Consider the following 288,358-nt stretch of genomic DNA (forward strand, 5'->3'; position numbering starts at 1 on the left):
GCCTGTCAGAGTTTTCGGCTGGCTGGATATCTAAGCATCTGTTTACAAGTGTCAGTATGGATGGAATGTTATCAAGTACAGTCAGAGAGAACAGGAAAGGGCACATCTGCTGGTGTTTCACTTAGGTAGGGGCTACCACTGGTCTGATTAAAAATAAAATTAAAAACCACACTAGGTAAATGTCACTGCCATTGTGTGGAGCCATTTAAACATTGCATTTGCAAATGACTTCAGGGCTGATATCTAAAGTGCACTGGGCTCAAGTCAACAATGACAAATAAAAACACAATTCAGCTCCATCACCACAGAGAAGAGAAACATGGGACTGGTATAGAAGTTAAAAAAGACCTCTTTTCTGTTTGGCTTTTTGCTCTTTCTGTTCTTTCTGCTCATGCTGTCAATATTATAAAAATCCCTTAAAAATAATCTTCAAAGAACAGGGAAAAAGTGACATGCTTACATTTAATTTTTTATATCGTGTGTCCCACTGTATGTATGTGGTCATTTCAAATGCATAAATTATACCTGAACAAAATTTAATTAAAAAAAGACAAATGTGCAGATTGGAGAGGATTGCAACAAGCCAAGTTAAAATATGAAAGAATGCAAGAAATCAACAAGAGGAGTAAGGACACCTACAGCATGGCCAGAAAACTGACCTTGTAAGCAAAACACAGACTTTTGAGTATGATAATTCCTATAATAGGACTGTGTAATTGCAAAGGCTATAGCTCTGCACTGATCCTGAGTGGACTAGTCAGGGGAGGAGGTCAGACTTGTTGAAAGCCTCTGGGTGATGGTGAAACAAGAGGAAGACACGACTGCTACTGTTGTTAGACCAAAACACCTGAACAGGGAGTATCTTCTATGGAAAAATTTTTTATGAAAAATATGACAAATGATTCAACGCACAGGACCAGAGAGTCACAACAGAGTTTAACTGTCCAAAGAATGGTCAGGAAAGGAAAACATCAGGACAGAGATGCATTAGCAAGCTGTAAACTGAAAAGCATTTCTGGTGAAGTAGATAAAACAGACAGAGGAGGGGCTCTCCTGGATGTGGTTCTAACCAGTGAAGTGTAGTTGTTTGGGAATAGGACAAAGAAATGCAACTTGCAGACAGTGAGTATGAAATTACAAAGTTTGCAATCCTAAGAAAGAAAATAGGGGGAAAGGAGAAAACCATGGATTTGAAGCAGGCAAAACTTCCATCAGCTTAAATTGACAACAAAGTCAAAGGAAAATGCAATTAAGTTGTTGTGGCAGAAAACATAAGCTATCCCTACAAGAAGGGGGAAGTACTGAGAGATGAGTTTAGGTAAGCCAGAAGCTTTTAATTGATCTCAAGCTCACAAAGCTCCACCTGGGAAGTGGAAATCAGATCAAACTCTAAAACATATAAAATAACAGCATATATGTATAAAACTCAATCAGAAATCTAGGGCACAAACCCAACATACAGCTAGAAAACACTTCAAAAATTAATGTGCATTAATAATAAGAAGCAGCAAGGATTGTTGATTGTTTTTTCTGTCCATTTGGGGGAGTAGAGGGGCACGGCGATGAAATAACTGATAATCCCAAGAAGGTCAGATATTTAAAACCTTTTTTGCATGTCAGCTGCAGGCACATGACTAGCATAATTAAAATTCATGACAAAGGGTTAAGACTCAATCTAAACCAGAGAAGAAATAGGACAGGACAGTGTTACAAAATGTTCTCAAGTCAGCCAGACCAGATAGACTACGGCCTGGGATATTTTAAGAATGAGGTGAATTAGCCAGATTAGCTATTACTTGAGAATTTGTGAAAGATGGCTAAGAGAGGTAAGACTGGGAAAGGAAAAAAATAACAGCTACCTTTTAAAGGAAGAGGGGAGAAAGCAGAGGAAGACGAGCCTGGAAATAAGAAACGAATCAATTTAATTTCAACTCACAGAAACATAATATCTAGTATCAATTAAACTATTTGCAAACAGTTGAAAGATAGCAGAAAAAGTAATAGAACAAAAAATAATTTGCTAATGCATATTTTTTAAACCCATTTACTTTACTTTGATACTGTCATATCACAAAATTAGGTTTTTACAAGGAACTTTATTCAAATTTATATTAACAATCGGGATAGCAGTCTTATTAAAGTTGCAGCTGAGACAGAGTTGGAAAGAAGTGCAAATATAAATGTGTTGGAAGACATAATTCAAATTCAGAATTATCTTCAGAAATTGCAGCAGTGGAATGAAAAATGGATGAAATGCAACAGGGATGATATACTGCAATTAAGTGGGAATAATTAAAAAAAAAAATTTAATCCAGGCCAGGGAATGACTTTTTAAGAACTAATTTTTCAGAGAACCACCTGGGAGTAATAGGTCACAAATTGAAGGTGTATCAAAACTAACTATTGCAAATGCAAGACACAAGGAATATGTTGTGTTCTATTAACAGCAGTATAGCCCTCAAGCCTACTGTGAGGGTCTTGGGTAGAGGACTTGGTCCCTTTGGAGCACTACTCTTCGGAAAAGACATGGGCCAACTAGAGAAAGCAGAAAACAGTGCAAGTGATTAGAGGTAAACAGAATGCCATCTATGATGAAAGATTTTTAAAATAGAGATTATTTGACCTAAGACAGAGAAAAGACTGAAGTGTAGATGACAATTCTTTTAAAACACAGAAGAGAACAATCTGACTACCAGAATTCAGAAATTTAAACTGTAGCAAGAGTAAGGGTTAGGCATTATGGAAAACATTCTAATAATAAACTTGTGAATTTCTGATGTAGGTGCCTTTGGTAGGTAGAGGGGTCTTTACCACCGACAGTTATTAGAAAAGTTAGTCAAGAAGATACCAAGAATTAGGTAGGGACAGTTAATCCTTCTCTGGGACACATGAATGAACTACATCAGGAGTAGGTAACCTGTAGGTTTCAGCTGTATTTGGCTCCTCAGTAATTCAAATTGCTTAACGTGTCAAAATGATGACACATCAAACATGTCAGGTACATGGGGAGCAGGTGGTCTGTTCTGGTATGGGAACTACTGCTCAGTCTTGAGTCTCCACCTATGAAAAGAAGTAGTCATCAGGTCTTGTTAGAGGGAGGTAATCTATTTTCTTGGAACCCAGCTTTATGTTCATCTTGCCCCTCATCCCATGATGGAGCTCTGGAGTCCTGTAAGAATGTTGTTGTTCATAGAACTACTGTTTCTTGGCCTCCCTAAGACATGTGGTGTGCATTGCATGGCTTCTGTCCAAGGTAAAACATTGTTATGCAGCTCCATTAATCAGAAAGGCTGGACACTCCCTGAACTGGATGACACTTGAGGTCATTTCTCTGTCAGCTGACTTTTGCCCTCCCTGCCTTTCAGTACTGTTATGAGTGAGTGCTGAGAATCGTTAAAGTACAGGCATGCAGGATGAAACTCGTTTGAAATAGCCTTGTGCAGCAATTTCACTGAGGCAGTGGCTGAGAGCCAAAGGACAAGAGATCGTGTGGATGGACAGCCAAACATTTTTCTCCATGGCAGAATCCCATGGGCCTGTTGAGCAAAAAAAAAAAAGGTCCAGAGATCTGCATTTTGACTGTCAGGTTGTTATGGCTCAGTTACGATTTCTGAAGGGAGAAGTATCAGTGTAATCCCATCAGCAAAATGGGCTCTATAAGAGGGAAAGCTGGGAACTACAGACCAGTGGGTCTGATTTTTCAGCTCATTAGATGGATGATAGCGTTGGAAAGCTCACAAATGAACATGGTCCTTTGGGAGAATCAAAGCGTTATCTCACATCATCTTATGAACTTCCACACGTATAACAATATTCTACTTTGAAAGACACTACTCTGCAGAGAAGTTGAATAATACTCTAACAAAATAATACTAAGGCAAGATTTTCCACTACTGATGTTATGTTTTTCTCAAAACAGTGAGTTGATGTAGAAAACCAAGCTCTTCAGAAAAAGGTTGATGTCATCCTCAATAGAAAGTGTATCAGTTATGTACAGAAGGCAACGACATGCATTCTGTCAGCCTGTCTGTCTTGACTCCCTTGCCATCACATGCACTTAAGACCTGTCAATTATAGACTTCAAGCTGAATCATAAATTAAAGGATGGTACTGTTCCTGGAACTAGCAGACTTATAAAAACAACAAAGTTACTCTGTGGTTTTGTTTTCATTCTTCAACTAGCCCAAGAAATTTAAATCTCCTGCTTTATACACTTGGTCAAATTCTTCTCTGTTGTCTTTTGCATGGTAATACTAGTGTTTTAGCTTACGGTGAATTTGAGTAGCCAAACAATCAAACACAGTCTCTGTTCTAGATTCTGTGATCTTTTTTCCATCCAAGTCTGTCAGACAAAAGAACCTGGGGACAAGGGGGGAAACATGTAGCAAAAGTTGCAGAAAAATGCTCATAAAATGTGGGAGACAAGAAGTTCATGATCTGAGCAATAAAATGTAAAATACACTAAAAAGTGAACCAGTTAGGCCTCTACCATATTGGAATTTAGGAATTCAAGTGCAAGAAAGCAATCCAAGAAAACCTTGTTTAATGTGTTTAAACCTTTGAGACACTTTAGACATTAGCATTCTAATTCTAATTCTAAGGCAGAACCTTCAGTGGACAGCTAAACTTGTGCTGTTGGTGGAAGGAAACAGAGGACAATGTGGACACATAGGTGTGGGAAGTGGTCTCGGGCTCTGCGTATCAGTTTTGCAGTATGTGCCTGGCCGCAATCTTCAATAAGCACTGGAAAGACTAAGGATGGGATTCAGTTAAGATCCACAGGGCAACACTTCCACATTACTTATTTTAAAACTGATTTATGATTTTCATTGTTTATTTGCAGTAGTTCTGCTGGCTAATGTACCTGTAGGATGCGGGACAGCCTATGTAGTGCTGGAAGCAGGCCAGGACACTAGGTTTGAAATCCCTTGCCTTAAAAAAAAGGGCACTGAACATACTGGCTGAAGCAAAACCTCACCTCTACTCTCCTCCATCTTTCTCTTCAGAAACAGACCAAGCAGAATGCCTCCATTGTCACTCTTCTCTTCTCAGAGAACCAGAAAGTCAATGTATTAATTACATAGTCTGATAGGTTTTCTTTTTATATTAGCTGTAGGTAAAGACATAATGGATGCCTTATAAACAGCGAGAGCAAGAGACTGCAGGCTGGTGTGATGTTCCCTCATTTTCCTTGCTCACTTTCCCTGTGCCTTCCTCTCCTGTATGCATGTCCATATTGGCTCCTTGGAGATTAGTTCCTTAAAGAAAATTTTCTGTTTCCACAGGTATTTGTTGGTTAGGTAATTATTCTGCTTTCATGTAAAGTATTCAGGGGAGCTTTGCTCTGTAGCTTTAAAGGAAGTAACCCAGACAACTCACAACCTAAAATTTTCCACATATTCAGAGGCTGAGAGCAGAGCAGCTATTAAATATTGTTTTTATTTTTGCATACAGCAAGCACTGTGCATTCCCAGCTCTTGGTACAAGTCTGATCATGGTTGGAATATGCATTTTATTAGTGTGGTTTCTTTTCATGGCAAGCAATTGTGTGCCATAACAAAATAATCTAAATGGTACTTTTTTCTGCAATTAAATTTATGATGGAAATTTAGATTTAAAAGTACTTCTTTCAGCTATTCTTATATTTTAGATTAATAGAGAAAATTAAGAAGGTAAAGTGAGGAAAGAGGAGGCATTAACCTACCCACCACACAGAATTTTGACTTGCTTCTATGCTATGAACAGAAATTTTAATGAAACACATATTATGCACTTAAAAGATTGATTTGCTCCCTATAGAGGTTATCACTTAAGTTTCACACAGCACCAATGAACCTTTTTTTTATTTTCTCAAGTTTTCTAAAGTCATGACATAAAGAGGGAAACACATATTTACATGAATTATTCTCTATCTTATTTATAAAAGATTAATATGTTCCTTTTACATCCTCCACTTTTTTTTTTTTTTGATACCATCTAAATAAGATCAGTGGGCATTACTTGGAGAAAGGTGTTCTATTACTGAAAAAGTACAAATTTGTGGTCCTGTGCCTGGAGCCAGTAACAAACAGAGTACTATAGGATTTGTACTTGTCCTGTTTAACATCTGTACCAATGACATGGAGGAGGTAATGAGCACTCTCATCAAGTCTACAGATAACACCAAATAGGAGGAGCCAGTCAATACACTCAAGGCAGGGCTGTCTTCCAGCAGAACCTCGACAGGCTGGAGGAATGGGCTGGTGGGAACTGTGTGAAATTCTGCCAGGACAAATGCAAAATCCTGCCATGTGAAGATAGAAGCCTGTGCAGTAATACAAGCTGAGGACTGACTGTGTGGGGAGCAGTCCTGCTGAGAAGGACCTGGTGGGCTTGGTAAGCTGCCATGTGCCCCAACAGTGAAGGCCAACAGAATCATGGGCTGTGTGACCAGGAGCACATCCAAGAGATCAAGACAAGTGACAGTCCCCCTTCACTTGGCAGTCATGAGATGACTGGAACAGGCTGCCCAGGGAGGTTATGGAGTCTCCTTCTATGGAAATATTCAAACCCTGCCTGGACGTGGTCCTGTGCCCCCTGCTCTGGGTGTGCCTGCTCAAGCAGAGGGCTTGGACAAGATGATCTCCAGAGCTCCCTTCCAACCCCTGCCATTCTGTGATTCTGTGACATCTTGCACACTGCATCCAGTTTTTCCCCCCTCTCTACAAGAGAGACATTGCCAAACTGGAGTGAGCCCAGTGGAGGGCCACCAGGATGGTTCAGGGGCTGGAGCATCAGCCCTGTGAGGGGAGCCTGAGTGATGGGGCTGCTTCTACCTGGAGAAGGGAAGGCGTTCGGGGAATCTCAGAGAAGCTTTCCCCTTTCCCCTTGCTACAGGCAGGTCAATGAGAAGACAGAGCCAGGCTTTCTACAGCGGTGTACGGTGGCAGGAGAGACAATGAATGTAAGTTGAAACGAGAAGTTCAGACTGGAGAAGAAAGGAAACCTTTTTCCCCACAAGGACAGTGTGTCAGTGGAACAGGTTGCCCCAAGATGTTGTGCAGCCTCCATCCCTGGAAGTTTCTGAAACCTGAGTAAAGCCCTGAGCAACAAGGTTTGACCCAGCATTGAGCAGGAGGTTGGATTAGGGAGCTCCTGAAGTCCCTTCCAAGCTGAATTTTCCTGTGATTCTATGCTTGTGATAAACACAAAGCAAAGAAAATAGATTAAAACATAGATTTAAGCTGCAAGTAAGATTATGGAATATGAACTATGTTGTGATTTAATTTCAGTCTCCTGCAGTTTTTAATGCAGTTTTGAAAAATAAAAACTTTTTGTAGTTTAATATAAGTAGTTCCTCACTCAAGAGAAACACATTCATTTCCACTAAAATGGGAGTTTCAGACTACTCAGACTAGAGCTCAGAATCTCAGGCCTTGTCTAAAAGCCTAGCAGGTAGAGCAATATCAATTAAGAGTGCATTTTGCAATATTGTATTGGCAATATGCTCAGCAACAAAATAGTCACTTTGTTTCCTTCCAGTATAAACTCTACCAGCCAAAGAAACCCTTCTTTTTCAAGCATGGACCCTTCATGTGGACCCCATTATATTGATCTAGAAATGTATATATTAACATAGCTTTTGCTGAGTATAGGAACTACTGCCTGCTAAATCAAGCAGCCAGAGTTTGATGGGCGTAAATCCACCTGTGGTAGATATTACCAATACAGCTACCTTTATGCTGCACAAGCACCATCAGCCAGTGCTTACAATAGGCATTCACAGCTAGTCTTGCAGAAATTACTGCCAATCGTAATATAACATGCACTGGCTGTGGCCACTTTAAAGGGAAGGAACCTCTTCCAGATGAAGAACTATTATGAACTGAGCAGCTGGAATTCTATCTGGCATGCTGTTAATAAACATTGCATTATATAGTAACATAAACAGAGAGCAAAACCAGATTCAGCCACCATTTTGTCTTCTGGGCCTGGCTCCAGAGCATCACACTCAGAAAGCAGAGGACTTTCAATATGCTGTTTGGAATGGACAAAAACGGGAACCACCTGTACAGCAAAAAGAGTGTTTACATTAGCTGGTGTTGGTATTACTGGATATTATGTTAGAACAAATGGTCAGAATTCAGCTACCCTTAATAAGTGTATTTAAGCCAGACTTGTATTTCTAGGCTTTTTAAGTGGGTTGAAGGGAAACTGGAAGAGTGATAATACAGTGTAAATTAAAAAGGGAAATAGATAGGCATACATGAAATTATACATAGTTTGAAAGGTAGATGTTTCCTAACAGATGTATAAAAAACCATAATCAATTTCTATATTGTTGCTGTGGTAAATTTAAGATTAGTGCTCCATAAGATATCAAACTCAGATATTTTGAAGCTAATTTTTGTTGATTAATAAAATACTACCACAGACTAGAGGCATAGAATAAGAGTATTATAATATCCCCCCAAATGTTCCAATGAAACTGAGTATACTCATTCTTAAAAAACAGACTTTTTTTTTTTTTTAATAAAAGACAAACCAAGAGACCATTGACCATTTATTATGCAATTTGGTTGTATTGCAGCAATGAAGAAAATCCGAAATATTTGTCCTACAGATGCATAACACTTGCCCTTGTACTTTTGCAGCCCCAGGACTAGCTGTAGACAGTGTGGAGACTTGAAACCTAATTTAGGGGTGAAGTCCTGATTACAAAAAGAAAAAAAAAATCAAATGATCTTGTTTTCCAACTTCAGAGAACCTATTTCACAAACTTTCAAGCCGCTCCTATCTGTATACTGATCCCCTTCACCACTCCAAAGCCCTTCTGCCACCCCAAGCCAGGACCCCAAACTAGATCCTACCTACACTCCTATCAGTCTCCTGGCTTCCCAGCCCCACCCATACCCCCGCAAGCTCTCCGACTGAAAACTACTTTGGCTGCTTTTGCCTAAATCAGGTCTCGTTGGCAGAGGACTGTGTTTGATATTAATCCCTGAAATTAAAACACCTATGACATGAATAAGTAAAGCACATTATCTAGTATGCAGAAAATGTGGGGAGGTGTAAGTCCAGAATATATAAATCTACTGATTTATTATTATCTATGCTTATTCATACATATAATGAGGGAGCAGTAAAGGATTTACAGAGCACGTGCGGGACAACCAGGGGATTGGGCTCAGCCAGCATGGGTTTATGAAAGGGAGGTCCTGCCTCACTGACCTGGTCTCCTTCTATGATAAGGTGACCTGCTTAGTGGATGAGAGGAAGGCTGTGGATGTTGTCTACTTGGACTTCAGTAAGGCCTTTGACACTGTCTCCCACAGCATTCTCCTGGAGAAGCTGGCTGCTCATGGCTTGGACAAGTGCACTCTGCGCTGGGTTAAAAACTGGCTGGACAGCTGAGCCCAGAGAGTGGTGGTGAATGGAGTCAAATCCAGTTGTTGGCTGGTCACGAGTGGTGTTCCCCAGGGCTCAGTGTTGGGGCTGGTCCTGTTCAATATCTTCGTTGATGGTCTGGATGAGGGGATTGGGTACATTTGTTTAATACAACTTTCCTGTAACACAATAAGATCTGAGATTATTAAAAACTATTTTGTATTGGCCAAGTAGCAGTGAGAGTTGAACATCTAAAATACCACATAGATAAACCGGGGAAAATAGAATCATAGAATAGTTAAGGTTGGAAAAGACCCTCAAGATCATTGAGTCCAACCACTAACCTATCACTGACAAGTCCATCACTAAACCATATACTCATCTACCCTTCTTTTAAATACCTCCAGGGATGGAGACTCCACCACCTTCCTGGGCAGGCGGTTCCAATGCCTGACAACACTTTCAGTGAAGAAGTTTTTCCTAATGTCCAACCTAAACTTCCCCTGGCGCAGCTTGAGGCCATTTCCTCTCGTCCTATCGATTGTTACTAGGGAGAAGAGACTGACCCCGGCCTCGCTACAACCTCCTTTCAGGTAGTTGTAGAGAGCGATAAGGTCTCCCCTCAGCCTCCTCTTCTCCAGGCTAAACAACACCAGCTCCCTCAGCCACTCCTTACAGGACTTGTTCTCTAGATCCTTCACCAACTTTGTTGCCCTTCTCTGGACACGCTCCAGCACCTCAGTGTCCTTCTTGTACTGAGGGGCCCAAAACTGAACACAGCATTTGTGGTGCGGCCTCACCAGTGCCGAGTACAGGGGCACCATCACCTCCCTGCTCCTGCTGGCCACACTATTCCTGATACAAGCCAGGATGCTGTTGGCCTTCTTGGCTGCCTGGGCACACTGCTGGCTCGTGTTCAGCCAGCTGCCAGCCAACACCCCCAGGTCCTTTTCCTCCAGGCAGCTCTCCAGCCACTCCTCCCCAAGCCTGTAGCGTTGCATGGGGTTGTTGTGACCCAAGCGCAGGACTCGACATTTAGCCTTGTTGAATCTCATACTGTTGGCTCTGGCCCAACGATCCAGCCTGTCCAGGTCCCTCTGTAGGGCCTTCCTGCCCTCCAGCAGATCGACACTTCCACCCAGCTTGGTGTCATCTGCAAACTTACTGAGGGTGCACTCAATCCCCTCATCCAGATCATCAATGAAGATATTGAACAGGACCAGCCCCAACACTGAGCCCTGGGGAACACCACTCGTGACCAGCCAACAACTGGATTTGACTCCATTCGCCACCACTCTCTGGGCTTGGCCGTCCAGCCAGTTTTTAACCCAGCGCAGAGTGCACTTGTCCAAGCCGTGAGCAGCCAGCTTCTCCAGGAGAATGCTGTGGGAGACAGTGTCAAAGGCCTTACTAAAGTCCAAGTAGACAATGTCTACAGCCATCCCCTCATCCACTAAGCAGGTCACCTTATCATAGAAGGAGACCAGGTCAGTGAGGCAGGACCTCCCTTTCATAAACCCATGCTGGCTGAGCCCAATCCCCTGGTTGTCCTGCACGTGCTGCGTAATGGCATTCAAGACCATCTGCTCCATGACCTTTCCCAGCACCGAGGTCAGGTGACAGGCCTGTAGTTCCCCAGATCCTCCTTCTGACCCTCCTTGTAGAGGGGCGTCACATTCGCTAGTTTCCAGTCATCTGGGACCTTCCCGGTTGACCAGGACTGCTGACAAATGATGGAGAGTGGCTTGGCGAGCTCCTCTGCCAGCTCCCTCAGTACCCTTGGGTGGATCCCATCCAGCCCCATGGACTTGTGAACATCCAGGTGAATCAGCAGGTCGGTGACTGCCACGTCTTCAACAACTGGGACTTCATTCTGCATACTAGCTCCATCTCCCAGCACAGGGGCCTGACAACCCCGAGGATGACCAGTCTGACTATTAAAGACTGAGGCAAAGAAAGCAATAAGTATCTCAGCCTTCTCCTCATCTTTCGTGGCAAGGTTACATTCTGCATCCAACAAAGGAGGGAGATTCTCCCTGGCCCTCCCTGTGTCACTGGTGCATTTATAAAAACATTTTTTGTTATCTTTAACGGTGGCAGCCAGTTTAAGTTCCAGCTGGGCCTTCGCCTTCCTAATCTTTTCCCTGCGTAACCTCACAACATCCTTGTAGTCCTCCTGAGTCACCTGCCCCTTCTTCCAAAGGCGGTAAGCTCTCCTTTTTTTCTTGAGTTCCAGCCAAAGCTCACTATTCAGCCAAGCCGGTCTTCTCCCCGCCTGCTCAACTTACGGCACAAGGGGACAGCCTGCTCCTGCGCCTTTGAGACTTCCTTCTTTAATAACATCCAGCCTTCCTGGACTCCTTTGCCCTTCAGGGCTGCCTCCCAAGGGACTCTGTTAACCAGACGCCTTAACAGTCCAGAGTCTGTCCTTCTGAAGTCCAGGGTAGGGGTTTTGCTGACACCCTTCCTTACTTCTCCAAGAATCAAAAACTCTATCATGTCATGGTCGCTGAGCCCAAGACAGTCTCCAACCACTACATCACCCATCAGGCCTTCTCTGTTCATAAACAGCAGGTCCAGCGGGGCACCTCCCCTGGTTGGCTCGCTTACCACCTGCGTCAGGAAGTTATCTCCCACACACTCCAGGAACCTCTGAGACTGCTTTCTCTCTGCTGTGTTGTATTTCCAGCAGATATCTGGTAAGTTGAAGTCTCCCATGAGAATAAGAGCTAGAGATTATGAGACTTCAGCCAACTGCTTGTAGAGTACTTCATCTGTCTTCTCATCCTGGTTGGGTGGTCCATAACAGACTCCCACCAGGATGTCTGCCTTATTGGCCTTCCCCCTGATCCTCACCCATAAGCACTCAACTTTATCATTGCCGTCATTTAGTTCTAGACAGTCAAAACACTCTCTAACATACAAGGCTACCCCTCCACCTCTCCTTCCTTGCCTGTCCCTTCTAAAGAGCTTGTAGCCGTCCATTGCAGCGCTCCAGTTGTGTGAATCATCCCACCATGTTTCCGTGATGGCGACCACATCATAGTTTCCCTGACGTGTTCATCAAACAGCAGCAGGGAACTCGGGTGAGCTACAATTTTCTTCTGTTCTGGGTTAATTTCAGAAAGGACTCTGCATCATGGCTTACCAAATGATTGTGAAACTCTCACAACACTGACTTGCACGGCTTTGGTCCCACCTCTGTTGTACGACGAAGCCAGATGCTGAGCCAGCATCTCCTAGGCAGGGGCAGGGGGTGCATGGCAAGGGTCTTAGAGATCAGAATGTCACTGCTGAAGTCAGCTTTGCGCATGCGGGTCCATCTCTGGTACTTTGTCAATGCAAACGATGCCTAAATAAAACAAACCAATGGTGCTGTGCTCATTTTGACAGTTTTCTTTCCTAAGGTGTCTCTCAAAAGAGAAATCTGTATTATTGTAAGAAAAGACGCAGCAGTCGTTCTCCCTCTTGCTGCAGCTGGTGTCTATGCCCAGGCTGCTCAGCGCCGCGTGTGCCCTGCCCTGACGGACACACCTGGCCGGGGACGGTGCGCCCCACTGCGCCTTCGGCCGTTCGAAACCACGTCGTTCCTACCTGCCGGCCGCAGGCGGCCACCCCCTTCCTCCCTGAGACGGGCCTCACCGGCCGCCTCCTTGGGAATAAACGAGGGCGCCAGCCCTGCCCTCACCGCCGCGGGCCGGGGCCGGGACCCCCGCCGCGGCCGCCCCGGGGGAGCGGGACACCCTCCCGGCGCAGCCCCCGGGCGTCCCGGGAGGGCCCATCACCCCCCGAGCCACGGCCGGGGGACGCGCTGCAGTGGCCGCCGCCTTCCCCTAGACGGAGCCCCGCGGCGCAGTGAAAGTGACAGGCGCCGGCCGGGGCTGCGGGGCGGCCGGGCGGGCAGCCGCGCTCCCGGGGACGCGCCGAGCCGGGCCGGGCCGGGCCGGGCCGCCCCCGCGCCGCCGGCCATGTTTCCTCGGCGCGCCGCCGGCCCCGCGCCCTGACCCCCTCCTCCCGCGGCGGGCGGGCAGCCAGCTGCCGAGCGGGGCGCGGCGGCCATGCGGAGAGGAGGAGGAGGAGGAGGAGGAGGAGGAGGAGGAGGAAGAAGAGGCGGCGGCGGCCGCTGAGCGCCCCGCGCCCGGGCGGGCAGGCGCGGAGCAAGCTGCGGGTGGGCGGCCAGCCAAGTGAGTGCTGCTGGTGGCGAGGGGAGGGAGTATTGGGGTCCCCGCCATCCCCCTCCCCTCCTGGCCGCCCCGCCCCACTCCGCCCCGCCCCGCCCCGCGGGAGGGGTGCGGGATCAGCCCCGCGCCCGGCCGCCCTCGCTCGCTGTTTTGGGTCGTTGTCGCTTCACAAGTCGGGGCCGGCCCCGGGCGGAGGGAGCGCGATGCCCGGCAGTGCCGGTGCCGCCGCGGCGGGCGCTCGCTGAGGCGCTCCCATGGTGCCGGCGCCCGCCGGGGGGGGCCGCGCCCGCCGCCGCCGCCGCCCGCCGAGACCCGGGGGAAGTTTCTTGAGCGAGTCGGTGAGTACCGGGCGGCGGCTCTGCGCCTCTCCCAGCCGACCGCGTCCCGCGTGGGGCGGTCGCGGGGCGGATTCCTCGCCCCCAGCCCCTGCCAGCGGGCCGGGGTCCGGCTCCTCCCGGGCTTCGCCTCCCGCCCGGGCGTGGCGGGGGCGGGTGGTCGTGAACAGCCCCCGCGGCCCCGCGCGGTGTCGGAGCCCCTCCGGGAGAGGGGGGCGCCCGGCGTGTCCCGCCGGCGTGGGCGCCGGCACGGGCGGTGGCAACGGACCCGCGGCTGGCGGGGTGCAGGCCTGGGGGCGGAAAGTTGCGTGACCCCGCGGGTGGTGGGTGATGCCGGGGGCGGCGCGGCGGGGAGCGGGGCACGGCCTCGGCGGTCTGGAGAAGCGCTGTTCTTCCGAAAAAACTCCTTTTCTGCGTGGACTTGGTTTTAAAACGCGGAGCGAGAGCGGTGGATGAGCTGCCAGCGTCTCGCTCTTCCCTGCTGCAATGGACCTCGTCCGAGTGTCTCTCCTGTGGGGCTTTATTCCTGTTTATACAGTGTCGTCTGTCTCCCCCCCCTTTTTTTTCTTTAACTTTTCACGCCATTAATAATGGATTGTATTTGTTAGTGTGCGGTCTGCTGTAAGTATTGCACGGGAGAAAAGCTGAAGAGAATATTTTTAAAAACAAATACCACAAACACTCTGAGCAGAAGTATACAAAACAGGGTGTTACTGCAGAGGAATAACTAGTGTTTTCTCACAGCGGCATCTTCAGTGATATTTGTTGCAAACTCTCACGGGGCTAATTCTGGAGATCAAGTGTGTGGATGTGCATTGGTTACTCATCTTTTCAGCAGCTTATATCTCATTAAGAAATCAATGTATTATTAACTTAGTGTATTTAATCACAGCTTTACTTTCCTCTTTGTGTACCAACTACAAGAGACCCGCAGCTGGTCATATTTCTGTTGGTGGTTAAATCAGAAGTAAGAACCAAGCAATTAAAAAACTGTGGCCCACTGCTTTACTTGAATCCCATTTTATAAATGCTTCCAACAAGTGTGTACTGATAGGAAAAACTGAAGTTATTTACCAGGTAAAGAGGTGCTTAACTTAAATCTAAGAGACTCTTAGCTATAATATAGACTTCGTTGCTCATATATGTGATGAAAATGTAGTTGGGAATAGAATCGATACAAGAAGACTTGGTAAGATTTATTTAAATACCAGCATGTATTTAAAAGGTTCTATTTTAAATATTGAAATTAGAGTAGATTGCAGCTGAGATGTTTTGTGGCTCTGGGTGATGCATGTAAGTATTACGGAAAGTTATTCAGACAGCTTGAAATGTTTAAATAGGAATGTGGTGTCTTTCATCTCCATCACATCTCAGTCTCACGTTGCTAGAATTGCTACTGGCTGTGTTAATTCAGGACGTTAGCATGTTTTAGTAACTGTAAAGGATGGACAAACAAGACAGCTTGCAATGCTTTTGAAGAGTAGTTTCTGAAATTGCCTCTAAATGTTGGTGGTACTTTTATTAAATGCATGAAAATAACTGCTGAAACTTACTGTAATGTATAGAGAAGTCATAGACACCCCTCAGGTATTTTGGAGGCAAATTCTCTGAGTGTGGTCAAGCATTGTTTTCATTACTGTGAGCTGTTTCATTGTCTCCCGGTGTTGACGTATCTGCACAGCACAGTGCAGTGCCATGCAAATATATAAACTTGGGGGCTCTACAGAGGGGTTAACTTTCTGTCACACCGTGCAGCATGGCAGCACTGCTCCCAGTGTCTGTGCCACGCTGCATGTGTTGGGGAGATGTACAGAGCTCAATTCTGCACGTTTTTACTGACTAAAGTAGTATGTGCTACTGTATGTGACCTCTTGTGCCCATTTCCAGTAGCTCAGATAGCTCAAATAAATCTCCGATGGCAATTCTCCTGTTTCTGGGTTGGTACTGTTCTTTTCTGTGATCTGGAGGCTGAGGAGACATCATATATATTGGCCCTTTTAGGGTATAACTTACCCTTGACTATGTGTACGTTTCTGTTAATGTGTATATAAACTAGAGTTAGGCCTTGCTCCTATCAAATGAAGCTTCCTTGTGCTGCAGAAATTGGTTTTTTATCAAAGCTAGTATTTATCTTGTGCTACTAATGGGAGCATTGAGCTGAATAAATATAACACTGTGTATCTTATTTGAAATACCAGATTTCCATGGACAAAATAGAATCTGTAAATATTTGTCAGTAAGAAAGCAATGTAGGCAGAGATGCTTTGATTTTTTTTTTTGTCTGATTTGAAAAAAAAATGTTATCAGTAAACCAGCACTTGCATTCAGTCCAGTTGAAGCTCTTGAAATATTAAGGTAGGTGTCAAAATATTTTCAAACCATTGCAAATAGATAAAAATGGTAGGAGTAACAAGAAGAGGGGATAAAGCTGGTGGGGAAAGGAAAGGCAAGGATACCAGCAGTGCAATAATGAGTACCCTCAATCCATATGGGCGTCCATATGGGAGTCCCTAAACAATGGGTTCACTAGAGAGTCAGGTTCCCTTTAACTAAAACGATCTTCCTTATTTTTTCACCAGATATTGATCTGATGGAAAGATGAATCTTTGGCCCAGCAGAGCTGGGATGGTAATTCTGGGAAGAGGGCAGTGTGAGGAGAGCAGGCAGGGAGGCAGTGGGGCTGCCACTACGGTTGTAGTGAAGGCAGAAGGCTGACGCAATGAGATACTAGCTTGGCAGGAACAGATTAATGTCAGGACTTGAAGGAACACTTTGTGCTCAAATTGTTTATTGCAAGGGATATCTTTCTTTATTGTATATGAATCCCAATTTAAGTTCTTTGAGTGAGGTGGATGTTTATTTACGCATCGTTTTAATTTGTGAGAGATAGAACAAGCACCTTCTTACCGAAGAGCTGTCTCTCAATGTATGAGAAACAATTTTTCCTAGTAAATTGTAAAGGCTGTTTCCTGACAGAGATGGATGTTGTCCATATTGCATTTACTGCAGATTATGAACTGAAAATACATTTAAGCATGATATTTTATTTACATTTTGAAAGCAGGTATTTGATTGAAAGGAAAGCCATCACCAGAAACTTTATCTTTTTATTAATCAGTTAATATGATCTTCAAAAACACTTCCTGGAAGCAGGGTGGTTTGCAATAGGGTGAGACTTAATGTCTTAGCTAAACAAGGTCATGTTCCTTACTGTTTGCTGAGCATTTCAGAAGTACAATGCTGTGGGGATGTAACAGACAATTACAGTTGTTTTTACTGAAGGAATAACTGCTGGAAAACGCCCTTGTCCAGTCCTCTGCTTCAAGCAGTAATGGCCACTAGTGCATGAGATACTGTATGAAATATGTGGGTGCACATACGCTTCCTTCAGAGTACCTTTCAGGTGCAAGGTTGTCCCACTTTATTTGTTATCCATGTAGTCAGTAGCTCAAGGATTACAGCAGTAATCAAGCATTTATGAGTTTTAAAACTCCGTCTGCCGTGCTATTCGTAATTATCATGCTAATCACATTTATGTTAGTCTTTTAACTTTCCAAAAAATCCATGGGCTGTGATGCAGACATCCGTATCTTCTAAATCATGCTTATCTTTATAACTTTGAGTTATTAAGGTGCTCCTATGTGTAGTGACACGGTCTGCAACATAGCCTATTATGTGTCTGTATCATCAGTTACCGTTTGTGGAAGGTATCCGCTGTGTGGGGTTGTGGTCGTACGGGGGAAGGTCATACAGGGCTGTATGGAGGAGACTGGAGATGTGGTGGAGGCAATGAATTCTGCACTGAGAATGCTGGTGGGAGAATATGGAGCTCTCGTAAATTTAGCAGAAAATTTTAACCTCTCTGCGTTAAAAGAGTAAACATATAACCCATTCTTCTGGTATGGAAGGAGTTATGCTTTCCCATCTCTCCTTTTCTGTGGCCATTTAGAGAGACGTGCAGTGTTAGGGTAGCACAGCGCTAGACCTGCTAGGCCTGTGCATCAAGCATAGGTGAATACCTGGGGTGGGTGCATAATGTGGGAAACTGAACTCAGAATGTGCAAAGAGAAGATGTCTCACCACCTTTACACTGACTAAGGCAGAAGATTTCTGTCTCTGATCACTTAATAAGCTTACTGCTCATAATCCTAGAATAAAGATGATCTATGTAGACATAAATATGAATAATCAGTTGCATTTGGGTGCCATTTAAACACTGGGCAATAATATGGGTGGAGAAAATGAACGTTTAGAACTTCAAAAGTTGTTTAAATACTATCATAAATCCATTACAGTGTTCAAACTCAGTTTATAAGTAGTCAGTCCAAACATAAATATTTCAGATGCTCTACAGAGAAATTTTGTGCAGTATGGATTTTTCAGCAGCTAACACACAAAAACTCTGAGGGGTACTTAAAAACCATTAGGTTCTTAATAACAACCGTCATGTTGCATCATTCAAGTGCTTAAATTGAGGTTGAAGTTTTACTGCCTCAGGAGAAAATAAGAATGGTAAAACTTGGTCCTTCAGTAGGAGGAAAATAAAATCCTGACCGATTATCAGCAGCTGTTCCAGCACCGTGCTCACTGGTTGTTGGCTTGCACGCCAGGCTGTCGCGGCATTGCAGTCCTGGGCAGCCTGGTATAATCACTCAGTACTCCAGCTTTAGCAGTGGTGCTGGTTCAGGTCTGGCCAGCCTAGAATTTTGGGAGAACAGAATTATTTTTGCCTGCTCTTTTCCAGGTAGGGACATCCAAAAGCCTTGAAAGTCTGCTGCACCTATAAAATGCTGGGTTCATTTGAATCCCAGTAGGCTAGCTCCATATGCCAGTAGATGTCTAGGATGCAATGACAGTACCCTGCAGGTAGAACCATACCTGTGTTAGTTCTGTGAACAGATGTCAGTGTGCCTACAGCAGCTTTGGGTTTTAGTCTGTATGTTCATCTCTGCAACGTTATTGATAGAGCCAAACAACTCTTCCTGTACCTGTTGGAGTTTGGGGACTGGGTAGTGATAGTCTGACCATGAAAGAGAGTCTGTAAGCCAGGAAAAACAGACTGAATGAACCAACAAATTTTATTTCAGCTATCTTGGTTAAATGAGCATGCTTGTCAGTTTTTGCTTCACTTCACAAACTGCATGCCTTATTCCCAGCTGCTCTCAAATGTTCAGCTAGCAGCCTGATTTCTGCTATATTTCATGGTGGTTTTCTTTTTTTGCCTGCCTTTTCCAGACACACAGAGAGGAATTTATGTCAGTGTTACCTTGAGAATGGATTGGTGCAGTGGGCTCTCCTTTACCGCATTGCTGCAAATATTGTTTGATATTTGGTACCAAGTGCTTATTAAATTGTGCTTGCTCAAAAACCATGTTATGAACCAGCTTTATAATTGTTTTGAGTGATGCTTTGTATACAGTTTTAATCAAAAAAGCTTGAACTGCTTGGTGTTTTGACTGTTAATGAGATTGCTAGTGGCTTTATGTGATGCTCTAAAAAGAGTGAAAAGAAAGCAGGATTCAGAGGTAGTGGTTCTTGTCACTTCCTTCACATGAGTTGAAGAGGACTGATTGTGGTTACACTTGGGACCAAGCTTTATCTGTTCTGCCTAGACTAAGGAGGGTCTGGGATGAGGATTGAGAGGAGAAAAGCAATTAGAAGCAGTGAGCTTCTGTATCTTTGGATTTGATTACTTTTTATGGCTAGGCCTAGTAAGGTATGTCTGGGGAATGCTATGGAACTTTAACTTAGAAAGAAACCCCCAAGAAAACCACCACTTTTGTAATGGCTTTGACAGTTTGAACTCAGCCACAGAGCAGCTCGAAGGACTAAGTCAGATGTTAAGTAAACAGGGCAGAGTACAGCGCAGTCAGGACTCCATGAGCCCATCTGTACTTCACAGTATGTCCAGATCAAGCCCAGAGAGCCGTGCTTATACTGGGGCTTCGGCCTTCCAGGTTGAGTCCTGTCTTTTGTAGGGCACATACTAGGGCCATGCTTTCCACAGTGAGTTGGGCTACTAGAAGGAATGATTTGCAGTGTGCAGTGGGAAATCCTGCTCTGCATCCGAATCTGTTTGCAGTTTTTGGCTCGTCCACACATGTAAGTGAAACACATGCAGCTAAAACTTTTTGGACTTGGCTTGTGCTTGTTCCAAACAGTGCCAACCTGCTGGTCCAGTACATGTGGATGAGCTGTTCTTACTTGTTACCGCAACATTACTGCAATAGGATCAGAGTGAGCACTTTCAGCTTTTCGGCTGTGATTTCTGGCCTTTGGAGAGTGGCAGTGAGTCTCTGGGTCTGATCATGCTGGGTGGGGTAACAAACACTGCACAGGAGAGACACTTGTTATGTGATACGGTCACTGCTGGCCTCCTGTATGCCAGCCAGTTCTCCTGGTGCAGGACAGCGTGTACGGCATGGAGGGACTGCAGCCTGGGACGGGGAGAAATAGCCCCTCGGCCTCCCTGTGAGTCAGGCTATTTTTGTGGAATTGTATGATGAGCTCTGCCATCTTCCAGCACTAAGGCGCATTTAATAAGCGTGGCCATACCAATTCAGAAACTGTTTCAGAAAAAGCAGTGACTGTTGTAAAGCACTCTGTGCCTCGTTACTGCAGGTTCTTAGTTGAGCATTTTGCTTGAATAGCTAATTTCCTTTGAATAATAGCTAGCTTTGAGAGAACAAATTTCTTTGATTGGACTGGGTCCAGACACACTCTTTTCACTTGCATGTAATTTATCCACCACAAGGCACACACAAGTGTGTTAACTACAGCGGATACCGCTTGATCATTCTTAAGGTTTTCGGCTGGCCACAGCAATGCCAGTGGTGACATTAAGGAAGGATGGCATTCATCTGTTTAAGTGGTGTGAGGGGCCTGCCTAATTTCCATCAAGGAAAGGAGGAGAACAAGAATACTTGCATGAAGATGCTTTATACATCATTGCTTTTTCAGGCTTATTGTGTATAACTGTGTAGAACCCATATCTCACGTACAAGAGAAATAAGCAATACATTGTGCCTATGTATCTTTGATCTTGCTTGTGGCACAGATGAATGCTCTTAATGCCATGATGGAAAAAGTAATGCTGTTTACTGTTGCACCCATGCATTTGTTGTAGCCTGTTCTATTGCTTTTTTCCAATTATAAAAAAGTTAATGTTTTATTAAAGTAAACAAAAGTATTGTGAAAATCATTGCAGGTCCCTTTTCCTTTCCGGTTCTACTACTGCAGGGAGAGGGCTTTCTCTCTAAGAGCCCAAGGGATCTTTAGGGATGCAGTGGGAATGTCTGTCAAAAAAACCCCATAGGATTTAGGAAGAGAGATTCCTCCTGTCTAATTGGTCACGTTGATGTTGAACAATATAATGGAAATCTTCATAGAGAAGCTTCTGTAGTCATACTCCTGTTTTGTATGCTGAGGTATGAATTTCAGTTATAATTATTTTTTTTAAGAATTTTTGCCTATCGTTTGAATGTTATTTCAAGCCTAAGGAACCCAAGAGCCTGGTTAACCGCAGGACATCTCAGAGTAAAGACGGAAGAAGTTTTCCACAGTGGGCGAACATGTTCTACAGGTGTTTCAGTTTGCTAAATCATGCAGAAAGGGAGAGGAGGTTTTATGGTGTGAGGGGTAAAAAGCCAGGGATTGCATATAGATTGTGGATCGTTTCTGAAACAAAATGGAATATGTGCGAGTAGAAAGACCAGGATGTGAAAGCCTGAGGAATTGTTGGCTGGTACTGGCAAGACAGAATTTACAGACTCTGAACTACTTGGTTCCACTATCTTAAGGTGAAAACTGGATGTTATGTGACCAGTAATCAAAAGGGCATGTTTAAGTGTAACAATTTGTTTAAGAATGTTTGAGATGGCTGGACTAAAACACAGTAGAAAACCCAGACCCTCAAGATGATCTAAAATTTTAAATGTAACTTGAATTGCACCCAGAAGTATGTTTTCATACTGTTTTTTTTTTTTTTTAAATTGTTATAATAATGATTATGCCACTTTATGGGTAGATCTGCGTGGTAAGAGTAAAAATGTTTTGGTAGTGTAGGACTTGTTTTGCCAGTGGCTTGCGTTGCTTTGCTTTCCAAATGGCGTACTGGTTGCAGTATTTTGCAGGAGCCTGTCAGTGCAGCAGCTCGTAACAAAACACAGGGAATGGAAAGATGGTGTTTTTGCATCAAAAAACTGATGTCTGTCACCAACTCATTTTATATGTGAGCAGTTGGTACACATACTGTTTATTGTATTGCAGTGTTTGTTTTATTTACTGATGCTGAAGTGTGAAAAAAAAGGTAAGATGTCAATAAAAACGACTGGCACCATTTGTTGTTAGGGCTGAAACAGAAGAGGTACCTCTCACTAGTTATTTATTTGTCTGGATTTTTTAAACTGATTTTAAAAGGTTCCTGCCAAGGAGCCTGCTCTGACAAGAGTCTGTGGCTTGGTAACCCTGTTTGTATGAAGCAGCAATGTGCTTCGCTCCTGGGCAAAAGAAGAATTGTCCCTCCCACCCTCTGCATCTCGGACACCTGTACTGGCCAGATATTTTGAAAATTGTCACAAGAAATACGTTCACTCCTGTTCGGATTGAACAGTACTACAGAGCAGCGACCTCAGCTGTGGCTTCTGGATCAGTAGGTCACACAGCTGTCTGTTCTTGGGGCTTTTCATTTGCTCGATTGGAGGTAGCCAGGCTCCTCTGCCCCAGCAGCCACGTGCCAAAAACTTCACTCAGCTGAGAGAGTGAGCTGAATAGACTTAGTCAAATAATTTTTTAGAATTATTTAGTTTTGAACCCTTAAACACTTTCTAGCAGGGTACAAATAATTTTAGAAATTTCTTATGTTTATATTACAGTATGTATAAACAGTTGTTATGTTGTAATTTTTTATATGCTTTCTAGGTTGAAAGCCTCTGTAACCTACTAGGGTCACACTCATTAGAGTTACTGACTCGTATTCTGGGGAAAAGTTACCATGACCCGGCCTCCCACAGAGGGTGCAGTGGCAGATGGAGGGAGGAGGGAGGAATATTTTTAAGCTCTGCTGTGTCAATGTCAGTACTGGCCGTGAGGGAGAAGGCAGCAGATAACTTGCAGAGGCTTCTGCAGGAAGCTTTCTTCTTTTCTCCTGAGTGTTTTTAAGGGGTCATCTTAAAAAATTGACAAAGCCAAATATCAGAATGGTGATCCACAGCTTACTGGACCTATAGTCAAATTTCAGCACATCTTTAACAGAACAATCCATAAAGAAGAAAATGCATCCAGATTATTGAACGGTGTGTTTCCTTATTGTATGCGATCTGTGTTGAGCCTCATGTTATCATTATATTTAACAGACTGAGCAAAGTTATTTCCTTTGCTTTATTCCAGCTCTTGTGACTGAAAGTTGGCTTTCAGTTTTGGGTAAGATTTTCTGAATTGCATGGCTTAAGAGCAAAAGTGTGGAAGGACTGACAGAAGCTTCTTTTACAGGACAAATGATCAATCTTTGTCTCTTGCCACTTCATTGTGCTTTGGCAGGGTGGCTCTGGTGGGCACGGGCAAAACCCTGTGTTTGTGGTATTGCTTCATATCCTTGTAGATTGGCATTTTCCGGATGCTCTGATTACTGCCTACCTTAACAATACAGATAGGTGCTCTTAAAAAATGTTATTAAAATTCTCAGTCAGAAGCAGCACAGTTGTTCACAAGCTGTGGCTTGTGGAGCACTTCCAGGCAACACAGATTGAAGCCAGCTCGGGGAAAGTGCTGAGCTGTGCTCGGCTGGAGGAGACGGCAGCCGGGGCTTCAATTGCCCATTCAGCAGCCTGTGAGCACAGCTGCCTGTGCGCCATCCCACGTTCCGCCCCGTCCGCTCTCCCTGGGCCTCTGCTGAGCAGAAATGGAAGCCTCCCTGAGTTTGTGCTAATGTACGTAAACTCAGTGATTGGTTTCTTCTGATACCACTGCAGGAGAAGCAGCAGATGATAAAGCCCATGTGTTTATGTGCCCCTAAGAGAGCAGAGCTGCAGAAGCTGGTGGACGTTTGCCACTCGTGGAAACTTGCTGATGGAGAATGGCGGGAAGCCTGAATGAACAACCGTGTTAATTATGGCAATTACTGGACAGAAATAAGGCATCTTCTGGGGTAAAATGGATGTTAATCTGCGTTTTGTTCTGTTGGTGTAGTTCGTAGCACAGCTGGCGGGCAATCATTTGTAGGTGCTGTAATCATGCAAACAAAAATGGAGGAATTCAGGCATTTGAAAAGCGACAACAAAACAGCATCAAAAGCACAATGGGCTACCATTGATTCTTTACCTTGCATAAGTTTTCTAGGATGTATTAAGAGTCTGAGACATGAAGGGTAGGCAATAATCCTTACACTGTAGATCAAGGATAAAAGGTATGTACTTCTAAGTGAACAGTGTGGACATTTTTGGATGTTCTACATTACAAATAGTTGCTGATCAACAGCTCTGGCTTTGGGCCTTTGACTTTTGACCCCTACTTCTCTTACCATTCATTCCTTTGTCTTTGTCTTAGCAGAGCACTTCAGTTAGTACAGAAAATGACTAATGCCATTTATTATGTTGTTTGGTTTTACTCTTTTGAATGACAAAACAGAACCATTCATATTTCCTCAAGTTTTTCTTTGCAGACTCATGTTTGTCTGATGGGTGAGGAATGATGCTTTCAAAACTGTCCTGGTAACTCCATTCTGAGGAGTGACATGGGACATTTACAGGGCCATAGTTAAGGAACTTTCTGCAGACAGCATCACAAACTTTGATTGTATTTTATGTAGGGTTAGTATTTCTGGCCATTGTTTGTCTCAAAGCCATATCCATGGACAATAAATGCTGGCTGCTCTTCTTACCTGTATTACCATTAAGTCACTGTGTAGAACACAGTCATTTAATTGTAGTAAATTTAAGCAAATGTTGAAATGGTAAAGAAGTGCTACACGGATCACTAGAAATAATTATCATGGGATCAAGAAGACTGACAACAGTAGTGTTTCATCTTCAGCTATTATTAATACAGTTGGGCACTGAGAAGTTGTGAAGGAAATTCAAAACAATCTCTCCAAGTTTTGCCAAGATTACTCAGTGGAATCACTTGTTGCCAGATGCTGATGCTGAATGAGACCAGTCACCACTGGGGGGATTAGTTTTCCAAAATTATGCAAAGTCAATTAGCAGTCCAGTTGTTGTAGGGGTTTATTAATACTCTATGGACTATCCTGCAGTTTGAATGACAAGCGAGCAGGTAGGTGTCTCACCTATCCTGTTAGCTCTGGGAATGCACACAGCATCTTTTATTTGGGATTTTAATGTAGCTGTGAAAAAGGGATTGTAGGATAGATTGTAGGATCGGAGTGAAAGATTTGGTCTACATTTCCCAAGCAGTAGCTCCTGGAAGCAATATACAGCTTGTGGCTAGGAACAGGGCCATATCCCTGGCTGTGACTGCAAGAGAGGCTCTGCAGTGAGCTCAGAAAGACCTCCCCCAGACGTAAGCCTTCAGAGCCTGCGCTTGTGGCACTGGTTTCCACAGCACTGCTACAGCTGTTCTCCCCCTCCTTGGAACAGGGGAATACTTGGTTTAGTGTTTGGATGTTGCTTGAACGTACTGTGCTCTCAGTTGTTAGGCAGTCTTGGAATTAGTAGTAAGTGAGGTGCTGCTTGTATTTCACGGGTGATACATCCAATGCAAGACTCTAGGGAACCTAAAACCAGACTATTCGTTTTCTTTAAGCCATTCTCTATGGTAGTATTATGATGTCCTGGTTTCAGCTGGGATAGAGTTAGTTTTCTTCATAGTATGATAGTATAGGGCTATGTTTTGCATTTGTGCTAAAAACAATATTGATAACGCAGAGATGTTTTAGTTGTTGCTAAGTAGCGCTTACACTAGTCAAGGACTTTTCCAGCTCCCCGTGCTCTGCTGGGTGCACAAGGAGCTGGGAGGGGACACAGCTGGCACAGCTGACCCCTAATGACCAAAGGAACATTGCATACCATAGGACGTCGTGCTCAGTACATAAGGCTGCGGGAAGAAGAAGGAAGGGGGGAATGTTTGGAGTGATAGTGTTTGTCTTCCCAAGTAATGGTTATGTGTGATGGAGCCGTGCTGTAGGACGTCGTGCTCAGTACATAAGGCTGCGGGAAGAAGAAGGAAGGGGGGAATGTTTGGAGTGATAGTGTTTGTCTTCCCAAGTAATGGTTATGTGTGATGGAGCCGTGCTGTCCTGGAGATGTCTGAACACCTGCCTGCCCACGGAAAGGAGCGAGTGAATTCCTTGTTTTGCTTTGCTTGTGTGCGCAGCTTTTGCTTTACCTGTTAAACTGTCTTTATCTCAATCCATGAGCTTTGTCCCTTTCACTCTTCCGATTCCCCCATCCCACCGCAGGGGAGTGAGCGAGCCGCTGTGTGGGGCTTAACTGCCTGTTGGGTTAAACCACAACACACGAGCTGAAAGGTTTACATGAATTAAAGATTCATGGCTGAGTATGAAGTCAGGCCATTAAAGTTATCTGCTGATCAGACCCTCTTGAGCAGTTGGTTAATAAAGAAGTGAAAATCCAGCATTATCGTGACTAAATATATGTAACTGCTTCAATCGTAAGTGCTGCTGGGAGGAATCTAGCATCCTTTATGGTCTCTGTTTTGTTGGTTATTGTACGACCCAGTTGGCAGCAAGCCTGTCTTGTGAGGCATAGGACAATAATATCCTTCACAGCTACTTTTGCTAAGTAATTGAAATACAATGCCAAGATTATTTTTGACAGATATGTATTCACAAACCTATCGCTGCCAAGTTGCATGATAAAAAGAACAACTTTTTTCCATCATAAAACTTTCTTTTATTGTTCATCAGCAAGCTGAGCCTGAGGAACTCTGTTTCTGATAAGACTACAGGGAGAGTTTCTAGTCAAGGTGTCAACAGGCACGTCCTTTCGCTCACCAGCAAATCTGCTCATTCTGAAGTTTTCTATACCATACTAGAAATGGACGCATTTGCTCAAAATTCAGCATACTTTCAGAAAATTCAGATTGTGGTGTCAAATTTATTTAAGAGTTACTTCTATAAATGCAGAAAAATTTAACAAAACACCACCAGCAGGTATCCTCTTAGATAATCTTAATTTTGAACTCTGGTCTCTGCCATGTGATGTCCTATCTGCAGGCCACGAGCACCTCTTCACCAATCTCAGAATGGCTAAAAGGTCGCTTTTTAAGCAAAAATGGGAATCTGGCAGGCCCCAAGTGCAAACCAGTCTCTGTGGAGACTTAGCTGCAGGCCCTCTGATATGCTTGTTCTTCCTCTGCACTTGGTGTAGTGAGTCTGATCTTCTTTCCTCTGTTCGAATTTCTGTTGTCTGAACTCTGCCTGAAAAGTAGATTGGCACATGTTTTGTTATTTTTCAAATTACTTATGCCAGCTATGCATAAAAGAGCTGCAGCAAAAGCATTCCATATCCATTGTTAAGTGTTTTATTTTCCAGACTAAAAACTGAATACTTGGAGCTCACATGTCATTATATGCTTGTCATTCCTAATTACTCTCTGGCATGTTCCTGAGTGTTTTGTAGACAGGAAAATATATTTGATTATTTTTTTTAAATACACACTGAAACGTGTCCGTAAGTAAGCCAATAAAAAAACCCTCAAAATACTCTGAGAGGTGGAAAACTATTGGGAGAAATAAGTGTGTAGACATATTAACATGTTCCTTTCCAAAAGAGTAACTTGCTTGGTCTCTTATTATCAATAAGCATTTTGTCCTGAAGGAATGAGACTGTTACATTTCATAGCAGGAAATTAGTCATCAAGCGTATTTGGTTATTTTCAGAGCAGGTAAGTGTGTGATTTTTCCCTGCAGGTATTCTGTACACTGCAGCATGTTTTAACAAAGGAAAATGTGGTGTCTGCATACCAGATTTTGTACACACAAATTCATAAATGCACGTGTGCACAGAAGCAGATTTGCAGTTCTGACCCTTGAGGTACACCACCAGTGAGCTGCAGTAACAGCTCTGAGGCTAATAGTAAATAGAAACCACATCAGGGCAAAAAATGAGAGTTTCCCAGCTGGCATTCCCTTTGCTTCTTGGGATTTTATTCTCTTGACTGTCAGTTGACAGCTTGACTACCCTGACAATGTCCTGGAGTATCAGAAGCCTGTTATGTCCCACAAGAGCTGCAGTTCCTGAGTGTGAAGGTAAATCTTCAGAATCGCCGCAATTGAAGAGTTGATGCAGCTTTGTGAAGCACGTATCAATTCACAAGCTACTTAAAGATAGATTTAGATGTGAAACACATTTGAAGGCAAATATAGTCTGTGTAAGACTGATTAACTGGGGAGGCTGTCGTTTCTCTGCTGTGGGGGCTGCAGCTTGCCCTGTGGTGTAGGGTGCCCAAGCTGCATCCCTGGTTGGGAGCAGGGTTTTCACGGGCCTGATGCAGCTTGTCCCACAGGTGTCTGATAGCAGGAGAGGGAAGCAACCCATGGCAAGGGTCTGCCTTGTCATCAGGAAGGGCTAGTCAGCTCCTTTTGGCAGCAACCCACAGTCAGGTTGGTTTTGGCCAGGCATGAAGCTGCCTTTCAACAGCCCCAGGTACCAGGTGCTGCCAGCCTTGTTGCAGGCCTGGGACTAGGGGCAGCCTTGGGACAGCTGGAGCCCTGGGCAAAGGGGGGCATTGGGATCTGCTCTCAGTCACCTGCAAGGTGTCCCACATTCTTCATGTGACCCAAAGGCTTGTGTATCCAGGGGCAAGGGATCCGAGACCTCTAAAGCCAGGGCATTGCAGTCAAAGACAAATCGTAGTCAGACAGGGGTGGGCAGGGTTTAGCTGTAGCGGCGGATGAGAAACGTGACCTAACGGTGGCTGGTCTGTATGGGCGATATCTTTGAGTTTATTAAAGTAGCTGAAGAGTACTCACGTGATGTAATATTAAATATCTGCACTTGATAGCTGAATTATTCACCTTCTGTAAAGACTCCACTGACTACGATAGGCCGAGGACCTTAATTCAGCCATCTTATCTTAGTGCTTGCTCTTCAATGGTATGTGCAGAATTTCCCTGGAATGCACTGTCAGCTGTGATAAACAGGAGCAAAGACTCTTGCTTCAGGTGACAATAATTTATTACTAATAAAGTGCCGTAGCCATAGTTTGCAATTCAGTCAACTGTGCTAAACAAATATGACGATATCTTCCCTGGAGAACTGGCAGGCGGCATTCAGAAATGGCAGGATAATTTACTGTGCCGAATGAAACAAACACAGTCACATGCGGCTGCTCTGCGTGCTGATTCCTTGTGCTTTTAATATGTTTTCTGTTGGCCATATGCCTGCTGAAATCTGACACTCCCCAATATTAATTGCCTCTCTGTGCCTTGCTAAAATAGCTGTAGGAAAATATTTTTTCTGAAGTCTGAGGTTTTAAGGAATTTTTGAATATAGCCTGATGAGGCATGACAGTGAAGGAATCCTTGAATATTTAATTCAGAGTGAAGATAATTAGTCTCTTCTGTGCAATAAAGTATATAAGCTTTTCATTATAAGCTTGCCCCCGACTGGATGAAATAAAGTAGTAATTTTGGTGTAAAACCAGAGTTTTCAAGAAACCAAGCCAGTTGAAAGTTTTGGGTAGTATCGGACTAATAGTTTTATCTCTTAGAAGTACTGGGACTATATAACTCAAAATGTGGACTGGTTAAACATATTTTAAATAAAAATAAATTTTTTTGACTGGAGCATGATTTTAATGAGTTGAAAAGAGCTAAACAAAAGTAATTTCAAATACATTCCAATAATGACTTCAAATACCTTTCAAGTGTATTCACAAAAATAACTTTTGATTTTGTATTCCATATGACAATACGAATCGACTGGAAATAAAAATTTCAGTCCTCCTATCTAATTATATATCAATATGAATGGAGCCAGTTTTTTCATCACACCAAAAGAGTCTGTTACTGAACTGTTTTTTGCTATTAGGCTAACTGCTGTCAGTTTTCTTTTATTGAGAAGCCAGTGTTTTTATGATGTTCATGAAGATATTAAAATGCCTTGAAACAGATAGAATTTTATGAAATTATTATTTACTGATGCCAAGTACTGATTGTGCAGGATAATAATCTCAGATAAGGTTTACGATGGACATGACGCTGCTGCTGCTGATAGTGTGGTAGGCACTGAACGGACACATGTCCATGTCCCTGAAGAGTTTGCAGTGTGGATAGGAAAGCTGGCACCCCTCATGTGGACAGGACTGCAGAGCACCAGAGCATCTCCGGGTGAGCTCCACAGGGTCTGCGGAGGCTCCCCAGTACTGCAGGGTTGTTGCTTTTCTTGATTACCTAGCTGGAAAGTTACTAAAAGAAACCTTCTGTGCTTGTGATAGCACGTCAGCCACGGCGAGCTGCTGATCACTGCTTCCTCTGTAACAGCCTCTCCAGGCTTGAAAGGCTTTGTGCTTGCCTCTTGCCTCCTGCTCCCCCAAACATCTCTTCTGTAGGCCAAATGCCACTCTCTAAACCTTTCTCCCCTGGTCAGGTTTTCTGAACTTCGGATCTTCATTGCCCTCTTCTGTGGACTCTTTGGTTTGACAACAACATTGGAAAGGAGGAGCCCAAAGGGAAGGTGGTATTTAGTAGCACCCAGGAGTGGGGCAACTATCACCCCTCTCATATGTGCTGCTCCCATTAATGCGCTACAGAATTTCTGGTGCCTGTGAGACAATGGCATTTTGTCACTGACTCACACTCAGTTTGTGGTTTACCCCAACCACCTCTTCCTGGTTCTTTTTTTTCTCCTTTAAAACTGCTATCTAGCCTGTTACTCCTTAATTACATTGGTCAGTGGTAGAATGTGACACTCTTGACATTTAATCTTGTAATAAAGCAATGAGAAGACTGTCTTAAGTCATGGGAAATCCCTAGATGCAATCACTTTTTTTGTTATGTTTTTTTGTTTGGTTGGTTGGTTGATTTTTGTTTAAACACTGCCCAAAATAAATGTGTGTTAGAAGAAGCTTCAGACTGAAAAATGCTTTTGTGAAATACACAAAATCCATCTTTATTTCCAGGTTAGGGGTGGGTGTAACAGGTTTTGCTGTGGGTCTGGACAGGTCCCATGGCTGCATTGGCATGGCATTGGTGCCCTGCTGCTGACACGGTCCTGTGTCAGAGCAAACGCTCAAAGTCCTGTTTGGTGTGTGGTCAGTAAAGATCCTGGTACTGCTTTTTTGATGGATTAAGGTGATAACTGCGGTGGCCAGACTAAGCTTCTGACAGAATAGTTTCCCCTTTGGCCCTTATAAAACTTTGCAAATACAGCTCCTAAGCTGGAAGGCTGGTTTTCTTCAGCTAGAGGGTGAGCCCTTCGAAGAGCTTTTCGTCTCCCTGAGGTTTATTGCAAAATGAGAATGTTCCCTTTGTCTCTGGCATCAACTCAGGTTTGTAAACTTTGTTAACCAACAAAATACTGAGTTCATATTCCAGAATACTTGGAATCTGGTTGTTGACTTTTGGGTACACAGGGCTGTTGCTCTCACTCAGCACAGTTTTGCCCTTAAATTTGCAGATGATCCCTGTACACATTTTCTTGTTTATTCCCTTTTCTGTCAGAGGGCTTGTTCCTGGAAAATCAAACGTGAGCACAGTTTCCAAATTGTGCTGAGGGTGATCATTCTCTTTTGCTGTGAGAGTGCGTGGTGGGACAGATAGTGGACATTTTTCACGTTACTGACTTTTTAGCACTGCAGATGGGAATATTTGAGCTACCAGAGACAATGAATGGATGGACTGCATACCTAGAGAGGGAGATTGGCAGGTAGGATGTGGGTGTGGGGCTTAGCTGGGAGTTTCTGCCTGTAGGGTAAGTGGGAAGGGGTGGTAGCTGGGAGGGGCTGCAGCAGGCAATACTTGCTAGTAGTGATCTCCTGACCTTCACCCGCTCTCCTTGGCACAGCTTGCCCCCCTGTCCTCCAGCCCGCCTCCTTCTCTTGGACATCACAGCTTCTTTCTTCCTTTAAAGTTAACCCTGGCTGCATGTGTGCCAAAAGGTGAGCTCCCATCGAACAGTCTGCTGCTTTGTCTTGGCTGGGCTCCCAATCCAGGTGCTGGGTTATTTTATCTTTTAATTGTTATTTTCTTGGTTTTGGGGGGATGGGTAGGACAGAGGGCAGTGCCAGAGTATAAGGACTGGTTTACAGAGACTTTGAAGGCAGAGCTGTTCAGTATTGAGGAATAATGTTTTTCCTTTGTACAGCATTAATCAATTTGTATTCCATTTTTGCTGTGATAGCTCAGGTATAATTACTCCACACCATGGGCTACTTAAATGAGTACTGTATATTCAAGTGAACTTTTCAACCTGCTAAATTAATCACACAGAGGAAGTTAATGCTATTTATATTTAATTAAAAATTTGCAAATGAGGCAGGAGGGAAGAGCGTACACAAAAGCAATGTTACCCTTTACGTTCAAGCTAGTCGAGGGAAGCCTGGTGTCTTTTTGAGAGATGATGAATATGAGCTCCTACTGTATGAGCTAAGGCCAATTGACTGTAATAAAGGGGTTGATTTTTAAAATGGACACTGTCCACTTGAATATTGTGAAGCTCAGTAATATTAAAAAAAAATGCCTGATTGGGGGTATAGTCTCTCTCTTCTGTTTAGTCCTGCTTATTTCTTGATAATGTTATCTTCAGAGGGTTGGGGGGGGCTGAAAAGAGGTGATTACATATGGCAAGGTTCATTCTGTCTGTTTTACTGCCAGTATACCTCCCTGTCTATTTAGCACCTTGCTAGAGATGTGATCTTTCACATGGTTCTATGAAATGCCTGGAAACGTTAATTTTTAAAGAGGTGCAGTATGCCTTCTCTTGCTTTTAATGAAAGTTTATAGCCTTTCTTGTTGTCTACAGAATTCTACAAATATGAATCCTAAAGGCCAAGGCCCCAGAAGAAATAAGAAAGCTCATTCTTAAGTACATTTTAAGCCAACCTCATGAATGTTGAATACCTGTGGTAAGCTTGGCAAGTCAAGTATCTTCTTAAATACAGTCCCATTCACTGTTTTTGGTGTATGAATGCCTCAGCTACTTAAACCAAGGGACTAGAAACAACGTCTTCGTGTACATCTTTCTCAACCTGTGAGCAAGCTGATGTACAGATATACACGTTGTGTATTAGTTGCTCTCTCTATGTGGACGCTACTTAGGACCCAATCATGCAGTGAGATTTCTTAGCAGAAGCCACCGTTAAAATCACTGGTGCAGGATGACAAGGCATATATCTCTCTGAAAAGGGCTTGTTTCATGTCTGGGCAGTGCTGAGGGAGAGCAGCAAGGCATGTTTTAGCTTGGAAATGTTGGACAGCCTGTTTCAAGTGCAGGGAAGGGACAGGAAGTTCTTGGTAGTAAAACTACTGTGTAGGACTGAGTCACACTTGTTTATATATAAAAATGAGTTTTCTTGTTAAAATAGCAGTTGTGTTTGCTTGCTGGAATTATCTCAGTTAAATCATTATTTTGAGAGAAAGAGTGTGCTTCTGACTAATAGGAGGTTACCCAAAGCACTTAGCAAAGTACAGGAATTTCAGAGCGTTTCAAAGTTAAGCAGCTTTTAAAAGTGAAGAAATCATCTCGCCCTCTCTTCTTTCTACTGTTTCCTTAGGTAACAGTTAAACCATCCAGCTCTCAATGCCACTTATCATTGGAGAGATCTGAGCACAGAGCTGGAAAACAGTTTTGCCCTTTGCAATTTATAGGCACCTTCAAGTTGTTGATAAATAGCCTCCATTAAAAAGAGAAAAAAAATATGTTTAATTGTTTGCAGTGAAGGGGCTTTTGCCTTTTTAATTGTACCACCTACGATGTTTTTTCCTCCTTAAAGAGATGGAAATAATAATTTGCATGGTTTTTCCAAGTCTTAGTGCAAATGCTAGCAGCATTCTACTTTCACAGGGAATGGTGCCATTTATCTCCTTGTTACCTGTAGCTCTCATTCTTGGCCCCAAAAGCAAATCCTTTGTGTCCTGATTACCCAAAACAGAGGTTTGGTTTCTTACTGTGCAGACCATCAGCACTGGTAGCTAATAGGCTCCCTTTGTGCATTTGAATTCAATGCAGCTACAGCGAAGCAGTGATATTCCTGTGGTTTTGTAACTTGCATGCTCTGTAATAATCAAAATATCAAGACAACCTTTTGGAAAGTACAGCTGATTTAATAAATATGTTTCTGATGTTTGTATCTACTGGAAGAGGCATTTGGAGAAGGGAGGGGAAGGAGTTATTGAGAAGGAAAGAAACGACTCATCAGAAATATTGTCCTCTTTCCCGTGTTTGGCTGTTTTGGAAACTGTGGAGTGGTTGATGCCTGTCTGAGTGTGATTGAGGATGCGAGATAGCTTTCGGAAGGTGAAATATTTTGCAGTTTTTAAGCTCCTTCATTCCTTTGCTACATTTAAACATGCTAAAGGCTGACAAAGTTTAGTAACTGTGAACAATGTTTGTCTAGTTTACACTAATTCTTTATGACATCCTGCCTTTTTTTAAAGAAAAGAAGAAAAAAGAACAGTGTTTTGTCTCATTTCTGAAATTGCTAATGTGAATGTGTATATCCCACGCTAGATGATGAAGATGTTGCTTTCCATTAGTGGAGAGGACTGCATGGCACTTAATGAAGCAGCACTTAGCTTTGCTAACGTTGCTCTGGAGCAATACAGAGGTTCTTTTAACACACGAGTGGATTCCCAGAACTCTTGCTTTGTAAATAAGGTCTGTTCCCAGCAAGTCCTAATTGATAACGACAGTTAATGTAATACCTGCTGGCTAGACCTGGCCTTTACTAAAAGAGTTCTTTGAAACTTATTTGTTGATTGCTACAATCAATTTAGTTTAAAAAAAAAAATTGGCCTCAGTTTTTTGATAATTTTTTTTTCTTTGTTTGATTTGAGTGCATGAGATTAAAGTCTCAAAACCCTTGTCTGCCTTTTTAGTTGTAAAGCATTTGGTGGGTTTGATTTTACATGTGATCATGTCCCCAGGAATTACTGTTATAAAGGTATTAAATAAATGTAATTTCCTGTTCAGGTTGACCAAAGGCTGTCCAGAAATAGAGACACAGAATTTGCCTAACTCTCTGTATCATCAGTTCTTCATAAACTAATTATCATTTACTTACCTGTGCAGAAAATGGGGTTTAGTTGCAAGGCAGAGATGGCATTCCCCTCTGTTCTCAGAGTCATCAGTACTTTATATTTGCATGGCACTGCACTGACATCAAGTAATGAACCCTTGTCCCATGGTACCGACCTTGGCCAGCTCTGCTGCTGTCTACAAAAGTGGTGGCTGTTGTGCTTTGATCCTTCTTACCTCTGGTATTCTCCTAAAAGTCAGTTTGATTTCATTGCCATTATCGGAGAACGGATAATTTTAGACTTCAATCATCCAGCAGTGACATTCACCTCATGTGAATCACCTCATGTCTCCCTCCGCATACATTTCAGCGACTGGATTCTTAGTGCTGAATTACTTAATGGTTGGAAAGTAATCAGCTTTTGAAGGGATAACTCTTTTATTTTTTTTCTCCTCTGTGTATTTTTACTTCAAAAGTGATGTAGTTACCATTTTGTACGACTGTCACTAGACACCTAGGAAGGCTCACTGGAATATGAGATCTGTTACAAACGACCTGAAAAATGGTAGTTCCTAAAATAATGCATGAAAAAGATTTAATTAAGAAATAATTGTTATTCTCTTTTTATTGCTGGATGTTGTTTGCTCTGTGCTTTTTGATTGCATTTTAGTATCATTTTTAGTATGTATGGCACAGTTTTATCTAGCACTATGCCAAGGGAGACTAATACACTATGGAAAACTAGGAAAAATAGCTATACAATTTAGCAGGATATTTTAGTTGGGGTAACTTAAGTTTGTAACACCTTTTAGTGAACTAGTTTCTGATTTTAATGCATCCCCTTAAGAAGGGGTCATTTGTTCTGCCTTGGAGGCTGGTTTGTGCCCTTATTCACTCTGCACATCCCAGTTTTACCTTGGCAGGACAGTTGTACTCTGAACCTTTTGTTAGAAGCTTATCAGCTAGTTGGAATAATCTGTCAGTCCTGGGATTAGAGTGGTTCAGAATTTATAGCTAAACATGCACTTTACAAGTGACTAATCCAACCAATGGAGGGATGCTGTAGTTATAAATGTTCTAAGGCACAAGAACTGCAATAAAATAATTCAGCCTGCAGCCAGTCCATTAAAAATTAAACATCAGTTTAGTATAGAAGTCTTGTCCTGGCATATGTAGTCATAAAACCAGCAGAACAAATTACACAATGCGCTTTTATTTTACCATTGCTGTGTACAAATAATAACCATTATTAAGCATTTCTCTCCCAGAGGTTTTTACAGACTAATATACTAGTCTGTAATATATTTGGTGAGAAATATGACTAATAAAAAAATCCCCTCCTTTACAGAAAAGTACTTCAAATACATTAGAAAATTGTAAACATTTTGTAGCTCTTTTGTACATCCAATGGTATGGTAAACAGAGTTTGAATTTAGGGATTTTATAGACTGTTAAAAGTCCTGTAATGTTTATCATGCTCAAAATTTTGCATTTTGCATATTCTGTGGTCTGCTGCTCCCACCATGCCCTCTTATGGATCTCCACAGTTTTAGTCTTTTTTAATATTAATGGGTCTGCACCTCTGCTGAAAATGGCTTGACAGATAGTGTGATTGACAGTATTCAAAACTGGTAGAGATTTTGCATTTTTCTCCTGATGTTAAAAATTATTTTTGTCTCTTCCACACTGCAATTCCCCAACACTTCACTAGAATGCCCTCTTGACAGCATGGGATTGTGCTGATGTTAAGCAGGGCCAGGCAGTACTGTATGGTCTTGCATCCTGCCATGCCAGAAATATGTTCAACAAGTGCTTTTGCTGAAGACTAGCTCTTGGTTTTTCTTTTTGTCCTTTCTGCATGGGAGCCTCCTTGGGTGATGTATTTTCAGGAGCCACAGGATTATTGGGAGTGGGGGCTGAGAGAGGGAAGGCACGGCTATAGCATTCCTGCTGTCTTACCACAGTCCCTTAAAATGGCATCGCAGCATCCCCCTGAGATTGGTGTCTCCAGTGGGTGGGAATGGCTGCCTGGGAGATAAGTACTGGTACCTTAAGCACGCCTGGGACTGTTCCTGCCACAGGAACCAGCTGGTGCAGAATGGCTGCCTCTTTACTATCAAAATGTTTTGCTCTTAAGTCGTGCTTAAGAATTGTTTTTAACTCTGGTGATTGACCCAAGGCAAGGGTCTGCCAGGGGTCATGGTAACAGTTTAGCTCTAGAGATAACCAAACTGCATGGGAACCAGGCAAATGCTCGTCCAGGGACAATGTGCCTGGGAACATTTCCATGCACTATTATTTAATTTGGACCCAGACTGGGTTTAGACCCAGCCCAGATGGGCAGATGTGTCCTTTTGCTCCTCTTCCAGCTTTCCATACGCAGGTCAGCATGGCTTCAGCAAGCCAGTGGTCAAGACGTGGACAGGCCTCTGACATTCTGAGTGAAGAGCAGCAATCATCGTGAGTCCCAGTGATGTCTTGTCTGAATCATTGCCCGTGGTTTAATCTATGGGGCAGGGACCTGCAGTGGAGACATGTGGGGGGGTTGGTGCCAATTTGTACTGCTCACATCACCTGATCAATGCTGTCTGAGAGTACACTGAAGAAATGGGGGTTTATATTTAGAAATGACGTAATTGGAGTACACCTGCCTAATATTCTTATTAATTCTGTGTGTGGCACTTCCTTTTATTTAAATTTCTCTTATTGTTTTTCAAAGGTTTGCTATAGGAACTTTTTCCACCTGAAATTTGGATCCTGCTGTCCCTGCTAAATTTTTTTTTGCTTAATTTAAAAAATCAGATTGACTTCCACAGCCCTTCATTTTACAAATTTTGAAGTTAAGCAGATTATATGAGAAAATCTACTGATTTCCAGTGACATCCTGACAGCAAATAGTTGAACTTGAGAGTTCTTGATTTCCTAGTATCTGTAGGCATCTGAAGGCATCAAAAGAAAATTAGCTTTTTGTATATACTTCAAATGTTGATTTAATTTAACTCAGTGTTCAGTGAATCCACTGATCACCTGCAAGAAATAAGATTCCCCCTGCTCCCTCCACTGATGTATAATTTGGCTTCTAAATTTTTTTGCCCTTGCCTAAACCTGGAGGTGAGCCACAGCTAAATAGTGTTACATTAGGTGTACTGCAGAAGTATCTGGGTGGCTGCTTGATGTGTCTTGCTCAATATTAGGGTTAGGCTAATGAGGGAGCTATTGGAGAAGAAGGATGTTATAGCATGTTGTGACTGTCTAGGCATTTTCACCTAATACGTAATTTAACCTAATTTGCACCTTGTCTTTGCAGTTCCATTATCACATCTACACTCCTCCTCTTGATCAAGCTAAAAATTCCAAGTTTATAGAAAGCTGCCTAGATTCCTTTTACAGTGATTTCCAACATCTTGCCCTCAAAATGTATTTTTCTGTAATGCTAAGGCATAGCTCAGTGTGCTTTTACAAAGTATTGCCACTTATGTAGGGCTTGTAAAGAACGTGGTTATGATCCAAGAAGCTTCATTTTTGTAGTAACCTGGAAACTTACCTGCAGTTTTTTAAGTAAGGTGTTGTACAACAATTTCATAATCACAAAAACTGCTGCTTTTAATGTCTTTCCAATAGAGACATCACCCAAGGTTTTTATTTTTATTTTCTTGTGCTTATTATATTGTATAATTGGTTTCTGGTACTCTCAGACCACTAGGAAATCCCTTTCAGTAATGTAATTAATCTCCAAATATTACAACACAGTCTTATTAAGGTCTGCTTTCCCAGAGCCTCATATTTAGCAAGGAGACGCTTTGAATTGTGTGTGCGCTTTGGTGTTGTGCTGTAGTTTTGGCACTTGATGCAGTAACGTGTTCAAATCGGAATACCTAGTGCTTGCTCCACTTCTGCTTTTGATTACCAGCACTCTGTCACTGGGCAGTACTTATATCTAGATTTATAGATCGTAACAGGATTCAAAAGCTTATAAATAAATAGCAGCTTCATCAGGACATTTGTGGACAGTCCAACTTAAAAATAAAACAGCATCCAAACTAAAAATCTCCACGCTTTGCTTTAATGGTCCAGGATTTCAGTACATGAACTATAATTGCTTTTATGCCTATTATAGGCAGTAACTATATAGCAGTAACTACTGCTATATGTTGAACCTAACAGGTTGCTCCTTAAAACATCATGACTGGGTTAAGTGCAAGCTGTATTCAGCAGCATGAGTTTGGAGTGGGAAAATACATTAAATCAATCAAGTTTTTGGAGCATACCTATCAAAACTCATTGGAAAATTGTGAAGAAACCTTACTGGGACTCATATCCTTATGCACTGTGTGTAGGCCACTTGTTGTGGAAGCTGACAGCACTCTTGATGTCTTCTCTGGCACCTGATACAAGTGTTATCTCCATGTATAGACCAGGGCTGCCAGCACCTTCCCCCAGTGCAGTTTAGGGAGAGATCACTGTGCCCTCGGGCAGGTAGTGCAATACTGAATTTTGCTCGTAAGTGATTCAGAGGATGGAGCAGCAGTAAAGAAATTGTGCAGTTCTTGTTGGAGTGTTGGAGCTATTTGGTTATCACAAGCCTCGTCTCTGGAAATGGTGATAGATCTCTGCCTTTCAGTAAGCAAGTTCAAGTTGCACAGAAGGTAAATACAAGAGGTGAAAGCTATAAGTGGATTCATTCTGAAGACTCACACTTAAAGAACGTTTCTCTGTTTAAATAGAAAGGGTTTTTTTTGGTCTCTCTTCAGCTCAGTTGAATTGAAAATGAATTTGTGCTTTTCTGTAAGTAGTGTTTCATTTCTAAAGCTGGCAACTAGCAAGTAATTCACTTTCAAAGAAGGACGGCATAAATGGAAAGGACTATCTAAATAAAAGAAACTGATTTGTATTAATATAATATTGAAATATTAGGGGTTTTTGAGGGAATAGAATAGACCTGAAAATAATTGTGGCTAATATTAAACCAAAGGACAAGAATTTGCATCCCTGTGGAATGCTTTTCATATGCTTTTGAAATACCTGAAATACATGATCTCAGCAAAGGATGAATACTAGGAGGTTCTTCAAAATTTGGGCTAGAAATAACAAGCCCAAGAATTGCAAGTGTTACTGTAGAAAACCACTGATAGTTCTGTGGGTATTAAACCTTTGTCTCCAGAAGCCTAACACTGTTTGTTTATTAATTGTCAGGTTCTTGAGCTGCACCTAAGCTGCATAATGCGTATGATTGTGAGACGTTCTCCTCTTTAATATTATATACTCTTATTTTTACCTGAACACTGTCTAAGCAGATCATGGGTCCCTGATACTCTCATTCAGAATAAAATAAGTATATGACAGATATAGAAGAACAAGAAAAGACCAACTCAGTTCTCACACTTTATGGCCTGATCCTGTTCATCTTAGACCTCTGCTTTATCTTAAGCCACTGTGGTAGCTTCAGCCTTCCCCTTTTTTTTGTAACTGGAAGAACAAATGCCACTTTCTAATTAGGGGGACAGTGGATAACTCTTTCAAAAGTGGGATAATAGATTATTTCAACCTCACAGAAAGTTCAGTACAGTGATACAATTCCTTAAAAATCTGTTAATTCAGAAACACAATCTTTCTGCTTATTCATATTATCTGATTTGCTTCCAATACATAATTTTCTGTCTGTGCCTTTGCTGACAAGTCCTAGAAGATGCTAGGCCTGTGCAGCAGAGTTCGAATTTATAGTGCTATGTAACTTGATGTTTTTCATGGTCATGCAGATTGTTGGCTTTTTGGTTTTTTGGTGCAGGCTTTTTTTGAGTCTGGAATTACAGTAATTCAGTCTGACCACCTTAAAAGCAACGGCTAGAGAAATGTAACCCAGGGGTCTTTGTGTTATGCTTTTGATGTGTTTTTTACGGCTGCAGTGTGTCAAGCACCACATGTTCAGCATCAGGGATAGCAAGCCTCGGCACACTCAGGACGCGCAGGACAGACTAGACACAGGAGAAAAGGGACGTGTAGGTGAGGGGGCCAATGGCTCAGTGTGACACAAGAGGTCATGACAGATTCAGTCCACAGATGAGCCAATGTCAGCTTGGGTGAATAGCCAGTGTGCTACACTGCTGCAGGCCAAGGAGCACTGTGGGTTTGAGATGTGTTTCTGATAAGATGCTCACAACTCCTGATACTCAGATAAACTTTGCCAGTAACCATGTTAAATTGTTAGTCTGTATTGTTTATTTTTTAATGTAGAAACATTTTATTCTGTAATTTGTCAGACAGTTTTAAATATATTTTACTACATGCTACTTCTGGTAGCTTCTGAGGTAGAACTTGTACTTCTGTGGTTATAGTAGATTTTATAAGCAGTTAAACTCATTTATAATAAGGGAAAGAACAGTCATGTGCACTCATGCCAAGTGACCATCTTCACATTTCTTACCTGCAACAGAAGTGCAAGGGGTATGTTCATCTTTTGTTAAGAAAAGGCAAGGCTTACCTTCATCATTAGACCTTTTTCTGAATGGTGGGAGTATTGTTGTTCTTTTTCCCATATTGACTTCATTTTTTTAAACTTTACATTCATGTAAACTTCTTAAGTATTTATGTTCTCTGAAGTTTAAATATATAAAGGAAATTTACTTGAATTCTTCATGCTTCACTTGAAGACTGTTGTAGCAAAGCCAGCTAGGTTTGTATGATGTTTTGTGTCTCTGTTATAATTTCAGCTGAGTAGGGATCTAGTCACAACACATTCACCCTGTATTGTAAACCCAACTGTTTCGGGCTTCTCGTGCACTTAAAGCCAAACTGAGTATCTGTTGATGCTTTGAAAGACAGCAGTACCCTCTAAATGAGCACTGTGTTTCTGATAGTGGTGGTTTCAAGTACCAGTTTGATTTTTGTGGCAGACTGCCCTGCTCACGCAGCCATCAGCATCAGGGAGGTGGTTGAAGAGGCTGGCACTGCTCACGTGATAATCTCTCATGGCAGTGAGGTAACTGCTCTTGAGTGTTTGTAGTTTATTTAATTAGAAGGCAATTTTTCAAGAAATAGAGTTGCTGCTGCATTTAAGTAGTAGCTAATAGCGATCCTGTTCGTAAAATGCTCATTTTACTGCAAGACACATTTCTGCAATTTAAGCTGTGTAAGGACTGTTGGTCTGGTCTGACCCCTTAATGCTTTAGGCAGACGTAGCTTGGGAGTAACAAGAGCAAGCTGCAAGGATGGCTGGATGAAATGTCAAGCCCAGAGTAAAGTAGCAAATATACCTCTGAGGAGTTGGTGTCTCTCCAGGGTCAGAACCACAGTAGGACAAACCTGATTGTGAAGGCAGGAAGGATCTGAGCAGTGAGGGAAGATCTACATACAATAGTCAGCTCACTTTTCACCCACAGCTATGCGGGACAGTGTAAACATGGCTGATTGTGTGCCAGCGTTGTGATGCCATTTTAGGGTTCCCCTTGCTTATATAGGAAAGGATCTGATTTCTCTGAACCATCAACTTTCTTCACTGAAATTCTTAAATCTGTTGTTCATTAAACATCCAAATTCCTTAGTAAAACTGCTGGGTGACCCCACGTTTTTCTTTATTTTACAGAGTAAATACTGATAGGCTGTTCACTTGGTGTGATTCATTACTTTCTCCCTCAAGGTGATGCATAAAGCAAGCTTTCTTCTGCATCCCTCTTGCTGTGTGTAATACCACAGTGCACAGGAATTAAGTCATGTTTATTGTGATGTTCTGTATGCTTCGTGTCAGCCACATGTCAGTAATGTGGAATTAACTTATTAACGTTGCTGAAAAATCTCTCCACAAAAATGAACGTAATATAAGTGTAAAAAAAGAATTCTCTTTTACAGTTCTGGCTGATTCATCACACATGCTTAAAAGGCGATCTTGCCATAATTCACAAACCTAACTATGGAAAGAAGCAGGTATCTGGCTGGTGTTAGCTTTGGCAGTAGGAGTCTTTGTAGCTTAGAATATTAAAGTTTTAAGGGCCTGAGAGATTACTTAAACATCTGTGCAATTATCTTAGTATTCAGGAATTTTATGTGTTTATTTTTAAAGACCCTTCTTTTCTAGGACTGAAATGGGAAAGAGTGGATTGCCATAAAAATTTCTAAAATTATATTTCTGCATTAAATAAGTATTATGATAAAGGACTTCTTACTGGGGCTCATCTTAGGAATTATATTCAGAATATTGTTCCTGTTGCTATTCCCTGCTGAATTTCTCCATCTGGTAATATTACTGTTTAGGAAGTGATAACATATGCATGTAACAAGTTAATTGTAAAAGCCCCAAATGGGTAATTTGATTATGCTACTAAAACAATAGTAGTCAAGTACTCTGGTCTGCGGTTGCCAGCTTTAAATTATCACGATTGTTGTAAATCATGCAAGGGGATTATGGGAAATAGAGCTTTCAGCTTTTCATTACAAATCCCCCACTTTCTGTCCAGTGATCTAAAGGAGAACAACATGCAGCCATCTGTCTAATAGACTGCAATGGTGCTTTACAGCCCATTACTCTCAGCGCTCCAGGGAAATAAGAGTGGGAAGAAGGAACATGCCTGAATATTGCAGTATCTTTGGGATCGTAGTGCTTCTTACTACACAGATATGTAGCTAAAAATTTAGTCCACCTCTCTATGTAACTTGCATACAGGGGCACTGGCAGTTTTCCATGTAGGAACTGTGCATATGTTGCACATATGCATAATTAGCTAGTCAGCCCTGGAAATGAGAAGAGCATTTTATATGTGTTCTTCTTTGCTGTATGAGAGACATTTCTCCTTTTTACCTTTCAGAAGTCAAATCCAACTCCAGCATACCCCAACTAATGTATTCCCTGCCCTTGTGTAAGTACACATGTGTACAGTCGTCGGTGGGTGGAACAGGACCCCAGAGCTACCTGTATAAACACTTTGGAGAATCAGGAAGGGAAAATGTTCTGCTCTAAAGACTTCAAGCAGTGTATAGAGGGAAATAAGTTTTAATTTAAAAATGAAGTCTTAATACCTTCCATTTTCAAACTTTTCATTTGACATTTTCAGACATTATCTATGTTGTTTTCCATAGGATAAAGCACAGGCTCTTCCCTGGAAGTCCTGCTCCTATTGTAGGTAACTCTGCCCTTGCTGTACAGTGACTTTGGGGGTTTCACACTGCTTCCTGGGGCTGGTTTCCTCCTGGGGTGTTTAACAAAGTGACATCAGAAGATAATTATTCTTGATTAATGAGTTCTGAACTAAGAAGAAGGAAGAATTTAGTTGTCAAGTGACTGAATTGCTGGCTCAATGTTGAGCCCTACTACATTGTTTCCTCTGTCCGAAAATGAGGGAAGGTTATATGAGTAATGTCAAAATCTATTCCACATGGTATTTGGGTTAGTGTCCTTTGCCAGTTATAAGACATTACTAATTCTTAACTCTGCCCTGATCCTTCCTGTGACATTTGTACTACTTGAGAACATCATATGGCCATGACGTGTACGTGTTAGAGTTGAGATTCTGAGATGCTGGTGTCTACATCTGTTGCAAATACATGAAATGTTCTGGGGTTCCTACTCTCTTGTTTCTGCCTACCACACATCCCTGGCTCTACTTTGTGCTGTACTCTGTCTTCTTTTCTTAAAAGAAAAAGAGATTGAAGATTTTTAAAAAGAAAATCCATATTAAATGGTACTCTGCAGGAATTTATATCTGCCTAAGTACATGGCATGGAAACGTGTTCATCTCAGAGGAAAAAATACAGCAGTCATTCTTAGAGTAAGTACGAATTATTATGAAAACAAGGCAACTGCAATTTTATATTCATAAATCCATATTTAGAAATAGCTTCCAAAGAAGCTATAACTTGCTTCAGTAAACAGTACAGTAACTGATAAGTTTTGATTAATCAGAAGCTACTGTGATTTTGTTCTTAGTGAGGAGAAGGCTGATATCTTGTAAAAACGTTATCTGTTTATGCCTAATCAAAGTATAAGCAGTGGTGGTAAAATCCCTTCTGATTGCCCTGACTTACTGTTATTTTGGCATCAAATAAAAGTAACAAAATAACTTTCAATAAAGAAGTCTTTATTTCAGGTGGAGACTCTTCAAATTGATACTGTCTCTGATATGATACCAACCAAATTTGCCTTGTTGTTCTTCTGTGTTAACATGGTAGTAAAAAAAAAAAAAAAGAATTCTGAATTGCTTGAAATATAAAAAGGGGGGGATTAATTTAAATTTTCTTTGGCCTTTAAATGTTATCTTTGACTTTCAAGTGTCCTTGAACCATTAAAAATAAGGTTTAGGTAAAATTTAAAATACAAAAAATGTCTTTAAGCAAAACATTGCCTTCTTTTTAATAACATTGGAGTAGGTACTAAGTTCAGGGGGAAGAAAGAAAAGTTCTTTGCAGACATTTTTATGTCTTGGTTCTGTGAAATTCAATTTGAATTTACAGTTATTTTTGACTTATCCCAAACTCTGTTTTGCAGTATGACAAGAGAAATGGATTTGGAATAAGAAGTAGGAGGAGCATCCTCAGCCAGAGAATTTTGCATATCAGTGGAGATGGTCTTTCTGGGTGAGATTTCTGAAAGATAAGGGAGAAGGAGGGAGCACTGTGAGTGGAGAAGTGAGAAGCTCCATGGAAGCAGTCACAGAAAACAAGATTTTGGGACTGCAGTCGGAAGAGTGAGAGAATGATACTGAGGGTGGAGTCCAGATTCTGAGTTTTGTCCAAAAACAGATCTTGAGAAATTTTATTGAGATGTAAAAGATCAATCCTTCAGAGTCAGGACCCAAACTGGAAGGTTAGACCTCCAGAGAGGTAAAGCACTGTTTGAGTGTGAGGTAGAAGTTGTGGAAGGACTCATTATAGTTCTGGGCTGAGAGGCCAGAGGATTTTGTAAGATTGGAAATACTGAGCACATCTGTAATGGGGGTGGAGAGGCAGAACATAGTGGAAGGTCAGAAGAAAGCCAGAAGGAGAGGAAAAGAGGAGTAGTAGGACAGAAAGCAAGAGAAGAGCACAAGAGTAGAGTAAACAAGAAAAATATGTGCAGCCACTTAATACTTGAGAGAAATCTTTAGATTGTTTCAGCATTAATCCACTCCTGTTTTTCCTTCCTCAAGAATAAAAGAAAGCAGAATTCATCATTCTTAGATTAATTCTTCCAGCTGGTGACTTCATGGCCACACTGGGACAGTTGCCTGTCTGGAAAAGCTGTTAGGCAGCTCCCTAGTATCTTTTATCTGTGCTGCTCGGAGATCTTTCAGTAAGCAGAAGAATGAAGTGGCCCCAAATTACCTTCTTTTTCCAGGGCTCTGCCTTAGAATAGCTTGAATATTGGGACGTAAAGTGAACAACAAGTTGATTCAGTGCTCTGCCTAATGCCCCTGAAGCACTTTTTGGATACCTAGGAAAGAAGCCGGGCCTCTTGTGGGCTTGCCTGGCAAAGGAGGTGTCCTTACCTTTTGGCAGAGCAGCACCACCCATTCTGTTTGAATGATGCTGCCCTTGAGTCATTGCCCCCGTGGGGATAGCTAGCCTGTGGGTGGGCCTGGAGATGGGCTGTTGATTGGTACAGACTGCACTGTCCTGCAAATTTTGTTGCTCTGTTTTGGATCTTTCTTGGTTATTTTGAAGATTTTACCATAGACTTTCTGCTTGCGCGTGGTGAATGAGACGTGCAAATTTTGGTACATGACATCCAGCCTTCTCACTGATGTTTCCACCCTATCAAGCTTTTCTGGTCTTCCCTTTCACCCTGCCTGTGTAGTCATCCTTGTCTCTTTGAACTAAATGTTCATAGTGAATAATGTTTTACTAATCTTCTAATTTCTCTCCACATGTTTCATTCCAGCCTCTTCCTGGGCTGTTTTAGACCTCCACTCTTAATTTTTCTAAAGCATAGTAAGTGTCATTTGAGCTCATTCTTGCACTGCAGCTTAATCCGTGCTCATTTAAGTATGTCCTTATTCATGCACTACTTTCCTATTGACAGTATAGCTCTCGGAAATGCGATAGGTCCCTACTCACCAAGTCCTATTCATCCAGTGGCTGAAAGATGCTTAGGAGCCATTCATCAAGAGTATGAACTCATTTTGAAAGACAGGACTGAGGGGCATGACATTTAAAGGTACCTGCTAATCTTGACATTGTACAGTCATTGTGGCAGCTGGGACACACTGAAGGAGAGTGCCTGTGGTATGCTTAGGGAAAAAGAGGATGTGCTGTTAGCCTGGTGCTTGAAAATTGCTTGCTTATGTAAATTATCAAAGGAATTCTGTTCTTTGTTGGAGGAAAACTCTTCTGATTTCTCTTGATGGTTCTCATTTCAGCTGTGGTTGCAGGAATGGATTGCTTCTGGCAGGAAAAACTAGCACAGGGAAAATCTCATTCTACTTCATATTCTGTGAACTGGCTTTCATAGGTGGATTGGTATAGCTGACTCGATTTCTGTGCTGGGCTTTGTGTAGCAGTCTAATACTCAGAATCAACAGATTCATGGCACGGTAACTACAGCTTGCTTTGGTATTTGAATCTGACTTTGTGATAATTTTCATAGAAAAATCATGAGCTTGGACAAAAGCACTCACTGCAGTGAGAAGCACTGTTACCTTCTTACACTATTGCAACCCAAGTCGCTGGAGACAGTTTCTTTCTTTTTTTAGACCTCTGAGTAATAAGCTACCAAAGTAAGATGTATTTCATAAAAAGGTCAAATCATTGATCACTCAAAAGTTACAAGTCATAAAATTACCAAAACATTCTGATATCAACATGTGGTCTGAGGACTTAGTGCTACTTTAGAAGGAAACAAAGCACCATGCAGATTGCACAAATCTCAGCTTATCTACGCATTTTTTCCAGATCTGTGACCAAATGCTGAAATGATACTTTTATCTTTATAACCATTGCTGTGAGTTTTCAGTCTGACGGTGACCGATTGAATAACTCATGCTGCCCTGGCAATCTAACTGCTGTCCACTGTTCTGATTCATTATTTTTGGCAAGGCAAGGTAGCATGCACCAGAGTTACGCAGAACAAGTTGAATTGAAGTTTGTTTGAAATATGCTTTTTTTTTTGTTAAAGCAATGTTTCTTTTCAGTATAACTTATTTTTTGTTTATCTGTATAGATCATTCATGTTTTTATTCTGAGTTTGGTATTTTGTTTTTAAAAATCATGTTCAGGTTTTATTTCCAGAAAATAGACTTTTTTTTTTTATGGCCAGTATGAAACTGCTCACAGAAATAACTGCTTGTCGGTAATCTTTTCAAAGACTCCCAGTGTAACAAAATGAAACCCTTGATCCCTTAGACTAGATTCTTAAACTCTGACAAGATAAGTCAGAAGTCCATTAAATTAATGATTCAATAATTAAAAAGGAGGATTCAGAGGAAAGGCTTAGAAGAATGGATGAAATATAAATGAACGCTGCATTAAACTTCCCATTAAGCGGAAGAACAATGAATCATAAATTGTATCTCTATAAACGCACATGCTTCTGTGGGGAGGCAGTAATTATTAAGCCTAGGAGCATTCTCTGTAACATCTCCCACTCAGTTACTGTCAGCATCAATTAGTCCATTAGGATGAAAACTTCTGAAATCATCTGAAGTTAAACAGAAATGAAAACCCCAAATCTCTTTGCTTTAGTTTTTTTTCCTGTTGTAAATAGTTGGGAGGCACTGATAACTTGCAGCTCTCTTTTATACAGAGGCAATTAAATTTAAAAACACACTGGTAAACATACCTTAGAAGTGCAAGAAAACTGCAAATCCCTTCATTTTTTAATGATGCCGTTTACCATCAAGTTATAAGTGTTTCATAAGGAAGTTGTTAGAGTTCATCTGATTTGGCTTATGGTGATGTCTTCAGGGATTCCTTGTGATATCTGCATTCTGCAATGGGAAGAGGAAGCACTCTACATTTCATTTAAAGCGTTGAGTGCATCTGATTCTCTTTTGCAATTACTCAGCATTTCTGTCATGTACCATATAATCAAACATGAGAGAACTGCTAAGAAATACTTACATGTGTTATTATGTAAGTGTATATATGTACATACATAAGTACATTTATATTCCTAATATAGTCTCTTATTGGCTACAGGCTGGAAGCTGTTTGAATCCTGCCATCAGTGGTGCTCCTGCCAATCCCTGAAAATAGGCCTCTTTGAATTCCTGAGTCTGATTTAAGATTGTTGATTTAATATTTTTAGAAGAGAAAACAAGCCTAAATCAGCAGAGAAGTAATTGGCTGAAAATGTGAATTGCACAAGAAACATGTTCTCAGCTGGCACCTCAGGGAAAACACACTCTGGAGGACTTCTCCACCCCAGTCCTGTGTTAATTTTGACCACCCCACCCCCCAGAAAATTCCTGCCACAGATACTTTCTGTTCCCTAGTTAGCCACAAGTAAAGAAACCTTAATTTTTGATACAGATGGTCTTATAGTTGGACTCTTGTTTTGCATCAGATGGGCAGCGTGTTGTCTTGCACCTTTCCTGAGGTGTATCAAAAAAACTTCAATCTAAAGAGGCAGTGTGGATGCAAAATACACACAAAAATCAGAAACAGGACTTAAGAGAAAATAAATGACAACCATGACAAGAACCACAACATTAAACAGATGTGTGATACAAACACATATCATATGCATAAATCCTATAGTTTAAATGTATACGTATATGCAAGCCCAGGCAGTCTTACAAAAGATGGGTGGAGGGGTATGGAGTAAATGCTTAGATTCCTCACTGTGCCTCATTGTGATTTACTTGCAGGGAGGTATTCTAGAGCTGTGTTCCTTTTTTTTATTGATTTGACTATTAGCCAAAAGCAAATGGGGACTGCTTTTAAAATAGCACTGAAAAAAAAAAATACAAAAGCACCTATATAGTGTCATTGCTGTATAGGGGCCAAAATCTGTGGCATGGGAAATCTCTTCTGGGTCTCTCTTTCCTTGGGTGTTATAGGCCAGTAATGCCATGTATAATCTTCATTGAGATAGGGAGCTGGGTTTGAGATGAAATATTTGACTCTGAAATAAAACGCTGAGTGCCTCCAGCTGAGCACTTTAAAAGATTTGATTTTTTTTCTGATCTAGTAGCTTTTTTCTTTTAGGGTCATTCTTCAGATTCAGATTTTAGAAATAGAAGTATTTGAAAGCGAGAAAAGGAAGACTGAAATCAACAAGAGATGTTTCTACTTAAGCAATTTATAGAGTTTGGAAAAGTGCTATTAAAAGTCATAGTGTATATGGCTCCCAAGGCTTTGTTAAACAGAGAGCTCTCTAACATTAAGGCTCTTTGTTATCCAAAATTGTGGAGGAGAGCCAGAGAGAAATATATTTAGGGTATGAAAATACACAAAGTACATGTGTGGCTTGCAAATAATTAATCACAGAAAACTAACAGAAGGCAATGAAAAGCCACAATGAAGATGTAAATTTTAGTGATTCTTTTTGCCTTTTATGAGATCTCATTAGGGATTGACGATGAACAAAAATAAGATCAATATTTGATATTAATGTTTATTTTTAACATTATTATTGCATTCACTCATATTTTAGTAGTATATGAAGCCACAAGTAGCTCTGCATGTTGCAGGAACAGCCCATGGCTGGGGATCTGGAGTGGTTGGAGGGGCTATGTCTTAGCCATTCAGCCCTGTGTGCATACGTGCCTCCCAGCTGCACTTTTCACTCCTGTTGACTTCAGCATCTTCCTTAGAAAACTTCTGTAAATCCCTTTCTTTAATGCTTAATCCCTGTATTTAATGCTTAACTAGTCATGCTGACCTTCAACCTCTACGCTCAGAGGTCTAGGTTTCAGGCATTGCTCTGCATAGTCAAGTGATGTCCAGATTCGCTGACTCTGCAGAAGGGCTGAGGATGTGCAGTTCAGGACTGCAAAGCTTAGAACCATCTAACTTCAAAAGTACAGAGAGGAGAAGAGAGTCTGTTTTGCACATAATTTTGGGTGCTCATGATGAGTTTTATTTTCTTTTTGTTTTGGGGAAAGCTGACCCCTGCTAAACTGAAAGTGAACCTATACAATGATAACCATTAGCTTTTTGGGGAAACAAAGTGACAGAGCATTCAGTGAACCTTCAGTGAGGCAGGAAGTGGAGTGCCTGTTTTGGGATGTAACAACAAACTCAGCTTTTTGGATTTGCTGTTGAGTGACAAGAAGGTTGAAGAAAGTGACCACCATCTTAGTTCACTGGTAGTGCTTTTTTGAATGTGAGCCATTTGTGGAATTTGTGAAGCCAGTCATTTAAAAATGAAGACCTTTAATAATGCTTAGGATGGAAGCTGCAACACTTAATGGCCAAATTAAACTCAAATGTAGCAGTGATGGAGATTAGGTAAATTTGCTGCTACCCATTAAATTTCTCTCCTTTGTCCTTGAGAGCACTGTACTAAGTGTAGATTATGCGAATTCCAAAAGTGGGGAAGAAATTAGAGCAATGGAGGTTTTAACTTTGCCCAAGCTACATACCAAGGCACCAGTAAGCCTAAAACAAAGCGTCTATCTCTGAATTTTAAGCCCTGTACTTTAAAGCATTGAACTGTTCACCCGTTGTTCTGACTAGTCATGAGCTTTTTTGATCCAGTAAATTTTGTTTGTATGTTTCTGTATCAACAGTTTCCCAAATTGTCCCATATGCTGTGTTTTTTCTTAGAGCAGTGACAGTTTTGGCAACATGCATTTAATAGTTGGTTTTCTTAATATTCTGTATCTCCTTTTAGAAAAAATGTTTTCTTCTACTTTCTTACAGTCCGATTTCCTTGAACCAGAGTTTTTATCCTTGCAGTAGTTTTAGTCTTTAGTTAAAATTAACAGCTTTGTTTTCCCATATCCTGTTATATTTTATTTGCATGTTTAGAAATGTTTAATCAAAAAGGAGTGGGAGATGATGAGAGGAGAGGGAATCATGTTATTCAAAAGCCAGACTTTCCACTTTTGCAGAAAATCATCTGGAGCTGGCTGATCATGAGTCAACAATGCCATCCTCTTATAAAAAGACAGACCTGAGGTAATCTTTTCAGCTTAGCTTGATAAAGCTTCAGATAGACAGCTCTTTCAGACTTGGGCTAAGAGAAGTGAGTCCAGAGGAAAGCTATGAGAATGGTCAGTGATCCAGAAAACTTAGCTGAAATATTTTTTTTATTGCATCGAGAGAGGAAGAGAAATATAACAGTCTTCAGGTAAGTAAAAGACTGGAAAAAGAGTAGGGAATAACCTATTCTTCATACTCATGGGGTGCGGGGAGGGGAGAGTAGAGCAACTGAATTACATCAAGGGAGACTTGAGGAGCATACTAGAATAACCTTCCTAGTGGCAAGAGTAGTCATGTATTGGGATAGATTGCCTGGGGAGGTTGCAAAATCTTTGCAGGTCGTCGTTGGTCTTTACAACCCAGCAGGCAGAGACAGGAGTCAAGCAAGAATTAATTGTTCTGGCTGTGTAGAACGTGAGTGGGTCAGATGATGTCTGACAGTCCTACCCAGCCATATTTTCTGTAGTTCTGGTACACAGGTTGCCAGTTACTCGTACCCAGTAATCTGTTTTGCTTGAAAAGCAAGTTGAAGTGATGGAGATTTTTTTTTTAGTTCCACCTCTAGTAAATTCCGATTTTCACTCTATTTCAGCCTTGTAAAAGATTTTTTTTTCCTCCTTATTTCTTTTGATTTCTCAGTATCTCTTCTACTTCATTAAAGAGCAATACAGTGTTTATAGCTTCTTCCCCTTATGGGTTATTACCACATACAGCTAAGTAATCCATTACATATTCTTCTCAAATAAACTGGAGCTATTATCTTGATTATAAAAAGATGCCCCAGACTTTGAATAACACCTGTAGGTCCTTGCTGTTTTGAAGTTTGTTAGTCTCATAAGTGTGGACATGAGAACTGGCTACAATAATCCAGTAATACATCTTTCTTCTCAGCTTATACTTGGTATTTCCCTGGTAATTTATCAAGAAAATTTCCCTTTTAAGTTATTGATATGTCAGCAACAGTAGAGTTCTCAATTTTCAGCTGCCCAGATCTCAAAATACTTTACATGAACATTGACTAGACTATTCTTCATAACATTCCTCCAGCTTAAGTAGATAATTAACTGTAGCTGGAAATATGACATGTTTCACTCATGGAAGACAGCCGGAATTCCTGGATACCGCAAGAACTAACTTGCGGTGAAATTGCTACCTAGTTAGAAAGTTTGGACTTCTTGTTTGTTTGCATCCTTTACAATGCTGATGGTTTCTTTTATAACCCAAAGAGGTGTTATATGTGGCCTTGGGCTGCAGTGCAGACCTCCTGAGCCGTCCTGTCCACAGATATACTTGTAAGTGTAATGCAGTGGAAAACATAAATTAAGCTTTCATCCCTACTGTAAGTGCCAAAACAAATACCAGTTGTAACTCAGCTTAGTGCTGCTAAGAGAATGATCCGGTTATTATTATGTCAGAGGCAAAGGTGACCAAATCTGTTAAAACACAAATGTGGTTTAGTGAAGTATTTAAAACATGACGAGCAAGATCTATTGTTAGATTCCTAAGGATATGAAGAGATTGAGAGGGGGAAAAAAAGGGCTCTGATTTGGAACTAGAATGTGACCCCTTGTCCAGGGTATGCTGGTGAGGCAAGTGGAAGGGTTAAAGGAGGAAAACAGGTTAAAAACCTTAGCTATCTGAATAGAGGAAAAAAGGGAAGGATGATGGAAGGTTCTGATGGGTTTTGAAAGAATTTAGGGAATTGAGGGAATTCCTGTGCAGAGAAAAAAAGTTGATAGAAAAATTTAAAGAGGGAGCTCACAGTTGAAAAACGGTATTTCAGCTAAGGATGTAAAACCTCATTATATTAGAGAAGTAGAGTTTGAAGGTAAGAATTTTGAACCTTAGAAGGATCGTAGAATACCTCAAGTTGGAAGGGATCCATAAGGATCATGAAGTCTAACTCCCTGCTCCTTGCAGGGCTACCTAAAACTAAACCATATGACTGAGCGCCTCATCCAGATGCTCCTTGAACCCTGGCAGGCTTGGTGCCCTCACCACCTCCCTGAGGAGCCAGTCCCAGGGACCAATCATTCTTCCAGTGAAGAACCTTTCCCTGATGTCCAACCTGAACTTCCCCTGATGCAGCTTCATTCCATCTCCTTGTGTCCTTTTGCTGGTCACCAGAGAGAGAAGAACAGCACCTTCACCTCCGCTTTTCAGTTCTGTATCTAAACATGCAGAATCATGGAATCACAGGATTGTTGAGGTTGGAAGGGATGCTTGGGATCATCTAGTCCAACCCTCAGAGTGAGGTTTCAGTAATGCAGTTGCTGTGGGTCGTGTCAAGCTGGGTTTTGAGTATCTCCAGACTCCACAACACTCTAGGCAACCTGTTCACTGATCATGTCTTCATGGAAAAAGGTCGTTAATGAAAATATTAAACAGTATTTACCCTTGGGCTGCTTCATTAGTGACTAGCCCTCAGCTGGTCTTTGTGCTACTGATTGAAACCCTTTCAGCCAGGCATTTCAGCCAGTTTTCAGTCTACTTCACTGTCTACTTTTCTAGTTTGCACTTCAGCAATTTGTCAATGAAGATTTTACATGGGACAGTGTCAAAAGCCTTTCTAACTTTTTCAGTACTGGGACGTTGCTTTGATGCTCTTTTGAAGACCAGAATATTTTTTGGCACATTTTGTGTCCATCTCATCTTCTCCAGTTTGTTATTTCATGGTGGTTAGCATGGGACAGACTGATAAGATACGATGGGCACAGATCCTCATATCCTAATCAAGGGAGTGATGAGTCTGAGTCTGTTTCTTAGTTTGTAAAGCAAACTAGTCCTGGGTGGGCCCTATCCTAAGTCAGTGCTGCAATCCTTTTGTTTGCCACGTGGGCTAGAACAATCAGAAGTGTTTCTAAGAATATGTCTTTGAAATGTGTCTCTGAAAAAGCCTCAACTCTATAGTTTGTTCACACAAACCTATGTTCTCCTTTTGCTGAGCTTGCAGTTTTTCCAAGAATTATTTAAAAAGTGGCTGTTTGGCATTTAAACATCTAGCTTGGTACCTTATGTGTTGTAGTGCCTCTTTTTCACACAGAGTGAAGTGTCAGAGCCAAGTGCAAATGTAACTTTCTTCATGCCTGTGTGGCTTCTTCTAAACTGCAGTACTGCAAATAAACAGTGTCACTGCATGCAGTCTTTGTGCTATCACCACTTGCTACCAAGAGTGAAACAAAATGTTCTGAGTACGATTAGGTAATCAGAAGTTAGGACATTTCCCTTTTGTTGCCCAAAAAGTAGCTAAGTGATCTCTTCTGCTGTTGAGCAGGATTGCAAAATATTTTGGAAAGACTCCTGGAACAATTTTCCCTGTCCTATTGTAGTAGGATTCTGACTTTGTGACATGGAGATCATTTCCACTTGCTGATACCCTAGCAAGCATTTTGAAACAGGAATTAGTCAGTAGTCCTTGGTAGCTCACTTCAGTCAACAGCTGCCTTAGGCTTTACAACTTTGTTTCAGTCTAAGCTGTCCCTTTATTTTTGGAAAAGAGAGAGTTGTGGCTCACTGGTCAATTACTCTCTCTGAAATTAAGAGTTCTTTTGAAAATCAGCAATTAAATCAACATACGACTCCTTCTAGAACTATATATAAAAGGGACACACAATCAATTAGATCCTCAGCCTGATTAAATGTGAGCAGGCTCTTTCTGAAAAGTGGCATAGTAGAACTTGGCTGTGGATATTATGGGGTAGATTAGGTAAAGACTTACCACATATGGACCTGTCTAGTCCTCTTGTGAACCAGGAGAGAACCCTGCTTATAGGTTTCACTTCAGCTAATCACACATAAGATAATTTATTTTAACCTTGATTGCTATTGTGTATTATTATTGCTTTTGCATGGAAAATGCCGTTTATTATTTTCAAATGTCTGTTTAATTTTTCTCTCTGTTCAGTTGAAGGATTATCCCTTTTGGTAGTTGGGGGCATTGCTTCGTTTTATTTTTCTGATATAAATACAGATGTGACACATAGCATTTTACATATTGCACTGAAGAAGGATTCCTGAGAAATATGATGAAATTTTCACTCACAATCACGTTTTTCTTTCAGTTATTTGTTGTTTAGGGATCTATCCATATATTAAGATGATACACATAAAAGGAAGAAAATGCTATTGGTACAAATCAATTGGCTCTTTCTTAAGCCAATGCTAGTACTCCGTCAAGGAAAACTCTCTTTTAAAACATTACTTCTTGTTAAGGCTAGGGCAGTGTGGTCTTAGGCATTCAGTCTAAATTTGTACAGCATTTTTTAAAGAGTTATTTGTGGGATTTTGCAGACTGCTTTCTTTCCCTGGTTATTTAAAGGGCCTGATACTGTGAAATCCAGTCTTCTTTTCATGATCCCACCCACTAGAAACCAAATTATTTTGAATTATTCAATTAATGTGGGCACCAGGCTTAAAACAGCTGACTTGCATCCTTGGGAAGAAGTAACCTTCCATGTAGAATTAATGTTATTTTTATTTAAATATAGAAGTACTACTAATTCAAAACTGCTTTAGATGCTGCTGCTGTGCCAGATATCAATGGAGTAATAATGTGCTTAGGAATTCTGAGCATAACAAATTATGTACTACCTTTTCTTTTTTTTTAACAGCATGCCATCTTCCTGAGAGTTACACACTGTCCTTTTAGAGAAAAATGAAATGTTACTTTCTTAAATTTACCAGTTTATAGGTTACTACACGGTAATTTATTGTCTAAAATAGTAGTAGTGAGATACTACTCATCAACACCCTCTTCTTGGTGATTTAGAGTTTACGTCCAGTCCAGCTGATTTCCCCTGTGGATGTGCATTGAAAATGAATCTTGATCAGTCACCCTGACTTTTCTTTGCCATTTAAATCTGTGTTCATGCATTTTAATGCCAAGGTTAGCGTGGGATCCTGTGGCTTGGCAGCCCCCAGTGACACAAAGGGTTTCAGGCAGCTGCTGCTGTTTGAGTGAGAAGCCCAGGTGCTCTGCTCATGGTTGTTGTGGAGACTGCCCAGCTGGTGGCCTTCCCTGAAGGACAGTGGGGCCAGGATGCCCATTTGGGTTTTGTTATGTAGCTTTCCTGCTGCCAGTGACCTTTGCTGTTCCAGAATTCATCCCTTGTCTCTGATTCCCTTGATTTTGTCTAGGTGCTGGGATGGCTGGAGAAGGTCACGATTTGCAGTTGAGCTGAGGGAGGTGTTGAAGCATCATCCATCCCCTGCTGACATTTGAGGTAGTGTGATAACTTTTATCTTACCTGCAAGTGACTTTATTGTGAATGTTGGCTAAGCAGAGGGATCAATAGTATCCTGTAGTGCTCTGCAGATAATTCTCACAAATGCCGTGGTCCATTTGTACAGAATGTGATAATGATAATATGCAATATACAGAATTCTCACTGAGATCCAGTCGTCATATTTTATTACAATAAATCAATCAAACAATAGAGATATTTCAATTAAGGCTGTTAATTTCAATCCTGATGTAAATTGATGGCTTCAAGCCCATTTTTACCAATCTCTAGTGGCCAGCATTTGAGACAAAGGGCTTGTAACTGGTAGAAGTGCTTAAAAGCTATTTTTCCTTGTTAGAGAAAAATTATTATACTGTATTTTAATGAGTCATTTCTCATTTCTAATGTTACTTAAAGTATTAATTGCCTGACTTTTTAAATGCACAATGAAACAAATGGAGAAGAAAAATTGGTGTTTTTCCAGGGAGAGAGAATGTGAAAATGCATATCAGAACGTTGTAGATACAAATCCTGGTTTATATTACACTTAAATTACATCTAGTTTGAATGTATGTATTGGGTCTAATTCATACCTGGAGTGTATTACTGAAAGCTTAATCAGATTAGAGTGCAGTAAATTTGAACCAAACATCACAGAAATACACTGTGGTGTAAGGTATTTGGCCCTATGATTGCTCAAGCTGTGGAACTGGAAAGCTGTTATCTGGTGTTAAATGGCTGCATGAGACTTTACAGCTGCTATCTGTGTACTATAGCAGTTTTATGAAACTTAACTGGCTATTCCTGTCTAAGTGTACACAAACATAATGTCATAGAACAGAAAAGAAATTCTAGACACTTTTTGCTCTGGTTTTTACAATAATAGGTAAAACTTGCCACCTTATGTCCACGTTTTTAATGTTTCTGAAACCAGATGGTGGACCTCTAGATGCATTTATGGCACCATGGATCTCTGCTTGGGAGACTTGTCTAGGGATATACCAATTCTACTAAGTAAATAAGAAGGTCAGAACAGTGAAAAGTTACTTGTAAAAATGCTTGTAAAGTAGATGTAACTTGGAGTCATTAGGGACCTTCTCAACCAAAGCTGCCTTTGTTGTGGTTACTGTGCCTTCTCATACAGAGTTAAGCACACCTGAACAACAATTTATTAATGACTTCTCTCATTTTATAGCGGAAGCATGGCAATGCAACCATACAGAAAGCTGCGTCTGTGCTTTGTTTTCGTGGCTTTCCATGCCAAGCGAGCCAGTCGATCCCTAGCTAAGCTGCCCATTCCCAGTTTCTCTGCAAGAAGCGGTGCAAAAAGCATGCCCGGCACTGGGAGCATACAGCTTGAATGCAGGGTCTGGCCTCACTTCTGAGATCCACTGTGGGCTCACTCAGGGGTTCTGCCACACTCTGTAACCTCATTGTGTTTCAGTTCCCTATTTGTAAATGAAGGCTAATGATTCTTAACTTCCAGAAGGGACCAAAGCATCCTGATCCTTAGGAAATGCTGTCATTCACACAGCGCTGGTCATATTTGATGTGCTATTGACACTGCATTCAGGGAAAGTACAAACGCTTTGCATTTAAATGTGACTCTGGGCTTAGAAATTGGTAGTGGATCCCTGGGTGATAAAAATAATTTCTGTGGTGCTTTCTTGCTTGGTATTTTCCACTAACTAGAGATAAAGAACATTTTGGCACAAAGAAGAGCAACTAACTTAGACCAAGGATAACGTGACCATAAGGGGGGTGGGGGGGCGATTTCGCTGACCAGATATCTTGAAAATGACGTGTCTGTAATTTATGTTACTATGCCAAGGTAGTTTTAGATTAAGAACTGGAAATGTGGTAACTGTCACCATGTAGATCAATTAATGGCTTAGCAATTATATATTTGCCTTTCAGCACATGTTTGGCAATACCAGCCCCAGACTCAGTCATCTGGAGGCAAGGTTACTGTTCAGCTCTTTCATGAAATTGAGACATTTGATGCATTATGCACAGTGGGAGATGCTTATCTGCACATTTTCTAGGCTGTGATTAATAAAGTAAGGTTTTTGGTTATTCAAAATGAACATGTTGCATTTTTCCTTAAAAATTAAACAGATACATTCTTATTTCAGGTCCGGGGTACTTAAAGTGACCCATAGGTGTGACAAAAGTAGTTTGTGCCTCATTGACATTTACAGTCCCAACAGAAGATAACACATGAGGCACAGCTTTAAATAGATTTTGACAGTGCTTGTAGTTTTGCTGAATATTCTGGGAAAAAAAATAATACCTGGCCAAAAGCTAAATAAATTTTTTGTTAAATAACTGCTGTAAAATATTAAAGTAATCATAATTTCTTTAACTGTTAATACTTATCCAGCTACCAGGTCAACACACCTCTCTGTCCTTTAAATAAAGCTCTGTTAAGTTCCTTGCTGTGGAATACATTGTACAGAGTACGGAAGCCATTTCTGGTGCTGTGAGAACCTAAGAAAAGCTAAGAGCATGGAAATAAATTGACTGTTCCTCTACAGTTTGGAAAAAAATTACACAAATACAGGGCTTTTGAACAGCCTTCTAAATGCAGGAAAGGACTTGCCTACACTGAAAATGTCAATAACACAATAAATGTATCCATCACTTTAATATCAATGTGCTCTAATACTTTTCTCACTAGGCAACTTGTTTGGTGGCTACCACAAACTAGGTATCTACCATGTGTGGGTTATGTCCACTAGTTTGTGACTGCAATCAGATCCAAATCCTTCGATCAACAGTGTTATGAAGGGATCAGAGACATACATACTTAAATTAAAAAAACAAAAAACAACAAAACACTTTTTTTTTAAACTTTATGACTATTCCTCATACTTTTGCTTTGTCAGTTCATCATGCAATTTGAAGGGTTTGCTTTTTAGCATTTAATGATACAGTCATCGGTAGGACAGTTTAAAATAAATTGAGCTGAATTCTGCTGTTGAGCCATATGTTACTGCAGATTTAAAATCAAAGTTAAGATTCAGTTTGAACAAGTCTGGCAATGTCAGGTATTATGTCCTGGCACAGGGCTACAGGCAGTCATATTTTATTAACTACTGTGCATAAAATAAAAAGGAAACTAGGAACGTCAACATTAAAATATACTGCACAAAGTATTTACTTAATGGTCTTTTATGTTTTAAAGACAATACTCTGCACTCATTGGTAGCCACTTTTATTCTGGGTCTTGCTTCTGAGTAAAGTATCTCACAAATATGCTGTTTGAGAATTATTTGTCAAAATAGATTTTCCAGACTAAATATACTGTACTGAACCAGTGAGAACGATCAGATTAGATAAATGTGTGGAAACCTGTCCTCCCACACATGGCTCAGTGTGCTTTAAAAATGCACTCCATCAAATCAAGTCTTACAGTGTAGATACTATTGTAGGGTTTATTATGCGTGAGCAGTAAAAATATGTCCAAATGATCCTATCTTTGCAGTAATATGTGGGAAGTAAATCTGGATCTTGGAAAGGCTAAGAGGAATATTCCCACTTAGCTGCAGGGGTCCTGCTGTTAGTTCAGCAACGTCAGACTTTCTTATCCCATTCACCCTCTGTGCCCTCTCCCAGGGGAAGCAGCTCATCCTTTTCACCACGCTTTGCAAGCAGCTCTCCTCTCCCCATCTCTTTTCCTCATGAAGGTAGTTGTCCTTCTAATTCCATCACTACCAGACCTCAAGAAATAGGAAAAAGGAAAGGAGGGGAGTAAGTGGCTTGTAAAGTGCAGCTGCCTATATCACCCTGCAGCAATGGCAGCAGGAGGAAGCCAAGCTCTCCTTTGGGCTGTGGCTGCCAAAAAAAAAAAAAAAAAAAAAAAGCTGGGGGGTTTAGGCAGCCTTCATGGCTTTAAAGGCCATTTCTCATCTCCTCCAGGCAGAATTGACACAGGCTCGATGGCATCGTTTCATGGGCTAGATCTGGTTTATGAACTACATGCCATAAATAAAAGTGTACTAAAAAAATACAATTTTTGTCAAAGAAATGCTAGTCCTCTTTTTCCGATGTTCCTCTGTAAAGCTATACCACCATCTCTATTAATTTTTGGTACAGCTCCTAGTAACAGCTGCTTGTTACCATATCAGATGACTTTCAGCCACACCAGTAAATAAAATGTACTGCTCCCATCAGGACATATTATTCTTGAAAAAAAAAAAAGCTTTTGGGTTGTTTCAAATAGTTGCTTAAAAAAAAATCACATATTGCATGATATGTGATTCTAACACATGTGAATTCCTAACATTTCTGTAGATGATACTTCAATTTTTCAGGCTCGACAATGTTCTCTAGATTCTTTATCAAACATGCGTGTAGGTATACATAGCAGTATCTGTAGCAAGATCTAGAACAAGTATCTATATCAAAGGAATGCACATATTTTAATTAAGACTTAAAATCTTAAAAAAAGAAACAACTAACAAAACTCTTTAATATAGAACAAGAAGACATGGGGAATTTAAAACACAACTGCAAGCTCTGCATTTTGAGGACTTCCCTACTCTGCAAGGGTACAGCTGTTAGGTACCTTCCTACCAGCTGAGCTATTCAGGAGAAACCTGGCTGACCCACAGTATGTGCTTTTTCTGTGAGTTTTATATGTCTACCATAGAGCATGTCTAAAACTGGAAGAAAGCACGCTCTCCTAGGAAGATAAAACCTCAATTCCAGGCCAGCCAAAACCAGACCCTTTTTAGCCAAGAAACTAATTTATAGACCACCGAGTAATCCTGCAATTCATTGTTCTCTGCAGCCCATAGAACAGCTGACATCTGGATTCACTTTCTAAGCTATGAAAGGACTACAGTCTTTGAGGGGCTTAGTTTTTTTTTTATATGTGATTAAAGCATCCTGTATCGATTTTTATTCAGAGCTAACTGGTTGGTAAACTGTCAGAAATCTTTGCAGAATATAACTTTTAAAATCTTTGAAAGCAGCAGCAGAAAAATACCTTCCATGAATGAACTATACCAAATCATTATTCTTTTTAGTGTATGAGTCCAGTCACCCCTTATCAAGTCTGATTGCTGAAGAAAAACTTGTATGGGATAAGTGAACTTGTAAATGAATGAACAAGTAGAACTCAGGACTAATTTATGGTTCAGGGCAATTCAAAACTCAAAGCTCCATCTGCTGTGATATTCCACAGTTTTGGTAATGTTGGGAAAAATTGTAACCTATGCAGAGTGTTTTATCTAATTCTGCTGTGCACTTTGTAGTAAACCTAAGAGCAATCAGTCTCATCATGCTCACTGTGAATATGGTTGCTTACACAGGATTCAAGTGTGATTGATGTCATACATATTTTAGGAGCAGATGATATAATCATTAATGACTTCTTAAAAGAAAAAAATATTTTTATATGGTAAGGTTTTAATGAAAACAGAAGCCTTTTATCTCTCCAAAAATAAGGTTCCCTGTGATACTGAAGTTATTCAGTGTGAGAACCACAAAAAGGAACAGTCTCTTTATCTTCTACAGAGAGTTTCAACACATGGTCACACAGGTGAGAGTACAAAAACTGCAGTTTAGTCCACAGGGCCCAATATTGAGTGTGATGATTACTGATGCACTGATTAAAGGGAGATAGCCAGTTGCTAAGACTTTTGCTGACAGGCTCCTGTACAAGCAGCCTTCCTCCCTATTTCAGTATTAAAATGGGTACTGAGGCAAGAATGCTAGTCAGGCTTCAGAGGAATTGGGTATCGTGCTAGACCAGGAGAGCCCCCAGGAGGCTTTTACAAAACTCTTTGTGGCTACAGTACAAAGTTCTCCGCTTGCGTCTGCTCATTTTTATTGTATTGTGTGTCTAATGTAAGTCGTGAGATCTAGCTTGCTATGGGATTTATTTTTGTGACTAGCCCTCACGAAATGGGTTTGAGTCTGAGCAATACTTGTGGTAATGGTGGGTGAAGGCTCAGGCTCTCAGCTGCTCCTCAGGGCAGATATTTTGCGAATTTTTTCTGTAAACATCTATTTCCTCATGGCCTTGTGTAAAATAGCAATAACAGCAATAGAGAAATGTGAATGCACTAGCCTGTTTTAATAAAAAACAGTTGAATCTGCTCAAAGTTTCACTTTCTTAATCAGATAGTTGGTAATGTAATGGAGTTCCTGCAGGGGAGTGAGTCTTAACATTAGTGGAGGTGGACATGCTCTCCATCGGCCAGCCAGCTAGCCTTGCACTGAGCAGCTCTGCTGTTTGTAGCACCCATTGCAGAGCATCCCATTTTGAGTTGATCAGTTCCGAGTTCATGTATTTTATCTGTGATCTCTAAAAGCAAAGGTTGCAGTGTAGAACTGTGGTTGGTTTAGTCTCTGACATTTTAGGAGTGGTAAATGTGAAGGGAGAGGTTTATATCCCCTACACTGGGGTTACCATAGCTAAAGAGCTTGGTTCATTCCTATTGTTTGTAAAATAGAGCTACACACTTACTAAGAAGGTTTTGCTAGTTGCTTGAGTATTTCAGATGAGCTGGTCTTTCTCTTAATTGTAATTCTTTCTCTCTTAATGCAAACTATCAGTTTGTTGGTTTGGGTTTTTTTTAATCCACTACAGCTTTGTTTTGTGACGCTAAGACAGCTGGCAATAAATCCACAAGACTCTAATGTTCTGTGGTAGGTAAGACATTGGAGAGGGTTGCTGTTCATGCTTTACTCTGCTGTTAGGCTGTGCTGTAAATGCAGGCAAGCTGTTCCTCTTCCCAGTGTCTCCGTCTCCCGGACTGTGAAATGGGTAATGTCACTGACCCCACTGCAGATTGCTTCAGGATTTGCTGGTGCAAAACATTGGCAGCGTTAAAAGAGCTCTTTAGAAATAGATTTGGCAAATTATCTTTAAAATTAATATGGCTGTTTCTATTGCTTATTTTACAGACACTTCGTAATTTCTTTGTTGGTAGGGTTTTCTTAGAGGAAGTGTTGGGCATTGGGACTGACTGAGCTCTTTCTAATGTGAATTTCTAATTGCAACCTGGCATCTCTTTTTACCTTGCTTATTCTAGAAGATAGCCTTCCTTGTAGTGCTATGCCAGCTGCAGCTGCCCACTTGGAGATTAACTGGGCAATTTTCATCTTCGCTAAACTAGTAACTATTCAATGGTCACTAACTATAAAAATTATGGCTGGCTGTTCAGTTATTCCCCTTAAAAGTCAGGTTGGCTTGATTACCCACCGTGCAATCCACTTGTTTCCACTACCTTAATAATTACTCTCATCTCCAATCCAATCTCCAAGCCTGTCCAGGATCCCGTGTCACATATCCTCTGACCTCTTCAGTGAGGAAAAGGCATCCTTCAAGGCTTCACGTACTACTTCCTCATCAGATCTTTTGTATCCTGCCCTGTGCTCACCTGCCTCGTGGGGTGGCACCTCCCTCTTTCATGGTAATACAAATAATCAGCTGAATACCAGTAAAGTTATGCCTTCACATTTCAGCAAAACACTCATGCATGTGTGCCTGTGTTCAGTGTGTGCAAGAGGATACACAAAAATGAAACCCCACTTCTGTTCCTTCCCTGTGAAGAATTGTTTCAGGACCTGTGATAATTGAAAGAGTAGGAATAATGCCATGGTATGATTCAAAATGTGATCTGGAAGAAGAGTTGCTTGAAGTCCTTAAAAAATAAAGCAGTGTACCCAGTATATACATTACATTGGCTTCGAAAAAATTCAGTTAGTAAAATGAGCTGATTTGTCTCCCTGTGTTTGGAAATACCGGACACACTAACCTTGAAAAAATCTCTGAGTAAAACAATAACTCAACATTATAAGTTAATTCCTCATTGGAGAATTGATCTAACATCCCTCCTGTGGCTCTTTGCCTAAAAGGTGTCATCAACAGCTGTATCGTAAAAATGTGTATCAGAAGTGATTGGTTCATTACCGAGGTTTTAGAGATCCTGTTTGGATGATATATAAAAATGCTGATGTGTTTTTAAGCCACTTAGATAAATGTGGGCATAGTCTATTTTTGCATGTGAGATGCTTCATCAAAACATACTTGAAACTTAAAATTTGGGTTTCTTAATTTCAGATCTTACCAATGCACGTGGAGGGAGAAGTTATCTGATTTTTTTAAGAGTTAATGAAAGGCTTGAACAGAGATCAACTTTTCTTCACAAGTTATTACTTACCTTATAAAAACTTCCTTTGGCAATAGTGCATTTAAAAATCTCTTAAATCTCTTTCAACTTTGTGCTGATTTACACAATTAAGGACCTAGCTCAAAATCTTTGTCTATGGCTATACAAAGCAATTTATGCAGTTGTTAAATGCAGTATGCTACTTTTTGGTAGGTGCCCACAGCTTATATATTCAGATTTGTATGGACTTCAAGCACCAGATCAGCGGAGAATAGGGCCAATGAACAATGCTGGTATGATCTTACAGAGAACACATGGAAAGCAGTTGCAATAATACTGTTTCTCTTTAACAGAGAACTTCTTAAACAGAGAATTTTACTTGCAATTATTTTGAAAAACAGTTGTTCTGAATAGATGTGCTCATACGCTAACTCTACATAAGTTTAAATGAGATTTAAAGTTAGCTTCAATTTCTAAATTACAGATGCAAGTTAAGTAAATATTAATAATATCTTAAACTGATACAAACTCAGGACATACAAAATTGCACCAATTTAAAATGCACTGTTTACTGTTATTAATCTTTGTATGTTGACCAAGTGATAGTAAATATGTGAGTACTTGGAGTCATGAGTGGCCATCCAGAAATGCTGCTCAAGTCCTTTGTCATTTACCAGCTTTCACTTAATCCCCTATTTAAGTTAATTACTTCCTAAATGCCATACAGGCTTTGTTATGTAGTCTTTAATCTGATTAGGAGCACATGAATAATTTAGCATGCAATTAAACCTTGTAATTAATTTGTCCCATGGTAATGGACTGTTAAGTGGTTCCATTAGTCTAGGATAAATATCAGGGTCTTGAACTTAAATTTTACAGCTTCTTGAAGATGTTTTTCCTGAAAGAAATGTTTTTTAATATACAAACCCCACTTGAAATGAAAACCCTGTTCCCCCTGATTTCCTGAAATTGCTCTTTGAGGTCTGAAAGACATGTTTGGGTTCAAGGTGAGTGGAAGAAATTGAGGATGCTTTGTCCAAAACCAGTTGGCTATAACCAAGCCGTGTTTCAAAATGACCTCATGTTACAGAAAAGCTCCAAGAGATCAGATTTGTGTATAATGTGTGCTGAAGCCTAACTGACTATATTTGCCCAAGTACTAGGTAGTACGCTGTTTAATTCAAGTGGTATGCAGATACTAGCACTTAGGAGAAGCCTTGCAAAGACAATGCCAACTGGAACAGTGGAACTCACCTGCTGTGCAGTGGCAATCCAGCAGCACATATAAAAAAGTTATTTAATATTAAGCATATCAATAATCCTCTTTTTTTTTTCCTCATGTTCCAGCCTCAACTCCTGGTAAAGTCACATAGGTTACATTCCACCATGACTCCTGTGCTTCATCATTTCTTCATAACTTCTGTGAGGTGCTAAGCACTCTGGCTGTGCTAGGGGAATTACTTAGCCATGTTAAATATATAACTGTCCTGTTTTCAGCTGAGATAAAGTTAATTTTCCTCCTAGTAGTTGGTGCAGTGCTGTGCTCTGGGTTTAGTATGAGAATAATGTTGATAGCACATTGATGTTTTAGTTGTTGCTAAGTAGTGCATACACTAGTCAAGGACTTTTCAGCTTCCCATGCTCTGCCAGGTGCACAACAAGCTGGGCGGGAGCACCGCCAGGACAGCTGACCCAAACTGGCCAAAGGGATATTTCATACCATATGACGACATGCTCAGTATATAAGCTGAGGGGAGTTGGCCAGGGGGCGGCCATCACTGTTCGGTGACAGGCAGGGCATCGGTCAGCAGGTGGTGAGCAATTGTATCGTGCATCACTTGCTTTGATTCTGATTATTATTATTACTATTGCTACTACTACTACCGTTTTACTTTCTTTCCATTATTAAACTGTTCTTATCTCAATTGGCGAGTTTTCTCACTGCTCTTCTGCGTCTATCCCCCAACCCACCTGGTGGGGGGAAGTGAGTAAGCAGCTGGGTGACGCTTAGTTGCTGGCTGGGATTTAACCACAACAGTAACCTTGCCTGCTTAAAGTCAGATGTCTTTAACTGCTTTGCTGGATTAGGGCCACACTGCTGAGTCCCGACAGGTTTTAAACTTTAATGCTAGCAAGACACTGAAGAGTTTCGGGTTTGTTTTTTTTAACACTGGCACAGAAATGTTTTACAGCACTGGAAATATAATTTAATCTCTTTATGTAAAGTGTGAATAATTATTTCAGTGAAATGTTTTTCTTTGAGTAAAACTACTTTTTTTGATACAGTTTACTGGGGTTTAGTTCTCGATACAGACTCAGACAATTCTTTTTTCTTATGATATTTGACATTAAATTGATGCATTGTACTTCAAACAAACTGGAATATACTTTCTGCTCATACAGAGGAATTCTCTCACTCTTTTTTTGTGGTTAATTGTACAAATAACAAAGCAAAGAGCTGAATTTTGCCTTTTGGAAGATTGTTATCTAAGCATTAATAATAAAAAAAAAAAAAAAAAGCCTAGGAAAAATTAGCACTGTAGTTGAGAAAAGTGTTTATAGCCTGAAAAAATTACCACTGTGATAAACAGGCCTGGATCCTCATCCTTAATGATAAAAGTACATGTAAAGCTGCGTATCAGCTCAGCAACTCGCATCTGCACAATAGCATCTAAATGTTGCAATTTATTTCAGCTGAGATGCATGTATTTTGCTGCTTTAATGTGTTTTGGGGGCTGAAAGGCAAACAAAGCAATTAAGTCTTTTCCAGTTACAAAATTTTCTATCTATGCAGTAGACAGAAACTTAGGACTGTAAGATCAGTTTTCTTCTGGCAACTGTCTTCTGACAGAAATGCTCTGCTAGTCTTAGATATAAGATTCTCCCTCTGCATATCTAGTCTGTTCAGTTACTGCTGTCAATGGACAATAGATTTTATTATACATAAAGATTTCACACATCATATGCCACAGCCATCCTTGGACGTCGTAGCCCAGTTCTTGGGATGTGACTTTATAAATGGATAGAACAGCTTTCAGTACAAGCCCCAAGCAGTGTCCAAATTCTGGATTCACTGAAGGGCTCCTTAACCACATCGAAGAACAGATAACCATTTGGCCTGTGTTGTGGATTAACCCCAGCTGGCAACTCAGCCCCACGTGGGCACTCACTCACTCCCCCTGGTGGGATGGGGGAGAGGATCAGAAGAGTAAAAGTGACAAAGCTTGCACGTTGAGATAAAGATAGTTTAATAAGCCCAGGAGAGCACGGCTCCATCATGCATAACAGTGACTTGGGAAGACAAACACCATCACTCCGAACGTCCCCCCCTTCCTCCTTCTTCCCCCAGCTTTATGTGCTGAGCATGTTGTGATATGTTATGGCATTGGTTGTGGTATGGTATGGTATTGGTCAGCTGGGGTCAGCTGTCCCGGCTGTGTCCCCTCCCAGCTCCTTGTGCACCCCCAGCCGCTCACTGGTGGGGTGGGGTGAGGGGCAGAAAAGGCCTTGACTCTGTGTAAGCCCCGCTCAGCAACAGCTAAAACATCCCTGTACTATCAACACTGTTTCCAGGACAAATGCAAAACGTTGCCCCATACTAGCTACTGTGAAGAAAATTAACTCTCCCCCAGCCAAAACCACCACAACCTGCTACCAGTTTATATGCAGTTTAAATCAGAGTAATAACTGACACATCTATCCATGGGAAAACGAAATCAGCTCTGGCAAAAGTATTGAAGGTGCCTATTACAATAGAGATACAAATAAATTCAGTGTTAAAATGAAGCTTTCATGTAGCCTCTATTCCAAAATTTAAAATTTGTTTAGGAAAAAGAATGAATCAATTTTTCTAAATCCAAAGTGAGCGCTTATTTTAATGGATTCCATTTTCAATTTTAATACTTTTTTTAGTTCATGGTAATGATGTACCTTTTAATAATCCTCAAATTTGTATCAAACCATGCATAATAAATGCAGCTTTACGCCAGAATCCTTCATTCTTTTCTAGTGGTACTGTCTTGTGGTTTTGGGTCTTTTGGTTTTTGGTTTTTTCTTTCCTAAAACGCAGTCCTTTGTGAGATACTGGTTTTTTTAATTTACAGTACATAATTTCTGCTTCTATGGTTTTATTCCTAGTTTTTTTTTTCATATCCCAGATAACTACACACCCTAGGTGAACGGTATGTTATTCATATCAACTCTGGCAATTTGTTATTTCTGTTTCTTAACATGGCTGAGTATGTAGCCTTGACAAGGGTTCTATAAAAACAGGCATTCACCCAAGTGCTGCTGATGACTCAATCAAGCTGTAATATCAGCAAGCAAGGAAAGAAGTCTTTAGGTGCATGGCAGTTTTGGACTGTGTTGATTGGAAGGGCTGTAACTCATTTCATCTGCAGAATGGCATTCAGGGGAATGAGGGTAAGCAGGCAAAGTGCTTTCAGCTATGCATGATCAGCCAAACTGGTGTGAATGTTTTTATGCGAGCACAGAAAGAAGATTTCCTCTTGATTTCACTAATCTTGCCATGAGATAGCTTGTAAGAAATACCTGCACTATGTAAAATAAAGGCCTTTCACCCAGAAAAATTCTGGAAGGGTATGTATGTACGTATTGGTAGTTGCATAAACAAGATTCAGGACAGATCTGGAAAGCATAGAGTTACATTTTCTCCTCAGCACTTGTTGTTACTTGGTGGTGCATGTATTGGTGTGTGCTCATCTGCATTGCATACTCTTGTGTCGTTGCCGGTTTACGGTCTGATGGAATGACAAAGCAGAGCAATGTACAGAAAGGCTCCTCAGATTAATTCTTCACTCTGTAATTTTGTGGTTCAGTTTGCAGCAGAAGCCACCTTTGTTCTGGATTAGCTGCACGTGTACTGCTTTGGCAAGCAATGCTAAACTGGACTAGGTTACAGGGGGAAAAACTCTCATATCTGGAGTACAGTGAGTTAATGGACATGGCAAAAGCAGAAGTCCTTTCACAGCCGCAGTTTAATGAAGTGTTACGTCCTTCTTCCTCCAGGTTCTTTCAGGTTCAGGAGTTACCTAAATGTAAACATCTTACTTCAAACAACAGTTTTGTTTATAAGCAAAACTCCTTATCGTTTACTCTGAGCATTAACATTGTTACCTGACCAGAGTAGATGCAAACCACTTGGTATGCTGTGAATAAGCTATTTCTTTTCTCAGGGGTTTTCTTAGCCTCGTTTTGCCTGTTTATGCTGACTATGTTCACATCCCACTGGAGAGATGTCATGTTTAAATTCACTTGTGATTGACCTTACTCCAACATCACTATAGAAAAGGGCCAAGAATTTTTTTTATCCTTTTTATAGCTCCTGGCTCCCTTTCTGTACTGAACCAATTAGCCTGAGCTGACCTTTAGCCAAATGTTCCTGTGGTCAAGTTTCAGCTGGCTTGAGGACAGTCAGCTGCTGTATTTTTTTTTTCTGGTTTTAGCTCACTTCATTCTTCCAAACTGCTGGAGATGGGTAAGATATAGACTATTATTCCTTAGAATAGTGTATATTACAGACACTGAATTTTTTTATCTGTTAAATAACAAGGACTTTATTATCATAGAATCATAGCATAGTTTGAGTTGGAAGGGACTTTTTAAAGGTCATCTCATCCTCCCCCCTGTAATGAGCAGGGACATCTTCAACTAGATCAGGTTGCTCAGAGCACTCTCCAACCTGATCTTGAATGTTTCCAGGGATCGGGCATCTACCACCTCTCTGGGAAACCTGTTGCAATGTCTCACCACAAAAATTTCTGCCTTATATCTAGTCCAAAAGTTTGTCCTCATCTTTCTTATAAGCCCCCTTTAAGTACTGAAAGGCTGCAGCAAGGTCTCCCTGGAGCCTTCTCTTCTCCAGGCTGAACAGCCCCAACTCTCTCAGCCTGTCCTCACAGCAGAGGTGCTCCAGCCCTTGGATCATTTTTGTGGCCTCCTCTGGACCCACTCCAACAGGCCCCTGTCCTTCCTGTGCTGAGGGCCCCAGAGCTGGACGCAGCACTGCAGGTGGGGTCTCACCAGAGCGGAGTGGACGGGGAGAATCACCTCCGTCGACCTGCTGGCCACGCTTCATCTGATGCAGCCCAGGGTATGGCTGACATTCTGGGCTGCAAGCGCACATTGTTGGCTCATGTCCAGCTTTTCATCCACCAGTGTCCCAAGTCCTTCTCTGCAGGGCTACTCTCAATCCCTTCATCCCCCAGCCTGTATTGTTACTGGGGTTGTCCTGACCCAGGTGCAGGACCTTGCACATGGCTTTGTTGAGCCTCATGAGGTTCACATGGGCCCAGTTCTCAAGCTTGTCCAGGTCCCTCTGAAAGGCATGTGTCCCTCTGGTGTGTCAAATGCACTGCTCAGCTTGGTGTCATCTGCAAACTAGTGGCATTTGTCTTTCATACGTGTACAGGGCTGGATGTTGGAAGGTAGATGTTACTATATTGTAAAAAGTCAGTTTTGTCCTAAAGCTGACACAGAAGCTGTCTCTTGCTAGATTAACACTGCACACTCTGAACAATACTGTTCTTGTTGGCAGTGAACTTTCAAGAGCCTTTTAGAGGAACAGTGGCGGGTGGTAACAAGACAGATCTGTGAGAACTTTCTGCAAGGCAGTAATTGTCTGATGGTGGGGCAGATGGTGCTTCAGAGGACTCTTCTCTCAGAAATCTTATTCTGTACTACCAAAAGCGGTATGATGATGGGGCAGCTTCTACTTTGCACCAGTTTTTCTCCCACGAGACTGGAGCTGGGGCAGTGTAGCTCTCCCTTGGCCTCCAATACCTCTAGAAGAGGTAGTCGTACCTGCATTAGCCTGTGATTTGCTTTATGAACTTTTCCCAGCCCTGTGCACTACAGCAGCTGCAGCCTTCACTGCTTTTGGTCCTGCTCGCCTGGCTGCCTCACCCTCATATCTCCCCAAATCCTCACTAATGTGCCTCCAGCCTCACCATACCCCTTCCTTCCTGCCTGCCCACTTGAGAACAGTGGAATCACCTTTGGAGAGACCCATGTCTCCGTGGCATGGGGAAAGCCCTGCCCTGCCCTGCACCTGGCAGGCCCCCAGAGCTCCTCCAGCTTTCCTCTCTGTGCAGCTGCCCCATGGCCACTCAGACTGGCCTCAGGGTGCCTGGATGGTGCAGCTGGGCATCACCACAGTGGTGTGGGTGCGGTGGCGACCATCTCCTGGCTTGCCTTTGCAGATCTGGGTTAGATTCTGATAGCCCAGAGCAGTTGGAATAAATGACTCCTGTACTGAGCCTGAAGCTTGAGAATTACTGAGCAGTTGTGTTGATGAGGGTGTAAGAAATACCTTCTAATTTTCAAGTTTTATACTAAACAGCATGAATGAGAAATCTGGAGTTCATAATAGTTTTGGGGTTTTTTTTTTGTAATGTGATTCAATCTGTTCTCTTTGGGTAAGAAAATTAAAGAGGGAATTATCTCTTAAATTCAGTGTTACCCTAGTTTTACATACTCAGCATGCTTGCATTTTACAGTTTCTGAATAAATTCAAACTTTGCTAACTCTACTAGGAGACTGGCTAGTTTTTGATACCCACATTTGACAGCATTGGTTGTTATTCAGTAGCACCCACTTAGAGATTGTTACTTCTTAGTGGGCTTTGTTGTTTGGACACTTGTGATTTAATGTCCTGTTAGATGAAGAAGGAAAATGTCTAAGTGAAAACATTCCAGTGTAGAATAAAGGTTTGTCATACCAATGTATGGTCAAATATGAAAGTGCAGGTATTACTTTCTCTCTCTCTCCGCTGCCTCACTGAACTGGGGTGTTAGCGTATCTTGGCAGTTTTGTGCCACAGAACAAGAAACTGCTGCCTCTTTCAGCATTTGTGTTCGTTTTGGTTTTGAAGGTCTCCAGTAACCTCTGTGCTTCATTGGCATGGTTGTAAATGGTCAGGTAGTAATCCACGCTATGTATGTTTTCCCCCTACAATATATGGACACCTCATGAGCTTTTGGGGGCACAGTACAATTTTGTGTCGAGAGCTGTACTGCCCGCAAGTCCAGTGTACCCCAGCTTCTGCCCTTCCCCATTGTTATCAGATGCTGGTGATACTGGCAGGAGCAAAGTAGTGTTCCTCAAACAGGATTGTGTGACCGGGTTTTAGGCTATGTGTCTGTGGCGCAGGTGAATTAGCGACAAGGAGGAGTGTGCTTTCTGGGGAGGTTGTAAAGGTTTGTTTGTTTGGACATTGTAAAGGCTTGTGTGGATATGCCTAGACCCATTGGAAGATGCCTACTCAGAAATGATGCGGGTAGAAGTTTACAGTGTGGGACAGCATCCATGCCAGCCCCAAAGAGCAGCATGGCACAGCAGGGGCAGCGAGGCAGGTGCTCAGGGTTGTGCATGGTGCCGGTAGGGGACAGACCAGAGAATTAGCCTGGGTTACGCTTGTTCTGCTGCCCTGTCCACTCCTGGAGTGCTCCCTGCCACAGGCAGCGGCCATAGGTACTAAACCAGTGTTTCTCCGCTAACAGCCATTTGTCTTCCTCGTGTGGGAGCTGGCTTATTAAACTGTATTACTCCTCCCAGCTTCACTGCACATAGTCCCAGACCCAGGAAGGGTTATACACGGCATGCACAGATGAATACGGCTTCAGAGGAGCATGAGCTGGAAAGGGGATCATCATATCTTGGTTCCATGAAAGAGATACTGTTCTTTTCCTTCTTTTACATTTAAGCTAGGCTAGTCATTGGGATCCATCCCCTAAAGGCTGCTGTGGGAGGAGTGTGGCTGCTCCCCGGAAGCAGACTAGAGATTGACAATACTTGATTTCCCACCCTCAGCTCCCCCATACTAAATGAACTAGAAACTCATAAGCTAGTTCTCTTGTGAAAATAGTATTTACTGTCAGTCCTAGACAGCAAGATGATGTATGAATTTATAAGGCAATAAACTGTAAACTAAATACAATTCTGGTTTAAATCCAATCAGAAATTCAGTAAAGCTAGATAATAGTTTAACTGTCATGTCGTTTTAGTTAGTAATATTAGTTTATAAAGAAACTCTCTTATTGTCTTTTGTTCTTACAGAATTAAAGGTATGGATCTTCGGCACCTGCTGTTTACTTTGGCACTGGTCTGTGCAAATGACTCACGTTCTGCAAGTGATGGTAAGTTTTAGGATACCGTTCTGTGCCTTTGTGTGTCTACGTATATATAGCTTTATATAAAGAGTATTTTTGATTACATGTGTCAGGACTATGTAAGTTCCTTGATTACAGTTACCTGAGTACATAATGTGAAATATGAAAAATATATCAGTTAATCTTGTTGTAAAGATAGTGGATGAGATTGAGACATGTCGCAGAATTAAGGTGAGTTTCATAGACAGCATTAGATATGTGATGTGTAAACAGGCTAGATCAACACTGCTGTTAGATATCAGGATTTTCTTTGCTCAGGTACTGAAGTTATGAAAGAATTGTATGGGGTTAATTTTTTTATAGAAAGTGGTGGGTTTTTTCCTTAACAAGCTGGAGAGCTGCCTGGAGAAAAGGACCTGGAGGTGCTGGCAGACAGTTGGCTGAACACGAGCCAGCAGTGTGCCCAGGTGGCCAAGAAGGCCAACAGCATCCTGGCTTGTATCAGGAATAGTATGGCCAGCAGGAGCAGGGAGGTGATCGCGCCCCTGTACTCAGCACTGGTGAGGCCGCACCATGAATGCTGTGTTCAGTTTTGGGCCCCTCAGTACAAGAAGGACATTGAGGTGCTGGAGCGTGTCCAGGGAAGGGCAACGAAGCTGGTGAAGGGTCTAGAGAACAAGTCCTGTAAGGAGTGGCTGAGGGAGCTGGTGTTGTTTAGCCTGGAGAAGAGGAGGCTGAGGGGAGACCTTATCGCTCTCTACAATGACCTGAAAGGAGGTTGTAGTGAGGTGGGTGTTGGTCTCTTCTGCCAGGTCACCAGGGACAGAACAACAGGAAGCAGCTTCAAGCTGCACCAGGGGAGTTTTAGATTGGATATTAGGAAAAATTTCTTTATTGAAAGAGTGGTCAGGCATTGGAACAGGCTGCCCAGAGAGGTGTTGCAATTCAGGGCATGGTTTAGGAGGCCTGGGGGTGTTGGTTTGATGGTTGGACTTGATGATCCTATAGGTCTTTTCCAACCTTAATGATTCTATGGTTCTAAGTCTTTTTAGTATATGTTAAATGTAGAACTATTATGTTATGCCTAACATAATAACTATTAAGTTTTGTCTGCTTTTTAGTATATGGTAAGCATAGAACTATTTGGAAGTACAGAGAAAACGTTTTAAGACTTTACACTTTGGGTCTGAGGCCAATATGAACAAGTTTCATATGAAAGCCACTTAGAAATTCTTGAGTAGAGGTTATGAAAGGGATTTGAAAAGAGCATGCACCCTCAGCCAGCCAGCTGGCTGTGGGTAGCCAGCAGAAGCCTTTTTAGCAAGGAGAAGCTCTGAATGCACATCCTGTAATGTTCATAATTTGACCAATCTGCCCAGGGTTCACATCCACTGAATGTACCTCCAGCTTTCCACAGTTGTTCTCTTTCCCATCCTTTTTCACATCAGTTCTTCCATCTTCTGAATTAAATGCCAGGCTGGAAAGTACTTGATCCAGCTGAGCTTTCCCTGATGCTGTTTCTTGTTGCAACAAACAATGATTTAGATCCATTTCTCTATCACCCAGAGGTTTGTCCTGACTCTGGTGGGTCCTCTGGGATGGGTCTTTTACTCATTTAGAATAAAAAATTCCCATTAACTCCACTGGGAGTTTTACATTATGTCAGACAGATCTGCTTACGCTGGTTATGATCTGCTCCTGTAAAAAAATGCAGCTTAACCTAGCCTGCTCTGTCTTGTTCTGGCCTTTGGAGAGAGTTTTCCATAATTACTAATTTTATGTGAACATGTTGCCACTTCTCCCAGAGCTACAGAGCAGCTGCAGAAGGGTGGCTCCTTAGGCTGGTGCCCCTCCTGTGCTCCCAGCCAGTGTCTAGTATCTAGTCTAGTGTTAATAGAGAAAGTCAGAGAGGGCAGTTTGATGCATAAATTTAGATAAAATAGAGTGGAAACAGCTTCCACAACAAACTGTAAATAAACTGCTAAAATTTGCAGTGAAAATTTCTGACATATCTCAATTTCTTTTTTTTTTCTTTAGCTTAATAATTTAGTGTTACTGAACACAAATTACATACCTGTAGAGTTGCAAGCCATGTTTCATTAGCCTTTCTAGTGTTAGTTTTAGAATATGGCACTGAACCAAAGGGCTATGGAATAGTTGCCTGTAGTCATAACTGTCCTACAGTTTAAAGGTGTAATCATCCTCCTTCGCCCTGATACAGTTCTGTGTTTTCTGGGAGTTGTATACCTAAAGTTTCTAGATATCCATTTTTTAAGAAGCACTGAAGAGATATAAGGAGTATTATCTTGTTGTTAATGGAGACATTAAGTTGAAATAAGATATAATTAGAACCAGATTATCAGTTTTCAGAGAATTCTTCCATAAAGTTCATTTTGATTATTAAAAAGTTTCTGTTTATTAAATAAACACAAGTTTCTGTTTATTTTCTTGAATGTCTGTGGCTCAGACACTTTTCTTCTGTGTTACCAGGAAGAAAATCTGTAAGATTCTCTTCTCCCTTGTTAGTTAAGACTTTAACATTTACTGGATTTGGTTTTGAGTTCCTACTGTATCTGACCATTGAAGGCAATGAATGAATCAAGTTTTCACTTCTGTTCCCTACTTTCATTTCCTGCTTGCAGGAGTACTTTCATTCTGCTACCTACATGTCCATGGGAAATGAGTGTGCCTATTTAAGAAGTGTATAAGGAAGTATGGAGCAGTGGAGTGTTTATTTTGGTATTAGAATTGGGCTGAAACAATGTGGGGCCTTTATTTAATGTGTTTTGAGTCCTTCTCTGACTTCTTCTTTTAACCAAAACAGAGGTATTTTCTGATAGGTGTTTGCAGAATAGAGCTATATACTAATTTTTCCTCCCTTGTGTACCAGTCTCTTTAGTTAGACCTATGAACTGCAATAAAACTTGCAAATTCTTCCTTGGTTCTGCTGATATGTGGAAGGTCGGTATTTCATAGTGAAATAACGATACATGTACAAGCTTCTATTCATTGCCTTGTGCAGAATGGTCGGTAGAACAAAAATGAATGTGTCCTGGCTTGATCCTTCCCCTCAGTGTCTGCATTTTACAGTACATTCGTTCAATAGACAAAAATAATCCCTGCCCAGATGCAGTCTACTGGACCAACTGACTTCTCTCTCAAGGTGTAAGAGCACATGAGCATTTTTTCATTCTTGGCCGTTGAGGTGTGGTCCAGATGTCCTAAGTTCAATAAAATCTGTGTTATAAATAAGACTTAACCACAACATCACCTTTGTGTGACTTTGTCTATACTGATAAAATAGTAACTTCCATGAACTTACCTTCAGAATCAAAAAATGAAGAACATTTAAATTCTGTTCTGGTGCTTAAATCCAAGACACAATACTAAATATATATGTCCCGATTTGCTGCATTATTAAAGAATTATGTGTGTGAAGGGAACGGAGCTTTGTTGTCCCAAGAATAAATTTCTAATCACTGAACTGCTTCTGATGCTATAACACATCTTTTCTGAGTAGTGGAAATGCTCAGCTGAGAAAGTCAGATGAGAAAGTATAAGACAAAGAGGAATATTTGAGATAACAGCATGAGAGAACATCCATTTGGCATTCTTGCTTGATTTAGGACAGAGTATTAGATGAGATCTTTTTATTAGCCATTTTGTTCTTTTTCTTCCCCCATGTGAATGTGCTTGTACCTGCAAAAGTTCTCATGAGCATCCAGCCCCACTCAAGTGATGAATCCTGACAATCTTAGAGAGCTCTGCCCAGCACAGTCTTACTGAGGCCTTCCTATAAACTTAATTAGATGTGCTGCATACCTGTACCGTATCTGATATGTTGCCCAAGGGACTGGATCTACAGCATCACAGTTCCCTAAAAAATCGACTTCAGTAATTGTATTTCTCCTGGCAGCACATGAAAAAATTACACGTACTTGCTAATCTTGCACCAAAGCACGTTACTGGGACAGTGTAATACTGACTTGTACATGGAAGACTTCTCCGTCTTGAAAGTAAGTAAAGTTTGTGTTAAGACTTACAAGAGCCTGTCTTTGAGCTGGCTCCATGCCTTGGGGCCGGGTCCACCCTTGGCACACAGTGAAATCCCATATGTGTTTCCTCCTGGCGGGAGAGAGGGTGTGAGGCCAGCAGCTGGCCAGGTAACTGCACAGCATTCAAGACCAGATATTGGACATTTAGTCACTTTTTTGCTGTCTCCAGGCTGGTGCCAAGTTCTGCTGGAGGCTTTCCATTGATTTAGCTTGTTTTCGTGCTCTCCTTTTGCAAAGAGCTGGCTTGACAGCTCCTTAAACTGAGGCTGTGGCTTGCATGAAGCGATGAGGGTGCCCACCATCTCTGAGACGGTGATGCTAAATGCGACCAAGCATGTCTACTGCACCAGGTCTTCAGGTATCATTCAGACCTGAGCAGGCCTGGGACTTGCAGCCTCCTACCAGGGTACAATGACCCGCATGCTGTCCGTGTTGTGGAGGTGTGATGGTAAGGGCAGAACAGAGGCAGTGGTAGAAAGAAAGGGTAAAGGCTACAATAACAGGAAGGTAATTTCTAATAGGTGTGTAATTACCACAGGTAAATGGGTTTTGTGCCCTAGGGACTGGAAGACTGGCCCATTTTCACAGGTAATGAAGACATTTTGTTAAGTCAATGGAACTTATGCTTCTAAGAGTTTAGGTTGCTTTGAAGCTGGAGAATTGTGTGATTTTGAAATTTTAGTTTAATTTAGTTGATTAGGTACACGAACAAAAAAAGAGTACTACTTCATGAGCAGATCACCTACATCTGTGCAATATTAATTGTTGTTCAAGAAAAAAATAAGAGCTTATATTCATGTACATATACACAATTTGCGTTTGAGGTATTTACATTAATATAACTGCGGTGTTTCAAATACATATCCAGCATACACCTAGGTATTTTGTTTTAGTCTACCTGCTGACATCAGAAGTGGTTGAAGGGAATTGCTCCAGACACCAATTGCAAAATGTTTAGGAAGCAAAATAAATTTTGTCTGCTTGTTACTTCTCAACAACTGATGAGTGTAGGTCACGTAAGGACATAGAGGAATAAACTGGGAATTAGTCCCAGTTAATAAAACAATGCATAAGCTCCAGCAGTTCCAAAACTAATTTCTTCCCAGTGAAAAGAAGTGGGAAATGTCTTTTATCATTTTTTTATACTAGATCAAAGTTACTTCCAGACCATTACAGCTATGCTAATTTATGCTCTGATGCAGGTTTAGAGAGGCATTCATATTTAATGAAAGCACAATAAAAATATATTGAAGTGAACTGTTTCTGTACAATGATAGTTTTAAGAGCTACAAGCTTAATTTATTGTTCATTTTATCTAATGTGATTTTAGAAATGTATTTATTCTTTTCCATCACAACTTTTTTTTAATTATTGTATGAAGCTGTTACGCTCAAATGCTCTATTTTTCTCACTTCTGTGTAAGAAGTAGGATTAATTATTTTCCCTTCTGAGACATGTCAAATCTAATTTTCACTTCCATCGCAATGTCCTTTTTGTTATGCTGGTGTCTGCTCACTTATTGTACTTGGATGCTTTGTGTGTGTCACATATCCAGATTAAACCATCTAAGTATAGGTGTGCACTGGATATCAAAGCTCCTAATTACAGAGCTGTAGATTGAATCCATAACCCATCCATAGGGCTTTAAAGACACCCCTGGGCACCTGAGACATCTGCATGGGACTCACAGCAATGACTCGTGGCCTGCAGGACATCTGCATCATTCTGGAATGGCCAGGAGCTTAAAAAGCTTTATAAAAAGCTTAAGGCCAGGCATCTCATATGTACCTGAACATCTGTTTTCAGGCAATTAAATCAACTCTATCAGCTGTTCTTTGTTCTAGGGGCTGTATTGACTAGTTTTCCATTGACTGTTGGGAGCTTGGACACCTAAGGATGAGATTCATCCATGTATGAATCATATGGGTATCCTCTAGGTACCCAGAAAATCTGCATAGGTCTTGTAGATAGGACATTTGTGCCTTTTGAAGCAGAGGCTGGAAAGCAGGCAGAATATCCTACGTAGTCTGAGATAGCTCCAGATGTTTAGGCAATTGGATTTTGCCTACCTTGCATAAAGAGAGCTAAATATAGGTGTCTTCATTTTGAACTGAGCCTTACCCTTATAGCTGTCTTGTTTGGATATGCATAATTCCGCATGCTTTTTTCTGGGTAGTGTCGTAGCTGCTCAGCCACATGCTGCAGGTCTTCTGCTCCAGCCAAGAGTGAGGGGTCTTCTCACTGGATTGGCAAGATAGCAGTAGGATTCTTGCTGTCACCGTGAAGTTAAGTAGCAGACAGATGTTTTCTAAAGGCATGGATTTGAGTTTTGTCACACTCAGAGGAGGAATTCTTAGTCGAAGCAGGAAGGTGCGTTTGAATTGCAGCATATTCTGCTGAGAAAGGGAAATTTGTCTTATCTGTTCATGGAGTCAGGAGATACCAGGGACTTCGTTGCTTGGCTTGAAATATTCAGAAAAAAGATCAGTATCTGGGTCTTGGCTGAATACATGTTTTGTGATTTAGGTGAACTAAAATTTTATAGATTGCAGTCAATGTAGTGACAAGCTATTTCTCACACTTAAAGGCTATTCTTTTATTTTTAGTTACTTTTTTTGATGATCAGGAAGACTAGACATATTTGCATATATAATAATCCTAATCTTGTTAAGAAGTGACAGAAGATAATGAGTAAGGGCAGATTCTTCCTTAGCTTAAGCTGCAAACTCTCTTGCTTGCTCTTGGTAAATAATAGTGCCCGAATATAGTTGGTAGTCATTTGTTCATTGTGGTCATTTTTTCTTTTTAATTCTTCTAACTGGTGTGTCTTCGCTATGGCCTTTCTCTCTGTTACCTATTTTCTCAATTAGATGCAGCTATCTAAGTACGGAACACAAGCCAAAGCAGAGCTGGCAGTAAAACCTGAAAAGCTCAAAACTGTGATCAGTTTAGTGCATCCTGGTTTACGTGGACAGGAGCAGAACTGTCGAGACTGTGGATTTAAAACTTTAACTTGCAGACAAAGCCTTTAGAATAGTTGCCTTATTTCCAAAAGTTTAAGTGTTTCTGAGCAAGAAATATGTTCCATTATGTAGAAGAAATTGCTATAGAGCTGTTCCAGGAGCCAGGATCAGAAAGCTTGGCACAGGGAAGTGTAAGTTATACCGCTCTGATCTGGCTAACCCATTTCGGCTGGAGGGAAGCTTCATTTTGGCAGAGAGCAAAGTAGTATTTCCATCATCACTTTCCATTGTGATTAGGCATGGCTTTGATGGCTAGCAGAAAAATCTGAGGGAAGGCCGTGGGTCTGTGCAGTTCTGAGTTACTTTTACTGCTCTTGCTTCCTAGCAATTTGTCTGGGCCAGTGTGACAGTATTTATGTTCTCACATGGAACAAAACAGACTTCACCTTGTCTTTCTACTGTGTTGGGAGCATACATGGTATTTTAGCAGCATGGGATTTAAGATTTCTAAGAGTGGACGACACATGCTGGAAATGAATTGTGGACAGGCCTATATTTTGTAAGAAAACACAGAAAATAAAAGCCTAATCCTGAAATTTTCAGGTATAGTAGCCTTAAATTATGCCTCTAAAAATGCGTGTTTTGGCTTGTAATTGAGTAGATCCAATGGTTCAAGTGCTAACCTGGTGTCGTGGTTCAACCTGGCAGGCAGCTAGACACCACACAGCCATTCGCTCACTTCCTCCTGAGTGGGATGGGGGAGAGAATAATAAAAGAAAGGTAAATCTCTTGGATTGAGGTAAAGACAATTCAATAGGACAGAAAAAGAAGGGAAAATAATAATAATGATAACAGAACATACAAAACAAGTGATGCACAATGCAGTTGCTCACCACCTGCTGTCCAATGCCCAGCCAGTGGCCATGTTCCCCGGGCCAACTCTCCACAGTTTTTTTTGTTCAGCATGATGTCATATGGTATGGAATATCCCTTTGGTCAGTTTGGGTCAGCTGTCATGGCTGTGTCATCTCCCAGCTTCTGTGCACCTCCAGCCTCCTCACTGGCAGGGCAGTATGAGAGGCTAGAAAAGTCCTTCACTCAATGTAAGCACTGCTCAGCAACAACTAAAATATCAGTGTGTTGTCAACATTATTCTCGTACTGAATCTAAAACACAGCACCGTACCAGCTACTAGGAAGAAAATAAACTCTGTCCCAGCTGAAGCCAAGACACCTGCGTTGCCAGTGGCTTGTCTCTGTACTTTCCTCCAAACCACATCTGTGACTCCAGCATTTACTGAAGACTTTCAAGACATCAGATATCTTCACCCACAAGCCTGCCAAAAAGATTTCATGAGCAATCAGCTTCAGTCAGACACCCTGCAAAATAATGTACGTGCCATAGTTATTCCATCCAGTTATCTCTGTTATCTTTAACATTCCTGCGATTGTCTGTATTTCCTTCGTGGCTCTTTAGTTGCCATCATATTTTCTTCTGTTTTGAATGCAACTCGCCAATTTGCTGTCCTCTGATTACTGGGTCATTTGCAATGTCATTTGCAAGAACTAGCCACACCTCTGCAGTTAGTGCCAGGTGTAGTCAGCAGTCAATCTTTCTGCCTCTCAGCTGCAAAGCTTGTGATCCAAGTGTATGTCTTTGCTCTCCCAAGCAGATGTATAAGACCATAAGGCCAGGAAGCGACCAGCACATGTGCTGGCCCTCCTGTGAACCCGAATTGTTCCTCCTTTACCAGGGCTGAGCTGCACCCAAAACTGCTGGCTAATGGTGGTCATTTGTGGCTTGCTTTCGGAGGAGGAGCTGTGAGGCCAGTTTGAAACATGCGCTTTTGCCCACACATTCAATTAAGTCCAAGTATTTGTGGGGGAAGGTCAGATGACGGAGATGATGTAAAAATGTTCACATGAGTTTATTACCACTATCTAAGAAGCTAACAATGAGAAAATTCCTAGTTACAGTTTTTACTTTAACTCCTGTTTTGATATTTTAATTGTAGTTGTATATTTCATGTGAATTATTTAAACAGTTTGTATTGCACTAGCCAAATGGACTCACTTAATAAACTGGCTGCATCAGGGGAAGAAAAAGTAGCTCAAGTGTAAAACACTAATCCATATTATAAAAGTGTATTGCATGAGTTATAATGAGTCATTCCATGCAGTGGAACAAACGCAGAGCAAAAGGCTTTCAATACCACTCATCTGTAACAGGAAAAAGAAAAAGAAGCCCTTGTTACTGCGCATTCATAGTGTACAATGAAGTGACCATGGGAAGGGGTAACATTTTTTCATTAATTTAAACAATGATGCAGTTATCGCGCAGTAACTAGCACTGCTTTATTTTTAGAACACAGAGGCTGTGTGCGATGTTGCACCTTTTCTTTCCATGCTGCTGTCTTCAAAAGTGGCAGTCGGGATCAGACTGGAAACAGTTTAAAAGTGTGACTGGAAACTGGAGAACTGTCATTGAACAACGCTGGTTCCTAGCAGTATAAATGTGGGAGCACTGTTTGCACCTCAGCAATATTTTGGCACACCTGCATGTTCTCTTCAGCTGTTCCAAGGGATCAGAAGTGAAAGAGAAACGTTTTAGAGTAGGAGTCTACAAGATGCCATCCTTGAATCTCACAGAGGGACTCTAAAAACTTTGTGCTGGTCACCACCCTTGGCAGAACCAGATGATTCTCAGGGTTGCAGTGGTGCTTCCAACACACTTGGGTACTTCCAGAACTGGAGCCACCATTTGGAGGATGGCTGGGTCCAGCCTTGCAGAATTCTGTGTCAGCTGGGCTCCGGAGAGTCCCCCAGTTGCTTCTTTCCAACCTTGGCTGCTCCCGCAGCCTTCCCTGTTACACTCCAGCAGAGTGCTGGTACCCAGGTGATTATCTGCTTCTGAGGATGATGGAAAGGGGAACAGGAATGAGATAGTGCTGGGGAGCTTGGCCATGTGTAGCCCTCCACAACAAGGCTCTGGCAAGGTTCCGCTTGGGCAACAGAAGCACTTGGCTTAGGTTGTGTCCCTTCTCTGCTACTGGAGAGGTGCTCAGAATAAACTATGGAAGAAGAATAGATCAGGAATGATGCTGTAGGTGAGAGGCAGACCTATAGACTACCGGCAAGAACTCTCTAGCTTCTGGATCTGGAAGAAGTCCCGGTACTTAACAAGACAGAGGTTTCTCTGCTTTCTTTTCCCACCCTTCGTAGAAGCATGCTCAAAAATTAAGCAGTAACAGCAATGGTTAGTTTTCTGCTGATCTTCTAGAAAATTGTCACGCTGCTAGAGATTTTGAATTCTTCTTGCATAATACAGTGAAGACTTTCTTTTTCCTGCAGTACAGGATTATGGTTTGAAAGACAACTGAAAATCTTTTACAGCATAGGTAGCTCCATGCTAAGGGGTGTAGAATAGCTAGAAGGTATGCTGAAAGAGTTGGTGTAATACCTAAAGAGCCATGCATAATGTCCCGTGTTTCATTCTCATTAAGCTGGTCAAGGAGATTTTCCTGGTATTTTCGGAGAATGCAACAGGAAACTGTTAAATATTGTGTACTTGGGAATTTATCATTTGTATCATCCTTGTCGCTAATGAAGTGGCATGTAGCAAACCTGACACAAGTTTTAAAACAGGACTCAAGGAAATTGCACATCAGAAATTTGTCTTCTGGGCAAGGGAACTTGGAATAAACTTGAAAAAAACATAGAAAATGCATCAATAATTATGGTATATTTGGGAATATGTGTAAGTCATGTTTCTTTCAAAAGACACTTGGTGTCTGTCACCCATAGCTACTGACTCAAAAAGAATTTCAACATGCACATGGAAAATGGTTGTTCAGTCCCTACAATGTGGATTTTCAGACAGCCTTTGATAAAACACTGTAGCAAAGGTTCCTTAAAAAAATGCTAGGGGATAAAATTGAAGGATTTCCATGGATTAAAAAGTTATTCTAAAGGCGAAACAAAGGAACAAATGATCAGCTCCCACAGCAGAAACATCCAGGGATATTTCCCTTCTACAGATCATACAAGCAGAAATAAATCTTTTGCTTGGAAAGCTCTGTGGTGGGATGGGACAGAAACCAGTGCAGTCCTGCATGGTGCCAAGGGAGTGAAAAAGAAGGATGTGAGTGTGCAGGATCCCTCCAGGGCTGCTGGAGATTGGTGTCTGTGTGTGCAAACACTCAGCTCTGTGCTGCTGGAGTCATGGAGTGCGGTCTGCTTGGGGAAACACGAAAGATCCATCCACACCAAGAAGGGTGTCTTTTGTGGGCTATCCCTAACTGCTACCGGAATATATTCAGAGAAACATGCTAAAAGAAATACGTTTATTCTGTATTTGGTGTGGGATTTTATTTGTTTATTTTTCCCCTAGCAATGTGTAGTCTCAGCTTTAGGGCTGACACAGAAACTTTAGAAGCAAATTTGAAAACTCATTTGGATCTGGAGTTTACCCTTGAATCCTTATCTGCTAGAACCCCCTGTTTTTTACTTCATTTAGCAAATGCCATGTGCATCATGTTTCTTTTAAAAGGCACTTAGTGTTTGTTGCCCAAGCCTACTGTAAAACAGGAAAACTGTGCATATTTAATAAATATTAAATCTTAAACAAGAACAATGTCAAAATAAAATAAAGTAATTATACCCTTTGAGTTTGTGTTCTGTCTCTTCGTCACTGAAGCACAAAACAATTAATAACTTGATAATTTGATCAGGAAATTGCAGGTATTAGCAAAGCAAATGTAGGTAATAACTAGAAATGTTAATATGGTCTATTTATTCTTTGCTGTTAATGATTAAATAGTTAATACTCAATATAATTACCTCAGTGAAAATGCTGATGTCAACTGTAGTTACTGTTGTATAGGATTTAATTCAAACCATCTGTTTTAATCCACTTGTATATATCCCGGGTTGATCCTTGCTTGCAGTTTTTCTGGAGGTTAAAAGTAATTATTAAAGGCATGGAAATTATTAGTGGTTCATGGTTTGGGAAGGAAAAGAAATGCCCTTTTAAGTTCTTAGTGTCTATTTTAGAGGGCTTCTACACCAGAAATGGTTGAGGGTGGAGTGTAACACAGAAGTGTTTTCTGTCATAGGCTATGTGTTGATATTTGGGGTTCATCCCAGTGAGGTGTTTCGAAGAGTAAGTTACTGCTCTGATTATTCTCCATGGCTTAATTAAGTCCTTTATTTCATAGGGCAAAGGAAATATGCATGGTTTATTAAAAAGGAGTTATAAAACACTGCTGAACAATGTGGAAAAATGCTGTTGTGTGTACATAAACAACATAATTTATTTTCTGGTCAACTGTTTCATTCTCCAGTGTGTTCTTCAGCAGGTTTGTAGGGGATATTTGGTCATGCTAACTAGTTTAGTTAGCTTTGAATGTAACTGCCTTGTCTGATGTAACCAGAAATTGCCCTGTTATCCAAGGATGCCTCCACTTGGCTCCAGAGCTCAGTTCTTCATGCTGTGAAGATCTATCAAGCCACTTCATAGGAAGAACACTTGCATCTAGGGCAGCTCCACAATAATGAAATGGATGTGAGATCAATAACTTATTAGCTTTCCTTTCTGACTCCACAGCATTTGCACAGTAGGAAGCTGTAGAAGTTAATCAGAAAAACCTAAGGTATCTCCTGTTACTCCTGGCACATGCCTTTCAAGGCACCTAGGGACTTTCAGAACTAAATTAAAGTCCTGGCTGGATTATGCCACACGTTACAGAGGTAGAAGACAAGACTGCTCTTGAAAGGATGCACTGGGAGCCCTTCAGGCTATCCAGCTGTCACAGCTGGGACTGTTTAGCCTCCCATTCCTGACCCAGCCAGTTGAGTAGCATCCTTGTCTACAAAAATACTTGCAATAATATGATAGAACCCTCCTGACCGAGACTATGTTAAGAGAGGTAGCAAAGGCAAAACCAGCAGAATTTAGTGTGGTTGCCCAAAATGTCCAGCTGCTATTATCTGCTTTTCCAAGGCCGTGAACACTGCTCATTGTTTGAAGTAGATTTTTCTCTGGGTTGCCCTTTCTTTCCTCCCCAAGTCAAGAAACATTTGTTTTTTACCAGGAGGAGCATGCGTTACAGAATCTGGCACGTTTGCATGTAGTACATTCTTGTGAATGTTTTGTTGAGATAAGTGAGTGACAGCTTCCAGTTGGTGTTCTGCAGGAGGTGAGGGCTTCTTTCCAGAAGTGCTATCATCTCAAAATAACTATATTCTCTTTGCAGAGCTCCCAGTCTGACATGTTATCTTATCCCCGCAGTACAGCAGGCTTGATATTCTGCTACACCAGTTTATCTAGCTAATAGACTTCAGTAGCAGTTCTGGTTACAGGAAAGGCTGTGCAAGGATTATGTCTATCAGAGTTAGCACTTGGTCTGTTTTGTCCAACTTCATAACAGAACATTTGATTCTAAATTATTGTTAAATGCTGTTTTTCAGTTATGAGATCTTGTTACCACTGGAATTCAACATGTTTTTCTCCAATTCGTTAAACCAGAAGTGCAGTTTTCTTAAGAGACTGAGGCTTTGTTTTCTTCTTGTTTAGAAAAGTATCAACAGTTAAAATCTTGCTATTTAATTTCATTATATCCCTTGAAATCCCTTAAGAAACATGAGTTAGAGCAATGACAGTGCTTTGCACTTCATGCGTTCTACATCTCAGCAATTTGTAAAGATGTGTGAAATACAGTTAAGATCTTCAGTAATCCCAAGGTATCTGTCTATACACACCAGCTTTCTAGAAACAGCTTTATTTTTCCCAAAGTCATAGCTATCCCTGAAGGAAATAGAATATTAGACTTAGTATGTGGCTCTTAACCCTCTTTAAGAGTAGAAGTGGGGACCAATAAAATTGATACATAACGTACGTAGATAGGACTCCTGGGTTTAAAGAGAAATGGTCTCTGTATGTTGTTCTACTTGCCTGTGGGAATCCCATCATGCATTCAATAGCAGTTTATGAAGAGCTGCTATAGCCTTCTAACAAATTACTTTTAGAAAAGCCCTGAATCCATCATGTCTCTATTTTACTAAAGGTAAGCTGCCCTGACTTCTTATATAGGTGGGGAATTCCTATAGCATTTCCTGGTTGTTAACATAACATACTGTAGCTTTTAAATGCAGCATGTTAGAAAGACACAGCATTTTTACAAAACTGCATAAGAAGAAATCCTCCTTACTTTAAATCAGGGCAAGGCTTAGGTCATAGATAATGAATAAAAATTGTTCCCTATTTTGGATGGCTACAGGATGGACATGTCCCTACGAGGAACAGAGCTGGCATACTGAAATCCTTGCAGCCCAATATATGGGATGAGTCAGGAGAACTCCTGTGCGGAGTGCTTAGGCTGTCCTGAGTTCTCAAGTGTTAAGATTTTGAGTGCTAAGATTTTGAGTGAGATTTGGTTTACTGATTAAGCCTGGGGGTTTTTTTATTAGTAGGTGCTTCCCATATGATTGGTGTGAAATTGCCATTTTCAATTTTATTGTTTCCTGGAGGAAACATGCCCCAGTTACCTGAGTTGTCACTAGCAGTCATACTTGTCATGGGTCTCAGTAGAAATGCAAAAGGGTGGCAATAACCTGAGCCCTTCAGATGAGGCTGAAGCATGTTGGTAGGAGCGGGTGAGCTTCCAAAGCCACTTACTTGTCCTAAAGTAGTCAAAACCCCCATGACTCCAGGAATAGTAATAGTTCTGTAATAACGACATTGGTCTGAAACAAGCTTTCAGTGTCTGGCTGTGCCACAGAAATTCCTCTGTGTCCTTGGAAAATTGATTAATATCTGTGTCAGCTCCCCAGCTGTAAAGTGAGAAGGCACTTTAAGGATAAACTCCTTAATTGGTTTGAGTCAATCAGATATTATGGTGATGAAATTGCTGAGGTTGTGCAATATCCTCTGTCAACAGCATTGCATTTATTGTGCAGAGCAAAATGATAGAAAAATATATCTGTTCTTCCAGTGCTCACGAAGCTGACAAGCTGCCTCCTCCGCCAAGGCAGGCGAAGGTGGCTGTGTGCTTGTCAGGAGGTAGGTGACACCACCACCAAGAAGCGAAAACACTGAAGTTTCCTCCAGTGCATATTTATTTTCTGCATAAATCTGCATAGTTGCAGAAGCTGTGCTTTTCTTCCAACAGGCAAGGACTTGTGCTAATGTGGGCCCATAACTAATTGTTGCCATGGGAAACTCTGAAATGGCCACCCACACTTCTATATCTGAATGGAGCTTGTGTTCAGATATACTCTTCAATCTGTGTGTCAACATATGCACATAGTGTGTATACATGTTTCTTCCCTGATGTAGCATGGTCAAGTTGAGATATGAAAGGCTGCTTTTAATATTAAAGATTCTGGTAGCGTCGGCAGCACCTGGAACACTTTGTCTATGCTGCTCAAGGAGCTGGGGTGCCCAGAGTACCACTTGCTGTTGCTTCAATTCATTGATATGCTCTGAGCATACAGAAAAGCACAGCCAGTCCTAAGAATTTTTCACTTTTCTTTCTTTAGTTATTGCCCATGTGATCCTGTGGCCCTTCTTCCCACAGAATAATATGATCCAAACATAAAAATGGAAATGCTGGAGCTTTTCAAAGAAGAAAGTATTTTGTTTTGAAATATGAACCTATTTTCGCCTTTTCTTGTACTCAGAAAAGGCTGTATTGTCCTGTGTGAAGTTCTCTGAAATACTTCTGTCATGAGACATACACCTGATTTAGAAAATCTCAAGTCATATGACTTAAGTCTGGAGAAGCTGTAAGCGACCCAGATGCCGATGGTGGCAGGTAGTGATGGAGGTGTCTCTGCTGGGACAGGAGAAGGTGTGCCACTGGTCCATGGTTTCTGTGAACCAGCAGGTGCTTGTGGAAGGTACAAGCAGGTGCTTCTATCAATTCTAGATCTCTTTGACAGGTTAAATTTGACTTATTTTTAAGCTGCTTAGTTTCTGAAAGCTTTTAGGTAAGCTATTGAAGCCAAGCTTCTTACTAGCAAACTGCATTAGAAAATTACCATGGTCAAGAAATACAACTGTTTCACTGTTAGTGTGTTAGCACAGCAAGGATTTCTCTAAGTGTAGCTGCACCACGGCCTTTCAGAGAGGATCTGTGTGAAGCACATTGTTGTGGTTTAACCCTGCCAACAACTAAGCCCCACACCGCGCTCGCTCACTCCCTGCGGGTGGGATGGGGGAGAGAATTGGAAGAGTCAGAAAATTTGTTGATTGAGATAAAGACGGTTTAATAAGTAAAGCAAAAGCTGCGCACAGAAGCAAAGCAAAACAAGGAATTCATTCACTCCTTCCTATGGGCAGGCAGGCGTTCAGCCATCTCCAGAAAAGCAGGGCTCCATCACGCGTAATGGTTACTTGAGAAGTTAAACACCACCGCTCCCAACATGCCCTCTTCCCTCTTCTTCCCCTAGCTGTATGTGTTGAGCATGACACCATATGGTACGGAATGTCCCGTTGGTCAGCTGGGGTCAGCTGTCCCAGCTGTGTCCCCTCCCAGCTCCTTGTGCACCCCCAGCCTGCTCACTGGTGGGGTGGGGTGAGGGGCAGAAAAGGCCTTGACTCTGTGTAAGCCCTGCTCAGCAGTAACTAAAACACCCCTGTACTATCAACACTGTTTCCAGGACAAATGCAAAACGTTGCCCCATACTAGCTACTGTGAAGAAAATTAACTCTCCCCCAGCCAAAACCAGTACACATATTAAAACATATTGATGAAATGTTGTGGAAAAGGCTGCATTGTCACTGGCTGAGCTGCACATTTGCTTTGGACTGTGAATTTGGCACTGTTCAGTGAGACAAAAGAAACACCAGCACTAGAGTACAATGCTTGGCTTCCTCCCTACCTTCAAAACAGTCCAACCCGCCAATTCCTTCTGCATACCCAAACACTGACCGGACTAATATAAATGTCAATTATAGCATCATTTAGGACAGCAAGCAAACACCTGCTCCTGTCTGGCACTTCTGTGGTGTGCATGAGCACCTTTAGCACCAGTAGGTCCTTTCCTAAATAAAGACAAGCCACAGGTGTCACATGAGCATGGGCCTTAGTGATCCCTTAACTTGGTGTCTTTTATTAGGTTGTTCCCTTGCTCTCCTCCCTTTTTTCTTTTGAGGGTTTTTTTTTAGTCTGAAAAGATTGAGACCATACATAATATTAATCTGATTCGATTATGATGGATGTACTAATGTAGACTTGGATTTTCAAGGATGATGACTACAGATTACTAAATAGTGGGATTTTGAGAAGTGATAGACATTTAATTACCATACTATTTATATGCTTGTATTTCCTTAAATTACAATTTAAATTTAAATTTTAATTTAATTTAATTTAAACTAAGAGACCTCACATACAAAATCCTCTACTAATCATTGTGAAAGTAACTGCTAACAGTATTGAAAGTGAAAGTAGCAAATTAAAGATCTTCTTATGTAGCTGCCTATTGCACATTAAATCACTTTCCTCATCTGAGTAATTTAATAATGACGAAAAGACATTACTGAAAGCATGTGAATATAAAGCATATTTTATAAAAGTTTTACTCTTTTTAAATGGTCTTAAAGACTTTTAAGAATTAGTTAAACCGAATTGCTTCAATGCAGGCAAGAAGACTATTCAAGCTATAAAAGATTTTAATGATCCTAGAAATTGTCTTTCTCAGGGAAATACCAATATTGCAGATTTAAAAGAAGAATAATTCTAATTGTTATTCCACCCTGAAGATAGCATGTCTAGCTCTTACCTGTATTTTTGATGAGTTACCTTAATATTTTGTATGTGCTACGTGGGCCACTTAAAACATTTTTCTTTTTTATAGACCTCTAAGTAGATAAATCTCTGGTTCCAATTCCTTGATATTACATAAAAGTATTCAGATATTTGTCATATTATAGTTGCGATTGTAGAACCGTGGGCACAATGGGAGTTTCTAATTGACTGCATTTTTCCTTCACTTTGTAAAATGCCTCACTGAAGAAGATGGATTCTTAGGAGCATGGTTTACTTTAAAGCATGAAATGTAATACATAAGAACATATTCTAGATGTCATATTTAATCCTTTTGCCAAACTTATCTTTTGAAACATGAAGAAAAATTTGTAATAAAACAGGCTTTTTTAAATAACTGAGAAAATTGCACTTAGTTGTCTTTTCAACGACAAAATTCCACTATTTAAAGGGTTTGCAAAACTGTTGTATTGAATTTTTTTGTTGTAGCTTGTTCTGATTTGTTTTTTCATCCATTACTGTGAACTTTAATCGTGTTGAGCTTAGCCCAAAGGTTTCCTGTGTTCCAGCTTTTTAAGCTGCCTAACCTGTGTAAATACATTAGGGCAGTGCTAAACCATTAAAAACAAGAGGAGATGGATGTGTGCAAAGTTCAAATGTGTTCTGCTGGCTTTTATCATCAGTGTGAATCATGTGGCAATTTAGCTGCTTAAAATAGTTTGTTGTTCATAAAACACAGCAAAATACAGCAAATGAAATCTCTCTAGAGGAAACAGAAATATATATTGGGCATTTCAGTTTGGTGTTCTGGGAGGTTTCTTACTGGAAGGAGCTAAGGTTTTTTTCCATCTGTGTGTTTTCATTTTTATTTAAAATTCTTTTTGGTGTACTTGAAGTGGTGTGTGTTGAAAGCTGTGGAAACTGAAATCCTTCTTCCATCCTATTTCAGAAATGAAATAGTATGGGAAGTTTAAAATATGTGCTTCCAGGACAAGGTTAGATCATAACAATTTCATGAAACAGGATTCAGTCTTCCTGCTGAATTAGTTTCTCACCTCTTTCTGTTATTTCCTGAGACCTCCAGCTTAGTTTCACAGTGCACGCAGAATCAGTGAATAGAAGTGTTTAGAAAACTTATAAATCCCAAAAAAATTACATTTCTTGGGCCAGATACAGAGCCTCCTCTCTGGAAGGAGGCTGGCAGCTCTTCCTTAAAACCAGTAGGCACAGTGTGCCAAACCAGCAAAGCCATGTGGAAGAGTACAACAGTTCAGGAAAGTATATAAAATCTAGTTCATTGATTGTGATTGACTGGATTTTTTTTTCATCTTGAATTATCATCAGCGTGAGACATAGAACATCAGATACTTAAGAAGTGAGCATAGTTCAGAGGGAATCCATCCAAATCTGTGCAGGGAAAAGTTAATCCCATAGAGGTATAAGGGAGGCAGTACTTGCATGGACAAGCAGACTAGGAAACAGCAGGATTCAGTGAGAGGAGTTGAATTCTGTGCTGGGATCCATTCTTTTCTACATATTCATAAACAATCTCCAAAGGAGGCGAATGCTGAAGTTTGCAAAACAAGAAGTTTGCCGCTAAACCGTGAAGGGCCAGCTGAAGAGCTGCAGAAATTCCTTACAAGGCAAGTGCCTGGGTAGTAAATCAGCAAATGATACTTGGTGTAGATAAATGTAGAATGATGCTTGTAAGCAAAATAAAACCCTAACGTGGCATGTAAATTCACAGGCTCTGAAGGCTATGACTCAGAGCTGGGATTTTGCCATTGCAGCATGCTGTCCCCTGAGAAGGTCAGCTCACTGCTGATCACAGCTCTGCTCGTCCCCACCCCAAAAACGTCCAGCAGAGCTGGGAAAATGCAGAGAAGGCCAACAAGGATGAATGAAGCTCTGGAACAGATTCTGTGGAGCTCTTCCTCAGTGTCGTGTTCCCCAAGCTGTTATTCCTCAGATGCCTCTAAAATTGATGTCCTGAAATGAAGAACCAACAGCCTCAACAACAGAGGTGTCTCTCACGTGCACTCTCACAGACTGCAGCTGTGCAGCTGGGATGCTGGGTGCAGATACTGCCTGATGGCAGCACACAGGTTGCATCAAGCCATACCCTGCAGGGAAGAAGCCCACTGGCATAGCTAATTTTACACTGTGTCCCAGCATGTGCAGAATAGTGAAAGTAATTCTGGTTGGGTGTAGTCCACTTTATACTAATTATTGCATCTCATAGAAGCTTTCTGGAGTAACTCCATCAGAAATAGCATTGAGACAAATACTACACAGCGAATTTCTAAAAGAAAGCAATAAAAGAGTAAGGGCCTAAAAAGTCTTTCTTTTCCATGGATGTTTCCTTCATCAGCCAACCTTATGGTAGAGTTTAAAAGCAACATGCCCAAATGATAGTTCAGTTATTGAGCACAAATAATAGACATGTAGTGCAGAATTAGGGCAGCTTCTACGTTGGTATGTCCTCCTGCATTCTGGTATTTGTGCTATTTCTACAGAAAATACTGGAAATAGACAAGTTTCTAGTCAGCCTGAGAGAGTCCTTGGCTCCTTCTCTGCTTCTGGTAAGAAATGAGTACCATTCCAGTTAGAGTTTAAAGAAAAAAATAAAAGAGGAGGGGGAAACACCAGAAGAACTTCGGAACATTGCAGGACAAGGATGGGCAGCACTCAGTGTCTCTTCTGGTAGTTGCTTCTGCAGCCAGGTTTTTCCAGCTGAGGAGGCCTTATCCCTCCTCAGGAACTGCAGCCATGTCCAAGAACACCGGCTCTTGGCAGCAAGCTGGTGCCGTCTGATTTAGCTGGAGAACTGAAAATAACTCTTCTAAGGGAAAAACTTCAGACATAAAAGACTTTAGGCGTAGCTATCTAATGTTGTTAGTTTCTAGTGTATTTTGTGTGATTAGACAACTGGAGGTTAAGGGAGGTTTTTTGTGTTGTTTGTTTTCTTTCCTGTCAAAAATAAGCAGCTGAACAGTTTAACCACAAAGATAATAGAAGACGCAGTGAATTTTATCAATCCTGCTGTTACTTGTGAAATCCAAATTCTCTCTTTGCCTTTTTGCGTTATGTGGAAAAAATTAAGTCATTGAAATCAATGTTTGGTCTTTGTTTTATACGCTTTTGTAAGTGCAGTTGGCTTATTTTCCAATTTCTTCATTTATGTTAAAGGCAAAGTTGTATAGCTAACCATAACGTTGGATAAATAGTTATCAACAAAATCTTATCACATTTGGTGAAAAAAAATTAAAGTTGTGGAGTTTGGATCACCATGTTGTTTTAACAGGGCAGGCTGCTTTCAAATAACCATTTGCAGTGGCCATTAATTTAAACCAATCTCCCCAGCTGCAGCTGTGCAAGGATTATGACCTAGTCACCCGTCCAAGGCAAGATGCAATGTAATTTAAAAACATAAAATCCCTAACCTATACTAGTGTTACAATTTAATTTAAAATAAGTGAAATGGTTTAGTAGTAGCAGTAGTAGTAGAATAATGTGTTACAATAAATGACCTTTAGAAAACACCTGGCGTTTTCAAATGCAGTGCAGACTACTTGGTAGCAGAACCATATATATGGATAAAAACGACCACAGTGTATGCTTCTTATGGAGGACTTCACATTTGCAAATATCAAAATACTTAATAGGGATTTAGTATAGAATCACAACATGTTTCATGAGTATTATTGTCATTTAGCTGCTGAGGGGTACAGAGATACAGAGAAACAGTAATTTTCCAGAAATCTCAAGGGGACTGTGATATTTGAGAATGTGATGGCTTGGCAGAGAAAAAACCCTAGAATCCTAATAGAGAGCCAGGTTTCTCGTTTTACTGGGGTTTGCACTTTTCTATTATATTAGTAATAAAGATGATGTTTTTAAAGTATGCACTACGCTGATAGATTAAGAGCCACTAATACTGTGAACAACCTTTTTTGACTTTTCAGTTACTGAAAGGGAAGGTCAACAGATCCTTGTGTTCACAAGTCAAATCTGATGCTTTGGGAAGGGGTGGAAGAAAATTCCTCTTGTGTTTGTTTTTATTTTATGTTTTACTTAACTTCAGATACTATTCTACTAACTGAAGGCATAAAGTGGAGAGATTTTGTTTGTAATGCTGGTATCACTCTTCAGATTTTATTAGCTTAGTCCACTGAGATCAAAAATTCCTGACAAGTTAACATCTTGACAGTTTCACTTATTTACCGTATATAAGTTATGAGGATACTTCGTCTTTTCTGAAACTGAGAGATGTGTTTACAGAATGATATGATGGATGTCTGAAACCTGAAAAAAATACACAAAATATGCAAAGAAAAAAGTGTTACGGTATGGATCATGCTGTTTAACAATGGTGAATTCATGAAGGTGTGCAGGTACCGTTCCTCACACCAGGGTGCTTCTTGAAAGGCTGTTCATTGCTGAATGAGATAAGAGGAGACAGAAAAGCAGAAGAGGTGGATGGTGATGGGTGAGATCAAAGGCTAGCCACACAGTGGACTGCACTATTGAAAGCATTGCAGGCTGGGCAATGGAGGACATCATTCTCCTCTGTTCCACACTGGTGTGTTGTGTCCGGTTTTCTTACGGTGTGGGACATCCCAGCAGAGGACATAACAGCAGACCAGGATCTAGCGGATGGCCACAACACAGAGGGCTAGAGCGCTTGGTGTACAGCAGGCTAAAGAAACAGGGTTTGTTTAACCTGAAGAAGGGGGGTCAGGATTCTGTTTCCTGTGATCATCAGTACAGCAAGGGCAGTTAGGTGTAAGGTGGAGCCAGTTTCCTCTTAGAAGTATGCACAGAAGAACAACGAGCAGTGGTCGTGAGCTGCAACAGCAAACATCCAGTTAGATATAATGAGAAAATTCTTCCCCATCAAGTGGCTGAGCTGGAGCATGCTAGAGAGGTTACAGGAACCCTGTCTTTGGAGATACTCAACTTGGGCTTGGGCAAGAGCCTTAGAAGCCTGATCTAACTTTGAAGTTGGTCTTGCTTTGAAGATGAACTACATAGCCACCAAAGACATTTCCCATTTAAATTATTCTGTGCTTGTGTGATCCCAGATGGGCTGAGATGGTGGGTGGTCAGAGGTGACTTCTATTGATGACCTGATACCCAGCCATTTCATAAATGAGAGCGAGCCCTCTGTATAAGATGGAGTTGCATGTAGATATGTCCACACAGGTTGCAATACTCTTTTAGTAATTGTAATGACAACTACATCATCTGATGTGTATTAAATTGAAAGGTAGAAACAGCATATCCGCATTCTGAATGAACAACATTCAGAGTTTACAGATTTTTAATTGCATTAGTATTTAAATACTTGTAGGAGCAAATTTTCCCAAGTGCTCTGTACTACAGTTTACAGTCCTGTAAAGGTAATTTATTAATCTCTGAAAGAACATTTATGTTTCGAAGGATTAAGTATGGCAGTTAGGCCCTAATTTCATTCTGTAAGGAGCTGAGAACCCTTGGCACCCAACAACACTCAAAACTGAAGGCTCTTCCTGGATTTATTTTACTGCTTGGCAGAAAATTGCCAGGATTGTTAAGTTGGTTCAGGGAAGCTAATGCTAGAAGAACGGTAAGTTGTGCTGAAGGATACCAATTCTGCCAGATCCATGGCTCTGAGTGCTCACTGAGCAAAATATGGACATCCAAACAGAGAAAATACTGGAAGACAAGAGCAATTAAAAAGGGTGAACCGAGTATGAAACATTCCTGGAAAAAGGAGGGATAAGTGAAGAAGGGTGATACTGCTTTTCCGTGCATATGAATGCAAAATGGGTTCCAGCAAAAAGTATTTTAGGCATTTTCTTTTCTAATGGAAAAAAGGAATTTGTAGCAACTACATATTTTTAACATAAAACAACATGACAAGAAGACAGGCAATATTTTTAGTTAATGAACAGGCAAAGCTCTCTATATGAGCTGTATACATACCACAGTCAGCATAGGAACCCATTCCTATAATTTTGAAATTTGAGTTGCAAGACATAAAATGTGTTAGTGTTTTGAGTTAGGCTGCCTCCAGAAACAAGAAACACACTCTGTTCAGGTTTAGGAAGTAGTAAGTTTTTCACCATGCTAAGTGAGTGATTTGACCTATCTGCAGTCACAAGCTGGACAGTCTTGTGTACACTTTGGAGAATGATTAAGGATTTTTATTAAGATGATTCTCTAAAAAGTAGATATGTTCCACTCTGAAAACAAGTCATGGCTTAAGTCCATCAGGCTCGTGACGTCTTGACATGATCTTATGGGTAGACACAACTGGAATCCACATGCAGTATTGTCATGGAAACTGGAGGTGTTGGTTTCTATGTCAGAAGAGTGAGCCTAACTCTCTGACAGTCGTAACTAATTGTTGATTTATAACGTTTGTCCTGGATGTGACAAGCTGTTCCATTTGTCAACAGGACTCAGAGTTCTCATAATTATGGCCTTCTTAATGAGTGGCACCATTTTTACTGACAGAGGCACAAGCATTTAAAATAATATTTTCCAGATTTGTTTTCTTTTGTGAGGAATAGTAAGAGGTTCTAGGGAGACAGTCAGATTTACTGTTGGAAACACTCTTGGTTGGTTTAAAGATGTGCAATGGTCATTTTCCTAGTCTTGTTACCTGTTTCCAAATGTTATTGTGGTGAAAAACCTGCAGTAAATCAGAAGAATTTCGTACATTGTTCTACAAATATCCATTTTCTAGCTCTGTTGTGAACTGTGTAAAACTCTTCAGAATAAGACAAAAAGTAGACTAGCGTATGGAAGATTAGGAAAAATTAAGCATCATTTGGCCACTAGATGGAAACAGAAGCAGCAAGTGTGTATATGTGTGTGTTAACTATATGTTTTTGCATATTCACCTGAATATTTTAATCTCTTGTCTTCACATGAATATAGAGGGAGTAAATAAAGTAATTGTCAGTATTGCAGTTCAAATCAAGAATGAACTTGACAGCAGAGTATGGCTGGAGTAAACTAAAAATGCCTAAAAGACCTGAAGTAAGAAGAGGAAGTGTAAGAATACCAATACGAGAGAATTCAAACTCAGGGAAGCTCTAAAAAATGCTGTACACCATGAAAAACAAATAATGCTGGCTCACCAAGACAGGCAGAGTCTGTAAGATTGTCTTCTCTTTTTTTTCCTAAGAGTTTACCAATTTTGTGTTCCTATGCAGCAGCACGGAAGAAATCATCTTGGGTCATTGAATATGTCAGGAGTGATTTTCTGTGAGGAAGCCTTGCTTTTGAAAAGCCTTAGAGGTTCCCACCACATCTCTAAATATTACTTTTTTCTTCCAAAGCTGAATCTCTGAACCCCGTATTATTAAACTAAAGAACCACAGCCTGCTTAGTTAACAGTTAAGCAGCTGTTCTACATGGTCCTTATTGAGTAATGGAATCGTTCGGTCACAGAATAGTTTAAATCAGAAGAAAACTCTTTGGGTCTCTAGTCCAACTGCCTGCTTGCCCACTGGCTTGTCCAGTGTCTGCAGCAAAAAAAATTGTCACCAAGGGACTTAGGTTGCCTGGATTTTGAAAGTAAATCTTCCTTATCTAACATTTCTGAGGAAATTGTAGACATCTGTAGCTAGAAATGCTTGACAAGACAGATTGATGGTACTTGACAATTAATAATTGACATATTGAATTGGCATATTGACAATTGACATAATTAACAAATAAAAGACAGGCACACTTCAACCCTGATTCAGCTGATCCTAAAGTAGATGGCCATAAAATGTTACGTGGATTACACCTGCTTCTTTCCACTGATTGTAAAGGCTGCTTACTGTACTATGTACATCATGGATATCTAAAATTGAATTAAATGAACCTCATCTTTGCTGACTGTTACTCAGATGATGAGGGCCATATTTCTGTTGCTTGTGGATATCAAAATCGTTTCTGAAAGTCAGGGTACAAACTCACTGAATATTACAGATTCTATATTGTGAAGTACCTGTCCTTTAGGGGAATGTTGTTGTGGCATTAACAGCACCATATTTACTGACTTAACATTCTCAGGAATGTACTTTAATTTAGTACAACACTTTTATTGGCACTACATATCCTATTCCTTTGGTCTGAAAAGTTTGCAAAGCTTTTTAAATTGATGTAGGATAGAAGGGCTTTCTCGTCCATTGTGCACATTTGCTGACGTGTTGATAACATTGTCTGCTGTTTCTGTTCCACAGTGACATAATATAATTTTCAGCTGGATTAGGCAGTATGAATTTGCAGTTCAGTCTGTGCAAGCCTAGACAGAGTTTTAACAACTGTTATTAGAAAAGGTCCGTCATGGACAGGTATGTGGAAAAATGCCAATCTGACTGGGAGTTCAAAGGAAACCAAAATAAATCACTTTCCAGCATCTTGGGAAGAAGCCTGATTCTGTTTGCACAGATATGCTGGTCTTCTGGAGAAGGTTCACAGGTTCTTTTCTTTCTGTTTTGGTGTGTATAAAAATTAATAGAAATGGAGTAAAAAGGTGTTTTTAACTGGCAGGCCTCCTTTCCCTGCTGAAGAGCCTCATTCTCAAACCAGGCTAAATATCCCTCCCTAATTAGTAGCAGATGCAGCAGTACGTGCACAAGCGTGTGTCAAGAGGACATTTGGAAATCGTAGCAGAAGGTACCGTGCCAGATAGGAAAGGATTATGTGAAGCTGAAGCAAGGAGTTGTTAGGAGAGTTCAACGGTTGTTTTGTAAAGATAGGGAGAGAAAGGGGACAGCTGTTACGGGTTTTTAGGTAAGGCTACAAATCAAGCACATGATCCTCACTTCTCTTCAGTGGCAGCCTTCATCCATTACTTAGATATGTCAGAAATGCATAGGAGTTAGAAGAGACACCTCCATAATTGATTTTAAAAATATGTTTAAAACATTTAAAGATTTTCCTCCTGTCCCCAAATCCAGAAACTTTTTAGCACTAGAATGTCCACATTTTCATTTTCCATTTTTTTCTCTATCACATTGTTGTGTAAAAGAGGCAGCCCAACTGCAAATATATTAATGACTTTACCAAGAAAGACAGAAAAACTTCCTGCTGCAAAGAACATAGAGGCAGACAGACTTAAAAAGAAAATACTTTTCTATTACCTCTTTTAGCAATGCTGGTACAATACTTTTATTATTTTTATTACTTCTCACGATGTTAAAAGTATAGTAATAGACAGTATATGTTTAATTGAAATTGTTATTGGGCTCTTAAACATACCTGCACCGATCTCAACATACTTAGCCCTTCGATTTCAAATGCATCATAATGCTAATTCTCAAAAGTATTTTCTTGTTTTGGTGTTGATTATTATTATTATTTTAGAATAGTACCACTGATAAATATTTGGAGTTCCATTGCAAAATTTCTGTCAGTCTCGCTCAACACCATGGCTACAGTCCTTTATGTGCCGGATAGACTGTGATTTACAAATTCTGATGTTTTCAGTGCATTTTTTTACCAGCCTTTCAGACTAATCCAAAATAGTTTAATTTTATTATCTGAAAAATAGATTAAAAATGTATTTTTAAATATAGTTGGAGAAGTAGGGTAATCTTATAGGTCATGAGTGAACATTGGAGTGCAGAGCCTTCAATGGGCACTTGACCTACAACAGCATGACCAAGGGGGTAGAGTGGCACCTCTGGTGTCATATGGGTAAGTAGCATTAAGCAGTTTTGATGGAGCTCTTCTGTCCGCTTCCCCTTCTGAAATGCTCTGTGAAGGAAGGATGCTTCTAGGAAACCTGGCTTTGCATTTTCCCACAGCCACTAACACAGTTTCTGGTGTCAGGAGTAAGGGAATGAGGTTGGCAGCCCTGCTACTTTCAATTGCAAGCATTGTCAGAAATACACAGTTTTTATTCTCCTTTGGGAATATCGTAACTGCTTCCACATGGTCCCTGCTTCCCCATTGTTTCTCTGCATAATGAAAAGAGTGGAGACAGACTTCACAAGGGCAAGGAGAGCTCAACTGTGCTCTGACAAATCCATAAAACTCCATGTGAGGGCTACAAAATAATGCCATAGGATAAGGCAACTGCCGTCGTTGTGCTGGAGGAGTAGTCGTCAGTTGCTGTGTCCCAAGGCAGGGCAGGGAGGTGGTGTGGATAATTTGGAGAGATTCTCTGTAGACGTGAGTTGAAACAAACTGACCTGTGTTCAGTCACAAGGCGTGTTTCCAATTCCTAAGTGTAGAAAGTGATTAATGAAGCTTTCTTTTCTGAAATATTTTTCAGAAGTGCATCAAAGCCATCTTCGTTCACCGAAATATGTGGCTTTGCTATAAGTGGAATAGTCTAACAGAAGGGAATTACAACTGAAAATTTTTAACCTGTACTTTCACCAAACGTGCTTTCAGTTATTTCTTTTTAGACTTACCAAACTCCTCAGGACATTTTCTACCTAATATTTATATTCTTGCATAAGCTTTATTTTTTAACCTTGTTGTAGAACATGCCAGCAGAAACTGCCCTGTGCTCTGCTGTAATTACTGCCCAGATCTACTGCTTTGCTAGCAATCATTTTCTGTAATGAATTGTGAAGGATCTGTAAAATGTATTCATAGTATTTATTTTACTGTTGTTAAGTCAGTGTGTTCTTGCAGGATTGTGCAATCTGGAGAGCTTTATAAATACTTACAAATAATGCTGACAAGCTGGAGGCAGTCCATTGGAGGGCCACTAGGATGGATAGAGGGCAGGAGCACACGATATACGAGGGGAAGCTGAAGAAACTGGGTTTGTTTTCCATTACCTACAGGAACTTTTATGGACAAGCCAGTTTATTCTGAGAGTTACACACAAAATAATAAGGGCCAATGGTCACAAACTGCAACAGGAGATGATCTGTTTGAGCGTAAGGAAAAACTTCCCTTACGAGTGGAGCAGGTTTTGCTGAAGAAGCTACGGGATCTCCGTCTTCAGTGATACTCAGAGCAGGACAGGGCAAGACCCTCAGCAGCCTGATCTAACTTTGAAGACAGCCTTGCTTTCACTGTGAGGTTGGACTAGATGACCCCCAGAGATCCCTCCTAACTTAAATTATGCTGTTATTCTCATAAATAAATGCATCATAAATAAGCACAACTTCGTGTGCTCCCCTGCGCTTCCAAGCTCGCTGAGGATAGAATGACTGTAGGCAGTGTTGCTAACACTTCATGTGATTACGATTTCCTACATCTTCCTGTTGAAATGTTTCCAGTTGCCTGTAGCTCACCAGGGAATTGTATTTTACTGTGTTTGTGAAAATGTGCTCAGATTTCAGTACTCTTAAAAGAATTCTCAGTTTCATGTGTGTGTGTGTGCTTAGTAGAAACTTGCTTGCACTTGGCAACTAAAATCTCCAAAGACCCTGACGTCACAGTTTGCTTAGGCTGTCCTAGCAATTAGCACTGATGAGCCTGCACGTGCTGCCAGCGGAGGATGTCTGAGCACGCTCTGTTCCAGGGCTGCAGAGACGAAGCAGAATTTCTCTTAGCAGCCACAGCCAGCTGCTGCAGGCTGGGACGTGGCCAAGCCCTGGAAACCAGAGCAGGAAGCCTGTCTCTTTTGTGCATTCAGTGACCCCCTTGTTGGTGCCAAGGCAGTGTGGAGGAGGGAGTAGGTTCAAATTTAGTGGGGACAAGAACTAAACTGGGGGAAAGGAATATGGGTAAGGGTTGTGTTTATGCAGCTGTGTAGATGTGAGCTAAAAGAGTCTCAGTGGCCCCATGAAGCCTGTCTGCATTACTTGCCTGCTTGTATGCCGTTGGGGCTCCCTCCTAGACCCTCTCTATATTCCAGGAGAAGCTTCCTGAAAGTATTGAAATTTTGTTCAGATAGTCCTTTAGAATAAGCTTACCTGCAGTGCAGTTGGATCCAGCTCTCTGTATAGCCTCTGCTGGCTTGTTAATATCCTGCAGATATTCCCTAAAGGAGATCTGGCACTGTGTAACCTCAGGGCAGATGAGATAAGAAGCAGCTAGGGTCCCTGTCTGGCTGACAAGAGACATAAAATACACTCCTGCATCCAGGTGCATGCTGCAGTGCAGGACAGCAGGTGGGATCAATATGAAGCCAAGGAACTAGCTACAACTGGTTTAGACAGGGTGGAAGACAAGGCACCTGTGCAGCAGGTTGCTCTGTGTTGGAGGACCACTGTGGTGAGCAAAGACAAGATTAGGGTTCTCTGAATGGAAAAAGTGTTACTGAGCACAAGAGCTTGAATCTTGTGATAAGGACAAGTCAGAAGCAAATGACAGGTTTGTGATACTGAGACACAAGGGATCACGCTGGCAAAGAAACACACAGAAAAGCTCTGCATAAACCTACAGCCTACTTTCCTCCAGAGCCTGAGTTAGAACTGGTTTTCTTTGTCTCATTGGTCTGCTGCTTCATACCAGAGATGCAAATCTTACTGGCAAAGCACATGTATGAGCCAGCTATGGAGCGCCAGCAATTAGGCCTTTCCAATCCAGGCAATGTTGTTTCAGTTGGCATTCAGGAAGGTTGGCTCATATTTATTACATATTTTCTTCCTATGTACATACGTCTTTTTTCCACTGTGCACTAGATCTGCAGAAAGAAAACATAAATCTGCCGCTGACTGAGATTCATCTAGGCGCTGCACCAGAAATGCACCAGTTTGGTCTCATTAGAAGCAACAGATTAGCATTTTAAGGCATTAAAAAGGGAGCATTTTATTACATTTCTTTTCTCAATTTAATCTGAACAGGCCCGTACTGCATTTTGCAGACGGGTCTCATGGGGGAATTGTCTATGTACACCCTGTTCAGCATGAGTAAGTGTTGTAGAGCCAGTCCCACCCTCTGTTCATTTCATAATGAATTTGTGTCTTTTTAGTGCAAGTGATAGGACTTAAATTGCTCAGGAGTCACTGTGATTCTGACATTTTTAATTTCTAAGCCAGCTCTCCGAAAAGTTGTTGAAATGTTAATGTCTATTCAGTGTCTCTTTCATGTGAACTTAGAAGATGGTTTTCATAGAAGAAATTGCCATTGTCTGTGTCAACAAGAGGTTTCTCACCAGGGCGCCTGTGACAAAAAGTAAATCCATTTATAAATTCTGTAACAAATGGCTAAATACTGCAACAGCTGCATTATACAAGGATTGACAAGGATTCTGTGGCAGCAGTTTGGAAGGAGCTTTGCAGTATTTTAGGGACTTGATACCTTCTTTGTAATACTTGTGAGGTTCATTTGATGTGTTTATTGCTGCAGTCTTTAAACATGCTTTGGTAAGTGCTTATGGTCACATAGCAGAGCTGTAGTTCTCATCAGCCCTTCTGGACTTGAAATTGAAAAACAGAAATCACACAAATGTTCGCCAAAATATATTTTCTGACTTTTTAGGTAGTTGAGTTATGTTGTCTCAATAGCAAAAGCTCAGTGTTCCCTGTGGAGTGCGCAGCACAATTGTCGGATGCACCCTAATTGTACTACTTCAAGATGCCAAAGTAGATCACTTCATAAATCTTCCCACCCCCACCCCTCTGCATTGAGCTGAGCTAGCCAGTTTCCACCCTCCCACTTCAGGAGGTTTGCTGAGAACTTTTGGCCCTGAACACGAAACAGAGCTGTGCCCTGGGACGGCACCGGGGTCTGTCCCTCTGCAGCAGCCTGCTATAGTGGGCATTCCACAACGGTGCGTCACGCTTCCACGTTCACCCATTGGGGGCAATGTTGAAAATCAACTCAAGAGTTGCAGTTAAAAAGTGTGGGATATCAAAGAGAAAAGGAAAGAAATTAAGGGTAGAGGGAAAGCACCTTGAGGAAGGAGGCAGGGAATTCATCAGTGGAAGCAAAGAGCTCAGGGAGGGAAAGAGGGGATGAGAAAAGAAAACAAAAAAGGAGAAAATGAAAAGTACAAAAGGATTTCTGCCACTAGGTTAAGTGATAAATCTGAGATCCTCAGTGCTCTGAAACAGCATGAAAGGGAATTTATTCTCTGATCTTCCCATCATGTGAGTGTTAGTTATTCTCTTTTTGCAAACTGGACTTAAAAAATCCAGTGTTGCCTTTCCTTTGACTCTTGCCTTCCTAGCAGCCTGGCACAAAGCATGCTTGGTTTCCACTGAAACATATGAAAGTTAATTGTGCACTTGGATTAGATTATTCCAGTAATCACATTTTCCTACTAGTGTGTCTTTGGCCCTGCCACACTATCACACATTGCTCACAAGCAATACCACACATTTGATCCTTCAGAGCTTGAAAATAAGTATTTTTGGCTCTTCTCACAGATTACAGACTTTCAAGCCATGATGGCCCCTTCCTTTTGTTGAGCCCTCCTAGTAATCTCTCAGACTGATCATGGTACATCATTAATGACTAGGTCCCAAAAGCGATGCATCCTCTGCCTGATCTTCATGTGTAGTGTAGAAGTCACAGAGAGAGTTAATGCTGCAGGAACTGCTCAGCAAGGTTTACAGGGGGGGCGGGGAGGAATAACCATAACCTGCAGTAAATAAATCTTTTTTGATCTGTCTCCGGTACAATCTCAGCAGCCGAATAAGCATATGGCAAAAGTTCAGGAAATATTCTGTTCCATTCTGGTAACTGGAAAATTAATAGGAGGTTTTTTCACAAGGTCGGGAATATCAGTCTTATTGGTGCTAAATGACTGCATTTTGAAGGGCTTTGTTAAGCTGCCTTTCCTTACAGTTTGGTGTATCGTCCCTTAGGACATTCTGCCTTATTTTGTAAAAAAAAAGAGTAACAAAATTACTTTGCCCAGGGCCTAAACGGGATGTAGTTTAGACCACCCCATGTTTGGCTGCACTACCAGACTGGTGTTTATATAGTAACTTGTAAGCGAGCCTGAGAGGTGTCATTTACAGACAGGAGACAGGGTAGAGTTCAAGAGAAAAGGACAGGACTTTACACTTTCCTAAACCATGAATTTCGTGCTCTCCTTGCCATATTCCTCTTTCTGAGCTCACCATATATACATTATACATTACTCAGGTTTACTTGTGGCAGTAAAATGGAATAGCGGTTTTTGGCACAGAGCTATGAACTGACATGAGCTCACCTGGTATTTTTTTGACCTTGTATCGTGTTTGTGTTACATAGCTAGTCTTATTAAGTTTGTCACTACTGACCAGAGATGACAAAACTAGGCTGACTGATCAAATGCAGTCTAATTTATTTTGTAGTAGAAAAAATATTTTAAACCACCACCGGTTGATACTCATGTCTATTTTCCTTGCAGGCATCTCTTTTCAAAAGCATTGTAACACAGTAATAGCTGTGCGAAGGAAGACATAAGATTCCTTTAGCCTTGTAGCTTATCTCCTGTATCTTAAATGGTTGCTTACCAAATGCACAGTGAAGAGCAGAAGAATGGAGCCAGCACTGAATATTCTGCCTTCCTCCACACAGTGTTGTGTGTCTTGGCGGGGTTTGGAGCCAGAGGTGGTGCTTTGGTATTTATTACCTTTGAATATTTTTTCCTGTAAAGTTGACAGTTGTACTCTTGAACATACAGATGTATAAAATCTTAGGATCATAAATGCCATGTAACAGGGTCTTTCACAACCCAAACATAAGTTGAGTGGAGAAGTGTGTCCTTTTGTTCCTATTTACTAGTTGCATTAGCTGCCCCCCCCCCTTTTTTTTTTTTCAAGAGACAGTGAATAATCAGTCCCATGTCATCTCTTCTGTTCTTTCTAGTCTGTCTCTTTTCCAGGCTGGAAAGTCCTAGCTTACTTAATCATAAAATCATTTAAAAATATCAGTTCTTAAGCTCTTTTGATAACCCTGTCTGAAAACCATTTAGGATAGGAAATAATTTTCCTTTCCAACTCCACTGAAGGGGAGAAAGAGATGTGTATGTATGTCCATGCATGCGTACGTACACTCCTGCCCTCCACACCATGGTGGTTTCATCCTCAGAGGTTAACTCCGTTGTAGGACAGTGCAGCTGGGGGAGGGCAGACCAGGGGACGAGAGCCCCATTATGCAAATCCACTGCTGTCAAAGGTGATGGCAGCTGTTTGGAAGAAGTTGACAGGCTCTCTGCAGTAATAATGGGTAATGGCTCTTTAACTTACCTTCTGCAAAGCAGCATTAGAGATACTCCTTTGTAGTGCTGCTCCTCTAGATGCTTAAGCAACTGATACTTTAATCTACTCCTCAGTTAACACGGTTTGAAAAGGGCTTGGCACTTTTATGAGAAAAAGGATCCTGATTTGAGCTCAGAATATTTGCTGAGTGATTTCTAAAAGAAGACGACTTGTAGAAACATATTTGATTTATAGTTTGGTGAGACATACTAGGCACGTTCAGGGGCCAGGTGTAGATTAATCTGTCAGCATTTTGCCACTGTCATAGGAATTTCCAGCATGCGCCACCATGTTCTGTGCCCTCAGGATTCAAAAGGGTTCACTCCCGGGCTTGGTTTCCCAGCTCAGATAACAGCACAAACATCTCACCAACAGACCAAGACCTATGCTGACCTACAATAACATTATATAAGCAGTCACTTGAACAAAAATAATAGGCCTATGTGCGTCTCATGATAAAATTATGCCACATAGAAGGGGCCAGTGCAAATTTGGGCACAGTGTGAAGCCCTCAATATGGTGCATAATGGAGTTGGGGCAGATTTCCATAAGATGGTGGTATGTTCCTAATTGAAAAGCTATTTTCAAAATTAAGAACACCAGAGTACTTAGCGTGAGCAAACCACTTTCTCTAACCTGCTTAGGAATAGCTGAACGGTTTCGGATGGAGATTTCCATAAAAGGCAGGTGCCCAACACTGAGATTGTCATCTCAAATGAATAAATTACAGCAAAGCGTCAAGCAATTGGATACCAGATTTTGTAGTGGGATGTATAGGGAGGACTTAGCAGATGGCATTGTTGGCTCTGCTACCGATACATATTTTATTTTAACATATTTCTGGCATCCTTTATCTCTGTTCTGTCATGTGGACACTGTCTGCCCACTCTGCTCTCACTATTCTTCCCACCTTCCAACATTTTTTCTCTCTTATGCTAAGAAAAGGTTCCAAAAAATACTGCAGTTTTTGAGTTTTGTTTTACAGTTATAACTACCGTCTCTTGATTACCATAATTTTACTTTTTTCTCCTTTGAAATGTTGTGATTTAAGTTGGATGCTTACCTCAGGCTTAATCATCTAGAAATGAACCTGAAAATTTTATAAGGTGTACATCGGTATTTCCCGTGTTCTTTGGTTCCTGGTTTTGTTGGAACAATTTATACTTTGAAATTCATCTTTTTAATGATAATTTGACATTTCCCTGTATTCTTGCTGGTAGAACTAAAAGGTACAGTTAAATAAAAAAAAACCTGAAAGGGTGAAGAAAACGCCTCCAGTTTTTCAGATTTCAAACAAAGGAAAGCTGGGTAGTAAGCTCATATAAAATTTCATGCTGTTGTTATTTCCTAAACTGGCTTTCTTATTCCTCTTTAATTTACACGTATCTCAGATTTGTTGGAGCCAGAATTGCTGGAGCTGGTTATACTGTCAGCACAGAGATGTTATCCAAAATTTCAGGTTCATTTAATCAATATAAATTACTGTCTGTAAGTCCATGTGTGGCGAGTGCAAACCATGCAGGCTGGTTTCTTTTGTCTTTTTGCTCATTACCGCTGCTGGAGTCACACAAGTCAAGACAAGGGACTGACTGGATTTCTGTTTGAGCCTCTTACTCTATGCTATGTGCCCCCACATCATTTTTAAGCTGTGTGGAATCACTGGCGCTCTGCTTTAGGCACCTCATAAGGAGTAAGCGTGGGATTTTTGTTTTGTTTTTCCCCAAAATAAGCACTTAATTGCCAGTGAAAGAATTGGGCTCCTCTGTGCCTGGCTGCTCGTTCCCAAACTGTCACTGCTGCCTCGCACGTGCTGGCTCAAGCTTTTTTTGCAGTCACATGAAAAGCTGGTTTGAGGAACCAAATTGGCTGGAAAATACTCCTTTTCTCCCTTCCCACAGTGTTAGCTGTCAGCTGCTTCCCTTTTCTGGTCCAGCATACCACCTGGCCATACAGGCTCTTGGCACAGGAGAGAGCAAGTGGCCCAAAAGCCTCCTTGGTCCTGTGGCACCCAGCCAGCTGTGCCTGCTGCAGGAGTTGACTGAACTACAATCAAGGAGGAGAGATCAGTATCTTTAGATGGCAGATCAGAGCACCTTAGCTCCTTCCTTCAGGGCATGAGCTAAGGTCTTTGAAGTTAGGAGGCAAGAATCCATGTCTTTGCACCCAGAAAGCATACCAAGGAGCCCAGGGAGAAGAGAAGTGGTAGAGCCCACCCAGAACAAGGAAGGCTTTGGGGCAAGACTAGTGGCACCCTTCCATAGCACCCTGGGAAGCATTCAGTGGGGGGAGTTTTGACAACACTGTGCTGGGATTATTAAAGAAGAGATGCCGGCCTTGTTTATAGAGATCAGACACAACAGATTGCAGCAAAGAAAGATTCCCTGCACTCTCTTGCTTTGATACTAGCAGACAACTCACAAAGCGATTATACAGCCTGTAGCTATTGTATATACTATCCCTCCTGCTTAATGCAAATACATTATTTTAGGACATGATTTTATTTACTGTTTAGGTTTCTTAGCTATATCTTGATATGTTTAAGGAAATCTCCGATAGCATTGGATCCTTCTTGGGCAACCAAGGGACTGAACTGAGCAAGGTCAGTGTCAATGAGGTTCTTGGGAGCCTGACATAATGATAAAACTGCATCAGACAGCTGTATCAAAACCCACTGCTGATCCTGTAAGTGTGAAGAAGGGCTTTGTGAGGTGTGGGTTGTAATTGCATGATTAATTTTACGTTTGCATTGCCCAAGAGCAGCAACGTGTAGTCAGAAATCCCTTGCAGCACCAATTCTGGCCACATGTGCTGCAGCACATGAGTTGTGGCTCCTGAGCGCTGTCATCAGGATTGCAACCCTTCACATCTTGGTTGTCCGCTCTTCTCACAACTGTTGCCGTTTCTCTTCTGCTGTAGCATCTGGAGACTTTCACCAAGACAAAGCATATGAACAGCAAGAACCTTATGAAGTTCAACAAGGACAAGTGTAAGATCATGCACCTGGAAAAACATAATCCGAGAGTGCAGCACAGGCTGGGATCCACCTGGCTGGAGAACAGCTCTGTGGAGAGGGACCTGGGGGTCCTGGTGGACAGAAAGCTCAACACGAGTGAACAGTGTGCTGCTGCTGCGGCCAAGAAGGCCAACGGGGTGCTGGGTTGCATCAAAAAGGGCATTGCCAGCAGAGAGAAAGAAGTCATTATCCCACTCTACTCAGCGCTTGTCAGGCCACACCTGGAGTACTGTGTACAGTTCTGGTCCCCGCTGTACAAAAAGGATGTGGACAGGCTGGAAGGGGTCCAGAGAAGGGCCACCAAGATGATCAAAAAACTGGGAAGCTGCCATATGAGGATAGGCTGGGAGAACTGGGTTTGTTCATCCTTGAGAAAAGGAGGCTCAGAGGGGATCTCATCACCATGTACCAGTACTTAAGGGGTAGTTACAAAGAAGATGGAGACTCCCTTTTTACACAGAGTCCCATGGAGAGGACAATGGGGAATGGACACAAGTTGCTCTTGGGGAGATTCCGGTTGGACACCAGAGAAAAATTTTTCACAGTGAGGACAGTCAACCATTGGAATAATCTCCCCAGGGAAGTGGTTGACTCGGCCACGTTGGACACTTTTAAGGTTTGGCTAGACAGGGTGCTGGCCCATCTTGTCTAGACTGTGCTTTTCCTAGAAAGGTTGGACTAGATGATCCCTGAGGTCCCTTCCAACCTGGGGTTCTGTGATTCTGTGGTTCTGTGAACAGCGTGCCTGCACATCTCTTCTCCAAGCCCTGAAGCCATAGCATCTCTTGGCTGGCTGGTAAGAAAGGGAGCAAAGAGAGGAGTTGTAAAATACAGAGGGAATTTTATGTGTCACCGGCAGGGCCTCTGTGTGTGTGGCAGTACCTCTTGTTTATTATGTTACTACTCGGGGAAGAAGGATGAGCTCAAATATAAGTTAAAGGACCATTACTGGTTATATCTCCTTGGAGATTATTTTTTTTGTAAACAAAGCTGATAGGTATTTCAGCTCCCTGTTGGTTCAGTAAAGATTAATTTGTTAAAGAGATCTGTGTGATTGCCTGGACAGTGTCAGATGTCATCCATGGTTTTGCTTACCTTTTCAAAAGAAACAGCCTAAGAGCAACTGGAGGAAGAAAGGTTTTAAAGTTTCTTAAATTGCAAACAGTTATTTCCTATTTGGAAATTAGAACAGTTAGTCTTACTTGTATTTTTATTCCCTTGGGCCTGAGTCTGTGCTGTGCTAGGCCTCCATGAAGTAGCTAATCATACATCCTAAAACCATATCCTGTGCAGACATAGCAGAAGTTGTTTGTATTTTATTTCTGGGTTAATCGTCAGAATATGATGCCTCAAGTCATTCAGTATAGTGTTGTCTTGGTCAGTGATATAAACAAGGTAATAGAAACACTGAGGTTGGCCATAAATTCAAAATTTTCCAGATTTCGATGCTGACTTGAGCCTTAAATAGCCCATGTGCAGTTTGCATATGGAGATTGATCTTTATATGCCACACAGTGCTGAGTGTTTCAGAGTAGGTGGAAGCAATCAAGATAGCTTCTCTAGGCGTAATTTTTTTTTCCAAAGCATAACTAGATTCCCTGTTCTAGTGTTACTTTTAGCCCAGCTATAAAAGGAGGGTGCTGGAAGTCACAGGAGAGTCTTGCTCAGAGACTTCCAACTCAGCTTTGCAGACCATGGGGCAAACCCTATAACACTTGACTCGCTAAAGCCAGCAGGATTGCAAGCTGAAGAATTTGTTTCTAGAGATGCAAGTATGCATCCACACTTTAAGTGCTGAGCTCAGCTTTCCTGAGGTTAGTCCAGCACTGTGACCAGCATTCAGCGCTAATGAACGTCTGCTGATGAAGGGCTTTTTAGTGGAAATAGTGTTGTTCCTTTAGTTGAGTCTTTACGGCAATGTTTTAGGAGACAGCCATGTTTTTCACAGCCTGCAAGGTTCAACTTCAGCAGTTGTTATAAATCTGTCTGACTGTTCAGGATTGTTCTGGCTTCAAAATCAATGATGAAGAGCAAAAATTATGGGCTTTCATTAATGAGTTCACTTCTTAGACATGTCAATAAGTGCAAGTAGGTCTGAAATGTTGCAACACGCTCTACGGACTGTTTGTTTGCTTTTACCATCGAGTCTTTTTCCTCTGTCATGAGCTTTCTGAGATCTAATCTTTAGCTGCAGCATCACCTTTCTGTTGTGTTTCTTGTATGTCAACCTTCCACAGTAAGATTTTGCTCTTTTCTTCTATCTGTTTTCATTAAAAAATAATTTTGTAGCTACCCAGAATAGCAAAGATTGAATCTTCTGGAAGAACCAGCGTTTGTGCCAGATGAGGGCTTTTTTGGCTGTAACTGGCAGCTTGTTTGTAAGCCTAGCCTGGTTCTTAAGGCAAACACCAATTTGTGCAGGTTTTACATTCTGACTTTTTGGAAAACCAGAATAAATATTAGCCATGGCTGTAATACAGAATAATTGGTATCACTTATTTCAGTTGGATAACCACATATATAAGTTTGCACATGGGCTTTCTGTTCATCACCAGGTGTGTGTCGCTGAAATCTTACCTTATCTTCTTATGTAGAATTATTTAGCTAATCTCCTGTTTTAGCTACTGGCCTCTCTGACAATCAGTCAAGCACTCAGCCAAGTGTTCGTTTCACCAAGTAAGGCAGCGAGGAGTGCTGGCCTCCCTCACACTGCCGAGTTTCTGTGAGGCTGTCTCTCGCTGTCCAGACTTGGAAATGGCTTCAAATCTCCTACCCTTGGGATCAGCTTGGCACCGAGCAGCCATTCCTCATTCTCTCAGAAGCGTCCCATCGCCCCGCGCCACTGCTCTGTGTGGTGTGAGACAGAAGTAACCACTGCGTGGAGCTGCAGTGGGGTGTCCCGGGGGCAGGCAGTGCCCATCCAAAGTGGGGGGACAGGGCGACTCCCCGCATGCATAGGAAACCAAACACCCTTCTCGTGCGGGGATGGGCAGCTCTTAACCCAGGTCAGGCAAAAGCAAACTTCTCCTTGCACATATGGCACTTGGAGATACAAAAAGTCACAAAATTTAGGTTTCTTTTTAGTATCTGTTCAGCAGTTGCTTTCTATAGCATACATTTTAAAAGAAGCAGCTTCCAAGTATAGGTGTCGTTAGGATTTATAGTTCATGCTTTGGTTTTTTGTCTTCTTTCTGTGTGCCTTTTTTTCCCCTGCTTTTTCCGCTTACTTATTCTGGGCTGCTTGTAGCTCTATGTAACCTCCGAAGTGACTGAAAATACAAGGATATTTAAAGATTAGATGAGGGGTTCAGCACTGTAAATCTCGAAGTAAAGACTCTGCAATCATCTCTGACAAATTCTGTTGAAACACAGGCCATAATGTATAACTCATCTTACCTTTCCAAACTTACACAGGCCCTGCAGGGCTATCAAGATTCACCATTTGCTTAAATACACAGAGACAGTGTGATTTAGTGTAGAATCAAGAATTGGATCTAAGTAAAAGGGTGACATTTCAGAAGGTCACTCTTACAAAAGCAGCTGTCTGTGCAGTAGAAGAATAGGTACAATTAAGAAGACTTTCTGAACCTAAATAGAATTGCAATCAAGAAACAGTGTTCTATGAGAGATACGCCAGGTTAGTCATCATAAACATTAGTTTTTCCCTTTCAGATATTACTTTATCATTAAAATCTGATCAAACATGTAATTCGTCTTTTATTTCAGCAGATTTTGTTTTATTTACGTACATTACTGACAATGAGCCAAAGCTGCTTAGTTTTCCTTTCATTTTTCTTTAATATATTGACATTGCACATGAGCTGCTTTAAATCAGGTGTTTGCATTTACTTTTTGCCCTAACATTTTCTAATTGTAGTCTTCTGTTCACTCTGTTTTCTTAGATTATATGAATATATCTTTAGACGTTTTTTAACTTACATGACTAAGAATAATACTATCCATAACATTTCAAATTTAAGAGATCTGTAAGACAGCATATATTTTTAAAAAAAAATCACAACTAGCAAAATGGCACAGTTTCTCTATGTTACTGCTTAGAGTGTCTCAGACTTCTGTGAGCAACAAAAAAATTTATAGTTTATATTCGCCCATAGGGATTAGCATCTAACAGTTTGTACCACTGGAAGCTCCATACTTAGTATGATGGTGAAAACCTGGATTTCAAAAATGCAGGAAAATTCTATGATCATTCAGGAATGGTATTATAAGAATGAATGTACACTTACTGTAGATTACTAAATTCTACCCTTTAAAACTTTGGAGAATATTACTGTCAAAGTCTTCCTGTTGAAAAAGAAGATAGCATCCTTCTTTGCTGAGGTGCACTGCATTTGGACCTACCAGGACTAATGCAAAAGACCTGTGACTGTGTGGCACCATAACATCTATGAAACTTCCTTAAAGACATATTCTGAGGCAATTTCTTAGAGATTTAAATATTCTGAGCAAAACTGATAAACCACATGGGATGTGAAACAAGGCTGCCATCATTAAATGTAGTAGGAAATTACAGAAAGCTTTCTACCCAAAATTACACTGGATCTCAGTTTTGTCTCTCTTACACTTCTGTAAATCCATTTTACCTGCTGATGTTGATTCATATAATAGTAAAAGCAGCACCAATCAGAGAGGGATATTTCACAAAGCAGAAAAAATTCCTGAAGTAAAACTTACCATGATCACTCAGGGGTGTTCTCACATTAATTACCCTCATAGCTATTTCTATTTATTGGTTTGAAGACAAGACTAACTCTCTTGCACTTACAACGTTTTTCTGCTCACCTGTAGAGGGGGTGAATGAATCACTTAATCCCATGTGCCTCCGTGTGCCAAAAATGTAGTTCTGGTCATTTGTATAATTACAGCTTGCAGTTGTTGCTGAGGAAATGGTGTCATAACTTTATTCTAGAGACCTGTCTGAGTAGCGAACTCTTTCTCTTACTGTGCAGGGGTGTAGATGGAATCACAGCTGCTGAGACTGTACTCAAGATACAGAAATCTTGCTAAATGCACCCAAGTGATGTGTGGGCCGTTGTAAACTCAATTTTCTCTTACTAAAGCATTGGAGCAAAATCAGGAGAACGACTGCCGGCTTAAATGGTGCATTTGTTGACATTTACAGAGTAGCAGAGGGATACTGAGAGAAAAATTAAGAGAACAAGGAAAGTTGGGCCAGAAGCGAGGTGACACACGATCACTGTGGCAGATGAGTTCTGCAGTACCTGCCTTCAGGCTTTCCAAAGAAAGCTACAGGGTCTCCAAAGCAGGAAAGGTGTATCTTCTAGTAATATCTCTTGTCAATCTATAGCACATATATCAGGGATTAATACCTGCATTTAGAAACCTGAATCTAAATGTAGCTTCCTAACTGGCAGTGCAGTGTCTGACACATTAAAGCAAGTTGCTGGTGCCAGGATTTTCTGACTAATCATTTTGGCTTTGGCAACTGTTCTTCCTTCCCACTTTTTAAGCTCAGTCGTGGTTCACATAATGAAACTCTCTCCTTTCCCTGTTTTCCCACTGTGAAAAGCAGAGAAATGCATATGTCACAACAATTTTAGGGAGATTATGTGTGGTTGTTTGAATGATAGCTTGAATGTGCAAAGCTCTTAATGCGTTGTGGGTTGAATGTCCAGAACCTGCTGGCTTTAAGTGCATCTTGGAAAGCTCCTAGAGAAGTAAGTACTACTACAGATGGTAAGTAAGAAGGGGTTTTGACTGACCTTTGTTTCTTTGATTGTTTTAAAGAATCATTAGGTGTACCCATATACAATGCCTATTAATCTTTTTGTTAATCTAAATAATCCATTGAAACTGTATTGCTTCTGCCTGAATGTCAGGGAAAGAGCCTTTCCTTGGCATAGTATCCATGCTTTTGTCAGAAGTGGAGTCTTCTTAGGCATGCTAAAGACTAATATAACAGTAATTCTAGAGACCTAGGTTGGTCTTTAGTTAACTTGAATGTTTGCTCTTTGTTTTGTCCAGTCAGGAAATGGTTGTGTTTTAAAATGAAAAAAATCAGGACTTCCCTCTAAACTCCTCCTATAGTTATTTGAAAAGGCTAGTTTATGAAAAGACATTGGAGGAAGATGAGAAACAAGCCAAGTGAGAAAGGCCCATTTTTCAGTAGTGCTCAAAATTCACATATATCTCTGGAGCCTGTATTTCAAGTATGGAGAAGAAAATCCCCCACCACCTCTGTCTGTGACTCTTCCCTAACTAAGCTCTGAAGCCCAGGACTGACAACGCTGGGTTCTCACAAAGAGGGAATGGGTGTTAGAGAACATCAAGGTCAGCAGAGGATACATACAACTTAAATAACCCCTGGCTGGCTGTCAGAAAAAAAAAAAATATACTTCCTTTATAAATCAGTCCACTGTGCTTTTGAATATGATTGTTTTGTCCAAATCTCCTCTGCAATAGTAAAATAAGGATGAGTCTGGAGACTTCAGGCCATTCAGCACTGTACAGATGATCAGAAGACTCTTTTAGGCTCATAGCCAGATCACTGAAATAAAAGCTGAAGGAAAATATGTATTATTCTGTGAGCTCAACTCCCTTCTGAGTCATCAGTGCTCCCCATTTGCGTGTTCTCTACTGCTTTGTTCATCCTAGCACTGAATCGCCCATACTTCTGGGGGGTTGTTTTTCCACTGCTAACTTAATTCCATCAGTCTAATATCATTGGCATGATTTCTCTCTCGTTTGGTATTTACATCATCCTGAATTTCAGAGTAAGTTAAAATGTATCCAGCTCAGCAACTTTCCCATTTTGGGAAGAACATCAGATACTCCCTGTTTGTAACTTTAAATGTGTCACATACATTTCCTTTCATGTGCAAGAGTCCAGCTGGGATGCAAAGCGTGTATGTAAGTCATGGCCTTGAGTGCTGTGGTTGGTTGGTTGTTTTTTTTTCAAAGAAAACTAGTTTGTAAATTAGCAGGATTTTTACATGATACATCACAATATTGGCTTCATTTCTGACAATGAAGAGTGGAGATTGTTGCTTTATAATTACTATTAAAAATACTACCTTGGTAGGTATACAAGAACTCCACCTAAGTGGGAGATAGAACTGTTGTCATCGTCATTTTCCTTTTGAAACCGACTAGAAAGGATGCTGTTACAAGAAAACTGCAAAACTGCAAAGACTCAGGTTCTTGCTAAGTTTGAAGATAAATAGAGTGGAAAACAATACTTATATTCTTCTCTAGTTTGTTTTTAAGATTTCACTGGATCTTCTTTGAAGCTGGTAACTCATAGTTCATGATTCATTGCAATAATAAAGCTCTGAATTACTGAACGAGTAAACATCCTGGCTACAGTAATAAAACAGACACTTTAAAAAGCACAGGAGAAATACTGCATGCCAGAATGTTCTAAAATACTCAAATGAGTTCAGTCTTCTTTGGGACCCAAGAAAATATATTATGGTCCAGATGTGCAAAAAGTGAAAATACTGTATAAGGCCCTGTACACTTGACAATCTCTGTAAAGGTGAAATTCAGTGATTTTCATCATGAAGAATTGTGAAGAATCAGCATGACTTGCAGTCTTCAAGTATTCAAAGCCACATATAATTTTCAGTCGTCACTGTCACTGATCAGAGTACAGGAAGTACTCCTCGGATTGCTTTGAGGGCTCAACTTTTGTTTGGTGCATGTGCCCTTGTTGTGGGAAATCTTATAGCAGAACTTCTCAGAGGAATCTCTAAATGACAGGTCAGTAAAGTCCCTTGGAGTTTCACTCCAGGTGTGGAAGGTAACAAGTGATCCTCCTACTAGCATCCTCTGGACCTTTTTTGTCTTCTTAGTTTTATATTGATATGTCGTGACTGTAATCGGGAACTTCCCTCTGGAGACAGTTGTTCTGTGGATAGAACTGATGTTTTTCCTTCACTTACTTCACTTGACTAAAAACCACATCAAATTCTACTACATTAAATTTCAAATGGAGACTGATAATTTGTACACCATGAAAATCTCTGTAGAGTATGAGGTAGGATTTTTCTGTCATGCACGCAAGTATTACTGCACTTAAATCAGGCAGTTGTTATTTTGAAAAATGGTTAAAACTGCAGAAACCAGAAATAGCTTGAAAGTTCAACAGTCGGAAATACAGGCATTTACAGCTTGACTCTGGTCTCCCAAAAGCAATGTGAATTAAAAGGACTGAATGTCAAGAGCAAGGCCAGACTGAGGGCCAGTATCTTCATGAGTTACTTCATTCAAATGTAACGAGGGTGTGGAGGGGGAATAAATCAAAAGAAACATCAGGGTGCATCTGTGCATAACCAGCACTGTTTCAATGATGAAATACAGAGTTTGGGACACAGTGTCATTGGTAATTGACAATACACAGCTGAGTCTATCTAATGAAACCTGGCAAATTCATGGCCCTGCTTTTACAGAGCGCTGATTATACTGGACCTAATGATCGAAACCTTGTTAGATTTGTAAGGAAGACTTCGGTCTTTCTGTTGCGCTGTCATATTCTGTAGGTGTCCTTAAACAGAGGTGGACTGCGTCATTGCTTGCTTGTTTCTTTTCACACTATTCTTACAGCCACCTGCTTTCTCCTCCAGTCTCTTACCTCAGTATCTCTTTTGGGTGATCCCAGATACATGCAATTTCTTCTCTGTGCTATCAGGATATGTATGTGTCGGGTCAAGGAATTGTCATCTTCACCATTTAAACTGAGTGACAGTGTGATTGCAGGTTTGCCATCAGTTCCCACATTTCAGTTTGTCGATATTATGTTCCTTCTCCCTGTACCTCAAGTCTTTTGCTACCCTTTTCTGTCTTCCTTTCAAACGCACTTACATGTCCTCCTGTGCTTTTCTTTCCAAACGTGTTGTCTTTTCTCATCCTTTTTTCCTCCTGTGTCTTTGTCCCTCTTTATCTTGTGCTCCCTGCTATTGCTCCCTTTCTCCACTCCCACTGCAGATGTTAGCTGTGCTGTAACTTTTCCTTTGTAAAAACACTCTTCATGTTCTCACGTTGGCAGTTCTGTTGTTTGCTTCCTTGCCGCCACTGTGCAGCCATTTGCTGCCACCGGATGCAGGATGCGCTCGCTCAGTGTGGCGACCTGCCCAGCGCGGGGCTCCGCTCGCCCCCAGCCGCCTCTGCCTGGCTCCAGGCCCCAGGCACGGTCCCCCCCTTCTCCCCCAGTCAGACCAAAGCATGGCAATATTGTGTGAGTACTTGCTCCAGTGCTGTCCAAGTGCCCCCTCTGCACAGCTTTTTGCTTATAGGAGATGAGCTAATGTTAAAACAAGGGAGGTGAGTTGTCAAACTTAGGCAGGACCATCAAGATGTGCCCTGGTGTGACTTTTCCGTGAAGGTAATAGTAAAGTTGCAGTTCTTAACCTAGGTTCACACCTTGTCGTCTCAGTCCCCAGACCCTCTGAGTATTTTTCCTCTTAGGGTCTGGGGAGGTGAGTGGATCTTGGAGCCCAGCTTGGGGATGCCAGATTATTCTTGCATTTCTGGAAAAATGTTGGTCCTGGTTCTGAGCACCCATCTCTGGTGGGAAGCTGGAAACTTTGGAGGGGCTGTGTCGCAGCTAGGACATCCCCTCACCACTACGTGGTGGCTTTATTATGCTGCATGATGGTGCGCAATGGGCTTGCTTTTAGACAGCATTTAGCTTTGAACTGGGCTTCAGGCTGGAAATAGCTACCACATGTGCAGGGGAAGGAAGGATATTGGAGATTTTTGTCAGTACTGTAGAAATTTTTTGCTCTGAGAAGGACATAGAAGACCTTTCATGATGTTTGCTTATATCACATACTGTTTGTCCATGGGACCCCATTTGTGCTTCCATATTCCTCAAACGCCCTACCACGTAATGTTAGTCACTGCTGAACATCTACAGCAATGGCTGTAACAAATAAAAGCGTTATTCAGTATTGGTTTTGTATATACTTTCTTGAAAACGGAATTTCAATTTGATTTACAACTATATAAGCAATTAAGAGATAATTGGAAATGGGTTTGTTATTTACTGCCTTTCATTTAGAAACACTGTGCCCTGTGGCTCTGCTTCCCTTTATATATGTTATGTACGTAGGCAGGCCAGTTGATACGGCTTGCCTGTAACAGAAATCATGCGGTTCCACCACTGCACATGCGAGGGCATGATTTGGAAAGCACATGTGAAAGACCATGGAACATGGCACATGTCCACATCCTTGCTCATCCCTGTACTGTCTCACGGGCAATAGTACTGAGTAATGCTGCATGATTATTTTTCCCCCAGTCCTGAGCTTTGTTTACTTAATTTTTGTGTGTACCCTTGTGGAACCACATTAGTAAGCCACATCAATTTCAGTTCTGTGGATGCTCAGTAGCACAGCATGGGAAACCAGCACAGCCATTGGACTTTGATGCGGTGGAAAAGCTCTGCTTCTGCAAGGCTTTTATTCTTTTAACTACATCAACCTTACTTGACAAAAAAAGGGAGAAGTTTGTTCTGAAAGAGAACAACCTGAAAGAGAGAGCTATTGCCTCTTCAGTCAGTGTTACCAAGCTCCAGGTTTGGTTTTTTTATTTTTTTATTCATGGATCATGTTGCAAACTCCCTAAAAAATGCTTCTGGCATTCCCCAAAATACCTTGCACAGCCCCGATCTGTTATGTGGGGATGCCTACATGTTACTGCACAAAGTAGCAGTCACCAGATTAGTCTTCAGTGCGAGATGAAAACATATTCCTCCTTCATGTTCATCAGCAAAACACCTGTATTTATCAAGAACCATTTACCAACAATATTTAGACTAACTCCATGGGCAAAATACTCTTATTCAGCATTTCCCTCCAGTTTTCACTGTGGTATAGCATCTGAGAGTTACTAAACTTCGCTTTGTTTCTGCTGAGTACTTTACGCAAAAGGATCTTACATATTACTGATAGGAAAAAAAGATTCTCTTCTTTTCCCCAGAAAGTGGTTCTAGAACTTCACTGTTGGCCCTGCATGGACAGGTTGTACCTAGAGCAAAAGCTGAGTCAGACTAGCAGGCAGCCTGATGAGGAAGTGACCTGGTTTTTGTCTCCACTTACTGCATCCCACTCTCTGTATATGGGATGTCTGACAATTTATTAGTGCTAGACTGTACCTATTTAAAATAACATCCAGTGACAGCAAATGTTGTTCATTTTGCTGCACAATTTGAACAAATCAGAATTTCCTGGTACCAAAGAAATCAACCTGCCCTTATTAAAGTAAATTGCCCAGCATTTGTGGAGCTTGGTGGATTCAGGAGCAGAACCTAATTGATAGGGCATTCACTTTCAATGTACAAATTGAGCTACAGTAAATAACACTCCAGGTCTTCATAACTGTTTCCAATTTTATATGTAGATAATTCACCTGTTTACATTTCAATTTCCATCTTTCTCCGCTATGCTCTAGCAATGACGCATTGCGTATGCTTTGAGAGTGGATTGTATGAAGATATATACTGTTGCATAAGATTTCTTCTATCATTGATTTGCATATTGGATCACGTTATTCCACTGTAAGTTTAAATTTGCTCTAGCTTTGATAGGGAACATAGGTTCAAATAACTGATAATTCTACATAACTCTTCTAAAATTACCACCACAAGAAAAATTTCTGTTTCTTCAGCAAAAATACTCTTTTTTCATCTTCTGTGTAGTTAGCTTGATTTTTTTTGATCATTCATAGCGTCATTATTATTTCACCTACCTAAATCCCAGACTAGTAAGAGATGTTTCTGTAAAACTCATGTGCTACACCGTTGTTCCTGCAGAATTACTAGGGCTCTGGTGGCAGTAGGACTTTCCCCAAGATGACAATAACCTATTTTGTTACACCCCAGTTTTAAACTTCAGTTCCTTACTCTTCTACACTCACAGCTAGCTCCCTTTGAAGTTAAATTTTATTAGAGGGACTTCTAAGCAAAAAAAAACAAGGGAACTTAATCTCTAAAGGAATTAGCCTTCTGACACCTCTAGCTTTTAGGATTTTGTTGTTGTTGTTTTAAAGTTCATCTCCATATACCTTCCAATAAGCTGCAGTTACAGTACTGTATTCTCTTTTTAAAGATTTAAGAATATACAGCATTGAAACTATGCTAAATGAAGAACTGCAGGCTGGTGACCCACAAACAAATGTAAGCAGAAGAGATGGCATATCTGCATTCCTGATTCTTTCCGTAAACCACACTATTGTTTTAGCTGCTGTTTTGGCACAGTTTCTTCTGGCTGAGCCAGAGTTTAGACCATGGCTAATCTGTGGTCATAACATAACAAGAGCAGAATGTGAAGAGATTTTACTCTTTTGCAGCACAGTTGTGGCAGCTGAACACTGACCCTCAGCTAAACCCAGGGGCAGGACTAGGAACTTTTCTACCAATACTTCTTAGCAGACACAGTGGAAGCCACAGATTTACCATTTTTTCCATGTTTTCTACTGTTGAGTCTGCATGTTCAGCCAAGCCATTATCCTGAATTAAGTGAGTGGTTTTATTCCTGACAATTTGACCGGAACTTATTGGATCAGGTAGGAAAGAGCAAGTATGTATCCATGTTTGTTGTGCTTTTCTAGTCTATTTAAAATCTCAGTTTGATAGCCATTACTTTCAGTGCCCTGCTGCCTTTATGCCTAAATGCATTCAGCTGAGCTATTGTATTCATTTATCACATTCTGGTACAGTTTGTTCAGGAGATGGAGCTCACACAGGGTCCTGTACAACGCTGATAATTGACTTGTGTGGGAAACAAGGAATTCAGGAGATCTACCCCAGGGGTGCCAACTCTTATGCAAGTCAATATGACAAAGTTTTCTCCAGTCATTCACAAAAGCCTGCAGTTTTGAAGGCTGGAAACTGGAAACAATCAATCAAAAGATAATTTTTCTTGCAAATGGAGCTGGTCATAAAAATACATATAGAGAGATGTAGTTTCCTTATATGGTATATATGAATCCCAAACAAAACTGCTCCCTGCTCAGAAATCCTTGTGCTTGTTGAAGGAACACCTGTGAGGCAAAGAATTAAAAGTCCTGTCATGAGCAAGTGGAAAAGAAATTGGGACCTTAGGGATACGTTCCTCTGAAGTTAGGGTGTAAGAGACCAAGTCTTAATCCATATTCTGTGTGCATTGCTAATCCTCTCCAGTGTAACTGGTGCCACTTCTGGCTGTGCTGTGATCCATTTTCCTAGAAGAGTTTGTACACCATACAGTCCTTAATTTACCTTGTATGTAAAACTGGTGAATTCAACTGAATTCATTATTGAGACGCTGTAGAGCCTATGTCTAAGATCCTGCTGGACCTCTCAAAGTGTAAGTGGAGTGTGATTCCATTCAGTTCATTTCATCATGTTAAGAAGTGACAGTGTGGCTTTATTTACCCCTGGAGATGAGGACATGGTCTGCATGGGCTTTAAATATTGTATGTTCTCCCTATAAATATGGTGCAGGCATCAGCAGAAATATTCTAATTTAGGAGGGTGTTCCAGTATATAATTTTCTCAAATTCTTAACCTGTTTCAGTAAAAATAGCTATATTTGTCCTTGATGCATGTAGCTGAGGATGGAAACAGGAAGAGCCATAACATGCACACTATCTGTTTATAGAAGAAGGGAGAGACTCGTGTCTTGTTGATTATAGGTATTATGCAATTGAGGCAGTTTTGCTCATGTCTTTGGAGTAAAGGCACAAATTTTTTCTATGTTTTGTTTTTAAACAATGATTTGATTTTCAATTAAATAGAAAAGAATGTTCAAGTTTGAAAGCTGGAACATTCATACACTTAAGTTATAAATATAATACTGTTCTTGAACCTTTTATTCTCTTTTATTTTGGGTCTATATTATGATAGTTTGCAATTTCATGATCGTGACGTTTTTAACAAGGATTTCTACCACATGAAAATTGCTTGATGAATGATGTAAAAATGTGTAAAAGCTCAAATCAAGGTCAATTAAAAGCATTTTGGCATTTAGGCCAAAGCTGTCAAATATTGAATACCCTACCAAACAAAATCAGGCACAATAGTCAAAATGGTTTGTTTCAGTATTTTCTGAACAAGAACAGTATCATTTTTTCCATCTGCTGCAACACTTCATTTCAAAATTTGCTTCAATTTTTAAAAGAAATGTATTTAAAGTCGAGTGAAATGGAACATGCTGGCTAAGAAAGAAAAAAAAGCCCTTTCTGTTAAATCTTTCCAGTCAAACATCAGTCATTTCCGGCTGGCAAGAGGAATTCTAAATGCTCAGGTGGGTGGGGGTGGGGGTGAGGGCGAGGGGTGTAAGCCACCCAACCTAAGAAATCTCTTATTTACATACATATGTTCAGGCCTTGTTCAATGTCTAAAGTATTAAATGAGACAATTATATGGGATGAGCAAAACAGAAATTCATAATATTCATGTATTACTGCCTGATGTGGGTGCTTGGCAGTGTGTAATATAAAGCACACAAATTGAACCATTAAGCCCAAGAAATACAAATTGGTCAGGCATTGAGTGGCTGTGTCTGTCTGAGCCATAAACAGAGTAGTTTACATGTAGGGAGGCTACAAAATCCTCATGCATAGGAGGAAGGATCTGGTACATGTGGATGTCTGTACCTTAATACTTTTTCCAACCTGGAGTGTAAATATTTTGCACGAAATATTATAATAGATTCATAGAACGGTTTGGGCAGGAAGGAACCTTTAGAGGCCATCTAGTCCAGCTCCCCTGCAATGAGCAGGGACATCTTCAACTAGATCAGGCTGCTCAGAGCCCCAACCTGCCTGATCTTGAATGTTTCCAGGGATGGGTCATCTACCACCTCTCTGGGCAACCTCTTCCAGTGTTTCACCACCCTAATTGTGAAAAATTTGTCCCTTATATCGAGTCTGAAATTCTGATACTCACAGTTGTGTTACTGCAAAAACATTTGCAAAGAACTTTGCATGCAGAGTCCAGTAGGATCATGTCGTTCCCTGGCCTGGGATCATTCCACCAATCATAAACACCTGACCAACATATACATTTTAAGTGCCTTATGGAGAAATTTTCTTAAATAAGTGATCATATTTCCCAGATATTCAGTGAAGAGAGGTAGACAATTCCATGTGCACGTAATCTCACTCTGGAAAGCTTTCCAGGCCAAAGAGGAAACATTGGCATTAGACCTGTAAAAATCAGGAAAAAGTTAAGTACTTACTTTGAAAGCAGTGAGTCATACCCACAACTTTTGTTTTTATTTTTCTCACAAGGGTTGATGAGGCTGACTAATTGTAGGAGTCATTTCATGGCCCTACATCACTTCAGTTTTGACAAAGAACAGAAATCATTAATAGAGAAGTGGCATGTGGCAGAACAGGCACATGCTCAGAGCTGTCCTTACATCTCTCAGAGCAAGGTTCTATCTACACAATGTCATACACACAAACCTGAACTCAGTTCAAGGTAGGTAATCTAATGAGCAGACACATTGCAAAGCTGCTCAGCTGGGTAAATACTAAGCTGTAGTTACCCTAAATCTGAGCTCTATGGTACCACAACTTCTTTAAAGCAAGTGTAGGGGTAGTTCAGGTATATCTGTACTGAACTCATCAAACACAGCACAACCATCTGGTCAGAAGACACAATTATCCCGCTGTATTCAGCAATGGTGTGGCCTCACCTTAAGTGCTATGTGCTGTTCTGGGACCCACAATTTAAGAAGGATGTGAAGGTCCTTGAATGCATCCAGAGGAGGACAACGAAGCTGGTGAAAGGGCTGGAAGGAATGTCCTAGGAGGAGCAGCTGAGGACTTTGAGTTTGTCTGGTTTGGAGAAAAGGAGGCTGAGGGGCGACCTCATTGCTCTCTGCAGCTTCCTGAGGAGGGGAAGTGGAGAGGGAGGTGCTGGTCTCTTCTCCCTGGGATCCAGTGATAGGATACGTCGCAATGGTTCAAAGCTGCACCGGGGGAGGTTTAGACTGGACATTAGGAAGCATTTCTTTGTTGAGAGGGTGGTCAAACACTGGAACAGGCTTCCCAGAGAGGTGGTCAATGCCCCAAGCATGTCAGTGTTCAACATTTGGACAATGCCCTTAACAACATGCTTTAACTTTTGGTCAGCCCTGAAGTGGTCAGGCAGTTGGACTCAGTCATCATTGTAGGTGCTTTCCAACTGAAATAGTCTATTCTATTCTACAACAATAGGGAAGAAAATTTAATTATTCATTTAAAATGCTGAGTTTCATTTTAACAGCATGTTAGTCTGGCTTATGGATTTGTTTAATATGTCTCCTTTTGTCCCCTGCTGTTTTTCTTGACAGACCTTTTGCAGTGGCCACAAATCAGCAAGTGCAGATCACCTGAACTGGAGACATTTTCCTGTTATTGGACTGACGGAAATTTTTATAACCTCACTGCTCCAGGAACAATACAGCTATTGTACATGAAAAGGTAATAATATGGAAAGAACAAAAGAAAGAGGAAAAGAGAGAAGTTGTACATTTTGCTATGCTTGTTAGCTCATTGCTGTTAATTTTTTTTGCTATGATATGAGACATACTGTTTTTAAGGGCATAAAACTGTGTTTTAAGTGCATATTTTTCAGTGTCAAAATCTGTTGTTAATTGTGAAGTAATTTGCAGTGACAATTGTTATTTGGCAGATAATTAAGAACATATTCTTATTAAATTTAGGTCCAGGTTGCAGGATCCAACACTGAACACTGCATGGCTTGGGAAAGGAGTTTTTAATAGGGAACTTCAGTTTATTCCTTGTCAGCCTAACTTGTACTCTGACATTTGTTATATCTGTGCACAGATGTGGAGTTTGGATACAAGCCCCTTTCAGATTTTTATTCAAATTTTATAAAGCTCCCATTGATCGTTGTCTAGATTAAAGTCTGAACGTGCAGGTCCAGGTGGAAAAGCTGCTCTGAGTCTGGGGATTATGTTTCACTGAGCCCTGCTCAGTTCTGATTCACATTCCACTTCAGCTTTCAGGTTGTTAAAATGATTAGCCTGAAAGAGGACATAGCCATTACCAGTAATGGCTATTAATGAAAACACGCCTTTTGTTCACAGGAATAGGAGGATGTGAGTTTCTGTTCCATCTAATGTACTGTATTTCAACCTCTTTGATCTACAGACACTTTCTACTGGTGATGATACATTTGCTGAGCAAACAAGCCTAATGGCAAGGCTGGCTTTCTTACTTACTCTTCTGAGACCTCTCAGAAATATAGGGATCCAAGTTAAAGCCACTATTTAAGTGTAAATATTTAGCTGACAGTTGTCAGTGGTACCTACCACGAGGGTACAAACTTTACAAATTATAAAACTCTACAGTTAAGCAGTACCACACACGTAGAACAGATTGCATATTTCATCTTTGTGCTAGAAATTAGAATGCTGCAATAAAAGATGCAAGTTGACCATCCACATTAAAACCATTTCTGTTTCAATAGGCAAGCAATATTTCAGGCTCAGGACTGAACTCTGTTATCTAGCCCAGTCTCCTGCCTAACACAAACCATAGTATCTAACCATGTACACCTTTATCAAGTCCTGACTTGGTAGAGCTACAGCATTTCCTTTAGAAAAGTGTCTGGTCTCAGTAGCTAAGCACAAGACGTGTGCTTAGTGGAAGAAATGATTCTTACTCAATTTCTGTAACGTGCTTTTTTACTTCTTAAGCACCCACTCCAGTATTGAAGGCTGCACTTGGCATAATCGAATTAGCTTAATTCTCATTCTGTACAGCTTCAATGCCTTTTAGTAAGAAAATGCATTTATGGTATATTTTTAACAAACTAAGACTGTACTTTTTGAAAAGATCCCTGTTCATTCTATATTTGGGCTGACAGGTAGTATTGAGATAAAGAACAGCAACAGCAGATCTGTTTGCCGTAAGATTTGTTTGTCTAAAGTGACTTCAGAAATACTGAATAAATGTCTGTCACTTTTCCTGTAGACTATTTCTAACAATTTGTTCATTCCCATTTTGCTATAACTGAAGACTTTTTTTTGTTTTGAGCCTGCTGAGTAGTCTCAGCTTGGCCATGTGAAAATGACCCTACACAAGCAGCAGTGTTTCTAAGTCTGAGAGGTCATGCCACTCTTTGTAACTCTGCTGGTTTGTCTTTTTTTAAGAGATTAAATGAATGTGATATTTCCTGCTGCAATTCTTTTATTTACAAAGAATATTTATGAATTTTTGAACAGAGTAGAGAAATGTGAGAGGTTTCTTTCTAGTAGTTCCAAGTCTCTGTTTTAGAAGTCCTGTATCCCGAGGAATTTAGCCCTTCGTCACTCACAGCACTGTATTTCTTCTCCCTTTGTTCACATCCCACAGTCCTGGGTTGGTTTGTGCCTGGTCTCCTGCAGCATCCACCCTTGGGCACTTTCCTGTGTGAGTGATCAATGCTCCAGTGCCTATATCCCAATTCATCGCCCCAGGCCAATGCACTGCCCTGTCCTTGGCTTTGCAGGTGGTGTAGTACTGATCTGCTGTAAGGACTGGCTGTCACTCTTTGAGACTCATTAGGTAGATGGGCATCTTACTGCAATTTAACTTTGCCTGAACAGCAGTTGCTTAAATGCATATCAAATTTACCTAAGTTTGTGCTTGCCAGTAGTCATTAGCGCCCACAAGCACAGCAAGATGTGCTCTCTAACTTTTCAATTGGAAGCACCATCCAAAGCATAGAAATGTCATTCGCAGTACATGAGAACCTAAACTCATTTATGCAGGTTGCGTGGATGGTGGCTTGGTTTCATTTTAAGTCACGACCAATATTGACATGTTTTTCTCCCTCCCATAAAAGTTATGACTTATCAACAATGTGTCTTGTAAGGTCTAAAATTTGTACTTTATAAGATCTATAAATCTCTCTCTCATGTATGTTACATTTTTGCTGTCATTTTAGGAATGATGAAGACTGGAAAGAATGCCCTGATTATATCACTGCAGGAGAAAATAGCTGTTATTTCAACACATCCTACACCTCTATTTGGATACCGTATTGTGTTAAGCTTGCCAATAAAGATGAAGTATTTGATGAAAAATGTTTTAGTGTTGATGAAATAGGTATGCTTCCATTATGCATTTTACTTCTATATTTTTATGTCAGAATAGGTGTGATGCTATAAGCTTTCATTTTACTCGTACTGTATTTAAATTTTCCCTCTCAGAAAGGTTAGGTTCTAAAAGATATATATAGGAAGGGATTTAGTTTTGTGACACAGGTAGTGTGATCCATATCAGAAAATATTGTCCAGATTGGAAGAAAGCTAGAAGAATAAAAGCAAATACATGGTTTCTCTTTCAGAATACTGGTGGTCTCTCAGATGTGTGTTTGCCTTTGCTGTCACTCTGAGCCCCTTCTAATGGGTGCTACATCCCATTGTTCAGTGTGAGCAAGGATGGCGTTAAAATCTTGATTCTGCGAAGTTCTGGAACCAAACAGTTTTTTGTTCCTGAATCAACACTAATCTACAGAATTAAGATGTTTAGCATTTCTAAGCTAGAATTTGTATTTTTTGCTATATGAATTGTGACTGTCTGGGACTTTGCAGATGTTATCACTTGATGTATGTATGTGCAATTCATTTATTCCTGCAAGCGACTAGAATACCTACCAATCTCTTTTCTTCAGCTGAGCAAAATTAGATTAATTTTTCAGATACCATAGTTTTTCAATTAACTTCTATATTAGTTACTAAATATTTAATTTATCTTTCTGCGTTACTCCAATTATTGTTTTTATTTCTAGTGGGAACTCTAAGTTTTGATGGAGAATTGTTTATGTCTCAGTGTTTTATAAGCTGCTATTGGGAAATGTAGTGTAATAGGTAATATATTCTTAGTCTTCTTTATTAGTCACTCAGGTATGATTTATGTAGCACATATCTACCGCCAATGGCAGGGTGCCTTCTTGTTACCAAACCTGTAGTGATTTTGCATTGACTCATAGGTTTAGATTTTAATCAGCAAATACGTGGTAAATATGCTTTTTTAGTCCTGAAATCATTTAATAGTGTGTAGTAAGAATGATAATTCACATTGAAAACTGGCTGTTTTATTCCAAATACTCTGTTTAAACAGTACTACCTGATCCCCCTGTCCACCTTAACTGGACTCTGCTAAATACTAGTCAGACTGGGATCCATGGGGATATCCAAGTAAGATGGGATCCACCACCAACAGCAGATGTTCAGAAGGGATGGATTACTCTGGAGTATGAATTGCAGTACAAAGAAGTTAATGAGACAAAATGGAAGGAGGTATGAAGCAAATATTTATTATACAATAGTCATAGTACAGTGCAGGCTTGTTCTGTCCCTAATATTTTTGTACTTCTATGAAGATTTTATTATGCTAATTAGATGATACCTTAAATCTTAAACAATATACCCATATTCTTCTGAAGTTTTCTAGTAAACATTGTAACTTTATATGTCAGGATAGTTGGTACGCAGGATAATAATAACAAACCCTGAAATCCCTGTGTTAGATTAGAAAGTATAGGAATAGTCACATATATACAATTTTTTTCAAGGATAAAATATTTCTATATTGTTTTCCTAAACCTCAGCTATTTGAAACAATTCATGGTATTTTTAGTAGTTGGAACAGGAAAATTTTGCTTGGAAAATGTCACCATGTCAGTCCAGATTCTTCAGGGTACATGTAAAGTTCCAATATTTATAATTATCAGGTAAAGTTGTAATATTTACAAATATAATTTCAGTAGATTAAAAAAAATTAAGAAAAGCTTCAAGTTATAATTTAGAATTTGATCCAATAAGCAAATAAAAATAAGGCAGCATAGAAAAGACATACAGACTTCATACTAGACAGCAATTTGTGACTACATGGATAGTGCATGAAAATATAAAATATACCTACCCCAAATCTTTTAAGTTTTCTTCTGAAAATCACTTAACTTCTCATGTAGTTAGTTTTCCTATTACAGAGAAGAAATTGTACCCAGCTTACCTGAATGCATAGGCTTTGTGCCAGTGTGTTGTGGCATATTTGCATATGGAGTGCTCTCCATTTGCATATGGATTCATTTTTCCTGAACACCAGTTCAGTGTAATAAGAACATTATTTCAGAGCAGAAGCCTTTCTTTGTTTTCTTATTAATATGAACTGAGTTAACTGACAGAAGGGAAGCAGGTAATAGTTATGAATTTGCCTTGATATACAAAAGGCAAACTTGCCAGTTGAAACATAGTCAAACTGATTTGCTTGCCTTTGTTTGTGAAAGACCTTGGACCCCTCCTCACCTCTGATCCTTCTCAATGTTAGCATTTTCTGTTTATAGTATTCCTTATTAGTAAGTCTACAGCCAAACAGGCCTATAATGTCTGTAACTTTTCCTAATACTTACCTGAACTTCTCTCTATACTGTCTTAAGCTATGCTTACTGTACAGACTCTGAAATGAGTTAAGTTCAGGCAGTAAATCAACGCTTCTTAAGAACCTGAAAATCTGCAGAGTATTTATGGGATTTACAAAAGCAGATGGCAATATGGATACCTCTTTAAAAATGCACTTTTTTATTTTTTATAAGCCTTTAGGTATCAGTCATATAAATACCCTAAGAAAGCTTTGTTCTTGCTCCAGTACCATCAATAATTTCAGCAAGCCTTGAGAATCATTGTTCTCAGGAGAGCAAAGGTTTGAAGATCCGCATTTCTTCTTTCAGAAAACAGATAAGGGATTGCTGAATACTATATTTGCCTCAGGAAAAATAGTACTATAGATTATGTTGTACTGCAGCTGTATATATTGTATGTTATTGTGCCTTTCAGCTTAAAAGCACAAACAAGGCATAATCCCCTGAGACGCTACCACACCACAAAAGAGAAATTTCTGAACAAAAACTTGGTCTCGCCTAAGACAATAGCAAAACTCTGAATAACAGCATTGAAGCGACGATGTCACCCTTTGCATTCTTTGCTACAAATATCTTCTGTAATGAGTGTTGAAGCAGTACAGAGATAAATGCCTAGTTATACTGTCATTACTAGTTTTTTAAGTAAAGGATGATCTTTGACTGCTTAAATACACCATAATGCTTTGTACATATAACTGAAACAAAAAACTGATCTAAAAATTAATTTTTAGTACTTAAATTGTACTAAGTCTCCTCCTTACTGAGACTTGTTTGTAATTTTTTTAGATGTTTTAGGATAAACCTGTTTGGTATTTCATGTATAACATTAATTTTTTTCAATCCATTTATTAACTGAAAATAGATGAGTTATGAATTGAAAGAGGACTAAAATATTAGTTAGTCAAGTATTATAATAGTAAGTTGTAGTGATAAGAAGATCAAAATTATTTTCTGAGAAACTTCCTGAAAACAGTAAAATCCCCACCCTCATATAGCAGGTGTTCATGAGACAGATCCAAATGTAATCTGGCTCACAGTTTGAAAAAACGTCATTGTTGATATTAGCTGCTTGCTGGGTACCTTTTTAAAATTCTACCCTCTGGTCTTGAAGTGTCGCTCATTACATTCACTAGTCTAAAAGTCCATCCACTCTTATGTCTATCCAGGTTTACTAGTCATGACTAGCGATAGCTATACAGACGCTGTGAGGCTGCTGTGCTTTTCAAGCAAGGTGTGAAAACACAAATCATCTGAGCCGTAGTGAAGAAAGATGACTTCATAGTGAAGCGTCTGTCTATGAAGTGCTTAAAAATGTATCTGTGATAGGGAATCTTGGAAGTTTAATTTTCCTTTAGTTACATATCATATTTTAGATTGGCCTGGTCTTTTCACTTATTAAAAACAAACAAACAAACAAACAAACAAAAAAAAAAACACCAAAAAAGACAACCCAGGCCTAGATCCACCTAATATGGGGTGAAATTGGTGATCACAGCTCAGTCCTCAGTGAAGAGGGCTGGACCAGGGAGGACTCTGCTGGCTGTCATTATCTTGTTGAATTTTTGTTGGAAAAGATCTGTTTCACACTGTAGTAAAGTACGCTTAGGGCAGGGAAGCATGGAGCACTAACTCCAGAGCTGAACACCATCATTGCATCCATACAGCACTGTGGCTGTGATACAGGGCTCACTAGTTTGAGGGGTGTGAAACTCTCTCTCCCTGCACTGCATTGGATATACAGCCTAACATCCCCAGGTGTTGTATGGGTGCCCAGCCCTGTGCTATGCCTACCCAGGCTACCTCTGAATGTTTCCCTGGCACTGCCCATCTCCCAGTTTTCACCATTTTTCTGTTAAAATTGGTGAAAGCCATTGCCTTGGTTGCTGTGTTGCCTGTCATGTCTGGGCCAGCCTCTGCCTCTGGTGCCCCTGTCCCCATGGGCACTCTCAGCGTCCCTGGGGCTCACGCTGACTAGTGACAAGCTGTTGCTCCGCAGTCTGTGTTACAGGGCCAGACTCATGCAGGCAGCGCAATCACAGAGCTCAGCATGACAGCAGGTTTGTCACGTTTCTTTAGTATGGCAATCACAGGCATCATTCTGTGTACACTGACTGAACAGAATGCGGCAATTCCAGCAACCCAGCAACCCCAGAAACTTTAAATGAGTTTGCTATATGCTGTCATGCATTTTTATTAGTTATCTTTCTTCATGCCTCTCTCATATGTCTTGTAATTGATTTAATCCATACAACAGATGCTATTAATCTATTCAGTTCATGCTGAACCTTCCCCAGTCTATACATCTTGCTCCATCCATATGTCTTACATAAAGTTTTGTTAGTTCACTGATGTACTGGAGACATCTTAGCCATTAATCAATTATCTGTTCTTTAGCAACTCTTGCAATTCCAGGTAAACGGCTACAGTAATTTCACCTCATATTTTTCAGGGCTCTGATTTAGCCTGCATATGCTTTTTCTAAGTGCCACCATTATTTGGGGTACATAAAATTTTGTGTGGTCCAGCATCCCTAAGAATCTCCACTGATTGTCTCAGAAAAAAGGGGTAAAAAAAAACAAAACAAAACAAAACAAAACCAACCAACTAAAAAAAAACCCAACAACAAAAAACCTACCTGTAAAGCTTTAGTGTACTATTTCTTTGTGGCCTCATAGAACAAAATAAGTGAGCTGGACTAGAATATACTGTATTCCCTTCCCAACACTTTCCAGCTGGATAGTCTTCACATGTTAAAAACCTTTGTAGCATGGGGTAACAGTAATCCACAATCTTGTGTTCAGCCAGTAGCAGAGAAAAACAGTCTGCCTGGCATCACTGCCTCCTCCAAAATCTGACGGGTTGGTTCTCAGAATGCTTAAGTCTGGAGCCACCACAGATCAGAGAACTCCACAGATCGTAGCTACCAACAGAACGTGTCTCAAGTTTAGATTATGCAGCTACAGTGACTATAGGAATGTATTGCTGAAGCGTCCTCCAAGTCCCCAGTGACTGCTGTTTTCCACATATTTTAATTCTTAGCCCATGACAAGTTTTGCCGGTATCATCCGTGATTCTGAAGTAAAAGAGGAATATAACATCTGCCACATGGATTTCTATTTTGAGCACATTTCCTTATTTTTATATACTTTTGTTGGGCTGTTGGAGCTAAAATACATTTTCTTGGAGGAGTAATAGAAGAGAGAGATTTCACATATTAAAAGCTCTAATGTGACTTCCTACATAGTATGATCTGTGGCAGTTATCTAAGTATCTTGCAGTTAATATAGAAATCTCAAGACCAACAATCTGATGCCAGCTCTCACAAGTCTTAATTATCACACTCAACAAGTGGGATTTTGGGGCTATGCAGTATTCCCCAAATAAATACATTTTTAAGATGCAATAAATTAGGTTAGAAGACCTTTAAATAATTTTTCTTCTTAAAATTAATTCTGTTGTGCACTAGTTTTAAGATTCCCGTGTTATTTTAACAAGGTTTTTGTCATTGTGAAGTCAGTAATGTCGTGTTCTAACAGTAAAAAGGATTACAACACCACCTACTTAAGCTATGTAATGGGGGGCAGCTGCCTTTCTTCACTGACTGTATTTACAGAGAGCTTGGATTCTCTGCTTTTGGTCCCCAGAATCACAGCAAAGCCTGATGGCTCCTAAGTCAAAAGTAAATTGTGTAGATTTTCTCTGAACTCTTCTCGTAGTATCCTTACAGTTCCAAACAAAAACGCCTTCAAATGTTTATTTCTGAAATCAAGAAGCAAGGTAAAACTGCCAGTACAACTCAAACAAATAAATGACAGTCCTTCTGTCTTTACAGCTAGAACCCAGGCTCTCAACAATGGTTCCACTGTACTCTCTGAAGACGGGAAGAGATTATGAGATACGAGTCCGATCAAGACAACGTACTTCCGAAAAATTTGGGGAGTTCAGTGAAATCCTTTATGTATCTTTCTCTCAAACAGGCATTGAATTTGTTCATTGTGCTGAAGGTAAATAAGCGAAGTGCAGCAAAGTGATAACCATGCTGTCTTTTTATTGGTGGTGGGGGTTTTTTTTGTCTCCTTACCATTGATGTTCTATGCTTGAACAGATTGATAATTCAGCCTACTACATGAAAATCATTTGGTGAGATTGAGAATGTACAAGTTCCGTATGCATGTTTAGAAGTAAACTCAGCAAGACTGTTTTACAGCTCATCAGAGAGCAAAAATACAGATAGCTTTAAGAATGAGAAATAATTGCTGTTGCATCTTATAGAGCCTAAAATACAGTTAAATCTCATACTTCATCATCTAAAATGAGCACCCCGGTAGTGAAGAGAATAATTGTCACTTCTATTAAAGTGCTATACTGCTGGTTAAGTTTGTTATCAGAATGACGTGCTTTTCTGATCTGCCCAATACAATCAAGGACAGTGAGTGTTTTTCTGATTCTTGTTTCTGTCTTGTACTTGTTTTTAAAGTACTATCAAAGACAGAAAAAGAAACAGCCATTGAGCATTTTTTCTATCAGTAGAATGAGACAGTGCCTTTTCCTGAAGCATTCTCAGGTCCGAGCTACTAAATTAACAATTTGAAATATGAGCTCTTCAGCAAATCATTTTAACAAGCTGCTTCACTTCATTTTCCACCCATAGCTCTTATCTTTCAAAATCTTCCTAGATTGTCCTTTTTAACTCTTTGCATTACTAGTTTTCATTCCTAATTTATATGAACAGCTAATGTTCTGGACATGTGCATTATTTTATTAACTCCGGCTGCATTAAGTTGTCAATGTTTTCATATGATTAAAATTAAAATACTATGAAAATCTAAGGCCATCCTACAAGCACAGTTTTCTTCAGTCGCTACAAGCCAGATACAGCAAGTTGATCCATATCCATACGTCTCACACAGCAGCAGTGATCTGATTGAGAATTTATTTTTGCTTGTTTTGTGTATCATCCTTAGGAACACAGAATTAAAATTTAAATTTTCTGTGTTCTAAAAACTTAGATTAGTTAAATTCAAATGCAATGTTCTGACTTTTTGAAGCACCTGGACATTCACAGGTCTCACTGACACGACAAGGGGTTACTGTTCTCCATTAAAATAGGAACCTGTCTAACACAGACATACCCAGATAGGACTGTACTCATGCCTGAAAACATGTCCAGTCAAAATCTAAGCTGGGAGCACAGTCTAAAACTGGTACCTGAATTTTTTTTTCCCTGAAAGGACATATACTTATGTTCATGTGCAGAACTCTAAAGCTTTCTGTGCGGTATTCTTGGCTCAAAAAATGGGTGAAGTTTGTATAGAAAACTTAAAATTGGTAACAAATGAGAAGAATCTAAGACTACAGCCAAAATAAATTTCTCCATATTTTGTATTTTGCACTATCAGCTTAACTATAATGGAAGTGCCAGTATTTAAAAGATAAAACATTTCATATATCAGCATTGTTCTTCATTCCTACCAGATTGCATTTGGTAGGAATTACCTAAATTCTAAATTGATTACCTAAATTCTTTGTAGCCACCTACAAGGTAAATAAAAGGGAGAATTTTTTTTTTTCCAGTTGACAGTTCACAACATAATTTATGTTGCCTTTATAAAGAAAAGTAGTATGCTTTTTGACACCACCATCTTTTAGTTTCTGTGAGAAAAGAACAGTGTGCCTATGATTTAGTATGCTATTAATAATGTTCTCTCAGCTTGGGTGAACAAGCAGTAACATGGTCTGAGGCATTATATGCCGTCAGGACTACTGGTAGCACATTCCAAGCAGGAAGAGTGTTCCTCCTGGCTGGTTTTGCTACATATATTGTCTGTACTAAGAACTTGTTTATATTTAAAAACTCAGTCTGTTTTTGCAAGGAGTCTCAGTGGACTTAAAAATGCAGTATGGAAACTATTGAGACCAAGGGATGTTTTTATTTCTGCTTAACACAGACCTTCACATTTAAGTAACCAAAAACTCTCCTATCAGTTTCTACCACTTTGGAATCCTCAGGCAATGGAAGAGAAGGTTGAAATTAAAGATGCAACAGAGATGTAGATTCCTGCTAACATGTTTTTGCTGTGTTGTTTCAGAAATTGAGTTTCCATGGTTCTTAGTTGTTATCTTCGGAGTATGTGGGCTGGCCGTAACAATGGTCTTAATCCTGCTGTCTAAACAACCAAGGTAGAGAGTTTTTATTTGTCCAGTTTTATGTACTCGTAGCTTAAAAAATAGGGTGCTTCAACTCTTTCAAATCTGGGGGGCTAGAAACTATTTTGAGGACTGCTTGCCATTCTCATAAAACACATGGATGCTGGCATTTGTACGTACTGGGCTTTCAGCAATGAGAATCTGATTATGTTGACAGCTCCTCTTTCTTTTGCATTTGTAGAATAAAACGCAGAACATTTTATTCTACAGTATTTACATAGCTAATTTACTTAGGCCTTGAAGGGGATTGGTTTTTTAGTCCATTCAAATTTTGTAAATACTATTTTTACCCACTTACTATTCAAAAGTTTCACACAAACATATGTCCATAGATTTGTTTTTGTTCTTAGACCATTCCACTAATCTCTGACTATTTCTTCATTGAGCCAAGGGAAAGAGCTTGAGTCATAGGGGAATACTTGGTCTCTGTGGATAGACTGCAGTTCCTATAAATAACAGGAATAAAATAAAACAAAGCACAGGATTGTGCCATTTATAAAATTACACAGTTGTGTCATTTATAAAAATGAAACAATGACACATCTATAAAAATTACAGAATGGTCTCAAAGTGAATTCATCCCCTTATATGTGTGTTCAGGGATAGGTTTTGGCAGAATCGCTTAGCTTGGATGTCATACCAATACTGTTGTAGGTTGAGGAGCAACACCATGGTCAAGTCCCCGTGCACACATGCATGCTGTCAGTGGTCTTGTATATACACTTTAAAAATGAACACTGAGGTGTTTTGCACATACCAGCATAAAGAAGAGCCTTTGAAATGAAAACAACTTGGTGCGGTTGGAGCAGTTTTAAAAAAACAATTTAAGCAAGCAGCACTGTGCTTTGGCAGAGCTTAATTTCAGGAAGCTACTCCCTGCCATAGCATCCTGATCCCAGAGTTGAGAGCAAGGCTCCTGACACAATGCATGACAAAAGCTTGATTTGTTACAGTGGGGCAAGAACAACTCGCATGTGGGACCAGGAGTTCACAAAGGTCAGCACACTGGGCAAGGAGTGCCTTGGTCACTGAAGAGCCTCAGGGCTGAATCGTGTCTCTGATCAGAGCTTATTTATATCTTCCATGCTAATCATGACTGCTGGAGGAAGATTTTGTCCACTGACGACCCTTCATCTGGAAAGGTTTTCTAGACCTGTGTGCCTGCACCTTTTCCTTCAAACTGATGCACGTGGTCGTGGGAGTGGCAATGTCATCTGCAGAAGAGCAGGCTGCATAGTTTTCCAGTTATGCAAAATATCCAGGCTCGGTTTCCTCCTGTATCTGAAAAGATACTAATTAATATTTTCCTGAACTTCGATCTCACAAGATCTGAACCAGGCTCCCTAGGACAGATGCCATAGGGTTAGACTCAACACTTTTAGAGTTGAGAGACACAGGTGTGAATCATGTAAGGCTAAGAAAGGAGCAGAGTGTAGTTCTCCTGAATAATTTCCCTAGGCAGTGAGTGGTAAAATCCTTGGTCTGTTTCGCTAGAAGCAGTGCCCAATCCTGTCCGAATAGCTGATTTGTGGATTCAACTGTTAAGTGCAAGTCTGAAACCGGTACCCTGAGAGCCCAGCCAGTGCACAGTTAACACAGCCCCTCCAGGGATTAGGTGGAAAACTACTGGATTTCTGGCTCTCATTGAGGTTTGCTGGGCAGAACTTTGAGGGTCTGCCAAAAACAAAAGCAGCTGGGGAATCTGAGTCTTCCATCATTAAGCAGAAGGTGCCTAAATTTTTCTCTAGCACTCCTTAACACTCCTCTGGTCCTCTCTGGACCTCACCAAGGTCACTAACAACGCAGCAAAACTAGTATTTGGATTTGGATCTACCATTCCCACAGCTTACTTTGTAAAATAGGCAAGTAACCCAGTATAAAGTTGAATTTTCCTTTTGGAGCTACATTTTACATGTTTGCAAGAGAAGCAGGGAGGTAAAATGGAGGAGATAAGCATGACTTGCTATTGTTGGATTATTATTAATGAAAAGTCATCCTTCTGTTTGGGGTTTTTTTTTTTGTCCCCTCAAATACTTAGAAATGCACTTTATGAAGGATTAGAATAGTATGTATTTCCAGAGTATGTACATGCATAAGCAATTTTATAGTCCTTTCTCTACAGGGGTAAAGCCCTGTCATGATTATATATTACTTGTTACATTAATAATTCAGGAAACAGAAGTGTCACAGAGATGGCAAGATACTAGCCTAAATTTTTGCAGTTGTGTTTCTGCTTTATTAGTTAGTTCTAAAGTAATTCCCTCTTTTCACCAAATCCCTTTTTCCATTCCCCTATTTAAATTTACTGGGCTTATGCAAGACTACCGTGTTCCTGAATAAAAAAACCTGGGAAACTCACTCTGTACACTGAGGCTGTATCAGGTTCCTCTGAAAATTATGTAAAAAGGGAAACTATTGAGAGAACTCTAGGAATTTACTCTCTTTATATAGAGCATTAAATTATCAAAGACCAGACTCCAAAATGGATTCTCACATAAATGTATGTGATTTGAACAAGGAAGGCTGCAGAAAAATTGGGATTTTATTTGCAATGAGAAAAAACAATCATTCTTTTCCTTAGGACCTTGAAATTGAATCTTCAAACATTTGGATTTTGAAGTAATTAAATATAAACGCAATGTTAGGCTCTTTCTTCTTTCTAACTTCCTCGAAAAGGACCACTGTCAATTAAAAGCCATAATTTATTTTTTTCCAGGTTAAAAATGCTGATTTTTCCTCCTGTGCCAGTTCCAAAGATTAAAGGGATTGACCCAGATCTCTTGAAGGTAATAATGTGCCCTAAAATCTACAGTGGGAACCACTGTAGTAGTAACAGGTGGCAATTGTTGTCCCAGGCAGAAAAATTTTGTAGGAAAAAAATTATGACATGGGGGTAGTTGCCACAGAATTAGTTTTCATAAAATACTAGATGAAAAACCTTGCAATTATTACATCAGCTACAGTTAACTTTCCTTAACATCATAAAAAGCACAAGCATTTTTATTATTTCTTATATAACATTCATTTTTTCTTGCTTTATAGAAAGGAAAGCTAGATGAAGTGAACTCTATCTTAGCCAGCCATGACAACTACAAGACACAGCTATACAATGATGACTTGTGGGTTGAGTTTATTGAGTTAGACATAGAAGACCCTGATGAAAAGAACAGAGTCTCAGATACTGAGAGGCTCCTGAGCCAAGATCATCTGAAATCACACAGTTGCTTGGGAGTGAAGGATGATGATTCTGGACGTGCCAGTTGTTGTGAACCAGATATTCCAGAGACAGACTTCAGTGCAAGTGACACATGTGATGCCATCTCTGATATTGATCAGTTCAAAAAGGTAACTGAAAAAGAAGAGGATCTCTTGTGCCTTGATAGAAAAGATAACGATGAGTCACTTCCAAGCCTTGCCGACACAGAGACCCAACAATCACACAGGAGTACTCAGTCTGAAAACAGTCAGCCATGGCCACTTTTTGCAGACAGCATTGACTCAGCTAGACCATTGATCCACACCCAGCTAAGTAACCAGAATTCTTTGACAAATACTGACTTTTACGCGCAAGTGAGTGATATTACTCCAGCAGGCAGTGTTGTACTTTCACCAGGGCAGAAATCCAAGGTGGGGAGAGCACTGTGTGAAGGCTGCACAGAACAAAACTTCACCATGGACAATGCCTACTTCTGTGAGGCAGATGTGAAAAAATGTATTGCTGTGACTTCCCACGAAGAGGATGAGTCGCACGTCCAGGAGCAAAGCTGTAACGAGGATGCTTACTTCACCACAGAGAGCCTTACCACTACCAGTGTCAATCTTGGAGCTTCAACAGCAGAAACCCCAAGTTCAGAGATGCCTGTCCCAGACTATACATCTATTCATATCGTTCACTCTCCACAAGGTCTTGTGCTCAATGCAACTGCACTGCCCATGCCAGACAAGGAATTCAACATGTCTTGTGGCTATGTGAGCACAGACCAGCTGAACAAAATCATGCCGTAGCTCCTCTTTGACTAGGTGTGTGCAGTATTTCACAGCAGAGTCACCTTGGGGATGTATGCTGAAACCAAAATGAAGTCTAAAAGTTTCTTGTGGTTCTTATCATTTTCTCTGAAATGTTGCAACATAAAATAGTCATCAAAATATTCCTATTGTGTTTTGTAAATATTATCTATTAATTTGTCTTGAGACTGTTTTACTAGCAGTGGCTGTCTTGTTCTTGTGGGTGTTGATTTTTGTGATACTAAACATTGAAATTACTGTGTTTAATGTACAGTAAATCATGCATTTTGATAAAGCTAAAAATCAGGTGGTTTAAAGTATAAGAATTTAGTAAAAAACATGCTGTTGGCAGAGATCTTTATATCAATAATTGGGAACAGAACGTATAGGTGAAAAAAAAACAAAAGTGGCTTGAATAAACACATCTATTTTGATTTATATAAATTAGTAGAATATATTTTAATATTTTAGTCATAAAAACATAAATGTTTTCTATTCTACTACACACTGTAGTTCAATTATGATAACCCATCTAAGGAATGTAATTGCTGCAATCTTAAAAAAGTTTTCTGTTTTATAAAAGTTTTGTTTGCAGCAAAAAGAAAAAATAGATTTTTACAGAGCTATTTTATACCTCCAAAGAAACCTGTAGAGAAATTTTGAAATATTGTAGAAACTTAAAGTAACTGATTCTATTACTTTCTTATGGTACCTAGTATAGAAATACACATTCAATTTAAAGTTTTGTATAAAACTTCAAAATGTACAAAATATTTGGGCAAATTATTCTGTTCTTCATCAGATTCTGGTTAATGCTAATAATATACTTTTGTATAAGCAGAATTTTGTTGACCACAGTATTAAACAGTGTGCAACTGTACTTTCACTGAAAATTTTTAAGAACACATAAAAAAGCTCTGGTGACTTAGCAGCATAATCTCTTCACATTTGACCAATTTCTGAAGCCCTCCTACAGCCAAAGGTTTCACTACATTTATTAGTTTGTGCCATATAAAGTCTTGATTAAAAAAATAAAATAACTTCAGGAGTTAGCCAGCAGTTCATTTTTAAAGATACAACAGGATTAAAAGACTTCAGTGGAGCAAGGGAATTCAATACAGTATTGTTCAGAAGTGTTTTGTTTTTACAGCCTAACAGCATCTGCTCTGACCGCGTTAGGCAGACTTTCAGAGGGAAAGGAGGGAAAAGTGAAACTCACTAGGAAAGCTCTCTTTATTCTTACGTGTATTAAGAACTTGACAGAGCTTTGCAATGAACTGTTATTGCTTCAGAAGTTACCTTCCTAGGCCATGGTTTCATCGTAGCGGTGTTCTTCTTGGAAAGCAACACAGATGTTCATTTCTTTTCTCTGACCTGAACAGAAGTGCATGAAGTGCAGTGAATGCAGGTCTTACTCATGATGTCTCCCACTGAACTCACTGATGCTGTCTTTGTGACCAAGGGCTACAGGACTGGGCCCAACTCTTGGGTGGGATTTTTAAGTTTAGCACGTACTTTATGGTTAATGTGCATTAGATATTCTGCTAATTTGCTGCTATATTTTTCTAACAGCTACATTATTTAGTTTCATATAAAATTTCATAGATGATAGACACTAATGCAAGTAATGCCTATGTGTGTGTTTGGAAGAAGTTTCTTACTCTGTTTCTATTGCCAAAAAGAGTTAAATACCTCAGTCAAACTCAGAATGTCATTTTGGTACTTTACCGTTCACACAAGCCATTATATGCCGGTCAGAAGATGTGTCTTTCAGTTTCTATTTAACTTTCCTTTTGTCAGTGTTTTGTTTGTTTTTTCTCAAAGTTTAATAAATGTATTGTCTTTGATCTGTCCTGATGCAATGTGTTTTATTGCAGACAATTTTTTTATGAAAAATAGAGACTTTATTAGGAGAAATCAAGTATTTCTCATTGAGTAAAGGAGAATGCAGCTTTCCCGAGAATAGAAGCAATGCCTAATTAAATCAGTGTTTTAACTGATTGATATGTATATAGTTAAAAATAGAAGCACAGACCTAAATTTACAGATGGAGATAGGACATGCTGTACCCAGAACTGGCCAAGACATGTGTTACTGATTTAGCAGACCAGTTTACCTTTGGCCGGAACAGCCTGTGGTTGCAAATAAATGAGGTGCACTAGTTCAAGGTATACACCTACAGTTGTATCCACAAATCAGACATTCTGACAAACCTTGATAGTTACTTGTAGTTGCTATAGTTAAAACCTAGCAGTATACGAACTCTGAAATGCCAGAAATGTCAAATACTCTGTCTCTGTGGAAGTTACCTGCTGTTGATTAATGAGCTAAACTGATTCAGCAAAGTCCCGGATGAATACTGGGGAAGAAAGGCAGGACGACATGGCCAAGAGCAAAGGAAGGAGAGGCAATAGTGATCTTCCCAGGAATATCTTCTTGGCAAAAACAGCTCCCTCATGCAGCTTGCTTACGCAGACAAGAAACAGGAGGGATGCACAGCTCAAGGTAGGTGGATGTTTGCAGGGACATAGTGTAATGACCTCTTCTGGTGGTTGCTATCACCTAGGTCAGCCTAAAAGGACTGTGAAAAGCCAGTTTGAGCTCCTTCCCACCTCCAGCAGCAGTGCAGCTCAAGTAATCCCATGCCTAATGACTGCAGTCTGTGTACATTTCACATGTGGGTGTTTAGAAAATAAATCTAAGTGCCAGATTTGTGGTTGTCTCTGAACTTTACATTTTATACTGGCAATCCACTGTGTTCCTACAGAACACAGCAACCTATTATTTCAAGATATGATGCACTTGCCAGATACAGAAAAGCTTATATTACATGATTGCAAAGCAACTGTTTATTTACTTCCACCTTTTCTTTGAAGTGAGAGAAAATACATCTGTGCTCTACAGAAATTAGCTGTAGGTGGAGCTGTAGGAGTGGTCAGTAGTATAATGGAAAGCAGATGCAGCTATTAAAATCAATGCATCTAGTAAATTGCCACAAATGTTTGACAGGTTTGATTTTTTTCACTACAGGCTTTGGTATTTCTTCTGCATAATATGAACTTCTTTATCCTAATATATGAAATTTAGCTGACTAATGATACATTAGCTTCCTGAAGTTAGTCAGAGAAAGAAGAGGATTCTTCCACATCATGTTGCAGATTGTGAGAGACCATAGCTGAACTCCCCTCCTCCAGAATGGAAGGAAAAAAAAGTCTGCCGAAGGCTTAGTGAGAGTAAAAGCAAAGTTGAAGAGCTGACAACTTTCTGTAGCTTCCTGTCACAGGTGCTATGAATGATGCTTCCACTACTGTCCCTGGTCTGCTTTTGAGCCCATGCTGAAGGAAATGAAATCTGTTCCATAAGAGCACCAGAGGCCTAGGCATGCCAGGACACTGATCCCTTATACTTTTTTCTTCAATAGTAAATTTAACAGAACATATATTTTACATATTTTTTCACTTGCATATGAAACCTTATCATATTATACCAGAAAGACATGAAGTATAGAACCACACAGTGTCACAATCTCTAGTTAGAAACAAAGAAAATACCAACCTTGCCCTTCTGAATAGAAAACTTCTTCAGGAACTAATTCTGTGAGCCAGCTAAATGTACTTTCCTTGGAAGAGTAAGGCACAAGCTTGGAAAGTTACCAAAGACAACATAATTCCTAGCAAAACTCTGCTACCAAATGAGTGGGTCCAACCCTTCTTCAACAGCCGTCTGAGCGCCGTATGCTTGCTACCCAGAGATGTTACAATCATTATGAGCACCCTGCCCTCCATCTGCAGCCTAGGTGTGTTTTTACCTATGTGTTAGAATTCTTTCTTTGTCACAGCATTTTTTTTTGATGGAATCAGAAAGATTTGCTTGTGCCTTGAAATGCCATGAAAACTTCTAAGTGAAACTTCCTGAGCCAAACTACTGATGGAAGAATGTGGAACTCTGAGCAAGGACCTGTGTTAACTGCAGTTAAATTTGTAAACCTACGCTAGGTAGTAAATGCAATATTTTATTCAAGTGTAGTTCATACAATTTGTAGAAGTAGTCAGACTACAGGAACACACTAGCCAAAGAATGACCTATTTTATGAATAGCCCTAGGGACACAAAGTCTCTTGCTTTTATAGTGTGAATAATGCCAAAGTTGTGTCACTTTCTTCAGAATGTGATTAGTATTAATTAGCTGATTTCTATCAATCACCAATCAATTATAACAACCTTCTGAATTTACTTCATTGAGGAATGTATTAAATGACTACTTAGAAGCAAAATGCATGCTTTTAGCCTGGCACTGATAGTTGGGCACTGGCACAAACAGAAATACCAGAAAACAGAAGCATACATGTCTTCACAAGTTGTCTTTCTGCTTCCATAGTGTAGTAAATGGTGCTTTGGGTACAAGCATTCCTTTCTCACAAGACTACCTCACTATTTAACTTCCATAGAAGAAGGGCTAATAGTCAGTGGAGGGAAAAGTCAGAAACAAAAGAAAACAAACAAAATACTGTCCAAACAGACTCATTTGGATAGGGTCAATTAGACAAGATTTGGTATCTCTGGAAAACATAGTCACTAACAAACAGTATGTTCTTACAGGGTACTAGATGTAGTTAAGAAAATATGCTCTGCCAATCTGACACGTACGCAAACAGTTGTGTGGTTCAAACCCTCACTACCACCCTGATTTTTTTCAGGAGTACAAGAAAACTAGGTCAGAAGTTCAGCATTACTTTAAAAGTACAAGAGGTCCAGAATTACAAACAAGTTATAATAATATAAATGTTATAATTGAAAGTATAACAGCTTGACCCATCAGTATGTCAACAGAAAGATAAATCTGATGTAATTGGGAAAGAAAAAGAATGCAGGCTAGCTTACTTAGGAAGCCAGTGGAAGCAATACAATTACTTCTCTTGACTTCATCCTTCTTTCTCTATTGCTCTTCAACCCTCAGGTTCATCAGCCTTCTTTGTCATATCCTATTTAAACTGGATAGTATATCTACCTGCTAAATGCTTTGAAGCAAAGAATATTTTCCTGTAGGCTCACACTGTGACTTGCAGGACAGCTCCGCTATGGTTGGAATGCTGACATGGCTGCAGTATAAATGGTAAAGAGTAAATCGTAAAGTGAAAATCTTTTGAGGAGAAAATTATTCTGGTGACTTCAAGTTTTACAGAAGTAAATTGTAAAAATCAACAATCTGTTTTGCATAATCGTGTTCTCTCTGAAACTGACTCCGGATGACATTGATACACTCTGATGAAGAATGACTGCTGAAGAACTCCAGGCATAAGAATATCTGAATCTCCCTGTGTGTGGATAGACACTTTGTTCCCTGCAGCATAGATTAAACTTCTGTATTAATGTAGTTACATGATTCAGTATAGGTATGTGATTTCTGTTTAGGCATGGGTACATATGTATATGCTTGAGAAAATTTAAACAAGGTCAACATAAATGAGCACCTGTGTCAGACAAAGAGCGAACAAGCTGTGCTACAAATTAATGTTTTCACTTCTGCTTGCCTGATGGCTGAGACTTTTAAAACAAAAATATTGTTCTGACAAGCTAAATGACTGCAAAGGTCTCTTAGGCTCTAATGACATGAGGCGCTTTTTTCCTCTTGTAAACAGCACGTATCAGTCTGTCTACACAACAAAGTGCTGGAACATGCTGTCTACCTTCAACACCATATGGCTAAATATTTTATTAAAAGTTATGCTGCACATGAACACAGGCTATTCCAGACAAAGACTTGTAGATAGCATGATACAGTGAGCTGGTTTTCCATCTGTAGTCATTTAGAAAGTTATTTCAGAAAGCAAACCAAAGCCCTTTTAAGTTGAGCATGTGGTACAGCTAACAGAGAAGATGATTGTGTGACTTTTAGATCTGACCCTAATGAGTCCTTCTGGAGATTATGAACTCCAGGTTTTTATAGAGTCACAGAACAATACACATTTTTTGAGATTTCATTTCCAATTTACCTAGTGTTTACCTTCCCTTTTTTCAGTTCATCCTGCATCACAGAACACTCCTGTTGAGATTACAAGAATATGGGATTCATATAAGCAACATCAGAATTTTACTGCCTACCAATGTCCTATTACAAATAATTAAACTTGTATTTTGATACATACTGTAAACACTAATGCTAAGCCATTATTTTTTCAATTACTGAAGCTCTAAAGCAAAGGTTAGGTCATCCTTTGCCAAGCAAAAAGCCACAAGTACAGAGGAGAAAAATACTTTGTGGAAGAAATTTCTGTTCAGTTCCTGAACAAAATAACATCTCTAGCACGTGCTGAAACTAAGTGGCTTTTTATGTTGTTTGATGGCTCCAAATATGAGGGTAAGGTCACGTATGTAGTCCCTTTTTTTTTTTTTTTCTAAGACCTCCACCCTAAGACTTAGGCAACAAACATGCATGAGTGATAGTAACATGCAACCAACTACTTTTACTGAGGTTACTTTAATGGCTACACTTATTGTTTTAATATATATGTTTACCTACACACTTATACATATTTCTTTACAAATTTAAATATCTTCAAATGTGTTCTAGTATATTAATCTACTTAATAAACAGGTATTTGTATGTATTTGTGTGTATTTGTATGTTTTCATCCTTCGGAGAAATGTAGAACATTTTGGAGGACACAACCGAAATGGGTGCTTATATACCAAAAATCCCTCCTGACAGACAGCTTTCACCTCCTGAACCAGAAAAATAAACCCTTTTAGCAAGAGGAATACAGCATGGCAATCAGTATGCTAGTGCCCAAGATGCACAATAGTACAATTTATCCACCCATCTTACTAAGCTACTCTGCAGCCTGACACCATAGTGTGTTAAACACTGTGCTGAGTGCTCTAGCAGTCTAGGGCAGTCTAGGTTAAAACCTATGCTCTTCTTTCCATTTGCTCTTCAAAGAGGAAAATAATAATTTTGTAAACTCAGTTGAATCTTGCAAACCTTAACTCTGTAAATGTAGCTGACGTATTCCTCTGATATGACTGGGGTTGCAAGGAAGCATATTAAAGACCATCAAAATGTAATAATAACATGAAGATCGGTTTAAAAATTACTCAAGCCTATATCTAACCATGAGATTTTAAACTTACACAGATAATGCTGTTTGTGAGAAAGAGAATAGGAAACATGGCTGGGACAGCCATGTCATCGGTCTTTGTCAGAGAAGCTGCTCTTACAGGGATGCTCATAAGGGAAATAAAAGGCAGTTATGTTCTCCATGTGCGTTGAAAATCCCCTAGGGGTTGCACTGCATTAATACAGCATCACCCAGCTACCTGTCCGCTTCTGCCAGAAAGGACCTCCCTACTTGCCCAATACATGGTGGCTGTCAGACATTTTCTCAGTGAACATCAGGCTCTTGAACTCTCTTGCCAGAGAAGTTACTACCCTATAAAAAGGCAAAAAAATAGCATGAACTCTAAACGAACTATAGAAAAACTCTCATGTTTTGGAAGCTTACAGTACTAAACTGCTTACTAGTTTAGCAGCAATATTTTAAAAGCTAAAACAAAAGAATATTTGCTAACTGCTAAACCTATACTAAGTTAAATATTCTTCCCCTGTCTTACAGGAGTTTTGTTCCATGTATTTCTGCGTCAAAATCTGTCAGGCATTTTTCCCTCAAAGGTTTTTTTTTCTGCATTTTTTTCCGAGACTGGTCATAGTATCACCCTCCCAGGGGTTAAATGACATATTTACATATGGGTCATTTAGCACAGCCATTACTGCAAATATAACATATGGACACAGGGTAACATTTTTGCTTAATCATGAGAATTGGATTTCAGTCTTCATTCCCTGTCTTACTGTGAATGTAATCTATAAAATAAAACCACCGCTAAATAATTAACACAAAAAACAGTCTGCAGTACACTATCATTTACTGTTCATTAAAATCCTCAACACTCAGAGTTTGTTGGGTTTTTTTGACTTTAGAGCAATCAACAGTAATTGTGCATCTGTTTCCATGCCTAAGACAAGCACTTACTGCCAGGACATTTCACTGTCATAGTGCTATGACTAAAACACTGATCTAGTCTTCTCCAACAAATAACGTTATTAAACTTGGAAATTTTTTTCTTTAAGTACCAAACCTTTTGAACAGGTTTTTGGTGGTACTGCCGTTTTCAAGGACAACCAAAAGTGTGTAACAGATTTAGTAAAAATTGATCAACGAAGCAGGGAAAGTGAGCTAGAAGACATGAGCAGCATGTACTGAGTTCACTGGGAGATGACAGGAGTACCCCTTTCCCTATTAGTAGCCGTCATCGTGACACACTTGGTGTTCCAAGTCTGGTCCATGACTATGACGGTCTTTTCCTCCTTGTACCTCAGCTGCAGATATTCTATCCACAAAAATTATTTTCAACACTTTTCCTATGTCTGTGGGTGGTGGACACCAACCCTCAGACATTCTGATAAAGCAGTTGCCTGCAAACAGCATTCATGACCACGACTGGTAAGTTATTATTTCTCTGGACATGCTTAGGCATGACAGGTCCTGCATGGTCCTATGGCTTCTGATCTGCATATCAGGCAGTTCTGCTCTTGAGGACAGCCTCAACAAGCATTCAGGATATAACATCTTACCTCTCCATTACAAACAAAACCAGATCATCTGAGAATGCTATGACATAGTTAGCATTTCTGAGAACAAGTCTGTTTATTCTAGCATGCAAACGTGGCTCTACGAGTGTAATTCTACAGCCTGCTTCTGAAATAACCTAGTCCATAAAGTAAACTAACAATTGTTTCTGTCTAAGTCCATGCCTATAAAACAATTCCTCTTCACATTATACCATAAGACAATCTTTTCCTTGAAGATATTCCAAACTCAACAAGGCCATAAGCGACCCATTCTAGCTTTGAAGGTGGCCCTGCTTGAAGAAGGGGTTTGAACCAGGCAAGCTCCAGAAGTCCCTTCCAAACTAAATTATTCGGTGATTCTTTTAAGTATTACAAATAGTCACTCACCCAGCGCTACCAACCCGGAAACCTAGTTATGGTCATTTAGATGACAGAATTATTCATGTTTTTCTGTGAAGTCTTCAGCAAGGGTATCTAGTGAAGAAGCCTGTTCTACAGTTGCAAAACTTAGGGATATGAACCCAACTGCTGAAGAGTTGCCACTGCCTTGGCACAGTTCATTTCCATGTTGAGTCAGGATATTAAACCTTACATTAGACAGTCCTAGCGGGATTAAGAAGAGGTTGGTACATCTTGAACATAAACTCAACTTTAGCCTAGAAAAGAAGCAATTTGTACCTGCTAAGGTGGGAAGAAGCTGTAGGAGGGGGAGTTGTTTTGTTTTCCTACGGGACCACAGGGCTTCATTGCCTCTGATTTCATGTGGATGTTATTCAGCAACCCAACGGGTCCCTACCAGTCCCACATGCCGACTTTAGAAAAAAAGCCTGGCAGGATACTAAATACATTAGGACAGGGTAATTTTAACAGGACTTGCTATGAAACTTCAGCAACAGAAAAACAAAACAATGACGTAGCTGGCTCCTTTTCACGTGTAGGCAGAACGACCAATTTCCCAGCCTACCGAAAGCCAGTGGCACAACCCTCTGCCTCGGCGCACTCGGGCCGCGGCAGCAGCCTGCCCGCAGAGGCGGCGCCGTCCCGCCGCGGCTGTGCCGACCGCCGGGCCAGCAAGGAGGTGCCTGTCCCCGAAAGTTTCCTCAGAAGCCCTTCGGCGTTGCTTCCCTCAGAAAAAGCAGCGATAGGCCCGGGAGTATCACTGCTCGGTAGCCATAGTTACATGCGCAGTATAAACACTGCGAAAACAGAGCTAAAGGGAACCAGCCGATCTCTCTGTTCAAAGGAACGTCCGTTCGCACATGAAGTGCGATGTTAATGTTGACCTGAAGAGCCATTTGATAAAACAATTCATGCACTACCCAGAGGAGTCAAATCAGGGCCCCAGCAGGCGCCCTGCTGAGGTGTCTGGGTCCTGCCTGGGTGTTTCTGGAGAGCCGTCGAACGTGGCACTGCCTTGGGGTGCACTGCCCCCGACACCCTGTCACCCTGACCCCAGGGGACGGCTATCCCCTGCAGACTCGGGGTTATGCCAGAAGAGAATTGGGATGCAGTGCCCCCGCCGCCCCGTCGCTCTGCCCCCAGGCGACGGCTAGCCCCTGCAGCCTCTCTGGGAGGGGCCGGCCCACCACCGGCCCCCGCCGCCCCGCCCCGGCGCCTCAGACGACACCCTCCCACGGCTGGCCGGCGGGTAGGAGGGCGAGGCCACCCCCACAGGGTCAGCAGTGGTACGCTCCGCCGGCCGCGCTGGTTTCCCGCCTCGGGCTGGGCGCGTGGCTGTTTTCTCAGCGGGCCGTGTGGTGTGGCGGGTTGACGTGTCAGCCGTACCGGGAGCGCTCTCGTCCTGCACCGTCTGCGGGTTATGCCCACGCACTGCGGAGTACGAGGCAGTGCTTTGCGTGTCCCGTGCACCGTGAGAGGTCGTTACTTCTACGGAGGGCGCTCCTGTAGACTATAGAGATGCGAGAGGGAAGAGGGTGGCTAGGACTCACTGGGCGTCTTCGTGGGGTCTGTAGTGGTGCGGCTGGTGGTTCTGTCCTGTTGCTGTTGTCTGTGAAAGCGGATGAGGGGATGGGATTCACCCTCCTTGTGGGTGCCAGTTGGGTGGTGATAATTTTGATCTGCAAACCATGTTTTAAATGTGCTCAGGGTCTTCAAAGAGTGAGTAATTAAAGCAAGGTTATAGTCAATGTAAATGTGAGGTGCCTATTCTAAGGGCAGAGTACAGAAGAACAAGGCTACTTGAAGTGCCTTTTATTGAATAATTATTATATTCAGTTGAGATATTAAGTTTAAAATAATATCTACTCATTTTGGTTATTAATACAGGTTTCACTGTTACATGAAGCAACAATGAAACCTTAAATCCCAAAATCAGATCATCAGCTACAATACTATAAAAAGGAAACCTACCGAGAGAGCATGGGTGGCAAGGGGTTAAAGAGAGAGTAAATAAAGGTGTTGGTCCTATGACAGTCAAAAATACCTTTAAATGTTTAATTTTCCCCCTAGTTAAATAAATATCTTTCAAAACAGGTGGGAAGGTTAACAAAAATGCCTTTGGAAGACAATCATATAAAATAACAATATACAGAGAAATAAAAGTGATGAGTTTTCCTACTGGAAAAATACAACAATAATACAACATACTAATACTAATTTACTGTTTCAGTTCAGCGGGAGTTTTATTCCTGGTGGCACTGTTGACTAATGCTGCCAAGTGCTGAGCATATCCTGTCTTCTGAGAGAGCAAATGACGCCATGGAATAAGGAAACACACAAACAAAACAGCACACAACATGGCAGCTCCCTGAACTCCCATCTTCAGACAAAATTTAGATGGTAAAACAGTTTTAAGAGCATGATGAAAAGAAATGGTGACTGGCAAACAGATAAGATACTGCCTGTGTTAAGGACTAGAAAGATGAGGGTTTGGCATTCATAGTGTACATTTAGATTATAAACTAGTAGAATATTAAGATATATAACTGATTTACAAAATTGAATGTCCTGAATAAATATTTTAAACTCCATTTAACAAATCATTGCATTATAATAACAGAAGTAATTAAGAATGTTAACTTATAAAAAAATCACTAACTTAGAAGCATTAGTTCCTTAATATTACATATATTCTTAAAAACTGTTGATTTAAAAGAAAAAGTTACTTAGCTTTGGCTAATGAATTAGTTTTAGTATCTCTGAGGAAACAGTGGATACAAGAGAAAAGTGAGTATTAAACACAATATCTTTATCTTACTGCTTTGCTAAAGAAGTTACATACACGTAAAGACTTGTAGATATTGAATGACTGAGAAAATAACTTAGGTCCATAATTTTGATTCCTGCTTAGTAGTTGTTCATTTACATATCTATTTGCACCTATCTTTACCGTAAGTATCTCTGGAACCATTCACTTTCTGGGTAGTCTGCACATTGTAACTTCTGGTTCATCTCTCTCATTGCAGTTTTTTGTTACTTGTAAAAAGGCAGTTCACACATTACCACATAGAAGTGATGGTTTTGTAGAGAATACATGGTTTGTCTGGTACTGGAACTTCTGTTTCATGGAGCCTGATATTCAGTGATAGCTTCAATATTTTTAGAAGCATTCGTATTTTGTCTTTGAGACCCATCTTGCAAAGGTATGTTGAAGATCCTGTAAGTAGAATTTCTACTAAAAATAGGAATTGTGTTAATAATCTGGAATTATATGATGCTTTTCAAATGCTGTCTTTTTTACTTATACAATAAGGTTTATGTGCTGCAGTATATCACCACTGATATTAATGCAAATTGTTTATAACAAAATATGTAAGTAACTTGAAGCCTGGGTAGTTAAGTATTAGAGCACCTACTCAGGTCTAGATCCTGCATTAATGTGTGTCTGGTAAAATCTCATTTACTTAAATAACATTTTTTAAGTTCATCAAACTTAACAATATTTCATCTGTTGCCTCTGGAATACACACAGTAGCGAATGAGTAATTGTTTCAACTGATTGAATTTCCTACCCTTTAAAGTGAGAACAGGAAGACCAGTCTGTTTTAGCAGCATATGCAAAGAGAAGTTGGTCATATGTTTTAAAAGCATCCTATGTGCAGACCACTAATACATTTAGGTAAAATTCCACCAATGTGTCTATAGAAGTGGATTCAAGTTTGTTTTTTAATTGCAGCAAAAAAATTCCAAATTCAACTGTATCATCTAACAGTTTGATAGATTTGGCTTGGGCTTTCTGACATTCAGAAATGCAAAATCTTAGGTTGGTTAAAGTTTAGTTTCACATGCAAAAATAGTTTTAATTAAAGAAAAAAAGTGTTCTTTCTTCTGCTTATATTTGTGCATATGAAATCTTTTGACATAGTATGAATGAGAAATATATAAATTTGTAGATCTGTTTTTTTAAATACATACAGTGATCACTGGATTGTATGGCCCAGAAATAAATGAGTCACAGCAGTGGAGAAACTATGAAGAAAATCAGTGTAGTGAACCTTGATAAACTTTTAGGTAACTTCTCAGAGATAGAAAAGGTAAAAAATGTTCAAACTGCTATTTATAAAATTTTATGAGATTTTAATGAGCTTTTCAAGTGAAAATTTCTTTGAAGTGGTGTCAGCTTGTTAATATGCCTTGTAAAACCAACTTTGGGAAGCGTTCGTATTGACTACCTCAGAGCGATATGAGTGACTTCTGTGGAGTCTGCAAGAAGCCTTTGCTTCTGTGCTAGAATTGTAATGGTGCAGAGGCCAATTTTGGCTGCTCAGGGAAAGTGTTGGAGTGTCCCTTTGTATCAGAACCTGCTACTGGAGAAAACAGTATTGCATAGCTTTGCTGGACTACCCTTTCAGAAATTGTTCCTTGTTCTAGAAAAATGCCATTGCCATAGCAGGAGCATCTGTTCTTATATTCCGTATGCATTGAGCTCTCTTTATGTGTATGTCAGTTCTTGAGAGATTGATCCACTGAGAGAAATCAGTACTGTATTTCTTGGTAGGCCCATGTTGGCCACCTCCCTGGTGATTTCCTGATCAGTAAATCCATACTAGATATAATACAAAAGGGGCACCTGAAATAAATTTAGCATTTCTCATGGAAAAAACATATTATACCAATTCCTATTCCCACCCATTACTCGTGTTGGTGCCTGGCAAGGGCATTGACAGCCTCACATGCACACCAGTAGGAAGAACCATGCTGAGGATTGCTCCAGACTCTGGGCTGCAGAACTCAGAAGAAACCAATTTATAACTAGCGATGTAAGTTAGCATTCTTAGTTCTGTGGGGTAAACTTGCAATAGCACAGGCTCTCAAGTCTAGCATCATTCTTCTCTGTAGCAGAATTTCCACAATGGCAAATAATACAGGTTTTAATGCAGTGTTGTTAAATTTTATATTAATTTAAAACTCAAGATTTAAAGCTTAAATCAAAAGATATATATTAATATAACTTTAGATATTTTCCAATTTCCTAGGTAATATCAGAAATTAATGAAGCAAATAAGCTACTGGTTCTTCAGCTGGAAAAAAGTAACAGGTTGTTAACATTGAGCCAATTAAAGGAGGAAGCAGTAAAAGAAGGTAAGCTTTTTTTTTAAAGCAGTATGATTTTTGCATATATTCAGGAAATTCTGAGAAAAATTTCCATTATTTTCAGTCATATAAAATATAAAAATAAAACAGCAAGGATCTAAGACATTGTGTGAAAAACAGTAATTCTTAATCTTGGGTTCTGTAATGGCATCCATCTCATTTGCATAAACCAGATAACTTCAGTCCACAGCCATATCTTGAGAGCTGCTCTAAAGTAACTATTTTCCAGTTGATGTTAATATCCATCCACTTGAAGAGATGATTGAGTGCACGCCATACTTATGAAAGAAAAGCTTTTCTTTTATATTTTCTTTCATTTTTTCCTCTTCATTTTTTTTGCTTTTGATTGTGTTATCTCCTTTTCCAGGGAAAGAAAATATTGGCAGGGAAAGAGGTCAAGGATCAGATGAGCTTGGTACACCTGATGGTGTTATTGTGCCCAAATGTTTACCTTTCCCATCCATATAGGCCTCATGAGCTAGGGAACTGCCACAGTTTATGAAGCCAGCATTTTTAAGCAAACATCAGTAATTTTACTTAAAGTGCTAGCCTGTGACTTAGGTTAATCCATAAGCAGCTCAGATGTCTGTGTAGACCAATACAGTCAACTTTCGGGGAAAGTAAGGCCAGCACTCACATTACCGTGCCCCAAGCTGACCTGTTCCTTTGGTATCAATATGACAAATGTTATGTTTCACCTGGTCACCAGAAACATTTTGCCCAGTATGAAATGAGCCAGATTCATTCTGAATGCCTATTTTGCTGCCTTCTGAAGTGTCAAAGCTTGACTGTAATTGGAGAAGGCATGTCAGACTGGTGGGACTGGTGTTCTGAGATAACGTAATTATGTTTTTTAGCTACTTGTGTAATTTCATTTGTTTAGGGGCAGTCGGATAGCCCAGTTTGGGGTTTGGAATACATTTTCCCTATACCATGCTAACTGTTACAGTGAAGTTTTAGTATTACTCTTTGAATTTTGCTCACTTGAATTAATTCTGTAAGGATCTTGGGTATTGGTGGAATCTGTGTCTTGTCTGCCTAGGCATCTGTTTAACTTCTAGAGGACTGAAGAGATATCCAAAGTAATTAGACTTTATCTGTGTGATATTAATCTCTGAAGAGGTCAGATTAAACAATGTGACAGCCCATTTTGTGTGTATAATGTCACCATCAAGATTTTATCTCCATGACATTTCCAACTTGGTTAGGAAGTGTAAGGAATAGCATATCATCCTTCAAGATGGAGTTAAATTAAGCTGATACCACTGTTATAGGTTTATTCCATAGGCTGCGCTTGTGTTACTCTCAGGTTTAATGTGATCTGAGTTTTGGTCATATTTCTTTTGCTTTGTATAGAAGGTATCATTATGGTGCTAAATAGTTATGAATGGTAACGATAGTTTATATTAAGAGGATTCAAACTGTTCAGTGGAAACTGAATGATGAAATGGCATTTGCTGTTTTACAGATGGGTATTTTAAGCCTCTACATCATAATAAAAAAGTTTCCAACTAAAGGAGGAATTAAAGAGAAAACTATTAAATTAAGATTATCTTTTTTTAACCCTAGAAGGATATCTTTTCAGATGGATATTTGAAAAGAGAAATAATATCTAGTACTTAGCCTGGATTTGTGGTTGCTTATTCTTCTGTAGTTTGTAGAACAGCTGAAAAGTGTGTCTTTTTGTAGAGTTTTGGCCTCTGAGAAGTCAACTTGCTAAAAGTTAGGAAACAGGGTATAAATAAACTTAGTTTCATGCTGGAGTGAGGTTGCCAGTTGATTTCACTTAGATCTTCGCTGGGACTTAAATAATTTAGCATAATGGGAGAAGAATTGGAAAAGCTATCAAGTAAGTGAGCGAAGTTTGCTAGTGATGCCAATCTATGCAGCTATACCAAGAATCTCATCATATAGAATGACAAGTGATGAAAAGGGGAGATGGAAACCAGTAGCAGTGCCTATGGGATGCATTTTATATAATCAGCAGTTGGCTACTTCTCAAGAAAGAGCTCTTGGTGTCCTTCTGGACAGTTCTCTGAAAAGATCAGTGGTCAAAGAAGCAAACAGTTGATAGGTATGATTATGGAAGAAATAGAGAAACAAACATCATGTTCCTGTAAAGCCTGTGATCTTCATGCAATGTTCTGGTCCCCACATTTCAAAACAGACATACCAGAAGTAGAAAAGATAACAGAGAAGGTGGCAAGGTTTGGTATTGTCAGGAGGAGCGAGGGGCTTGGAATGAGGAACGAATCATGTAACAAGGCCGACAGAAGTAGGGGCTTCACTAGCTGAGACTCACTCCCACCATACCCATGCAGGCCTTGCCCAGTGCGGGCTGCCAGGGTCAGCCAGAAGTCCACGTTACCAAACAAGTACATAGTGGTGGAGCAGGTCCAAGGTCAGGACAGAAGGCTGAGACTGGATCAGGTCCAGAAATGATAACAAGGGCCAGACACAGTCTAGTGATCACTAGCAGGTCCATAGTGATGAGGCAGGTCTAAAATCAGGCCGGGAAGTCACGCCTAGGTCATGACCAGGGTTTAGATCTACATGGTATGTGACTGCAACACAGCAGCAGCATAGCTTGAGGTAGGCCAAGGGCAAAAGCCTCAGCTTAAAAGCAGCTCCCAAGGGAAGGAGGGGCAGCCTTTCTGAGTCTTCTTCCAGCTTTCTTCGAACAGCTTTTTTCAAGGCCACCAGCTGTACTCTTTCTAAGTTGGTCTTGAGCTCAGCCAAACACCCAGGAGGTGGGTGGGGAAAATGCACTTGGGGACCTTACACGTTTTGTCACAATGCTGGAATATCTGAAGGCTTAGGTTGACTGGAAACTTTTCAGCCTAAAGAGAAGGAATGGCACTGATATGAATCATAGCTGTAAAATTATGAATGGCATAGAGAAAGTGACTAGGGAATGAATATTCACTGTTTAATGTAATAAGACAACTAGATGGAAGTCAAACTTCTTGACTGATTTAAAGCAAACAAAAGGAGGAACTTCTCCATACATTACAAAATAAAGTTGTCAAATCAATTCCACAGAAGCTTGCAGATAACAGAGTATAGAATAGCCCAAAAAGATTAGAAAAATTCCTGTAACAAAACATAACAAATTTGTTAAACACAAAGAGTGTACCTATCACTCAAGTCTCCCTTATTCTTGTGTTTTGGAAGCTGAGAGGATATGTTATGGGTAGTGTTTATCCAGCTCTTTTTTCCTCTTTCCTGAAGCATCTTCTGCTGGGTATTGTGAAGTGGGATAGTGAACTGGATGGAACTTTGGTCTGACTCATTAGAGCCACCTGTTTCTTTATTAAGCACAGAAGACAATGCAGGACAGTCATTCAGAAACAGATCAAGAGGCTTCATTATTGACAAAACCAGGGAGGAGGGAGCTGATACAAAATAGATTTAAATAGGGGAAAGGAAAAGGTGGACAAAAAGAAGAAATTATGCTTACCGTAAAACCTATGGGATAAAAGAAAGCAGAGAAAGTGAAAGAGACTATGCAGGAAATCAGAGCAGCTGGGTTGCCTACAAGGAGGACTGTGGAAGTAGAATGGATTGAAAATAGCTGAAAATCAGAAGAGGATCTGAGCTTTGTAAATAGTAGTGCCTTTCTTTGCTGAGATGGGAGTGAAATGATTTGAGGAGATAGGTATGCTGATGTAACTGAAGAGAAGTACTTTTGGAGTTGTTTTGAAGCAATGATGGAAAAAAAACGTGGATGGCGGAAGTCCAAGTAAAAATACAAGAGCAAACAGCATGAAATGTGAACTAAAGTTTTAGAAGCAGCAATAATCAGGAAAAAACAAATCTCAGGAATACTGAAGTCATGGTAGTTGTACAAATTAGTACAGATGTAGATAGGAGGCAGAATTGTTGGAGGCCAGGGATAATGGTCAATGAGTAAGTGAGATTACAGAGCTGTTAGTAGCAGTAATGAAAAAAGTGAAAAGCAGGAACTTGGAACAGAGTGGGACGGACATCCAAGAGGTGATTCTGAAAGCTACTTGATGCTAAGAAAGTAAAAGGTAAATGTAAGATGCCAAAGGGATAGAATGTGTTTAGAAATTAAGACAGTCATGATGACTGTTCTATTAGGTTAATTAGCTTACCAGTAAGGTAAGCCAAGTATCATGGCATGAAGTGTTTATAACTGTGCACTTATAACTGAAGTGTATTCATTAATGGTGGTCAGAGAGCAAAGTTTCACAAACCATCTTGGGCAGCAAATTGCCATAATCTGCAGTGGATGCTGTCAGAGAAATCTTCAGGTAAACAGCTACCATGTTGCTGGAGATCAGCAGTGACTGTGTCATTAAAAATATTTCAGAAGGACATTATGGTTGGTGTAGTGATTATAAATTATAGTGAGTATACAGTGTTTCTAAAGCATTTGGTTTTTCTTTTTTAAATTGATAGAAATGGTCTTTGCACCTTTATCAAATTCACCTGCAGCATTGACCTTTCAGAGGGGTAACAGCATGCTGTGTGTTCAGAATCAGAGCACTAGAAGTGTTAGGTCTAATAGTTTGATTCTTTGTAAAACCTTTTGAAAGTCAAAGCACTGTGGGACTGGAAAACCACTCTTTATGACTGTTGGGGTTATAGAGGGATCCTGTGCAGAACTGGAGAAGATCAAAGGGACCAAATGTAGCATTGTTACTTCCATTCTTACTGTGGCAACAGTTATTCCAACAGATTCTAGTTGTGAGAATGGCTTTTATACAGTGATGTTGACAACTGTGGCTTGGAAAAAAAGATTTCTCCTAGCCTTACGTCCCATGCTGCTTCCCAGAACCCAGCCGATCCACATTTCCTGAAAGTATAATTTAAAGAGTTGGTCCAAAGGCAACTGAAATTGCCGGGTTTGGACAGCTGCATCAATTTCTTGAGGAACTGTGTCAACATACAATCTTAATATAGATATATTCTCAAGTTAAGGAGCATTCTCAAGTTCGTCCTATTATGAATTTATCACAAAAGCAAATGAATTTACAGGATAGGTAAACAAGTCAGCCTTAGAATCTAAGGCTTGGCAGTAGACTACAAAAAATTCACAGAACAGTTAAGGAAAAAACACGAGAGACCACATGCTGGTGAATGATTCACATACAATTCCAAATCACGATGCCGCTTACAGAAGAGTAGCAGAATGAAAGAGTACTATGGACGGAAAGGCGGCTGTTCTGCCTACCCTGAAGGGTTTGTGGCTGCTAGTGGGGTGGAGGAAGTGGAATTTTATCCTGGCTGAAGAACTCTTTGTTAGTATGAGAAACAGGAATAGAAATAGCATTTTGCACTGCAAGAAATATCCAACAAATATAAGTGAGAATCTCAGGGCTCCTTGATACCTTGATTGCCAGAAGTCTCTGCTTAGAACAGTTTAAGGTAAAAGAAGAGTGGGAGTGCTGAAGTACATGCAAAGGAAAAAGGAAAACTACTAAAGCTCAAGGGAGAGAGGACAGTGAAACACTTTAACCAAAGATAAGGTGGGAAAAGATGAGCAACTGGGCAAGCGTATACATGGTCTGAAAGGTCATAAATGAGCTTTGTTTTGTCTTGACATGTTCTTTGCTAAACAAAGGTGAGATTCAGGATGACAGTTTTTGTTTAGTGTAAATCCTTGCAGATCCAGTGAAGACGGATGCAAGCCTGGCATTCTTGTTTTCTGCTCCTAAGCATTTTCTGTGTTGATGGCTATACCTCCAAAGTAAAATTTACTGTAGTTTTTAAGAAGAAAACATTTGTTTTCTTAATTTTTCACAGACATTTTTGTCCATGGAATACTTAAAGTGGCCCGATTTAGCATCTTCAGGATTGCATATTTGTTGACTTAGTGTTTCAAAGGTGTTAAAGGAAAAGTGATTGATATAATTGCCCTATAAAAAAAAGCCAACAGCTTCCATTATAAATGCAGATGGAAGAAACTGGAATAAATTACAGATATTAAACACAGGAAAAAGCACTTAGGCTGTTTAGTCTTTCTGCATGTAGGGAGTTTTCTTAATAGGGAAGGAACCACGCAGAATCCATAACAGATGCTATGCCAGTGATCCAGAAAGCTGCAACCACTTAGCAAAATTTTGCTTTTTCTTCCCTAATGTAGGCAAGAAAAACTTGTGGGTTCCCAGAAATTTTTTTCAGTCACAACTGTAATTGCATAAGGGATTTGCCAAGATACATCCTTTAAAGATAAGAAAGATAAGCAGATATTCTTGGGACCGGACAGAAGAGTGGCTTGTGCTGAAATAGCTGTGATTGTTTACTCAAATGCATAGACGTCTTTCCAATTTGTGCATGAATTACAAGCATTTGGGTTTATTTCCATACATTTTCAAAAGGGAGAATATTTGTAGTAGAACTAGTTGCTACAAATGGGCATGCAAACGTAGTGCTTCAGATTTTGAGAAGGATTTTTCCACAAATGCTTTTGATCCAGTACAGGAACTGAGCACAGGGAGTGATTCTGTGCTGTTCGTGCTCCCTCTGCTGTTTTTTTGGAAGCATGGAACGGCAGAATACAGCTGGGTAATGTACTCGGCTGCATGAAAAGCAGACTTGATGGAAAAACAGACTAAAGGTCAAAAAGATTGAGTGGAAGACTGAATCTCTGAGCTGGGATCTTAATTCTTCTTCCTGACTCCGTTATTTGTAATGTAGTCTTGAACTATATCATAATGTACAATTTTCAACAGAGCTTTGGTCTTCTGAGAGGAGTAACCGTTATTTAGTGTGCTTCATCTGTTGCAGAAATTAAAAGCCACTTAAGAAATGCAGGGGTACCCTGGAAATAGCAAAAGGTCTTAAGAGTAAGCAACCTAATTTTTAGTGTCCCCCGTCTTCCCAGTCTTTGAATGTTTTGTAACTTTACTGATAAGGTTGCAAGAAACATAAGGGATGAAAATACTATTTAATGAAACCAAATGTTGTATTACAGGCAGTCCATATGGTGTTCAAATATTAATACTATTTTAAAAAATAAAATTATTAATTCTAAATATGTAAACTGATAACAAGTTGCATATATATACATACACACATAATTTTGTTTAAAATGAGATAATGAGGTAGCATATTCCAAATCTATACAAGTTTGTCTAGCCACAAGATGAAAATATGCACTAAAAAAGGGGTGAGATTCTGCAGTGAGAGGATAATGTTGGTTTTGTCAAAAAGAATCTTGGCAAAAGTGCTGTCAGGAAAGTAAGCCTCAGTTTCATTAATTACATCAAATTGCTGGAACGCTGATGTGGAAAACTTCCATTATTGCCCAGAAAACAATAACAACTTTATTTCCTGGCTAGAAACAAAGATGTAATAGTTTTATGAAATTCTTCATATGGCTTGATAAAATTGTTTTTAATCTACCATCAAACTAAAATCAAGCAGTAACTATGGAATAATGAGCTGAGTTATTTGTATAGTCAGTAAGAAGACTTAGATAATATTTAATAAAGATTGTTACAAAAGATGAGAAAGGTTTATAAATATCAACTTAAAATGGTGCAGAAATTATTTGAAAATACTGGATATTTCACTTCTTTCAGAATGTACTACTCTACAGAAGGTGATACAGGGTCTAACACAAGTGATTGAAAACCAGTGTAACGTGAAAGGTAAAAGCAAAAATGTTCTCATATATATATATACTGTTCTGTACTGTAATTTAGAATGAGCAGGCTTTAAGTTTGCTGTTTATATTTACTGGTTTTTTCAGAGAGAGAAAGTCAGTGGCAGCCAAACAGAAAGGAAAAGATTTTATCTAGAATCAATCCTGTGCAGATCTGGGAGGCCGATATGCTTAATAAATGCCTATTGCTATTTTCCTACTTAGAATCCACATGTAAAAGAAGTTCTGTCTCAATGACGGTTTTTTAATCAATAGTTGGGCTTCAAATTTGTTTCAGCATAGCAGAGGCAGTTTTACAATAAGTGAGAATGTATCATTCAACTGTTGGACTGTTGTCTATTAAAGCATTTATGCATAGTTTTTATCACTTTATTAAACCAGAGTGTCTTAATCCTCAGTGGAATGTTATTAAAATTTTGCTGTTATCCATAAATACTTGATAATTAGTCATTGCTATTTTAAAATAAAATATATAAGTATTTGCTATGTCTTTATGCCACAGTTTAGCTGTATGTAGTTAATTTTATATCCATTGTGTGTTCAAGGCATATTAGCATAAATATTAATAAACCTCTAAAAATTGGAAGTATATGGCTGCTTTTAATACTCAAAGTGACTTCTAATAATCAAAAAAAGCATTAGTGGATTTTTCTAAATTCTGTTTTTGAGATACCTAGTTTTTGGGAAACAAGTACTTAAAAAGTTGCATCTTCCAATTCAAAACAGTTGTTGTAGCCATGATAATAATCTTTTATTTTCTGAGCCAAAGAACTTTGCATCTAGGTTTTCTTGGATGGATCAGTTATCAGAAGGCTAAAGACAGTTCAAAGTAGTATACCAGGCAAATATTATGATTACATTATGATTTCTCTTGTTAAAAAATGGAGATTATGTAGTTCTGTAAATTATGATTATCATGTCTACAAAAAGGTTTCTTAGAGTTCAGGTAAGACAAAAAATGAAAGTAATTTCCTTATTCTGCTTTCATGCTAATAGTATTGTCAAAATGTATCTTTTAGTGTATCATATATTTTTTTATTTACATAGATGAAAATTGTAGACTGAAGAGTACCATTCACATCTTGGAAGAGAAAATAAAGGCTTGTGAACAGGTACATCACAAATGATCATTCTTTAAGTAGAGGAATAATATTTAATCTTTATTTTAATAGTTCATATATCTTTATATTCTTGGGTTTGCTATTGATACCATTATTGTTGCACTTCTGATGTTTATCATGTGTAAAAACAGAACAGTTTTTCTCACAACATCAATATGAGAATGTGTTAGAGGGACTAGAGTCAAAACTACCAAGTGCCAAGAACTCTGGCTTAATCGAAGATGCACTTGGGACGTTTTCAGCTGTATTTAGCTTTCAATTAAATTTCACATTCTAAAATCTAACCCCTTGCATTAAAATACATTTTTGTGTGGAAATAAGGTTTTGATATTCACAATGCCTCTATACTGCCAGAGAGTCAAGAACTGTCTGAATTTTGTCTATAGTTTCTTTGGAAGTAAATGCTACAAAGAGAATAGGTTTCTGTGTCTTATAATAAATTCCATTTACCATCTCTCTGCTTTTTATCTCTGCTCCTGGCTTTTGGAAAGGAGGTAATGCTGGCAGGGCTAGTCACAAGTTGTGTTAGTTCCCTCTGCTAATATTGCACATTACCTGTTTAGGACTAGGAATCTCATTCCTGATCTTCTTTGCCTGTGTTTTTACTACGAGTTAAAATTAAATTTTTGTACCAATAGAGCTGTTATCTTGACAGTTTGAGAATAAAATAAGTAATGCCTTCTGAAAGACATGACGAAACTATGATTCTATAAACGATATACATGCGTGGCCATGGTGGAACTTCCTGCTGTTGTTCTGAAGGCAATTCCTTGACTGTCTATTAAGTACTATTCACCACCAATGAGTAGCTGCCTTTGTGAGTGCCTCTGAGCACAGCTCTGGTGAGTGGCTACCTGCCTCGCTGGGAGGTTCTGACCAGAGCTTTGGAGTGAGCACCTCCATGTTGGCAGCTACAGCCAATTCCTCAGTAATTCTGGAGTGCTTCCTGGAGCAAACGTGTAATAGGCATGCTCTGTCTGTTTACTTGAGTATCAGCATCACTACTGCTAATACCTCTGATGTTTCTACTGCTGCCAGTGTGAAGTTGTGGAAAACTTCATGTAAGCAATGCTAACAATATTCATACTTTAAATATGATTTTTGTTACAGTCAAAAATCCACAAAAGTAGAACCGTAGTCACTTAACTAACTGCAGCACTGTATCAGATCCTGGATCAGGCAAAGGAATATTACCTCTCCATTTGCCTGTTCTCCTAATAAGTACAATTTGTAATTTTTTATTAACTGATAGCTGTAATACAATAAAATCTGCTATGTTTTTCATCTGTGGACATCATCCAGATTATGTAAGAAGTAATTGGACATTTTGAATTTGCTCGATTGAGGACAAAACAAGTACTGAATCATAGAATATGGTACATTTTGACATGAACTGTGCTTTGCAGAAATCTAAAAGCAGACACCTCAAGTTTTTTATGACACTTCTTACATTTGCAGGAATATAAAGATCAGATTGAGAAACTTATGATCAAAATTAAAAACAAAGATGAAGACCACAGATTAGAAATTGCACAGTTGCATTTCAATATAAGAAAAAAATGTAAGTTCTCTGAAGACTGAATGCTATAGCTTTGGGTAAAATATGTTATAACCTGTAACTTCATCTAGGATAAGTACAAGTTCTGCTTCTTACAGGAAATTAGAAAGCTAGAAGTGGACAGTGTTTAACTGAATTTTGTCTTTGCTCAAGAGAGTAGACAGTGGCAATGAGGCAATAGTACAGCAACACAGGATGAGGAGAAATTCCCAAAGAGGTAGAAGAGACATTGGAAACTTGGACCTAAGAATCTGAAAGAATGAAATTTTGGGTTAAGTGTTCACTGGAAAATTTCTTTGAACTATAAGCTAGACTGCTGTTAGAGTGTTCCAGCTATGCTCAAGAGACTAGGACATTATTATCAAAAATAAATGATACTGCGGTGAGGAAAAAACTGATTTCAGTATCTTTTTTTTTCATTACTGTCGTAGCCTTGAAGAGTAGGATTTTTTTGGTCATCCACTTAAGTGAAGAAAGCCAGATAAACTCTTTGTCTTTAAAGAGACTCTGTCTTACTGGGATGGGACAGGGTGGTTTTCACTTAGCTTTAAAATATGTTTTTTGCTTGAATGAAATTGTTTTCCTGTGAAATACTGATCTGCTGTTCAAAAATGTTTTAATATTTGGGAAATTATGTTATTTTTCCACCTAAACATCTTCTATAATCATTGTATTTGATGTTACTGTGTTACTAGTTGAAATAAAAGAGGCAGAGTATAGAGAACAGAGAGAGAAAAAAGAACTGGAAATATTAGAGCTAACTAGACAACTGAAAATTCAAAATGAAGAGAAGCAGAATGAAATCATTAAACTGCAGATAGAGGTATGCATTACAAAGCTGGGTTAAAGATCATTTGGGCATTGGGTAAACTTGGAAGGGACTGTGTGGTGAAAAATGTTAATTAGTACTTAACAAAATAATATGATGGACTTTAGGAAAATTAAAAAACAATTTTTCTTTACAAAGATCAGTGGCATGTGCTCCCATCCATAATGGTACCTGGGTTGCTTCTGCTCTGGAAACGGATGCTAACCACTGTATAGGGAGACTGAAGTTTGCTGTGTTCTTGATTTAAATTTAATTATTTTGAAAATTGTGTTAGTTTTTGAGCTATAAAAATTTGAAACAATGTTTTCTGCTTATTTTTATTCTTTTTAATTTCTGAATGCTGGGAAGATATATATATTTTTAATAAACTTCCAAAAGCTTAAACTCTTCTAATCCTGTGGAGACTAGAGTTACACAATTCAACATGTATTTCATGGCTCATGTTTTAAGCCACTCTCACTACAGAAAAAGTTAAGGAAATACTTCAAATATCACATGTTAAAAAAGTAGTAAGGTGTGAAAGTGTTCAGGCTGAGTTATCCTTGGAACATCAGGGAAGGGTGGTGGTTTCAGAGGCTTTTAGCACCTTCTGCATTTTCTCCTCCTGCAGACATAAGGCTGTGGAGCCTTCAGCATTTTTTTTTAGCAGTCTCCTGGTTCATCTAAATATATTTTGATTACAATATTTGTACTATTTACTTTTTGCAATATTTTGAAACTTTTTTGAACAAACATAGCTTGTAATTGCATTCTTTTTTAAACTTAAGTAGCTTCATTGTCCTAGGATAATGCTTACTATAATACTATGCTCTGATACATAGTAGGATAATACATAAGCTTGCTATTACTACTTTCAGGTACAAAATCCATTAAAAGAAAGAAGTTAATATTATACTTGTGTTATTTAACATATTTGTTTTCCTGTTGAGTTCTTAATGTTTTGTCTTTTCCTGATTCTTCCAGTTCAATGCTAAATTAGCAAGAGTTCAGCAAACAACAGCAAGATCATTTTCACATACTTCTGTCTTGCCACAAAGCATCTATCGGAGGGTATGTGCTCTAATGGCCTGCAGTCTGCAGATACTAAATACTGTTACAGCCTGTTTCACACAGCAGTTCCCTGGGGTTTTACTGTGTGTGTTCTGCAGCAAAACTTGCCGGGGAGTGTAGGGGGGTGGAGTTTCACGCCTTACAGGTCCATCTTACACACATCCCTCCCACCTCTAGACAACTAATTTCACATCTCTTTGCACTGATGTCGACATAGCTGGGTTTCCAAAAGCCTGCATGTGTAGTGATTTTAGTACAGAATTGTTAACCTGAGAACTTAAGACAGAACTGACATAAACGACTGTGACATAAATTATATATGTGCATTCTTGTTTTTCTAGGCTTGGGACTTTGAGATGTCAGAAAAATAGGATTCTGGGGAAGTCATTTTGTAATTTTGTGATCCAAGATACTGAGAAATATTCTTATTAGACTATTTCATAATAGCATATTGTATTGTTACATAATTCTATGTGGTGTTTAACAATTAAGCCTTTCCTTGCATTTTTACAGAAGATGCAGCATTTCCAGGAGGAGAAAAACAAGGAAATTGAAAGCCTCCGAAACACCATAAGAGACCTAGAGCAACATTTGCTTAATAACCAAGACCTGTCCCTCAAACGGAAGCGATTTTGATTAAATGACATGAAGTATTTCAGTAGTACATACAATGAGAAACACAAGCAGTGTATTTCAAACTGAGCACCTGAAAGTAAAAACAAGATATGAAGAAATACAGAGTATTTTTTTTATTGAAAATGCTTGTCAAATATTCCAACAGCATGCGTTTAGTGTATATGCAGAGCTACTTTCTTGCTAACCAGCATTCACGATGAAGAGATTAAGGTTTCATAGAGATGATGATTTCCCTATTAAACCATCATTAATTATGGTATACACTTTCAAAGCAGTCTTTCCTGCTTGAATATTCTCTTCTTCATCTAGGAATCCTTTGAACAGCTATACTTTTACTTCAACTCAGTTAATCAAAGGTTAGGAATTCTAAGCTACAGACCGAGAAGTTATACAAGTCTAAGTGGTATATTACCTTACTAATCAATACAGATTTATCAAATTCAGCACTGTTATAAACAAAGTTACACATTAAACCAAGATTAAATTTGTTCTCCCCCTCCCTCTGTTTGATACTGATTCTGCATGAAGAGTTGTTAACATAGGTTCTCACTTTATGCACAATGTTACTGATTTAGTACGATTTTACAAGTTGTAGTTGTATGTATTAATGGACCCTGATACTGTATCTAAGGCACAAAAGTTAAGCATGCATATCTGTTACTTTCAAATAACAAAATTACTTTTTGTATCTTACGTTTGAGATAAAAAGTTGTTTTGGTACCTTGCTTAGGAATAAGCTTTTCTTGTACCTAATTTGTATCCCTAGGTTAGGAAAAAAAAAAACCAAAAGCTTTTGAATATTATTAAAAGTTAAAAATTGAATTTAATGTTATTAAAATTAAAAATCATTAAAATGTCTGTTTTGGTTATCTTCTATTCTTGATTGCAAAATATCAGACAGGAGCCCCTAGGTCATAGTTTATGCTCCTGTCCTCACAAATGCAAGCAGAACATTAGAAGAGAAACAAGAAAGACAAATTAATCAAGAATGCAGACACCTTCCCATTGCAACTGAAAAACAAACTAAGGTCAATTAAATTGGTTTAAAGTATGAAGCTTTTCATTGAAAGAATTTGACAGGTATTGTATAATTCTAAAAGCACTGCTCTAAAAGTCTTCTTTACAATATTTTAACTCTACACACCTGTCAGCATAATTTTTAATTTAGGGCAATAAAAACACATAATCTGTTAATTTTTTCCACTCACAACTATATGAATTTAAGCAGTGGGACTCCCTTGCATTTTTAAGGTGCTTAGTTTGTTTTTCAGGCTCAGTTTCTTGCCTTTTCCTGTCAGTGTCAGGTGTCACTAGTTTCACTTGTTGCTGGTGACTGTCAGGCAGCAGTGAGCAGACGTCACTGTCAAGATTCAGTGATGTCCTCTGCTGACAACTGGCCGTGTCACCGTCAAGAATTTGGAAGTGCACCACGACACTGTCAAGTGACAGAATTTCCTAGCTCTTCAAACAAAAGGTGTCGACAATGACAGCATCAGCTACTAGAAGTTGAGTCTGATGCCGTCTGCCAATTTCAAGTTAACTGGTTTTTACAGCTGATCTTTCCTTTTTTTCATAGCTTTTTATCTTGTGTAATCTCTACACTTTCTCCTGGAGGAACAGTGTCTACCTGTTCATGACTACCTGTCTGAACATGTCTGTTACGGCCAAAAGCTCTATGACGCTGACTGCTGTCAGAATGATGTCTCCGAGTTTCAGAAGGAGCCTGATGGTTCTCATTTTTGGAATGATGACTGCCCTCACGATGCTGGTGGTGTTTTATATGTCTGTGCGTGTTGTGGTCATGTGAACGTTGACCAGTTGGGCTGGGTTCTATCTCTGCTCGCTTTTCATCTGCTTGTTTAGTGATGTTTTCACATATGCCATCAATATCAGGTTCCTGCAGAACAAAAGCTTGCATTAAATACAATGCATAATATTTAATTAAACTAGGTGAAAAATCCTAACTATCTTAACATCTTTTCAGAACCTAAACCCCAATTTTAAATTATTTGGCTACTTTGCTGAAGAAAGATATGAATGTATCAAAAGAACCTTGTTTTACAACACCACTGATAACTAGACAGAGCTCTTAATATAAGCTTTTAGGAATTCTAATTCAAGTTATTGCTAATAAAAACTTTTCTTTTTCTAGAATCCCACTTATGACCTGCCCGAGGCCTACATTTAGCTGGAAAATTGTATGATGGGGTCAAAAATTATGCTTCTTCTCATTCAACTTTCATGACTATGTATGTACGTTTCTTGATAATCAAAGTTCTGATCTTTAGTTGTATGTAAAACGACCCTTCTTTTATAACAGTAACAATAAAGTGGCACCTTGTATTACCACTTTTTAAAAGTAACTATTGTATACTGTGTTTAAGTGTAAACTGAAAGGAAAAGTAACTCAAGCCAGCTCAGATCTTATTCCCAGGTTTTAAAAAAAAGTTACTATTTGTTTAAGTATGTACCCATCCCCAAAAACTAGAGTAGCTAAATGCTCAGTAGCTGTATGTAACTCCAGAAACAGAATTAGCCTCCAAGATTGCATTTAGATTACAGAAAATTATTTGCATTTCTATCAAGGGCAGGAATTCAAATAACCAATCTGTTAAATACTAGATCTAATTCACTTCAAAAAATGTTTAAAAGCTCTCTGTCAAGACGCATGAATTGTGCAAAATCTACATCATGTCTTTTTCAATTAATCCCACTGAAATAATTTTAAGTACCAGCCAAATCCAGTTTCCTTTCCTAGTTTATGTAGAATGAAACAGGAAATACCATGTAAGAGCAGTTTCCACACTTGTTTTCACAGTATGCAATCTTAATAGATTCTTCTACATATTGGAAAGACAGGTAGGAATAGGGCAGACCCAGATGATACACTAGACGGCCGCATCTAAGGAGAGAAGGAACTTTGTGGTTACATACACATAAACTGTACAGTCCCATGGAGAATGTTTCCGTCCAAGGAGTTTACAGGCAAAAACAGTATCTGCCTTTCAAACGTCTGCTCACTTGGCTGCATCGGTCAGTAGTGTGAAGCATAATTTCTGGCTGACCTAATAACTACTGGCAGAAGCCTCTAGTTCAGTGGCACTTTGACTAGCAAAGGCACACCCATTACAGACCTATCTTGCCAATGCGAAGGGCTATTTGCATAGTGGTGCCAATTGCCATGTGGTTGTTGCATCCTTACAAAGAATGTTTTTATGCATTGTGGTGCACCTGCATTACTGATTTAGTGTGCATGAGGGGATTTTTATGGTGCCTATTTGCACCATATCAGTACTTGAATGTTCTGGTATGCACTTAACTACCCAACTGGTACATTCAAAGGAGCTGGAGTAGACACAGAACTCATACACAAGGGCACCTTGTTAAGGACCCCACTTGCAATGTCAACACACGGGGTCCTCCAGCCTTAGCCTTCTGCACATCTGCAGTGCACATCTAGGGCCAGCAACAGGCAGAGACTTCATGGCCAGTGAAGGCACAACAAGGGTGTACATGCCTAGAACAATAAGGGATCACAACCAACTAGAGTCAAACCAACTCATAGTGTAGGTGTATCCCCATGTGTTGACAGCACAAAACTGTTCAACCTTTCAGGTGCTGCTGGCCAGACGTCAGCTTTGGGGCCCCTCCACAGACTACATACAGCCTTGTTCTGTTTGTCATATGACAGCAACCCTCCACTTAGGTGTATTTGCTGCTGTAACATGAAATAACTTTCTAAAGATCATTCCAGTGCTAGTTTCATCCCCCAAACCTAATTTACCTAATTTGTTTGATTCTACCATATTACCAAAAAAAGTTAAGTAACTTTCTAACTCTTTACTAAACTTGTGCTTCAGTGTGAACTAAGAATGTTTGTTACAGTAACATAATAGTAATTTGGATGGACATGGTAGAAGTGCAGGACTTGTTGAATAATTTCCATCACATCAAAACAGAAAAATCAAGATTTCAGTTAAAGAGTTATTATTGGTTATGCTGAAAGATACATGACAGTTTCAACAACTCTGGTTAAAATGTTTTCTTGAGAACTCAGATAGCTTTTCTTGTTTGATTCTACTTTGACATGCATGGATGTAATTGGAAGTTGTCTGAAAAGAGAAACAGCATAAGAACAGAATCATGCTATCAAATTCTACACTCAGTTATGTTAATCTAAATCCATAGTAATTATAAAGAAAAATTTATTTATCCCAAACTTACTTAAGCAAAGCACACTTTTCTTTTGACGATTCCTTTTTCCAGAAAATGCAAGTGCTTCACTTAGTGCAACTTAGAGTTGATTATGATGTCTTTGTTGAGGGGTAATCAGGTTATTTGCAAATCAATGAAATAACATAGATATTTACAAAGCATTACTCTAAATACATTCAAATATTTTCCTGTGTTCCCCTCTAAACACAGACCTGTCATAGATGAGAAAGTCATCTTTGCTTCCATTTAAGGTAGTCCAGACATCAGCTTGCTGTTCATCTTGCTGGTAGACAGTAACATAGTCTGAAACACTTGCTTTCAGTAGGTGAATTTTCCTCTGGGAGCTAGTTCCCTGATGGTTGACAACCACATACGAGATATTGACCAGTCCCTCATTCTCTAACTTCACTCGCAGGTCCTCCAATCTAATGGAGAGTATAAAGAAGCAAGACCGTAAATCATTAGAGAATCATAAGATTTGCACATTCAACAAAAGTTAATATGCTCCACCTTGCTTTTATTACAACGAATGTTGTTTTCTCCTGGTTTTAGTCTTTCTCTTTGGCATCCCATCACAGAAGTCTTTCTTTGAAGTGGCTTTCTTGTGTATGATGTGGGGCTTTTTTTCCTCTTCATTTGTATCCTTCCTATTGAATTGCTGTAGAAAACTATTTGGGTATTTTTCGGTTTCAGGAAATAGTTTACAGCTTGAAAGACTCTTTAAAACCCTTCTAAAATATACAGAATCAAACCCAACTACCTTGAAAGCCAACCACAAAGCCTACTTTTGTCTTTGACGGAGCCAGAGATTTACCACCACTTTTTCAAATCTAGTTCTTAAAAAACTTGCAAAGACTATGATAATATCAAGTTATGCAGCTTGGAGGGGGAAACTAAGATGTTATTACAGTGATTAAAATCAAGCTCTGAAACCAGTCCTATGAATTTTTAAACCAAAATGATTTCACAATCACTAAGTGAATCCAAGAAAAAGGCTGTATGCAATTCCTGGTTGGATCAGCTCAAAATTATTTTCTGGCTGCTGTTACTGTCATGATATGTAGTTATTTGCATAGAAGTAGGTTCTACAGACCAGAGCACTAACGTCCCAGGTCTTGTATGAAAATATAACACTGATGATTCCCTTGAATGGTTCATCTATTTTTTGAAAGGCTAGACCTTATCTTCTGGGCTGTTTATTATATCTAGGACATCTGAACAGGGGCTGGGAAAGCACCTTGAAAGCACATTTTGATTTGCCTTTTCCCCTACTGACTCAAATAACAAATGAGTCATCACAGGTCTTTCTCTTCCAGGTGTTCCAGCCACGTCAGGGAATTAGGATGTTTCTTGGCTTCAGCACCTTTGCTATATTAATCAACTGTTGCTAACTGAAGCATAGCTCTTGAGGAACTGTTTCTGTTGGGTTTTCATGTGTTTTGGGTTTCATTAATGTCAAGTTGATCATACTTTTATGTTGTAAATACAATCTGAGGAGATGATCTGTCAGTCAGGACTAAGTAAAGAGATGAAGAATCTGAGCCACTGGCATGGAATGCTCCTGCTGAGAGTTAACCTGGCCATTGGGTCACACACGCCAGCTGGGCTGGCGGCATTTGAGCAAGCCAGAGTTCACTGACTGTGTCTGTAGTTGGGCACATATATTATCCTTGGATGGCATTAAAAAATTGACCAGTCATGCTCTAACAAAAATTGGGAAAGAGATTTACGCTTACCTGGAAGCCTGCAGCAGGCACAAGTATCAGCTAGCTTGTAGGAGAGCCACCACCGTCACTGAGCCCCTAGAGTTCAGCATTGGGTTCTCTTCCCCGATACGCCATTCTGGGGGCTCCTTGCAGTTCTGGATCTCTGTCCCTCCTCCTGGGAGGAGACAGAGAGCCAGAACTAGCCCCAGCCCTGCCCACATGGCTGGGCTTTATCTGAAAAAGAGAGAAAATAAACAAAATGTGATCAATGCCTAAACAAAGTTCTGACTCTTGAAATTCCCATAGCAAGACACAGCAGTATATTGGCTCTATTCAGTTAAAAAAAAAAAAAAACGCAAAACTGTAAGAATAAATTTGATCTAGTTTGTTTACTGCTTGATCATACTTCTTTCATTTTGCAGTGCAGTTCCCCTTTAATAAATAGGCAGTATTTTAGTTGTTGTTGTATTTAAACAGCCGAAAAGTAAGCATTCAGAATAACTGGATTTTCTTTTAATGCTACTAATCAGACTATGTTGTTCCTTCCTCTTTGTAATTTCTTCTTGACTGTTTTTAGCACTTAAGTGCTAGTGGCTTCATTTCTTATGTTTTGAAATTGTTTGTGCTGAGGCAGTTTACACCACCAAGAATCTAGACCTGTTCACTCCAGAATCCAGAGTAATTCCACTGACTCAAAAATACTTGCACCAACAGCCTATTTTGGTACACAGCAAGCATTACAGAACCTGGCAGAAATTTAAAAAAAAAAAAAAGTCTTAAAGATTTTTACAAGTCAGTCTGTAGTATTTGGATCCCATTGAGAAAACTCTCTTAAGAACACAGGGACTAGAAAAAATTTTGCAAAAACAGGAAATTAAAACTAAGTTTCAGAGTTCCTCAGATTTTATAAAATCTCCTACCCACACTTAGTCCATTTAATGTTTATGAAAATCAAAGCATATGGGAAATTATGTAATTACCTTTTCCTTTTATTGCATTAATGTAATAATTTTGGCTTAGTATGTTCAGACAACACCCATTATCAAGAAGTATATAAAATTATAAAACTGCTCCCCAACATGTCCTAGGTTGTGGAATTGTATAATTTCACTGCTCACATCAAAGTCTGACAGTAGACACAGAATGTTTGGGAAACACGAAGTTCTGATAAACAACACACATTTCATCAATTTTGTCACATTTGAAAAAGGCACTTTAACAATTGATCTTTTAAAAAAAGAGCCAGCTGCTGCAAACCCAACATCATTTGTGAAATCCATCTGTCCCTCATGTTTCTTCCCTGCAGTTCTACCAAAAGCATTTTAGTTACAGTAATTTGAAAGTTAAACTGTGGTCCAATAGATATCAGCAGGGCTTTTTTTTTTTTTACTCCTTCCACGCATCTGGAAACCTGCCCACCTTTATAGCATTATAAACACATGAAACTCGTATGACATCTTGAGATCCTTCTACGCCTTTACAGCCTTCTGCAGCACTGGCATCAGCACCCAGCAACAGCTGTCTCGCCCTGTGAACCAGATGAGAGCTATGTTCTGAATTATACTTCGCATTTCAACTTTCTAGTTGGTTTCCAATGGAAATTTCCAGTCAGCCTTTTCAGCCAAAGAAACACACAGACACTCTGCCAAATCTTAAGTCATGAAGCTCTTTCATAGAAAACCAGCACACTTACCCTTTCCTGCCCCCCTCCTTGGCAGCACTGCTTAACTCCGCTGCAGAAGAAAACAGTGTAGGGAAAAGGGCTGTGGTATTTATATGGCTCTTGTTTATCTCACTTTGCAGACATGGTTCAAAGTTCAGGGAGCATATTCTGAACGACCTTGCAAGCAAAGCAAACCCCTTTAGCAAAAGTAGCCAAAATATTTCTCCATTAACTAATCCCAAGTGGAAACCATCTGCCGTGCACAGTGGAAAGGTATTTTTAATGTAATGACTTTGAATATCAGGTTATGCAGTTTGTCTGTCACCCCAGTCAGCTGGAGGTAGTGGTACAGTCAGAAGAGGAGGGTGGGCCAAGAGTCATTATTTTCTGAACACAGCAGTAACCACAGTGAGAGGGGGAAGGTACTTCTCTATTTATAAAAATGCTGAGCTAGCAGGTTTTTCCTCTCTTATGCTTTATCTGATATTTGCCTTAGAGAATGGTGTACCCTGCCTGGCAGAGGGCATGTGCAGGACAGAGCTCCTTTGGCACAGCTGCACTCAGCTTTAAAACTTACTTCTGTAAAACCTGCCAGTGTATCAACTTCTGTTGAAGGTTAGAGCCCAGATCTTCAGCCATTTAAGTCAATGTAGCTACATGGAAGCCATGAAGCTCTACCAACTGCCAGCAGCCACCTAACTCTCTGTATTACACTGTTACATTTTCTTAATGCCATCATCGCTGAAGTATCTGCAGACATTTGGGTTAAACCGTTCCCTTACTCTCTTTCCTCAGTGAGAGAATTGTTTATGCATGGTGTGTTTTATTTTGACAGCAATTTGCTTGACTTCCTTCAATGTACATGTTATGTGTGTTTGTGGAGAAATAAATGTTTAAAACCTTGGTGTTCCCTCAGAGTTTAAGGTGGTGAGATTTATACTGCTTAATTTTATGGCCTGAGACTGTCTCCTGCACAGATGAGCTTTATGCTGCTGGTTGGGTGCAAGAAACGGAACTGCCAACCTCGGCGTTTATTCTGTAGAAGTCCTATGCTCGAGTCAGTGGAAAAAAGGACAAAGATCTGAAGTTTTATTCAATAGTCTTGGAGGACACGGTGCAGAAAACAGACAGAGATTGGACTGGGACTGATATTTCTTTAGAGGTGGAATGTGCCCACATTCATTATATTTTTAGGGAAACATATCCTTGCCCTCTTTGCTGGGTTGGGACCCAGCCCTCATATATGTGATGATGTCCTTTACTATTCCAAATGATAGATTATTTGCTGGGCCTCCTGCCCTAGGATAGGGTGTTGGTTCTCAGTGCTAATAAAGCCCTGCAAGGTTGGCTGGAAGTAAGTATTTGGTATGCATTATGTCTGTCAATTCCTAAATGAGCACTGAAGCAGCCAAAAAGAAATTAAATGGGATGAGATCTATTAATAGGGAGAGGAATATAATGCAGCTCTGTAGTGATTGACAGTTGGTGTCTTGCCAATTATTGCAACAGAGGTGGAGATGCTATCAAATAAAGGCCAATATTCCATTCCCATTTCTTTCTCAGCTTTTTAGAGGGGGATGTGGACATGGCTTGATTAACAAGTGCTGAGCCTGTAAGCTATTTGTAATACCACTGAGTGCTGCTGAGACTAGCAGCTCACAGGTACTGAAGAATAAAGGGTCCAGACAGAGTAAACCCAGCTGAGGCAGCTGACTTAGGAAACAGTGACCTTGCTCTGGAAAGCACCGAGGATGGAAGCGAACAGCCGTCACTACTGAAAAGTTGGTGTTTCCTCCCACGTAGCACGTAGAGACACCTGCAGGCCCTCAGTCCCCCTACAGAGAGATGATAAGCAGCTGTTGTTAGTAATTATCACTGTGCCAGTAAATTATATTTATTATATTATTTGTTATTATATTACATTATATCTATTAGAGCCTTTATCATATTAAGGAGAGCTTAACTACATTCATATTGATAAGCAATAAGCATCTTGCTTTATAACATTCACCTTATCTGAGATCATTGTTCTGCCTCAAGATTTACTGAGGAAAAAAGTTCCTCTGCATTAAAGCAAGTGTAGGGAATATTATAATGTTGGCTGTGGCTTTACGTAAACCTAATTCAGTTGTTTCAGAAATGTATAAACCCTGAATATGTTTAATCTTCAGCCTAAAGCATTACCCTGGGTGAAAAAAAATCCACTTCCACATGTTTTTACAAACAGTGGAATAACGATGTTAATGATTATTAAATTTACAGTCAAAGAGTCTGACGATTCCATTTCTTATATTAATCCCCCGTGAATTCGCAGGCTTCTGTAGCCCTTTGTCCACAGCTTCTAAAGAAATAATTGACTTAAATCTTAATTTTGCTTTCCACCGCAAGTATTTTCGTAGCTGTTGAGTATGTTCCAATCTCACGGCAGGAGGCAGTTATGAACTCTAATTTGGACAAGTCTTCAGTTTCAAACAATAATTTTTATAATTATCATCCTGTTTCTACTCACTGTCTTTCTTTTTTGGGGGGAATAATGGTCCTGGTGGAAATAACAGCTCCCTTCCCTTCTTACTGAAGATAAACTATCACCTTTTTTAACATGTTTCAAACTTTTCAAAGCATCACAGCAGAGAAATACCAGTGTCTTTAGAAATTAACTGATGTTTGTTATTTCTGTTATCTAGACTGGTAACATGTACATTTCTTGAAAAAATCTCACATGGCCATGGAATTAAGAGGCTGTTGGTAATTATGTTCTGGTAAAGTCTGCTGTAGTGATTTGCAACATGTGCAAATAATGAGAGGCGGGAGGCAGAACATGGATCCAGCACAAATTCTATCATGAGACCTTAGGACTCCAGTGTCTGTTTTGCTCTTGTGACTGAAGGATGTCACAAACAGGGAATTCAAAGTCCACTGGCAGATCATAAGTCTCTACTGAGTCTTCTCATGCCTTTTCATTTTATAACGGTGTAACTGTGTCAACTCGGTGGAGTTACTCATGCTTTATAGTGGAATAAATTGCAACAAAAACAGGCTGTTGAGGTTTATTTAATGCTTACATAAACAAATTTCCATTTGTTTATGAGGCCTTAAACTCTTGGTTAAATGCTGAAAATAAAGGGTGACTTAAGTAAATGTTAAGGTATATTAAAGTAAATTCAGCAAAATAATTAGAACCATAAGCTCATTAGTTGAAGTAACTCCAAAATGAAAGACATACTGGTCTCGTGCTCCCCTCGTGTGTGATCCAGGGCAGCGTAAGGTGAATAAATGCATACTTCTCAGAATTCAAATGAAGCAACAAAAGCTGACATCCTCTGATATAGGTCTGTGGATGAAGGAATAACTGATACATGCAATTGCTTACTTAAAAAACAAAATGAGACTTAAAGGAGCTCTGATCTAGTAGGTAAATGTTTTTGTTTTCTGTTTAGAAATTCCATTATAATAATGAAGTATCTTTTTCTACGTTAACCCATCTGTAGCACAGTGTAATTAGCAAGGAAAGTCTTTTATCAGGTGTGTCCTAAATCACAATCATCACACAGATTACAAATGCAAACTGGCTGAAGCTGCTGAATACCTGCATGTATTCTGAGTTCCTTATTGGCTCTGTTTTACTTTCTGCATTTATCCTGCAATAATTCTATCAGCCTGCAAATTCCCCATCACCTCAGTGGGTCTAAAACCAAAGGCCCTCTATCATTTGAAGGAAGAACAGGTTACCTGATGATACCCAAGAGGTGGTTAAGAAGACCATAACTGTACAACATCATCTGCACTTTTGTATTTTTCAGTGTTTTTAGTAATACTTGGCAGCCTTGTGATTTACAGAAGAAAACTGAAAATGCCTTCAGTTCTACAGGAATGATGCAGGTGCACCAGGATTTAGCAGGCAGCTTTAGGCTTTGTGGTACAGTGCACTGAGTTACACATAACTGAAGTGATTAAGGATCTGGACCAATGAATACAAAGGAATTTACACAAAACCCTTTCTTTTTTTCTGTATTTAGATGGTTCTTTTTACATTAACAGAACAGGTCTTCAGGAGGGTGTAACTGTAACCATAACTTCAGAAGTATCATCAGCAACATATACCATTCCCACTGAGGTCTTTATACCCAATAAATCTCCTTAGGAGATGTGGAGGAAGGTGATTCTGCAGCTAAATCCACAGCAGTTCATTTCAGGTGACTTTAAAGGCTTCTTACCAGAAATACCTGTACAAGCAAATTCTTGTTAATGATTTGTACCAGGTCATCCAAGCATAGTTCACTGCACTGAACCCTAGCCAGGGAATGGAAGTTACGACAGCACAATACATGGGATTCCGTGACAATATACAGTGACAGAAGTTCAAGTCTTGTCTTTGCTTATCTGTTGTAAAACACAGGAAAACTGAAGTGAAATCTGCATCCAGATAATGTGTTAAGAGGAATTTTTATTAAAAAGTTCTCTTTCAAGAATTGTTGTATAGTGATTAAAAAATTGATGACATATTTTTGGTTAAATTTCCTTTGGTTAAATCTTGTGCACCCTTCTTAGGGCAAGAGTGTGTGAATGTGCCGCCAGCACCAGTAATGAAGGTATAACTGGCTAAATCAACTATTTTTTCCTGTTCTGACTACCTTAGAAATTCAAAAGCAGCTGCCATTTCAGCATCAAAGCACTCTAAGTAACAAATTGTTTGTGAGCTGCTGAAATAATTTGCAGATAAAATACAAAAGCAGATCGGTCTAAGTGGCAGTTTTCACTCAACAAAATATACTTTGCTGCTGCAGCACACAGGAAGCTGAGATTGATAGCCATCTATTCCCACCATAAGTAAAAACTATTTTCACAAAAAGGGGCCTCCCAGGACTCCCCAGGGAGGCAGTCATGGTGCCAAGCCCGACGCTATTCAACAAGCACTTGGACAACACCTTCAGACACATGGTGTGAATTTGGGGTTGTCCTGTGCAGGGACAGGAGTTGGACTCAATGATCCTTATGGGTCCCTTCCAACTCAGGACATTCTATGATTCATGACCATAGTGAACTTCAAACATAAGTACCTAAAGTGGTTGCTCTAGATGAAGAAATACTGTAAAGCAAAATAGACCTTCTGAGGACCGGTGGAAGAACTGAACTGTTTATTAAATGTGTTCTACATAAAAGCAGACAGAGAGCTGTGCTGACACCTGTGCTTGCAACAATCAAATCCTGAACAGACTGACTGCTGCCTTCTGGTTTTGGAATGCTGATGGAAGTCTGGAAGAGCCAGATCTTTATCTGATTTGTATCAGGAAACATCCTTTGATGTGCGAGGAGGACTTATAGCAGCTATCTTACAGTAACACCTCTCCTGTTGTTGTCAGTGCCGTTACTCAGAGTCAGCCATGGTGACGAGCCTTCAGCCCCTGCCTAGATTTGATTTCTGTTAACAAAACCATACTGGCTTAAAAGTCGTGCCTTCAGCAGACAGCGCTCTGCCACACGTTCAGCAGCTACAGTACCTGTTACCAATACATAGCTACTTGGTGCCTGCAACCCACGCTCGGAATGCAACAGGCATGCCTAGTCAGCTGGATAACTGCACACCTTCTAGAAGCACTAAATGCTTATTGATTGATTCTAATACTAGAATGAATAAAACTAGAATGAATACTAGTAAATTCATACTAACTGGTGAAAAAAAAAGAGATAGAAAGGCCATTACTAGCTTCAGATTTCCCAGTATTTCCTGTTCTCCGGAAGAGTTCACATTTTTGCTGAAAACTATAATTATTGCCTAAAATATATTTCTTTTTGTGTGTTTTGGATGAAAAAAAGTATAACAGAAGTCCCCAATCTTCTGGTATTACAGTCCTACATTTTATTTTCCACAGATGCAGTTCTTGAAGGTAACAATGGAGCAAAGTAAAATTTTGAATACAGAATATTATACCTGTATTATGTTGACAATGAGCCAGCAAAGACTGGAGACCACTATACCTGACAAACACACTAGCCCTACCTTGACACTGGCAGTCTTCCTATTACTCCTACAGCTTTGGCTTCCTAGGTTTTGGCTGGTTGAGGGAGAAGTCAAAATCAGAGTAGCAGAACTGTAATAGCATTCTAGAATAAAGGATGCAGAATGTAACACAGCGGAAATAACTCGGTGTTTGAAAGAAAGAGAAGTGAGAGGAGAGAAGATATGATGAAACCCTGTGTGAGGACACCTTTGGAAGTCACCTCCACAAGCCATCACACTACTCCACATCACTGCAAATAGCAAAGACATGAGAAAACCTGCTCTGCAAAATTCAAGCAGCCACTATTGGTATCTTCTATGCTTCTATTCTTATTTCATATGTTCACATGTATCTGGATGGACCTCTTGGCTTGTCTGAGAATTCACACTGAACAGGCTTCATATCATGTTCTCTAATTACAGGCAATAATGGCAATACCCACTTCTGAGTCTCCTCATCCTGTTCTAAAACCACTGGCTCAACTGGTGGAACTTGAAAAGGGAGCAAGTCCTGGCCCTGACAAGAAGTAGTCATCATGCCACACCTCAGCGTCTCTCCAAACCTCAGTAAAGGTTTGCATGCTGCTCATTTGCAAGGACTCTTGTTAGAACTGCAGGAGAGATGGGTCCCAGGTTTACATTTTACTTCGATAAGTCTCCGCCTCTAGCTGACCTCTATTTTCCATTTTTTACTGGCTGTCTGTTGGCAGGAAGAGATGTTCAGAATATTACTCATGTATGCCTTACATTATTTAGTAGTTATTATTTACATATCAGGCATAAAACAGTGCTGGAATTGTATTTAAGGAGATGGTAGCATCTCCAGTAGACCCCAGAGTCGGTGCCTCATGGTGGAACAGCTGAGCAGCTCCCACACCTGTCTTTGACCATCAGTGGTTTATCCAGCCCTCTAAACTGCAAGCTGAATTTCTCTGAACTTTTTCTTGTCAGCAAAAAAAGAAGAAAAACAAATTAGGGATTTGTGCTGATCCTGCAACACAGTCATTGCCAGATTTCCTATAAGAGCTCAAGAAGAGGAAACAAAATATGAAAGTAAAGCAAAAAAAAAACTTGTAGCACTTTAAAAATCATGGCAATAATGCTGTAGAACATTCTCTCCAACACAGCTAGCAGGCATTCAGAAGGACAGACAGACCAGAAAACTAAAGGCAAAAGTGATCCCATGACTTCAGTAAGAGTAATAATTAACAATAAATGCTATTTAATTATATTGCCCTTTTTGCAAAGACTTTGTGACGTCTTGCTTGTAAATGTTTTAAGTTAATGATAAAATTTTTGTTGATTCTTTAACACAGACATGTGCCTGAGGTAAGTTACAAAATATATAATTAAAGGATCGTGTAGGATTTCAGACCTCTAGTTGTCCTGAAGCCAAGTGCAGGACTTCATTCTCCATTGTTCAGGTAAATCATTGTGCAGGCAGTGGCTCAGGCACTGTTTGAGGCTTACAGTGTGGATCCTGCATCTGGCCGGTCTTAATAACTTAAATGACAGAACAGAGAGAGGCCGGGTGCTCCTTCAGCAGCACATGTACCTTGGTAGCTGCCCCATCCACGTGCCTGCAAAGGGAGTATGCAAGCTGCTGTTGTCATCGGCACAGTTAGAGCCCACACGCCACACAGCACACAAGCTCTTGCACGGGTGGAAGATGCTCTGAATGGGTGGAAGGCTGTGCTAGAAAGAAAAAAGTTCTTGAAGGAAAAAAATCTTCCCCTACATACTGGGAGGAATTATTTCTAGGTTGCCCAAATTTCCACCTTTCTATTGCTCATAATATTATCTTAATTGCATGTGGAACATTTCCCTTATTGTCTCCAGGTTCTGACGCAAACTTTCATCTATAGTGAACATTATATGAGCCTATTAGTCAGGTGTATTTTCTCCCAGCAATAATATAGTCTATAGGTCTACAATTTTCCAGGAAGATTACACGGCCTGAAAGTAGCAGTAATCTAAAATCATCTGTTAATGTTTCTGCATGTATAATACCTGGAACTGCAGCACTGACAGTGGTTTAGGTCAGAACCTTTCTTCCAGTGTAGCTTTAATCCTTTCCAGACTCTGTAGATTTCCATGGATTATAAAAGAGAGCTGGAAAAATCACCACATTTCATGTCCTGATATGGCTGTGTTCACTGCCGCTTATCAAAAAAACCACAAACGTTTTGTTGCAAATCAGGTTACAAAAGATTTGCTTGTGAAAATCTGGGTTACCTCTGAAGAGGTAATATCTACATATACAAAATCTTTATAAACAATGTGCATGTCTGTTATTTCTACTTCTGATGCACAATGCATACCCATACAAAAATGGCATGATATATATTTATTTTAACAATTAACATGGGTAACTTTTTAACAGGGGTTTTCCTTAAGAGGTTTCCCAGGCAAATACTGACTTAGCCAAGGCCTGTTAAATTTATACTGGGGGCTGGACTAAATGATCTTTAAAGGACCCTTCCAACCCAATCCATTTTATGATTCTGTATTCTGGGTTAAAAGTTAAAAAAACATAGCAAAGTACTTAACACCTACTGTTATTTAAGCACTAACCCACCACACAAGACTTTTCAGCATGCTTCTCATAATTCTGCAGAATTCAAACCACTATGATATATGAAACTGGTAGACACAAAGTTCTTAAACTTGCTGCTTGTTTCAGACAGAATGCTAGAATTCAGCCACCTGCTTGCAGTGTTCACCAGGCACTGACTTCCCTGATTTCACTAGTCAGCTGATCGTCATGGGGTCACAAAAATATGAAACTTGCACTCAGTAGATAAGATTTGGCATGGAGTTTGTAGGGCAGCAGATAATGCGGAGTAGATATAAATGCACATCCTGTCCTAGCTGTGCATTTCTTCTGAAAATACAGAGATAAGAAAAGAACAAGCTGACATCTTTGTGTCACGGGCCTTAAGGTCTAAGGATTTTAACCTCAATTCACAGTTCAGCATGTTACAGTTTTCAAGCATTGCATTCTACAGTTACCACTATCATTTTGACTTTCGTGAACTCCTTTTATCTTCCCTTCCCATTTGAAATATTAAAGAGATGAGGAGGATTAACAGAACAGCCCTCTGTCAGAGGCACAACCCATATTTATTTACCTTTAAAACTTTATAAACAGTCACTGGTATTGTTTTGCTAGGCATACCTATCACAGGGGTTCTACAGAAACGTTTTTCTCTTGCATAACAGCACACATCTGGCTTGCTCAAGGCATGACAGTAAAGCCCTTTCAATCACGCAACAAGTCATTGTGCAACAGAGACATTGCTGAGTCGTCTGATACAAAGAAGATTTCTTGGAAATGATTGGTATCAGGAATGAGCAGCTGATTCCATAAGACTTGTTTTAATAGAAGAGACCAGAAGCATTGTAGCTACTTGAATTCTGCACCTCCTTGGTTGAATCATTTGATCCTGATGTGGGACAATGCGGTGGGAGATCTAGGCATGTTGTGAATGCACTGAGAGTTTTCAAAACTGTTTGGGGAGCCAGACAGAACCCTCCCACAAGCTGGATGTAGGTCACAGGCTGCCAGGTGGAAAGCCTGGCACCAGATAAGCTGATGGTTCCTTTTGGCCTTCATTTACAACATTAATCAACTGCTTCTGGAAAAGGGTTGTCTACTCAATCCTGCACATAAGCATGCCTTCTGAATTCTTGGTTTCATATCTGCAGTTTATCAGTTCCTTCGGTTTTTCAGACAGGAGGGGTTTTCTTTATTAAAGAAGGGAAATGTATCATTCATGCTTTTCTATGGTCAGTTCAGTATTAATTTTTGTCACAGCCCTCCCTGGGAGGGCCAGACCAACACTCGGTCTGGCTGGATGTTCCCTGCCATCTTCAGCACTGCCGTGAGAAGCCCAGAGCTGGAGGAGAACATCTATGCTTTGGTGTTGTTCCCAAACTCGGCTGAATGCTGTGTCCAGAATGCTCACCAGGTTACCTTAATGAACACAGAATTCTCCAGAGTGTCACTGAGGTGATTGTGGGAAAGGGAAAAAAACATCAGGAATTGTTAGCCATACAAAGGAATAATATAGATAGAGATCATCTGGATGTTTCCTTAACAGTTTTTTCCTAATGTAAATAAAATCCACCATAAACCAGGTTATTTTGAGGCTGACAGCTAAATTGTATTTTTGTAACCTCTCTCACAAATCCTAGTGGTAGTGCTGGGAAACACCAGACCCAGCTCTAAGAGAGGAAAAGGAGAACCTGAAAAGTTATAGCTCAGTCAGCCTAATTTATATTTGAAAAGGTATTTGGACAAATTATGAACTGTTCATTTAAAAGTGCCAATCTAATCTGACAGTATAATGAGAAGGGTGAAGCCATACAAAAAGTAAAGAAAGAAACGCTATGGAAAATGCCATGGAAAAAAAAAAGCAAATAGTCAGAAAAAAATAAATTACTGAAAAATAAGCAAACTACCAACCTTTTCAGGACAGGTGGAAGGTGCTGGAATGGAAATTTTACAGTCTTGTATAGTATTTTGGTCCTATAGTGGTAACTTTATCAATATTTCATTATGAATTACAAGCTATTGGAGATACAGTTCAAGTAAAAATTAGATCTATAATGGTTTAAAGTGAGCATTTGTATTTTTTAAATGCAGGAGGCATTAACATTCCTAATGTACTGCCTTGTACCAGAAAGCAAGAATGGGTGTGGCAGACAACGCCTAGATTGAAGCCAATTGTCTGAGCAGACCTCCTAACAAGAACAATAGTATTGTTGCATTAGCAATGCCATTAAGCAATAACATGGGGAAATAGACGGGACATAAATCTGACTTCAAACTTTTGTATATTACATTACAAGCCATCAGTACTGATAAAACTTTCTTCTATTACTGTATAATAAAACACTGTGCAGCTTTAGGAATTTATGTATTGAAGAGTATATAAAAATTAATTTGAAATTGACTGAATTACTATTATGTTTTGTTTGATGTTGTAGGATTTCTATGCTGAACAGCTGCCTTAACTTCATAGACATTTACCTTTTTAGTTGAGGATGAACACAGCAAAAGTAATCACTTAGATCTGGCCCTAGGGCAAAGTGCTGGAGTTCACAAACAACTTAACCTACAGGAATTACATGTGAAGCTTGTAAGAACATACAGCCATTGCATGCAGCAGCTCTTCCGTGGTCATGATTGACAAGGAGGCTGTCAAAGGGACAATCACTGTGTCTGTTTTGACAAGTTAAATTATTATACTGGTTTATTTGGATGAACAGATTTTCACCTGGTGACAACACAGGAAGCCTGGCTAACTAGGGATGCCCCTGAAGACTCTGCCCTGGAAGAGAAACCTGCATTTCATGTCAGCAGCGTACACACAGGATAGCACCGGGGCTGGCTCCATGCCGTGCTGCCCACTTGTTCCCTCTCCTGCTCTGCTGCAGCTGTCAGGTGCTGCATGGCTGCTCTCTCCCTCAGCTGGGGGGACTGGAGCTGGTGGGGCAGAACTGGGTGCCACGCCAGGAGCGGTAGCCTTGCTGGGCAGTATCTCTGCGCAGCTCTTGACGCCGCTCCACACCACTCATTTCAAGTTCTGTTCAGTTTAAATGATAGAAGGAAAACCCGACCAGTGCGGGCACCCTGCATGTCAGAGCAGGTGAAGGGAGGTTATCCTCCCCCTCTACTCTGCCCTAGTGAGGCCACACTTGGAGTACTGCGTCCAGTTTTGGGCTCCCCTGTTCAAAGACAGGGAACTGCTTGAGCAAGTCCAGTAGAGAGCTACGAAGATGATCAGGGGAGTGGAGCATCTCCCTTATGAGGAAAGGCTGAGAGACCTGGCTTTGTTCAGCCTGGAGAGGACAGGACTGAAGGGGGATCTTATCAATGCTTAGAAATATCTGAAGGGTGGGTTCCAAGAGGATGGGGCCAGGCTCCTTTCAACAGCACCCAACAACAGGACAACTGGCAACTGGCACAAGTTGGAAGACAGGAAGTTCCAGCTAAACATGAGAAAAAACTCCTTTCCTGTGCAGGTGCCAGAGCAGTGGGACAGGCTGCCCAGGGAGGCTGTGGAGTCCCTTCCCTGGAGACATTCAAACCCCACCTGGACACAGTCCTGTGCCCCCTGCTCTGGGTGTGCCTGCTCAAGCAGGGGGGTTGGACGAGATGATCTCCAGAGGTCCCTTCCAACCCCTGCCATTCTGTGGTTCTGCATAGCGGGGGGGCCTGGTTCTGCGTCCAGGAGGGCTGGAGCTGTGCCTGCTCCCGGGCTCCGCCACCACCGGCTTCTGGAACGTTCTGGCACGTGGCATTAAGGAACGTGGTCTCCGGCCGGACCCGCCCGCGCCCCCAGCACGCCTGGGCGAGAGACGCGCGTTTTCTTCCCGCGCGGAAGCTGGGAATCTCTGTATCCCCCTCACTACAGCTCCCAGAGTGCACCGCGTCGCCGAGCCCAGCCTCCCCCGCCACTGCCCGCGCCCCCGTCGTGTGAAAGGTGACCCTCTGCCGTCGCTTCCTGTCCGCGGTGCAGGCCGGGAATGCGAGTCGCGATTGGCCGGCCCCCGCCCCGTTTTCCAGCCTGCCGGAGAGCAGGAAGCGGTAACGGCGGAGCGGGCGCGGCGGGGCGAGAGGCTGCTGGCGGTAAGTACCCACCGGGGCCGCCCTCCCACCCCGCGGGGCGCCGCGCCGCCGGGCCGCGGCCCAGCTGGGAATTGAAAAGGGATCGATTTAATGCGCGCTTTGATGACGTAATAAGGACTAACGAGGCGGCTGTGCTGCCCAGCGCGCGGTTCGGGCCAGCGGCGGCACAGGCACCTGCCCCTCCTCGGGGGCGCCCCGGCCGGATGCTGGCGCCCGCCGGCCATGACCCGCGCTGCCCTCGGAGCGCCCGTGCTCGGCGGGCCCTCGGCGCTGGCTAGGCCTTCCGCCTTCTCCCGCTCCTGGGATTCGGCGGGCGCCCATTGGCCCCTCCGCCCGGGGCGGGCTCTGCCGCCGCTCTACGATTGGCGGAGTTTGCGCCGACTGCCATCGGCACTCGCCAATGGGATGCGAGTAGCTGTGGCAGGCCGCGGGTCGCGAGGGCTGAAGGCCGAGGGAGGTGTGCACAGCCGTGGGGCTTGGCGAGGGGCGGTGGCCGCCTGTCATGGCCCCCCGCGGTGCTTCATGATCTTCCACGGACCCTGATGGCTCCGCTTGGCCGCCGTGGGCGGCGGGAGGCCTCGGCCCGTGGCTGGGCTGCCTCAGCAGGAGCGGGGCAGCGGCTGCGGGGAGCGAGGGTCTGTGTCGCCTCCTCGCTCTGCGGTTGGCATTTCTGAGGAAAAATGTGCTGTAAAGTGTACGAGAAGTTCTCGGCTCTGCGTTACCTGGAAGCAACCGCTGCTCATATCCACCAGGCCTCCCCCACATCCCTCGCGCCCCAGATTCCCCTTCCCTGAGATGGCTGCAGCGACATGGCGGTGTTTTGGCCACTGCTCAGCCAGCACCTCTGGGCTGTAACGCTCCTCTGCCTACCTGCATCCGTGTGTGATCTATGTAGGCAAAGACAACAAAAGTGTGCTCCCTAAAATATAAGGAGTTCCTGTTGAAGTCCAGGAGGATAGTAAGATGGCTTCATTGAGGTAGACTTATACAAACAGACCTGCAAATCATACGCATATTGTGTGAGATGCACGCAGTGTTACAAGTCAGTAAGGTTAAGTCAGTAGTTGACTGCATCTTCCAGGAAAATCCCAGTAAACGGAGGTAGTCCAGTTTCCATCACTTGTCTATGAGCCTACTCATAACTGGCAACTTGGATCACTTCAGCCTGCCTTCTTTGGCTTCTTGGTTTTCTCAGGACTGTACCTTTCACTTCTTCCTCCAAAGTAGTCGTGCTCTTATTGAATATATGCTGTTCTCTTGGGCTTTTGTCTGCAATATCCCTGAGTTTGTAAAATGAGACTACTCAATGAGTGCTGCAACTGCGTTTAGTTACCCAACCAATTCACGCTTTTTACTAGCTCTATGTTAGTTCCTGGCAATAAACTAGTTATCATAAGTTGTATGTTTTCTCATTCGTGTTTTTTAAGTGTTCCTAGAAAGAAGCTTTTTTAACTTTCTCAGATTTGGTAGGGGGGAGGTAACTCGTATTTTTAGGGTGTTTTTTGTAAGATATCCCTACAAACATCCAATTTGGAAGTAAATGGGGGGGGGTTGGTGTCAAAATTTTGTTTGTTTTAACTTATAAGGAATTATGGTTTTAACTGCAAGTCATCTGTCCTTTTATGATGTGCCAAAAAATGGGCAAGAAGAATTAAACAGTGAAGTAAATAGCTGACAACTTCCCACGAGACTTCCTTTGTGTGGAATACCAGATGACAGAAGAAAGGCAGGAGCTGCTGGTCATCTGTGGTAGACCCGTCATTACAGATGAGGTGAAGTGAATGCAGCAGCCACAGCCGCAGCTGCTCCCTTCCACCTCACCTTCCTCCTTGCCCTCACATGCTGGTCTCCTCTGTCCTGTTTAAGACTCTGACAGGTATTTCAGCATCTGCATGGCAAAGCAGTTATAGCAGGCAGAGCTAGACTAACATAAGTGGTTACTTCTGCTGTTCTTTTTTCATGCTCTTGGCAAAATGACTTCTCTGTGGGTCAGTTTTTCCAAAATGTGGGAGAGAGTGTGTTTTGTAGTGAAAACAGGAACACCACAATTTCCTTTACTTGTTGTTTGTTAGTCATAAGAAAATAACTTTGCTTTTATCACAACTTGGTAATTCTCCTCTCTACTTCTACTGAACCCCATACCCATATATGCGTTTGTTGTAAGCGAGGTAGAATTTACGCAGCTGCACAGGGGAGTTAGCAAGCGTGGTGGCATCAGCTCTGATGTGGTTAGTACACGTAAGGAACAGTTTTGGGCTCAGGACTTTTCCAGTTCCAATCACATGCAAAAAACTTCTGCACCAAAAGTCAGGGAGCATCTGCCCTCTGGTTTCTTCTAGCACTCTGAGGAAAAATGCTTCTTTGCCACACCAGAAATTTCCACGTCTATATTCAGTTATTGGTTTGGTACAAGCTGCTCTCCTGACTTTCTTCCTTTTGTCCATATTAAGTATAACAACATAGTGAAGGCTATGTGTTACATTCCTTTAAAACTCATTCAATCCTAGCCAGAAACCACAAGTTCTTCAAAGTGAGTTGACTGTGAAAAGAACCAATGCTTCTGTGCTAATGTGGCTTTGAAATGTCTTTGCTTTTTCTACGGCATTCTCAGTGTGACCTACATGAATGTGGGAGTCAAAGATGGGTGCTACTGCACAGATCTGAAGTCATTTTGACTGGAGTTAATTTATGAAATACTTTCATTGAAGCCCTTGGACCCTCTCCCAAGGTTCTTTTGCATAAACAGCAGACTGACATCTGTGTCCGGTCCACAGGCATGGTGTTCTGATATACCTCTTTGGATCTGAGAACCTCTGCAACTGCCACCCCCTGCTATGCTTATTACATAAGGGAGGAGGGGCCATCAGATTACAAGCATATGGGTGTTTCAAAAGGTTGGCAAAGAATATTTCACCTTGCAGGGGAGAAGTACAAGTAGGCTGGGAGAGTAAGACAGATGGTCTTTGCTCTTGGGTGTGACAGCACATTAAACCCCTGGCAACTCCTATATACTCAGATGCTGAAAAGTGCTGCTTTATTACATCCATATTTAAAGGAAGTAAACATCTCGTGTTCACTAGGTACAAAATGTGACTTAAAGATAAAAATTTTAAGAACTGTTTTTCCAGGAAGTGGATGGGTGGAATTCTGAGAAATAACTGTATAAAGATGGTAACATTATGTTACTGAGGTATTGTTGAACAGTTAGCTGTGGATATGTTACATCCCAGCGGTATCTGCCTTGAGGGAGGTGGGTCCCTGCTGAATCTGTAGAACAAAGAATACACTTACCCACTTTGATTGTTTTTTCATGTGTATAAAAAAGGCAAAGTTCCATATCATTAGCCCTACCATTTCCTACCTGTCAGCTAATTTCAGGTAAACCTGTTACTGAGGCAGTTTAGTGTTTCTGTTGGTTTTGTAGTCCCTGAAAAATGCTAGTCAGTTTGTGTTTGTATACTAACCTGATTGTGCGTAGTATTTAGCAAATAGTGCAGTATTCTTACTCTCATACCACATCTCTTACAGATTAGTCCTTTTGCCATGGAAGCCGAAGAAACGATGGAATGCATGCAGGAATTCCCTGAACACTATAAAGTCATTTTGGATAGACTAAATGAACAACGTGAGCAGGACCAGTTTACGGATATCACTCTGATTGTCGATGGTATGTACAGGCCTGAGAAGCAGCTGGTATAGAGAGAATTCTGAAAGCTGTGCTGGGAAGCCAATGTGTTTGTCACAGGTCAGCTGTCAAACCAGGCTGCTAACAAATTCTTGGTCCTGTAACACTGTGCGAGTTGCTTGCAGGGTTTCATATAAAATCTCAGGGTGAACAGGGTCTCCAGCAGGAATGAATAATTTTGCTTCTGCTTTTCCAAACAAGGGGCTAAATATTTTCAGATAGAAGCCCAGTTTGAAACTGCTGTGCCACATTTAATATGTTGTCTAAGGATTTCCAAAACATCGTTAAAATATTTTCCCCTAAATTGAGCTGACTCTTTGCATGCAGAGAAGTTGTACAGATAATTGTGTTTACAAAAAAAACCAAACCCAACTTAAAATAAGGTTTACTTTCTTCTCTGGTATCTTTCTACTATTTTAAAATACAGTTAAAATAAGGTAGAAGCACTCACTTTTCTTTTTATATGGGTTCTAAGGACATAAGCATTAGTTTAAAAGGATGACAGATATAAGTGCTTATCATGTCCTTAGCAAAGCTGGTGTTTGATAGATCACCTAAGATGGCTTCCCAAGTATGCCTTGGAAAAGATGAGCACTTCAATGAAGACAGGCAGTGTCCACTAGGACAGACATAGCTAAAGGAGTACCACCTCACCTTTAAAAGGATAGCAAGGACTCATTTGAAGGAAAAGGCTTTTACAGAGCCCAGATTAGAAAAAAGTAAGCAAATGAAGCAAAAATTACTCGTCAGGAATCCTGTAGTTTAACTGACAGCACTTGCACAAAACTTATCCTGAATGTTTGTTCCTGCTCTGGTGTTTTGTCTGTAGCTGTGTAGTTCTAACACAGCTATGTAGTCCCCTTCTCTCTGCCCCATGGAGTCTTATCAACGTTCGTGCCTGTGCCAGGGAGAAAGTAACGCAGTGAGAGGGAATACACAGTCTAGGAAACAGGAAGAACAGAGCAGAACTGCTTCTGTTCTGCAGTGGTGTTCATGCTGGCAGAAATGGTGATAAAATACTTGAGTCTGTAAGGGCAACAAAACCCAAGTACTACCTGGATAAAAACTGATAGCTAAGCCCAAAACATACAGAAAAAAGTTTGCATAGGAATTATTTATAAGTTAAATATCTGAAAAGAGAAGCACTGGAGTGAGCAAGTCCTCTGGTTGATTGAGTTGCAGAGCTTCAGCAAGGCCAGTGATATCAGCATGGGCCTGCATGAGATGGGATAGGCTAGCTGCAGTAGTATCGCATGTTACAAGGAGACATAGTGACTATATGCTGCTGGAACAGATTTGTAGACTGGATGGTCTCTTTTCTGCATGTGCACTTATTGTGCACTAAGAGTGAGGAAGGTGTTACCCTAATGTAAAATTTTTGTGTCTCTTTGTAGGTCACCATTTCAAAGCTCATAAGGCTGTTCTTGCTGCCTGTAGCCAGTTCTTCTACAAATTCTTCCAAGATTTCACTCAGGAGCCCTTGGTGGAGATTGAAGGTAATCTGATTTGTGCAAATAAAAACCTTCAGAGTTGTGTGCCCAAGTTGGAAATGAAGACAGTATCCTTGGTAGGGGCCTACATAAATGCTTAGTCGTATCAATTAGCTTTCTAGATCTCAGCTCTTGAATTCTGAGGCTGCTACCACCACTGGAAAAAGAACTCCCTTTGAAGAAAAATTAAAAAGAAGACCAGCCTTGAATTAAATCTTTTGGAATGGAAAGTGTGAGGTTCTGTGTGTGGTTTTTCCCTTTGTTTTTTTTCTTCCCCCCAGTATGAAGGTCAGGCAGACCCCACATGTCACACTGCTAGTCCTAAAAACGTACAATCTTTTGCTTGATAACAGCCATTCTTGTCAGATGGAAAAGGCTGCCAGTGACAGCTAATGGCAGATGCATAGGCTAGGATGCAGAAACAGGATAGGCAGGGAACAGGATAGGCGGTGGAATTTTGGGTTTTTTGATCATGGGGCAGTTTACATGACACCGGGCCTGCTGGAGACAGCTGGGGTTCACCTGTTGCAGAGAGGAAAATGGATTCTGGCTCAGGAGTTAGCTGACATCATTGAGAGAGCTTTAAACTAAATATGAAGGGGGAAGGGGATAAAACCAGACTTGCTAGGGATGAGCCTAGGGGTGGCATGCCTGTGTTGGAGATGAGATCCATAGATCAACTGAAGTGCATTTACACTAATGCACACAGCATGGGCAATAAATGGGAGGAGCTGGAAGCCATTGTGCGCCAGGGAAACTATGATGTGGTCGCCATCACGGGAACATGGTGGGATGATTCACACAACTGGAGCGCTGCAACGGGTGGCTACAAGCTCTTTAGAAGGGACAGGCAAGGAAGGAGAGGTGGAGGGGTAGCCTTGTATGTTAGAGAGTGTTTTGACTGTCTAGAACTGAATGACGGCAATGATAAGGTTGAGTGCTTATGGGTGAGGATCAGGGGGAAGGCCAATAAGGCAGACATCCTGGTGGGAGTCTGTTATAGACCACCCAAACAGGATGAGAAGACAGATGAAGTACTCTACAAGCAGTTGGCTGAAGTCTCATAATCTCTAGCTCTTATTCTCATGGGAGACTTCAACTTACCAGATATCTGCTGGAAATACAACACAGCAGAGAGAAAGCAGTCTCAGAGGTTCCTGGAGTGTGTGGGAGATAACTTCCTGACGCAGGTGGTAAGCGAGCCAACCAGGGGAGGTGCCCCGCTGGACCTGCTGTTTATGAACAGAGAAGGCCTGATGGGTGATGTGGTGGTTGGAGGCTGTCTTGGGCTCAGCGACCATGACATGATAGAGTTTTTGATTCTTGGAGAAGTAAGGAAGGGAGTCAGCAAAACCCCTACCCTGGACTTCAGAAGGGCAGACTCTGGATTGTTAAGGCGTCTGGTTAACAGAGTCCCTTGGGAGGCAGCCCTGAAGGGCAAAGGAGTCCAGGAAGGCTGGGTGTTATTAAAGAAGGAAGTCTCAAAGGTGCAGGAGCAGGCTGTCCCCATGTGCCATAAGTCGAGCAGGCGGGGGAGAAGACCAGCTTGGCTGGACCTCAAGAAAAAAAGGAGAGCTTACCGCCTTTGGAAGAAGGGCCAGGTGACTCAGGAGGACTACAAGGATGTTGTGAGGTTATGCAGGGAAAAGATTAGGAAGGCGAAGGCCCAGCTGGAACTTAAACTGGCTGCCACCATTAAAGATAACAAAAAATGTTTTTATAAATGCACCAGTGACACAGGGAGGGCCACGAAAGATGAGGAGAAGGCTGCGGTACTTAATGTTTTCTTTGCCTCAGTCTTTAGTAGTCAGACTGGTCATCCTCAGGGTTGTCAGGCCCCTGTGCTGGGAGATGGAGCTAGTATGCAGAATGAAGTCCCAGTTGTTGAAGACGTGGCAGTCACCGACCTGCTGCTTCACCTGGATGTTCACAAGTCCATGGGGCCGGATGGGATCCACCCGAGGGTACTGAGGGAGCTGGCAGAGGAGCTCACCAAGCCACTCTCCATCATTTGTCAGCAGTCCTGGTCAACCGGGAAGGTCCCAGATGACTGGAAACTAACGAATGTGACACCCCTCTACAAGGAGGGTCGGAAGGAGGATCCGGGGAACTACAGGCCTGTCACCTGACCTCAGTGCCAGGAAAGGTCATGGAGCAGATGGTCTTGAATGCCATTATGCAGCACGTGTGGGACAACCAGGGGATTGGGCTCAGCCAGCATGGGTTTATGAAAGGGAGGTCCTGCCTCACTAACCTGGTCTTCTATGATAAGGTGACCTGCTTAGTGGATGAGGGGAAGGCTGTGGATGTTGTCTACTTGGACTTCAGTAAGGCCTTTGACACTGTCTCCCACAGCATTCTCCTGGAGAAGCTGGCTGCTCATGGCTTGGACAAGTGCACTCTGCGCTGGGTTAAAAACTGGTTGGACGGCCGAGCCCAGAGAGTGGTGGTGAATGGAGTCAAATCCAGTTGTTGGCTGGTCATGAGTGGTGTTCCCCAGGGCTCAGTGTTGGGGCTGGTCCTGTTCAATATCTTTGTTGATGGTCTGGATGAGGGGATTGAGTGCACCCTCAGCAAGTTTGCAGATGACACCAAGCTGGGTGGAAGTGTCGATCTGCTGGGGGGCAGGAAGGCCCTACAGAGGGACCTGGACAGGCTGGGTTGTTGGGCTGGAGCCAACGGTATGAGATTCAACAAGGCTAAATGTCGAGTCCTGCGCTTGGGTCACAACAACCCCATGCAACGCTACAGGCTTGGGGAGGAGTGGCTGGAGAGCTGCCTGGAGGAAAAGAACCTGGGGGTGTTGGCTGGCAGCTGGCTGAACACGAGCCAGCAGTGTGCCCTGGCAGCCAAGAAGGCCAATGGCACCCTGGCTTGTATCAGGAATAGTGTGGCCAGCAGGAGCAGGGAGGTGATGGTGCCCCAGTTTTGGGTCCCTCAGTACAAGAAGGACATTGAGGTGCTGGAGCGTGTCCAGAGGAGGGCAACAAAGTTGGTGAAGGGTCTGGAGATCAGGTCTTATGAGGAGCAGCTGAGGGAGCTGGTGTTGTTTAGCCTGGAGAAGAGGAGGCTGAGGGGAGACCTTATCGCTCTCTACAACGACCTGAAAGGAGGTTGTAGTGAGGCGGGGGTTGGTCTCTTCTCCCTAGTGACAAGCAATAGGATGAGAGGAAATGGCCTCAAGCTGCGCCAGGGGAAGTTTAGGTTGGACATTAGGAAAAATATCTTTACCAAAAGGGTTGTCCCAGGCTGCCCAGGGAGGTACCTGAGTCTCCATCCCTGGAGGTATTTAAAAGAAGGGTAGACGTGGTGCTTGAGGGTATGGTTTAGTGGTGGACTTGGCAGTGATAGGTTAGCGGTTGGACTCGATGGTCTTAAGGGTCTTTTCCAACCTTAATGATTCTATGATTCTATGAAATTCCTGGAGCAATATTTCAGCCTCTAGTAACTTGCTGCTCAGAGGTCTCTTGAGAGGGAGGTTGAATTTTTGTGTTTAAATCTGTGCTTTTTATTCTTCAAACAGGTTTTTGGCCATCTTACCCTTCCTTTTATCTTTGTCATGGCATAATTCTATAGTTGTTCCAGACTTACAGGATTCTACAGTAAACCTTTTATTCTAACGTGAGCCTTTTAAGGGTGTCATCTTTATGAAACTGGCAGCTACAGTACTGTGAGGAAAATGGTTAGCAGGCAAGTGTGCAAAGTTCATCAGGTATATGAGACTGAGGAATTGCTGAAAGAAACTATTGTTTTTCTTTCCCGTATACAGGTGTAAGTAACATGGCATTTCGCCACCTAATTGAGTTCACCTATACAGCAAAACTAATGGTCCAAGGTGAGGAAGAAGCAAATGATGTTTGGAAAGCAGCTGAGTATCTGCAGATGTTAGAAGCAATCAAAGCACTTGAAATCAGGTAAGTACATAATCCTCTTTTTATTCCCAGTGCTGAAATGTAGAGTCACAATAATCCTTTTACAAGAGCTGGCTGCCAGTATTTTGGAGTGCTGTTCCTTATCCTGTAACCTTCTAAACTTGTGTGGGATCATATGCTCTTCTACTATAAGATACGGATCAGAGCTATGCAGGCTAAAAAATTCTTTCGACTGGAACTTGGTACAAAGTGACATGGCTGGTAAATGTTGCAGACGTTGTAGGGCTGTGACTTTGTGGTAACTAATACCAGGTCTCTGTGCTATATGACTGGCCACACCTGATTGTGGGTGTACAGTGCCTCAGGTGATTAGGCCACATTAACGAACCTGTGCTTGTGTTTTGATTTCATGCAGCTTTCTGCTTTCTGAGAGAATAAGCAGTGATATTAAAACTTTTTGCTGCAAAATTACCCTCTCAGACTCCTTGAATGAATGTAACTGTTACAGTCAGTTTTATACAGGATCAATATGTTATCAAATGTTGCTATGTCACCATTTATCCAGTATCAGGAACTGTACTCCATTGCCAAGCTCCAACCTGAGAAAAGCAGGTACCAAGTCCCATCATGCTGGTTTTCTTCCCCTTCCTTCCCTTTCACAGAGTGCTGTCACATTCTCATTCCTCCTGCATGCTACGCTGTTCTGCTGTCATGAAGCAGAGGGAAGGGCAATAAATGCTCCCAGGATTATGGTTACTCTTACTTTCTCTTCTAGACTGGCTGAAAGGTCTTTATGTTCAGGCTAAGGAAAGACCATTGCTTCCTTTTTATCTCCACATAGACACATTAGCCAAGGAGAGGGGCAATCGTCCCAAGTTCCTCTAGTAGCCAGCTAACGTTTTGTTTAAAAAAAAAACAACACAAACCTCCATGACATGAGACAGTGGAAACTTGGTTTTCAACATCAGCCTTTATTTCCAACTCAGCTTATATGGAAGTGTTTATTCTGTGGATTGGCAGAAGAGCTGAATAAGTATGTATTTTTTTTTTAATGGGAAAGATAGGGGATTGTGCATTTCTAGTCCTACGCTCCAACCCCACAAGCACCCTTTTTTTGACATTATTAAGATTAAGCATGGTACCACCAAATTTTTTTTTTTTTAAATTCAGGAAGGAAAGTAGACCTTAACTGTCTGCTTGATGAATTTAAAAGAAACTTGAATCTGAAAAAGTATGTTCTAATCCATATCACTCTGAGCCAGTGTACACTGGCAGAGCTGTTGAACCAGGATTCAGATCTGTCCATCAAATTAAACTGTCCAGCCTGCAATTGTTTCCCACTATCGTATAATGTTATGCAGTTTGTTGGTTATGCATCACTAGTAAAGACTGTAATCCTTACGTTGCAAGGAAACTAATGTTTTGCTTAACAAACGCACATGCAAGCTAGTCTATCTTAGAGTTATTTCAATTGTTCATTGATTTTGAAAAGTTTTTATGGGGGTTTGTTTGGTATTTTTGGGGGTTTGGGGGCTTTTTTTGTTAGAAAGACAAATTGGAGTACCACTGCCAGTCTGTGTTTTCTCCTCCACAGTAAGAGGGGGAAGAATTGCAACACAGTGCCTCAGTCAGAGCTTTGACTGAAAGGGGTAAGCTTCAGAAACTTCAGCTGAAGGAGGGATGATTATAGAACTAACTACTTGTATAATGCATCGAATAGTTATGCGTTGCATAATCTAGACTAGAAAGAAAACAACCAGCTGTTATTCCTTAAAGCGCAGTTGTGTTGTATGTGTGTATCCCCATTCAAAGTTTCACACGATGTGCTCAAGGACGGTAGTCTCCTCTTTGCTGAGCAGATTATTCTTTTGATACGTAATCCTGGAGCTCCTTGCAGTAATGTGCAAAGTAACTGTCAGCTTCTAGACATCAGAAATCCAGGCTAGATGAAACTGTAATTTTAGCTGCTCTGTCTTCCTGTGTCCAAATAAAGTAAGGTGCAATTCAGTAAGATGTATTCTGCATGAGATCATTAGCCACACATCTGACATATGACTTACAGATAGTGGGCGAAGCCTTAGCTCTCCTATTACTAGAAAACATGAAAGTGATAGGGAGTAAATTACGTGAAAGGATTCATCAGGCTGCAAAGCATGGTAAAATCACAACTTATACCTGTGAGTCTGATTTGAGGGGAAGATAGCCACTCATTTTCAAAACTGATAACCAGTAATAAAACCTCCAGCACGTAAGTGCTGTGGATGCTCTTGTGGATGACTTGAAAGCATTGGCCCACTCAGCTCTGATTGTGCTTGGGGTGACGTGCTGTCCTGACATATTGGAGGACGGGGCTTGTGTGTGTATGATGCAGGGAGAACAGGAGCAGAGCTGGGGGATGTGTTTAAGCCCAGAAGATTAAACTGGAATGCTCTTTCCACATCCCAGTGGCTTTTATTTTTACCTCAGTTGTTAGATGTGTGCTGTTCTGAAGTACAAGATATTATGATAATCATTGTGTGAAGTCACAGCTGTAGTGTTTTCTAACAAGCTGTAAGGAGTGCAGGCAATAGCACACACTCAGAGCTTAAGAGGTGAATAGCATAGAAGGGACTTGAATCTTTGAGTTGGCAGGCCAAAGAACTGCTTCCTTTGGGGAAGTTTTCTTTCCAAGTACAGAATTTCACAACTTTCTTAGATAAACCTATGTCATTAGGTTAACTGGCCTTTCATCTTGATAGGTGCTTTGATCATTCAGAGACATTTAAAACATTTAACCTTGTATTGAAGGCTCTGCAGCTTTAACCATGCTATTTTACAGCTAAGGAGTTAGGATTAAGGGCAAGTGAACTTCTGACATGCATGCAGGTTATGTGGTCATTCGTGATTCAGCTTCTTTGAGAAACCGCTAGAGAGTGCTGGATGCAGAAGCTCAATATTGGGCTGGAATTGTTATGTCAGTGCTTGTGGATCTTAACCATATTTATGCAAATAATTTACAGGAACAAAGAAAATTCATCACCCTTCGAATCAAATCAAGCACAAGGTAAAAATAAACCAAAAAAGAGGAAGATAGCTGAAACCTCTAATGTTATCACAGAAACACTGCCATCTGCAGAATCGGAGCCTGTTGAAATTGAGGTTGAGATCGCTGAAGGGACGATTGAAGTGGAAGATGGCAGCATTGAAACACTTGAAGAAGTAGCTTCTGCAGAGCAATCCATAAAGTACATACAGACAACGGGTACATCAGATGAATCTGCTCTGGCTCTTTTGGCAGATATCACCAGCAAGTATCGTCAGGGAGAGAGAAAATGCCAGATCCAAGAAGGAGGTGATAGTACAACTGATCCCTCGTGCAAACAGGTAGAAGGTATTGAAATTGTGGAACTTCAGCTGTCGCACATGAACAATTTATTCCACTGTGAGAAATGTAACCGTTCGTTTAAATTGTTTTACCATTTTAAGGAACACATGAAAACACACTCTACTGAGAGTTACAAGTGTGACATATGCAATAAAAGGTACCTGCGAGAGAGTGCTTTGAAACAGCACCTCACCTGTTACCACCTTGATGAAGGTGGTGCCAGCAAGAAGCAAAGACCTGGCAAAAAAATACATATATGCCAGTACTGCGATAAGCAGTTTGACCACTTTGGACATTTCAAAGAGCACCTTCGAAAGCACACAGGTAAGAGTACTGCTATAGTCCTGTCCTTGTGGCCTTGGCTCTCACGTTTTGAGTTTTTACATGTTTTGGGGAAACAGAGAATATGCTGAAGAGAAAATGAGTCCTGAGTGCTAGAAACACTTGGCTTCTCATTGCAACTAAAATGATGGTTTGTCTTTTTGTGTGTTCATTTGTTTGTTTTCCATTGTTGTAAAATTTGAGGGATTGAGGTGGTTAAAAATAGGCACCTAAAACCAGAAAGAACTAATGAAGCTTCTCTCTCAAGTCTATTACAGATTTTTTTTAAAAATAATTTCTTAAAGCATGTTTCCTTCTTCAAAAGTACCAAACTGAGGAGCTACTTTTATATTCACAATTCTACTACTAAATGTTTCTGTTGAAATTCATCTGAACTGTGAGCTTCTCAGTGAAATATGGCTTAGAGTGTTTCTTTATCTGACAGAACTTCTGAGCAAATGCCTATTGATGCATTAGGTATAAAACACACCCTAACAATTCTCTCTTGTACCATCTTTTTTGGCAAGTTTCACCCTTGCTCTTGACATCTCATCTATGATTCGATTTTTCTTCATTAATTAACAGAGTGAAACATCTCTAGTGACTATAGTACGCTTTGGTTTTTGTTTATTTTTTTTACTGTGAAATCTGCCTCTTTGAAATCTGGATAGCATCTTTCGAGTACAAAGTGCCTTCTCTTCCTTCTTTGTTCTTTATAATATGGGAGGTTAAGATTCTACTGCTTCATCTCACTGAAAAGTCTACTATCTGAACAGGTACTGAGCATTATACAGTTAACTCTGAGTGTAAAATATATGTGGTCCTGATCTTCCCATTGTTTTTGTTTAGTGTGTCAGTCATGAGTCATCAGTAAGAACTAAGTGGAGGGTAGCAGTTTTATTTCTTTCACAGCTTCTTATTGTTAAAGCCTTTGAATTCGAACTTCATTGAATCTGTGTATGGAACTGCTGAGGACTGATATATGACACTGTGTCCAGTCTGTTCCCAATAGCCCCTTAAAATTTCTGTTTATAAAGAGTCTTTTGGCAAATCCTTATCCCCTATGAAGCAGGGAGTGTTTCTTGTTACGAGCAATCCAAATACAAGCTACTCAATAAAGGTCTTTTGAGATAAAAGTTTGTAGCAGATAAACAGAGTAACCCAAATATCACAAAGGATTTTGGGGACAAAGCAACTTACCATATCACAGGAGGTACCGCATACCTTCTAAATATATACTGATACAACAAATATAATGCATGGAATCTAAGTACTTCTGGTTTAGCATTTTTAAAAGCCTTAAGACTAAAATCAAAACAGATATTAGCATTTAACTGTGGTCTCCTAAGGTCAGTGGAAGAAAACCCATTCAGCCAAAAGCTTTCTAAGGGCTGAATTCTGTAATGCTAAAATGAAATTAAAAGGCCTGGGAGAAAACATCTTACAAAGTGTTTGATCCTGTTGCTGCTTAATCACACCACCAGCAATAACATGAAACCAGCAATTGGGGCAGAAATAGACACCTTATCAGTCTTGGTAATTCTTTTTGGTGTAGGAATTTGGCATTACCAATGGCTATTAACTTAGTCTCAATAAAAGAAAGGAAGGAGATCCGTGGAGTTTCTTTCTCACTCGTGCATACAGTGCCTTCAGTAGCTTCTGTGTCTCTGGAAAAATACCTCAAAAATATCTTTCCTATCATGTAACTCTGAAAGTCAGATGAGATGACAGAGTCACTCCAGAACTTACAAAGAGGGAGGGGTTTTGGTCTGATATAATTATTATCTTTTTCTCCTATATGAGAATGGGTGAGATTTCACTTGCCAATCATAAGTAACACACAGGACAAAAATTCTGCAAGGCTGCACTTAAGTACTGTATATCTGTTAATAGCTCTAGTTTCTCTTACACAAGAAGAGTGATTTCCTCATACAGAAGTCAATCTTAGAATGAAGCTTCTGCTCTCAATATGCTGGTATAATCCTGATATTTTGCAAAGTATATTTCGTAGGAGAAAGAGACACTGAACGGCTTTGATTCCCTCTGGTTTTCCTGGGAATTTTGACTGCTGAATATTTGTCAAAGTTAGGCCTTCTTGATTATTTTTTTTCCTTTTATGGAGAATGTGTGTGTGTGTGCTCGCATGAGTGAAGGTGGAAGTGAAGGAGTCATGATGTGCTCCAGACAGCTAAATTAATCTGCCCTTGTCTGAAAACCCTGTTACTGAAGTAATTTGTATACAAATTTCTTAGGAAAAATTTACCAAGGTCTCTGCCAGTCTTGGTAAATATAAAATGTTTTACAGGAAGTGAACTTTGAACTGCAAATAACATCTTCCACAGGAGTGAATAAATGGACTCTATGTACCTTGAATAAATGATCCCAAGAGCTTCATTTGATAAATGCCTGCCTTTGGTGTGTTTTTTTTTTGGGGGGGGGACACGACATGCACCAAACCCTAGGTTTACTATTTCTAACTAAACCCAATCTAAATAATGATATGGTAGCTTTATGGTTATGGTGTAATTCCCTGGTATTTCTTACATATTAGGCAAATAAAAGTCACTGTATTAGTGGTTATGAATTTCTTTAGGTTAAAAAATATTTATTTGGGGTAGTCTCCTTCCTGTGACTGTTGGATCATAAAGGACCAACACAATATTGGACTATCTCTGGTCAGAATTTCTGTCCTATGAGTTATTTACAATTGGCAAGTGAAGTCACATCCATTCTCATAATGGGAGAAAAAGGTAATCATTAGATCAGGCCAAAAACCTTCCTCTTCTTAAAATCTCACTTAGATGAGGCTAAACTCATAGTTGGATGTCATGTAGGGAGAGGAGAAGCAAGTTTTCACCTTTAGCAGGGCAGTTTAGCCCCCAGCATGCTGGTGTGTTTCTCAGAGAAGAAAGAGAAGGCAGCTGGCACGCTCTGTTTTCCATCACTGCTGTGGCTGGTGCAGCCCAGGTCACAGCATTGATTTGAACTTTGCAAGAAGTCACACAATGTCTTTTGGCCTTTGGATATTGCCACCATTATCTCTGAACTGACTGCTTTCAGCAGAATGTGTTGGAGATTACTGAAGAATTTGAGTGAGAATAGAATAAATGTCTCTGACTGGTGCCTTGCTCCAAGTAACTATTTAAACTTGACCAGATCACAGGGCAGGTGAAGGTCTGTGGTGTGAGTTTTGCTCATCCATCCATTTGTTGTTTGGGCCAAGTCCATGATTTTTGACCTGCAAGACTGGTGGCACTTCAGCATCCTCTGCATTAGCTGTCCAACAGTCTCCAAAAGCATAGCATATTGTAACAATTAAGGGGAGTGTTCCCACCATTTAATATTTTTCTGTAGCCTTTATGTGTGCGAGAATTATAAGCTCTGGGTGGATTTCTTTTGAAAAGCTAATTAGAAACTTCTGAATCTCGTTATTTCTGAACAAATCATTGGCTGTCCATCTCAGTAGTCAATAACTACTGCATTCCTGAAAATGAAGGCTTTGAAACTAGCTAGGATAGATTACGTTATTCACTAAAATGTCTCAGCCTCTTTTGGAGTTCGTTAAGCCATTTGTTTCAGTAGTGATGTTGATGTCAGTACCTCCACAGATTAATTATCAGACTTTCAGAAGAAACACACGGTTCCTAATTTTTCATACTTTAATTTCCTTGAATTCCATTGTGTTTGTGCATGATGAAATTAGTAAACAGAGATATCAGTTGTTCTTTGTTACTGCTTGATGACAGTAATAACAATAAACTACTTTGGACAAAGAAGAGAAAACTATTGCTTTTTTCAGCCTCCCCTGCCATTGTCCTTAGCTGGCTTCTATGTGTGGTACCAGGTGTGAAATGAAGTGGCCAAACTGAGAGGAAGTTTTATCTTGCTTGTGCCCATTTATGTCACCCTTTCCTTTTTATTCACTGTATTTTGGGGGGCAGGGAGTGTTGTTTGTTTCGATACTGATGCATTGTTATTTCATGGTCATTCTATGCCAACTTCTTTTTCTAGAGCTCAGTTTCAGCACTCAAGCATGAGCTGTTATTGTTCTTGAAAATAAAACTTTATATTATTTAAAAGCCTCATTCTTCAGTGTGTCACTTGGAACATTTACTAATGTTGATTCTTTAATTATAAATATTATCAGACAAAAAGAGAGAAATCGCTGTTATTTATTTAGGATGTTGTGGCAGAATAGTAGTCTAATTTCAATTAAAAACCTAAATGTACCTTAAATGGCACTGGTAATTATTACATTGGGGTTTTTTCTAAATGAAAGTTGACTCCATGTTAGGTTTTTGCCCTTTTATCTACATAAATAAAGTTTATATACAGTGTCTTCCTCTTCTGTAGAATAATCCAGTTGGCCACACCTTTACAGCATGTTTATCAACTTACACAAAAGGGAGAGAGGGGAAGAGATTGCTGACAGAAAACTGGCTGGTTTTATACACTTACAAATCCCTGTATCTGTTTTAACAGGTGAAAAACCATTTGAATGTCCAAACTGCCATGAACGCTTTGCTAGGAATAGCACTCTCAAATGTCACCTGACGGCATGTCAGTCTGGAGCTGGAGCTAAAAAGGGAAGAAAGAAGCTGTACGAATGTCAGGTGGGTAATGGAAGTAGCAGAGTCTGAGGCTAGGTACCTCCTTCCTGCCCTGAGGGACTGTGGGAGTATTGAGCAGGAAAGGCAACGAGAGTGGGCTTACTTCTCCAAGAGCAACTTTTAGTAAAATAAATGTAAGGATTGCATTCAACCACAACATGCAGGTAAATCCTTACATCTATGTAGTTCCATTTAAAATATGGAATTACTGATATGATGCCTCATAATTCTTATAATCAGAGAGAGTCCTGTGGGTAGGTAGGTGTTCATCTGCATTTTTACTAATCTGCCTGCTTCCTTTTCAAGGTTCTTGATGCACTGACCTAGGCCTTTCCTGATTTGTCAGCATGCTTCACTAAAGTCCAAAATAAAAAATACTATTTTATTTCCTGTTTTATTGATACCAGATAGATTGACTTTGTCTGGAAAGTCATTCCAACTTACTATGACAATCTGTAATGTCTTTTAAACAAATATAAATGCTGTAGATGAATAGCTAGGGAACTTGGTCGCTATGTGTAACTGACATTTGAAAAGCTGTTCAGATAAATCTTTCATAGTTTTCAAAGGATGGTTCTGAAAAGCCGGAAAATACAAGAGCTGAGGTTCTAGCATTTTTATTTGCCATTTTGCTGCCCATTGCTGTGACAGCCTTAAATAAGAACACACTTTTTCTCCCTTTCTCTTTTTTTGTGTTGCCCACTCTTTCTCTTTTTTGCTCTTTCTCTCTCCCTCTTCTCCCCCTCTTTCACTGTCTTTTCCCTTAAGGCTCTCACCTTATTCAGTTCACAGAATGGCTGTGGTTTGAGGTTAAACTGAGTTGTGTAGTGAAGAAAACTGCTGGTTATCGGCTTTATTTGTTCTAAAAGAGGGAGTGATCTTATTCACAGAAGGCACTGAATACTGTAGGAGATTAATTAATTTTGTATTGCTAATCTCGTCATTTAATCAGAAGTTTCAGTGATACTGTTGCAATGTTTAGTTGTTATGCTAGTCTGAAGTTAATTCCTGGGAGCACACCTTTGTCTTAAAGATAAGTTTGTTCTGAATGTGAGAATTACTGTATAAGCCTAGGCTATACCATAAAGTTCACAAACTTTATGTTCATAACATAAAGTTGTACCTAATAGCTTCACTGAACATCCTGTTTTGTCTTTGTGACCCTTCAGTCTAATCGCTTTGTGTCATAGCTTTCTCTTTCTAAATTGATACCACATCCTGTCACAGATGTTGTGAATGTGGATTAGTGTTTCTTCAGCCCACAGAAACTATAGCAATTCTTGGATAAAATTTTCTTGATTTTTTTCTCTTTAGAACCAGATTTGAAGAGTGCTTAATAAATAACTTTTGGCTCACTGAACAAAGTGGAGAAAAAACACACGTGTGTTTCTTTGATGAGCACTTCTGGTGCCCTTCAGTGTATGCCTTGAGTACTGAACTAGGCTCCACATGGCAAGAACAATAATTATGTGCTTGGGCATTACTGATAGGTCATTACCTTTCTGTATGATGTAACTAATTTTGAGTGTTTATCTATATAGGTAGTATATTAAGAACTGTATGCACACCTTCTTTCTGAAGCATAAGCCTCGAGTGGGGGCGGAAAGCACGGCACTAACATCACAAAACAGTTTTAACAGACTTCAACAGCAAAATGGAGATGTCTGGCTCCACTACACAGACCTCTTTCAAAACTATGTGCTAGCAGTGAAGGGGTGCTGAAATGTGTTCTGCAGCCAAGAACACTTGCACGGACAAAGACTCCAGAGCCTGTTTCTCTACTCTGAGCCTGACTTTACCCCACTCTTCTCTTTCTTCTACTCTGTTCCTCATTAATTTCTGCAGTCTCTGTGTGTTGGTCTCAGGCTACTTACCTCAGTGCCAGCTGAAGGGAAGGAAGTGTGCTCATGTGCTTTGTGGAAATAGTGTGTCTGCTATTGAGGCAGTACTTTTCACTGGAAGAGAAATAAAGGCATTGAGTTTTAAGAGTTTTATTTGCTGAAATCATTCAAGTGTTTTTTTTTAAATGGCAAAGTGGGAGAGTTCAGTCTAACCAGTTAAACCTCGTGATGCCTTGAGCAAATGAAAGCTGATAAGGAAAGGTTGGCTAGAAGTACTGTATCTAGAACTTCAGTAAAATGACAGTTTGTATTACACTTTCATTGTACAGTATTACTACATAAATAGCTTTCTACCCAAAAATCTAGCACCAGACATTTATTGGGGCATGATACTGTACATGAATTCCACGTAAGGTTAAAATCAGAATACTTTCAAATGCTGTGCTGACTCATAAATTTTGAAGTACCCTGTGTATGCACAACTCCAAGTAACAGACTGTTTCTTAGAAAGAAATAAATACCAGGTCTTCTGTTCATCTGAAGCTGACTTCTCAGCTTTTACCTCTAACGTCTATGTTTGTTTAATCCAAGTAGCAAGAAGCTACACTATGTGAAGATGTGATGTGAAATAGGCATTATACTTTGTCATAGTTCTGTTGGCACTCTTTAATATACTGCATCTTTTTGTTTCAGGTTTGTAACAGCGTGTTTAACAGCTGGGATCAGTTCAAAGATCACTTGGTGATACACACTGGTGACAAACCCAACCACTGTACCTTATGTGATCTGTGGTTTATGCAAGGCAGTGAGCTGAGAAGGCATCTCAAAGAAATGCACAATGTTTCTGAACGAATAGTGACAGAAGAGGTTCTTCCAGTGGAAACTGTGGAAGCTGAACCAGTAACATCAATGACTATAATAGAACAAGTGGAGCAAGTCCATGTCCTACCAGTAATTCAGGTACAAGTGGATCCTGCACAGGTAACTGTGGAACAGATGCACCAGGATCTCATACAGGACAATCAGGTGAAAGGCACACAGATAGATGAACTGCAAGAACAGGTGCAAATTAGTTACTTGGAAGTTGAACACATTCAGACTGAACAAGGTGAAGTTCATGTGGAGCAGTTACATGTTGAGCACGTAAATCAAATACAGATGGAAGAAGTACAGGCAGCACTTATAGATGGAACAGACCTTGAACAAGTAGAATATGAAAGCATTGATCAAGGAGAAGCAGAAGAAAAGGAACCTAATCAAGTAGATGAGGCAGATAAGGAAGATCATGGACAAGCTGAAGTCTTAAAAACTCAACAGTTAGTGGACACACAGAATGAAAAGGCTGATGAGTAGGGCAAATAACAACACTGTGCAGGTTTAGGAACAAAATACCAAATTATTTTTGTTAACTTTTACATTGGTTTTTGAGCAGTCAGTGGTCACCTTTCCAATATGCTGTCCTTAGGAAGTTGGACAAGTGGACCAAAATTAGCTTTCTTCATGTACAACTAAACTTCTCTCATATGTGAAAAATAACTTTCCCATTCATGTAATACCATGGAACAGAAACTACCACAGACACGGACAGCTTTGTGAGGATTTTATTGATGAATCGCTTGTATCATTGTTACATCACCCCTGGGTATATATATAAGGGTAACTTCACTTCTTTTCCTCTTGCAATAGAAGCAAACTCTTGTTATAGATTTGCAGAGTGTCTGTGGCAGAAGAATCAGTAAAATATGGTGTGTTTTATTGTAAGTGGCAATTGGGTACCCATGAATTTTTGGATCAGATGGTTTGCTGTATCCTAACTTTCAGGCTGGGGAAGAACATTGTTGCTGGAGGTCTCTGAGCACAAACTGTGCCTTTCAACACTGACTGATTAAATTTCCACAAAGTTCCTAGAGTGTTCAAGAACCTAGTTCAGTAAAAGCCAATGTAGTAATGTTATAGCGCTTTATATTTTTGCTTAAAATTGTCAGCTACTGGTTTGTTGGGGTTGGGGTTGGGGTTTTTTTTTTTTTTGCATTAAACTTAGAGATGGGGGCTGATGGAGGAAACAGATTCCAAATGGAGGCAGCAGGATACTTTAAAATGGACAGTTTAAAATGGGAAAAGCGCAGTAGAATCTGTGGTAAGCATGAGCTGGAAGAAAGCTACCAGCAAACTCTCCTTTTATAAATTGTTGTATTTGGAAATGAATATGTTTAAACATAAATACAGAGGAGACTTGTCTATTTGGTATCAGGTTCCTGTTATTTTGAAATGAAACTCTGACACTTGACACAAAGATGTGCTAAACATAAAAGTAAAAGCCATAGGAATGAGTGCTAAACTGTGGACTGAGAAGTCGTGTAAATAATTTAATCAATATTAGACAATAAAACAATACCAACCATGAAATGTTGCATTGTTTGTTTCATCCAATAAACTGGGAGCAATTGAGTGGCTGGCAATTAGAGTGCCAGCTCCCAGTGGTAAGAATGGATCTAATTTCTAATAAGATTAATAGCTCTTTACTGTAAAGTTAGATTTGTTTAGAAAATAGTTGTGTAGCTCTGTGTTCAAGGGTGCTAAGGACTTCTGATTCTCAACTACTGCCTTGAGATTAGAGGTGCTCCACACTTCCGAAAACTTTCTTTTCAAAGCCTTAACTGAAGGGAGGAATCTTTGTAAGGACGTTCCCTAATGCTCTCGGTAATCCTGTAGCTCTTGGTTAAAATCAGGCTTTTCTATTTAGTCTTCTCAAAAGCAGAATTCTTCCTGGGATTTGTGCTTTTATTTAGTCTTGTTCAAAATTATTCATGTGTTTCATTGTAGCCTTTGAGAAACTGTTGCAAAACAAACATGGATCTCATGGATCTTAATAACTTGCAGTAACTTGCATTGTTTTATGATGTTTTGTGTTTTCTGAGATGCAAGTATATGTGATGAGATTCTGTGCACAGGGAAGAATGTGGCCTAATGTTAATCATGAAAGTAAAAGTTGGCTATTTTATTTATACCTGGCTTCTGGTAAAAAGCTCATCTTTTGATGACACGGAGGGGACAGGCCTGCTTGCTTAGCTGCATAACTCTAATTTCTTTAGGCGCATTTGTGCATACAGACACAGGGTATGTATCTGGAATTAAAGGAACAATCTGGTTGTATGTCTGACCAATGAAACTAACCTTTATGTAATTCAAGTCCAACATAAATTGAGCAGTTGCGAGGTATTGGTAGCAGGGCAGTGGTTTGGTGAGCCAGTCGGGCTATTTCTTTGTTCTATTTGATCTCCCCTTTTCAACAGCGGTTCATGAATTTGGTAGGAGAGAAGTGATGCTCTGTTGTGGTGCCCAGTGCTGCCCTGTCCAGGCTCCCGCTGAGCCTGGGTGGGAGCATGGTGGCACCGTGAAGAATCTCCTCCTCACTTGGAGGGACCAGGCAAAAGGCTCTTCTCAAGTTATAACTCCGCCAGAAAGCCTGTCCCTTTGCATCCCCCTCATCCCTATAACTTCTTTTGCAAATGTCTGAAGGCCAAATTGCTCCCACCTGTGGCGTCCATTATTCCCTGTTACTGGGGGAGGGACAATTGATGGAGGAGTCAGAAGCTCTGGCTGCTCTCTGTAATGGGCACCAAGCCGTCCTCTTTCTGCCCCAGACATAGACACACAGACCTCTCCCAACTCTCTATTACCTACGCACCACTGGAGGAGTATTTCCCTCTAAATACACATGTACTGTGGTCTCCGGAGCCCTGTGTTATGCATGTACTGGTCTGTGGCTTGCAGTGGGGCAGCACACGGGATGAATATTTGAATTTATGCCAAATGAAGCTAATCGGCGGAAGCAGGGGGTCTGGGAAGTAGGAAATGAAAAAGTGGGAATGAACAAAGACCTGTGAGGTGTGTCTGGATGTAAAATAAAATTGAGGCTGAGGTTAGAGGAAGATGTGTAGATTTATACGTGATATTCATAAGAGGCCATAAGCTGTTTCTGAAAATAGAGCAGGGAGCTGATCAATAGTTTGAGAGACGCTGAATTATTCAGACGATATAAGAAGGAACTAGCTGCTTTTTTTTTTTTTTTTTTTTTGAAAAGAGTCTTCCTGAGCCAAAGCACATTTCATCTGCAGGCTTATGAAGATGAAATCGGATGTCAGTCCTGTGTGAAATGGTCACTAGAGGAGGATCGTGCAGCCTCTGCTTTGTTTGGCCAGCCAGCAGTGCAACTTTTAATTAGTTAATGGAACAGAATGTGATACTCTCTTATGCAAATTCTGTAACTTGGTATTATTTCCAGTGAGAAAACGTTTATAGTAGATGTTTGATTTGGTTGCTTCCTTGTAAGGGTTGAAATATCTCTTCCGCAGGGACTATCATGAAAATGTAATGTGCAGTAGGATTTTGTTCTTGCTTTGTTCAACTGTACCGTTTGCTGCTAGCAAATTTAAAAATGAAAGCAACCTGTTCATAAAGCACAAACGGTTTGTAGCTTGTCAAACACGGGGCAGCTCCGGCAAGCGCCGCGGAAGCCGGAGCCCTCTCCCGGCTCACCAGCCCGCACCTCGTCCGCCTCCCGCCCCGGCGGGACGTGCCCGTGTTCGCCTCCTCGCCGGGGCTGTGCGCACGTGGCCGCCGCTGCTGGCGCCGCTCACGGCGCTCGCTGCCCGCCGCCTCGTGCTAACCGGGGCCCGGACGTCTGTAGCTGCCTCGGCTGGGGCTCGGCTTCCCCGGCCCTTTGAACGCGGGCTGGCGGGCTGCCGAGGGGATCCTCTGTACCCTTGGAGGAGCTGCGGCTAGGAAGGGGGTGCAGCCTGTGGCTCGCGGGGTGCGGGTCTCGGCGGCGGGGACGGGAGGAACTGGAGGGTGTGAGTGGGACGCGGCGGGCCGCCGCCGATCGCGGCCCGCCTTTCCCGCCGCCGGAGCTGTCCAAGGTTTGACAGCGGCGGCGGAGGCCCCTCAGCCCGGGCCGGCGGCGGCCCCATCGGCCAGGCCGCCGGGACCCGCGTACCCCCGCCACGCCGCTCCCGGGGGCAGGCGAAGGGCGCGGTGGGCAGGGAGGCCCGTCACCGCCGCGGGAGGGAGGGAGGGAGAGGAGGAGGCGGGCAAATGGCGGGCCGCCTGGCAGGAGCAAATGGCGGGCGGCGGCGGGGCCCTGCGGAGCCCGGGCCGGAGGCGGCGGGAGGCAGCCGGCGGTCGGGTACCCGCTCTTCCAGCGCAGCCGGGCCCGGCGGGCTGTGCCCCGGAGCTCGGCCTGCGTTCCTGTGCCCCCGCGCTCCGGCCGGGCCCGGCGGCTGGAGGGGGGGGGGGGGCGCCCGTCCACGAGAACGAGCCCCTGCTGGTGCCGCCGGAGGAGTTCTAACAATGTCGATAATACTTTGTCACTGCCGGATTAATTTGTTCATTAATCTGCCTAGAGGAAGCATGCTGGCTAAAAGGAATTATTTTTCTCGGTAAAGCTGCTGGTGTAACATCCCACCTTTTTCTAATTCTGACCTTTCTTCAAAACACTCTAGCCAAAACAAAGTGCTTCCAGCTGTAACTGGGTGCCCGACACCCGGTGCTGGGCTGTGGGACGGGGTCCAGGACACCCACCGGTGCTGGGCACCCACCCGCCTGTCCCCACGGCGGGGCTCGTGCTGCCGCAGCGGAGCGGCCGAGAGGCCGCAGCCTGGCTGTGCACCCCTCGGTGCGGGCGGGCTTCGGGGGTTTAAACGCAGCTTGTTTGAAAGACACCCGTGTCTTACCTGACATCCTGTTCTTATACTCGAACTAATTGGAGCCTAATGCCAAAATATTTTCGGGCTAAGAAATCCCGTATTCTGTTTAATGTACAAATGCAGCCAAAACATCCATGGAAGGACCCAGGACATGCTTCAGTGTTTTCTGGGTTGGGATGTTACTAGCTGCATAGTGTGATCTGTTCGTATAGCTTTGTAGTGGCTGGCACAGTTACTGTCAAACATGTAACAGTGGGCGTCACAACAAATTTCTAGTTTCGGGACTTTCTCCTTTAGGGATGTAGACTGACACCTCAGTTCATTCACTCCAAATAGATCTGTTGACATTGTGGGTGCACAGGTGTTACAGCATATTTAGACTGGCCCCCACCTCAGTTCAGGAGGAAAACGAAAAAAAAAAACAGTACTCATTTTCAGGGACGGAAGAGTGTTTGTGCATGTGTGTGTAAAAAACTGAATTACAGAAATATCATGCTATCAAAAAGCATCCTAAATTACATATGTAGTATTTTTTCTTGCACTGGGTAATTTCTGTTGAAATATTTTATCAGATCTAAAGCAGTTCCAGGGGCTGACCAATCCCATGGCTGTAAATGAGCAAATAATTTGGTTGACTTTTTTTTTTCCTGACCACTTAAATATTGTCATCCATCTTCTAGTGCTTTTAATTCAGCTGATGCTTGTTTTGTAAATAGTACCTTATCCTACAAATAGATGTGAGGACCTCAGGATTTTACTTAGTTTTAGATGGTCTGTCTGGAAATTAGGGACTAAGATACCTGGACATGCAGGTTTTAGTATTCTTACAGTTACTTGTTTGGGATCTTATAAGAGTGTTGTTTTTAAAATTGCAGCTTCTGGGACATTTAAACAAGAGTTGTCTAGTCGTGAGGTCCTTAGGTTTGTCATATAAAAATACTTAAAATTATTTTGTAAGCTAACACAGGGAGTGCACTATTGCAAATATAAATAATTTATTATAATACATTCTGATCTAGAGATTCTGTTTTGAAGGCCATTAAGTTGCACTGGAAAAGAACTCATTGCTCATATTGTAGTCATATTACAATAAACCAGTCAATTAGCCTTTTGCTAAAAAGGATTTTTCTCTGGCTCCTGTAGGTGGAACTTCATGGGAGGATTTTCTGGACTTCACCACTGGGGAAATGAAATGGTCTTTGGAGTGGAGGTGTTGCCAGTTCCCACTCAACGAGATACAGAGCACTGACCCAAGCATATATGGCATCGTGGCAGCTGTAGTGCTTCACCTGGGGGAAGCACAAGTGACAGAGATGGTTATAATGTATATGTTCAAAAGGTGCTCTTTGTGGGGAGATTTGGGGGTTTTGCTATTGTTTTTAGAGGTGAAGTTACACTGGGGTGGGGAACATTACGAATTAGAGCATATGAATTTGAACCGTACTGACAAGTGATGGGTTTAGCTCCTTAGAGCTGGAAGCACCACACAACTTTTGCATGGCCAGTCTTGGCCTCTGGTATTATTCTGGAGCCCTAGAAGTCAGGAGTGTTTGCTTCTTTTCCTGATTTTTATTGTAAGGCAGGGAGTAAACTTCATCCTTTGAAACTCTTAGCTAACACTGAGAAAATCTCCAGCACAGCTCTTCCATGTGTTTGAAAAAAGTAGTCCTTCATGCATAGACAACTCACTTGGCAGGTATTAATTAGCTCAGCCTCTGTCTGTTCCTATAAGGAAAATTAGTTGGAAAACACTTATATTTTCTAAGAAATTATACATTTCAGATAACATCCAAGGATGTTTTATTGCTTTCAGCATTCATTCATAAGATGAGCCTCTTTTTCCTTCTGGTTATGAATTGGTATTTTAAGATGCAAAAGGAATTAGAGATTACACCAATCTAGATATCCGCAACCAAATCTCTGTAAGTATGTCTGTGCTAGTGATAAATCTTGTTAATGCTGCATGGAGAGGGATCTGCTCAGATAGGATTAGTGGAATACATTTTCTGCTGTTGTCGTGACAACCGTAAATCCATGCAGCTGTACGGCTGTGTTAGTCCATGCAGTTTAATCCAGTTTCCAAATTAGATAATCAATACTGAGCTGCTAGATAACAGCTAGTTTAAATGCTCTCCATTCCCTTCTCTTAAAATAGCAGCTTGAGATTAACCAATGCACCTCCAGTTTTCTAGGAAAGACACAGTGTTAAACGATGGAGAAATTTGTTGCTGTAATAGCAGTATATAACTTGGCTCAGTGTCCCAAGCCTGGTATTTTTCAGGTGTTTAAAATAAGTCATCATTATCAGTCTAAATTATTATGTCATTTATGCTTTAAAGATTGTATCAAAAGTTTAAGGACTCTTTAGTCCCTCATTAAGATAATCTGGTTATTACACTGTGCAACAATGAGCATAGATACTATCATGGCTTTTAAAGCTTTTGTTGCAAAATGAGGAACTATTTAATCTGGAAGGAAGTTAAAAAACTTGAATAGTCCCTCCAAGGTAATTGGAGCATGCTTGAAAACTTGTCTGGCATTGAACAATTCAGGAGAACTACTCTTGGTTTGAACTGATCCTCAGTTATAGATCCCTCTTTTATTATTTTGCAATTACTGTGTTATTACTTCCACAGTTTTGCCTATAGTTTGCTGACGTGTACTTGTGAACTCAGTGTTTGTGAAAACTTTAATGATGTCAAGGTAACCAGGCCCAGTTCAAGTGCGCAAGGTGGCCTCTTCGAGACGCTGAATTTGTGTAAAATGACAGCCCCCTCTCCACCACAACAGGCCCATGTATAATGCTGTTTTGTGTAAAGCACAGTTGAAAGAATCAGCTTTCCTGAGTCCTGCAGGAAGTGATTGCACTGGCAGTTGTCTTCTCTGCCTTGCTAGGCCACTGTGAATTGAGTTAATTTTGGGCTGAGAGGGACAGCATGAACCTGCACTAATAATTACAGAGGGAGAGTCTACCAGTGCTTCTCATTTTCAGTTTCATTTTCATACACGACAGACTTGTGTAAATTTTTTTTTCTTAATTGTTACAGGTTCCACAGAATCCTCATTTAGAAACTTGATTTTCCAGAAGAGTCTCTGTCAGCTCATGCCCAAGTCCGGTCCAATATCCAGAAGGTACAAAAATTACACTGTAGAATTGAGCCTGGGGCTCTGCTTTTAAATAAAGTTCCACTTCTCTGGCCAAGCATGGCATAGTTGCACTGAACGAGAGCTGACTGCTTGCCAGCATCAATAAACATAACTTTTAAAATGGGTAGTCAGTGTTTAAATCCCAGTGGCTCATTTTCATTAACGTTTAATAGGGAAGTCTTACTTTTCCAAATGCAGTGAAACAAATAAGAGGAGCAGGAATTAATATTAGGAAACAGTTTGTATGCTTGCTGCCGCAGCCTGGTGATAAACCCTGAAATTCCTCTTCCTTCCCCAGCCTCTGCCACCTCCCTGGGGTGTCATGCTGTAGTGTGTACTGGTGGGCTTGGGCTGCTCTCCCCAAGGCCCCTGAGGCTGCTTCTGCAGGCAACTCGTTCTACTGTGTTTGCTTCACCCACAAAGCATATGGATCTCATACCTGTGTTAATTTTATTAGTTCATTAAAAATTGATTATTAAATATAAATAAATTTTATTACTTTTTATTTTGTTGACCTTAAGCATGAGAAAAAATTCTTGCTGAAGTACTTGATTTAGATCTGTAGAGTGCAAAAAACCTGCTACCAGCCATTAGTGTCAGGTTTTTATCTGTAACTTGCTCTTGCTGCTGATTTTTTTCCTTATGTTTATACCTTTGTTGTGGCAAAATTGTACATTTTTTTTACAAACAGATTGTCCATCATTTTGTTCCCAACACTTCTGCACCGTGTGGTGGAATTGCCTCTTAGTTTTACAGTTGTGCCCCTGCGATGGGAGTGTTGCCTGGAATGAATTCAGGTGAGGGTCAGTCTCTGGAAGCCCCCTTAGACCCTTCAGCCTGGTATCTGCCTAGCTCCATGAGGCCACAGGCTGCTGCGTCCAGCAGCCAGGCCTGTGTTTGTTCTCCCAGCACCAGTATTCAAGCCCAGGATAGGATTTAGCTCTATAGTTTTCAATTTTTCATTATTTTATCAGTTTAAAAATGTGAGGTTATTCCTTTTGGATTCTGGGTAGGCTGCTAAATGTCCCAGAGGCCTGAATTTCTAATTACGTGTTTTCTTCATTGTAACGTATTTGGAAATATATATTCTTTAGGTGACTATTTATCACCCAGTTAAAGTGGTGCTTCTCTTGGAGCACAGTATTTATTGATGATTTAGTTACTTTTTATGTTTTCGAAGTGTTGGTATTCTTTACATACTTGTGTTTGCATACATGTTTTTCTTCTGTATAATTGATATTTGACATTCGGAAATATCCTGAGATGTCTGCTAGTGCAAGTGATTGCCACATCTTAAGTCACAGAGGGAAGCAGAGGGTGGGAAGCCATGAGATTGTGCAATGTTTTTTCTTTAATTCTGGTTTCTAGATTTACAATATCTTAGATTTTTCTTTCTAAGAATGCGGTGGAAGGAGAAAACGCTTCTGAGACAATTGTTTTAATCCTCTGCCTGTAGCTCTGACTTGAATTTCTAATGTGTCTTACTAAAGAGTAGTTTTGGGAGCAAAAGTGAAAATAGCATTTAAAAGGTCTAATGATCTGGAAGGTGTAAGTGTTGATTTGTGAACACAATATCAGCTGCTGTTTCATACTTTCCATTTTAGTAGCTTCTCCTTGGTGTTACCTTCATAAAGACCAGCATTGTCAAGACAATAAAGTGCAAGATTGTAGGTGCTAATAATGTGTGCAGGTTGTCTGGATAAACATCTAAAGCTTCAGAGCAAATGGCATCTGCCATGGTTGCTTCTTGTTTAGGCCTCTATTGTACAACTCTGTCCCCTCTTGAAAAGCACAGCCTTAGGATGAGCCAGGCAGTAAACCTCTTGAGCGGTAGTACTTACTCTCAGCAGTGCACAATGCTGTTTGAGCTACCAAAGAGCATGCCATAGGCGCACAGGGATTTGAGTTTTCCAGGAATGAGCAGCCACTCTGCGCACCTTGCTTTCCACTCTCATGAAGAGCTGCCTGGAAAAGCTGTAAGGCATTTACCAACAAGTTGTCCCTTGTCTCATAGTCCATAGTTTGTTTAGTGTGGATACATTGCAGAGCTACACCCCCACGCTAAACACAAACATCGCAGACCCTTGTAGCTGTAGGTATTGTATCCTTCTGCTTAGAAGAAATCACATTCGGTGTAGGCTTCCTTCATCTGTGCTGCTGCAGTGAGGGGAGAGGGCAGCTGCACTCTCATCCTGAAGGACTTGTCATGTTTATCACTGGAACTGCATGTCTGCAGGTGTCACCTAGGGGCTGGGGTGCACATGGAGGGCTCACCTGAGGCTGGGGACATTCACAACATCTTGACAAATGCTCAGATTCTAGCAGGATCAGTTTTAAAAAAATATCAAAGGAAAGCATTTCAGAAGTAGTGCTAATGCAAAGTGTCAGCTCTTCTGCAGCATATAAATGACTGACTTTTATCTTCGTTTGAAGTGTAATCAGCTCCATTCGGTGGAGGACATTTCTCTTGACAGAAGTTCAGTTGTAATTAACATTGACAACTTCTTGCATCAGTAATGAAGGTTTTTTAAAAGTATTTTATTTCAAAGTCTTCTTGTTTGTTTTTCCTTATCTGTTTGTTTGTTTGTTTGTTTTTTTAATCCTTTGTGCTTTTTTCTGTCCCAGACCTCTTTTGGCTCCTTGATGCCACTTGAAACAGCTGATATATTGCTAAGTAAAAAAAACAGATGCAGGTTTCCCTTCAGAATCAAAGCGCTGGAGCATTAGTAAAAGCTGAGTTTGGCCCTTTTCCCAGATGCAGATTATATCATCCTCTTTGCTGCCCTTGGTGTCTGGTGACCCAGGATTTGATGACCTCCTGAGGACATGTTTGGCAGAAAAATGAAAGCTTGAAGTTAGGAGATACCTAGCAACTAGCCTTACACTTCACATGAAAATGTAGTCATCAAGCAAAATCTATTGAATATATCTGGGAATATAGATTGGAGTTGCCAAAACTTCTGTACTCAATGGTCAGAACAAACAGATTGTAACTGAGGCTTAATTCTTGCTAAACATCACGTTACTTCATTTGGGTATCTTGCACAGAGCTATTCCCATAAGCCTGATGCTGAGAAACTTATTTTTTTGCTTTTCTTATTGTGAGGGGGTGATAGTCTGGTACATAAATTTTACGTATAAATTGCTGTACAGGCATGCATCACAGTCAGATATCCTTCTAGAAACTTTCTTTAACAGTGCTTACAGTTTTCAAGGCATGCCTGTAGGATAGTTGAGCAGTGACAGAATTCTTCAGCAGAGTGAAAGATTGCATCTGAAATCCTTCTTCAGGGTTTAGGACAGGGATTCGAATACACCACCGAAGTCTGAGGAGGTGCTCCAGTCACATGGCTACTTCATGGTAGCTATTTTGACCTGGGTTCTGTTGGTTTTGTTCGTTCTGTTTAAAAACATATGAAAGTTGTTTTAGTCCAGGTGTGGAATAACTTCAGGTTCTTTAAGGAAACTGAATTGTCTTTGCCAGCTCCACGTATCTGACATATGAGGCAATACAGGACATTTAGAAAAAAAGAAACTGTCTTAAGACATTGACTTTTCTGCTATTCATAGGCAAAAGATATTGGTATCAATGAAACTTAAAAGCAGAGTCAATGCATCACTAACTCACAACAAGAAAGGAGCTTCCTTAACAGATGTGTTGTTTCAGAAATTGTTTCCTTCAGAGAAGTCTGTCTTGGCAATTTATTTGTTTTCTTCTGGTTATTTTTCCTCTGCTCAGTCTGATCCAACAACTTTGTAGTAATAAAAAGCATTTGCATGGATGAATGAGTACATTAAATGATTTTGGACATGCTGGTTGCGCTGGGCTGCCCACAGTGACAGCAATATTTAACTGGAAAGTGCCACAACTGTTGGCTTTAAAACATCTGGGAGTAAATGGGACAAGCTCTTTCTGTTGACCTCCACTCTGTGCTTTGCTGTCCTCAGGCAAATGAGGAACAAGTGCTGATGGTCTGTCAGGAGTGACAAGCCAGTGGTATCAGCACTGGGTGCTCCGGTGGTGGTCAAAGCCAAGATGGGAAGAGGAATTCCAGCAACGCCAGTTCACCGGCAGTTACTGGTTTTCCTTAGATATTGCTCGCGTGAGTCTGTGGTGGCTATCTGTCTACGTATCTGTCTGTGTGATAGGTATATTGTAAGATTAAGTTGAATTTGGGATCAGAAGGGTGTGAAATGGAAAAGTTGTGTTCAGGGCTATAGTACAGGGGGAAAAAGTTAAGCAAGAACCCTTGCGGTCATGCACTTGCATCTGACACTGCCTTTGTTTCACTGGTTCCATTGAAGGAGTACATGTTTCTCTGACATGCGTGTCCACACAATGAGAAAGGCCTTTTTCTGATTTGATGTTACCATTCAGGTCACCTTAAAGACAAGTGTAATTATCTGCAAATGTGAGGAGAAATGCTGAGAAAAGTTTAAAGTCAGAGCTAGTTTTGGAGAATGCATTCAGTAAATGTGTCTGGGCTTTGAAGTCTTGCAGAGTCAGCAACAATCTTGGTGTGGTGACTGGTAGTATATACAAAATGGTGCTACAGAAGAACCTGGCTTCTGACTGCTACAGCATGAAAATGAGATTCAATTCTTTGCTCATACCGGAGACTTTTTCCACCAGGGACCTGAGCTTCAGCTGGTAAATACTGAGATGGCAATTAGTTGCAATACAGTTCCACAGAAATTTTATCTTTCAGAAGTGCTTTGTGAAGGCTCCCTAAATTTGGCAGCTTTAGCACTGGGAGTTCGCTTCTGGGTTTGGTCTCTACTAGTCCTCCCAACAGTAAATACAACATGGTGCATGTAAGGGATTTCAATGCTATAAACAGGCGCTGTCTGCCAAGGCCTCCTGAATTTTAAAGCTGATGTGGACTCTAATTCTGTTTGTATTTGTAAGCAAGTTTTACATCTGCTACCATAATTTTCATGAGTGAGACATTCTGCTAATAAAGGGATTGGCAAATGAGTTTTATTGCTGAAGGGATATAGAGATGCTCGAAAAATGCCTGTGTTTTGGGTGAATCTTGGAGTGCAAACCCTAGGTCATCTGGTGAAACCATTTGAGGGAGGATTAAAAAATGCCTCTACTTACATTGGATTTTTTCTGTCTTCCTTGAATTAGTATGTCAGAAGTTAGAATAAAAAAAATCTAAGTTACTTGGACATAATAATTGAAAGAAATCATTGTTAGAACTGAAATTTTTAAATGGGCTGAAGAAAGAGAACTCAGCTTCGTCGGGCCATATTAGAAGTCCCAGTATAAATGTTTTTAATCTGCTTCAATAGTATTACAGAACTTTTCAAAGAAAGCTCAGAATTCTGTCTTAAGTTTAGTATTGTAATACAGGAAGTTCAGGATTAGCAAATCTATTGCAAAGACTCCCTTGCAGGATGAGAAATTCCATACTGGTAATAAAATAGAAAAGGTAAACAGATGCCATTTTAATCAGAAACTAGACTCCAGGGTTTGCATCTCAGGCTGTGTCATGACTATGAAAAATTCTAGAGTTCTATATGGAGAGTGCAGGGGATGCAGGATGTAGGCTTGACGATAGCTTTGAGGCAGGAGCAGGCTTTCAGAAAAATGGTTCTCTGGTTTTTATGTTAAGTACTACCACGATCTCTGTGGTAAATTACTGTGTCTGTCTTTTGAGTGGTTGGTGGTAGCCCCAGGTTTAAAACTGAGAGCAGAAAATGGATTAAGTTCTTTCTTCCAGTAAACAGTTATGAGAAATTGTTCATTCATGCCAGCCCTATGATGGGTTAGAGGTTATGAGAATAATCGCTTTCCAGTCCTCTTGAGCTCCGCATGTTGTCACCAGATTAAGTGGTGTGATTAGCTGGGTTTAAGTGCTAATTTTATGAAAAGGATGTGAGAGACATGTATTTTCCTTCTTTTTCTCTCTCACCTAGTGCTGTAGCACTGAGAAATGCTGCTGTCGTGGAAAGACAGGAGAGTAAATATTGTTAATGATGGTTCAGTCAGAGGCCAAGCTTTGGAGGAGCCAGAAGAATCTGTTTATCTTTATGTTAGAGGCTGAAAAGCTTAGTGCCAGCAAAGCAGACAGTTCTAGCTCAAAGGCAATGTTGACTGTTCACATCTGGTATGTCATCAGGCAAAACTGAAGACAGTGTTGTGTCTACTCTGAGCTGCTTGCTGGAGAATTTTTTCCAATACACCTCTTTAAGAGCTGATCATTGAGTCTGTTTCCTGAGAGGTTTCAGACTCATAATGGAATGTGATTTCTAGACTGAGGGTATAGGAGATCAAACAAGTCAAAGTCTCCTCTTAGCCATAAATATAGCTGTCTGTTACTGCAAATACTGCAGGTCTTTGCATGTCTTAATTTCTGGACCCATTTTCTGCTACCTGTCTGTAGCAACAGAATGTCGTTTGTAAACTGCTGTGATGAATAAAAGGTTTTGATCTTGAGTCTACAGTTCTGCACCATACATTTTTTTAATAATCAGGATGGTGTAAGAGTGCTCTTCTCAAGAAAAGGGTTGTCATCGTGCCTTTTTGCTCAGGGGTGATGCATCGATCACGTGGCATCTTGGCCTTTTACTGCCAGAGGCTCTGGCCGTGCCTAGGCTGCCATCCTGCCCAGCACCTGATCAAGTCACAGAGTTTGCCCTGAGAGAATGTGACCTTCAGGATTGCCAGATGCACTTCCTTAAGATTTCAGGGTAATGTTACGTATTTCTCATCTCGTTTCAACTTGCTGGCCTCATGGTGTTAGCCTGCTCAGTTTGGAAAATCTGAACAGGCTGTTCTTCTGTATCTCTTGTTCCCATGTTCCTCTCTTCACAAATGCTATCCTAGAAACCTTGGCAGGTCTTATAACTTTATATTTTAAAATGTGCAATCATTTGAACTTCAAATGACACCGTGCCTCTGTGATGTTTGTTGCCTTTAGTATTATACAAAAGTATATTATGGTTTTAAAGTCAGGTTTTTTTTTCTCAGTATGTTTTCCTGCAAGCATAAATTTAATGTGCATACCACTTAAACAACAGTTTCATTCTTAAGTATCTTGACAAAACCCGCAGCCAATAGATTTTCTAGTGTAATTATAATGATAAATGGAAAAAAATCTGTTGTGCTCAAGCAATTATCACTATTAATGTAGTACTGACTCATATAATATTTTGACTCTACATTTTCTTTCTCATTTCTTTTTTTTAAAAAAACACAAATATGACCTAGTTGCACTGATTGTTTTCCTATGTTTTTTTCCCTGCTTTACAAAGTGAATGAAGCCACAGAGTTTTTTCCTTTTCATTGAGTTCTGCTGCACTCCGGCAGCTGTCTTTCTTGATAGAAGGCTGCTAGAAAGGGGTAAAGCATTGAGCAAATCCAGGATAGATTAGTCAGTGAATGAAATGCTAGAAGCGTTATATTGTCATCTACTTAAAAATAGATTGCTATTTCAGAACTTTAGTCTAATAGGAATAGCTTATAAACTCTTCTGCTTGTCTCTATTCTCAGATGCATTTCTGGATTCTTATCTGAAATTCTGCAGATTTCTTCAAAGAGGAAATTGAGGGAAGGTGAGAAACTGGGGTATCTTACCTATAGACTTTCACATAAACTTGAGTTTTTGGATCATGTGTTGTGAATGGTGGTTCTGAAAGTATAGATTCTGCATAACTGTCTTCATCAAGGGGAGTGGATATTTGCAGGGAAGATTATGGTTTAAAGATGTCCTAAATTGGTTTATGCTCTACTTTTGTGTATCGTGTTTTTTTGCTTCATTAGTGAATCTATGCTTCCTGAAACCACAGAATGTAATTTATGTCTGTGTAATACTATAGAGCTGTACTTATTCTTAAATTCCATTTTTGCAAGTTTATAAAAATCTAGTCCCCAAACTTCAATACTAAATGTGTTATTTCATTAAATGTTAATGAGTATCATCTGTCTTAGCTTTTTAGATGTTTTGTGCTCTTCTGTGTGGTAAAGTTTACAATCTTTTGTATGGCAGTTCAAATGCCACATGATATATATTTAGCAGTTCCAAAAATCTTTGGAAAAACAGTTCCTCTTCCAGTGGATTTAATTAGAAAAATTAAATTGAAAGAAACACTGGCTGTTTTCCTAATGCTGCTGCATACTCAGATTTGCACAATTCTTTCTAATGGAATACAGTTTATATAAGTCTTCAGTTTGATAATAATAATAATAATAATACTCTGTGTTCCAGGACAGATACTCAACACATCTCAATAAGATTAGCTGACAAAATTAAATACTAGCCAAATTTATTAAAATTAATATTCATTTAAGTCAGGAAAGCTTTTGCTGTTCAAACATGATATGAACAGCAGGATGGTTTTAGGGATTTGGGATGTAGCAACTTTTTAGCATGGCCCTAACTTTCAGTGGATCAGTAGCAAGCTATGTATTGGTTGGACCTCTGAGGTGTTCCTCTTCTGCGCTTTCACAGCCAGAGGCATATTGGTCTGTGCCTGCCCTTAAACCCTGGCAGTCTTCGTGGGTGTTGCTCTCTTCTCCCAAGTAACTTGTGATAGAACAAGAGGCAATGGCCGCAAGTTACACCAGGGGAGGTTTAGATTGGATATTAGGAAAAATTACTTTACTGAAAGAGTGGTCAGGCACTGGCACAGGCTGCCCAGAGAGGTGGTGGAGTCACCATTCCTGGAGGTGTTCAAAAAATGTGTAGACATGGCACTTCAGGGCATGGTTTAGGAGGCATGGGGTGTTGAGTAAACGGTTGGACTTGATGATCCTAGAGATCTTTTCCAACCATAATGATTCTATGATTCTGTGATTCCCTGCCCTCAGACCCTGGCTTCCCTGCTGATCCTTGCAGCAGGACAAGGCAGTTGCCTAAACATGTTGGCATACAGGCTTCTTGGAACACAGTACTGTATTTGGATATTTGGTTTGAGAGACAATATTATGAACTTTTCAGGGGTCCAAAACCAGACAAAAGAGGGGAAAAAAAAGAGAAAAGAAAAAAAGAAGCTTATTTTAGTAGGGTGCCTGTAAAGCATTTAACTGCAATACTGAAGCCAAGGTTGTGAAAGAAGAGTAAAATCTAGAGTTGTGCTCCATCTTGTTTGGGTTAATAACCCTCACTTAGGTTCCTTAAAATGTACCACAGCAGCTGAAGCTGAGAGAACAGTTCAATTCACAGTAGGCTGTCTTGAATATTGCTTGTTGTCATTATACTGTTTCTCTCGATCCCAGTTTCAAAAATACCCATCCTAATTTCACTTCTGTTCTCATACCAGTAGAAGGGGAGTCTTTAATAGGCAACATTTCTTTGGTATGCAGAGATTAGTAACTTACGACCTGTAGGCTGTCAAATAAGATCAGAACGTTCCTAAGCTAAGCTTCTTGCTGGGTCTTGAAGACTTACTATGCATTAAGCAGTTTCCAGAGGTTAGCTGAAGAAGCTTCAGTGATTCTGGTGAGCTTGTGCTTATTCCCCTGCCTGGCTCTGTGCCTGCAAAGGTCAGGGAGGACATACAGATCACAGAATCACAGAATGGCAGTGGTTGGAAGGGACCTCTGGAGATCATCTCGCCCAACCCCCCTGCTTGAGCAGGGACACCCAGAGCAGAGGACACAGGAACACATCCAGGCGGGTTTTGAATGTCTCCAGGGAAGGAGACTCCATAACCTCTCTGGGCAGCCTGTTCCACTGCTATGAGGATGTAGCAGTGACCGTTTCACTGCTACCAGGATGTTCTGCAGCCTACCAGGATTGCAGACCTGGTAGCAGGGCACTGTCTGGTGCAGAGGTTTCTCAGCATGTGGTGTCTGAATACAAGTTCCGAGGCAGGAGCTGATGTGAGCCATGGGTGGTCTGCATGGTGAGAGGACCACAATGGTCTGAGAAAGTGCTATGCTCATATATTGCTAGAGAAATAATGGCTGGGACTGTTTTCTATTCCAGTGTCATTTTCTGATGTGTTCTCGAGATTTCCAATCTAATTGTCAGTTAGATAAAGAGTACAAATATGTATTTTTCTATCTAGATTTTTACTCCGAATGTGCTGAAAGTTCTCAGTACTGCAGTCACTTTGGGACATTTAAGATTGGCAAGGACAGAACAGTTGTAATGATATGTCCAGGGGATAGTTCTTCAGCATTTGTTAGACCAAGCAGACAGTCCTTATGGCATTGTTCTGTTTCTTCTTGGCTCCTGCTGCTTTTATGTGGTTATTGTACGTCTACATCTACACCTTCTTTTAGTCAGGCTCAGTAATATAATTACGGTAATGCAGTGGCTGGTCAATGCCCATTCAGGACAAATCTCAAGTGTCTCAGGCATCATTCTGAAAAACTGGAAACACCAGGCACTACAAAGTACATTTCGAAGTGCAGTGAAGGATTTATATCTTTCCAAATGCCTCCCTGGAAAATAATAGCAGCTGCTTATCTTCTACCGAGATCCATTTAAAATCTGCCGTATGAATACTTGACTGCTCTCTACTCAGTACTTTTGAGGAGTGCATATATCTTGATGCAGCTAAACTTGATTACCTTATAAGAGATAACCAAAGTTTTTTGTGTGAGGTATGGTGAAAGAAAACTGTCATAAACAATAAAGAACAGAGCATTTTCTGTTTTCCTTTGTCTGGAAACGCATTTGAGGTTTCTCTTTCCTGCAAATAATGGCACGATGATTTTATTGCAAGCCTTCTGCTTAGCAATGCATATCTGTCTAAATATACAGTAATTTTTCTTGAAATATGTAAAGATTGATTTCCTCAGTGACTTCAGTGCGATTCAAACTATTGCCTACTTCTTACTTATTGTACTGCTTTTTCCAGAAAATTTATTTTATTTTCACTGAAAGCCTGTGAGTCAATCTAACTTTTAGTGAAGTAATTAAATTAGGTGTAAATTTTGTACTGTTATTTAAAAGGCTAATACTTTGTTGCATCTCTGTTGCCTCAGAATACATGTTTAGCGGAAGCTGGTTTTACCTTGGAAGAACAATGCCGTGGCAAATTGACCAATTTGCATTATACGCCAGGGAAGGAAATGAAAGAAACTGGCCAGGTTAGAGATGGTTAATTTTATTTCAAAATACAGTCAGCTATCTAATTAATCGCTCCCATGTATTTCAAAGACCTGGAAAATCAATAGGTTCTACTAATAAATTCTTTTTTTTTCTTTGCTTTTAATGCAAGTTTCTGTGCAATTCAAAGACTAATTAATTCTCTCATCTAGCTGCAAAAGATGAAAGGCATTTTTTCTTTCCCCATATTTTAGTTTCTACTTCACAGGTCTTAATGTATTAGCTCAGTATAATTTGTGTTATGTTGATTGTTGTGCATTTATTTTTTTTTCAATATACCCATACAGTCTGCAGACTGTGGATTTGATGTTGGACCCCACCGTCTGGCGTTGCCAACCTCTGTTTGCATCAGCTTAGCTGGGACTGGGGGGGTTACATCTCAGTGCTGAGGGCTCTGTGCAGCCTGTCTTCCTTGATGCTCTCGTCCAAGAGCTTATTCCAGCCTGTAGGCAGATAACACTTGGGGAGGTGGAAAGGTGAGTCCTTGCTGCACCCCAATACCAATATTGCATGAACTGCCTGTCAGTAGCCCTGCAGCATTCCTCTGAGCTGCTGCTGGCTTGCAGACACTGGTACAGGTATTGTCTGGAGATGAGTGTGCTTATGCTGGCCCAGCCTGATGGTCCACCTGCTAGGTGGCTCTCTGTGGGCCAGGTTGTAGCACTCCCAGGACACAGACAGTGACTATCTATGAGAGATCACGGTGAGGTCTTTTAGCAGTGGATCATAGGTTAGGTCACACCTGTGGGTTTTTCCTCTATTTCTTCTCTCTGCTCTTGGCAAGAAGGAATTTGGACTAAATGAATGTGGGAGCTTGCTTGGATCTATAATCTCTCTGCCACAGTGACCTGTGTTGAATGCTGCTCTCCATGCTCCCACCTGTCTCCAGTCAGTGGCTCTGGGAGCGAGCTGGGCGGGTAAGATCCTTGAGTGAGAGCTCAGGTTCCATCAGGGAAATACCTGTGTTTGTCTCTAGGGGCCCATCCCAGAATGAATGTGGGATCAACCCAAAAGATAAAGATTTCAGCCTTTCGGGGGCGGGGGCACTTGATCATGCATCCACCTGTATTCTGCTTCAGTATGCAGGGCTCAAGCTTATTAAACTTCCAAATAGGTTGCAAAGTCTGTTGTCTTGTCCCTTTAGTTATAATTGTAGAATATGTTGCAAGCTAGAGTTAGTGTGTGCCAGGGTGGAGCTTTTTGGGTTGCTTCTTTTTCCTTTTCACACCAGGATTTCATATTTTCTTGGTTTGGCATTTTTTGTGGTTTCTCCCCAGCTGGCAACTAAGCCCCACACAACTGCTCAAGTACTCCCCCCAGGTGGGCTGGTGGAGAGAATCAGAAGGGTAAAAGTGAGAAAACTCACGGGTTAAGATAAAGACAGTTTAATAGGTAAAGCAAACCCCAGGCACACAAGCAAAGTAAAACAAGGAATTCATTCACTCCTTCTCATGGGCAGGCAGGCGTTCAGCCATCTCCAGGAAAGCAGGGCTCCATCATGCGTAATGGTGACTTGGGAAGACAAACACCATCACTCTGAATGTCCCCCACTTCCTTCTTCTTTCCCCGGCTTTATATGCTGAGTGTGACACCATATGGTATGGAATGTCCCGTTGGTCAGTTGGGGTCAGCTGTCCTGCCCATGCCCCCTCCCAGCTTCTTGTGCGCCTGGCAGAGCATGGGGAGCTGAAAAAGTCCTTGACTAATGTAAGTACTACTTATCAACAACAAAAACATCCCTGTATTATCAACAGTGTTTTTAGCACAAATCTGAAAAATAGCCCCATACTAGCTACTCTGAAGAAAATTCGCTCTATCCCTGCCAAAATCAGGACAGCATGTAGATCAGGCCTTCTGTTGTGGTGAAGAAGGCAGTATAATACAACCATTGGTTACCTCCTCCTGCTTCCCCTCTTGGTGCTGTGGCCATCAAGTGAGGTTTTGCATGGAAGCTTTTGAAGGTGTTTCTGTTCTGTTTTACCAAGTAATGTGCAGCAGGAAACATAATAGAGTCCATGATCTTTAATATTATTTTTTTGTTAGCCTTCTCTTTCACTTTGTGAACTTGATGATAGTCTTGCATTTGTGGTCTGTGTAAGATGTGCATAGAGGACAGCAGCGTGCTTTGACTTGCCTCCAGCTGATGTGCTGGGACAGCTTGCCACAAGTGACTGAAGTCACCCTGTCACCAAAAGCCAGGAATAAAACTCCATAATACCAGGTGTATTAAAGAGCAGGCATTACTGTATTTGGCGCCAGTTGCACAAAGGAAAATTCCTCCTAGCATGCACACCTACCATAATTCCTTTTTGATATTTATACATGAAAGTTAACACACCTCACCTATCTCATACATAGTTATTGACCTGGCTGGGCACCTCCTTCTTCCATTGGTCTCTATCTTCTCTGCTTAAGTTTAAAGGTACAGTGTGATTTTAATTCACTGTGCATGCTTAAGAGGAGTGGGGGGGTGGGGCTAGTCCCTCAGTTGAGTTGGTGGTCACAACCTCCCTCTGCTGGAATTATGCTTCTGCGCCTTCTGGGCCAAGATGTTCCCTGCAGTCACTGCTGATGATTTCTGGCCTTCCCTTATCTTCACACCCTTCTTTGTAGCAGGATGTTCCCACTGTTAGTCCTTGAAGTTCTACTGATTTGTATTCTTTTAGGAGATGCTTGTCAATGGAGCATTCATTGCTAATAGCCTCTTGTCTGGCCTAAGCATTCTTTATTATCTTGTTAAAGTTCTCTGGTGCTAGTTTCTACTCCTAACTGTGATTCTTTCTTAACTAGTAATAACTCCTGCGCTATTCCATTTCATCCAAAAATAATATACAAAGTTATATACATGTGTGAGGAAACAACCCTCTGTCCGCATGTTGTTATGTGGCAGCACTGGGAGGCTCGTGGAGGAGGTGAAGGTGACTGCCCTCTAGGTGCTGTGTCAGACCGTCAGAAGACTTGCTCTTACAGTGTGACCCATGGGTAGTAGTCATTTACATGTTGCTACCATTGTGCCTCATCACAACCTAAAATGTGCTAAATGAGGTGATGGAACGAGCGAGTGCTGTAACTTGCTACAATGCATGTTACAGTCATTCTCTTACAATATTGTGGCATTTATCTTGCATTAAACAAATAGGCTTTCATTTAACTGAAAAAGTAAATAGAGCTTATACATAGCCTGTTGTACAGGGCCGGTCTTCCATTCCACTGTCCTAAAAAACTCTTACTTCCACCTGGTATAATACTCGTGTTGTTGTACTTGCATGGTTATAAAAGTGTGTATGGTGTTTTTTTGTATTGCCTTTATGTTTTATATATATAAAAACCATATATATATCCCTGCCTATATATCCCTGCTGTATATGTTAATATTCCATGTGTGGAAAAACAATGTTGTGTCCTAGGCAAGGATATTTATAAGGTTAAGAATGAAGTTGATCATATGTCTGTTTTTCACTAAACAATACTTGGCAAACTGACTGCTATGCTAACTAACAGTAGCAATTCTGGGATGTACTGAAATAGATGGCACGTGGGCCTGGGCAGAGAGAGGAAGTTGTTCCTGGAGGCTCTCCACAGTCAATGCACTTCATATTTCCTCCTACCAGAGTTGGGAACATACGGGTCTGCCTGTAATTGTGGTATATTGTCTGTTTTGAATCCACACAAAGCTTTAGGGTGTGCATTTTATGTAGTCACTCTGTTTTCTGGCATTCACAGAAATAACGTTGAGAGTGCTTCTTACTCAAATGCAAAAGATGTGCTTAGGGCAAACCTGGAACAAACATTGACTGCCTCTAGCCGCAACAGCCATGCACTCAACCAATATTACCTGAGCAACAGTAGAGCTATTACGTCCCCTGTGTTGGTGAACACGCTGTGTGGCTGCACAGGAGACCTTTTGTGTCAGGTTTGGTCTGTGGTACAGGTCTTGTGGACTGTTCTGCTGGGCTCTCATCTTTTATGAAAGGTAGGCTTTCTAAACGTATGTATATATGAGATTTTCAGTATTTTCTTGTAATAATGGAACTTTCAAAGATAAGGTAAATAACAAAGGGTCGGTATTTTCTCACGGATTACTTAAAAAAAAGAATCCCCGCTACTTAAAATTCAGTTCGCGTGGTGCATATAATGTACTAAGCAGGAGACAAGGTGTTCTTCAAGGGTAGTCAAACAAATCGAGCTAATTCCCTACCCTAGGGAAATACCTTCAAAATCCTGCTCTCCTCAGGCTAGAGAGTAGAGGGCTGAAAAAGGAACTCCGGTCAATGTGTTGGAATATCCAGTGGCATCCGCATTAAAGCCCCTGTTATTCTGAGGGTTTGAGTTGTAGGAGACCATCCAGTCTGACTTCATTCACATTCACTAGAATAGGAGCTGCAGCAGTTTAAGCACACAAAGCTGAATGGTTTTTTGCCTCTCTGAAAGACAGGCTTAATAAAAGAGCCCAATTTGCAAAACACAGTGGTTGGAGCCCTGATCTAGCTGCTTCTATGTTTACAGGTGCTCCATTCAAAGCTCCTTAAAACCAGGTCACTTTTATTTACCTGCCAAGATGGGATTTTAGGAACCGAAGTCTGTATCTCCAGTGATCTCTTTTTTGATTTGATCCTTTTTCCTTTCATTCTAAATTTCCCTAGAGCTGTGATGCACGGTTTTATAAACACAGCCTGCAGCTGAAGCCTGAGGGTGTTTAGTGCTTCTTAAAATAGGACCAGAATCTCAGTATCTGGAAATATTTGAAAAACAAGGTCAAACAAGAGGAGTGTTGGGCTGGGACACATCTTAAAGGCTTGATATATATATTCACTCTGTCTTGTGTTGCTTATTGTAGGATTTTTTTCTTTTGCTTATTTATTTTGTCTTTTAAAGTAATAATTTGGGCAGATAAATTCTCCTGAGGGTTTTCAGGTCACCAGTGAAGCAGACTGAATAAAAAAAATATTAAATCATTGTCCTTCATTGTATTTGGATGATTTCTGATTTCCTTGTTTCTCCCTTCTCTCTCAGAATGATTTTCTTTTACAGTCAGTGCCTTTTTGTATGGTATCGGGGTTCATTTTACTTGTTTCGTTTACAGGAAGGAACGTAGGCCATAAATAGATGGTATATGTTCTGCTAACTCCAGGAATACTGAAATAGCTTGTCTTAAAAGACAGGGGAAACCTAGCCAGTTGGCCAAGCACCAGGAGATTGCAGAGTTGACAATTAGTGGGAAGCCTGGAAGGGAGATTAATGGTAGGCTGTCCTCTAAAGAAGAGCATGTTGGGCCCCGGGAGAAATTTGGCACGGGCAAATCCTGGAAGAGCCATGTGCTGATGCCTTAACACAGTTTCACCTTTCTCTTGACACCCTCCATCCCTGCAAGGTCCTGGCATTCCCATGTGGTGTGTTTGTCTCTGTGATACTGCACGTTCACTGGGCCTTTACCGAATGTACTCAGCAGGGGCTTGTATAGGTCTTTTTGAAGGAAATCCTTCTTATGCAGCCATCCCTTTCTGTACAGCCACTTAACTGCAAAGGCCCTGGTTACCTCTGCAGAAGGTGGTCTTTAGCTGGGTGACTTGTAATGCTGAATAGGCTGGCATTCGTAAGACTCAGGTTTCCACAACATCCTTTTTTTTTTTTCTTCTTTTATTTTTTGCCATGAGTTGTAGTTTTGTGTTTCTCCTTCTGCAAGGGCAGAATTGTCCACACCTGCCATTCTGGGAGTGCTCAGGCTATAGTCATAAGCTACAGCTGTTTTTCAGTAAAATGATAATGATGTCAATGCCCATCCAAAGATACTTAATTAAGTAATAGTTTGTAGCTTGTACAGGGCACCTCAGCCATTGCTCATGGAGTTGTCCAGACCCTTCGTATTGACAACCTGAGCTGCTGTGGTTTTCCTCAGGATCAAACAGCAGAATGGGAAGAGACTTCAGCCTGTCTAATTAATCCCTGAATCACTGTACAGCAGACAAGTGGCTTCCAAAAGGCCTGCTCTGCCAGAGTACTGTCCACAACTAAAACTGTGAAATACAGCTGAGTCTCATAGAACAAGTCTTCTGTTACCTAAAATGCTCTTAAAATTGTGACATGAAACAGGTTAAAACAGAAAACAACTGTGGGCCAGAATTTGGGCAATCCTGCAAGAAATCATCCTTTCCTCAAATAGAGAAGCAGAACAAATAGAGAATGTAAGGTTTGGGTTTAGGTGGGTTTTTGGTTTGTTTGGGGAGGGGTTGTCCTCCCACATAGATTTTTCTTTCTTGGCATCAAATATTAAAGTTAGAGAGAAGATTTGGTGCTAAGTGAAGCTGGTTTAACAGGAGAATCCTGAAAGCTTTGTTCAGTTGCCACTCGCTCTCTCCCCTACTAATAATTTCAGGATTCGGCCAACAGTAATTGCATACATGTAGTATTTGTCAGGGGTTTGCCTCTATTTAGATTCAGACAATGACATATGTCTATTTGTTATTATTTTGTACTTTTTCTGTCAACTATGAAATCGGCCTTTTCCTTCAAATGGGAGTAAAATAAAAAGAGTAATGGGTTCATCATGAAGTGTCATGAAAAAAAGTACATTCTTCCTCCATTCCAGTTTTAAACTGTGTCAGGTCTAAGTAGCCACACGCACACTAAGAAGTATCCCTGGCTCAGAGGAGTGACAGGGAGAAATGACCGAACCCCCTGTGCCCTGTGGGCAAGGAGAAGCCAGGCTCTCTCCCTTTCCCTGCGCAGAGCTGGGGGCAACGTGGCCGCAGCACAGAGAGGGAAAGTGACTTGCAAAGTCACTCACATCCCAGGTCAAGGAGCAGCCTCGGCCTCTCCGTAGGAGCAGCCACGTGCTTCTGTGCCACTCCAACTCCTGTTTAATGAAATCATTGCCAGCTGCCTTTTCTTTGCCCTCATGTTGTGCCTTTGTCCCCTGCTGCTCCTGCTCACACAGGAGATTGGGGTTTAGAGGGCAGCTCCACCTGGCAGTGTCACGTGCCCTCTCCCAGTGTGGCACCTTAGGTGACTGTCTACCTTCCCTAAGCCCCAGGCGCTGAGTTACTACGCTAATTCTCTACAGGGTGGCAGCGGGGTGTTTCCCGCCCGTGTCAGTCGGGCGGTGCCGCAGGCTGAGCGCCGGGGGCGGGGGGCGGGGGGCGGTGAGCACCGCCGCCGCGTGCGCTGCCTCAGGGGTTCGCGCCCGGCTCGCCGCCCTCAGGCGCGCGGCTGCAGGATTAGCTGGGGCTGATCAGCTCCTGTTTTTCAAGGTTAAAGAAGAAAGGCAAAGAAGAAAAAAAAAATGGTGTACTGCTTTAAAGGTAACTGCTGTGTATTTAGAACAAGGACTTCGTCTCTGCTGTAAAACAAACAGTTAAATGGGTGACATGGTATGTGCTGTGCTGTCATTTGGGTGAAGCGTATGGCTGTTATGTAAAGGTTTTAATGACTTTCTTCATCTGTCTGCTTAGGAACACCATGCGTCTGGCAAAATTTTGAGAAGGCTCAAGGCGTTAAAGAAAGCTCATCTAAATAAAGGAGGGTTAACGTGACATTGCAGTTACTTAATCCTGTATTGTCCTGCCATGTGACTGCAGGGATACTGAAGTGCAGCGTTTCTTTTGCCTGGTGCACAGATTATGCTTTCCCTGCCATCTTCCAGGATCAGTTGCTTTGTTAAACCTGCCGTGGGAAGGAAATACAGGGGCAACAAACTTTTTACAGCAAGGCTTCAAGGCACAGTGACAAGCTCACAGGCTGAAGAATGAATCAAAGGCAAACCCTACGTTCAGCTTTTGGACGGGTACCAGAATCAAGGAGAACTACGCTTCGAAGGTCAGCTATTCAAAATGAACTGGAAGCATTTGGATTTATTCAGAGTAGTTAATCAGCTGTTTGAGCTTTATCTATCACGTTAGTTTTCAAAGCAGCAAGCTGAAGCCTGAAAATTCATGTCAAATATTTTGCCTGTGTCAAATGTACTGCATAGTCAGCGAGCAACTTGCTGCTTTCTTGCACAAAGTTTACAGTTTTAATTGCCAAGTCTCTTTTACCTTATACATGAAGAGCCTGACACGCTAAATCGGTTAGTGAGAGACAGATGTAAACAGCTTCCAGTTTTAGCTCTGATTTTGAACTGAACTGCAAGATGTAGATATGCCAGATTTGCTTTTGAAGTAATTTCCAAACTAATCCTTGGACTTTCAGTAAGCTGCTTTTTTTTTTTTGCCAAGTTTGTCACAGTGTCCATTATGTGCAGGATTGAATATTCATACAGAGTTATTTCATTCAAACTCCTTATTGGGACATCTTGTTAAATGGGGAAGTGATTACCCTATAGACTATGACAACAGGATATGTGAATGGAGGAAGTCTTGGAAAACATCGCTATTCCAGGTGGCATCGTGAGGACAGCGGAGAAGACAATGGGCACCCAGAGTGCTATGGAGAAGATGAAAGGGGCAGGCAGCACACGCTGACCCCATTTGAGAAACTAATGCAGGATATGTCCCATAATGAAAAGGTGGTGAAAGAATTAACCTTGGGAAAGAGAATTGGCTTCTATCGAGTCAGAGGAGAAATAGGAAGTGGGAATTTCTCGCAAGTGAAACTTGGAATTCATGCCCTAACCAAAGGTAGGCACTGCTGTGTGGGTCACCTGCGTGCTGAATGCCCTAGTTCTGTATGTATACAAATGGACCTCTTTGGGAGCAAAGATGCTGTCCAAACCCTAAATACACATATCATTTGTATGTGTCTTTTTGTTGTTGTTGAGTGAATCTATGGGCAGGGTCACAGATAAATGCTTAGGTTTGCATTAGGCTTTAAAGAAACCAGAAATGTTCTCCAGATGCCAGCTATTACAAGAAAAATTAATGCCTGCACTTCATGGAGTTACCACATCCCATCCCATGGCTCAAACACCCCACACTTTGAAGCATGGAGGTGTGCCTCCCCTCCTCCAACTCGTCCTGTCCACCTGCCGTCTTTCCTGCCCCAGCTCATAGACTGCAGGCTGTACGTGGTGAACCCCCAAGGCAGCCTGGCTGGGCACGCTCTTGCCTGCAGGCAGAATTAGCAAGGCTTCGTTTCACTGCAGATTTTACTAGTATGGATGAAGCTTTTATGTGGTCACAGTAATTTTGGTGAGAAATTTTATGCTTGCTTTGCTGTTTCATTTGCAGGTGGTTGATTACTGTAAGATGCTGGGATGGGGGCTATGGGTGTGGGCTGAGCAGGTGCAGGGAAATGAGCTCTGGTAGAGCCAAACCGGGATTTGTGTTGAATTGTCAACTATTTCTCTTTTTTCAAGAACAGAAAAGCATCCTATATGGTGTGCTAGGAAGAACTAGAAAGGCTGGTTAACTGCAGCAAACACTTCAGTTATAGTTGTAACTAAGAACTTGCCTTCATCTCTCCTGTTTCTTCTTCTGCCTCTGACTGTCTGACAACAATGGAAATTGTTCTTGTTTTCCCTCAGGGAATGCAAGTTTTCCCCATATCTTTGTACGCTACTCTCTTCTGGGTTTTTCCTCATAGTCTTTCCTTTCCCATTTGATTGACTCTCTCTCCATCATCCATCTTACAGGTGAGAGAACAACACACATCCCAAAGCCTTCATGCCGTATTATCTATTGGTATTTTCTCTGACCACATCTTTTAGCTCAGACTGCAGAGGTGTGAAAGCTCACATTTACCCCTGGTATGATGCAGTTGTTGCACTGCACATCAAAGTGGGGAACTGATGGTATTTATTTTTTTCTGAATTTAAGCCTGCCTATGCCTAAGAGTTGCTTCAACAGGGTGTGGATTTTTCAGTTTTCCTTGTGTCAGAAAAGCATCTCTCTTCTCCTTGGCCCACAGGAAGTTATTTCCTTTTCTGTTTTGTGATTTTTTTTTTTTTTCCTTCCAGAGAAAACTGTCTCATGCTTACTGTTGGAGGAAATGCTACTCCTGTACTGGCAACAGGAGGAATGCTAATGAAAGGAAGTTATAAATTTGATTGGGATGAACCTTTTTCCTGTTGAACTTACTTAGGAGATAGGTTTCTTTAGCATTTGAATAGAGCTGATTGATTGAAAATTTTTGAACTTCAGTGAATACAGTAAGCTTGGCCAAACTGAATACCAAAACCATAAACTGTTTTCTTGAAAAGGTTCTTTTTCACCAGAAATCTCTCAAGTTATTTTCCTTTGGTTTGTTAGTATCCTTGGTTAAAATGTTCACTGGGCAAGGAGGTCATTTCTCAATACTAGGTTTGCAACTGTGATGAGGAAGGATGGATGAAGGATAAACATCTGACTCATCTCTGCCTGTGAGCTCATCTGTCCTCATAAAATAGAGTATGAGGCTAGGAGGATAGGAACATGCACACGTGTGCACACACTTGCACGCATGCATACACACACCACCACCCCACACAAACAGGATTCTTTTTTCCAGTAGATGCACATTGTTGTGTTGTTGGTAATGATGTCCTGCACAGTGCTAATGAGTACAAGTATTTTTTTTTCACTGATTATATAAATACCAAGGCTTCATTATTAATGCTGTTTTGGGTCCCTGTGGTAGGGGGAGGTGTTTGTGTCAGGGGGCTGTTCAGCTCTTCGGTTATTGCCATAGTGTTAAGTTCTAAGCATGATCTTTCTCCTTACACATCAGCCTATATTAAAAAAGGAAACAATTTTATGCTTCACTAAAATAAGAATTTGTGACAATTACACGTGTGCTGTTCTGTAGCCATTGTGATCTGTTGCAGCAGGATATGTGAAAAAAGATGGGGTTGGGGGTGGGGGGGAAGCTACAGGATCATACTGATTGAAAAACCTTGTTCCTCTCACAAGGGCTGTCTTGGTTGCTTAGAGGATGCAGGAAAATATTTGGTGCCACAATGTGTATTGGGCCATTCAGGAACCTTGCCTACTTTATTAACTTGAATTTTGGCAGAGATTTTCTCCAGAGACCGCGGAGTTGCTTGGTAAGGACTGTTAGGTTCCTAAGCTCTGTGTAACCTTTATTTTACATACCTTCCAGCTGACAAATATAGCGTGTGAGTACAGCTGAATAGATGCCGTTAAAAGCATCCAAAATTTGCAACTAGGAAATAGCCAGTCTAATGTGAAACATTAATTGCAAAGGCAGGAACATCCAGGTACCTAGTGTTTTGGGTTTTTTTAAGCAATTTTAACTTGGTTCTGTTTGTGTTTTGTTTCCTTTTGTCATCATAGCATACACCACTTCTTCCTGAAATTATTTTTCAACCATTTCCTAACTTCTTTTACTAAGACTTCAGCTAGCTCTCTTCAAACCTCAGCCTATACTGCATATAGCCAATCAATCTCTTGCTTCTCAGTTTTAGTATTTTGGTAAATAAGCTGCCTGCTAAAAATGCCTTTCTGTTCAGCACTGGTAATACAGGATTTGTAAACCAAGCATTTTTTGGAAGCAGAGGGAACAAGTTTAAAAAAGAAAAGGAGGGTGTCAGGGTTTTTTACACTTCATTCAGGTGGGCTGGTTTTCTTTGTGTATCATCCATATGCAAGTGCAATGATGTAGATTTAAAGGAACTCGGTCCTGATTTATGGTGGCGTGTGAACAGGATCAGGCCCTTCAGTTCTAAACCATTTTTTTTTTTCCCCTTTCCTTTCAAAACTTTCCAGGAAAACTGACCAGGAGGAATAGTAAATTGCAGCAAAAGGAGAGGGAAGGAATTTAACCTAGAAGATCATTTTTTTTAAAAGCACAAATGCCCCCAAACTTTTAAAAATCAAGGTGAAAGGATGCAGTTACATAGTTGAGATTACAAGAATTGTTGTTCCTGTAGTATCCAAGCATTTAGTTGTGCAAATAAGAGAACTGATGCTCTCTCCTTTTGGTTTAGGTCATCAACATGACAAGGGTTTTAGTCTTTTGCTCCTAGGTCAGCAGTCAGAGCTCTACCAGGATCAGAGTTGTGTGCTGTTACCATGCAATAGCTGCATTTACCACCAGCACCACGCTGCTCTCCTAACAGGCACTCTAGAAAGTATGGAACAGGTCAGAGAGAAGCAGCGTGGGGAAGACTGCCCTATACTCAGCACAGGCTCCTTCTGAAAACAGGCACATCAAGGGATAAGTCGGCACCTTTCACAAGAATCACACTTGCCTGGAATATCTGCTGCACTTTAGTAGGGGGATCAATTTATTCATGTATGTTACTAAGAAAGGTAAATATACCAAGCATGGAGTTTTCTTGATCTGTACAGAGATATATGCTTCTATGTCCTTAATGCTTCCTTTAGATATGTTGAAATACTACACTTTAGTTAAATAACTTTATCACATGAAGTAAAATCATTTAGAATGCTTTTATACCAGAACACATGTACAAATGTAATGGCCTTCTCACTCTTCTCTTAAAGCAGCAAGTAAACAATACTGGTTTTATTTACCCCGTGTAGTAGAAACAGAGGTGGAGTCTTTTTTCTGAAAGATTTGTAAAGGTGATTAATTGTTAAGAAATCTGTGAATGTTTGACTAAGATGTTCTTGGGAAAAAAACCTTCTTCCCAAGAATAAACAGTTGTTTTTATTGCCATGATCCGGTTTAATTTTGCTGTCCTGACAAGTTGTACAAAGCCACCGTAAACCTATTTTAACCAGACTAATCCTTCAAACACCAGCTGTATTCAACAGAGCGAAGACAAAACCCATAACCTACCAATGAATACAGAAACATATGGGCAATTGTGATTGACCTACTCATACTGCTCTGAGCTAGCCTGGTGATGTGGTAAAGCTGCAGATGTATATCCATGTTTTGTGGCCCTTGGCTTCACTGTAGATACGCTACAGAAACATGTAGAACTTAACAGCAGCTTTGCATTACCAGGACAACATATGACAGCTAGATTTACTGTCTTACAAGATCCCTGCAACTTATTCTACTTTACTGTTTTTTTTCCCTTCCTCAGAATAAAATCTTTGTGATGTGCATTCACAGCATACTGTGGCACACAGACAAAAAAATGTACAGTACCAAGAACTACTCATACATGAACGTGCTGGTAAACCTGGCACAGCTACCCTGAAAAAGACAAACCTCTACAACACTGGTTTTGCTAACTGAGAATTTGTGGGTGTATGGGATAAGAGGTTAGGGAAGATCTCTGTAAATCTCACCAGCTTAAAAACCTCTCCTTTACAAACTTGCAGGGTTATAGCCAGAGCCCCTAAATTACACCCAAGTTTGTCAACTCTAAAGCAAAGCACTCATCTGAAGAGCACTGAGCTAATGATGAAAGAAAGCGCAGACTTTCTTTACCAGCATCAGACCCCAAAATCAGATGCTGTAACTGTGGCTATCAGACACGTGTTAGCCTGACAGCAGTGGAGCACACCAAGCCAGCACATGATTTCCTGAACCCTTGCAATATTCTACCATCCCTTAGCTACCTCAGCAGTCAGTAGGGTGCCACAGAGGGAGGGGGGCATGGGTGTGTGTGAAAGATTACAGGGTTTAGCAGGCCTCTGCAGCTTAGTTTATACTGGTCAGAGATAAAATGTTAGTGCACTTCTATAGCCAAGCACTGTTGCAAGAAATAACATTACCATCTGTACCTACTGCATCAACAACACGCAAAAGTGTTTTTCTTTTCAGAGAGAGTTGCAATTAAGATTTTGGACAAGACAAAGCTAGACAGGAAGACTCAACGTTTGCTGTCTCGTGAGATATCCAGCATGGAAAAACTGCACCACCCAAATATCATCAGGCTGTACGAAGTGGTGGAGACGCTCTCAAAGCTGCACCTGGTGATGGAGTATGCGGGAGGTGGGGAGCTCTTCACTAAAATCAGTACAGAAGGGAAGCTGCTAGAAACAGAGTGTAAAATAATCTTCTCCCAGATTGTGTCTGCTGTCAAGCACATGGTAAGTTGCTCTTCTCCCACAGGCATGCTGCCCCTCACTAGCACATTTTGTGGATATATCTTTTGGTTTTCAACGAGTAGGTTTACTGTTACTAGGATTACAGGCCCACATTTCTGAAAAGCAAAACAGCTAGAGAAGAGCTGTCTTAAAGGCATCTGAGAGAGCTTTCACATCCACCCTGAGTTACTGGCTCTCCCTTGACAGCTTTTGGGAGGGGACTAAACTGGGAACACCTGCTGGGTGGAACCATCCCTTCTGCGACAGCATTCTCCTGCCTGCTTTAAGCTGCTATAGGCACCAGCTAACAAAGCTTTGTTTCTTCCCTCCACCTATTTCAAAACATAAGGTCACTCATCTTCTAGAAGAAAGTGTTCCAGAGAAGAGGCTTGCTTATTAGTGAATGTGGGACACTGGCATTTAAGACAGTTAAGTCCTGGTCCTCACTTTGGCGCAAACCTGTGACGTTAACACCCAACAAGTCACTTCCCCTTGCCTAGTCTTCAGAGTTTAGATTTAGTATGATGCTATTTTTCTAGAGCCCAATGCATCTTGTAGAGGTGGAAAGGCAGCAGTTAACTACTTCAGCACCATCTTGCCGGAACCTTGCATAGTAACTACAGTTACTTAACAGAATAAAAACAGGGGAAGCCAGTTCTGCAAGTTTGAGAAGTAAAACTAGTTATTTGTTAAAGTTGGCGGAGGATGCCCTCTGGCCCCTCATGTTCTCCTGCCACATAATAGCCTCAGGCAAAGTCAAAAGCAAAGGTATTCCCAGGTCAGACATCTAGAAACTGCGTTATGAACTGCTCGTAGCATACACAAACAGTATGCATTTTTTTATACATTTGGACAAAATTATCATATGTCCTCTATGTGACGGATTAGCTTCAGCACCTGTTCCATAGGACAGGTACTCTGCAGCTACTGGAACCTACTTTACATTTCAAGGTTGCATCTATTTCTTAGCATTAAACCCAGACTACCAAGCTGGCCAACCTCTTCACTTGTACATGCAGACTTCTGCAAAACTCTTTGCTTTTGCTAAGCCATCAAATCCAGGCTACTTAAATCGCATCTCACCACTGCCAGTCCACATGACGATGGAAGATCCCTGCCTATTCTTGATGACAGTTTAAAAACCTTAGGGTGCCGAAGGGTTTCCTTATTGCCTCCAGATACGCATGCACCGTGTTACTTCAGTGGGTAGGGCAGAGAGCCCTCAAACACATCCATTCCTCCTAGTTATTTCAAAGACGAAGTTAAACCCTTACCTAATCAAGACAGGTGTATCGCCACTATGCAGAGCAAATTCAGTTTGAGACCTTGGCCACTACTGCCATTTCCTAGGGAAAAAAGTGCCAGTTACAGCATATGTATTTATTGTAGATTTTTAAAACTAAAAGACACCAGTGAACTTGGTGTCCTGCAACAACACGAGATACCACAAGGCACAAGCATGTGGTCCTTTTGAAATGCCACCACCAGTTCCTCACAGGACATTACACAATAGAACTGTTGAACTTTCTTACTTTACCTCTGATTATCTTCACTCGGTGAACTAGAAGCTTTCACATCACAAATCCACAAGCTTACAATAAATACAAAAATGGAATTAGTTAAAAAGAAATTATTTTTTTACTTATATATTACAGAAATGTAGTAATTGCAAAAGCAAGTGTTCTGAACTCTGAAAAAAATAATTTTGCACATGAAGATACCTAGTTTTGTAGAATTAGCCCTGATGCAATCACAAATCTGCCCCAGAAAATAGTTGCCATAAGTTAACAAGTTGAGACTGCTATTCTTAAAAAATAAAAATAACAGCATCCTTCTTCCCATCTTCTCCACCTCTCTATTGTTTTTGTGTTGGCAGAGGATTAGGTTAAAATTGTTTAAATACTTCAACGTTCCAATTTCATTGCAATGCTTATTTCTGACTTTCTCCAAGGTAGCTCCCTTTCTCCTGTGTGGTAATGAATCAGTGGTAAGAGCTAGTCACTTGCAAACTTTCCTGTGAACAAGCTAATACCAAGGTCTCCTCTTGTTCTACAGCACGAGAATAATATCATTCACCGGGACTTGAAAGCAGAAAATGTCTTCTACACCAGTAACACCTGTGTTAAGGTGGGAGACTTTGGATTCAGCACAATAAGTAAGAGAGATGAAACTTTAAATACTTTCTGTGGCTCTCCTCCCTATGCTGCCCCCGAACTCTTCCGAGATGAAAACTATGTTGGCATTTATGTAGACATCTGGGCACTGGGAATCTTGTTGTACTTCATGATGACAGGCATCATGCCATTTCGGGCAGATACGGTGGCCAAACTGAAAAAATGCATTCTTGAAGGGACATACAGTTTGCCTCCCTGCCTCTCAGAAACCTGCCAGAAACTGATAAAAGGAGTCCTTCAGCCAGTACCAACTGAACGATACTCAGTCAAACTTATTATGAACAGTGAATGGATGCAAGGAATACCCTACCCCAAACCTTTACAGCCATTTAAACTGGATCCAAAGTATTTATCAGACATCAGTACGCTCAAAGAGGAAGAAATCGAAGTGAAAAATATTCTGGAAGATCTGGGAATCACAGAAGAGCACATTCAAAATAATCGGGGGAGAGATGCGCGCAGCTCCATAACAGGGGTCTACAGAATTGTTTTGCACAAAGTACAGAAGAAAAGGGCACTTGAGTGTGTTCCGATCATGTCCCATCCGGACCCCAAAGAACACAACGTGAGGAGCAGAATCAGTTCTTACAGCGGGGTAAAGCACACCTCCAAGCTGTGTTCTATTTTATAAATTGCACTGCAAGGCTTTATGCTTGGCACATTTAACAAAAGGGTTTTATTCACTTGTCACAAGTTCTGGTGTGACTTTTTTTGTAATTTTTGAATAAACCAAAAATGCCTCATCTCCTTTGCATTTCTCAAATCACAGTGAAACGCTCAAATGCAGAGCTCTCACATGCATGTTTGCCCTTTGCTCTGGAGACATGGCTTAGCCAGTGCAAAAACCCCAGTGAGTGAAACCGGTAAGGGATCCTTAGTGGAGGTGACCTTCTAGTAAAGATCAAATAATATTGCATTTCACACGCTGGGGAGATTCTCAGCACAGGCATCCAACAGCTAACTTCTTGCAACATTTTACCTTAGCTTGACACAGCTTTACCTCTGCAAACCAGGAGTTTTTGCAGACAACTAAATTTAAGCCAAAACCAGACCATGATCTAAACAACTGGAAATTCTTCTGTAAAACAGCTTCTTCAAATTATACATTTTATCATGTTTATCAGAGCTTTGTTATTTTATTTAGAGAAACAGCAATGCTGCTGTTGACCAGTGTTCCAGTTTGCCACAATTCGGAAAGGCAGGTTAGGCTATCCTGCTTTAACCCTGCCCATGCAGCAGCAATTCCCAGGGCACAGCTCCTTGGGGTAGCACCTGCTGACTGCCTGACACCTTCCATTACTTGTATGATTCTAACAGTCTAGAACCGCTCGGACTCTAGCTGCACTCCAATAAAGATATAACTGTACTCCAAAAGTCATGTAGTTTTAAGTCCTAGTTTTAGAACTTACTGAACTAGGTATCAGTAACCTGAATGTAACCAGTAAAGAATCCACTTATATAAGGAGCATTACAGGGTTGTACTAACTCCTGCCATACTACTTTGGCAACAAAGGCTGGCAAAAAAGCTGATTTTGGTACTCTTGACCACTGCAAGCTAAGAGGAGGATAGTCTGACACCTGAAGTTGTTCTGAGAATCACCAAGACGTAGATACTCCTATCTTCAGCTTTAATTGCTTATTTTGTACTTTAACCTCTGACACCATCCGTTCAAACGCCAATGGTGGAAGAGTGCAGTAGTGGTCCTTCTCTGAAGCGTCAGAGTGGACATGCCTAAGCCAGGAGGTAGAGCCTGTATGATTTTAGTAAAACAAGCAAACCAACACAAGGTTTAGAGAGGTATAGCTGGTCCTTTAAAAATTAAGGGCAGGGATACCTTATGGTTTATGGGGACTCATGAGATAATCAGTTGAATTTAAAAGGAGTAATTAATGTGAACGACCAACAGAATGACTCTGAAAAGGCACCCATGGGCACCTGGGACTCAGTGAGGCTCAGGTAAGCACAAAGCAAGAACCAATCATCACCCTCACAGTTTTTCTGAGGGAGGATAAAACAATACCACCTTTCATAAGACAGTAATCAGGGTGAATTGTATTTGACAAGCTGGGGATTAACTCATCCACTATAAACAGTTTCTATTTGAAAGCATTTAAGTTATCTTGAAACACAGCCCTGAAATAATGGTTTTGCACCAGCCTAAGCAACCCTTTCTTCCCACTATTGTAATGGAAAGATCCAGCAGGTCCACACAGCTTGTGAACCCACAACTTTGGGTTTTCACAGGGCCATTTTCCTCTTTCTTTTCTGTTAAAGAAAAACAAATGCATCCTGAAAACTCAACAAGTCAGCACTACTCCAGCATGTTTCAAATATCTCAAACTTTATTTTAATAAAGGATCAGCCTCACAGACTGTGAGGTCCCTGTGGTTAACTTTGTGCCAGTAGCTCACTTCTTGGCTTGTCCACTGCCAGCAATGGACCTTGTTCCATGGCAATTTGTTTTCCTGGTGCCAAGGTAAGTTTCACAAGGGCAACCTAAACCAAAATACTTGCAAACACTATCATCATGCATCAATGCTCCATCGTTTTCAGCAGAACAAACAGATTAGTACTCATCAATTCATAATAAACAACAATTTTACCAAGGCTTGACTGTACAAATACAGCAAGTTATCAAATCCTAGTGAGTGACAGATAATACAAACACTTAATTACACACAGAAAACCCTGTAATTTAATAGACGAATCAGTTTTTGCTACTAGATAGTAGCATATACTAGATAATGTAGCTTTCTAGAATTAGCAATGAAATAAAATTCAACAAAACTTAATTCTGTACATTAGCTCAACTTAAATATATATTACAAGCTTACAAGGCTCATGTCATAGTTCATTTCCAATCTGGGCTTTAAAAATCCACCAGAATGGACTCCCCATTAGCACTGTGTATCTACCACTTGCAAAACGGATAGCTTTTAGCTTGCATGTTGGGGGGAAAAGGATTAAAAAAACCCAAAACCAAACCATTGCTACGATAATACCAATAGTGAAAAAGGACTTCAAAGTACAAAGCCAAATTCAAAGTTAGAAATAGTCTTTTAGAAATTTATTATATAAAGAATAGCGAGAGGCCAGAGCTCCAGACAAAGCGATCCTCCTCCCTTCATTTGCCAGTTGAAGCAGCTTCATAATATCTAGAGGTTTTATTTGAAAATGCTGCTGCCTTAAATACTTCTACTAAACAATCCTGAAAGGTGCCAAATGAACGAACCCAAGAATTACAGCCTTTTTGTTCCTTAGGGAAAAAAAATTGCTACCTCTCTTTTTTCCTTTTTCCTCCCAGGCTGCTGTGATTTCTAATAGAGGTGTAAGACACATAATATGGATGTTAGGAGGAATTCCATAGTAAATAACACAGGGGGTCTCAGAGTTTCTTGGAAGAAAGCCACCTGTGAGTCTAGCCGTTCTTGATCCAGTCATTTTGACAGGGCACAGACATTCTATTCCAGCAATGAGTGTTATCTGGTTCTATACCTCTCCCAAAGCAATGGGGTGATGGGAGGTAGACTGGGAGGAGAAAGGGAAGGCGTTAAAGGGAAAGAGAAGAAGTGCAGTACTGGTTCAGGAGATTGACTGCTTACTGTCAAGGCACTGAGAACCCTAACATTAAAAGCTTGGACTATTTTGCCACACACTTGAGTACAAGTAGAGGTTAACAGTGTAGGTTTCAAGTCATTTTACATGGAAAGAGCAAGCAGAAGATTCTGGTTTTACCCTATGTACAAAGACCTTGTAATAGACTACAGCTAGTACTCAGCAATTAGAAAAATTCAGACACATTTAGGAACCCACACATCCCCTGGCAAGTCTCTCTATCTCCAGTATATTAATGATTTTAGTGTTCTTAATAGTATAAATATCACCACACCGTATTATAACAAATCTTTTCAAGGAGCTTAAACAGTTTTTCCATGCTGCAGTGAAATACTACTGTACACTGAAGCTTCAGCACTACTGCAATCCTTCTGCTCTCCCTCTCACCCTACCCTCACACCGTGTTTCATCCCCACCTCACAGAGGTATCTTAATGTTCCCCATTGGAAATGGCAACAGTAACGCCTTCAGATTCTGTTGTTGCAGGGATTCTTGGCACTTTCTTAGCAGGGCTTGGGATGTGCTAAGAAGAAGGGAAAAAAATTATTAAATACAGTTTTCTAGTTCACAGACATTCACACTTCATGGCTACTCCAACTCTCAAACAACATTCATGCTATGCTGGACGGCTCGGTCTTAAGTCAGTCAAATTGCTCATGCTCCATGCAAACTGATTACGTGAAGACAGCCAGTTTGGTCTTGTTTCATTCTTGTTATGACATGTACTTTTTAAAACCCATGTTCAAATTTTTTTACTTCTGGCTTGCATGTTACATATGTTAACAAAGTATTTAATATAACTGCTTCCTCTTTTAACATACATGCACATGCTAAGACAAACATATAAACCATTCCACCATTTATATCAAACTTTAAAAGAGCGCCGAGTGTTCACCTCATGAACAACGCCTGGGTGGACAACTTCAACTCCTGCTTCCAGAGGTCCATCACCCATAAGTGGACGCCGTGCATAAGTTCTCCTGTGTTTTTCATCTACACGCACAAGGTACCATGTTCCCTCAAAGAGATCTTCTACTGAACACTGGGGAATATAGTTGGCTGTAAAAAAAAACCACAGTAACACACTGTTAGTTGGTGCCTGGTGAGGGTTTTAGACAAGACAGGCCATTGCAGTTCGGACAGAGCAAGGAAGTTAAAAAAGAGTCTGCATTTTCATTTCACTCATTCATTTCTAATGAACACAAGCCATTGAGAAGTAGAAAGGGTAGGTGTGCTGGTTTTGGCTGAGAAGGGATTAATTCTCCTCACTGTGGGGGTTGGCTACCTTTCCAGCTCTGCCGCGTGGCAGGGGGGGCTGGGAGGGGCAGGGCCATGGCGGGGGGCGGCTGACCCCGACTGGCCAATGGCAGGTTCATTCCGTACCACGTGACACCATGACCAGTATATTGAGGGGGGGCAGTTGCGGCTCGGGAGCGCGCGGCGTCGGGTCGGCGGGCGGCGAGCGGCTGCGGCGCGTGCGGTTTGTTCCAGCAGTTCGTTCCCCCTCTCCCCTCCCTTCCCCCCTCCCCCAGGGCTTTGCGCCTCTCGTTGTGCTCCTTTACATTGCATTTCTACTGTTGTTTCTTTTAATTTTAATGATTAAACTGTTCTTATCCCAACCCACGAGCGTTACCCTCCTGATTCTCTCCCCCATCTACCGGTGGGGAGTGAGCGAGCGGCTGTGTGGGGCTGAGCTGCCGCTAAACCACGACAGTCTTTTTGGCGCCCAACGTGGGGCTCAAGGGTTGGAGATAACAACAGCTGCTGGTCCCAGCACCATGTTGTCCTTTTTGCAGTTGGTGTTAAAGATCGGTGTTGGTTTGTTGAGTCTGCTGTGTTCTGCTGTGATTAGTAACGTTTTGCCTACAAGATTTGTTACACAAACACTCGTTTTCAGCTTTATCTGGGATTTGGGGTTTTTGCTGAAACCGTTACTGTACTTCGGATACCACCTTGTTGAGGCAATTAGCAATTCTACCTCCTCCTCTGAGAGATTTTATATGGAGGAAATACAGAATTGTACCTTTGCAACTTTGTTCTATGATGTCTGTGCCTTTGTTACAACAACGTTTTTATATCTTGAACATCCTTGGGTGGTTAAGGTGCACTTATTGTTAGTTTTTGGGCAGGTTGTTTTGGTTTTGACTAAGCAACTTAAGAATATCACCCAGAAATCTGCCCCGAGGCTTGATAGTTACGAGTGGCAGGGCATGTGGGATAGCATGGGCAAATACCTAGGGCAGTGGGCACCCCCAGTGTTTTGGAGTTTCACCCCCGAACAAGTGCAGAATCCTAAAAAACTAGTAGAATATTTGGAGAAAGTATGTTGTTATGCTGGGAACTCCAGAGAGACACAGATAACTGCAAAGTGCTGGGGTCTCGCCCATGTGTACCGAGCCCTGCTCAAGAGTATTCAGTGCCCCCAGGGGGAAGAGAATGTCTCTGGATTGAAATGCAAAGTGACTGGCACTGCAGCCACTCCAGCCCTGACGACAGGCACTGCAGCCACTCAAACCCCCACAACAAGTACTGGAGCTGGCTCAGAAAATAAACCCGTACCAGTATCAGTTGCCCCCATACACAAGACAAAATATTGGAAGCGGACATCAACTTGTCTAGAACGGGATGATGAAGAACCAGGGCCATCGCGGGGAGAGGAGGAAGAAGTAATAAATGAAATAGAGACCACCCGATCCCTGTCCCTGAGCGAGTTGCGAGATATGCGAAAAGATTGTAGCCCTCGTTCAGGTGAGCACATTGTCACCTGGCTGCTCCGATGCTGGGAGAATGGGGCCAGTAGCCTGGAACTAGAGGGAAAAGAAGCCAAACAATTGGGATCCCTTTCTGGGGAAGGGGGCGTTGACAAAGCAATTGGAAAAAAAACACAAGCCCTCAGCCTCTGGAGGCGACTCCTGTCTGGAGTGAAGGAAAGGTATCCCTTTAAAGAAGATGTTACATATCGCCCAGGAAAATGGACAACTATGGAGAAAGGCATCCAGTATCTAAGGGAATTAGCTGTGTTTGAGGTGATTTATGGTGACCTGGATGATCAACGGTCATCCAAAGATCCAGATGAAGCCGAGTGCACACAACCCATGTGGCAGAAGTTTGTACGGAGCGCACCATCTTCACATACAAACTCATTGGCAGTGATGTCCTGGAAAGATGACGAGACACCAACGGTGGCAGAGGTGATTGATAGACTCCGGGATTATGAAGCAAATATCTCTTTCTCACTTGTCTCTGCTGTGGAGAAACTATCCCAAGAGGTCCAGCAACTCAGAGAAGATCTGTCCTACTCCCCACCTCGACAGAGCAGTGTCTCAGCTGTTGGGAATAAGCGTCCTTTGGCTCAAAGAAGGGGATACACACCACGGGCCACCCTATGGTTCTACCTGCGTGACCACGGAGAGGACATGATGAGGTGGGATGGCAAGCCTACCTCGACCCTACAGGCACAAGTACATGAACTGCAAGGAAGAACAGTCACTCAGGGAGGCTCTTCCAGGAAAGCTGCTGCTCCAGTTTCCAGCAAGCAAGTCCCCAGACAGAGGAGTAGAAGCGCTGATTTTATTTCTAAGCATAATAGAGGGACTCCTGATTCACATTTACAGGAAGTGAGTTGTGACTGCCATGATCAGGACTAGAGGGGCCCTGCCTCCAGCCGGGTGGAGGAAAGGGATAACCGGGCTTACTGGACTGTGTGGATCCGATGGCCTGGCACGTCCGACCCACAGGAGTATAAAGCTTTAGTGGACGCCGGCGCACAGTGCACCTTAATGCCATCAAACTATATAGGGGCAGAACCCATCAGCATTGCTGGAGTGACAGGGGGATCCCAAGAGCTAACTGTACTGGAGGCCAAAGTGAGCCTAACTGGGAATGAGTGGCAAAAGCACCCCATCGTGACTGGCCCGGAGGCTCCGTGCATCCTTGGCATAGACTATCTCAGGAGAGGGTATTTCAAGGACCCAAAAGGGTACAAGTGGGCTTTTGGTGTAGCTGCCTTGGAGACGGAGGAAATTAAACAGCTGTCTGCCTTGCCCAGTCTCTCGAAGGACCCTTCTGTTGTGGGGTTGCTGAAGGTCAAAGAACAACAGGTGCCAATCGCCACCACAAGAGTGCACCGGCAGCAATATCGCACCAACAGAGACTCTCTGATTCCCACCCATGAGCTTATTCACTGACTGGAGAGCCAAGGCGTGATCCGTAAGACCTGCTCACCATTTAATAGTCCCATATGACCGGGCAGAAGTCTAATGGAGAGTGGAGACAACAGTAGACTATCGTGGCCTGAATGAAGTCACTCCACTGTTGAGAGCTGCTGTGCCAGACATGCTAGAACTTCAATACGAACTGGAGTCAAAGGCAGCCAAGTGGTATGCCACAACTGATATTGCTAATGCATTCTTCTCTATCCCTCTGGCAGCAGAATGCAGGCCACAGTTTGCTTTCACTTGGAGGGGCGTCCAGTACACCTGGAATCGACTGCCCCAGGGGTGGAAACACAGCCCTGCCATTTGTAATGGACTGATCCAGACTGTACTGGAACAGGGTGGAGCTTCGGAACACCTATAAGACGTTGATGACATCATTGTGTGGGGCAACACAGCAGAAGAACATTTTGAGAAAGTTAAGAAAATAGTCCAAATCTTCCTGAAAGCTGGTTTTGCCATAAAACAAAGTAAGGTGAAGGGACCCGCATGAGAAATCCAGTTCTTAGGAATCAAATGGCAAGATGGTTGTCGCCAGATTCCAATGGCTGTGATGAACAAAATAGCAGCCATGTCTCCACCAACTAGCAAAAAGGAAACACAAGCTTTCTTGGGCGTTGTGAGTTTTTGGAGAACGCATATTCCAAATTACAGTCTGATCGTAAGCCCTCTCTATCAAGTGACCCGGAAAAAGAATGATTTCAAATGGGGCCCTGAGCAACAACAAGCCTTTGAACAGATTAAACGAGAAATAGTCCATGCAGTAGCTCTTGGGCCAGTCCGGGCAGGACAAGATGTAAAAAATGTGCTCTACACTGCAGCCGGGGAGAATGTCCCTGCCTGGAGCCTCTGGCAGAAAGCACACGAGGAGACCCGAGGTCGACCCCTAGGGTTTTGGAGTTGGGGATACAGAGGGTCCGAAGCCCACTATACTCCAACTGAAAAAGAGATATTGGCAGCATATGAAGGGGTTCGAGCTGCTTCAGAAGTGGTTAGTGCTGAGGCACAGCTGCTCCTGGCACCCCGACTGCCAGTGCTGGGCTGGATGTTCAAAGGAAAGGTTCCCTCCACACACCATGCAACTGATGCTACATGGAGTAGACGGGTTGCACTGATCACCCAGCGGGCTTGAGGAGGAAACCCCAGTCGCCCAGGAATCTTGGAAGTGATCATGGACTGGCCAGAAGGCAAAGACTTTGGATTATCACCAGAGGAGGAGGTGACACGTGCTGAAGAAGCCCCACTCTATAACAAACTGCCAGAAAATGAGAAGCAATATGCCCTGTTCACTCATGGGTCCTGTTGCCTTGTGGGAAAGCATCGGAGATGGAAGGCTGCTGTATGGACTCCTACACAACAAGTAGCAGGAACTGCTGAAGGAGAAGGTGAATCGAGCCAGTTTGCAGAGGTAAAGGCCATCCAGCTGGCCTTAGACAGCGCTGAACGGGAAAAGCGGCCAGTGCTCTATCTCTATACTGACCCCTGGATGGTGGCAAATGCCCTGTGGGGCTGGCTGCAGCAGTAGAAGCAAAGCAACTGGCAGCGCAGAGGCAAACCCATCTGGGCTGTCACATTGTGGCAAGATATTGCTGCCCGGGTAGAGAACCTGGTTGTAAAGGTGAGTCATGTGGATGCTCACGTCCCCAAGAGTTGGGCCACTGAAGAACATCAGAACAACCAGCAGGTGGATCTGGACTGGCAACATAAGGGTGAATTTTTTCTAGCTCAGTGGGCCCATGACACCTCAGGCCATCAAGGGAGAGATGCAACATACAGGTGGGCTCGTGATCGAGGGGTGGACTTGACCATGGATGTTATTGCACAGGTTATCCATGAATGTGACACATGTGCTGCAATCAAGTAAGCGAAGCGGGTAAAGCCTCTGTGGTATGGGGGATGGTGGCTGAAATATAAATATGGGGAGGCCTGGCAAATTGACTGTATCACACTCCCACAAAACCACCAAGGCAAGCACCATGTGCTTACAATGGTAGAAGCAACGACTGGCTGGCTGGAAACATATCCTGTCCCCCACACCACTGCCCGGAACACTATCCTGGGTCTTGAGAAACAAGTCCTGTGGCGACATGGCACCCCAGAGAGAACTGAGTCAGGCAACAGGACTCATTTCCGAAACAACCTCATAGACACCTGGGCCAGAGAGCATGGCATTGCGTGGGTGTATCACATCCCCTATAATGCACCAGCCTCTGGGAAAATTGAACAGTACAATGGACTGTTAAAAACTACACTGAGAGCAATGGGTGGGTGGGACATTCAGGCACTGGGATACACATTTAGCAAAAGCCACGTGGTTAGTCAACACGAGGGGATCTGCCAACCGAGCTGGCCCTGCCCAGTCAGAAACCCTACATACTGTGGAAGGGGATAGAGTCCCTGTAGTGCACACAAAAATTATGCTGGGAAAAACAGTCTGGGTTCTTCCTGCCTCTGGCAAAGGCAAACCCATTCGTGGGATTGCTTTTGCTCGAGGACCTGGGTGCACTTGTTGGGTGGTGCGGGAGGATGGAGAAGTCCGATGTGTGCCTCAAGGGGATTTGATTTTGGGCGAAAACAGTCAATGAACTGAATGGCACAATGTGAACTGCTATATAATATTGTGTGTCACCTCTGTGTTGTATCAATGATATCAGAGTACGAGCCTCCCAACCCGTGGCAGACAAACTATGAAACAAGCCATGCAACAGTGATGGAACAATGACTGACTCGGTATGCAGCAACCCAACGCCACACACCATCTCTCCCACCCTGAAAGACTGATACAACAGATGGAGCCCAGAGTCATGGACTGGGTGAACTCAATGGACATTTGTATGGACATTTTACAGGGAAGGTCCATGAACTAAGGGAATGATGTCTGTGTATTATGTTAAAGGATGGGAAGGGGAGGAGTGGTGGTTGGTACGGTTGTATTGCATCATATGGGACCTGGGCATGGTGTAAATGGTATGGAATAAGGGGTGGAGAATGTGCTGGTTTTGGCTGAGAAGGGGTTAATTCTCCTCACTGTGGGGGTCGGCTACCTTTCCAGCTCTGCCGCGTGGCAGGGGGGGCTGGGAGGGGCAGGGCCATGGCGGGGGGCGGCTGACCCCAACTGGCCAATGGCAGGTTCATTCCGTACCACGTGACACCATGACCAGTATATTGAGGGGGGGCAGTTGCGGCTCGGGAGCGCGCGGCGTCGGGTCGGCGGGCGGCGAGCGGCTGCGGCGCGTGCGGTTTGTTCCAGCAGTTCGTTCCCCCTCTCCCCTCCCTTCCCCCCTCCCCCGGGGCTTTGCGCCTCTCGTTGTGCTCCTTTACATTGCATTTCTACTGTTGTTTCTTTTAATTTTAATGATTAAACTGTTCTTATCCCAACCCACAAGCGTTACCCTTCTGATTCTCTCCCCCATCTACCGGTGGGGGAGTGAGCGAGCGGCTGTGTGGGGCTGAGCTGCCGCTAAACCACAACAGTAGGTCTCTTCCATCATTCTACAGCCTAATCATTTAAACTCATGTGAATCAAGCGATGAGCATTTTGTTGTATGAGTAGGAATGATTTCTATTTATGAAGTTCTTACCCAAATGATGTGTTTCCTGCCTAATCTTCATGTTTTCAGCAAAGACATCAGGTGCAATGCATTTTCTTGAGTCAAGTCTTGTTTTGAGATCAGAAAGGCTGGCAGTTATTTTGTCCAGTGCAGAGCCTACAATAGAAAACCGCAATGTAAGGTAGCCCAGTGCTGAGAACTGCACACTAGCATGGTAACATTTCAAGTCCATTCAAAATATCTTGCATTACAGAAGCTTTTTAGTCATTTAAAAACATTCCCACTTACTCAATCAAAACATTAACAGAGTTTGAAAATTATTTATTTGCCCAAGGAGACACTTAAGTGTTCCCTGGAGCTGGAACATCTTAACATTACCATCATTAGACATCATTCTGAGGGTTAATTACAGTGTGTAAGTACTGTGTAAAGCATTAAGGGTATAGTGCATAGTGTAACAATGCATTTAGAGGTGAGCTGTGCAAGGCAGCTAATTAACATCTCTTCCTTTCACTCACCAGGAGTAGCATCCTGCGTAACTCTGATGGAATACAGTGTAGCAGCAAAACCAGAGCCATATGAGAACACACTGATTCTCTGCCCCGCGAGCTGCTCTGGGGAGTACCTGCAAATCAAGCAACAGTTGTATAAAGTGAGAATTAAGCCAAGGTGCCAATTTTAAATAAACAGAAACTGCAGCTAGCTTAGGAAAAGCAGCCTGCAAATTGTATTGACTATAATACACACTTAGTATGCTCTGTGCATAAATGATGCCTTAAAGACACCATTTCAAATACTGCTGCTATGTGATGAGTTTCAAAGCTGCCTAAACGAAACAGAGCAAAGAAATGCCCAGGATATGATTCTCTAGAAAGCAGCCAGTTTTCATTCTTAAGTGACCTAAATCCTAAAATGAACAACCGCATCTTGAAAGGCAAAGTCAGAATAAAGAAAAAAGGATCCAAGAGATATTTAAACTCAACATGATTTTGTAGAAGTCTGTCATTGCAAAAAAAAAGGAGAAAATTATAAAGTAAATACTAAATTTAATTTGGCTTTGCATACTGTAGTGCAACAGAGAAGGCATTCTGATTCTCTTTTCCGCAGTGGGTTTGCTTTGTTTTTTCCTTTTTTTTTTTCTCTAAGACACCACCTTACAGGTAAGATCCTACTTTGGAAGGCAGTAAGGAGCTGTTTCAGATCAGCTTCTGACACAGAAGTTTTGAATCTGCTTGCCACCTGAACTGATTGTGTGTGCAGAACATTTTTGTAGTAGTTTTTTATTGGCAATCTAGGAAGAAAATGTTTGCCAAAACAAAAACCTTTTATGACCCTACATATGAAAAGCTATGACTTTTGTTCCAATGTTATGCTTACTGGGCTAGAAGAGAGGCAAGGCAACCATAGACTGAAGGGGTATACATATTTCCATTCTGATTCGATACAAGTAACGAAGCTTTGGTTTTCTGATTGAAGAGCTCTGCACTGGCTTTCATAAAAGCTTTTTCCACATCTCTGTCAAAGTATGTATCTTCGAGTTTTACATCCCTATCAACAAAAAATAAGTAAAGTTCAGAAACAGTCACTAAGATAGCAGAAAGTAAAAAACACCCCTTGGATGTTTAACAAATTAAGGCTACATGAATAAGGAGGACAGCAGCCGTTCTCACCTGAAAGCTTCCAGACCACTGAAAACACTGTTTGCTGTTTCTGGGTTCTGGTCACTGAGAAAATCATTCAGCAATAGCCTAGCCACAGACTTCTGTACCAGTTTACAGTAGGGAGAATGAAAGATCATGAATCCAAAGTCATTCAAGGTGAAACGTCTGTCTGTCCCCTCTGGAAGTGGCAGAAACATTGTGTTACAAATTATGTTTAGTACTCACTTCAACTATGAAAATAAAAATAGGGTAATGGCAGGATACCAGTCATTGTAACACGTCAGCAAACAAGAGACAACCTTAAGACTGTCTATTGCTGTCAAGGTCATTTAGAACACTGCTGCTACTTCAGTTTAAAAATTGGGGGGTTTTACTGGTCTTGTGCACCAATTAAGAACGCTTCCCCTTCTTCTAAAAGAAAAAACTATAAACTTAACAAAATCTCCATATTTCTACCCAGCATTTTGACATAATAAATAATCTGCTTCATTTAACTATCTAATCTTCACACCTGTGCTTAATATGAGTGAAGCAATTACTAAACATATAGGGCAAAAAAAAAAAATTCAGTATCATTATATAACATAAATATTCACCTCAGTATCTTAACAGCCTCGGCAGAGCAGGGAATGACATGCTTTTAAGCAAGGTATTATACATTATGCCAACAAAAGCCTGTAGAGGCGATGCCTTATTGACAGTCAGGTACTTCACCATACCAGAACAGAAATTAGACAGTCTTACAGGAGAAAGCCAACATTTCAATTGCCTCAGAACACACAAGCACAAAGAAAGGGACTGTATACTACTCTTTAGGTTGGATGCTGAAACCTGAAAATACATTGTCCATGTAGTTACACATTCCAGTATTTGCCAGGTCTTGCAGTATCATCAGGTGAAGATACATACCCTTTTGCCACTGGGCATGGATTTTGTTGCGATAGACTGTATAGCAGCGATCTAGCGCACTGAGGTAGCACTGTATAGATAGTTTGCCATCAACTACAGGATATTCAGAGACCATGTCTGGTTTATAGAAGTCGTACGCATGCTGCATGTGGGTTCCACGCAACCCTGATGGACATAAATTGACAAAAGTTGAAAATTGTTTTATTAGCTGCTTTGGGTCAGTTTGAATACATCACTAAACACACATGGGTAAACAAGCAATATCTGGCTGCAGTCAAGCAGGTTTTCACAGCACTTCAGGCCCTTTCAAGTAACATTTCACACTGTTCTCAACTGCCTGTTAAGTACAGTTGGACTGAGCATAACAAACACAAATTACTTTAATAATTTTGCCTTGGAAGTAGAGCACTGTGTTTTTCAGCTCTGGTCCATTCTTTGTCAATTTTATTGGAGGATCCCCAAGGAAATAAACAGACAGGAGCATCTCTAATTGTTTCTCGCTGCCTCCTATAACAGGACTTGGCCGAGTTAGCCCAGAGGAGGAGGCAAAGCACCATTTCTGATGTTAGTATGAGTTAACCCAGCCCTCCAGCAACCCACAAAAAACCGGATCTCTCTGCAGCCCATCCCCCGTTATCTGGCTGAGCAGTATTTGTTTTCTCACAGGACTAACCTCTCTCAAAAATTAACGGTGCATTTGGACCAACCAGCATAGCAACAGCACCAGCTCCACCTGTTGGTCTGGCATTTCCAGTGGCATACACAGCTATGTCTCCAGCAACAACAAGTGCATAGCGTCCTGTCAGAAACACACACAAGTAACCATGAGAAATAGGCAAGACCCTAGCACATTCTCATATCTGTCTGCAATTTTTAGACTTTGGTTATAGACGAGATGACCCCAAGATTAAAAGTCTCTTCAATCCTGACTTTTCCCCCAAATTTCCATTTCTTGGCAGCCACCAAAATTTACAGGAAAAGACCAGTGATTATTACCCATGTCATTACTTTTTGCAGTACTTGAACTAGTGGTGAATGCCCAGAGCATTTAAGAAAGACTTCTGAAGAAAAGTAGTTTACCTTCTGGGTTTTACATAGTTAAACCTGAACATAGTCATTATAAGGCAAACAACCCCAGACAAAAGGATGATGTAACTTTTCAGGAAGATACGCTGAACTTACCATCCCAAGAACTGGACTCAATCCAATTAACAGCATTAAAAAGAGCAGCAGTGCCTCCATAGCACGCGTTGGTGGTGTCAATCCCTTCTACATCCGTGTTACCAGATTCTTCAAAAAGCTGCATCAGGACAGTCTTCACAGATTTTGATTTATCAATTATCGTCTCCGTTCCAACTTCTAATCTCCCAATACAATCATAGGAAAGGCTGTTCCTCTCCATAAGCTTCTGAACCACAGTCAAGCAGAGAGAATTAATATCCTCCCGGTCGGAGCAGAAGCCCATCTTTGACTGGCCTAGCCCAATGGTGTACTTCCCAGCATCCACACCATCATACTTCTCCAGCTCTGTCTGGTCAACATACTGAGAGGGAAAATATATTTCCAGTGCAACAATTCCCACATCTTTGGGCCAACAGGACTCGGCATTCACTGGAAGAGACCCAGGCATTGTGGTAGATCTTTAAGAAAAAAAAAAAAGAAAACCACAAAAAGAGCTGATTAATTCACATCCATTTTGAGACCTACTTTCATTTTCTGTGGGATTATAGAAAAAGTTTAAATATCAGATATTGTACAAGGTAATTTGCAGAAGGCAAGCCTTTGACTCCAGGGAGACTTTGGCCTGAGCCTACTGTAAACATCAATATAAAATGTTACAAAACTTAGAGGTACTTTTAAGTGAAAATACAAAATTCAGTACTGGGGATGAACAGATGTCACTTATGCCCAAGTTATTTCACTGAAGCAAAATGCAGGCTTAACAAGCGTTAAGTGTTTCAGAAATTAATGTTCATGATTCTACTTTTCCTTATATGCAAAGTCTCAATTTTACACAACCAAGGTAGAAACATTGGATTTTTTTTTTTAAATGTTGCTAGTTGAGAAGTTTAAAACTTATTCTTACCAGGAAATCTCTGCCCTAACACAGGCCAGGGCTTTTCAAAATTATTTTTAAACAAAATCATCTAGGCTGCTCCATTTTGTTTATAAATGCAACAAAGACACCAGAATTTTTTTCTGTGTTTTTTTTTGTTTGTTTGTTTTAAGCATACTCTGTTTTGTCATTCCAGAACACTGGAACCCCTAATTCCAGGCCTGGAGGAATATTTCAAAGGCTGAGACGAACACACAATGGTTCACTCTGATAAACCGAGTTCTCTTAGGATAACCCCATAACTTTACTGTCACTACATTTGAGGGCTTGCTACCCTCTAGGATATACCACATCCTATTCCTTCAGGGCTATCCGTACTGCCCAGAGAGGCACCATCCCGCACTCCTGCTCAGCACCTGCCCTTCTGTGCCCAGCCGCAAGAGCCGCCACGCTGACCTTACCCAATGCCTCCCATAAAGGCACGCAGAGCTGCGTAAGGAGTAACGCCTCTCTGCAGGAACCAGGAGTTTACAGGATGCATATAAAGACAAGCCTTAGGAAAGATTAAGTATGTTTTCTGTTACAGGCACAGTCTTGTGTAAACCCTGCAGGAAGTGCACACAGCTCGCCATTCATTTTGATTGCCTCTAACAAAGCTCCAGCCACACCTATGAGGTACCTAAAATAACCTATTAATTTTTTAAGTATTTCTCTTGCAGCCTTTATTCATATTAAAGCGTGGAAACGGGAGAAAACAGCTGTTCAGAGCCGCCCGCCGAAGCGCCGCCCAGCGCGACACCGCGATTTTAAGCAAAACCAGCCCATTTCCCGGTGCCCGCGTACCCGCCCGCCGCCCGAGCCCACCCCATCGAGTCCGCTCGTCCGCGTCTCGTGGCCCACCGGGATCTCTTTCCCCGGGACCCTGTCACGAAGCCCCTCACCTCAGGCGACCGCCGCCCGTCCCCGCCCGAGGGCGCCGGGCACACCCCACCCCGCCCAAAAACGCCTCAAGGTTAGCCGTGACCCGGCCGGGGAGTCGGCGAGGCGCCACCGGGGTGGCGCGTGGGGGGGGTCACGCCGCGTCCCACCCGCAGCACGGGGCCACCGGAGCGCGAGGACCGCCCGCCGCCCTCCCCCCGCCGCGCGCCACCGCCCCGGGCCCTCACACACTGCGAAATCCCATCGCCGGCTGCCGGCGCGGCAGCCCGCGCATGCGCGCCGCGGCGTCCCGGGCGGGCGGGGAGTGCGCAGGCGCGGGGAGCCCGCCCCGTCCGCGGCGGTGCCGGCAGGGCCAGGATCGGGCCCAGCCCGCCCGCACCCCCAGCGGCGTCACCTCGGGGCGTTGGCAGTGTCGTTGCCTTAACTACCTTGCCGGATAAACCCCGGCAGCACCACGCACGCAAAACAGACAAACAAAAAGCCAACAATAAAAAACTTAAAACCCCCCAGCACCTAAAATTCCCGGTTTGGGTTTTTTTTGGCTTTTTTTTGACAACCCCTGTCCACGGGCAACTCCATCCTGGTGGCACCTCACTTCTATTTGCATTTTGTTTTTAAAATTTCTCAATTCCTCTATTCACCATGGTGAGCGGTGCCATCTCTTGTTTTAAACTAGGTGGACTGCAAAAACAAAAAAGCAACAAACCCGTCATAACTTCTGCCTCTGGAAAGCTGGTGGGCAGGGTGAAGGATTTGCCACGGCACACCAGCAGGTTGATGCTGTTAGCAACGGAGTGGCCGCCCCTGCTTCCCTAGAGCCTCAGCCAGGGAAGGGAGCGCGGCGCTCTGGCTCACGTAACCTCTCGGCAGCACCACGAGGAAGTCGCATCTCCTGGGGATGCACAGCAGCGCTGAGGTCCAAAACCTGCTCCGAGAGCTGCATTTTACCCCAAATCTGCATAGGCACTGCGGGGGAGACTGAGGATGCTTTCCAGCTCCCCATATGAATGCAAGACACACCACTGACAGTGGGATCATGAGGTACCAGCTGGGAAAAGGACTTTGGGGTCCAGCTCTCCTTTTGGTACAAAACACCTCACTTTATTCAAAGGAGGACAAAAGGAAAGGCAGACGCCTGCCAGCTCAGCAGTGTCTGGCAGCCACCCCGCGGGTGAGCCTTGTACCCAGAGCAGAGCTCACCTCTGCTCACAGGGCCAGAAAGCTCAGCATTGGAGGCTGCAGGGTCCCAGGGCCTTCATTTTAATGAAGTCACACATGAGGAGGCAACTCACGAAGCACATAACTAGACCTGTAGCCACCACAGGGCTTTTAACTGGGCAGCAAATTACTAGGCAACTCAGTGTGCCAGGAGGACTTGGTTATCAGTGAAGGCTGAGGAAAGCACTCTGCTCTGTGCTTGCTCCTTACAAGACTTTGAGATTGGTATTTAATTCATATTGCTCACTGCAGTTCTCTTGCCAGAAAACTTTCTGCAGAAGACAACTACAGGGAGGCTCTTCCCATTGTATAGTCATACCCGGCGCACCCCATAGCCCCAGCGTAGCAGCAGCTGGGGCTATTGGGCTGTACCACACTGACAAACGCCCCCTCGTGAGCTTGCTCTGATCACTGAGGAAAATGGGGCATATGACATAAGTCAGTCAGTCATTACAGGAAAAAATCTGTTTACCTGATGTAAGACAAACAGCCCTTTGTCCTCCCAGTCAAACACAAACGACAGTGCATCGAGTCTTTACCGAAAACAGAAGAGTGCTCAAAAGTATGATTTCTTGTAAAAGGCTGAGAACTCCAAACGCTTTGATATAAAGAAATGAGAAACCGTCTTTGTTTTGTGCCCCCTCAGGGTTCTGCAGGGAACGAAAGGGCAGCATCAAACAGCCACTGCTTTTGCGAGTGTTGCCAGACATGCGCTCTCACAGCAGCTGGCAGCCTTGTTAAAAACCTGAGAATATTCTGTTGATAAATTGACTTTTTAAATTTCCTGCTTATGTTTTTAACTCGCCCAGGACACTTGACAGCAGGTTACAAAATGAGCCCCCGGCCCATTTGCTACAGGCGTTGCCTTTGATAACTCCCTTGGGCATTTTGCCTCGGGAGGACGTGGGGAAGAACCTTTGCAGGTGGCTCTTCTTCAGAGGTTAAACAGCAATTACCTGGCAGCTTCAGATCTGATGTCATTTAGCCACACCTCGTTATCCCCGCAAAGCGCAAAGGTTGCCAGGTACCAAGCGCAAGACGCTCGCCACGCCACGAGAGGTCACTACCTCCCCGGAGCGCTGCGACTCGCCACGGCAGGGGCCGTGCGTGACCGCGGCAGCCGGGCATCCCGCTCACCGCTGAGCAGGCTGGACAGCACCCACGTGGGAAACTGGCAAAACGCGTAAAAATCCGCCAAAGCGCCGAGCGGGTACCTCGCATCCATTCGCAAAGACCCACCCACAGCGCCCCACCCGCGGGGATGCCAGGGCATCCCACCCGCCCGCGCGTCCGCGACGCCGTCAGCAACGCGGGTTGGCGTGGGGATGCCCGCACCCGTGCAACGAACGCCACGACGGAAGGCGGCGGTGGCGTCCCCGGGGGCAGCCCCCGGCCGCCTTCGCCCCGCGCGATGGTGGGGCGGCGTGGGCAGGGCGGCACACCCGCCCCGCCCTCACCGGCTTGGGTGGGCCCCTCTGTTGCGACACGGAGAGGCGGTAGCGGGGGATAATCGGGACGCTGGAGCCCCGCAGCAGCTGCCCACTGCAGGTCGCCCAGCCGGGGTCTTCCCCCGGGGGCCGGGCGGGAAGCAGCGCCCGGGCGATGCTCCGTCCTGCGCGGCGTTGGGGCGGACACCTACGGCAGGGGACACCCACACGCGCCACTTTTTGGTGTTTCTTTCTCTTTTTTATTCTTTCCTTTTTTTTTTTTTCACTCCCTCTTCCCCCCCCCCCCCCCCCCGCCCCTTGCCGCACTGCAGGCACTACTTACACGCGCTCGCACCCATCGAAAGCGCCGCTCCCAGCTACACCGCCCCATCCTCAAGCCCCGCGGGCGGCTCCGCGCGGTGCCGCAGCCCCGCCGTCCCACGCGTGTTCCCTCCCCACGCCGCGGCTGAGGGGAGAGGCAGGGGCCGCCGCCCAGCCCCAGTGGCCGAGCCGCCCTCACCTGTCGGAGGCGATGGCTCCAGGTGCCGCTCACTGTCCCGCGCTCTCGCCCGCTCGCATGCAGGGGGAAAACACGGGGCACCCGTGTACGGCGCCTTTAAACAGCCCCTCGCCCGGGCACCGGCCCGCGCTCTGAGCGGCAGCTATCACCGCCAATCACAGCTGCCACCGCCCAGGTCCCGCCCACCGGCCGGCCCGCAGCCGGCTCAGAAGGCGGGGGGAATGGTGTGAGAAAGTGACGCGGCGTGGCCAGAGGGCAGCGCGCCAATGAGAACGCGGCAGAGGCGGCGGACGCTCAATGGGAGCCGAGCGCCGCGAAGGGGTAGCCAATGGGAGCGCGCTGCAGACGGCGGGTGAGAGTAGGACGGCTGCCGGTCCCCGGCGAGGCGAGGGGGCGGTTGCCCAGCAACGGGAGGCGGGCCCCGGCCCCGGCGAGAGCCCCCCGTCCTGCCGCAGGCCCGCGGCGGGCCGGGCCGGGGAGCGCCGGGCGTGCCCAAGACCTCGGCCCCCCGAATCGCTTTGCGAGGGATGGGATGCCCTGCCCTGCCCCGCATCCTCCCCCCGCAACAGCCTCATCCCTTTTGTTGCACCACGGGCGCGCCGAGTCGAACCTCAGGGCATTGGCGTTGTTTCGCAAATAAAAGTGGCTCTGCTGAGAAGGACCTGGGGGTGCTGGCGGCCAGCAAGCTGACCTGAGCCAGCACCGTGCCCTTGTGGCCAAGGCGGCCAACGGTATCCTGGGCTGCATGAAAAGGAGTGTGGCCACCGGGTCGAGATAGGTTATCCTTCCCCACTACTCTGCCCTAGTGAGACCGCATTTGGAGTGCTGTGTCCAGTTCTGGGCCCCCCAGTTTAAGAAGGATGTGTAACTGCTAGAGCAAGTCCAGCGGAGAGCTGCCAAGACGATCAGGGGAGTGGAGCATCTCCCTCATGAGGAAAGGCTGACAGGCCTGGCTTTGTTCAGGTGTCAAGAGGATGGGGCCAGAACTCCTTTCAGTGGTGCCCAATGACAGGATAAAGGGCGATGGGCTCAAGTTGGAACACAGGAAGTTCCAGCTAAACATGAGAAAAATCTTCTTTTCTTTGAGGGTGCGCAGAGAGGCTGTGGAGTCCCTTCCCTGGAGACATTCAAACCCCGCCTGGACGCGTTCCTGTGCCCCCTGCTCTGGGTGTGCCTGCTCAAGCAGGGGGGGTTGGATGAGATGATCTCCAGAGGTCCCTTTCAACCCCTGCCATTCTGTGATTCTGTGAAATGCACAATTAGCTGATGTATGGGTTTCACATGCCAGACTCTGCAAGCTGTGGGTCCTGCGTGATGTACATCCAGTTATCCCATTGCTGCGTGGGTGACTGAGCATCCCCAGAGGAGTCCTCCCTTCTGGTACTGGGAGTACAAACCTCTGTTGCAGGTGGGGAAACTGCTCAATAAAAATTGCACACCAGTTTTAAAGCCTGGATAATTTGGATGTGAAACACTGCTCAGGTCAAATAAATATACTCTGGTGGCAGCTGGTGGCAGGTTCTGTGACATTGCATCGCTACAGCTACCAGGACACACCACCTTGCTTGCCTCACACAATATCAGGGTGTTAAAAGAGTGTTATTTCCACTGTCTTAGGGGCAGGTAAAAATAATGCAAAAGAAAGGGAAAAGCTGTTACTGAACGTCTTAACTCCTGTCATGTTTGTTCAATCTGTTTTGAACTTGTAACTATTCTGCTGTCGTCACGTAAAATCTCAGATTTGGCGTGTACCTCTTGGTAGTGCAAGGATTGCAAAATACTTCTGAGAAATCAAGAGAAGTTTTGTTTGCATGTGTTACCCTGCAGTCTTCTGATAAGCTTACACCAGTTTGTGTACAGGCCAGTTCCATTCGTAAATATGAAAAAACGCATTGACCAAATGGAAATTCAATAGGCCATGGCATAGTGACCTCATGTAGACACACTGTTATGTTCTGTGCCTAGAGACCAAATGGACTTCTTCTTACAAAAGTTGAACTCCTGCTCTGGGAATCTATAACTTTAATTCCTCCTTTTTTTCCCTTCCTATCATCAAAAAAAAAACAAACCAAAACCCAAACAAACCCAGTAACCCAAGACCAAAACCACAACTGTGTCCTTGTTCTAGACTTAAAACCAGGCTTTTAACACCACCCTCTCATTACATGCTTTGGTGGCAAAATGTTTCCTGGCACTGGGGTCCTTGGACTCTCCTGGCTTCAGGGAGGCACAGACGCTCAGGAGGAGATGAAGAAGTCCATCTCATTGAATTTGGGGGAGCTCATGTTAGCACACCCTGGGACCTTGCAGCCGCGGTCCTCGGGGGCTTTGCTGGCTGTGTGCGAGGTTGGCTCCAGAACAACACACTCACGTAGCCTGGGATGGGGCTGCAGCATAAAGAGCTGTGAGACGAGGAGCTGTGAGTAGTTTCCTCGGTGGCCTCTTCCCCTTCACTTCAGAGCTGCATTTGAACGGCCTTTGCCTGAGCCCAGCTACATTCCTTGCTGATCCTGACTTGCAGACTTGACTTGTCAGCTTCGCCTCCGACCAGCTCATCACTACAGACTTGTCTAGAAACTGGGTCTCTTAGCTGACCCTGCTTGCTGTCACTGGCCCTGCTTTGCTTTTTCCTTTGGACACCATGAGTGCGTGCCGTCTTCAGTGAGGTCACTGCCCTGCCTGCCTTGTTGTCACGTTCAGCTCCTGGCTCCCTTGCAGAGCAGCCTGACCTTGCTGCTCGCTGACAGTGTACATCTGCTTGCATGCAAGCCTGCACTTACATGGTGGTGGGGTTTTTTTCTGATAAATGTCGTATTTGCTTTCCAAATGCTAAAGGTAGAATTGGGCTTTGGAAATTTTTTTTGTGTGTAGTCAACAATAAACGCAGATGTAAATAGCAATATTCTGTCTTTATTACATCTTCACAGATCTGATCAAAAAAAGGTGCCAAAATGACTAAGATTAAGGTGGGGAAAAGATCCACGTTTTTGCTTGCTTTTCCGTGGTACAAGATGATGAATGACTCCCATAGTCTTTGACATTAGCTTTCTGTGTTGTAGAAGACAGTATGACACAGACATGCATTAAATCACAGCATCACAGACTCACAGACTGGCGGGGGTTGGAAGGGACTTCTGGAGGTCATCTGGTCCAACCCCGCTGCTTGAGCAGGCACACCCAGCGTAGGGGGCACAGGACCACATCCAGGTGGGGTTTGAATGTCTCCGGGGAAGGGACTCCACAGCCTCCCTGGGCAGCCTGTGCCACTGCTCTGGCACCTGCACAGGGAAGGAGTTTTGTCTCATTGAGGTGGAGCTTCCTGTGTTCCAACTTGTGCCCATTGCCCCTGGTCCTGTCGTTGGGCACCACTGAAAAGGGCCTAGTCCCATCGTCCTGACACCCACCCTTTAGATATTTATAGGTATTGATGAAATCCCCCCTCAGTCTTCTCTTCTCCAGGCTAAATAGAAAATCATTGCTATGAATTTAAAATCATGTATTTGCAAACACCCCCCCCCCCCCAAATTAACCACCTATAACCAATAAAATTATAACTATGTTCTCCTATTGTGCCAGTACTGAAGCATGTTTAAAGATAACACCCTGCAGATGATGAAGGAAAGCTAAAAGGTAAAATGTTGCTGGATTTTCAGAACTTTAAAACTGACATTAAGGACAAAATGCAGTCCCATTTTTAAAATAATTATCTGAGGTTAAATTCAGAGACCAGGTATCTATGCTGCTAAAAGCAATCTTCACAGGGTGCTTCTGGATCCAGATGCCAATTTAAATTTACATAAAGTCCAGACATCCTCCTCTTGCAGACTAGTTTGATGACTAATTCTTTGTAGCCCAAGATCTGCTACTTTTTCTTATTAATCAGTACCTTTTATTTTACAATTGTTGTCAATAGCATTATTCTTTTTATTCAGCTTATCTGCTTTTCCCATCACTGAGTGTGTTGCAAGGGAGTACTTAGAAAAAAACTACTATTATTTTTTCACAAGAAAGGATCTGCCTTTACTGCTATTGCGATAGACTACAATTGCTTTATGTGAATGTCTCAGAAAGATTGCAATAATAATGTTAAAGTTGTGGTGAATCTTGTTCCAAACGTATTAGGTAATTAATTATAGCCCTCTAACCAAATTATGCTCCAGACATGTGATTGCCACTATTTCCAGCCCAGCTTGTGAGAATGCAGGTAATTTTCCTTTCCTGGCTCTAGAGGTTAGCCAATCTGTCCAGAGAGATTTCCAGCTGAGGCTGAATTTGGTAATTTGGACTAATGTACCAAAATGAGTGCTGTGCCTCTGTAACCTTAGAACTGGAAACTTGAGAAAGGAGAGGTCCATTTAAGAAAGAAGGTATTACCAAAGAAAGTCAGCATAACTCAGAGTAACCTTGGAGTAGAAACTTGCTCAGATGCTGCTGGTGAGAGGACAAACACACTTCCTCTTTCTGTGTTAAAATCCGGTCTGTTTTGGCTGCCTTCAGATGCCACATAATAGAAGACACAGCCAGCTGAAAAGATGTCTGCAGTACATGTCTGCAAATCAACAGCCTTTAATAGCAATAACACTTTTTCTTTTCCCCTGAAGACTTTGAGCCATCGTCACAGGGTGGTTATTTTGCATCTAAGAGCAGAAGAAAACTTTTCAGAATCACATACTCAGCTGCAAGCCAGCAGGAATGCGTGGTTGGACTAGATGACCTTCAAAGGTCCCTTCCACCCCAAACTATGCTGTGATTCTATGATTCTATTATAAATAAGGAGTTTGAATTTGAGTGTCTCTCACCATTTTTCAGCTGTGTAAAAGGGGGAGGAATATCCTAATCCAGTACTGTTTTGAAATAAAAGTATTTGCTGCCTAATGACTCACCTTTACTTCTAGTTTTAAGCCACTGCATCAAATTTAGGGCACTGGTTTTCTCTCAATAGACCCAACAGGTTCTTTGCTTCTGTTTAGTAATTCTTAAACAATTCTTTCTGTAACTTTATTTTTTTTCTCAAGCCTTCTATAGAGATAGAGACTGTTCTATTAGGTTACATTAATAACTCTTAAAATAGATTAAAGAGCCACACGATTAAAGCTGTTTCTTAAAATTTTTTAAGAGTGAATTCATTAAAATTTTCAAGAATATTAATTACAGACCTAATTTGAATTTAATTCAGTGGGAGCTACACTTTTAAGCAACTAAAACATTCATTGGGGTTTTCAGGCACAGCCAACTACCTCTTTAGGCACCTAAACCCGTTGAAAAGAGACCTTTAGCCAGCTTTTTCATGGAAAACAAAATCATGTGTTGTAATAATCTCTACCACAAAACAAGATGTTGAGATGACTTTACTGAAAAAAAGTATTGATTTTATTTTATTGCCAAGTACGAAGTAGCAAAGGTCAAAAATAATGCTTAGGTACAGAGAGCGCGAGATCACCCAAGTGAAGGCTTGGAAGCTGAAAGGATTTTCTTTTACATATTAGTGTGTCAGGGTTCAGGGGTAAATGAAACCGTACCAGGCAGCAGGTCTTTCAAGTGCTGTTTTGATATTTCGTATACCAATATCAGGGAATAAAGTGTTTTAGAGTGAATGACTAGTAGAAGCTATTTCTAATTCCCTTCCCTAAAGAACGCACATGAACCCAAAACTGAAACACAGTTGGCAGCTAGGAGGGAACTCTGAAGAACTGTGAGATGTAAAGAAAACTATGAAAATGTGTCTTTTAAACTAGGTCCAGTAAACACAAATATTTCGATAGTATTTGAGTTGCAGATCTGGCTGGGTCTTAAAATATTTGTGACACTGTAGCAATTCTAGTTATTAAAAGCTATAAAAATGCATTTAGATCACACTATGCTGCTTTTATACAGTATGCATAAGAGGAGGACCAGCAGCAGTGTTATAATTTCAAATACAAAGCAGTAATTGTGGAACAGATAAGAATCTAAGATTTGGGGGCCAGGAAAGCTGACAGTACAAAAAGAGGTCACCACTAGGAAGCAGATACTTCTCCCCAAACAGGAGAAAGAACAGCTGCGCTGCATTCTTACAAGTCGCAGAGAGCAGGTGTGCAAGCCAGGATTGTACGAGCTTCCCAGCAGCCCATGCTTAAACCAACAGGGACTTCCCTTCCCATTACAGACTGGCTATCCAGGAGCTCCCGCTCTTGATGGCAGCACTGCAGTGGTCTCATCTAGAGGCACAGTTTCACCTTTTTTTTTATCTGTACTGTCAGCTGGACTTTGCTCCTATCTTTCTCCAGTCTCCCAAAATTTGCTGACTTGCCTTTACCAAGTGGCAATATTTAATGATTCTGTAGATGAAAGTCATATGGTTCACAGGGCCCTCAGACATGCCTGTGTTACCCTGGGAAGTTAGTTGTGTATTCTAATCCTGTGAAATGCTGAATATCTCCGATATGACAGGTGTGAAAATTAGAGTACAATCCATACTTTGGTCAATACTTAAGGCACACTCTGTACACTCAAAAGGTCACTGGTTGCATTGATGGAAAAGCTATGAGAAGCTCAGATGCCATCATAAACCATTCTAGAAATTTGTTGACTTGAGGGGAAAACGTGAACATAAAATCTGGAATCCAGAGCAGAATATGTGGAAGAAAATAAAAAGACCTACCAGAAACAGTAAGATACTGATACTGTAGTGTAAAATATTTCAGCAATTTAGTGTTTCTGGTGCTCTGCTGACCTGGGCCCAGGAGGATGGCGTTCTGTCTAATACCCAGTCGCTATATCTGTGTGGTATCCAGGCAATGCAGCATCAGAATGCAAATGAAATGGTGGAAAATGCGTGCCATTTCAGCTTGCAGTAGCCAAGGTCACATCCTCTGCCTCCCCAGCATGCTGAACACAGTGTTCGGGAGGAAGAGCTTCTGTGCACGTTGAGAGTCGGAGAGAGCAATCCCAGCTCCTGCTCCTGGCAGAAGGCTTCCTGCGTGTCATTTCAGAAGGCAGAGGATGGAGCTATGCCAATGTGCATGGTGTACCCAATATTCTCTAGAAACTGGAAGAAGAGTTAGATGAGTTGCCTCATCCCTCTTAGGAGGCTGTTGGCTCATCAGAGAAGATAATTATGTTTCTTGTTTTCTCTTATCTGTTTTGGAAGGAATAACTTTCTTTCATCACATATACATCTGTGGGAGTATGCTGCCTATTCTCTAGTGACTTTATCACAGATATTCATCTTTATTTATTTAGGGAACCTATCAGCAGCTGCTTCTGTCTACTGTCATCTGCCATGCTTCCTCCCATGTTTACAGTAAGCAGTTAGGAAATACAATTACAAAACAAATACAAGAGACAACCCTGAGGAACTAATTTAAGTCAAATGCAGTGAAGGAAAACAAACAGTAATTAGTAGGGGAAGAAAGAACAGAATTATGCTGCTATATTAAGTATTTTTGGCTCACTAGGTAAGTATTTTAAGTATGCATTCTATGGCAGTTACTCTTTTTAAGACCCCTCTTTTCCCTCATCTGCTGCTTTTCATGTATGCGGCTCGGGAAAAGTGCCTCTGACTGAGATGGCTTTGTGCTAATTAGTTTGAAGTTTCCCTACTACATGTTTACTCTGAAGGGTCTGTGACTGTGGGTAAGGCAATGCTGGAGGCATTGCGGCCCACAGAGAAGGACATGCCAGTTTGGATTAGCTGTCTTGGCTAAACCACAACACCCAGGAAGGAGGGAGGGAGCTGGGGACTGTGTCACATGAGAGAAGGCAGTGCCATGCAGTGGGGAGGGAGGCTATGGAGTGGGTAGCCAGACTGGCATCATCATTAGTCTTCAAAGAAAGACCTTGATGGACACTTGTAATCCTCAATGCTGATTACAAGAACTTCAGCAAAGAGGGTAAGAAGGACCCAGCTGAAAGATTTGAATAGGTAATAGAATGAACAAAAGCGATAGACCTGCTCTTCATTGCATACCTTTGCATGCCACACTTAGAGCCCAATTAACAGGCTCGGTTACTAACACTGAAATGATATTTCACGATAACAACAGCTGGGAACACAGAATGTTTGGAACAGGCAAAAGATGCATGGTTTTGGCCAACTTAAACTGAACTAGTATCTGGAAAGGTATCTGTAAAATTATGTAAGGAAAAAAAGACTGATGACTGGAAGAACAGAAACAAAACAGGCAATAGCACAAAGATGACTGCAGACAAGGAAGAATAAGGACCAAGAATGGCACTGGGGAAAAGGAGCAATGAGAAGGAACTACATGCTGGAACGTTAAAATAGAAATCACATGGGGGGAAGCATGAAAGCAGGGTGGGAGAGAGGAGGATTTAAATCCATTGATAGATCTAGGAGGTACAGTGAGCACTTGCTACAAGGTATTGTCAGGAACACCTTGTCATTTGGCTGGTAATCTGACCAGCATCATTCTTGTGTACAGGTGATATTTTCTGCCACTGCTTTCTCTAGCACATAGATATTTGGAGAGTCATTGCTGCAATCATGTGTTGATGGAGTCTGGTATCTTTTTTTGCAGTGTCGTATGCCACGGGTATCTTCATCATGGGACTTGCTTCATCATGTTATTGTTTCTTTTCTTCCTTTTTAATAATTTTGGTTTTCTGCTTTCTAACATGAGGTTTTTTTCTGGGAATCTCGTGCTTATTCTTCTTCATCATCCATTTTTTAACCTTTGTAATCTGTGGGCTCACACAGAACTTTCTGCCTTCTATGTAGAGACTGCCGGAGCAAAAAGTGGTTGTCAGTTTCAAAGAAAAATTGTGAAAACCCCAACTTTTTAAAATTATCATACTTCTCATTCATCTATGAAGACAACAAAGTTAGAATTGGTTAATCTTAAATTATATTTTATACTATGTCTATTCACTTTTGTCTGGTTTCAAATATGTTATTGTTAGGATCTAAGGTTTACATGATTACACTTTTCTTCCAAAATCTGAAAAAAAAAAAGCTTTACTACTTCGGTGGGTCTGAAAAGAGTCACAGTGCAAAACACTATGTTCCTATGGCCAATAAATAAATAGACCACTTTGTTATTATTATTGTCTCAATCATCATGCAAATGTCTAAAAATAAAAAATGTCCAGGATTTCTTTGAAATTTATCAATTTATCCCAAACAGTGTGATGTCGTACCAGTCCCCCAAAAAATCAGGAATAGCTTATGTACAAAAGTAAGGCTGATTTAATGAGTTTAGGCAAAGCTTGTAGAGGATCAATAGTTGGAAAAAACCAGAGAAGTCTTAAGATGCATGAGTCATTCTTTAGTTCTGAATATAAAGCAAGTGTCAAAGTTAGTGCAGGCTGAAAAAAGATCAACATTATTATTGAAAAGGAGATTCAGTTTTAGCTGTTAGAAGTTTAAATAGCACAAGGAATGACAGTTCCATACACAATCTTGTTTTCCATTGCATTTGTGTTAGCATTCTAATATTCTACTTGTTTAAATGGCACCTAATAAGTTTTAACTTGACAGTACCCCTTTCACAGTGAAAGATCCAAAACATCTCTTACATAACCGCTTCTAGGTGACACAGGCCATCCGCCTTCTGGATTTCAAACCTCTCCACTCTTTGGAGAATTCCTTTGGGAATTTCATCCGAAATTTTCCTGCAACAGTTAAAGGCCCCAGGAAACAAAGCTAAAAAGAGTAATAACAATGTTAGAATCAACATAGGAATGAAGAGGACAAGTCATAGCTTGACTTCATAGAGTCACAGAATAGTTGAGATTGGAAGGGTCGCCTGGAGGTCATCTGGTCCACCACTCCTGCTCAGGCAGGGCCACCTGGAGCTGCTTGCCCAGGACCACATCCAGACACTTTCTGAATATCTGCAAGGATGGAGACTTGACAACATACCTGGGCAACCTACTCCAGGGTTTGACCACCCTTTCAGGAAAAAAAAAAAAAGGTGTTTTCCTGTGCTCAGATTGAATTTCATGTGTTTTAATTTGTGCCTGTTGCCTCTTGTCCTGTCAGTGGGCACTACTGCAAAAAGCCTGATTCCCTCTCTTTTGTTCCCATCAGGTATGGGAACGATGGTTACAATACTTTGAGGAGAACTCTCTTGAGCCTTCTCTTCTCCAGGCTAAACAGTCCCAGCTCTTTTAGCATTTCCTCATATGCAAGATGCTCCAGTCTCTTCATCATCTTTGTGGCCCTTCACTGGACTCTCTAGAAAGTCCATGTCTCTCTTGTACTGGGGGCCCAGAACTGGACCCAGTACTCCAGATCTGGCCTCACTAGTGCTGAGTAGAGGGGAAGGATGACCTCCCTTGACCCTGTGACCCACACCTCCTGCTCCCAACCCTGGTAAAGTGGTTAGCATAACTAACTCCATTTTATGAGGCAAGAAGCCATTTTACAGCCTTTTGAGGTCTATCTGTAAGGCAGCAAAACCATGTGGTGCATCAGCCACTGCTCCCCACTTTTTATCACCTGCAAACTTGCTGAAGGCATGTTCTGCCCCATCATCCAGGTCATTAATTAAGATGTTGAACAGCGTTGGACCCCATGTTGACTCCTGGGGTACCCCACCAGTGACTTGCTTCCAACTGGACTTTGTGCCACTGATCACAACCCTTCTGGACATGGTCATTCAGCCAGCTTTCAGTTCACCTCACTATTCACTCATCTAACCTGTACTTTGTCAGGTTGTCTATGATGATGTTACAGGAGACAGTATCAAAGGCTTTCCTGAAGTCGAGGGAAAGAACAATCACTGAGCTCCTCTTCGTCACCAAACTAGTCACCTCATTGTAAAAGGCTATCAGGTTGGCCAAGCATGATTTACCCATCATAAATCCATGCTGACTACTCCTGATCACCATCTTGACCTTCAGATCTTTGGAAATGCTTTCCAGGGGGATTTTCTCTGTCACCTTCCCAGGGATTGAGGTGAGGTTGACCAGTCTCTAGTTCCCTGGATGTTCCTTCTTGCCCTTCTTGAAGATAGGAGTAATTTTTGCTCTCTTCCAGTCTTCAGGAACCTCTCCCAGTCACCATGACTTTTCAAAGATAATTGAAAATGGCCTCACAATGACATCAGCCAACATCCTCAGCACTGGTGGGTTGTGCATTCCATCTGTCCCTGAGGCCTTGTGTAGGCCCAGTTTTTTCAAGTGCTCCCTAATTTGGTCATCCTCCACTGCCGATAAGTCTTCCTTGCTCCGGGCCTTCCCTCTAGTCTCAGGGACCTGGTATTCTTGAAGGCCAGTATGAATTTTAAAGTGTGAGGCAAAGGAGGTGGTGACTACCTCTGCCTTATCCACGTCATTTGTCACCAGTCGCCCTGCCCCATTCAGCAGCAGGTTCACATATTCCCTCCTCTTTCTTTTGCTATTTATATACTTGTGGAATCCTTTCTTGTTGCACATCACATCCCATGCCAGTTTCAATTCTAGCTCAGCCTTGGCTTTCCTAATCCCATTCCTGCATGATCAGGCAGCAACTCTATACTCCACCTGAGTTACCTGCCCCTGCTTCCACCCCTTTGTTCCACACTTTGTTTCTATGTTTAAATTCAGTTAGGAGCTCTGTGCTCATCCATGCAGGCCTTCTGCCAGTTTGCTTCGTTTTCTGATTGTCAGGACAGACCTTTATAGAGCTTGGAGGAGGTCACCCTTAAATATCAGCCAGCTCTCCTCGACTCCTCACCAGGGTCATATTCCATGGGATTCTTCCAAGCAGGTCTCAAGAGCTTGTAAATATGCTCTGCTGAAACTCAGGGCTGTGATCTTGCTTTTTGCCCTGCTCCTTTCTCCTAGGATCCTGAATTCCACCATCTCCTGGACACTGCAGCTTACGCTGCCTCTGACTGCTGTGTCCCTGACCAGTTCTTCCTTCAAGTATTTGGTCCAGCTGAGCACTTTTCCATGCTGGTTCCTTGATTACTTGTGCTGGAAGATGTCAATGCACTCCAGAAATATTGAAGATTGCTGGAGCACTGTTGTATTGTCCTTCCAGCAGATATCAGGGTGGTTAAAGTTCCCTGGTTCACAGGAGAACCAGGGCCTGTGAATGTGAGGCTTTTTTGAGCTGTTTGAAAAAGGCCTCATCTACTTCTTCCTGGTCAGGAGGTCTATAGCAGACACCCACTACAATGTCACCCATGTTGGTCTCCCCACCAGTCATGACCCATAAGCTCTCAGTTGGCTCATCATCCATCCCCAGGCAGAGCTCCATCCATTTATGCCACCTTCTTGCATGAAGGACAACTCCCTCTCCTTGCCTTCCAGCCTGTTCTTACCAACTACTATTTCCTTCTAATACCCTTCCATTGCAGCACACAAGCCACATGAGCTATCCTACCATGTCTCTGTGGTCCCAGTGAAATACTAGCCCTGTACCTGCAGACAGAATTCTGACTTCTCCTGTTTGCTCCCCATGCTGTACATGTTAGTGGAAGGGCATTTCAGAGAGGTGTCAAGGTTTGGTTATCTTTACAGCTTATGGAATGAGATGCCACCCTCTCAGCTTTCCCCCCAAGACAGATGGGTATTTTTGTTGTTTAAAGAACGGTTTCCTCCACCTCTCCTTGTGCACACATACAGTCTTATTACAGTAAAATAAAAATTTAAAAAAGGAATTTCAGTGTTTTATTTGTGGAAGAAGATCACCAACATTCATGACACAAGAAGTGTCAGTAGTATAATTTAAAACCTCTGCCATGTGAGGTTGAATCAGTCCCATTAGCTTTTGTTCTTTGAAAGTATTAATGCTGTTGCTGGGTTTTGTGTTTTCTTTTGCCCCAAGGGCTCCCATGACTGAACGTGTATCTGTGAGGGAATGATCTCCTGCAGACTTTTTCCTGCTTACTAATATACCATCTTGAAAATAAAAAGTCACTGAACCTTAAAAAGCAGATCATAACTCAAGATTTTTTTGATGACAAATACTAACATTTTGGTTTTTTATTTTCTTCTGCTGTAGCACAGAAATAGATCTTCTAAAAGGGATTGCCCTCCACCAGCTGAAAGACAAACAAATCTATGTGGCTCAGGAGTTTATCTAGGAAGTGAGGGTCTCAGGATCAAACACATGCCTCAAAGTGAGCACAACAAGGACTCCTGTGTCCCAGTCCATGAACTAATCTGGGAGAAGTGGGTAGAGAGTCATCTTCTTATTTGTTTTGATTAATTTATTTTTCCAAGCCTCTAAATCACACTGTTCCTTAAATAATCATTTAGCCTTGGAGTGCAAGAGTCATAGAGCAAGAAAAAAAGAAGCAGGAAAATCAATTTCTGATCCTGTAAGCAGGAGATGAGAAGTCTGTTTAAAATCTTTCCTGTAAGCAAGAAGATTGTGTGCTCTGTCCTTAAAAAAGTGTTCTCTGAGCGCTGGGGTAACAGGTGCCAGCAAAACTGTAGCAGTGAGCTTAAGCAGCTAGCAAAGTAGCAGGTGTTGCTGAAGACCAGTCACACTATCCACTGTAGCAAGCGGCTTTTGTACCGGTGGGGTTGATGACAGAGCCCTGGGATTTCACAGTCAGAAGAGAGGGTGAAAGAAAGGAGCTTCCCTAGCAGTTGCCTTCTCAGCAACCCTGAGAGGAGCACTACAAATAATCATATGGTGCAGAAGGATTAATTAAGTATTGAATGTTACCTGTATTATTTCCCTGTTGTCCTTTGCTTTCCTCTCTTCAACAGCATACTGCTTGTGAAGCCAATTAACTGATGTTTGCAAATGGGAATTTGGCTCACTGAGTACCACTAAGCTTAGTTTTTTCTGAGGGCTCAAGACAAAGTGGGTGACACCTAAGTGTGAATTTCAGTTGTTGCCAGTTAGCTCCTGGCAGAAGGATTATGTGGGTCAAAAACTCAAGGAAGGGTAGTTATACCTTGAGGTCTATCTGAGGTTGTCAGCTGTGCTTTTTGGAGAGGTCTAGTCTTGTGTTTCTTTAGGGTCTAGTAAACTAAAATACTTGGCAAGGCCAGCACTGCCAGCCTCCCATGGAATGGCTGGATATTACAGAAGGTCTTAGGGTGAGCCAGCTGCCTCCTGAACTATTCCTCACCTGGTTTCTCTGGTGTCTGGCTGCCTTCTCCTGCCCTCATCCCACTTCACATACTCAGAAACATCACTTGCTTTGATATTTAGATCTGAACCATCTGTACTGAACTTTATAGTGCAATATAGCACACTATATAGCACTATGTTATTCATCTGTACAGTTTATAACTGAAAATTAAGAAATTAATATTGATGTACTTTTATAGCTTTATAAGGAAGTGTATACACAAACTTATATAAGGAAAATAAAGCAAAATTCTTGATGCATCCAGGTGGGCTTATGAGTGTCTCACTGGCCGCTTATGACAGACTACCCTTTTGCAAGGAACTTAGCCAACAAGAACTGCATCTTTTAGAAACTTGTTTAGAATTGCACCTTTAGATACCACTTATATAACTAGAGTAGCAGTTTTAGAGTGAATTCAATTACCTAACCCTCTGTCAATCTTTGAATTGGAGCATTAAGCGACTGACATCTAATTCATACAGCTATACAGAAAGTTGTGCCTCTCAAAATCAGAACATGCAACACAATGCATGTGAAACTGGTGAATACACCAACAGAAAGCAGACTGAAATTTTGTATATAATGTGAATTAGGTGGTGCTTATGCTCTTGCTAAAGAGGCAAAAGCATTTCTTATGGGGATTGACAGCCTGCTAGTAACTTTTTATTTGAGATGTGTGCCTGGGGAGGCTGTCTTGGTTTCATAGGTTTGTACGGATGTTTGCCTTGAGGAATTCTGATCTGCACTGGTGTTTTGATGAAAAAGAAGCTGTTGCTTTTAAATATTAGTTGTTGTTGTTGTTCTGTGCAGGGAAGTACAGCTACAATATGGAAAATAGAAATTAATTACCTTTGAATCACAGATGAATACATGGCATTAGCGTCTTTTCCTCAGACAACATGAAAGTGTCATCAGCAACCTTGTGTTGATGGAAGCACTTGTGATAACTGGTACCTTTTTACATGGGAGTCAGTTTTAAAAGTGATTTTTTTCCCGAGTGTGAAGAACGATCAGGGCAGTCAGCCAAGGAATTTCTGTATTTCCCCAGAACCCCAGGAGAGGGAGTGCTGCTCGCCTGGAGCACTGAGCCATCCTGCAGCTCAGTTGCCCAGTCCGTTATTACGGTAACTGTGCTCTAATATCACAAGTGGGAAGGAATCAGGAGGTAATAAGCAAAGCTAATGATTTCAGACCAAGCCAATGGCATAAATATTTTGTGGTTTCAGCAACTGGATCAGGCTTATTAGTAATCATTGTTCTAAACAGTGGTTAAAAGGAAAGAACTGTAGTGTTCCACAATTGGCATGCCCTTTTGTGTGTTGGCATGGCCTTTTGTGCACCACTTACCAGTCAAAAAGATTTTCTGAGTGCTGCCCATTTCATTTGTCTCTACAGCTCAATGGCATAATCAGAAATCCACAGCTGCCTACCCAAAAATTATTTAGACCTGTTGTTTGACACTGAGCCTCTTTAACCAAAAAGCTAAAAGAGCTGCTGAAAGGCCCGACAAGCTTAGCGATGGATCTTGAGGCAGATCCACTCAGAGATTGCTCTGTCATTATTTCAGCAGGCAGTATTATCTGCTTTGGTATTTATACCCTGGAAACTCTCACCAGGGAAAGATATATTGCTTTTTAAAGGTTTTGTTTTGTATTTTTGGGTGGCATCTATGTACTTCAATCTTGCAGGAAAGTCCAGTGGAGCAAGTAAAGCACCCTTGCAGAAGGCAAGCAAGATATTAACTGGAAAAATACCTTCACTCACTGCACCTTCTCTCTCAAGGATGCCTAAAAAGGATCTCCTTTTCAGATGCATGTGGCTGTGGAATACAATAGTGCCGATCTTTTCGTTATACTGGATTTATTTAACATGTTATGTATAGCTTTATCAATTTTAAGAGAAGTGGAGAGAAAAGAAAGCTTTGCCTTTCTACTGAGAATAAGTTTTTTAGCACATTTGGAAAAAAAGCCCACTTGATTTTTTCTTAAAAAAACAAAAAGGAAAAAGTAAAAGAAAATCCCTGAAAATCTGAATTATTTTGAAACAGTGCTTGTTGTTCAAGGAATGTAGCACAAGAACTTAATTTAAACTTCCCACAGTGGTTTGTTCCTTGGAAGCCTGTCAAATCTTCATGGCACAGTAGTTAGTCACTTTCTTAGGGCTAAAAGGATCAAAAGCAGTTGGCAACTAGACATTACTGTTTTCACCTGCATTGAGCTAGACCTGTTAGAAGGTCTTTTAGAAAATGTTGTTCCTAAATGGAAAAATCCCCAAAGACTGCGGGACTCAATGAGTTTGAATTGTGATTGCAGTCGAGTGCTTAGAGAATGAAGCGCAGCGAAAACAACGGCTCTGATGGAACAAGCCTTCCATGAGTACTGTTCATTATATCTGTCTTTACACTTCTGTTGCTCAGTATCAAGTCTCTTTGACTGCCAAAAGTTTCTTTTTCCATTTCTTATCTGCTACCTGGCCAAACTCAATCCACAGAAGATTTCTCATCCTTTCTGTTTTGAGTTTTTCATCATCATTCTCAAACTTGAGAGCCACATATTAAACAGCTGAGGAAGGCTGTGTCATCTGGGGTTCAGGCAAAAAATATTAAAACCAATTATTGCTGCCTGCTCAGTTTCTGGGCAACAACGAACATTTCCCTCCTTCAGTTTCAAGCTGATAGTCTTAGATTTGCCTACCCATTTAGGGAAACCGTAGTGCCTGATGAAGAGCCCTGCTATGACATACAGTGGGAGTAGGAGGTGACTGTTCTGCTGCTCTCTGGCTACAGTGTTTAGGCAGGTAGGACTGGTCTAATATCTCAATATGGGTGGGACAGACCACTGGCAAGAAGAAACACAGCACTCATTAGTTCAGCCAGGCTTTTCTGTAGAAAATTTAACATGGCAGGACAGATGTTTGCCTCAGGAAGGGGGATCAGATGGAGAAAAAAGAGGAGATGAAGCCACATGGAAATAGATGATGAGTGATGGAGCCATTGCATTCCCTGCCCCTGTGCTTGCTCTTAACTATGCTTGGTTTCATTTTGGCCTCTTTTAACTAAACACATTAGGAAGAGCTGGGCTTTAGGTGAGGACAGTGGGAAAGGCGTTTTTGGTCCCTGTCTCCGTTTTTCTGTGCTGCAGACCCAACCCAGCTGCCTCACGCAGGCTTTGTACAGCTCTTTTCCTGAAAGTTTCACTCCAGCAGTTAGCATTTTGACCAACCGTTTGGTGGTCCCTCCTGAATCCTGCTGGCAACACAGAGGAGCCTGTCAGTGCTGCTGGCAGAGCACTTAGTTGACCTTCGCGAACTGGATGTGACCCACAGACTGCTGAGTGAAAGGCCATGCTGTAGACATTCTTCTACGTAATAAAAAACCGAGAAAGATAGTTTTGCACTTAGGCAAACTAAGGCAGCCCAGCAAAGGTGCATATAGTTATTAAGCGGAATATGTTCCCTCAACATACTGTGTGGTCTGAGGGACAGCGTCTTTTGCATGGTAAAGATCCATAAACCTGAGGCACTTCCTTTGTCTACACTGAAATGTGAGACCTGCTGCTAATGTGCCTCAAGTTCACCATGAACTGACATGGCTCTGCACCAATTGCACAACTTTGGCACACCTGGGGCTATTAGCAGCAAGCATTAGTGTTTCCTAATGGAATTCTTTTGTGGTTACAAAGTAGGCTTTGTACATCTGGGGAAAAAAAATTGCATTGATTAATCAGGTTAATGCCTTTCTTAGTCAGAACACGTTATGTACTGATACCTCTTGTCTCAATACAGCCATTTCCATAGACAAACTTCAGCTCTTAATCCAGTGTTGCTGGCTTATGAACATAGAATCCAGGCCCTGTCCTTGGAAGGAAATTTACTATCACATCACCTACACCTTCTATTAACTATTGTAAGGCAGCTCATTTAGTACTCATTTGCTTATGAAGCTGCCAGAAAATGTTCCCGTCATCTAAAACAAACTTAAGGCTATTTTAAGAGTTCAGTGCCTCAAAACAGGTCTTTTCTGTTTAACCTAAAGCAATTCAGTAACTAGTTCGTTGTGCAGAAGGCTCTGATCTTGGTTGGCGGGTGAAAAAAACAGGATGCTAGAATACTTGGCAAATGTGGCATAGCTGTACTCTGTAAAAAAAAAGGAGGTTGCTTAACAGCTGGAGATGAGAAGGGAACTCAAATGCTGAAAAATGCCCTAATACATCCTACTATTTTGATTGCATGATAATACACACAGTTAAAGCACAATTCTGTGAAAGAGACAAACAAAACATGCAAGGGATTCTAAGCTATACCTGTTGAAGTGATGGAAATAACCATAAATAAAGTATAAATCATAATATATAAATATTTAAATCATACTATCCAATTTTGTGGCCAAGAATAAATACAAATGAAGTTATGCTGTGATGCTTTTCCTCTTCTGCTATGAATACTGCTGTTAGTATGGACATTTTCAAGGCTCAAAGGCCAACTGGAGATGGACAGATAAGTATGTCATATAGGTCATAATTTTCAAATGGTCTTTGTCCATCAAATCACTCTCAGTTTGCAAGATGTCCCCACACAACATCCTTGATGCTCTGGACTACAGAGCATCAAGGAAATTTGGCTGGAAATTGGCAAAACAGTATGTAATATTAATGTGGTCAAACAAACACTAGTATCCAGTGCACCACCAGAAGGTAAAATTTCTGCTCTGCCTAGCAAAAACAAACCAGATAAAGTTTCACACATTAAGATGCAAAAAGAAGCTGTAATGTGAACATACATCTATTTTTTTCTATAAAGAAACTCAGTTTGATTAGAGGGAATTCATGTCCCACACTGCACAGATCACCTTCTCTCTGACCAGATGGGCATTACTGGAATAACTTGACCAGGATAACTCCAGCTAACTCCTTTGGGAAGACCTGGACAGTCTTATTTAGTTGTTATTCCTACATTTTATCATTTAACACTTGTTATGAATGCTTTTACTGTATAGGAATTACCAATTTCTCTCTTCATATCATCAAGATGAAATACATGTAGGAACTTCCAAAAGAGAACTTCTGTTTTCTCAAATCAAAATTCAGACCAACCACCTTTGAAATAGAATAATAGAATCATAGAATCACAGAATGATTAAGGTTGGAAAAGACCTCTAGGATCATCAAGTCCAACCATCAACCCAACAATACCACGTCTCCTAAACCATGCCCTGAAGTGCCACGTCTACATGTCTTTTAAATACCTCCAGGGATGGTGACTCCACCACCTCTCCCTTGTCCAACCTGCTGCGTACTCTGTCAAGCAGTGCTGGCCACTTCCCTGCAGGTATGACAGCATCTGGCACTCTGTAAATCCTTGGCACTGAGATCGAATGATGGAAGACTACCAGGGTTTTTTTTAAAGTAAAATTGCAAAATCTTCCTTTGAATTATATAATAGAAAAAAAAAATCCAAAACATCCCCGTCACACTTTACAAAATAATCTTGATCTCCTCATTTTCTGGCACTGCCTGGCAGGGCCTTATTCCTGCCTGCAGCTGGGTGTAGTTTTGGCCAACAGCTGGCTTTCTTGGCCTCTGTCAACAGCTACCAATTGACATCCACAGGCAAAGGAAACTTCTGCAAGTTTGCATATACCAGCCCTAATCTTACTTGTATATCTGTACCATGACCGTGAAATAAATGGATGCATAATGTCCAGCCTAAGAAGCCTTACCCTAGTTAGGGTTAACCCCAAATCTAGTTCAGACCAGGGTAGGGTGTGCCTGTACCCAGATAGCCACTTTCAGTTCTGCCCACTTGAATATTGTTGCTAAGTATGGAGCATGTTTACATGAAGAAAGTTAAGAGTGGTAAAGGTATTTCCCCTGTGCCAGAAGGTTCAGTATAAAAGAACATGTTCTAAGAGAACCTTTACTTTGACCTGTGCATGTACGTGCCAGTCCTATTGTGCAAGATCTTGCTGACTGGCCAGATCATAAATCTACTAGAAGAGCACTTGCAGAGCCTTCCCATGCCAGCAGGTGCAGTGGCCATTTTAACAGGATAAAATTTTAAGGCAGATTTTGTCCACATGTTGTCTAAATCCTCAAGGAACTCCACAATTCCTACTCCTACTGAAGCCAGTGGAGCTTGAGAAAGGCAGACCTTAAAGGCTGAAGTCCTCCAGAATTTATCTCCTCTGTTAACACATCTTATTTTGCAATAGAAAATTACAAAGAAAAACTAAGAATTCAAGCACAGCACTGGCTAATCTCTTTTGAAGATTTTTTAATTTCGCTGGAAATGCAAGAAGACAAAAGCAAGTGTTATTAGATCTCCCAAATCCTTGAGACATGCTGCACTTGGGAGCAAAACTTCATCCAAAACTGTTTTTCTGCAGAGAGAAATCACTTATGTGAAGTTTGTCATTAAAAAGTTTTTTAAATCTTTGCCATCCAGCGCAATCTAACTTTAAAAGAAAAAGACTAAACATATTCCCTCTTGAGAAGCTTGAAAAGGAGGAAATTACACCTGAACTAGATAAACTCCTTCAAACAAATAGTGAAATTTTATTATGTGTGCAATCAGGAAATCACTGCTCTAAAGGTCTTACACCTTCAGCAGTTAAAATATCTTGAAAATGTTTGCTGTGACAAGTAACCCACATGGCTTTTCCTTGCTTAAGCCATTTTACAGAATCATAAAGTGCCCACTTCTGTTGTGAAAACATAGAAGGAATGCTCAGGTGAAGCCCTGACTCCACTGAAACAAAGGCCATTTTTTCTGTGCAGTTTAAGACAGCCAGGTTTCACTTTAGACATCTTCCCGTGTGTAGCACAGACCTTCAAGCTGTCACCTGTAGTCTTGTACAGAGCTGCAAAGGCTCAAGGAGACACAATTCCAGGTAGACACACTTTAGGTCTTTTTTTTGTTTACTTTTAGAAGATTAAAGTATAGAAATAGATGAAGTACTATTTTACTTACTCTCAGATGTCTGACTAACTGCGACTGCTAGAACAGCCAAAACAGTGACGAAGTTCACATCCATTCCTCCTGGGAGCTGCGGGAGCACGGCCACAGAGCGGGCAGTGAGCTGCAGGAACTAACACCTGCTGTACCTCCCGGCTGCCGGGGATGAACGTGACTCAAAGCCCCACCCTGAGCAGCAGCTCGACGTCGGCTCTGTCCTGCGTGGCGCTATGGACTTCAGCAGGTTTCCTCTTCTCACCTGTAGATGCATGGTTAAATGTTTTGCTGTTTTTCACATAGTATCCCAAGATCGTACTGCCCTATGGCTGGATCCTTCCAGCCCTCCTCATTGATGAGGATCTTCAACAATAGAAATGCTGAGGGTACAAATACTTCAGAAACAAATATTTGCAGGATTAAGACAGAAGGAAAAAAACCCTCTCCTATTAGGTATCATCTCTGTGAATGCTGAACATGCAATGTCGTGGGCCAAACCTGCCGTAGTATAAACAGGCACAACCTCAAGAAGTGTAGCCTTGCACTAGCTTTGCATTTGACCTATGCATTTTCAGCCTGTAAAGACCTTCAGCAAGGGCCATGTTATTTAGCCATCTTACTCCCTTACTCCCTTTTTGTCCACTGGTAATGCAGCATCTGTGTTGTTGATGAAGGAGGCTCTGCAATGTTTTTGGTGAAAGCTGGAGAGAAACTGCAGCTGGTGTAGCCCCCTCCATTTTTTTCCTGATTCATGTTTCTGCAGGCCATTTCAATCATTTCCTGTGATATCAGAGGAACACTCAATCTGAACAAACATGTAGTTTTCAGTGGGGAAAAAAATTAAGAGATGTGTATTTGGAGGCTGATAATTTCTGTAATGCTTCTATGAATGGCATCAGAAAAACCTTTTCCTGACTCACAGAGGCAATGTAGAAAACTCTCTCTGGGGAAAATAACTCTCCAAATTTCCTGCTACACCTGACATACATTACTGGTTCAATTCTTCTAATACCCAAAAAGATTACTGTGTGGTCTCTGTCTGAATTGAACGCTATGACTGTATGGGTAGCAAGCAGTTGCCATATTTTGCTGTATTCCACTACTGCCACTGCAGTGCAGGCTGTCTGCTCTGATCTTTTCCAGGGCTGAACTAGAAAAATCAGTCTGGAAAGTCCCGAGGCTGTTTCAACCAAGCTCGCCTTTGTTCTGGGTCATCACAGCGATTCTCACCATTTCTAGATTTCCAGTACACAAGGTAGAAGAAATTGCTAACCTCAGGGACTTTAACCTACGCTTACACTGTCCCAACACCAGGTTTGCATTTCCATCTAATAATAAATTAATATAGTGCAGTCAAACATTCTTGCTATCACAATTTTACTTCATAGCTTTTGGTTTCTGCTTGACACTGTTATCTACCAGGATAAGAGAATGGAGCAAATGCAAAGTACTACACTTTCGAATGAAAGTCTACTGTTAAGAGAAGAAACTTTAGTACATAATGATGTGTGCTGTTTAAAGTATGATTTCAGGGAAGTTGTTTATGTTGAAATCTGCAAGTTGATTCATTGCTACCATTTATTTACAGTGAAAAATCTGTGTTATAAAAACTAAACCACCATGGACAAAGCTAAGACAGCTCACAACACCTTTATTAACATGAGCTTAGATAAGGATAAGCAGCATTAATATCCTTCAAAGTCACACAAAGAGGAACAAGCTAGAATAAAAGAAATACAGTGGAGTGAGCCAGGTTTTACCAGAGTAACATGTTAAAAAAACAGCTTCAGACAGTATTAAAAATTCTATATATATATCTTATGTAGATTTTGTATTCCAGTGT

At 41.3% G+C, this 288,358-nt stretch overlaps 6 protein-coding genes and 1 long non-coding RNA gene across 15 annotated transcripts; 4 read left to right on the top strand and 3 right to left on the bottom strand.

Annotated features, from left to right (window-relative positions):
- Positions 1–2,930: 2,930 nt before the first annotated feature.
- LOC135310624 (uncharacterized) lies at positions 2,931–13,882 on the bottom strand. Its single transcript, XR_010370695.1, has 3 exons — positions 12,515–13,882; positions 7,954–8,046; positions 2,931–3,060 (listed from the first exon to the last, which is right to left on the bottom strand). It is a non-coding gene; the product is annotated as an uncharacterized LOC135310624 (long non-coding RNA).
- Positions 13,628–144,894, top strand: GHR (growth hormone receptor). Of its 3 annotated transcripts, XM_064438970.1 has the most exons (10): positions 13,629–13,885; positions 57,221–57,306; positions 74,508–74,587; positions 127,755–127,884; positions 130,358–130,518; positions 131,536–131,714; positions 136,668–136,839; positions 138,925–139,015; positions 141,759–141,828; positions 142,085–144,894. In XM_064438970.1, exons 3-10 carry the CDS (start codon positions 74,518–74,520, stop codon positions 143,045–143,047), a joined length of 1,836 nt encoding a protein of 611 aa, XP_064295040.1. In that variant the 5' UTR covers positions 13,629–13,885; positions 57,221–57,306; positions 74,508–74,517; the 3' UTR covers positions 143,048–144,894. The 3 variants fall into 3 exon arrangements, with proteins under 3 accessions (XP_064295041.1, XP_064295040.1, XP_064295039.1); XM_064438971.1 differs by lacking the exon at positions 57,221–57,306 and having other exon boundaries at positions 13,628–13,885; XM_064438969.1 differs by lacking the exons at positions 13,629–13,885; positions 57,221–57,306; positions 74,508–74,587 and adding an exon at positions 126,784–126,898.
- An 8,420-nt stretch (positions 144,895–153,314) lies between these two features.
- Positions 153,315–170,847, top strand: CCDC152 (coiled-coil domain containing 152). 2 transcript variants are annotated; one of them, XM_064439184.1, is made up of 10 exons: positions 153,315–153,552; positions 155,101–155,277; positions 156,052–156,168; positions 157,111–157,216; positions 164,782–164,850; positions 165,912–165,976; positions 167,444–167,546; positions 168,239–168,366; positions 169,336–169,422; positions 169,936–170,847. In XM_064439184.1, exons 3-10 carry the CDS (start codon positions 156,082–156,084, stop codon positions 170,056–170,058), a joined length of 768 nt encoding a protein of 255 aa, XP_064295254.1. In that variant the 5' UTR covers positions 153,315–153,552; positions 155,101–155,277; positions 156,052–156,081; the 3' UTR covers positions 170,059–170,847. The 2 variants fall into 2 exon arrangements, with proteins under 2 accessions (XP_064295254.1, XP_064295255.1); XM_064439185.1 differs by having other exon boundaries at positions 155,122–155,277.
- SELENOP (selenoprotein P) lies at positions 170,157–177,798 on the bottom strand. The gene is given in 5 exon segments (XM_064439183.1): positions 170,157–171,955; positions 172,843–172,960; positions 174,486–174,698; positions 176,010–176,213; positions 177,673–177,798. Coding segments are annotated over 4 exon segments (1,011 nt in total). The 5' UTR covers positions 176,201–176,213; positions 177,673–177,798; the 3' UTR covers positions 170,157–171,466.
- A 12,310-nt stretch (positions 177,799–190,108) lies between these two features.
- Positions 190,109–211,898, top strand: ZNF131 (zinc finger protein 131). 4 transcript variants are annotated; one of them, XM_064438260.1, is made up of 8 exons: positions 190,109–190,277; positions 193,052–193,171; positions 193,806–193,944; positions 195,357–195,458; positions 199,222–199,366; positions 202,324–203,012; positions 207,492–207,622; positions 210,154–211,898. In XM_064438260.1, exons 3-8 carry the CDS (start codon positions 193,821–193,823, stop codon positions 210,811–210,813), a joined length of 1,851 nt encoding a protein of 616 aa, XP_064294330.1. In that variant the 5' UTR covers positions 190,109–190,277; positions 193,052–193,171; positions 193,806–193,820; the 3' UTR covers positions 210,814–211,898. The 4 variants fall into 4 exon arrangements, with proteins under 4 accessions (XP_064294330.1, XP_064294332.1, XP_064294329.1 ...); XM_064438262.1 differs by lacking the exon at positions 193,052–193,171 and having other exon boundaries at positions 190,110–190,277; positions 202,324–202,687; positions 202,790–203,012; positions 210,154–211,896; XM_064438261.1 differs by lacking the exon at positions 190,109–190,277 and adding an exon at positions 191,921–192,049.
- A 2,647-nt stretch (positions 211,899–214,545) lies between these two features.
- Positions 214,546–246,178, top strand: NIM1K (NIM1 serine/threonine protein kinase). Of its 2 annotated transcripts, XM_064439499.1 has the most exons (6): positions 214,546–216,504; positions 218,213–218,297; positions 236,830–237,193; positions 237,755–237,993; positions 242,996–243,264; positions 245,317–246,178. In XM_064439499.1, exons 3-6 carry the CDS (start codon positions 237,123–237,125, stop codon positions 246,064–246,066), a joined length of 1,329 nt encoding a protein of 442 aa, XP_064295569.1. In that variant the 5' UTR covers positions 214,546–216,504; positions 218,213–218,297; positions 236,830–237,122; the 3' UTR covers positions 246,067–246,178. The 2 variants fall into 2 exon arrangements, with proteins under 2 accessions (XP_064295569.1, XP_009503171.2); XM_009504876.2 differs by lacking the exons at positions 214,546–216,504; positions 218,213–218,297; positions 236,830–237,193 and having other exon boundaries at positions 237,244–237,993.
- Positions 246,179–247,758: 1,580 nt separating this feature from the next.
- HMGCS1 (3-hydroxy-3-methylglutaryl-CoA synthase 1) lies at positions 247,759–265,673 on the bottom strand. 2 transcript variants are annotated; one of them, XM_064439498.1, is made up of 10 exons: positions 265,547–265,673; positions 260,569–261,026; positions 260,060–260,185; positions 259,387–259,551; positions 258,487–258,655; positions 258,194–258,364; positions 257,335–257,441; positions 256,847–256,972; positions 249,947–250,110; positions 247,759–249,574 (listed from the first exon to the last, which is right to left on the bottom strand). In XM_064439498.1, the coding sequence occupies exons 2-10, from the start codon at positions 261,014–261,016 to the stop codon at positions 249,482–249,484; spliced, it is 1,569 nt and encodes a 522-aa protein (XP_064295568.1). In that variant the 5' UTR covers positions 261,017–261,026; positions 265,547–265,673; the 3' UTR covers positions 247,759–249,481. The 2 variants fall into 2 exon arrangements, with proteins under 2 accessions (XP_064295568.1, XP_064295567.1); XM_064439497.1 differs by lacking the exon at positions 265,547–265,673 and adding an exon at positions 262,609–262,629.
- Positions 265,674–288,358: the final 22,685 nt, after the last annotated feature.

Source organism: Phalacrocorax carbo, chromosome Z (genome assembly GCF_963921805.1).
Source record: "Phalacrocorax carbo chromosome Z, bPhaCar2.1, whole genome shotgun sequence".
Lineage (NCBI taxonomy): Eukaryota > Metazoa > Chordata > Aves > Suliformes > Phalacrocoracidae > Phalacrocorax > Phalacrocorax carbo.

Bases quoted from the DNA above. Each gene is read 5' to 3' on its own strand.
- CCDC152 (XM_064439184.1), top strand. From the start codon at position 156,082: ATGAGTCACAGCAGTGGAGAAACTATGAAGAAAATCAGTGTAGTGAAC. The intron at 156,169-157,110 runs GTAAAAAATGTT...CCAATTTCCTAG, and splicing joins ACTTCTCAGAGATAGAAAAG to GTAATATCAGAAATTAATGA. The intron at 165,977-167,443 runs GTACATCACAAA...TTACATTTGCAG, and splicing joins AAATAAAGGCTTGTGAACAG to GAATATAAAGATCAGATTGA.
- NIM1K (XM_064439499.1), top strand. From the start codon at position 237,123: ATGAATCAAAGGCAAACCCTACGTTCAGCTTTTGGACGGGTACCAGAA. The intron at 237,994-242,995 runs GTAGGCACTGCT...TTTTCTTTTCAG, and splicing joins AATTCATGCCCTAACCAAAG to AGAGAGTTGCAATTAAGATT. The intron at 243,265-245,316 runs GTAAGTTGCTCT...CTTGTTCTACAG, and splicing joins TGTCTGCTGTCAAGCACATG to CACGAGAATAATATCATTCA.
- GHR (XM_064438969.1), top strand. From the start codon at position 126,799: ATGTGGCAGAACAGGCACATGCTCAGAGCTGTCCTTACATCTCTCAGA. The intron at 130,519-131,535 runs GTATGCTTCCAT...CTGTTTAAACAG, and splicing joins TTTTAGTGTTGATGAAATAG to TACTACCTGATCCCCCTGTC. The intron at 136,840-138,924 runs GTAAATAAGCGA...GTGTTGTTTCAG, and splicing joins ATTTGTTCATTGTGCTGAAG to AAATTGAGTTTCCATGGTTC.
- ZNF131 (XM_064438260.1), top strand. From the start codon at position 193,821: ATGGAAGCCGAAGAAACGATGGAATGCATGCAGGAATTCCCTGAACAC. The intron at 203,013-207,491 runs GTAAGAGTACTG...CTGTTTTAACAG, and splicing joins GCACCTTCGAAAGCACACAG to GTGAAAAACCATTTGAATGT. The intron at 207,623-210,153 runs GTGGGTAATGGA...TTTTTGTTTCAG, and splicing joins AGAAGCTGTACGAATGTCAG to GTTTGTAACAGCGTGTTTAA.
- HMGCS1 (XM_064439497.1), bottom strand. The intron at 259,552-260,059 runs GTTAGTCCTGTG...TATGTCCATCAG, and splicing joins ACCGTTAATTTTTGAGAGAG to GGTTGCGTGGAACCCACATG. The intron at 258,365-258,486 runs GTGAGAACGGCT...TTTTGTTGATAG, and splicing joins AGTGGTCTGGAAGCTTTCAG to GGATGTAAAACTCGAAGATA.